At 35.8% G+C, this 288,358-nt stretch overlaps 2 protein-coding genes across 9 annotated transcripts in view; one reads left to right on the forward strand and one right to left on the reverse strand.

The window, feature by feature from the left end:
* The first annotated feature begins 14,119 nt into the window (after positions 1–14,119).
* Positions 14,120–224,245, forward strand: LOC149953473 (cyclic nucleotide-gated channel alpha-3-like). 2 transcript variants are annotated; one of them, XM_090168840.1, is made up of 6 exons: positions 14,120–14,513; positions 15,835–16,831; positions 205,531–205,824; positions 206,820–207,125; positions 220,609–220,856; positions 222,996–224,245. In XM_090168840.1, exons 1-6 carry the CDS (start codon positions 14,187–14,189, stop codon positions 223,620–223,622), a joined length of 2,799 nt encoding a protein of 932 aa, XP_090024966.1. In that variant the 5' UTR covers positions 14,120–14,186; the 3' UTR covers positions 223,623–224,245. The 2 variants fall into 2 exon arrangements, with proteins under 2 accessions (XP_090024966.1, XP_090024965.1); XM_090168839.1 differs by lacking the exon at positions 14,120–14,513 and adding an exon at positions 15,429–15,565.
* Positions 224,246–275,557: 51,312 nt separating this feature from the next.
* The window catches only part of LOC149953474 (uncharacterized), a 16,012-nt gene continuing 3,211 nt past the window's right edge, over positions 275,558–288,358 (reverse strand). For 4 of the 7 annotated variants that reach the window (XM_090168844.1, XM_090168842.1, XM_090168843.1 and 1 more), the window contains 2 exons: positions 285,198–285,667; positions 275,558–279,191 (listed from right to left, as the gene is read on the reverse strand). In XM_090168844.1, the coding sequence (XP_090024970.1) occupies positions 277,588–279,191; positions 285,198–285,612 (2,019 nt within the window). In that variant the 5' untranslated portion in view covers positions 285,613–285,667 and the 3' untranslated portion in view covers positions 275,558–277,587. Of the gene's footprint in view, positions 279,192–285,197; positions 285,668–286,141; positions 286,258–286,370; positions 286,390–286,475; positions 286,496–288,358 lie in introns of those variants that run through there. The other 3 variants (XM_090168846.1, XM_090168847.1, XM_090168845.1) reach the window with 3 other exon arrangements.

The raw sequence follows: 288,358 nt of genomic DNA on the forward strand, positions 1-288,358 counted from the left end.
ACATACTGCTTAGCCGATAAAAAGTGTGTGAAATAAATATTAGCGCCTCCTACTCGAAAAAAATCTCAACTAGTTAATTTTGAAGATGTTGACGGGACAATTTTTAACTCCTAACCCATTAGGCCCAAAAATGACTTTGCTTTTAGGTGCATTTCAAGTAATATGAAAGCGCTAGTCGGGGATAAAAAAGAATTAAAACAGAAAAGCGATAATGCAATTTTCGCCTTCGGCCAGAGTTGGTACCAAATGCGCTTAGTAGATGGCGCTAGGTTCCCACTATCCGTCAATCTTCATTAGGAAATAATCCACTTTTAAAGCGGAATTCAGAGAATAATTGGATTATATGAATTGAACAAAACGCACCAATTTTTAAAATTTTAACTATAAACCAAAATCTTATTTTAACACATTATGTACTAGCTTATCAGTTTCTAACATTTGAAAATTCTTTTAGACTTTACACTCCACAACCTTAACTTCAACTTTAAATCTTTTACAAATAAACTACAGGATCAGCATATAGATGGCGTACTTGTTTCTTTTAAAGCAGCCGCTTGTAGCGCCACGGTGTCCAATATTGGAAAGATTTACACTCAAATATGAAACACGCACGCGATATAATAAGCGAACTACATTAGGCCACGAACCAAGAATATAAGGGGACTCACTGTTCCCGATATTTTGACACGGTAGGCGTGGCCTACATTGGAAGGCTTACTGAGGTACGTTGAATTCTGTTCAACTATCACTACGAGAGGATTAGTCGGGCCTTAGTTAGTGTGATAAAGTTAGGTTAGGCTTAGTTCATTAAATTTTTTAAGTTTAGAAATTAAATAGATTCCACTTAATTTGATTAAAAAACATCAGCCATACGCTACTTACTGGTCATTTTTACTGAACACAATGGTAAATTACCATTACTTACACTTTTAAAGAACCAATTTAAAAAATAAAAGGATAAAAACTTACTAAGCCTCATCATTGGACCCGCGAAATTGAACATGAACGCTCCAGTTTCTCTACGAAATTACGACGGAAATCGATTTCTGCGACCCCAAGTTTGTCCACATTGAACTAAAATTATATGTGATTTTCCTATTCCCAGTATTAACGCGTGCTTCTTAAAACCTGAACAGTGAGTCCTCTTAGATTCTTGATCTTTAGCTCGTTATTAACGTTTTAAAGCAGGTGCTTTGTTTCGCGATACTCTCGGTAGGAGCGCTGGCGGGCGATTCAATTTAAAGAATGTAATTTAAAGTTCGGGTCCAGTATATTATTGGTTCATGGGGAGATCCGCGTTCCAGTCCCGTACTGCATTACCATATCTACAACCCGATTAAGACGTATTACCAGAAGGATATAACACTGTTTTGAGATTTAAGTATTGCTAATGGTATAAGCAAAAAATTTGGTTGTAGAAGACAAAAATGGTGTGGAACGAAATATATTACATAACCATTTTTTAAGATAATTTTCAGTCATAATGCGGTATATGCTTCCTTGCTTGGGCGGTTTTGTAACAGTTGAAGCAGAAGAAGGTGCAGGTTTTGCTTTTATGTCTTAAATTGATACTTCTCCCGTAAGAAATGTATTATTTACTTCTGGTATTACGATCAATCTAAAATCAATCCACGCAACCTTAGAAAGGGGAAGGGGTCTAGTACAATTTTACTAGGAGCAAAATTAAGGATTCGCTGTTTTCAGGTTAATATTTCGATTTCGCCAAGTCGAATACCAATTGGGCCAAGACATCAGTATTTATTTTCGGAATAAACGATTCTGTTTATCAGTGCACCTGCTCATGTTCGTCTCGATTCGGGTAAACAAAGTCAACTGCGTATAATTTAAAGGCCCACAGAATCATTTGAATTTTTGAGAGTGGGCCACTCAGCCACAGAATCATAGGAGTTTTTGAGAGTGGGCCACAGAATCATTGGAGTTTTTGAGAGTGGGACTATAGAATCATTTGAATTTTTGATAGTGGGCTACAGAATCATTGGGGTTTTTGAGAGTGGGCCACAGAATCATTGGAGTTTTTGAGAGTTGGACTATAAAATCATTTGAATTTTTTAGAGTGGGACTATAGAAACATTTGAATTTTTGAGAGTGATACTATAGAATAACAGGTTTTTTCAAACGATCCTGTGGACCTTTAACTGCGACTTTTATTTATAAATTTTAGCTCTAGTTCTAAGGTTTCAACTGACAATGTGATTGTAGGGCACTTCAAAAGTATTTAAGTCTGTGTTATTACAAAGGAGGCAGTGGTGGGCGGGGGAGTATATCGTGGAAAGGCGGGATTTAATGATTTACTTTGAAATTAAATGTCGTTAGAGGCTCCTGCGAAGAGTGCTTTCCCGCGAAAGAGGCAAGCCCCGAATTGAGAGTTGGGAAAATACTTCTTATTTGGGGGCGCCACAGTCGCGCTTCCGAATGGCCGTTGTCTCTTTCTCTTTCACTATCACCGACGCGTTCTTTCTGTCTCTCTTCTCTTTGTTCGCTTTTTCTTTTCCAACTTTTACGCAGGGGCTAAACACTTAGGTTCCATTACGTAATACAGGGTGTTTCAAAAGGTTACGCAATAATTTGAAGGAGTTGTAAGGGGTGAGTTGAGAAGTATGCCTGTTTTTTCCCCATTTTCCTACGATGCGTTAAAAGAGCGCCAGAGAGCTTCAAAGTGTGGGCTTCTAGCCCCTGGAAGTAGGCTGCAACAAGCACGGGGATTGCATTGCCATCCGCTAGTCCATACACGAAATGTATATCCGCCAGTTCTTTCGAAGTGAACTCCTTTGTTGCAGTTTGCAAGTAATGCGACTTTAAATACTGTTTAAGTTTACTTTTTTACGCTGGTTACCTCGATTTGTTTACGAAGTCCTTTTTTACCTATCACACGAAACCAAACCTTAATGTTCACGTTTCCCTGCTCCTTGGTTTCACGCTTAGTGCAGCCTACCTCCAGGGGCTAGTAGGCTACACTTTGAAGCTCTCTGGCGCTCTTTAAACTCGTCGTAGGAAAATGGGAAAACAACAGGCATACATCTCTACTCACCCCCTACAACTCCTTCAAATTATTGCATAACCTTTTGAAACACCCTGTATAACCATCTTTTATCGTAAGTCTATAATGCTAAGAGTGCATTTATTAAAACTTAGGAGGAAATGACCATCGTGAAACGATTTTGACGTTGCTTCAAATGATAAAATCTAGTTAAGACTATGACAGTAAGCTGCTTCCCCCTAAAAAACTAATCAGCTCGGAATCCCATATTGGTGGTCCAAATCTGACTTCTTCTTACGCGTTTGAAGTGCACGCCGGTGACGTTTTTCTCCCCCCTCTATTGTCAGAGAAAAGTTCTACCATGATTCTCACCGATCATTTCCTTTTAATAATTATCCCTAAGTTTATTTAAATTAATTCTTGATAATACAGTTAATGTATTTATTTATACTTAGATGGAATGACTATGTTGTGACGATTTTTAGCGTTGCTGTTCGAGGCAAAGTGTTGGCACGGGATTCGCAGTTGGCCACCCGGGGCAAAATGTTAGCACGGGATTCGCAGTTGTCCACCCGGAGCAAAGTGTTAGCACGGGATTCACAGTTGACCACCCAGGGCAAAGTGTTACCACGGGATTCGCAGTTGGTCACCCGGGGCAGAGTGTTAGCACGGGATTCGCAGTTGGCCACTCGGAGCAAAGTGTTAGCACGGGGTTCGCAGTTGGCCTCCAGGGGAAAAGTATCAGCCTGAGGTTCGCCACCTGGGCAAAGTGTTAGCACGGGGTTCGTAGTTTGACACCAGGGGCAAAGTGTTAGCACGGGGTTCTCAGTTGGCCACCCAGGGCAAAGTGGTAGCACGGGGTTCGCAGTTGGTCACTCGGGGCAGAGTGTTAGCATGGGATTCGCAGTTGGCCACCCGGGGCAAAGTGTTAGCACGGGGTTCGCAGTTGTCCACCCGGGGCAAAGTGTTAGCAAGGGGTTCACAGTTGGTCACCTGGGGCAGAGTGTTAGCAAGGGATTCGCAGTTGGCCACCTGGGGCTAAGTGTTAGCACGGGATTCACAGTTGGCCACTCGGGGATAATGGTTAGCGCCGGGTTCACAGTTGGCCACTCGGAGTATAGCGTTAGCGCGGGGTTCGCAGTTGGCCACTCGGAGCATAGTGTTAGCACGGGGTTTGCAGTTGGCCTCCAGGGGAAAAGTATCAGCCTGGGGTTCGCCACCTGGGCCAAGTGTTAGCACGTTGTTCACAGTTGGTCACTCGGGGCAAAGTGTTAGCACGGGGTTCGTAGTATGACACCAGGGGCAAAGTGTTAGCACCGGGTTCACAGTTGGTCACTCGGGGCAAAGTGTTAGCACGGGATTCGCCGTTGGACACCCGGGGCAGAGTGTTAGCACGGGATTCGCAGTTGGCCACTCGGAGCATAGTGTAAGCACGGGGTTTGCAGTTGGCCACTCGGGGCAAAGTGTTTGCACGGGGTTCGCAGTTGGCCTCCATGGGAAAAGTATCAGCCTGGGGTTCACCACCTGGGCAAAGTGTTAGCACGTTGTTCGCAGTTGGCCACTTGGGGCAAAGTGTTATCACGGGGTTCGCAATTTGACACCAGGGGCAAAGTGTTAGCATGGGGTTCACAGTTGGCCACTCGGGGCTAAGTGTTAGCGCGGGGTTCGCAGGTGGCCACTCGGAGCAGAGTGTTAGCATGGGGTTCGCAGTTGGCCTCCAGGGGAAAAGTATCAGCCTGGGGTTCGCCACCTGGGCAAAGTGTTAGCACGGGATTCGCAGTTGGCCACCCGGGGCAAAGTATTAGCACGGGGTTCGCAGTTGGTCACCCGGGGCAAAGTATCAGCCCGGGGTTCACCACCTGGGCAAAGTGTTAGCACGGGGTTCGCAGTTCGACACCAGGGGCAAAGTGTTAGCGCGGGGTTCACAGTTGGCCACTCAGAGCCAAGTGTAAGCACGGGGTTTGCAGTTGGCCACTCGGGGATAATGGTTAGCGCGGGGTTCGCAGTTGGCCACTCGGAGCATAGTGTAAGCACGGAATTTGCAGTTGGCCACTCGGGGCAAAGTGTTTGCACTGGGTTCGCAGTTGGCCTCCAGGGGAAAAGTATCAGCCTGGGGTTCGCCACCTGGGCAAAGTGTTAGCAAGTTGTTCACAGTTGGCCACTCAGAGCCAAGTGAAAGCACGGGGTTTGCAGTTGGCCACTCGGGGATAATGGTTAGCGCGGGGTTCGCAGTTGGCCACTCGGAGCATAGTGTTAGCGCGGGGTTCGCAGTTGGCCACTCGGAGCATAGTGTTTGCACTGGGTTCGCAGTTGGCCTCCAGGGGAAAAGTATCATCCTGGGGTTCGCCACCTGGGCAAAGTGTTAGCAAGTTGTTCACAGTTGGCCACCCAGGGCAAAGTGTTAGCACGGGATTCACAGTTGGCCACCCGGGGCCAAGTGTTAGCACGGGATTCGAAGTTGGCCACCCGGGGCATAGTATTAGCACGGGGTTCGCAGTTGGTCACCCGGGGCAAAGTATCAGCCCGGGGTTCACCACCTGGGCAAAGTGTTAGCACGGGTTTCACAGTTGGCCACTCAGAGCCAAGTGTTAGCTCGGGGTTCGCAGTTGGCCACTCGGGGATAAAGGTAAGCGTGGGGTTCGCAGTTGGCCACTCGGGGATAAGGGTAAGCGTGGGGTTCACAGTTGGCCACTCGGAGCATAGTGTTAGCACGGGGTTTGCAGTTGGACACTCGGGGCAAAGTGTTTGCACGGGGTTCCCAGTTGGCCTCCAGGGGAAAAGTATCAGCCTGGGGTTCGCCACCTGGGCAAAGTGTTAGCACGTTATTCACAGTTGGTCACTTGGGGCAAAGTATTAGCACGGGTTTCGTAGTATGACACCAGGGGCAAAGTGTTAGCACCGGGTTCACAGTTTGCCTCCAGGGGAAACGTTTCAGCCTGGGGTTCGCCACTCGGAGCAAAGTGTTAATACGGGGTTCGCAGTTGGCCTCCAGGGGAAAAGTATCAGCCTGGGGTTCGCCACTTGGGCAAAGTGTTAGCACGGGATTCGCAGTTATCCACCCGGGGCAAAGTGTTAGCATGGGGTTCGCAGTTGTCCACCCGGGGCAAAGTGTTAGCACGGGGTTCGCAGTTGGTCACCTGGGGCAGAGTGTTAGCACGGGATTCGCAGTTGGCCACCCGGGGCAAAGTGTTAGCACGGGATTCGAAGTTGGCCACCCGATGCAAAGTGTTAGCACGGGATTCCCAGTTGGCCACCCGTGGAAAAGTAACAGCCCAGGGTTCACCTCCTGGGCAAAGTGTTAACACGGGGTTCGCAGTTCGACACCTGGGGCAAAGTGTTAGCACGGGATTCGCAGTTGGTCACCCAGGGCAAAGTATTAGCACGGAGTTCGCAGTTGGTCACCTGGGGCAGAGTGTTAGCACGGGATTCGCAGTTGGCCACCTGGGGCAAAGTGTTAGCACGGGGTTCACAGTTCGACACCAGGGGCAAAGTGTTAGCGCGGGGTTCGCAGTTGTCCACCCGGGGCAAAGTATTAGCACGGGGTTCGCCACTTGGGCAAAGTGTTAGCACGGGGTTCGCAGTTCGACACCAGGGGCAAAGTGTTAGCGCGGGGTTCACAGTTGGCCACTCAGAGCCAAGTGTTAGCACGGGGTTTGCAGTTGGCCACTTGGGGATAAGGGTTAGTGCGGGGTTCGCAGTTGGCCACCCGGGGAAAAGTATCAGCCTGGGGTTCGCAGTTGGCCACCCGGGGAAAAGTATCAGCCTGGGGTTCGCCACTCAGAGCCAAGTGTTAGCACGGGGTTTGCAGTTGTCCACCTGGGGCAAAGTGTTAGCACGGGGTTCGCAGTTGGCCACCCGGGGCAAAGTATTAACACGGGGTTCACAGTTGGTCACCCGGGCAAAGTGTTAGCACGGGATTCGCAGTTGGTCACCTGGGGCAGAATGTTAGCACGGGATTCGCAGTTGGCCACCTGTTGCAAAGTGTTAGCACGGGGTTTGCAGTTGGCCACTCGGAGCATAGTGTTAGCGCGGGGTTTGCAGTTGGCCACCTGGGGCAAAGTGTTAGCACGGGAATTGCAGTTGGCCACCTGGGGCAAAGTGTTAGCACGGGAATTGCAGTTGTCCACCCGGGGCAAAGTGTTAGCACGGGGTTTGCAGTTGGCCACCCGGGGCAAAGTGTTAGCACGGGGTTCGCAGTTGACCAGCCGGGGCAAAGTGTTAGCACGGGATTCGCAGTTGGACACCCGGGGCAAAGTGTTAGCACGGGATTCCCAGTTGGCCACCCGTGGAAAAGTATTAGCCCAGGGTTCACCACCTGGGCAAAGTGTTAGCACGGGGTTCACCACATGGGCAAAGTGTTAGCACGGGGTTCACCACCTGGTCAAAGTGTTAGCACGGGGTTCACAGTTCGACACCAGGGGCAAAGTGTTAGCACGGGGTTCACAGTTGGCCACTCAGAGCCAAGTGTTAGCACGGGGTTTGCAGTTGTCCACCCGGGGCAAAGTGTTAGCACGGGGTTTGCAGTTGTCCACCCGGGGCAAAGTGTTAGCACGGGGTTTGCAGTTGGCCACCCGGGGCAAAGTATTAACACGGGGTTCACAGTTGGTCACCCGGGCATAGTGTTAGCACGGGATTCGCAGTTGGTCACCTGGGGCAGAGTGTTAGCACGGGATTCGCAGTTGGCCACCTGTTGCAAAGTGTTAGCACGGGGTTAGCAGTTGGTCACCTGGGGCAGAGTGTTAGCACGGGGTTCGCAGTTTGACACCAGGGGCAAATTGTTAGCACGGGGTTCGCAGTTGGTCACCCGGACATAGTGTTAGCACGGGATTCGCAGTTGGTCACCTGGGGCAGAGTGTTAGCACGGGATTCGCAGTATGTCACCCGGGGCAGAGTGTTAGCATGGGATTCGCAGTTGGCCTCCAGGGACAAAGTGTTAGCATGGGGTTCGCAGTTGGCCACCTGGGGCAAAGTGTTAGCACGGGGTTTGCAGTTGTCCACCCGGGGCAAAGTGTTAGCACGGGGTTTGCAGTTGGCCACTCGGAGCATAGTGTTAGCGCGGGGTTTGCAGTTGGCCACTCGGAGCATAGTGTTAGCGCGGGGTTTGCAGTTGGCCACTCGGGGCAAATTGTTTGCACGGGGTTCGCATTTTGCCTCCAGGGGAAAAGTATCAGCCTGGAGTTTGCCACATGGGCAAAGTGTTAGCACGGGATTCGCAGTTGGCCACCCGGGGCAAAGTGTTAGCACGGGGTTCGCAGTTGGTCACCCGGGGCAGAGTGTTAGCACGGGGTTCGCAGTTTGACACCAGGGGCAAAGTGTTAGCACGGGATTCACAGTTGTCCACCCAGGGCAGAGTGTTAGCACGGGATTCGCAGTTGGTCACCCGGGGCAGAGTGTTAGCACGGGGTTCGTTGTTTGACACCAGGGGCAAAGTGTTAGCACCGGGTTCACAGTTGGCCACTCGGGGCTAAGTGTTAGCGCGGGGTTTGCAGTTGGCCACTCGGAGCAAAGTGTTAGCACGGGTTTGCAGTTGGTCACCCGGGGCAGAGTGTTAGCACGGGGTTCGCAGTTGTCCACCCGGGGTAAAGTGTTAGCACGGGGTTCGCAGTTTGACACCAGGGGCAAAGTGTTAGCACGGGGTTCGCAGTTGGCCAATTACGTGACCTGATATACGAGAAGTGGTATTGCAGTGGCCTTGAATGTATTCGAATTGTGTTGGGGCTGTTTGTGTTGTGTTTTTTACGTTAAAGACGGACTAAAAACGTTTCAACATCCAAATGGCAGCGATTCCACCAATTGTTTACGGTATACGTCTTATTAATCTTGAATGGAAAATAATAAATTTATAATAATTTCAGGAATAGGAGCGCGTGTAATATAATCGAAAAAGGAATTTACATTTTCTAGATAAAATGGCAATGGATCGGCCGAGAATCGCAACCGGGTCTGTAGATTGATAGGGCAGTGTTTTACAACCAAGCCAGTGCCGATACTTAGACATTTATAGGCTTAAGAACGAATTTAATAAAAGAGGGGGAAAAACTTAATCTTGTGTGGAATATATTCGTGCCGCACGGGATCGAGCCCAGTTCTATAGCAGATGTTTTCGAAAAAGCTCACAATAAACCGAATCTAGTAGACGATGCGTGTACTTAAATTTGCCGCTTTATGAACTCGCATCCGTACGAGAAGAGGTACCATTTTGGTTTTCCAACTTGTTACTAATAAAGGATAATAAAAATTAAAAATTAATAATTGAAATTTTGGTTCTTCTAAATTTTTTAAAATTTCCAGTTTATTGTCTTTCCAGACGAAAATACAGCCTAGGGCATCGAAAATTGCATAGCACCAAAAATTAAATAATGTAAAGAGCATTTTTAAATAACGGGCCTTGTAACATAATTGTGCCTTGGCCCAAAAAGATCTCCATCCGCTACCACTGGTCCCCGAGGGGCAGGGGGAAATTAGCTCGCTCAAGTATTTAACTGTATATTATAAAATATTCGTTTCATAATTTTTAAACTTATAGAACAAATTAAAAGCGCTAAAAGTGGTAACTTAAGTAAATAATATAAAACTTATTAGAGAAGTATTCAGCTTATACTTTTAATTTAAAAAGTGTGTAAATTGAAATTTTAAGTCTAAATGTCTGTAACCTGATGCAAAATACCATGACGAAAACCTTTCAAATTGGAACCATTTCTTTAAATCCATTGGTTATCAAAATCAATTTTGAATGACCTTGAACCATGAGTTAAAGGTCTTCCAAGTTAGAAATTTCTTAAGACGCCCTACCGGATGAGTATGTCTAGCAAATTTCGATACTCCAGCATGAGTATTATTCGAGTTATTAGCCCTTCAACCTCGGCTCTAGTACATTATTTTAATCACGACGTTCCTGTAAAGGAAGGATCAAAGTTATTTACACCTAAAATATGAAGGGGAACACTTTTCCAACTGAAACCAACTTTGTATCTCCAATGGTTCTCTAGATAAATTTTAAATGACCTTGAAGACATGGTTCAAGGTCATGGAAATTTCTGTTTTCAAGTGACCCCTTGCACGTTCTGTGTCCTGAAAATTTCAAATTCCTAGCGAAAGTACATCCTTGTATCGTTTTTTAGTTAACACCCTGTATTGTTAGCACGATCACGATGCTGTTGAAGACGTCAGTTTTAGGGAACCAATGAGATACCATTGAATAAATTCCCTTTAGTATTTTTCATGATACATGAAGGTCTACCAATCCCCCGAGTTTGAACAAAATCGGTGGGTTACACTTCGGGATGTCTCCTTGTAAGTATTAAACTTGTTAAAACTATCACATCAGAAAATATGGATTAAAAATAAGTAAATATCTCTAGGCAAAGTTTTACAATTGATATCCGTAGGTGAAGTAATAAACGCAGTGACCTTTGAGTGCTTTGAGTGATAAATTCGTGATATTGGAATGACCTATTTAAAAACAAATTGGTAAAAAGTGTTGAAGATAGTATGGAAATGATAGAGTGGTTTATTTTCTCTATATATAGCCCCTAATTTCGGTGGAAGTGGGAAGGGCTAGAGGAAACGAACATTTTGAAACAAATTTGTAACATTTTATTTGCCCCTGTAGTCCGCCCAATCAGGACGTGATTCTATTATACAGTTTTCATTTTGGGTTATTAATAAATCTTCCCTCGTAGGCCTGCCTAAATTACCTTCTAAATCTGGACAAATTTACGGCAGCAGAAGTCCTTCGAAACGTTCCCCGAAAATTCTTTTATTTTTAAATCGTTAATTCCGAAATATTAATTTCTACGTTTCCTCTTTTGCTTAAAAATTTGGAATTTATTTTCGGGTGTAGTGCCTATTTTTGATCGTCGTAATATCTCCTACCTCTTTTTAACTCAATATTTTACTATTTTAGAAATGCGTGCTTTAAAATATTCCCGAAAAATTCTATTCCAACGACCCTTTTAATTCGAAATACCATTTTTAAAAAATAATATTTCCCAAGGACTAAGAATATAAAAAAGAAGCCTCAATTTTAGGAAATCGAGAAATCACGGCTTATTTTAAATCATTTCCTACACTCTTGGTGTCGCTGCAGTCTATTTACAAATCGCATAGCCAAGTTTGTCCGTGTGCGTGTGAAAGGATAAAATATTGACCAAGGCTTAGTTAAAAATAATTAAATCAATTACTTAAAATATATATGCTTTTGATTACGTAACTAAATGAAAGTATTAATATTATATGCCTTTATTAATATCAATGAACGTATTTTGTAGTAGAAGAGGTATTTTCTAAGAAAACTATGCAAAAATTAATGAAATTTCTAAAGCTTTTCTTATAGAAGAGTATTTTCTCTATAAAATAATATATAATTTGTAACCATTAGATAACTAATCGACCCACAACTACTTAAAATAACACCCACCAAAATATTTTCTCTTGACGTCCCTACCCCTAGTGCCAGAGATGGATAACGGACGGCTTTAGAAATACATTACGCAGAGACAAGTGGAGAGGAAGAATAACGCCATCTGGCCCGTGCTTGGAGAAGTGATGTATTTTCGTTTCTAAGAACTATGAATATTTTATTATGTTTATCAATTTAAGTCATTTTTAGGAGATTGAATACTAATGACGCTAGTACTTTAAAGTGGCTAATATACCTCAAGCAGCTCTGCAGAATTAGGCCACGCCTACCCTGTAAAAAAACCGAAAGTAAAGCGGGGTAGGTCCGATGGGCCGAAGACCAACCGATCGAAGGGGTCCAACGGATCGAAAACTCACGGCCCGAAAAAAAAGGACCAACCGACCGAAATTTAACATACGTTTTTTATAGCAACAAAAGGGAAAAGGTTTCAACGGACCGAAAAGTTGTATATCGTTAAATAAAAATTAAAATAACTTTTTTACTGTTCAAGTTTACTGTTTTGTTTTTACTTCTGCCCCGAGATATAGCAGGGTACGCGAAAAACGTTTTAGATTAGATTAGTTCGGATTAGGTTAGGTTAGGTTAGGTTAGGTTAGGTTATATACGCGCGCCGAAGGCTCGTAGGCACCGTTGGATACGTCCGTGACTTATATATATCTATAAAAATCTTAATTCGATGTACTAAAAAAAATATATAAAGGTGCAAAATTGGGCTGTAAACCGCACAATTGGGGTATTTTCGATCGTTAAATCGTTTTCCAACGAATTGGATTTCGGTCGAATGGGCCCAAAGCAAAATTATTGCATTAAATAACTATTCTTAATTACTATTCGAAAGGAAAGTCTTTCGAGTGAAAAACAAAAACGCGCGCGCATTCAATTTCTTGTGGGGTGTATATTTTTTGCCCTTTCAAGGTGGTCTGCTTTGCATGTTCTTGTTTTGATATTTATTTTTAATAGATAATGCCAACATAATCCACCTGGTTTCAATTATAGTAACTTTTTTTTCAGCTTTTTAAAAATATATATTTCGGTCCGTTGAAACCTTCTACAATTAACTCATAAAAAAGGAATTTTTTAATTTTCGGTCGGTTAGTGCTTTCCTTCGATTGGATGGACTTCGTTCCGTTGGACCCCCATTCGATCGGTTGGTCTTCGGGCCATCGGACCCAGACCAGTAAAGCGTCCCTCTAGTTTTCAAAAGATGAACAAGTGGCTCTTTATATTAGCCAATGGGATTTCGAGTAGCTACGTGTAGTTTAATCGTTAACATAACTCAGAAAGTACACTTAGTTTCTAGTTCGTGACTAGACCTTAATTAAATTTAGTTTTCTAATAACAAAATCGAAATTGACTTATTGACTTTCGAATGCCATTAAAATATCTGGGTATATTTTATTTAAATTAAATTTGAATATTCGTTTTTTTTATTCCTAAGCTAAATATATTTTCGTATTTAAATAAAGTTATTTGGGGGTTATTTAATTTTCATTTAAATTTGAAAGCTGTTTCAAGTTCTCCCGCCTCGTGTCTCCACTGTCGGCTAAAAAAACTAGGCGCGTGATCTACATAGTTCTTCCGTAATTAGTAAAAAAAACTTGTTGATAATATATTTCCTTATTAATGTAAAAATCAGCATCCAATATTTTTAATTTATCGCGCGAGCCGTAGGCGTCTATCGCTCCGAAGCATCCTCATCCTACATCAAAGAGTGTATTCCCCCCTCGTAATACCCCCCCTTCCCGTTCCGTCGATTCTCCTCCGCCTGGGCGAGTGACCCCGCCGCGTTGCTCTTCCCAGCCGAGAGAGCGAGAGCGGCAGCGCAGCATCCATGGATCAGCGGAGTCGTCGGGGCCGCTGCCTCCATCCGAGTGTTGTAGTCGCGCACGAGAAACCGCTTCTTTCTGTTTGCCTCCTTCCGAACAGCGTCTCCGTTATCGGGCTCAATCTCCCGACGGTTAGGCTTAGCGTTATGTCGCGACGGATACCCCGCGTTTAATAAATATATCGATATATTCCAAATCGAACGCTTTCCGCCGTTTTGAGAGGAAGAAAAAAAACCAGCTCTCTATAGCTTTATCTCTTCAAAGTTCGGCGTCGTTGTTTGGTAAATTCGCGGTGAATTTCGTCTCCCAAAAACCTGAACCGCGCCTGTGGAAGTTTTTCAAATAAGCGGTCGCTCTGGTTGTCGTAAAATCAACGAAATAATTCGACAATATGTGTCCGCGGATTGGACCGGCGTTCCCGTTCGAGGATCGCGGTGTTCTAGCCTTCGAGGATTCCGAGTCGGACTCGCTATTGCGATTCTACCGGCCGCTTCTGATCGAACAACGACGGTTTGATTCGGCTCGTCTTCAGCGAGTGGACGGCCAAACCGGCTTGGACGCGATACCACCGACAACGTTCTTCCAGTACTCTTAGAAAAAAGATCCACGAAAAAGCCAAAACAACCGAAACCAGACGAAGATATTTATTTTCCTTTCCAAATTATAATCTTTTAAATCGATTTGAACTTAAATGAAAAAGAAAATGTAGTGATTCGGAAAATAAGGTCTCACGTGTTGACGATTTTTAATTTATTTTATTATATTAAATTAATTTTAATTTATTCTTAGCTTTTTATAAATAGTTTTATTTAAACAATATTTTGTTTTTGGTCGTTATTTTAATTTAACGGTTTAATTAATTATGGAGAAAAGGGTAGTGTTCGGAGTTTAGTTCGGTAGGTTTTAATTTCAATTAGGCGTGGTGATATTCGATAGCGGAATGAAGAAGATATCGCTCTCGGCGAGCCTACGACCCGGCCGCGACTCGGGAAAGATAGTGAAATACACGCCCTGCTCCAAACAAGAATCGCAACTCGACGATGACTTGGACGAAATCGCGGTGGTCAGCAACGCGGCCCCCGAAGCGGTCAAGTACGGCAGCGGGTCGTTGACCGCCAACGGGCCGCGAGTGGTGCCCGGGATCATCACGACCACCGGGGGTGAAAGGTCGCGACTCGGGATGGTCAGCGACCGTCGCAGCGTCAGTAGCGCCCGCATCCACACGTCGTCGCCTCTCTACGCGGCCAAATCCAACGAAAACCTTAAAGTAGATACGGTAAATGTAACCCTCTTATCTTCCCCGACCGCTTTGGATAACCTCCCATTAAGTTTAATTACCGCACCATTATTGCCGTCGACGCTGATAAAGATTTAAGACCGCCGCTAACACCCCCCCCTTCCCAGTACTGTTTGTTTTTACGCCCTTAAAGCCCGCGTGGAGGATCGTGACGTCATTTACTCTTTCGCGGGTTGCCCTGGTAACCTTGTGCAAATAAATGTAGGATTGATGCGTGGGTAGTGTCTTTAAGGGAAGTATTTACGGACTTCCATTTGACATCAGAGCCATCTTTCCATCGAAGCTTTACTTCCTGGTCGTCTGCTACTTCCTGGTGTCTTGTCATCTGCTACCGCCCAAAATGCACACGCGCTATAGCGAACGAAAACCCACCACGAAGTAGTTTTACATTACGGAAAATGGTTCTGATTTCAACACTTTTTTTGCACACAGCGTAAAAAAATCCTTTTCTTAACTTTTAATACTCGAGAAATTTATTTACCATTGAATCAAAAACCTTTTATTCACTCTTTTTAAACTAACAATAATTTTATTTTCTACTTAACGAAACGAATTCTTATATACTCTAAGTAAACTAAAAATGAATTTATTTCCATTGAAATTCGACTAATTATTTGCATTAAAATTATAAATAAGTTCCAACTAAACAAATTATTATATTATACCCTAATTAAATTTAAAAAAAATTTGCTATCCACCGAAACTAGACTAATTATTTGTATAAAAACTCTAATTTAAAAATATTTTTTTTTTATATTTTCGTTTGATGTTTTAGCCAGAGTGCTGCTTGGTTCTTATTTTTCGGGGGGGGGGGGCTATTAGTCGGAATAAAATTCCGGGCCCAGTGTCGATTGTGTCGGCCCTAAATTACCATTACGACTACGGAATTCTTAAGCAATCCCTGGACCCGCTTCTCAGGGACACGCAATTTCTTGGTTCGGTAAGCCTTGCCCGCTATTATTTTCGTCGAACGCGCGGCGAATACACGCGGGAAACATTTTCCAAATGAAGAGCTAAAAAAGGTATTGAGTCGGGATCGGTCCGAGGGTTAGCTAATCTGAAGGTTAGGGACGGAGAAAGGGGAAAAGGAGTTAGAAGGATGGTCAGGCAAAGGGGGGGGCGAGTAGGGGGGTGGAGAATAAGGGGGACCCGCCCTGTTTCAGCCCTCTCCTTTTCATACTGAAGCTTATAAGGTTTATTTTTCTAACTAGTCCTTAACTTTGTGGCCGGGGCTTCTTGGCTATACTGATCTCCGTCCTCTCTTTCTATTTTTCTCTCGCACGTGTCCCAGATAAAGTCAGCGTCTCGTCAGTCGTTGCTGGAGTCGGTGAGCAGTCGGATCCATGGCGGCGGCGACCACAAGCGGCGGTCCCGCGAGTCGATGGCCTTCATCAATCGCGCCCACGTCGGCTCGGACATGGAGATCTCGCGCAAGACCCGCGAACTTCGACGCAAAGAGATCAAGAAGGAGTTCGAGAAATGGGAGACTTCCACGTCGGCCAGCGACAAGACCGGTTGCAAATGGACCTTCGTCTTCGACCCTTCCGGCCGCTTGTGCTACTACTGGTCGATGGTGGTCAGCGTGGCCTTTCTGTACAATTTCTGGGTCACCGTGTACCGCTTTTCGTTCCAAGAAATCAGCCCCGAGACCATCCTGGGCTGGTTCGCCTTCGACTACTTGGCGGACTTGGTGTACGTGTTGGACGTGGGCTTCCATTTCCGGACGGGCTACTTGGAAGAGGGCGTCCTCCAGACGGACTCCATCAAATTGAGGCAGCACTACATGAACTCCACCATGTTCTATATCGATTGCCTGTGTCTTCTGCCGCTGGACGTCCTGTACTTGTCCATCGGCTTCAACTCCATCCTGCGCTGTTTCCGCCTGGTCAAGATCTACCGCTTCTGGGCCTTCCTGGACCGGACGGAGCGCCACACGAACTACCCGAACGTCTTTCGCACGGTGACCTTGATTCACTATTTGCTGGTGATCTTCCACTGGAACGCCTGCCTCTACCACATCATCTCGAAGAACGGCGGCTTCGGCTCCAAGGATTGGTTCAACCCCAGGGACGAGAAGTGCTCGGATGTGGTGTGTGAATACTTGCACGCGTTCTATTGGAGTACCTTAGCCTTGACGACCATCGGCGACTTGCCTCGCCCCCGCATCAAGGGCGAGTACTTGTTCCTGACTGTGGAGCTTATTTTCGGATTATTCCTCTTCGCCAGCGTCCTGGGATACGTCGCTAACATCGTTACCAATGTCAGCGCCGCTCGGAAAGAGTTTCAAGGTAACCCGCTTTTTATTGACTTTTGATACTAATTGCACCTCTCCCCGGGTCATACTTGGCCTAGATAGTTTTATTTCGTGTTAATGCGCTTTGTGGGGTTTTTCTAACTACTTTCAATTAACAAGTGTCATCCACCTCTTTATATTGGGGCTATTTCATTGTTTACCCGATTTTTAACAGGATCTTCGTTTTTCACTAATTGAAATTTGCGCCAAATGGAAAGGGCATAAAAAATAATTTTTTACTTTACTCTTTTCTAATTTTATTTAAATGATTTAATTTTGGTTTTTAAAAGAATGGAAATCGTTTTCCGCGCCCACTCAACGACACTCTTTTCGCTTTCATTCGAGATATTAAAATGGCACTCCTAACTTTTCACTTGCATTGGATAAATGAATATGGCGCTCCAATCTTTTCGCTTTCATTGGATAAATGAAGATGGCGCTCCAATCTTTTCGCTTTCATTGGTGAAATCAACATGGCGCTCTTCTCTTGTCGCTTTCATTCGAGAAATCAACATGGCGCTCTTCTCTCGCTACTTTCATTGGAGACACAAAAAGGTGGTCCTCATATCTCTTTTCGCTTTCAATGGAGACACAGAAAAGGTGCTCCTCTCTTTACGCTTTCATTATAGACAAAAAAAGAGCTCCTCTCTTTACGCTTTCATTCGAGACACAGAAAAGGTGCTCCTCTCTTTACGCTTTCATTGTAGACAAAAAAAGAGCTCCTCTCTTTACGCTTTCATTGGAGACACAGAAAAGGTGCTCCTCTTTTTACGCTTTCATTGTAGACACAAAAAAGTGCTCCTCTCTTTACGCTTTCATTGGAGACACAAAAAAGTGCTCCTTTCTTTTCACTTTCATTGAAGACACAAAAAAAGGTGCTCTTCTCTTTACACTTTCATTGGAGACACAAAAAAGGTGCTCTTCTCTTTACGCTTTCATTGGAGACACAAAAAAGTGCTCCTCTCTTTACGCTTTCATTGGAGACACAAAAAAGGTGCTCTTCTCTTTACACTTTCATTGGAGACACAAAAAAGGTGCTCTTCTCTTTACGCTTTCATTGTAGACACAAAAAAGTGCTCCTCTCTTTACGCTTTCATTGGAGACACAAAAAAGGTGCTCTTCTCTTTACACTTTCATTGGAGACACAAAAAAGGTGCTCTTCTCTTTACACTTTCATTGGAGACACAAAAAAGGTGCTCTTCTCTTTACGCTTTCATTGTAGACACAAAAAAGTGCTCCTCTCTTTACGCTTTCATTGGAGACACAAAAAAGTGCTCCTTTCTTTTCACTTTCATTGAAGACACAAAAAAAGGTGCTCTTCTCTTTACACTTTCATTGGAGACACAAAAAAGGTGCTCTTCTCTTTACGCTTTCATTGGAGACACAAAAAAGTGCTCCTCTCTTTACGCTTTCATTGGAGACACAAAAAAGGTGCTCTTCTCTTTACACTTTCATTGGAGACACAAAAAAGGTGCTCTTCTCTTTACGCTTTCATTGTAGACACAAAAAAGTGCTCCTCTCTTTACGCTTTCATTGGAGACACAAAAAAGGTGCTCTTCTCTTTACACTTTCATTGGAGACACAAAAAAGGTGCTCTTCTCTTTACGCTTTCATTGTAGACACAAAAAAGTGCTCCTCTCTTTACGCTTTCATTGGAGACACAAAAAAGGTGCTCTTCTCTTTACACTTTCATTGGAGACACAAAAAAGGTGCTCCTCTCTTTACGCTTTCATTGGAGACACAAAAAAGGTGCTCTTCTCTTTACGCTTTCATTGGAGACACAAAAAAGGTGCTCTTCTCTTTACGCTTTCATTGGAGACACAAAAAAGTGCTCCTCTCTTTACGCTTTCATTGGAGACACAAAAAAGGTGCTCTTCTCTTTACACTTTCATTGGAGACACAAAAAAGGTGCTCTTCTCTTTACGCTTTCATTGTAGACACAAAAAAGTGCTCCTCTCTTTACGCTTTCATTGGAGACACAAAAAAGGTGCTCTTCTCTTTACACTTTCATTGGAGACACAAAAAAGGTGCTCTTCTCTTTACGCTTTCATTGTAGACACAAAAAAGTGCTCCTCTCTTTACGCTTTCATTGGAGACACAAAAAAGGTGCTCTTCTCTTTACACTTTCATTGGAGACACAAAAAAGGTGCTCTTCTCTTTACGCTTTCATTGGAGACACAAAAAAGGTGCTCCTCTCTTTACGCTTTCATTGGAGACACAAAAAAGGTGCTCTTCTCTTTACACATTCATTGGAGACACAAAAAAGGTGCTCTTCTCTTTACGCTTTCATTGTAGACACAAAAAAGTGCTCCTCTCTTTACGCTTTCATTGGAGACACAAAAAAGGTGCTCTTCTCTTTACACTTTCATTGGAGACACAAAAAAGGTGCTCTTCTCTTTACACTTTCATTGGAGACACAAAAAAGGTGCTCTTCTCTTTACACTTTCATTGGAGACACAAAAAAGGTGCTCTTCTCTTTACGCTTTCATTGGAGACACAAAAAAGGTGCTCTTCTCTTTACGCTTTCATTGGAGACACAAAAAAGGTGCTCCTCTCTTGTCGCTTTCATTGGAGACACAAAAAAGGTGCTCTTCTCTTTACACATTCATTGGAGACACAAAAAAAGGTGCTCTTCTCTTTACACTTTCATTGGAGACACAAAAAAGGTGCTCTTCTCTTTACGCTTTCATTGTAGACACAAAAAAGTGCTCCTCTCTTTACGCTTTCATTGGAGACACAAAAAAGGTGCTCTTCTCTTTACACTTTCATTGGAGACACAAAAAAGGTGCTCTTCTCTTTACGCTTTCATTGGAGACACAAAAAAGGTGCTCCTCTCTTTACGCTTTCATTGGAGACACAAAAAAGTGCTCCTCTCTTTACGCTTTCATTGGAGACACAAAAAAGTGCTCCTCTCTTTACGCTTTCATTGTAGACACAAAAAAGTGCTCCTCTCTTTACGCTTTCATTGGAGACACAAAAAAGGTGCTCTTCTCTTTACACTTTCATTGGAGACACAAAAAAGGTGCTCTTCTCTTTACGCTTTCATTGGAGACACAAAAAAGTGCTCCTCTCTTTACGCTTTCATTGGAGACACAAAAAAGTGCTCCTCTCTTTACGCTTTCATTGTAGACACAAAAAAGTGCTCCTCTCTTTACGCTTTCATTGGAGACACAAAAAAGGTGCTCTTCTCTTTACGCTTTCATTGGAGACACAAAAAAGTGCTCCTCTCTTTACGCTTTCATTGGAGACACAAAAAAGGTGCTCTTCTCTTTACACTTTCATTGGAGACACAAAAAAGGTGCTCTTCTCTTTACGCTTTCATTGTAGACACAAAAAAGTGCTCCTCTCTTTACGCTTTCATTGGAGACACAAAAAAGGTGCTCTTCTCTTTACACTTTCATTGGAGACACAAAAAAGGTGCTCTTCTCTTTACACTTTCATTGGAGACACAAAAAAGGTGCTCTTCTCTTTACACTTTCATTGGAGACACAAAAAAGGTGCTCTTCTCTTTACGCTTTCATTGGAGACACAAAAAAGGTGCTCTTCTCTTTACGCTTTCATTGGAGACACAAAAAAGGTGCTCCTCTCTTGTCGCTTTCATTGGAGACACAAAAAAGGTGCTCTTCTCTTTACACATTCATTGGAGACACAAAAAAAGGTGCTCTTCTCTTTACACTTTCATTGGAGACACAAAAAAGGTGCTCTTCTCTTTACGCTTTCATTGTAGACACAAAAAAGTGCTCCTCTCTTTACGCTTTCATTGGAGACACAAAAAAGGTGCTCTTCTCTTTACACTTTCATTGGAGACACAAAAAAGGTGCTCTTCTCTTTACGCTTTCATTGGAGACACAAAAAAGGTGCTCCTCTCTTTACGCTTTCATTGGAGACACAAAAAAGTGCTCCTCTCTTTACGCTTTCATTGGAGACACAAAAAAGTGCTCCTCTCTTTACGCTTTCATTGGAGACACAAAAAAGGTGCTCTTCTCTTTACGCTTTCATTGGAGACACAAAAAAGGTGCTCTTCTCTTTACGCTTTCATTGGAGACACAAAAAAGGTGCTCCTCTCTTGTCGCTTTCATTGGAGACACAAAAAAGGTGCTCTTCTCTTTACACATTCATTGGAGACACAAAAAAGGTGCTCTTCTCTTTACACTTTCATTGGAGACACAAAAAAGGTGCTCTTCTCTTTACGCTTTCATTGGAGACACAAAAAAGGTGCTCCTCTCTTGTCGCTTTCATTGGAGACACAAAAAAGGTGCTCTTCTCTTTACACATTCATTGGAGACACAAAAAAGGTGCTCTTCTCTTTACACTTTCATTGGAGACACAAAAAAGGTGCTCTTCTCTTTACGCTTTCATTGGAGACACAAAAAAGGTGCTCTTCTCTTTACGCTTTCATTGGAGACACAAAAAAGGTGCTCTTCTCTTTACGCTTTCATTGGAGACACAAAAAAGGTGCTCCTCTCTTGTCGCTTTCATTGGAGACACAAAAAAGGTGCTCTTCTCTTTACACTTTCATTGGAGACACAAAAAAGGTGCTCTTCTCTTTACACTTTCATTGGAGACACAAAAAAGGTGCTCTTCTCTTTACGCTTTCATTGTAGACACAAAAAAGTGCTCCTCTCTTTACGCTTTCATTGGAGACACAAAAAAGGTGCTCTTCTCTTTACGCTTTCATTGGAGACACAAAAAAGGTGCTCTTCTCTTTACGCTTTCATTGGAGACACAAAAAAGGTGCTCCTCTCTTGTCGCTTTCATTGGAGACACAAAAAAGGTGCTCTTCTCTTTACACATTCATTGGAGACACAAAAAAAGGTGCTCTTCTCTTTACACTTTCATTGGAGACACAAAAAAGGTGCTCTTCTCTTTACGCTTTCATTGTAGACACAAAAAAGTGCTCCTCTCTTTACGCTTTCATTGGAGACACAAAAAAGGTGCTCTTCTCTTTACACTTTCATTGGAGACACAAAAAAGGTGCTCTTCTCTTTACGCTTTCATTGGAGACACAAAAAAGGTGCTCCTCTCTTTACGCTTTCATTGGAGACACAAAAAAGTGCTCCTCTCTTTACGCTTTCATTGGAGACACAAAAAAGTGCTCCTCTCTTTACGCTTTCATTGTAGACACAAAAAAGTGCTCCTCTCTTTACGCTTTCATTGGAGACACAAAAAAGGTGCTCTTCTCTTTACACTTTCATTGGAGACACAAAAAAGGTGCTCTTCTCTTTACGCTTTCATTGGAGACACAAAAAAGTGCTCCTCTCTTTACGCTTTCATTGGAGACACAAAAAAGTGCTCCTCTCTTTACGCTTTCATTGTAGACACAAAAAAGTGCTCCTCTCTTTACGCTTTCATTGGAGACACAAAAAAGGTGCTCTTCTCTTTACGCTTTCATTGGAGACACAAAAAAGTGCTCCTCTCTTTACGCTTTCATTGGAGACACAAAAAAGGTGCTCTTCTCTTTACACTTTCATTGGAGACACAAAAAAGGTGCTCTTCTCTTTACGCTTTCATTGTAGACACAAAAAAGTGCTCCTCTCTTTACGCTTTCATTGGAGACACAAAAAAGGTGCTCTTCTCTTTACACTTTCATTGGAGACACAAAAAAGGTGCTCTTCTCTTTACACTTTCATTGGAGACACAAAAAAGGTGCTCTTCTCTTTACACTTTCATTGGAGACACAAAAAAGGTGCTCTTCTCTTTACGCTTTCATTGGAGACACAAAAAAGGTGCTCTTCTCTTTACGCTTTCATTGGAGACACAAAAAAGGTGCTCCTCTCTTGTCGCTTTCATTGGAGACACAAAAAAGGTGCTCTTCTCTTTACACATTCATTGGAGACACAAAAAAAGGTGCTCTTCTCTTTACACTTTCATTGGAGACACAAAAAAGGTGCTCTTCTCTTTACGCTTTCATTGTAGACACAAAAAAGTGCTCCTCTCTTTACGCTTTCATTGGAGACACAAAAAAGGTGCTCTTCTCTTTACACTTTCATTGGAGACACAAAAAAGGTGCTCTTCTCTTTACGCTTTCATTGGAGACACAAAAAAGGTGCTCCTCTCTTTACGCTTTCATTGGAGACACAAAAAAGTGCTCCTCTCTTTACGCTTTCATTGGAGACACAAAAAAGTGCTCCTCTCTTTACGCTTTCATTGTAGACACAAAAAAGTGCTCCTCTCTTTACGCTTTCATTGGAGACACAAAAAAGGTGCTCTTCTCTTTACACTTTCATTGGAGACACAAAAAAGGTGCTCTTCTCTTTACACTTTCATTGGAGACACAAAAAAGGTGCTCTTCTCTTTACGCTTTCATTGGAGACACAAAAAAGTGCTCCTCTCTTTACGCTTTCATTGGAGACACAAAAAAGGTGCTCTTCTCTTTACACTTTCATTGGAGACACAAAAAAGGTGCTCTTCTCTTTACGCTTTCATTGTAGACACAAAAAAGTGCTCCTCTCTTTACGCTTTCATTGGAGACACAAAAAAGGTGCTCTTCTCTTTACACTTTCATTGGAGACACAAAAAAGGTGCTCTTCTCTTTACGCTTTCATTGGAGACACAAAAAAGTGCTCCTCTCTTTACGCTTTCATTGGAGACACAAAAAAGGTGCTCTTCTCTTTACACTTTCATTGGAGACACAAAAAAGGTGCTCTTCTCTTTACGCTTTCATTGGAGACACAAAAAAGGTGCTCTTCTCTTTACGCTTTCATTGGAGACACAAAAAAGTGCTCCTCTCTTTACGCTTTCATTGTAGACACAAAAAAGTGCTCCTCTCTTTACGCTTTCATTGGAGACACAAAAAAGGTGCTCTTCTCTTTACACTTTCATTGGAGACACAAAAAAGGTGCTCTTCTCTTTACACTTTCATTGGAGACACAAAAAAGGTGCTCTTCTCTTTACGCTTTCATTGGAGACACAAAAAAGTGCTCCTCTCTTTACGCTTTCATTGGAGACACAAAAAAGGTGCTCTTCTCTTTACACTTTCATTGGAGACACAAAAAAGGTGCTCTTCTCTTTACGCTTTCATTGTAGACACAAAAAAGTGCTCCTCTCTTTACGCTTTCATTGGAGACACAAAAAAGGTGCTCTTCTCTTTACACTTTCATTGGAGACACAAAAAAGGTGCTCTTCTCTTTACACTTTCATTGGAGACACAAAAAAGGTGCTCTTCTCTTTACGCTTTCATTGGAGACACAAAAAAGGTGCTCCTCTCTTGTCGCTTTCATTGTAGAAATGAATATGGCACTCATCTTTTTTCGCTTCATAAGAACCCCAGATGGTTCTTATGACCGGGGTCATGGACATGACGAAAAAATATATTTTACTGCGACGTCCCTGATTGTATATTTTATCGATGTTTTATTTGCGGTATTTTAAAATCGTTTTTAAGTGTACCTAAAATTATCAGTGGTCATTTTGATCATTAATGTTCCGTTGATGACTTTCTTTTATAAATCATTACTTTTCGTAACGATGCTCTTTTCCGTTATCAGTGTTTTTTAGAGAATTGATTTTGGGGATTAGCAGCTGCAGATTAGGGTCGTGACCTAACCATCTGACTTTTTTAGCACCTTTACAGATACTTTTAATGTACAGTTTACTCTACCTTATTAATTTCGCTACTTTTAATATTACGAAAAGGGTAGTTCTTTAAAACTGCTTACACGACAAAATCACTGGTTTGGATAAAAGGATTGGTTGCGTTAGTTTAAATTATTTAAGTTAAGTTATTTCTTTAGATTAGCTGGGGTTAGGTTAGCTAAGAATATTTATGTTAGGTAAAATTATTACTAGCTTAGGTTTAGTTATTTTAGACTATTTATTGTAAGCTAAGGTTATTTGGGATTAGGTTCATCTAGTACCACAAGCTGGGACCGAACACGGTTCTTCTTACTGCGAAGCCAAAGTGCTAACCACTCTGCCACCCCAATATTTACCATTAATTTGGGAATATTGATATTTGGCACATTTCTCCATTAGAATATAAATATCTGGTTTCAAAATAGCAATATGGATTAATTTGTCTTTTGCCCAAACAATTTTACCACAAAAATATTTTAATTTATTTGTATTTCCCGCGGTGAAAAAAATTATGAAGGACGTTAGTTAACTAATATCTTTAATTTTCTCTTTTAGAGTTTATGAACGAATTAAACCAATTAAATAATTTAATGATCCTTTTACTCGTATACCCTGTTAACACTTTTCACTCGAAACATAAATCTTCTAAAGTTTCCGCTCCTTTTTCAAAATAGACTTTTATGATTGGCTGCAAAAATCGATGACGTTATCAAAAAAAAGGTGGGTATGATAGATCATCACAGTGGCCCTTTTAAAACTTTGACATCGATAAAAAATATGATAAATCAGTAAATATTTTTACGTTGGGTAATTTTCACATCGTTAAGCGCTCAGAAACACGATCGTTTCTACTAGCGAAGACAAGTTTTTCATATAATTAAAATTTTTACGTAAAAAGTTTCAAATATTTATTTTAAATTGTGGAACTTTTGGTAATAGAGGAAAGTTAAACTTCTAATAGCATCTTATGTTAATACTTTAGGTTTAGGTTCTAGGTCATATACCAAAAATGTAAAGTCTGTTGAAATAATTACTAATAGTAGAAGTTAATAATATATCTATTACGAAGGAAGTATCTATCGAGGCCAGATTCCGTAGGCGCTAATTTCCCGCCAAATTGAGGATGTAAATACAAATTTCTCAAGTCTATTATTTCGCTTAAAGATGTAAAATATTTAGTATTTAACTATGTTCTGCTATTGATAAATCATATTTTACCGGTGAAATAGTCTTTGAAAATCAAAATATGACGATTTAAGTTCGGTCGGCGGCGGACTTGCCAATTTTTCAAATATTCTTGGTGCCGTTGATAAGGGAAAAAATGTCCCCCTCCCCTTTTGAAAATTAAAAAAAATTCCAAAAAGTGATTAAAGGGGAACGATCAAGCTTTAACCAGTTAGATGGCCCTATAGCCCATTAAAAACTAAAATTTATGGCGAAAACCGCATCAAAAAATATTGAGTGGTTAATTTTTAATAAAATAAAGAAATTTCGAGAAATCCGCCACGACACCTGGTGAAAAGTCGGTGAGACGGAAAAAAAACGCAAAACCACGCGCTGCTGAAGACGCGAAAAATATGTTTTGCACGCGCCGCGCGTTCCAGTTATAAGAGACCTAAGCCTAAATTGCGCGATTTTAAAAGTTAGGATATTTCGCAAATCGCCAACTTTGATGTCTCGCGCATCTCTCGCGCTACAGCGGCCATCTCATTCGTTGACGTTTCTGTGTTAACCTATGAGCAAAAGATGTGTATGACGTCAGCGCCCCTAGCGGATTATTATTTTTAGTATAGTTTTTACATTGAAGCCAATATAACAACCGAGCGTGGCGCTGACCTCCTACACATTATAGTACAGTTTATAGAGGGAAAAACCTTGCTCGCGGAATTTCGACGAATGTGTTGGCCGCTGTAGCGCGAACAACGTGTGATCAAAGTTGGCCGTGTACGGGGTTAGGGCACTGGCGGCAGCCCTTAAGATGGCGGCGAAAATTCAAACCAAAACACTTGGCGTTATTTTTCGTTTCAACGTTTTGGGCCAAAAGCTATTTTTTCAAGACAAAAAAAGGTACGTGTTAGTATATTGCACGTCTTGTTAATCTTTTGATACGGAAATAAGGCCATATTTGGAAAATCTTGGCCGTTCCCCTTTAAAGAAGAAAAATAAAGTAACATAGGAAAACTCGAAAATTTATCGGCGGCGGCTCGGCGACAGAGTAAATATCGGCGACGGCGGAGTTGGATCGGCGGCGCTAGGTTCTAATTACGGGTACTCTTTCATACTGATCCTCAAAAACGGGTGTATTATATTTCAGTGGTTTTCAAACTGTGTTGAAAAATTTTAAAAAATATAAACACTTCAAAAACCCTAAAAACAAATTTTTAATCTAGTCTATTATACTTCATATTTGTGATGTTTTGATTAATAAATTTATTGTTCTGCAACTTTAATTAAAAAATTATTATAAACATTATTTTTATAAATAATTTATTTCTTTGTAACTTAAAAAATAATATATTTGAAATCAGCGGCGTTTTGGCTTTCAAAAATTGGTTTTCCAAACGGAGTAAAATGACGTCATAGGGTATTCTTCTTACCCTACTCCGAATTCCCAGATCTGGCGTATAGAAAAATCGTTATGATTAATAATAATAATCAGCTAAGCTAATACCCAATGCACCACCTTAGGCCTAAGTCATCAAGGGACTTTTGAAGCCATTAATTTAGGTGGCCGGGTTACAATGCGTAGGAGGGTGGTGGCAAGCCCTTCATGCCACGCGAGCCAACAGCTCCCTACACTTTTACCTTTAACCTCAACAAGTTTTTATGGAAGGGGAAACAGAAGAGCTCGGGAGGAAACGCCTTAAACCAGTGGGGAGAGAACTTGGAAACTCAACGCGGAAGGACTGGTTCCGAGTTTTCACTTAGTGCCACAAACTGGGATCGAACCCGGTTCCTCTTGCTGCGAGGCGAAAGTGCTAGCCACTCCACCAAAAACCGTGTGAACCTTCTATAAATTCAGAAAAAATGAACACGCGGAAAATAGGGAAATACAATTATAAATTTATGTTTGAACTGAATGTATCATCAAAAATTAATATAAATTAGAAGTCCGTCTTTATAAGCGTATTTCGGGACGTTCGGATTTTGGTGAATCAATAGGCCAACTCTCCCGTTTGTATCAATTTGCGTACTCGCTATATACTCGAATCGCGCGAAACTATATATTTTCTAATGAGACCTTGCGGGATATTTCCAAGAATCAATAGCAATTATTAGAGAACCAGAGAAATATTATCCGCACCGCTGTGTTAAGTTATATATAACTTGACCCTCCAATGTAATTTCCGTCCCGAACGTAGCCAATCTATTTCTGGTAATCTATATTTCACCCTTTTGATTATCAAATGTTGAAACCCCATCGTATCCTGCCAACTTTATATGTTAGCGCGTTATATTCCTACAGAAATTGAATATTTTAAAATTGATAGATACCAATGACTAAAGTGGTCATTTGCGCGGTTCGTTATAAAGACTTCACCGCCTCAATTCTAAAACCATGTATATTGATTTATGCCAATTTGATTTTGTCGACGTTTTTAGATAGAACATTTCAACCTTCATTTAGATAAAAACTATAAGAAAAAGTTAATAGCGAGTCATTTACTGCGGTCAAGAAGTGACACGAATTTTAAAAGATTCTGGATTTGATGATTTTTATTCCCTAGCTCTGTGGACCAAGAACTCATTTAGGTTACTGATAACGTATGAGTCCATCTTCCAGGTCATGGACTGAGCTATTTTTTCAACTGTATCACGCTATCTAGTGTCGATCGTAAAAACTTTTTATTTTATCCTTCCTTAAAACGTGTGGAATAAGTTACGGAAAATTGAAATTTAACTTTTAATTTAGCTTGTGTAACTCTAATTAAATTTAAATTTAACGTTTTTTTTTAATTCATCTCAAAATGGTCAAGAAAAATATTTGAAAACAACCCCTAAAAACCTTTCTATAAAAATACCTTGTAAAGGTGAAATTGTTTCATAGAAATGTTATAGAAAATTAATGATTTCTGTGTAAATTTGGGTATATTTCTTACAGAGTTTCTATCCTTAAAATGCAGGCGTTTTTCTGTATAGTTTATAAAACGTTTTCTGTGTGGTTTCTGTAGAAAGTGTAATATTTTTCTACAAAGTTTCTATAGAGGTAATCTGAGGGGTTCTGTAGAAATTCTAATGGAAAAAAATGGATAAATCAGTTATAATTATAATAAAATTTAAATTTAAATATGAAATTTATATTTTTATGACTATTTAGGCTAAGCCTATCATAAACTTGAAGCCTGTAGAATTCTAAACAATTTCATAGAATTTCTACAGAAATGTTTTTTTAAAGGAAAGTCCCAGACAAATAGCGCAAATAATTTTTCAATTTAAATGACAATATTCAGTCAAGGCTAGTTAGTACTTCTTGCTTTTGTAAACCAATAAACTTGTTCGTTCTCAGTAACCTAAATAATGTCTTGGCTATACAATTTATACGGAGCCAATATTGCGTATACACCAACTAGTTTATGCTACAAGTTCCGAGCGTTTTAAGCAGTATAAAACTGTTAACTGAAAAACAGGTCAACTTGTACGTTCTCAGTAACCAAAATAGATTCTTCGTCGTAATGATCAAAGTCTAAGAGGTTACAAAGTTCACTAACGACGTTTATCCAGCCCCAAACAAAAATAATATCTTTTTTTATTTACATTTGCTGTACATTTCCAGTCGATTAGATTAAATGGAAATTCGAAATAAATGCAAAATATATATTTGGGAAAAACTATTTCAATTACTGAAATAAAACAAATCTATCGTCTGCCGTTTATTTGTGTTTAAAAGTCGAATTATCAATCTTGAAAATGGCATCTTAAATAAATTAAAATTACAGATAGTTTTGATTGCGGTATAGACTAGAGGGATTGGAGACTTAATTTAATCTTCTAGTGGATAATAGAGACACTCCTGATTTATGAAATTATAAAGAATCAGAGCGTATTTAAGGGCTCTGAAAGGGGGTTCCATAGTTAACCCCCCGAAATGAAATATTGGATTTGCCCTTGAAAGGCACGATCATTTTATCTTTTTTTTTACTTTAAAAATATAACCGGAATTTGATATAAATTGTGTTTTTTCTTGACAAATTGATTAATAATTTAATTTAATTTAAATTAATCTTCGTTTAATGTAATTATTAATTAAAAATTATATTTAATTGAGGTTTCTCTGAATTAATTTAATTTAATTTAAATTAATCTTCATTTAATGTAATTATTAATTAAAAATTATATTTAATTGAGGTTTCTCTGAATTGACATTGCTAGAGAACCTACGCTTTTAAATTAATATTATAAACATTACTTGATTTAGATCAATCAATTTAAAAAAACTACTTGATTTAAATCAATCAATTAAAAAATTACTTGATTTAAATCAATCATTTTAAAAATTACTTGATTTAAATCAATCAATTTAAAAAATTACTTGATTTAAATCAATCAATTAAAAAATTACTTGATTTAAATCAATCATTTTAAAAAATTACTTGATATAAATCAATCAATTTAAAAAATTACTTGATTTAAATCAATCAATTTAAAAAATACTTGATTTAAATCAATCATTTTAAAAAATACTTGATTTAAATCAATCATTTTAAAAAATAATTGATTTAAATCAAACATTTTAAAAAATTACTTGATTTAAATCAATCATTTTAAAAATTACTTGATTTAAATCAATCAATTTAAAAAATTACTTGATTTAAATCAATCAATTAAAAAATTACTTGATTTAAATCAATCATTTTAAAAAATTACTTGATATAAATCAATCAATTTAAAAAATTACTTGATTTAAATCAATCAATTTAAAAAATTACTTGATATAAATCAATCAATTTAAAAATTACTTGATTTAAATCAATCAATTTAAAAAATACTTGATTTAAATCAATCATTTTAAAAAATACTTGATTTAAATCAATCATTTTAAAAAATACTTGATTTAAATCAAACATTTTAAAAAATTACTTGATTTAAATCAATCATTTTAAAAATTACTTGATTTAAATCAATCAATTTAAAAAATTACTTGATTTAAATCAATCAATTAAAAAATTACTTGATTTAAATCAATCATTTTAAAAAATTACTTGATATAAATCAATCAATTTAAAAAATTACTTGATTTAAATCAATCAATTTAAAAAATTACTTGATTTAAATCAATCAATATAAAAAATACTTGATTTAAATCAATCATTTTAAAAAATACTTGATTTAAATCAAACAAGCCTTTTCTTTTTCAATAATAAAGATTTATTTTGTAAATCAAATTTAGTACTGCCCAAAGACAGGAACGTCTTGACTTCTTAACTACGGAACGATATATTATTATCTTTGCAAGTGACAGTTAAAACTCCTTGGAAGGTGTATTACCTGCGTGTAAATAATGAAAACGTTTGATCTTTCTGGAGCACATCAGAGCATATAGATTTCCAAAAGTCTATTAGATACAAATTTTCTATTCTATAACATTTGAATATAACGAATTGAAAAAAAGTAGATTTTAAAGAATGTACATTATTATTGCATACGCTACAGGCTATTGCAATTTTTTGTTTGTAATATAAATTGGGCTTTGAAATATTTCGCTGAAGGTTTCGTGTGTAGATGGCGTCAGTTGTAGCTTCACCTTGGAAGTTGGCTTAACTCTTCACATTGCAGTTGTGAGAGTAGAACACTTCTACAGGCGCAGTAGGCCAATTTTAGGTCTTTTTCGTTTTATTTATTGAATTTATTTAAGAATGTATTTATTTATAAAAAAAATAATTAAGTGTAAGTAAATAAATACACTCTTGATTTAACTTAATAAAATATATCGAATTTAAAGATTACTTGTTTGACTTAATATTGCATTCACTGCCTGCGTCATGGGAAAAAACAGATATTACTAAATTCCAAATTTGTTTGCAAGATGAATAGGGGCAATATTTTATTTGCATCGTAGCTCCAACGGAATAGCAAATGAAACAACTCCGACGTTATTTTCCCCTTTTTTTCAATTCGGTTAAAATGAGAAAAACAAACGAAACACGACAGGAAAAAATAACATCGTTAGTTTCCTCATTATCGGGGGCTTACTGATTTAATTAAATTAACAGTCTTAGGATCGTCACCACTCTAAACAAATATAAAAATAAACAAACAAGCTCTTTGGGAAAAAATATCAACAGTTTTTTAGTAGCTGATTATATTTTTTATATTTATGATATTATTATGTAATATTTTAAGAGGGAAGACTACAGTGGCCATTGTCTACTTTCGCGCTATTTCAAGCTGAACTCTTTTAATTTTGTATTTTAACTTATAAAATTAATATTTCAGTGTAAAACAGCCTCTTGTTTAGTGCCTAAAATATTTTTTACAATTTTAAATTTAAAAGTAATTAAGTTATTACGTTTTAATTCGGACCCCCGGAGCTAAACAAGTTGGGCAAAAACTACCCTTTCGTTAGGACCTTATATCTCGTTAAATATTAATATTAGAATAATCAAAATTATTTTAAGCACTAGAGGAAGGTTCAGCCTAATAAGAAAAATATAATTCAATTATGTAATTGTTAAAACAGAAACGTTCAGCTTGAGCGAAAAAGAGGCTTTTACTGTATTATTCCCCCTTAAGTAACATAAAAATCACAAGTTTGCTAACCCGTATTATCCTGACGCTAAATTTGTTAATAATAGGTGATTCTGAAATATAATTAAGACAAATACATGTATAAGAGCGCGGGCTAAATACCCATAATTCATCTCTAATATTGTTTGAGTTTTCAGTTTAGATTTTTAACGAAGGAGTAAATAAAATACCAAAACAAAATTACAAGGATACAAAATAATAAGTTAATAATATGTCAGTCAACCTGAACCCCCGACGCACGAGATTACAACGCGGATCAATATAACGGTAATATTTTAACAAAAAGACTATACTACGTTTTGTTAAACTTTGACCACTTATACTGGACAAACTATAGGAGCTAGGGGAAATTGGCAATGGACAATTTTAGTCCTTTGACCAGTCTTAACAACAAATTTAAATTTGAAATAAATTCGTAGAAAGCCATTTCCCTCAGAAGAAGTGCGATGGCCAAATTGGGATAAATTGAGCAAAATTTAGAGGTAGCTCAATGAGCTCGAAAATTCCCTGTATCTTAGCAAGGTAATGGAAACCAGATAATTTAACGACATTAAACAACACAGAGGGACTAATATTTAGATAGAGTAACTAACTCGAAAATATGGATAAATATTAAAAATCACCGTTTGTTCTAATGCTAAGATATAAGGAATTTTCATTGAGCTAAATTTGGCTCAATTTATCCCAAAATTCTTATGAATTAGGTTTTCATACATTGGATCAAATTTAGAGTATTAATTAACAAAATAAGGACCACCCTAATAAATATAAGTATTATTTAAGCCTGATTGAGTTACAAAAATGATTGATCACGTTATTAATTATACATTCAATTTTGGATATAGATCTTTGAAAAATGAAAATTATAAATATAATTTGAAAGTTAGTCCGGGAATTGGACTATGAAATTGTTAATAATATTAATAATAATCAGCTAGATTAATACCCGATGCACCAAGTCGAATACTGTTAAAACTACAAAAGAAAAATTGTGAAAGAATAATTTATTTAAACCTAATTGATTTAAGAAAATAATTGACAAATAAAAATTAAAAAAACATTTTGGAAATTGGATATAAAACTATCCTGTAGCAAATTAATCAGAGAATTCGACCATAGATGGCGTTGAGTTCGATTTCCATTTAAAAGCTTAAAGAGTAAGTTGCATATAGATTTTCGGAATAGAATCTTAACTACTTTATATTTTTATCGTTCATTTTATCATGGGTTTTCCGAAAATGTAACTCACTTGCCGAAATACCGTCGTTATGCTTATTTAATTTGAAAAATAAATTTTCGTGTAGCGCCCCGCTGCGGCTTTTATTTTGAACGATAATTTTACCGCGCTAAGTTTGTGACGTCATTGACTACAGTTTTTTCAGAATTTGGTAGATTACATAGTTCCTACTATCCTACCAAGATCATTCTTGTAATTTTATCCTTGCTAGATAATATGGCGATAACAATTTAGCTCGCGCTCTAAAGGGTAAGCGTGAGCTCATGTTTTTAAAACCCTGTAAAAAATTCTGTTGTAGAATCCCATAATTCTATAGGAGATTTTTCAGATTTGTCCACGGATTCAGTAGAATCTACATTTTGTATCCAAGCCTAAACCTAGGAAGATTCATATTCCTAGCCTAAACTCTAGGTTGGGGATAGCGGCCAATAAGAAATAACGTGTATAGTCAACGACATCAATCACCATGCACGCTAAAATTCTAATTGTTTTGGCGTTCTACTAATTATTTCTAATTAACTACGAAACGGAAAGCAACGAAACTTTATATTTGGGTATATTAAACGTAAGCGCTTCGTTTAATCACAAAATTAAGGCGGTAACGAATAATTTGCAACTTACTCTTTAAGCCTGATTAAGTTACAAAAATGATTGATACATACAATTTTGGATATAGAACTTCGCGAAATGAAAATTATAAATATAAATTGAAAATTAGTCCGGGAATTTGGACTATGAAATTATTAATAATATTAATAATAATCAGCTAGGCTAATACCCCAGGCACTAAGTCGAATACTGTTAAAACTTCAAAAGAAAAGTTGTGAATAAAATAATTTATTTAAACCTAATTGATTTACGAAACTAATTGAACATGCAATAACAAATAAAAATGAAAAACCATTTTGGAAATTGGATATAAAACTTTCCGGTATAAAATTAATCCGGGAATTCGACCATAGATGGCGTTGAATTCGATATCCATTTAAAAGCTTAATACTTTTAAATTACAAGTGTATAAATTAAATTTTTCGATTTGTCGGTGACTTAGCAACGTCAATGTGATTAAAGCTTTAGTTGTAGATCCCCCTTTGAAAATGAGACTGTCTCCCAAAAGTCATAGATCCGTGATAGTTAACAAAACGTTCGTTTTGAAACGCGCGTTTTGGGGCGAGGTCGCCTCGACTCTGTATAAATATTTCTTTTATCCCAGGGGACGGACGAGAATGAGCGGGTAGAGCCGCTTCCGTATAATTCCGCTGACTTTCCACTTTCCCCCGCCAGAGGGGGCGGAGCGGGTTCCCCCTTACAATTTCCCGCGCCCGGGCAGCGGCTCTCGGAGGCCCGGGGGTCATCGGAGCGGACGAGGGGGAAGACAGCGAACGAGGCCTTCGGACTTCAACGCCCTCTAGGAACGAGAGTGGGAAACGATGGAAAGACGGAGCGGGGGAGAAACGCCAACAAATGACTGTAGGTGGCGTTGAGTTCGATCTCCGTTAAGGCTTATTATTATCGATCAGCGAATCAAAACGTGTTTGCAAATATACAGGTTGTCTTCTTCAAACAGCACCCTGCCCGGGTAAAGGTAGCTTTCGCGTGACGTCGTCGTATCTATAACGGAAAGCTAGTGTCTTCCCCCGTTCGTCTCATCAACCCCCGCTTTGGAGCGACGGCCGCCATCTTAACCAAATTTTTACGGAAATCGTCTTATATGGCCTGTTCAATATCTTTCAATCTGCACCTTTTCTTTAGTCTGCTCGATATCGGGCCTTTGTCGGAGTGCGCCTGATCTTAATCCGCTTGAATTACCCCACTTCGTTCGAATCAAAAGCTTTGTTGTCACTGCTATTTCTTTCGCGATACCGCAGGAGGCATTATCACTATTTTAATTAAATTCAGAAAACGCCTTCCCCTCGCCGTATTATAAGGTTTATTGGGTTTAGGCACGTCATGATTGTGCTTTTCAAAAGTCTAGTTCCGTAAACATACTATTAACCTAGACGGATGTTTCGTTGTCAAGAAGGTCTCGCGAACACTTACCCGTAGATAACGCTAGTAGTATATTATTGGTGCCGAACCAGGGTGCGCTTTGAGCGGGTCGTTCGTACAAGATGTGTTTCACCTTGTGATGGATTTCCCCGCTTTCCAGTAGAATTGGATGGTTCGAGCTACGTTGAATTCCAGGAGCGCCTTGGTTTTCATTCGGACTGGGCTCGGATAAATTCAACCAAAAACATTTTGTACAAGTTTTATTCATTGTGTTGCTCTTGCTTTTTTTTCATTAAATATTATCATTGTATATATTATTGTAAATTGTATTTAGCATTGTTTATACCATTGTATATTTTCTGTTGTTTTATCGTTTCTTAGTGTTATATTGTAGTGTATTGTATTATTTTAATAATCAGCTAGGCTAATACGAGAGGCACCACCTTAGGCCTAAGTCATCAAGCGACATTTAAAGTCATTAATTCAGGTGGCCGGGTTACAATGCGTAGGAGGGTGGTTTCCAACAGCTCCCTACACTAACTATTACCTTTAACCTCCACAAGTTTTTTATGGAAGGGGAAACCGAAGAGCTCAGGGGAAAACCCCTTAAACCAGTGCAGAGAGAACCTGCAAACTCAACGCAGAAGGAGTGGTTCCGAGTTTTCACCCAGTGCCACAAGCTGGGATCGAACCCGGCTCCTCTTACTGCGAGGCGAAAATGCTAACCACTCCGCCACCCCAAGTTTGCGGTAGTGTTCTAAGACTACTCACTGTTAGAAAAGGGGCCATTGTAATTATGTACGGTAATAAAGTCATTCATTCATTTAGAAGCCTAACCCTGATAGGTGACTTCACCCTGTACACTGAAGTTGGACGTGTTGAACACTTCTACAGGCGCAGTAGGCCAATTTTAGGTTTTATTTTTTTAAGGAATTTTAAAGCGCTGCGTAATAATAATGTATTGTATAATATTGATAAAGATATTGTCAATAAGTAGCAGGGAAAACTTTGTATTATGGGATGTAATTCATTTGAAGGTGTTTTACTTGCGTGTAAATAACGGAAATAGATATTTAAGCCAAAGACCTTCCAAAAATGTATTAGATAAAAATTTACTATTCAATAAAATTTCAATAATACGAACTTAAAATAAGTAGATTATAAAGGTTATTCGTTATAATAATAATAATAATAATAATAATCATCATCATCATCATCATCATCAGATAATCTAATACCTAAGGAACCACACAGGCCTAAGTCAACTAGTGACTTGTGAAGCTAATTTCCGGTGTTACAATGCGTAGCAGGGTGGTGGCAAGCCCTTCATGCCACGCGAGCCAACAGCTTCCTACACTAACTATCACCGTTAACCTCGACAAGTTTGTATGGAAAGAGGAAACCGAAGAGCTCGGAGGAAAACCCCTCGAACCAGCAGAAAGATAACTTACAAACTCATTGCGGGAGTGGTTCCGAGTTATTATTGCATAGGCTATTGGCGCCAGAGAAAAAAAAACAGAGATTTCTAAATTCTTAATTTATTTGTAACATGAATAGGGCGTGTAAAACATTCACACACGCTCCCGTGTGTAGATGGCGCTAGTAGTAGCCGTTTCCTGGTAGTCAACTTCATAGCATACGACTATGTTGGCTGGTTGAAGCACTTCTACAGGCGCAGTAGGCCAATTTTAGGTCTTTTTCCTTATATTTTTTAAAGGCATTTTAATACCTTTGTTATATAAAATTGATGAAGATATCGTCAATTACAATTAAATTCACTTACATCTTAAGATTTGACATTGATTTTAAAGGGAGGGTTTTGATTTTTTAAACACCGTTAGGAAAATTAAATATTTTAAACCCGCACACCTAAAATTTATTTAATCTTGATTACCATATGCTACCAAATTTACTGCTGACTTTTGCAATTAAGCCTTATGGTTTTTGCCTTGCCAAGAACTCATTTCATTTCATTGAAACTCAATGAACCTTCTTATCACGAACGAAAATTAATATTCATGAGATCAGGTTGAGTCAACTGTAAGAAACAGCAACTTCACAAGTCCATCTGATGTTTTCAATTGGACTTCTTCTAAGCCTTTCAAATTAAACTTTCAAATAAGAGAAAATGTCGTCATTTATAGTTCTATACATTTACGAAAATGTGCATCAATTTTTTTCCAAAAATATGTACAAAATTGGGCACATCCCAATTCGACACAGTTACAATTCAATTATAGTTGATCCAATAACAATTCAATTGCATTTGATCCAATTACAATTAAATTATATTTAATCCAATTGCAATTCAATTATATTTGATGCAATTTTAATTCAATTATATTTGATCCAATAACAATTCAATTATATTTAATCCAATGGCAATTCAATTATATTTGATCCAAATACAATCCAATTATGTTTGTTCCAATTACAATTCAATTATATTTAACTAAATTGCAATTTAAGGGGTTTTCCCTCGAGCTCTTCGGTTTCCCCTTCCATAAAAACTTGTTGAGGTTAACGGTAATAGTTAGTGTAGGGAGCTGTTGGCTCGCGTGGCATGAAGGGCTTGCCACCACCCTCCTACGCATTGTAACCCGGCCACCTGAATTAAAGGCTTCAAAAGTCGCTTGATGACTTAGGCCTAAGGTGGTGCTTTGGGTATTAGCCTAGCTGATTATTATTAAAATTCCATTACGTTTGGCGCAATTACAGTTCAATTATATTTGAGCCAATTACCATGTTAAAATTGAACTTTATTCCGATTTGATCCATATAATTTGATCTAATTACAATGTATTAAATTCAACTTTAATCCAATTTGATAAAATTACAATGTATGAAATTCAACTTATTCCGACTTGATCCATATAATTTGATCCAATTACAATGTATGAAATTCAACCATATTGAATTCAAAGTAGATGTATTTTGATTTCAATTGTAAGCAAAGTTGGTCATTGGATCAAGCCATTTTCGTTCGGTTACATACAACACCAGGTGAAAATATTCGTAATCAATAAGTTTGAGATAAATAAATTACGAATTATTCCGGAACCGTAGTTCGAATCCTTGTTGTAGCTAGTAGGGCTCGGTGTTTTTCGGTTTTCCTGTTTTTATTTAGGTAACAAAAACGAAAGCAAGTGGGCTAAGGGTGCCCGATAAACCGAATGTTTCTCGTACAATCGATTTTAGGAAGCAGCGCTACTTCGAAACTGGCCTAGATATCAAACATTTCTTATTCTTAGCTAGCTTCTTTCATTTTTTGGGTTCTTCTCCCCGCCCCCTTATAAAACGTTGGATCGAAATAGAAAATTTCCTTCTGCGAAGCTCCTGTAGTTAGAGTTGGGCATTTTCTTTTTACAAAATGTATTCTCAGCCCACTCAAGACTAACTCAAATAATTGTCTCACGTTTTCCGCCGCGTTTTCGGTGGAACGTGAATCACTGCTATTTTCTGTATTCTATTATTCAGTTTCAGTATTCGCTCGTCGAATTAGTCATTTCAGTTTACGTAGAGCCACGTAGCGGTCAACGGGAGAAACTGCTGGATTTTCTAGACTATTTTCTAAAATAATACGCAAAGCGGCTATACTTAGCGGATGAATATCCAGTAAGGCTGCGCGACTAGTGGTTTTAGGCAATCGAGTCGGTTATCGAGTATCAAATTTTTTTTATCGAGTATTTGAGTCGAGTAATATTGAAGTTGAATCGAGTAATCGAGTACTTGATTAAGGGAAACTTTATCTCATTCGAGTCGAGTAACTAAAAAAACCTCGAGTAATATTTTTAATGAATCGGGTTATCGAGTACTTGATTAAGAGCTGGTTGAAAACTTTAACTAATTTTATAATTTATGAAAATATCTTTATGAAAATAAGTGAGTTTTAAGAGAATGAGCTATAAGAAATTTATCTATAGATGAACATTTTGGGTATTAGCCTAATTGATTATTATTATTTAAGTTTAATGGTTGATTACTTACGTATAAAATAACAAAATTTTTAGAAATTGACAACTTTATTAACGTAATATAAGCAATTAAAAACATATTTTCATGTGTTGTTATTGACGACGACGACAAAGCAACGTATGAAAATATGTTTATAATTGCTTTTATTACGTCAATAAAGTTGTCAATTTCAAAATTTTTGATTATTATTATTTATTTATTTTAGCCAACAAAGTTCGATTTTTAGCCTAATTATTGTATAATTATTTTATTTTTGTATTTATTTATTTATTAATATGCAGGATATTACATTTAAAATTACGCTACTTGCTCATTCGCTAATTTTATCATATATTGGGAATGTCTATTCAGCTCCAGAAATTCATTCTAAAGTAAGCTAACATTCAAACCGGAAATGACTATTTTTAATTCGCTGAAACGGTACCGCTCGCTTCAGCTCCAAAACGAGTGAAGCGTGCCCACCACAGTTCCTAGTCTTTAAATTTTTTCTTCTTTTTAAATACGAGCCACCACTTTTGTAAGTTCTTCTTGTTAACTAGTTATATCTTTGAGGGAAAACAAAGTACATCTTTTTTCCATTCTGCTAAACTTGTTCCGTTGGCTCCGGCGACTTTTGCAGTTCAAAGAAACTTATAACGGAAGCTAGAGGAGTTCAGCTTATTTGCATTAATGAGTGGAGTTGGCTTCGAAAGTGCGCTCACCGTTGGGAGCTCTCGTATACCTCCAGGGGCAGAAATTGGTGAAAACGACGTTTTTAAAAGCGCCTTGATCCCCTTTCGTTTTGGCGCTCGGTCGCTTTCGAAGCTGGTCTAGGAATAATTTTAAATAATTATTCAGGCTAGACGACTTAATTTTGTCGCTATACGAAGCTTACGAAAGAAATTTTTCTTTTAAAAGGCAAAGGCAGACCGCGCGCTATATTTCCGTTTTAAGTCGTTTCGCGCCGATCTGCCCAGTTTTCCCACTTTCATAGACGCCGATATCTCTCGTCCTTAATTCTTTTGAAAAGTTTTCTTAAACAGTTTCAATTTTTTTTATTAAGCGGAAATTGAGACATTTAAATTATTGAAGGTGGTTTTAGCTTTTAGTATTGGTTTTATTGAACGACTATTTGGAATTCAAATTGTGGTTTAAAAATACTACAGCGTAATTGATATTCGTTTTGGTCCATTTGCTAATTTATCTATTAATATATTAGTTAATACCGAAAGTCATCCGGTTGTGTACTAATTCAGAATATTATAATTAATACTGCTGAAGTACAGTGGGCAATTACCCACTCCCTCCTTTGGCTGTACTAGGGGCCCATCCTTGGAAGGGGCCCTCCAGTGACCGTAATTACTGTATTCGAAGGCATCAATCTATAATATCAAACGTAATTTATATTGGAGAAATTCCTAGGTAGAAGATTTTGTTTTAAAATTACCAAAATTTCTGCCTGGCAGTTTACGGACGCAGCCTTAAATCGCAATGTTGCATAATTATCGCATATTTACTCGACGATTGTTAAGAGCTTTTATTTAGTAATATAACCGTAGAGCTCAGACTTCTACGCTGAATCAGGGAAATTCAGGCACAGTCTAGTTTCAGGGATAAGAATAAATGCAGCGCGTGAAAATGGGGCCCAGACTCGTTATCTGCCTATGGGTCCAGGATCTCTAATTCCGGCCCTGGTTCTATAGTAACGGTAATAGCGTTAAGGTTCAGTTGTTCTATCGTAAAATGATATTTAAGTAACTATTTCTCTAAAAGTCTTGAAATTGTAAATTATACAACACCATTAATAGATATATGAGCATTTCATTGATAGTGATATATCACGTAAATTAAATAATTATATGATAATGGCATAATGATAGATTAAACAGCTATATGATAATGGCATAATGATAGATTAAATAATTTTATGATAATGGCATAGTGATAGATTAAATAATTATATGATAATGGCTTAATGAGAGATTAAATAATTATAATATAATAGCTTAATGAGGTATTAAAAAATTATATTATAATGGCTTAATGATAGATTAGTTAATTACAGATTAAATAATTATATGATAATGGATTAATGATATATTAATTAATTATATGATAATGACTTAAATGATATATTAAATAATTATATGATAATGACTTAATGATACATTATATAATTATATGATAATGGCTGAATGATAGATTAAATAAATATATATAATAGTGGCTTAATGATAGGTTAAATAATTATATGATAGTGGCTTAATGATAGGTTAAATAATTATATGATAGTGGCTTAAGGATAGGTTAAATAATTATATGATAGTGGCTTAATGATAGGTTAAATAATTATATGATAGTGGCTTAATGATAGGTTAAATAATTATATGATAGTGGCTTAATGATAGGTTAAATAATTATATGATAGTGGCTTAATGATAGGTTAAATAATTATATGATAGTGGCTTAATGATAGGTTAAATAATTATATGATAGTGGCTTAATGATAGGTTAAATAATTATATGATAGTCGCTTAATGATAGGTTAAATAATTATATGATAGTGGCTTAATGATAGGTTAAATAATTATATGATAGTGGCTTAATGATAGGTTAAATAATTATATGATAGTGGCTTAATGATAGGTTAAATAATTATATGATAGTGGCTTAATGATAGGTTAAATAATTATATGATAGTGGCTTAGTGATGGATTACATAATTATATGATAGTGACTTAATGATAAATTAAAAATAGATTTAATATTTTTGTAAGTTATTTTTATTTTTATTTTCCGCTATTGTTGCTTGAAAACTAACTTTCTGCAGAAATTGGAGTGCAAACATTTCTGCAGTAGAAATGATGTTGTTGAAAAGCTTAAACACTTTCGGGTCGGAACTAACCTTACACTTAAGAGGGCAAACATTTCCACTGCCGCGTTTCTTCGATGCAAAATGTCGATCAATTCATCGCTTCAAAAGTGTTTGGCATTTTCATCCCATTTAAACTGTAAGTCTTTCCCATACACCGATTAGTTCGAGTGCAGCTCCTAGATTATACTATGAATTGCATACTTAAATAAGAGTTGCTCAAGGATAGCTAAAAAAATCTATTAGAAAGGTTCTAGAATAGTAAAAACTAATTCTATAAGAGTGGATCAAGGATTGATTGAATAATTATGTGATCTAAGTTCAAGGATAGTTTGAATAATTATGTGATCTAAGTTCAAGGATAGTTTGAATAATTATGTAATCTTGGTTCAAGGATAGATTGAATTATTCTATTATCTTGTCTCAAGGATAAATTCAATTAATATAATAGAGTGGTTCGAGAATAGATTAAATAATTCTATAAGAATGGTTCAATTATAGATTAAATAATTCTATAAGAATGGTTCAATTATAGATTAAATAATTCTATAAGAATGGTTCAATTATAGATAAAATAATTCTATAAGAATGGTTCAATTATACATTAAATAATTCTATAAGAATGGTTCAATTATAGATTAAATAATGCTATAAGAATGGTTCAATTATAGATAAAATAATTCTATAAGAATGGTTCAATTATAGATTAAATAATTCTATAAGAATGGTTCAATTATAGATTAAATAATTCTATAAGAAAGGTTCAATTATAGATTAAATAATTCTATAAGAATGGTTCAATTATAGATTAAATAATTCTATAAGAATGGTTCAATTATAGATTAAATAATTCTATAAGAATGGTTCAATTATAGATTAAATAATTCTATAAGAACAGTTCAATTATAGATTAAAATTCTAGAAGTCTAAGAATGGTTCAAGGACATCAAAAAATTCTAAAAGAATGGTTTGAGGGTAGATTAAATAATTTTATAAGAGTGGTTCGAAGATAAATTAGGTAATTGCAATCCAACATTATATATAAATAACAATTTCGACAAGGATGCTTCGAAAATCTGTGCACGAAAGTAGTTAAAGAATTTAGAAAATGCAGTAACGTCTACTATTTGAAACAATTTAAATGCGGTTTATTTTAAGTTCCCCGTGATGCCGCGCAAAGTGCCATTGGATTTGCTTTTCGATGTACGTTCGCCGAGCAATTAAGGATTTAATTTGGCTTGTTACCTGTTCATTTAAGCCCCTCTTTTCGATTTCTTTTTATATACTCTGCGGAGGAAACTTTTGTCGAGCTAGTTTCCGGAAGCACGTCAAAAATCTTTAGATTTCCTTTCAATTTCTAGGCTCTTTACATACTGGGATTTTCCTTCTACTTTTTAGTCCTTGTGTCCTCGGGGCAAGTCTCTTTATTAGCCCTCCTTGCAAAAAAACTATTTTCTTAGAAGGCAGGCTTTAGGAATCTTGGTCCTTTATCTTTCAAAGTAAAATTCGAGAAGAACGGTTTTTTTGTATGATTTATAATTGGTTCAATCTAGCTGAGCACAGAAATTTGTTTGATTTATTATTGGTTCAATCTAGCTGAGCACAGAAATTTGTTTGATTTATTATTGGTTCAATCTAGCTGAGCACAGAAATTTGTTTGATTTATTATTGGTTCAATCTAGCTGAGCACAGAAATTTGTTTGATTTATTAATTATTATTGGTTCAATCTAGCTGAGCACAGAAATTTGTTTGATTTATTATTGGTTAAATCTAGCTGAGCACAGAAATTTGTTTGATTTATTAATTATTATTGGTTCAATCTAGCTGAGCACAGAAATTTGTTCGATTTATTATTGGTTCAATCTAGCTGAGCACAGAAATTTGTTTGGTTTATTATTGGTTCAATCTAGCTGAGCACAGATTTTTTGATTTATTATTGGTTCAATCTAACTGAGCACAGATTTTTTTTTGATTTATTATTGGTTCAATCTAGCTGAGCACAGATTTTTTGATTTATTATTGGTTCAATCTAGCTGAGCACAGATTTTTTTTGATTTATTATTGGTTCAATCTAGCTGAGCACAGAATTTTTTTGATTTATTATTGGTTCAATCTAGCTGAGCACAGAAATTTGTTTGATTTATTATTGGTTCAATCTAGCTGAGCACAGAAATTTGTTTGATTTATTATTGGTTCAATCTAGCTGAGCACAGAAATTTGTTTGATTTATTATTGGTTCAATCTAGCTGAGCACAGAAATTTGTTTGATTTATTAATTATTATTGGTTCAATCTAGCTGAGCACAGAAATTTGTTTGATTTATTATTGGTTAAATCTAGCTGAGCACAGAAATTTGTTTGATTTATTAATTATTATTGGTTCAATCTAGCTGAGCACAGAAATTTGTTCGATTTATTATTGGTTCAATCTAGCTGAGCACAGAAATTTGTTTGGTTTATTATTGGTTCAATCTAGCTGAGCACAGATTTTTTGATTTATTATTGGTTCAATCTAACTGAGCACAGTTTTTTTTTGATTTATTATTGGTTCAATCTAGCTGAGCACAGATTTTTTGATTTATTATTGGTTCAATCTAGCTGAGCACAGATTTTTTTTGATTTATTATTGGTTCAATCTAGCTGAGCACAGAATTTTTTTGATTTATTATTGGTTCAATCTAGCTGAGCACAGAAATTTGTTTGATTTATTATTGGTTCAATCTAGCTGAGCACAGAAATTTGTTTGATTTATTATTGGTTCAATCTAGCTGAGCACAGAAATTTGTTTGATTTATTAATTATTATTGGTTCAATCTAGCTGAGCACAGAAATTTGTTTGATTTATTATTGGTTTAATCTAGCTGAGCACAGAAATTTGTTTGATTTATTAATTATTATTGGTTCAATCTAGCTGAGCACAGAAATTTGTTCGATTTATTATTGGTTCAATCTAGCTGAGCACAGATTTTTTGATTTATTATTGGTTCAATCTAACTGAGCACAGATTTTTTTTTGATTTATTATTGGTTCAATCTAGCTGAGCACAGAATTTTTTTGATTTATTATTGGTTCAATCTAGCTGAGCACAGAAATTTGTTGGATTTATTATTGGTTCAATCTAGCTGAGCACAGAAATTTGTTTGATTTATTATTGGTTCAATCTAGCTGAGCACAGAAATTTGTTTGATTTATTAATTATTATTGGTTCAATCTAGCTGAGCACAGAAATTTGTTTGATTTATTATTGGTTTAATCTAGCTGAGCACAGAAATTTGTTTGATTTATTAATTATTATTGGTTCAATCTAGCTGAGCACAGAAATTTGTTTGATTTATTATTGGTTCAATCTAGCTGAGCACAGAAATTTGTTTGATTTATTATTGGTTCAATCTAGCTGAGCACAGAAATTTGTTTGATTTATTATTGGTTCAATCTAGCTGAGCACAGAAATTTGTTTGATTTATTAATTATTATTGGTTCAATCTAGCTGAGCACAGAAATTTGTTTGATTTATTATTGGTTTAATCTAGCTGAGCACAGAAATTTGTTTGATTTATTAATTATTATTGGTTCAATCTAGCTGAGCACAGAAATTTGTTCGATTTATTATTGGTTCAATCTAGCTGAGCACAGAAATTTGTTTGGTTTATTATTGGTTCAATCTAGCTGAGCACAGATTTTTTGATTTATTATTGGTTCAATCTAGCTCAGCACAGATTTTTTTTGATTTATTATTGGTTCAATCTAGCTGAGCACAGAAATTTTTTTGATTTATTATTGGTTCAATCTAGCTGAGCACAGAAATTTTTTTGATTTATTATTGGTTCAATCTAGCTGAGCACAGAAATTTGTTTGATTTATTTTTGGTTCAATCTAGCTGAGCACAAAAATTTGTATGAATTATTATTGGTTCAATCTAGCTGAGCACAGAAATTTGTGATTTATAAGTGGTTCAATTTAACTGAGTACAGAATTTGTGATTTATAAGTTGTTCAATCTTACTGAGCACATAATATTGTATGATTTAATATTGGTTCAATCTAATTCAGCACAAAATTTGTATGATTTATTATTGGTTAAATCTAGCTGAGCGTAAGAATTTGTAAAATTTATAATTGGTTCAATCTAGCTGAGCGTAAACATTTGTTTAATTTATAATTGGTTCAATCTAGCTGAGCTTAAACACTTGTTTAATTTATAATTGGTTCAATCTAGCTGAGCACAAAAATGGTACTCGTTTTAATTAAGATCCAAATTTAAGTAAGGTGGTCAATATAAATTTGAACTAATCTAAAATAGGGTAGTTGAAGAACAAAATTAACTAGTCACTCTAAGATAGTTTTGTATAAGGCTAAAGGACCTTGTAAGCATGTGGTGAATATCATTTTGAACTATTCAAAATTGGGCTAAAGTTCAACAGAAGAACGAAATTAACTAGTCAATCTAAGATAGTTTTGTATAAGGCTAAAGGACCTTGTAAGCATGTGGTTAATATCATTTTGAACTAGTCAAAATTGAGCTTAAGTTAAACAGAAGAACGAAATTAAGCAATCAATCTAAGAGAGTTTTGATTAAAGCTTAGTTTTGAATATCATTTTGATCTAGTCAAAATGAGGCTTAATCTAAATAGTAGAACGAAATTAACCAACCAATCTTAGAAAGTGTTGATTAAAGGTGGCGAATATCATTTTGAACTAGTAGTCAAAATGGAGCTTAATCTAAACGGAATAACGAAACTAACCAATCAATCTAAGAGAGTGTCGCCTAAATATATAGCACATATGGCAGTTCTGTAATTTTGAAAATCAACTTCAAATGTTTATTTAGCTTCCCTCCGCTATAAAACAGATTCCAAAACCGTTTGGAATTTTGGCGATATAAAGCTCACGGAATACAATGTAGTATGTGTATATTTTGAAGTACGAAGTGGCTCAGTGGACAGTCAATATAAAGGAGGATACGCGTATATTTTTCCGCGGCTGAATCTTCCGAAAACTTGGACGGTGAATCTCCAAACTCCTGAGAGAGATTTTGGAAGAAAATCCGGGGCCATTTTTAGAGAAAAAAACAGTAAAGGGAAAGTATACAACAAAGGAGTGCTCGATTCTTCCTCGTATAAAGTGAAAATGGTTTTAGATTTTGGGAGGCCGATAGAGGCGTGTTTTTTCTCTTCCTACTAGGAATTCGCTATTCTTAAAGCGATTTGGAAGCTTCCATCCTGAATCTCTCTCTATCGGAACCAGCATTCCAAAAGACTGCAACTGGCAATTTTATTTCTTTTGACGCAGTTTCGGCGGCTTTTGGGATGTGTCTTTTTTGTATTTGGAGGGCACTATAACAGATATAAGACTTTAAGTTATTTTACTTATTTTACTGACAAGTTTATTTACCTGACATCAGTAGCGGCGCTTACAAGTAAATTTTCCAGGATGCGAGAGGAGCCCGGTCGTTTTATTGTTGCTGCTCTCAACCTCCTACTGACCTTGTATCTGAGCTGGAGGGGACACGTGCATGCCCGGTGTATTTCCCTAAATTCCATTAAGCCCCATTCTTTTGTTTCTATTGTCCATTCAACTTTCTCTCAATTTCGGCTCCCTTTCTGCCGAATCTATCTGTTTATGATCTACTATCTTCTTGAGTAAAAGAATTGATTTTGAAAGATTTTTTTTCCAGAAAAACGTTTCTTGGCAATAAAACAATTTTCTAGAGATAAAGAAAATTCATAAATTCAAATATGTGGCCCCTCTGAGAAATGTAGGGGGGCTAAAGCCCACTTCAGCCCACCCTTAGCGCCACTACTTCCTGACATAGGTGATGAAATTATCTGGAAATTTCTATTGCTGATTGAAAATTTTCCAATTTTCAAAAAGGTTTATTTCGTTTGGTGGTAGCGGAATGAATATCTAACTGAGCTAGACCCCACCCATTGACCCCACCGTAGGCTTCACTATCAATTACTACGGAACGAACCGACTTCTGGAATAGTTACGGTGTTATCTCTCGGTTTGTGGTTTGAGCCTGGGGCCATTTCCTACTCTGTAGCAGTGGCGTAGCCAGGGGGGGGGACATGGTGCCCATGCCCCCCCCAAAACGTATGGTCGTACGTACAGATATTTCTATTTATTTACTTTTTTTTCAATGGCGTGCCCCCCCCCCCCCCGAAACAAAATCCTGGCTACGCCACTGCTCTGTATCAGCTGCTTGCTAAGTTAGCTGCCCCAATACGTCTAGAAGTTTGTATATTCTTGATAAAAGCGGAATTATTTATAAACCATATTTTATAAAGTATAATAGTTTCAAAAGTTAGTATTGCTGTATTTCGCGCCGCACTATTTTGTTTTCCAAAACAAATTTTGAAAAAATCAGTATGAACCTGTAAAGTTATTAATATAGAAAAATTGATATTTTCACGTAAGAGATATGTATTACAAACTTTTGATATAAATTATAAATTTAACACTACTTTCGTATTTAATTGTTTTGGTTGAGGGAAAATATTTTTCTAACTTTATGGTAACCAAAATACCTAGACAAATTTCTAATTGGACATGTTCAAAAAATTTACATCTTTTGCAAACTTAGACCTAGCTATCGTTGAAGTTCTTACCAATTTCAAAGAAGGAAAATTATTAGATATTCTTACAATATTAATGGTTATTTTTTTGCTCTAGAAAATTTCACTTAAAAGATTGATGATAACTTAATGGTTAAAGCGGGATTTTTACGGGCTCTGCCACCAGGTGGTCTGAACACGCCGATAACGTAGTTTACCAAAATATTATCCTTTTATTTTTGTCGAAATATTCAAAAAGTTTTTTTTTTTTTTTTAAAAAAACGACTATATATTAGTCAAACAAATTTTACTTAATAAAAGTGACCTTTCGTAAGTTGTTTCTATTTGGTGAGCGACGGGTGACAAAAAATGTTTCGGTCAACAAAATAGGCGGTCAAGCTGATAACCGAAAAAGAGGTCAGGAGCGCCGAGTCCTTTACCCTTTTTGCGGAGGTGTTCGCTGGTTCCTATTAGCCGAAACTGGTGGCACGGAAAAGGTAAATGGCGCATTCATTCCTAAATCGCTCTAGTCTATTCCTCTCTTCGCCGCTTGGTGGCGTCTATTTTGGTCTGCCTGTGGAGCGTGATTAAACGGGGCCCGGACACCTTCTGGACAATGGCTAACAGCGTTTCCTGATAAGAAAACGGTCATCTGTTATGGCTTACCACCGTCCGCTTCGACCTTTTATTAGGAAATTGTTGGCCTATAGTTCTGTTTTTTCCCGTTGGGGTCACTCTTGTCGCGTCCGTTATATCGGATTATTTTTTTTTATATAATGCGTTGATGAGGTGGCAAATTAAGCTAAGGTGAAAATTAAAACTTTAATTTTACGGTATACTATAAAAAGGGAAATATATTTTTAGTCCCGTAACTACCCTCTAATCTCGGCTGACTGCGCTAAAACAAGATTTAACCTTTAAAAAATACCAGATTAGGCCTTCATAAATTCATTAATAAAAAAAGACTTTATTACCTATTATGCTTACGATGCCTGTCTTAATTTCAGTGAATCTAAGCAGCTATCGGTGGTTCTGTGGTAGAGCGCTCGACTGCCAAGCCGAATGGTCTGGGTTCGAAACCTGGGTGGCGCATTTGTTTTTAATCAATAGAGAAACGCTAAATTAGAATTTCTTCGATGCAATAATTTCAATTTTAATTCTATTTCAATTAAACCAAAATTTCCTACTCTATTAAATACGCTTCCGATAAAGCTGAAGGTCTAATTTTCAATAAGGCGTTACAAGTGTCGGTGGTTCTGTGGTAGAACGTCCGCCGGTAAATCAGGAGGTCTCGGGTTCAAATCCCGCCCGATGCGATCGCAAATTGATACTAAGACGAATACCGTGTACAACTGGTGGAAACCCTGCCATTGGACGTTGAGAGGTAACTTTACACTCAGCACTCGGTCCGTCCCAAAGTCATTAAGAAGAAGTTGGAGAGAAAACGCCCATATAAACACAACAGACTCAACATGCACAACCATCAGAACACAAACACAACAAATTCAACACTCACAACCTACGCATAAACATTACAAAAACGTAATACACCAAACCGTCACGACGGTGAGCGAAAAAACACCATCCAAACCAAACCGCAAATGCATCCGTTAACGCTCACCGTCACACGGTGGTTTTGCCAACCCTTTGAGAAACTGCGTACGCAGTGATTACACTTTGCACCGAAAATGCGAACGCGTTCGCAGTCCTGACAGACAGACAGACCCACCCACAGACCCACAGACAGACACGGTCGTTGTATAACCCCTCCTAGGGGACTTTGTCCCCTCGGAGAGGTAACAAGACGTTCAATATACTAACACGTACCTTTTTTGTCTTGAAAAAATACTTTTGGCCCAAAAAGTTGAAACAAAAAATAACGCCATTTGTTTGGGTTTGAATTTTCGCCGCCATCTTAGGGGCTGCCGCCAGCGCCCCTAACCCCGTATGAGCGATTTGCGAACTATCCTAACTTTTAAAATCGCGCAATTTAGGCTTAAGTCTCGTATAACTGGAACGCGCCGCGCGTGCGAAACAAATTTTTTGCGTCTTCAGCAGCGCGCGCTTTTACGTTGTTTTTCTGTCTCGCCGACTTCTCAACAGGTGTCGCGGCGGACGCGCGCTTTTCGATTTATTTTATTAAAAATTAACCACTCAATATTTTTTGACGCGCCTTTCGCCATAAATTTTAGTTTTTGATGGGCTATAGGGCTATCTAACTGGTTAAAGCTTGACCGTTCCCCTTTAATTAACAATTTCCCCTCCGTTGAGCGTCACTGAACGCGGCCCCAGCGTCTCAGATCGCTTCGGCTGAACCGCTTCGTCGACCATTTTGGCAGCGATTCTTGACGTCATCGAGTCGGTTTTTGTGGACCATGAGCCTTTTTTTTTTACAAAAATCATCAATCATCAATTTTTTTGCGCCTGATAAAACTTTTATGCCTTTCTTAGAAGAAATTGTCTCGCAACTTTTTGTCTATTTGTTTAAAAATCCAACAAATATCTTCTGGGTGCATTAGTTTTTAACTAGAATGTTTTGAAACGTCACTCAAATGCGTGAGCGGACGAACTTCTAATTATACTTCCGTACTACGCATGCAAAATTTTCTTCAAAACTCACGGGAAATCAAACGTGTGAACAAACAGATTTCCAAACGCTGAGAACCGCAGTGAGATCGAAACGAGGCAAAACGTTTCCGAGGGTACGTGTGAACTAGGAGCAACAAACACAACACCCCACACAAGGAGAACGCAACCCGTCAAAAGTCGTGGATTTTCTTGCGTACGTTCTTCATTGGCTAGACGCTTTAGCGCCTGCTGCCGTCGGAAGGGAAAAATTCGGGAATTGTCCCCCCCCCCCCCGTAGAACGTTCAGCGTAAAGGTCCGTGACGCTCGTCGAATGAAATTCGTACACAACCCTTCGTTAGCGTGTTTAAGGCTAGCTGCGTTCTCCTTGTGTTTGTTGCTCCTAGGTGTGAGCGTGGCTCTAAACTACATTCACACGTAAGTGGTAGAACACAACTCCTTTAAAACGTTTGGAATCGATTTGAATCGATATCAAAGCTAAGTGTAATTGTGGCTTAAGAGTAAATAAATACAACACTTATAGCGTTTTCCATTTGACTGGTCTCGAGCACTCTAGATCGCTCAGATCAACATTTTATGTTCCATTTGCGTGCTCGGATCTGCTCCGATCCAGTTTTACGTGTTCCATTTCCCGCTCTCGGGTGCTCCGAGAGCGCCCAAAACCGATCTGCCAATTTCGACAGATCAACGGATCGAGATCGAGATCGGAGCAAATTTTCGCGTGTTCCTTTTAGATTTTTTGGCCAAACGGCAGACCAAGACGCGAAAATTGAAATTACTAGCAGACGAAAAACAACAAAGGGCGGAAATATGTTCATGGAATGTTCCATTTTCGGTTTTACTATAGTTGATTGGGGCGAGATCTATGACGTCAGAGACAGATTCAGAGCGAATCTTGAGCAATCAAATGGAAAACGCTATTAAAGAACAAAAGAACAGTAGGTAAAAATATTTTTGTCGCTTCTCTTTAAAAAAGGAATTAATTTTCTAAAAAAACTAAATATTACTATACAAATATATGTTTATTATGATTGTTATTATAATTATTCTGTGTTTTTTAATACTCATTTTCAAAAAAAATATGTCGTTCATCGATTCTAAAAATAATCAATTTCAATTAAAGAAGTTTCATATTTATTTCTCTAAATTCCTAAAGTCGAAGTAAAACCGCGTACTTTGCATTATTAGGCAATCTATATCTGGCATCGAAAGTTTTCTAGTTCAAAGGGGGGGGGGGGTAAGGGGGATGGTAGATAAGAGAGAGGGGTAACAAAGGAATAATTTTATATTTTTGTCTTTAAAATAAAAGGAAACCGAGCAACGGTACTGCTATTTTTAGCCCCTCGTAAACCAAATGTATTCCGTTTCTTTCAAAAGAGAAAAAAACGCGCATTATATATTTTGGTTAGGAGGGCTTCCTTTTCTTGCTGCTCCCATTACTTTTTGGACAGTTGCTATAACCCTCAAGATACTGCTCTTTATTTTATTCCATCCCCCTCCCGTGTTTGAAAATGGCCCTTTCGCAACTAGGCATATTCCCAGCCGTTCGAAGATATAATGGGAACTCTCGGTAAATATATTCACTTCTGTTTAGTCTTTGGTTTCCTTTCTCCTAAATATAACTAGTAACCCATTTATTATCTCATTGTTTTCTACGCGCTCGTGTAATTTTCCACGAGAGCCGTTATCCCTTTAATGGTTACCTGGGATAAAAAATGTTGCCTTACAAACATTTTAAAGAAAGGCTATCTTATCCTTGTACGGTTTCAGAAAGTACCCATACATTTGTTTTAAAACTGTAGTCTAATGTATTTTATTAAAAATGCAGCCTGATAAATGTGTTCTTAAAATGTAGCCAGATTAGTTTTTGAAAATTCAGCCTGAAATATTTTTAAAAGGTAGCCTGATTTATATTTAAAATGTAGCCTGATATATATTTAAAAATGTAGCCTGATATATATTTAAAAATGTAACCTGATATATATTTAAAATGTAGCCTGATATATATTTAAAAATGTAGCCCGATATATATTTAAAATGTAGCCTGATATATATTTAAAATGTAGCCTTTTATTTTTAAAAAATGTAGCCTGATATATATTTAAAATGTAGCCTTTTATATTTAAAAAATGTAGCCTGATTTATTTTTAAAAACGTAGCCTGATATATTTTTAAAAATGTAGCCTGATTTATTTTTAAAAACGTAGCCTGATATATTTTTTAAAATGTAGCCTGATTTATTTTTAAAAACGTAGCCTGATATATTTTTAAAAATGTAGCCTGATTTATTTTTAAAAACGTAGCCTGATATATTTTTAAAAATGTAGCCTGATTTATTTTTAAAAAAGTAGCCTGATATATTTTTAAAAATGTAGCCTGATTTATTTTTAAAAACGTAGTCTGATATATTTTTAAAAATGTAGCCTTATTTATTTTTAAAAACGTAGCCTGATATATTTTTAAAAATGTAGCCTGATTTATTTTTAAAAACGTAGCCTGATATATTTTTAAAAATGAAGCCTGATTTATTTTTAGCCTGATATATTTTTAAAAAATGTAGCCTGATTTATTTTTAAAAACGTAACCTGATATATTTTTAAAAATGTAGCCTGATTTATTTTTAAAAACGTAGCCTGATATATTTTTAAAAATGTAGCCTGATTTATTTTTAAAAACGTAGCCTGATATATTTTTAAAAATGTAGCCTGATATATTTTTAAAAATGTAGCCTGATTTATTTAAAAAAACGTAGCCTGATATATTTTTAAAAATGTAGCCTGATTTATTTTTAAAAACGTAGCCTGATATATTTTAAAAAATGTAGCCTGATTTATTTTTAAAAACGTAGCCTGATATATTTTTAAAAATGTAGCCTGATTTATTTTTAAAAACGTAGCCTGATATATTTTTAAAAATGTAGCCTGATTTATTTTTAAAAACGTAGCCTGATATATTTTTAAAAATGTAGCCTGATATATTTTTAAAAATGTAGCCTGATTTATTTAAAAAAACGTAGCCTGATATATTTTTAAAAATGTAGCCTGATTTATTTTTAAAAACGTAGCCTGATATATTTTTAAAAATTTCGCGTGATTTATTTTCAAAAAGTTGATGATTTTGTTTGGAATGGAGTGGCTTACTTTCTGTTAGTATGAAACATGAGAAGTAATACATGTAGGGCGTAATATATATTTCAGATAAGACTAAATCCGTTACCTACACGACGCCGGGTCGGTTGTCAGTGGGGCGTAAAGGGGAACTCTGGCCCTAAACACGAGAGGTCTCGGTGCGTTGGAAACAATGACAAACGACCTGGAAGCGATATTTTATCAAAAGCTCGCTAAGAAATGAAATATTGAGCCGTAGTCCGTTATGCCGCTGTCTCGGACACCGTTACCTGGACCGCAGCCTTCTCGCATTAGAGAGCAAACTGCACTCCCTTCCGCTCCTTTCTCTAAAGTTTCAGGCACTTCGCGTTAATCCGGTACAGTCTGCGCGGGTTGAACTGACTCCCGCCATTTCGCTACTTTTCCGCTATATGCAGCGCCCTCTGGTCGTGCTATATGAAATTATATCTCGGAGGGAGTTCATTTCACGGATTGTCGCCGCGTAAACAACGCGATAAGGAAACGGCACTGCGCGTTATTTTCTTTTTCCAATGTCTTTATCATTTTTCGGGGCACCTAGGTCGCCATTTTGAAATTACAGAATGATGCTATTCGAAATTTTGAATTTTGGTTTATTTATAGAAAAATTAAAATTACGAGGTTATCTACCCACCTTTAACTGCCGTTTCTCTTCAAATAATAACATTTAAAACCTTCGAAACGATTTTACACATTTTTAAATTTCCGACTCTGCCCACATTGAAAGCGCCACCTAGCCCCTTTAATTGGAACTGAAGCTTTGAATTTTACGTAGAATAATATTAAAATCTTATTAAAACATTTAATTGAATATTAAAAATTATAAACACCGTACAACGCATTAAATACAATTTATCTTAGTTCCCACTCCACCCACATTGCAAGCGCCATCTTGGCGCTTAAATAGGAACCAAAGCTTTAATTTTTATGTATAATTATATAAAAAACAAAATGTATTATTAAGTTTGAAATTAAATATTACAAACTCACAAGGAGACTACCCGAGGTGTAACTCATCGATTTTGTTTAAATTCAGGGATTAAGTAGACCTTCATGTAACTTGAAAAATCCTAAAGGGATTTTATTCAATAGGCAACGGGTTTGCCATAGCAACGAAAAATGTTTTTGATAACATAAAATGGAAATTCTCCCATTGAAAATAACATGGGATTTTGACCAAAACATTATACAAAATTGAAAAAAATAAATAAAATACCAAACTTATAAAAAAATTGATAAAAATTGACGAAAAAAATCAAAATTGATCACATTTTGATCAATTTTTTTAATTTTTTTCACAGGGAAATTGGTCAAAATCCGATGTTATTTTCAATGGGAAAATTGGTCAAAATCCGATGTTATTTTCAATGGGAAAATTGGTCAAAATCCCATGTTATTTTCAATGGGAAAATTTCAATTTTATGTTGTCAAAAACATTTTTCGTTGCCATGGCAAACCCGTTGCCCATTACATGAAGGTCTACCAATCCCCCGAGTTTGAACAAAATCGGTGTGTAACACCTCGGGTAGTCTCCTTGTCAGTGTAACGTATTAAAAATTGTCTTGCGTTCTGACTCCGCCCCCATTAAAGCGCCATCTAGGCGCGAAAATCGGAACCCAACTTTAATTTGTACGAAAATTTATATTGAAACCTAAATATATTATGTAGTAGAAAAAAACTGTACAACGTATTAAAAATTAGCTTAAATTCTTTGGACGGACCTTGTTTACATTTAATCTTGTAAGTTCTTAACGTCAGCCACAAGCTAACGTTGAGACGTTTTAATTAAAGAAATAAGGCCATTTTTCTTCCCATTTTTTTGTTTAGTAATGTTCGACTTTTCTCGGGAAGAAATAATTGGAAACGCCATCTAGTGTAGCTCTTGGCATTATTAACAAGCCTCTTATCATTTACTTTTTGGGGCGCAAAATAAGGGGTGAGAGATTACTGAAGAATACGGGGGGAGGGAAAGAGCTCTTTTGGGTCATTTCACCCCCCTCGGTTACGAAATAGCTGCCGATAGGGGTCCATCCTATTAAACAGCGAGGTCTCCAACCGGCGAAAAACACTTAAGTATGTCAAAATAGCGTTAATTATTTTTTCTCGGACATGGCAGGAACTTTGCTCTTTGCAGAATTAAAAAGATGCGGAAAATGTAGTTCTCGCTTAGCTCCTTTGGGGGCGCCCTTGTTGACCACCCGACTCACTGGAGGGGTGTTGACGGGGGTGACGAAAGGGACAAATCTTATTTACGTCTTCGTTCTCTAAGGGGTCAAAAGGTCAGGCGCCTTAATTAATTTGAAAAAAAATCAAGTACGAATTTTTAAAATAATTTTAAAATACCACTTTTACGCAATACAATTATGTATTTTTTTTATAGTTTATTTAGGATGGTGTGGTGTTTTGAATCTCACTGTCTTAATTTTGATCCGAAATGAGTCTTTTTACAGAAATTATTTTGATGTTGAAGAGTAACATTAAGATGAAATAAGCTTAAAATTGATTTTGATAGATTCGTCCAAACATATAATCGCCCCGTCGTGTACCCTGTTTTAGACAATTATCTCAAGTTACGCTAGATAGCCTAAAATACCTTTGTAATGCATATGGCCAAGAAAGGCTTAATGATGTGCCTGAGTGTGGGAAATGGGTATTTGAAATAGTTCATACTTTTTTGTAGTTGCGTACGAAGAACGACAGCTGTGACATATTCTTAACGAACTTTTTACGGATGGTTCTTTTAAAATATCTTTTACAGATCCGTTTAAATTTTAGGATATCAGAATAATTCAATTAAACTTTAAACGGAGGAAACACGTGGATATCAAAATACAATTTTTATTAAAAATGCGTGAGTTTGACAAAGACCCGTGGGTCGAAAGTTCATGGTTTTTTAATAAAAATTGGATTTTGATATTCATGTGTTTCCTCCGTTTAAATTTTAATATCAATGTAAAAATTAATAAGAAGAATTTAAGAAAATATTTATTAAAAAGAAACCAGAGATTAACAAATAAATTTGAAATAATTTATTAAAATATTGTGAAATGGTAAACGCGGGTGGCGGCTTTACTGTAGTACCTAGATAGTACAACAGATGGCGTTTTTGATAGTAAATCCAACATATTAGGTACGATTAGTTGAGATTTCCAACCATTCTACTATCTATCTCTCGTATTAAACTAGTTTGGTAAATTATGATAAACATCATTCCAATTGATCAGAAATAATTTAAGATATGAAAATATACACACAACAGAGGCTGTAATAAAATATAAATAAAAACATAAATATATAAATTAAGTATTTTTTAAAGAGTTACGAATCATTTTCTTCACCGATTACCCTGAGAAATCACAGAAATCTTCTCTTCTCGTAATAAAATAAAAAATATTTCGCGCTTCGTCCACGATAGGGGCGATACTTGACGGAGTCTTTTGGCCGTAATTGGGGTAAGCATTCAAGGGGTTTTCTTTTGAAGCCGGCACTCGCTTTAAGAGAATTTTGAAAAAGCAAAGAAATCCAAAAACCAATAAAAATAAATGAAAAATTTGAAAAGATGAAATTCAAATTTAAATATAAACGTTTAAAAATGTTACGAGTCAACGTTTGGGAGTGGTTTGAAATCGCATTAAGAAAGCTCTCAAAACGGATTCAAATGCTGGAGGGAATATTGGAGTTATATATATTTTTCGCGGCTCCCTTTTCTCTTACGTCATTATACGTTTACTCCATCGAGCCGAAAACATGGGACTTCTTTTATGGATTTTTTCCTCTTTCGCGTCAAAACCTAACACTGAAGAGATCGTAACCTCGCCTTGATCCCCCTATCTGGCGCCGGAGTTACTAAACGCCTCCTACCAGCGACTATTTTAAAACTACGACTTGATTCTCGTTTAGAGATAATGGATAAAGAATGGTTTCTCCGTGGTTAAATTATTAAGGAATACCCTCCCAAAATCACAATAGTAAGTTCTCTTTGCGTTAAGAATTTCCTTAACCAAGTTAATTATTAACGGTCCAAAATCTTTAATGGGTTGAATTTATTACATTAGCTAGTCTGCTACAAATATAATTTTAATTCAGTCTTAGGTGGTGACGTTGATAATCGGATGACTTTTGTCGCTATGGCAACTCGGATCTATATTATCATCATCCGGAACCTTATCCTTTGAACCGGTCACGATCTTTTCACAAATGTTTATTTATTAGAGTGCTCAAAAATTCGGATTTGCGATGATACATGTTCATGTGTGTATAGATGTAAATATTGGCTTAGAAAATGCAAAAATCTTCCTAAAAATAAACAAGCATCCAGCACCGCTCTTAGTTGAAATTTACCCTAAAAAATCACGACTTCTATTTCCCAAATGCAACACCATGAGTCACCTCTAAAGGGCTCATGTTTAATTCAAATACATTTTAAGATAAAAATACTATCTTCATATATTAAAGCAGGAGCCAAACTACCCAAGGTGTATACGCGTGGGGAGTACAGACTCCGATTTTTCGCCGAAATGCCCCCCCCCCCTTCCGAGGGGCTAGGACCTGGAAATAAGGTCCTAACGCTCCACCTACTCCTCGTGTTCCTGAATAATCCAATTTTTCTTCAACTTATTTAAATTTAAAAGCGTTGGATACGTAAACGCTCGGGTAATTCCGAACCGTCGCCAACCCATTTCGAAGTAGTTACTTCGGGCTCAATCTCATCTTTAATTTAGCAGAGAATATAAACGCTTTTAAATATTTCAATTTGGGATATATATCTTATATGAAACACAAATTCTTCTACGTCGATATAAATATTTTATGAAATTATGGAATTTTTGAGCTCCGTGATCTTGCGCATCCCCTATCAGTGGAAAATCTACGAGGGAAAAAAGCTTCGAATTTTGCCCCGGAGATGGCTTTGATGTTAAATGCTTGTAATTATAGAAATACCACTCACTAGTGCATTAGTATAGGTAAAATTGAATAAAAACAACGTATTTAAGTGCACTATAAAAACTTTAATTTTTAAAAACAAAAATTAAAAATCAACCAGTTTCGGCGTTGCGTCTTACGCTGCCATCATCAGGAGTGATTTTTAATTTTTGTTTTTAAAAATTAAAGTTTTATAGTGCACTTAAATACGTTGTTTTTATTCAATTTTAACTATATTTAAATGCTTGTCTTGAATATATAAAAATAGAAAATTAATTTTTTACAAAAACATATATTTTCGAAACCTCGCGCCTATTTGATCTAAAATTTTTCAATGTAGAAAATTCAACTTCATTTCGATTTGATTCCAAATATTTTAATGTGTTAAATTCTACTTTATTTCTTTTTCAACCAAACAGAATTGGATTCCAGTAATCCAAAATTGGGACACGGATTAAGTAATTTTCGCGAGGAATTTTGTATATTTTTTTAAAAACGAAAAAGCTAATATCACGATCGGTTTTATAAATTACGCGAACACCCTCGCTACCCCCTGTTGAAATCCTTCTGAACCCTGACCTATTTGTTGTACGTTGCGTCTCATCCTTAAAGCGGGTCACGTAGAAAAATATAATGCAAATGTGAACTAGGCTTTAAAGAACCTCTGACAGCGAAACACCGTAAATTAAACTTACAAAGAAATAAAAATTCGAGAGTATTTTCCAAATTAACCCCTCCGATTGATAGCGCAGCTGTGAAATACGCGCTTCCAGCCAGTAAACCGCGCGCAAGGATGGTACAAAGATGCCCTTCCGTTTTATGTTTTTCCCAGGCCTCATTTCAAATCGCTTTTCGTCTGGTTTTTCCCATTACTTCGGTGTCCGCTAAGCCCAAATCTAATTCATTATCCAGCCAACGCGCGTTTCTTCGAAAGCAACTAGTAAAAAAATGAATAGGCTACGCTTTAGAAAGGAAACAGGGTCGACCTTTGATCCCCTGAAACCACCGAATTCAGCGGCTGATCCATCATTTGGTGCCCCAGGACCAGGGCCCATTCATTATTTCAGCGTAACACATTCACGCCCCGTTTTTTAGGCCCGTCTCGATAAATGATGCTAAAATTCCGTGTCACCAAACTTTGTATTTTTACGTCGCTAACTTCTCTAGAGTCATTGTCCTTTTAGAGTTCACCTAAATCCACTCCATCCCGAATAAAAAATCATAGTTTTCTTTAACTGATTTTTGGAAAAATGCTCAAACTCTTTGCCGAGCGTCTCAATTTGCCCGATCAAGTTTCCTCCAAATTTAATAACTTTTTTCGTCTCAATGTACGAGAGCGGAAAGTCTTAAGGCGCAGTACGTCAATTCAATATTTATTGCGGAGTCCTCTATATACAATCTTTTTAGAAACGTTTACTGGGCTATTATCGTACAGTCAATCACGAGCAAGCCCTTCACCGCAGAAATTTCATGCCCCTAAACCGGTTTTTTCATCACCCTCCCCGTAGACTGTAAGGTAATGGCGGTCGATTGGAAAGGCGCGTTTAAGAGTCTATAGGGTAGATTTTGAAAAGCAGATTTTATTCAAGTTTTGTGGAAACTGAAAGGAAATTAGGTACTAACAGAAGTGTATAACACAGTGGCGTAGCCAGGAGTTTTGTTTCGGGGGGGGGGGGGGCACGCCATTGAAAAAAAAGTAAAAAAATAAAAATATTTGTATGTGCCCCCTGTGCCCCCCCCCTTGGCTACGCCACTGGTATAACATATCTCTTACGAGAGACGGGGCGAAATTCATCATATAGCCAGTTATTAACCGAGGGAAAATTATTTATTAATTAGTACATATTCCTATGCTGTGGCCTTTTAACTTATGCATGGTTAGGAAAAGTAATAAGCCCGGTAAATTTTGAGAATTCGCTTAAGCCAAACTAAGAAATAAGTTTGTTGCTTTGTAAGGAAGACCCAATCTTTACCTAAATACCTGACTGCCAACATCAGAAGTATATATTTTTTTCTTAGATATAAGTATTGATTTCACTAAAATGCTAATGTTATTTACTTGAAACGTGTAGCTTCACTGATTTTTCAAATTATATTTCGGAGGTAAATTTGTTTCGGAGGTAAATTTTCAGCCGTTATTTGGTTTGAGAAGAAATTCGAGTCCAATGAAATCTGGCTCGTGTCTCCTTTTTACTTTATAAATGGTTACTTCTTTTGAAAGAGACAAATAATAAACTTCTGATAGCATTCCGAAACTTGAATGCTTTAGTTTCTTGAATACGTAAACATTTTTCTTATTCGCTATTTGTTACGAATTAACATATCTGAAATAAGGGCGCAGATTAAATTTTTGGCAAGACTAGGGACATATAGTGGCGAAAAACGTCACAAACGGCACTTACTGCTCACTCTATTCGGTTTCAAATTCTGCATAAACGAATCATTCTAACGGTTAAATTAAACAATAATGTGAAACAGACTAAAGCCACTAGAGCCCAAAACCAAGTTTAGGTCGGTTTGTATGCCAGTTTTGACCACAGTCGATAATTCTTGGTTCACACGTGCGAAATCGCTTCACCCCGGTTCGCTTATAGCCAAGGCTTAACGTCATTTCAAATTATGACTAGAATTTTGAAAATACTAAAATGTATCGCAAAACAATTAGTTAATCATGTTTACTATACATATAGTAATATTATTTGACATTATTTAGAATTTTATCCCCATTATTTTGGAAAATAAGAGCAATTTTTCTTCCCCGCCTTGTCGTTTTGAAAGCGATTCTAAGCGAACTGACTCGGACGAGTTGCTTCCCGAACCAACACGAAGCGATTTCTCACGTTGGTTTTAAAAACCAGTTATCTAAACGAAGCGAATTTAGGGGTAAGTGTGAACGTAGCTTAACTGAAGAGAAACTAGTTTGTAAATGTAGATGGAGCTATATTGTTATACGTATATAGTTAATTGCACCTTGGGGTTTGAAAATTTCGAAAATTTATATATTTAACGAAATTTGCTTTCATTTCGGATGTACTGGAAATATTTTAATTGCAGCTGCTTTTTATAAAATCAGGTTTACATTTTTGAAGAACCAATTACCTACAAGATAATCGAAATGAAATTTGTTTATGATTTAATACAGATTTATTTACTTTTAATCTATTTATTTATGCTCAGGAAAATCACTATTCTGAGAAGATTTTTAGCGTTTCACTGGCAATCCACCGGACGGTCTACCTGTGTACTCCTCCTCTTAAAAGTCAATCAAATCAACCCAGTATATCATTGGTTCCCTACCACTGACGTCTTCGGACGTGTTTCCTTGCCCCTTCTCGTGCCCACGGATCGTCTCAAATAAATACCTTCTTGGTTGTAAATCATGTGAACGGACCCTGAAAGGAGATCCGTACGTTCTCCGTAACCTAAACACGTTCTTGCTCACCCTGTTTATTTATACTGAATTATCAACGAAATCATCCTGAAATCTCATCTTGATGGTTCCCTGCCACTAAACCAAACCGTGTGACGATTTGTCTCTCGACGCGAGACCATTGTGCCCGTTTCAAGATAACCATTCTCCCTAAGTATAAATACATTCGTTCTTGGTAGCACCTAAAAGCAACAAGGTCACCGCAGCCCGTCAAAAGTCGTGCATTTTCTCGCGTACATTTTTCATTGGTTAGACGCTTTAGCATCTGCTGCCGTCGGAAGGGGAAATTTCGGAAATTGTCTTCCCTCTTTCCGTAAAACGTTCAGCGTAAAGGTTCGTCCAATGAAATTTGTACGCAACACTGTGTTAGCGTATTTAAAGGCTGGCTGCGTTCTCCTTGCGTTTGTCGCTCCTAGGTAGCACTTTTCCCTGATCGAACGCTATTCGGGCACCCTGTATAGATAATTTGGGCCCTTCACCACCTCGTAAAGATCTATTGGAAGAGCGCCATGAGTTTCCATTTGTTTCGGAGAATACGTAATTCTCTGTCCCCGTGATTTGGTTCGCTCTGTTCGGTCGCGGTCTTCAAGGTGTTGCGTGTCCCATTTTAAAGGGGACAGGTAGAATACAAGCGGCGTCTTATCGGAGTTTGACACGCGACGCGAAAGGCAGCGGCCTTCTCGCCCGAAATCCTAATTCACTTGATGGACCACCATTCGTCTCTCTTGTCCGATCCGAGTTTCTCTCAACCTCGTTTAGGAGAGAATTGGGCCTCCTTTAACGGATTCTGTCCACGAGACTGACGAATCGGTTCCCTTTCGGTGTCTATGTCTCCCCTACGCGCTTCGCCTCTTTGTATTTCAGCGTCTCTATCTCTTCTGCGTTGTAAGAGATTGTTGAAAGGTCATTTCATTTCTCTCGTGGGTTCGTGATTGGACGCTAACTGGGTTACTTCTCCCTAATGAAACGCGCGCTTTGTCTACAGTCACGAACACTAAAGGACTATTCATACTAGACAATATTTTTGTAAGACATTGTTGGCTAACTGAGTTTCTTCGTGTGATGGAGAATAAACTACCACAAGGTGTTGGCCACGCAAAAGCTTTTGTCGAACAAGTTTTGAAGAACGATCGGTTTTGTAGGACCGAGAACAAGAACGTATTTATTTCTACTGACGGGAGAATTACTATGCTCTAACAGTTAGCTCATCCCCCTAAACTAATTCAAATTAGCGTGGTATTTGATTGGTTGACTAAAATTGACGTCTTTCGACGCCACTGAAGTACTTACCAGTGACGTTTACCTCCCCCCAAGATTAGTAGGAGTTTAAAGCTCCATGTATACATGAATTTACATTGGCTGATTTGAAGGAACAATTATTAAAATGAACAAAACTAGGTGGCGCTTTTCAATATACAGACTTTATTTCCCGCCATTCCTCGTCACTTATCAGTTAATTTTGATGAAGACATGTAGTAAAATTCTTATCATTTCTCTATAGTCGCAATTCAGCCTCCATCTAAAGCTATTTTCTCTTTTTATTTATGAAAGAGGGAAGGTTAGAACAGATTTTAAATATTTAAATGTGGAAGCGAAATAGTACTCATTTATCGGTTAAATTTTTAAACAAGTTCATTTATACAGTACAATAAAGATATATTATCAATTGCGTAAAAATTTAATTTAAAATATTGCCACATTTTGAAATATACTATTAAAGCATACTTTATCTTAGCTATGTACCAAAAAATTACCTTCAAGAGGCTAGTTCATATTGTTGATAGTACGGGAGATCAGGTTATTAATTTGATGGTCAACGTCATTTAGTTGTAGCTCTAGACGGTAGAAAGCGAAACTCTTAAGAATCTGAAAGAAGTGTGCAAAACTCACGTTCAATTAAAACAATTAAATAACTTGCGCTCGTAACGCAAATAAAAATATTTTATTCTTCTAATTTTTATCGTTTTATTTTACGTTGCAAACGAGTTGCTTTTATGTAAACACAAAACGTCTGCTTGGCAGACGCAAATCCTGAAATTTCTGAACTTCTCGCTATGACCGCTACGTGGTTCTACGTAAATTTTAATTAATGATGCTAATCAAAATAACATCACGTTAGCTCGAGTCCTTTCAATAAGGCATATAAATATCATATGTTCATTTAAAGTAGCAATATTATCTTTTGTATAAAATAATATATCTTTTTGCGTCACAAAACTATCAGCGGCCGCACTCGGGGGTCGTTTGTTTAAACGTGCCATTTTGACGGCCAAACCGTATATGATATTTCAAATGGCCATCGTAGCGTGTAGTGAGAGTAGCACAGGGTCTCAAGGTTTCAACGTAGCTTCCTTCCTAAAGTACGTCCAGCCATAACGAGGTTTCCTCTCCGATCTCCAGATCGTAAAAAAACGAAAAGACGCGAGGTCTCGTAATCCTCACCTATTTCGCTTGTCAATAGAGCCATATCTCGTCTAGACCTATTCACTTAAATAACCCCCTCCGTCTTAGAACGATGTCAGTTCGTTCAACGCCCCCTCGCGCCTCTAGCTCCTTTCTCAATGCCAAGTCACCCCGACAACCGCTACTTCCGAAGACGATTTGTGACTCGGAAGACTTGGCAGTGGAAATGGTCGTAAAGCACCCTTAAATCGATTTTTTATCTTACACCCAGCTATTTTACCGAATCGGCGGTAACTAACAGAGTCGCGTTTTGTCGTAGTCGTTGATGTAGTCGCGTTTTTGGTTGTTTTCCCGCGTCTGACGATTGAGATTTTTTTCGGTGCTTGTTCTTCTTGTTTTCTTGAACTGTGTATATATTAGGTCTATTTCTCTATCAGCAGGGTGTTAGCGAAGTTTTTTTTTCATCCCCCGAATCGGATCCGTTCACTTCACGCCATTCGAGCCCTGATCACTTGACAGCTCCAGTTGGCAATTTTCGCGCCTCGGCCCCCTCTCCCCCCTGGACCCGTACCTGCACCGTGTACTCTCTCTCTCTCTCTCTTTCTCACTCTCTAAACTTTAATTTGTACCGACTTGTCGTCGTATCTTTCTCTCTACTTCTAAAATGGACGTCTTCTTCAAAAGTGTCTAACTCGTTTTTCTTTTGGAACTAGAGCATCAATAGGACAAATAATAAGAAAGTTTTTTTTTTCAATTTTCCAGCTTAATTCCGATTTTATAAGCTAGGTGTCGCTTCAAAAGTGGGAGGATCTCAATTTTAAACCGAAGGCAACCTATATTTCCAATTAGTATTAGTTCTTAATAGAGACTGATGAACCGATACCAGTTGGTTACCTTAGCTGTTGGTAATACCCATCCAAGGTAAAAGAAATTAGTTTCTACATGTGAATTATTGGTATTTTTGTAGTCACAATTAATTACACGATGAATGAAATCATATTAACTGAGAATATGCAGTCGCAATGATAGTCTTTGTTATCCTGATTTCCAGGCTTGAATCGGTGCCTCACCCCCTTAGCTAGGTGAACAGGGTGCTGCCCAAACTAATAGAGCTTTTAATGTTGTACAATCTGAAAGACCGTTGGCACTACACTTTTCATTTCAAATTGTTTGGACGAACTTGTTAGCCAAACTAATAGAGCTTTTAATGTTGGACAATCTGAACGACCGTTTACCCTACACTTTTGTTTCCCAATTGATTGGATGAACTTGTGGGCCAAACTAATAGAGCTTTTAATGTTGGACAATCTGAACGACCGTTTACCCTACACTTTTGTTTCCCAATTGATTGGATGAACTTGTGGGCCAAACTAATAGAGCTTATAATGTTGTACAATCTGAATGACCATTTAGACTACACTTTTCATTCCCAATTGATTGGATGAACTTGTGGGCCAAACTAATAGAGCTTTTAATGTTGGACAATCTGAACGACCGTTTACCCTACACTTTTGTTTCCCAATTGATTGGATGAACTTGTGGGCCAAACTAATAGAGCTTATAATGTTGTACAATCTGAATGACCGTTTATACTACACTTTTCATTCCCAATTGATTGGATGAACTTGTGGGCCAAAGTAATAGAGCTTTTAATGTTGTACAATCTGAATGACCGTTTACACTACACTTTTCATTCCCAATTGATTGGATGAACTTGTGGGTCATGCTAATTGGGTCTTAATTGTTGTAAAATCTGAACGACCGTTTGCACTACAATTTTCATTCTAAATTGGTTGGATGAACTTGTGGACCATCTTAATAGGGTGGTAAATCTGGTACAATATAATGACCTTTTGCACTAGACTTTTCATTCTCAATTGGTTGGATGAACTTGTGGGCCATCTTAATAGGGTTGTAAATGTGGTACAATATAATGACCTTTTGCACTAGACTTTTCATTCTCAATTGGTTGGATGAACTTGTGGGCCATCCTAATAGGGTGTTAATTGTTGTACAATATGAACGACCGTTTGCCCTACACTTTTCATTCCCAATTGGTTGGAGGAACTTGTGGACCATGCTAAAAGGTTTTAAATGTTGTACAATCTGAATGACCGTTTGTACTACACTTTTTATTCCCAATTGGTTGGATGAACTTGTTGGTAAAACTAATTGGTCTCTAATCTTAATATCTTAATTTGTTTCGTCTAAGTTTGAAAAGGGGGCCTTGCCTTTCGTCCCAGCCAATGAAATTTCTCCCTTTCTGTCCACGTCACTTTGTCTAATGAAAATGTAAGAGTGAACCTGTAGCGTGTCCTTCTTGCATAAGTGGTTCTTGGGCAACCATCTCGACCACTCTCCCGTCCGCATTGTTAACTAATTGGATGGCTGGCCATAGTCCAATTTGGACTTGCTTTCTATTAGGCGAGCCCTGGAAATTGATCCACCGTTCGGCGAAATAAAACGTACTTAGCTAATGACGATGAAACATTCATAGCTCACACACGCGATGAAGATATACGCAAATAGAATGCGGAAAAGAATGCATCGACAAGATGCTCAAGATGCGTTAATTCGTAAATCTTTATTTTCCCAACCCAACTGGTTTGATTTTGCTCACACTTTGGAGTCTGATATTTTTAAATAATTTGGAGTCTGATCATTTTATGGTTAAATTAGAATCTGAAATTTTTTAACTTAATTTTAAGTTTGACCATATTTTGGAAAATTTGCAGTTGGACTTTCTTGCATTTGCAGGTTAATTATATGTTTGCATAGATTTAAGTATGGTAGATGTTTATATGATTTAGAGTCTGATAATTTTTTCATAATTTAGAGTCTGATAATTGTATTGCATAATTGAAAGTCTGATAAATTTATTGCATTATTTACAGTTTTATCATATTTTTTTCATAATTTTAAATATGGTATTTGTTTGAATAATTTGGAGTCTCATCATTTTATGGTTAAATTAGAATCTGAAATTTTTTAACTTAATTTTAAGTTTGACTATATTTTGTATAATTTGCAGTCGGATTTTCTTGCCTTTGCAGTTTAATCATATTTTTGCATAGTTTTAAGTATAGTAGATGTTTGTATGATTTGGAGTCGGATAATTTTTTTGCATAGTTTAGAGTCTGATAATTTTATTGCATAATTGGAAGTCTGATAATTTTATTGCATAATTGGAAGTCTGGTAATTTTATTGCATAATTGAAATTCTGATAATTTTATTGCATAATTGGAAGTCTGATAATTTTATTGCATAATTGGAAGTCTGATAACTTTATTGCATAATTGAAATTCTGATAATTTTATTGCATAATTGGAAGTCTGATAATTTTATTGCATAATTGGAAGTCTGATAACTTTATTGCATAGTGTAGGGAGCTGTTGGCTCGCGTGGCTTGCAGGGCTTGCCACCACTCTCTTACGCATTGTAACCCAGCCACCTGAATTAAAGGCTTTAAAAGTCGCTCGATGACTTAGGCCTAGGGTGGTGCCTTGGGTATTACCCTAGATGATTAAAGTAAAGATTAAAGTAAAGTATAATTTACAGTTTGATCATATTTTTTCATAATTTTAAATATGGTATTTGTTTGAATAATTTAGAGTCTGATAATTTTATTGCGTAATTTGTATGTATGTTAAAGTTTTTGACACGCTTTCAAATCTGATCACTTTTGAGACTTTTTCGAATTTAAAAAATTTTTACCACATTTTCTAGTCTAATAATTTTTGAGGCATTTTCGAGTCTGATAATTATTGAGACGTTTTCGAGTCTGAAAATTTATTGAGACGTTTTCCAAACTGATAAGTCTTACCACATTTTCAAGCCTGATACGTTAGGAAAATATTTAGAGTCTAATAGTTTTATTTATTGCAAGTTTGTATTTCTGGGACGACAAACGACGACTACAGCTACGTTCAATATTTCATAGCATTTCAACACCAACAATCGCGATTATAGGTTAAAAATAAGGCGGGGAAAATATCGAAGAATTAATGGCTAGTCTCTATTATATCTCATATAGTTTCTGTTGTTTACCCACCCTTTCCATCATACATGCATTTCCCAAAATAGATAACACATTACAAGCAAATAATGACGTCACTTTTTACTCTTAAAATAATTATGAACGAAATGCTATCAGTGATTCGCGAATTACATATACGCTGAAAAAATATGAAATTTATTTTATTTTGCTAATTTCAAATGATTTACAAAAATCCAGTTACAGTTAGTTCCGATTGCAGGCAGTCTTGTAAATAAGGTTTATTTTCTTACTGGTCATTAGGACCTGTGACCCCGTCACCCCTAGCTCTTAGGATTTTTAAACTGGTCCTATGGATCTGTGACCCCCGGCGATATTTATTTATTTAAACCACCTGCACGTCGTTGCGACGCTAACTCGCTGCAAAAGACTATACAGGGTATTTCAAACGTCTATGCAAAAATTTTAAGCAGTTGTCGGGGGTGAGTTGAGAAGAATGCCTGTTTTTTTCCCTTTTTCTTACGATGAGTTAAAAGAGCGCCAGAGAGCTTCAAAGTGTGGTCTACTAGCCCTTGGAAGCAGACTGCAACAAGCGCAAAACCAAGCAGCAGAGAAATGCGAACATTAAGGTTTGGGTTCGTGTGATAGGTAAAAAAGGACTTTGTAAACAAATCGAGGTAACCAGCGTAAAAAATAAACCTAAACATTATTTACAGTCCCTGCTGCTTGGTTTTGGGCTTGTTGCAGCCTCCTTCCAGAGGCTAGTAGGCCACACTTTGAAACTCTCTGACGCTCTTTTAACTCATCGTAGGAAATTGAAAAAAAAAACAGGCATACTTCTCAACTCACCCCTACAACTCCTTATAAACTTTTGTTAAACCTTTTGAAACACCCTGTATAGTGTTTGTTAAAGTTATTTGAAACTCTTTAATATTAAACACGTAATCTACTTAATTTTTAGGAAGTTTCACAATTAATTAACAGGTCCCAAGGACCTGTGACTCCTAGTTTTTGAATAAATAAACTAGTCCGAGCAATAAATAAACAGGAGTTTGCCCTGCGGACCTGTGCTATTTACAAGACTGATTGCAGGGAGTATTTTCTAAATCGAAAAACCATCTGCTGGCACGCACTACGATTTGTTTTGAACGTAGCTAACGCAAACTAAGCCCAGCTTATATTAAACCTGGTGGCAAAAAATTTAAATTAGGTGATCCGTCATAAAAATTCAAATTAAAATTTAATTTTTTTTTGAGGTTCTCTCTGCATTGAGGTCAATCTTGAATCAGTAGGGTTTTTGATAAAATAGTTATTTTTTAGAGATATGTATTCTCGAATTTGTTCGAAGCAAATTATTTATTAATCGTTAAGTGGTTTTTTTAATCTTAAATTTGATTAGTGAACGTAAAACCGTACATTTTAACAATTATTTAATCAATATTCTTGTAACACTGGCGTAAGATAAATGAATGGGGTTGGTTTTATTTTGTTAAATTGGTAATAAATAATCAGAACACAAATTAGACCCTTAATTATTTTATAACAATTAATTCAATTTTACATTAGCCATCGATACTAATGTTATTGTCTGGCTCTCGCTGATTTTTCTAAAATTCGATTCATACCAACTTTCTAAAAAAAATTACAAACTAAAATTTTATTTATTATAATAATCGGCTAAGCCAATGCCCAAGGCACCACCTTAGGTCCAAGTCATCTAGCGACTTTTAATTCCTTAAACAGGTGGCCGGGTTACAATTCGTAGGAGGGTGGTGGCAAGCCCTTCATGCCACGCGAGCCAAACAGCTTCCTACACTTACTATTACCGTTAACCCCTACAAGTTTTTATAGAAAGGGGAAATCGAATAACTCGAAGGAAAAACCCTTTTATCAGTGGGGAGATAACTTGCAAACTCAATGCGGAAAGAGTAATTCTGAGTTTTATCCCAGTGCCACAAACTGGAAGGAGTCATGTAAATAAGTAAAAGAGTAAAAATCCATGTGAAATAAATAAACATTTTACATTTCACATAACGTTATTTCTTTTCTCCTGTTCTCGAACTAGAAGTGTACTCTTTTTACCCTAAAACGTTTTATTCGCCTGTTCCGGGGATGAGAATTACTCCGGCCCATAAACTATTCGCTTGTTCCGGAGTATTGAGGGCTACTCTTTTTACTCGTTCTGAAAAGGAGTTGTAAAGGAGTAAATCGGATTTTGTCGTCTGCTAGCCCCAATTTATCCGCTAAAAAGGCCACAGACAGCCATTTCGGAAAAACTTTTTTACTCCGACACAGAATCGGAGTAAAATGACGTCATAGCCTTACTCTTCTTACCCTACTCCGAAATTACGAAACAAGCGAAAATAAACCACGTACAATAAGGTGGTAAACTTTGAATCGTTGGGAAATTATCCACCCTTTGAAAAGTGCATCGTTTCATTTCAATGCCTCGATGGACTCTTCTCTCGTACATATCCTATTTACATCTGGCATTATTATTTATTTTCTTGGTATTTCTGCTTTCGTGGATTATGAAACGATAGGCTATTTTGGTTGCGGGTAAGACGCGGAAGATGCTAAATCAATAGAGAAGTATGTGTTGGTCCTGGGAGGCGGGGACGATATACAAAGGGACGAGAAACGGGATAAAAATAAATGCCAATAAAAGGATTGGTATCGACGAGGCCAAAAGAGAGGGAAACCTCGTAATAAAAAGTCGATACATTTTCTTTCGCTCATCGAGCTCCTTGCGCACGCTCAGCCAATCAGAAAAGGAACTAGAATTACACTGCCTCTGCCAACCCACTCCAAATTGATTGATCCCACCCCTCTCTGCATTATTGCCGATTTACACTACATTTTTTATTAGGACGTGTTACTTATGAAATCCAGCGAATGTTGTGAGGTGTAACAGTTGTAAGGCTAATGTCAAGTTGAGGGAAATTAAGTTGTTCAAATGATTTATTAATTAATTTTAATTATTTTAGTAACGCTTCGATTTGTTTAGCCAATAAAATAGCTTGTAGCTAGCGAATATTAGGAATTAAATTTGAATAACATTAAATTCAAATAAATTATATAAAAATATTAAATTATATATATAAAAATATTAAATTATATATATAAAAATATTAAATTATATATATAAAAATACTAAATTATATATATAAAAATACTAAATTATATATATAAAAATATTAAATTATATATATAAAAATATTAAATTACATAAACTATACTACGGCAATAAATTCAATAAATAAACCTAATTAAAATCAAAGAAATTGGTGTAAATAAATAATAACCGATTAAAATCAAATAAATCGGTTTATTAATAATAATAATCAGCTAGGCTTATATCCAAGGCACCACCTTAGGCGCAAGTTACTTTGATGAATTTAATTTCAGGTGGTCGGGTTGCAATGCGTAGAAAGGTGGTGGCAAGCCTTTCGTGCCACGCAAGCCAACAGCTCCCTACACTTACTATTACCGTTAACATCAACAAGTTTTTATGGAAAAGGGAAAGCGAAGAACTGGTGGGAAAACCCCCTTTAACCAGTGCAAAATCTACGTGGAAGGAGTTGTTCCGAGTTTTCACCCAGTGCCACAATTTGGTATCGAACCCGACTCCACCACCTTACCCATTGAGTTGGGAATAAATAGAGGTACAACTAAATCTGGCTGGCGCGGGACCAATTTCGTGGAATAAGGAGACTTTATCAACTTTATCGTTCTACCGTGGCGGCATCTGTCTCTAGTGTGGCAACTATATTGCAATTGAATTTTTTCGCGAATCTGATGCGAAATTGAAATGTATGATTTCTCGTAACAAACAAACCTTTGAAGTTGTTTAAAAATAATTTTATTCGGTCAACACGATCCTTTTTAACTTAAGTTACGGCGAGTTAGCTAATAATTATTTATTTTTAGCCATGCAACTTTACAAAATATAGATAGCGCTACCGCCTAATTATAAAGATGAATTTCGTACAGTCTTATCAGAACAGGTCCCACGTAACCATGACAACCAAAATTGTAATTGTAATTCTAGCAGTATTATTCCCAATTCAATGACCCCACCTAAAAAACCGGTTAAAATAAAGAAATGGGTGAAATTAATGGCTTTATACACACCAGAAAACTATTGTAAATTAAATTAAATACTTTTCATTTCATTTTGATAAAACAATTTACAATAAAAAATAAGTTTAACGAATTGTCAAATCCAAAAAAAAACTTTATTTTACAATAAACCTGTTTTTACAGTTATTACGGTCAACTTCATATAACGAAAGTCAACTTGAATTCGATTAAAAAGTTTGAAAAAGTTGTTCAAATATCATAATAAATACGGTACACCGAAAATTATTACGTTTATCACGTAAGCGAAGAAACGGTCCATTTTTGGAACAATTGTACCTCGGCAATTCCCCCGAGGATAATTAGCAAACAGCAAAACATTCGGCATTCGTCGGGGCCGAAAAAGAAAAATAGGTAGTCTCCCTTCTGATGGGCACGAATTGCAATTCCTCGGAGCAGCGACCGTCGGTCTTATCGGCCATTCCGGGGCCATAAGCCGAGTTTCGGATTGGAACAATTTGTAGGAAAAGCTATATAGAGCGACAAAAATAGGAAAGCTTCCAGTCAGGGGGAAAAGCGTTTATAATAGGGAAGTTTAGAAGCCCGGAAAACGGCAACGGCTAGGAAATATTTATTTTTAGATCGGGTAGCCACGCGCTTATCGATAAAAGCTTACATTATTTTTATAATTTTAAGTCAGAATATATTTACATTTATTTAAAATTTTGTATTCATTTATTTTATATTTTTTCTTTTTTTAATCAGCTAGGCATATACCCAAAGCACCACCTTAGGCCTAAGTCATCAAGCGATTTTTGAAGCCTTTAATTCAGGTGGCCGGGTTACAATGCGTAGGAGGGTGGTGGCAAGCCCCGCAAGCCACGCGAGTCAACAGCTCCCTACACTTAATATTACCGTTAACCTCAACAAGTTATTATGGAAGGGGTGTTAGAGATAAGCGACGCCGCCTCTAACAATAGCCTTTAAACCTTATCGGGATTTAAGTTTTTTATGCTATGTACGAATATCTAATTTTATTTTGTCATTCCTCGCCTAATCATTAATAAATATGTTTCATTAAACTATTGCCTCGTTCCTCACTCTGCTGTAACAAGGGGAAGCAGAAGATTTCGGGGGAAAACCCCTCGAACCAGTAGGGTGAGAACTTGCAAACTCAACGCGGAAAGAGTTGTTCCGAGTTTTCACCCAGTGCCACGAGCTGGGATTGAACCCGGATCTTCTTGTTGCGAGGCCCCACCATTTAGGGAGAGTGACTATAATTATTCCAAGAAGAATAGGAAATTTCATAATTAAATGATATGTTATTTATGCTCTTATGTCACTTACACTATTATGTTATATATTCACATTCTTATTAGCATTATGATAAGCCACGTAATGATTATATGGTCTTTAACGAAACATACTATAATCTAGGAGTAACAAACACAGCACCTCACACAAGGAGAACGCAGCTAGTGTTGTGTACAAATTTCATTGGACAACCTTTACGCTGAACGTTTTACGGAAAGGGGGGGAAGACAATTTCCGAATTTTCCCTTTACGTTACTTATGCTCTTATCTTACTTATGGTCTTATGTTACTCATGCTCTTATCTTACTTATGGTCTTACGTCACTTATGCTCTTATGTTACTTATGTTCTTATGTGCCTTATTCTCTTATCTTACTTATGGTCTTACGTTATGATTATGCTCTTATCTTACTTATTGTCTTATGTTACTTATGGTCTTATGTTACCTATCTCTTATCCTACTTATGGTCTTACGTTACTTAAGCTCTTACGTTACTTATGCTCTTATCTTACTTATTGTCTTATGTTACTTATGGTCTTATGTTACTTATGGTCTTATGTTACCTATCTCTTATCCTACTTATGGTCTTACGTTACTTATGCTCTTACCTTACTTATGCTGTTATGGTATGGCATATTCGTAATATGATAAATATAATTTAACCGTACGTTTTTCTAAGGCTTAGATGGTTATTATTAATTTCATAATCATACGTTTGTCGTGATTCATAGTTGAAACAAATGATAAAACATTATTAAAAAATAATTAGATTGTGTATAAATAGATGACGACGGCGCTTAGCAAACCCCAACCGTCTTATGGGTCCGCGTGCAAGGTATCCGCTTAAACTCGAAAATGGCGTGTGAGAACACGTTCTCTGAGAAAAGTCGGAACAAAATCGTCGGGTTTACGGGCCGAATACGAAATGAGAGAAGAATATGTGATCTTATCCCGTTCGACACCAGTACTCGGATGGAGCAACTGTTTCCCGATGCGAGCAACGTCGCCCGAGGACCCGTGTTCAGCCCATTTTCCCCATTTCCCGCTCACAATCGCTTCTCAATATTTATACAGCCTCCAGAAATCATTCCCGACGACGTGCTTTTGAATTATTTGACTATTTTATTTCTTCAAAGAGTTTTTTCCGCTTAAGGGGGAAGACTCCAGTGGCCATTGTCTACTTTCGCGCTATTTCAAGCGGAACTCTTTTAATTTTGTATTTTAACTTATCAAATTAATATTTAAGTTAGTGCTCGGCATTCGATTAATTTTATCCATGAATAAAATAAGCTCGGCAATATTTAAATAATATTTATTTAAATAAACAATATTTGAATAAAAATTGTAAAATGTTTAAATAATCGAAAGTGAATAAGCCTATTAATTAAATAAAACCAACAAGTATTTAAATAAATACCACTTTTATTAAAATAAATGCTTGGTTGCGTAAAAAATATAATTAAATAAGTTAAAATGATATTCTTTTTACCAACGTTTTTTATATAAATCGGAAAATTTGTGGATAATGAATAAACAATTCCGAGCACTAATTTAAGTGTAGAACAGCCTCTTGTTTAGTGCTTAAAATAATTTTTACAATTTTAAATTTAAAAGTAATTAAGTTATTACGTTTTAATTCGGACCCCCGGAGCTAAACAAGTTGGGCAAGCACCCAAACTACCCTTTAGTTAGGACCTTATATCTCGTTAACTAATAATATTATAATTATCAAAATTATTTTAAGCACTAGAGGGAGGTTCAGCCTAATAAGAAAAATATAATTCAAATATGTAATTGTTAAAACAGAAACGTTCAGCTTGAACGAAAAAGAGGCTTTTACTGTATTCTTCCCCCTTAAGGTTGCAGGCGTTTTTGCCAGTGGTGTAGGAACGGGGGCTACCCTTACCCTTCTTCGAATTGGTAAGGGATGCCAAATGCTTGCGGGTGAGGCGCCTAAATAATATATGCAAAGGTAAACTTAAATGAAATTTACCTGTAGATTTAGTTGATTTAAATTTAATTTTACTCTAACAGCGTTTAGTTTCGTTTAAAGTAAATTTTGTCTCTGTTTTAGCCAAATTTCAAAGAAATTTTATATGACGCGAATTTTGAATGGCGCCCTTTTAGTATTGATAATAAGTTTCCTTATTGTTTCTGCAATATAATGCAACTCATGCTATCCAAAATGTTAACTTACTTGCGGTCTAGGTCAGGGTTCGATAAGCCGCCGATCTTGCGGCTTCGTAGGAAATCCTAATCTAACCTAAACTTTGCTCTGACATTCTGAATTTACTAATAAAAACCACTATGGTACTACAGTATTTTGAAAAACATTATTTTACCAAATAAAATATTTTCAGTATAATTTGAAAGTCACCGGATAAAAAATAAAATATATATTTGAATATATTTTTACGATTAAGGGGGCTAAAAATATCAATAATTAAACTGTACCCCCCATAATCCAAAACGTTCCTACGCACCTGGTTTCCGCATCTGGGTTTCGGTCACTTAAATAATCAAGTGTACAGATGGTAGGAATTCACTGGCGATCATTAGAACATTATGAGAAATCAATTAAAATGGCCAGTGGCCGATTAACTACTTCACCAGGCTTGTGCATTATTGGGGACATACCTGACATTGCATTAACCTCGTTGCGGATCCCCTTACCTTTTGCCAAGTACCGGGTCCTTAGGATTAAGCCTCTCAGCCTATTGGTTAATCAGCCACTGGAAATCGCAAACACAGAAAATCAAAGAAACGTTCAGGTAAATTAATGGAAATCAAGAGAAATATACTAAGAAATCACTGCAAATCAAATAAATATCCTGGGAAATAACTGCAACTCACCGACACATTTCAAGAAATCCATGTAATTTACCGAAATATTCTTAGAAATCACTGAAAGTAGCAGAAACATTCAGACAAATCTCTGTAAATCACCGAAACATTTAGGAAAATAACTTCAACTCCCCGAACTATTTCGGGAAATAATTTGAAATCAATGGAAATTTCAGAAACATTCTGAAAAATGAATGAATATTGCAGATGCATTCCAAGAAATCAATGTAAATTGCAGAAACATTCTGAAAAATGAATGAATATTGCAGATGCATTCCGAGAAATCAATGGAAATTGCAGAAACATTCTGAAAAATGAATGAATATTGCCGAAACATTCTGAGAAATCAAGGGAAATTTCAGAAATATTCTGAGAAATGAATGAATATTGCTAATGCATTCCGAGAAATCAAGGGAAATTGCAGAAAACTTTACAGTGAGCCCGGACTAGCGACGTGGGAATGTAGAACGCTAACCGATGGGCCGTGACTCCTTTTAACAAATAGACTATACTAAGTTTTGTCCACTTTTGACCGCTGATACTGGACAAACTATAGGAGCTAGGGAAAAATGGCAATGGACAATTTTGCTCCTTTGATCAAGCTTAACAACATGTTTCATTTCGAAAAAAATCTGTCGAAAGCCAAATCCCATAGAAGAAGTGCGATGTCCTTTCAGAAACATTCTGAAAAATGAATGAATATTGCAGATGCATTCTGAGAAATCAAAGGAAATTTCAGAAACATTCTGAGTAATAAAGGGAAATTGCAGAAACATTCTGAGAAATCAAGGGAAATTGCAGAAACATCTGAGAAATCAAGGAAAATTCCATAAACATTCTGAGAAATCAAAGGGAATTTCAGAAACATTCTGAGTAATAGAGGGAAATTGCAGAAACATTCTGAGAAATCAAGGGAAATTGCAGAAACATCTGAGAAATCAAGGAAAATTCCATAAACATTCTGAGAAATCAAAGGAAATTTCAGAAACATTCTGAGTAATAAAGGGAAATTGCAGAAACATTCTGAGAAATCAAGGGAAATTGCAGAAACATCTGAGAAATCAAGGAAAATTCCATAAACATTCTGAGAAATCGCCCATTTGAGCATTCCTGATGTAAACGAAATCTTATCGAGAACGTCGTTGTCACCTGTATTCCAAAATTGCAGTTCCATATTGTGAGTTTCCGGTAGCTCCTCGGAATGCATTGGTCAGGTTTTCATTTCTAAATGTCTTGGATGACAGCTTGGATGCCGAATATGTAGAGTGACACCTATCACAACGTCAAACCTTTCACAAGAATAACGACTTTAGAGGTCTATTTTTAAATCACCGAAAACTTACCAGATGACGATAGCAGTCTGAAACATAGAAATTTCAAATTATTGAAAATACTTTTTATTACGAATATTTCTGAGTTTAATTTTGGTTTATTGTTTATACAGAACCCGAATTTATAAACATCGTACGCCACCTAGACTCGTTTCGGTCGCGAATAGTTAATATTGACAGATTTGGTTAGCTGTACTATTAGTAAATATATAATCTTCTGGAAAGCAAATGAAAATAAACATAAATAAAAATCGATAACAGTGACGCGTGTGAAATCCGCTCACAATATATCTGTCGGCTTAGGAAAAACTCCGATTAGTTTAAACTATCTAGTTTGCATTTCAACCCATATCAACTGATCTATCGTAATTATTAGCTGGGTTCAGGTAACGCGACTGTTATCTGATGATCGTAAAATGTATGGTCCCTATAATAAAATCATGTGTATTGTAGGAAAGATCATCCATTTTACTTTTAAAGGAAATGTTTATAAGGTCATTCATCTTGAATATCACTTAAATTCCAGCCAATTGTAATAGTCTTTGTAAAAGTTTTGAAACCGTTACGATAAAGTTTTCATACGATAATTTCTATATCAATAGTTTAAAATTTTGGAGGTAAAAAGTCCAAATACGCAACTTCATTTCTAATTAAAAACGTGATACTTTGTTTTAAATAAGCCTTTTTAAGGTAAACCAATAACTTTTTAAGTAATTAAGAACGTACGTATTTACAGAAGTATGAAGTACTACCTTAATCAGCCTGAAAATCTGATTCCAATTAAAAAAACTATCTACTATTTTTATTTATAACAAATTAAAAAATATATAGATAAATTCAGCTTTAATTGCATGGACTAAATTAATTGTTAAAATTAGCTTTACTTTATTACGATGGTTTCGTTTAAAAGACGCTTTCAAATAGTAAATCATATTATACTCGAAATCACTGTTACCTTGTTCGACTTCCAGAGGAAATATAGATTAGATTAAATTTAATTCTGTAACTTTGGCTCTACAAAGATTAAAAATGATTAAGTGATCTGCCCCTCTGTATTTTCTTACAAATATTTTCCTACTTAAAAATTCAATTTCAAGTAACACCGTGACGTAAGTAAATCAACCCCCGCCATTCGTCATAACATCCGCTTCTACATTAAAAAGATCATGGCAACCCTGTAGCAACTAAGGACTAACGATTGGACAGCAAACTGATAATTTTTCTAGGTTAATTAACATGATGATTTTTTCGCGCGATCTTGAGTGCAAAGTCCGTAATTTGTGATATATTTTTTAATCTGTGGGTGCTCTTATTTGAAAATTGGGCCTTTCAAAACCGGAAGAGGACTAAGGCCATCTATTGAACAGGTAAACAAGTTACTCGGACGTTTATTAATGTTAAATACCGACCGCTTTAGTTGTCTCAGATAACATTGATTTCGAGTTCTCCGTTCTCAGTTGCCTAACTACGTTCTCGGTCTTTTAAACCGTTGAAAACAGACCCTGGGAACTAAACGCAATCCCTAAAAACAAAACGTCGTTTAAACACAGCCGGGAAACAAAAAGTAGAATAAAATAACAAAAATAAAAAAGGTTTGATATTTTTGAGGAGGAAGCGTTGGAAAAAAAAATAAAGTTGGCAGGGTCCATGGGCCAATGCACCCTATTTCGAGGCATAATATCAAACCCCGAAAACCGCCGCAACAAGCGGGCCAGCCTGGTGGTCCCCTTCCCCCCTGTTCTCATCGTAGGGTTTCTTCCGCTCGGATAAGATGGTCGAGAGGCTTAAAGACGACCCTAGCTCTCGAAACCCGCGGGTATATTCGCCGTAATAAGGGAAGTCGGCAAACGCGATCGAAGTCGAGAAGAAGGCGTCGAGTGGAAAAATCGCTCGAAGGGGGCCCGGCCTCCAAAAAAAGTAAAACTGTTTTCTCCCCGAGGTCCGAATTGGTGCCGCTAGAACGCTCTGATATTAAAGAAAAACCTTGTCCGCTTCTCTGGCTTGTCGAAATTGGCGAAGCCAACCTCCGCCGCGAATCTTTCCTCGAGGGACAACCGTATTTCGACACATTTTCCAGACGGTTTCCAAATGTCGTTTCATTGAGAAATATAAGGTACGAGGTTAAGGTAATGGAAAGGTTACGAAAGGGCTATGGTTTCTATGGGCGATATTTTTTGTTAAAGTTTTATCTTGGTTTAACCTCACTAACGTGTATCGGGATTTCGTGGCAAGAAATTTAATTTTTAATGCGCTCGGAAAATATTTGTGGATTTTCCAGTCAGGAATTGGATTTTCAAATAAAGGATGAAAAATATAAAATAGAGAATGGGAAATAATTTTCGTTGCATTTAATACGAGTTAATTTCAAAATAAATGAATTATAGGTAAAGATTAATCAAGAGAGATTTAAAATTATATTATTTCGCAATTGAAAATTCAAGTTTTTTTAACGAACTTTTTGTAACATTCAGGAATATTTAAATAAATGTATGAAACAGAAGATAAAATGATAAATCTATTTTAATACAAGTATAATAACTGATCAAATCAATTAAAAATAATGATATTTTTAAGTGATAAAGTTTTAAATTTTGAAAAAGATTTTTCTATTTTATGATATTGTACTATTTTATTTTCGAACTTTTAACTCAATTGAAATCAAACTTTTATCTCCATTTATTTCAAACTTTTAACTCCATTTATAACGAATTATTTAATTAAACGTTTTATTCAATTTATATCAAACTTTTATCTCCATTTATTTCAAACTTTTAACTCCATTTATAACGAATTATTTAATTAAACGTTTTATTCAATTTATATCAAACGTTTTATTCAATTTATATCAAACGTTTTACTAAATTTATATCAAACTTTAACTCAATTTATATCATTTTATAACTAACAGCTATATTTAATTACGGTTATGCTCGGAAAATATAATTATAGTTTTATTACTACCAGATCTTATCAATTAAAACTAATGCTAACCATTAAAGTCTGATCCTGATTGCGAATACTATCTTCTCTAAAAATGCTTTCGAAGAGTTATCGTTATTACTATGTGGAAAATTCCGAGAATATTTCCTTGATATTGTAATGTAAATGTGTTCGAGACGATTAAAATCATTCGGCAAACTACATCGTGAACCAATTTCCCCACGGATGAAATGCAACAATTAAAAATGAAAACAGAAAACTCGATTACCGTCATGTAAGGCAGAAATTCTCCAGAAAGCCCAACTCAACATCGTCACCTATACGCGGATAGTTCAGCTGACAATCCTAAAGAGGTCGTAATTACCCATTTATCCGCCCCTATCCTTGTACCCCTTAGGGTCTCACCATCTCCCTTTTGGACGGTGAAGATGAGAACGTCAATGATCTACATCTTCTTACTGACGCGTACGCGAATCACCTGCCGTTAGTTTCGAACGTATTACGAGATAACCACGATGAACCATCTACTAAAACAACCTGACACTCTAGACGTGATTTAAATAGTTCAAACTATACCCTCGTTCGTTAGCGTCGGATACGGTGCTAGATGAACCGAGACTCTTCCCCCTATCCCTGATCCTTGATGTCTCTTAGATGGGAAATTCATTAAAATGACTCCGGGAAAATGCGCCGTTTATCGATCGGGAAACGACGGAGATTCTAAATTATAATTATACCTTATACCTTAATAAACGAATTTTCGCAGCCAGCCCCATGCCCCCAACCCCGCCGCTGTGGGCTCATTATCTCCTAAATGTCATCGACGTTATCCAGTCTTTAGCGCTGTTGTTGGGGTCGGGTAGCGCCGTAACAAATAACTAGACGTCCTTCGCGTTAAGCGTTGTGTCCTCTGGATTTTAAATACGCTTCATTCTGAGATTGCCTCGCGTCATTTTCCAAATCTCAGCATCCACTCGAAATTAACTTTTAGAGGCCAATTACCAACAGCCAGTTCTGATGTCCGCTCTACCGCGTTACCCGGACGGAAATGATTTTAATTGGGACGCCAAGGACTGACTTTCCAGGTCGCCTGGTTACGCGGGTTATTTTATTTAAAGGGACATACAATCGTTTGGAATTTTGAAGTGGGAGCCATATAGTCGAAAAACAATTTTTATGGAATTAATAATATAATTATATAATAACACTATTATTTGTGGTTAAGATCAAAGTGTAGTATCTATGGGATTAGATCAAGGTGTAGTATCTTTGGGCTTAGATCAATGTGTAGTATCTATGGGATTAGATCAAGGTGTAGTATCTTTGGGCTTAGATCAATGTGTAGTATATTTTGGCTTTGATCAAATTTTAGGATCTTTTGGCTAAGATAAAAATGTAGTATAGTTTAGCTTAGACCAAAGTGCAGTATAGCTTAGCTTAGACCAAAGTGCAGTATAGTTTAGCTTAGATCAAAGTACAGTATCTTTCCACTTAAATAAAAGTTAGTATCTTTTGGCTGAGATCGGAGTGTAGTATCCATTGACTTGTCTTCCCCCCTCTTAAAGGGTCACAGAATCGTTTAAATTTTTGATGGGGGGCCTAAATAGTATAACAAAACAATTTTTATGAAATTAAATAATATAATTAAATACTGCTACTATGTTTCGGTTTAGATCAAAGTGTAGTATCTTTAAGCTTAGATCAAAGTGTAGTATATTTAAGCTTAGATCAAAGTGTAGTATATTTAAGCTTAGATCAAAGTGTAGTATATTTAAGCTTAGATCAAAGTGTAGTATATTTAAGCTTAGATCAAAGTGTAGTATCTTTTGTGTACGCCCTACTAAAGGGACACATAATCTTTTGAATTTTGGGGGTGGTAAAGCAATTTGTATGAAATTTAATAATATTATTCAATAATACCACTTTGGTTTGGCTAGAGCCAAATTGTAGTATCTTTTGGCTAAGATCAAAGTGTAGTATATTTTAGCTTAGATAATAGGGTAGTATCTTTTGGTTTAGATCAAAGTAGAGTATCTTTTGGCTTAGATCAAAGTAAATAATCTTTCGGATGAGATCAAAGTGTCGTATCTTTTAGCTAAGATCGAAGTGTAGTATCTTTTAGCATCCCCTCCTAAAGGGCCACATAATCGTTTGTGTTTTGAGAAGTGAAAATTCATGTCTGTGCCACGTGACGGAAGGGGTAAGACCCGCCTGAAATTTGTTTCAAATTTTTAAAACTATTCTGTCACCCTTTTTAACTAAATGTTGTAGTTTTAATGAGCTCCTCCCCTTAAGCACCTCGTAATAGCAAATCCGGCCAATCACATTGTTGGATTTTTTCAGAGCGCCTGCGGGAAACCGATATAATTCAAACGCTAGTGTTGCCCTGTAATATACCTTTTTAAATCATCGAAATCGATGATTCCGATACGGTACATGAATATTCAACTAAGTCATTATTCTAAGTTTCCGGTATGGATTTGGTTGGCGACCGGAAGCTACGAGAACCGATCAATTTTCCCGCCCATAATTGCCTATTTATCTGCAATGTGTTGTTCCAAAAGTCTATAAGATACTTCCTTAAGTATGACACTTTGTTTACTTCTTATGCAAAATGTTTACTGAGAGACAGTTACAGCCAAAGGTTTACTGAGAGACAGTTACAGCAAAATGTTTACTGAGAGACAGTTACAGCAAAATGTTTACTAAGAGACAGTTATAGCAAAATATTTACCAAGAGACAGTTATAGGTAAAGATTTAATAAAAAAAATTGACCAAGACCTGTGGGTCAAAAGCTAATTTTTATATTATAAAAATAATTGAATTTTATTTTTACACGTACATTTGTTTCCTCCGTGAAAATTTTTATTATAATAGCTACAGAAGACTCTCTAGCGCAGTGGGTCCGGAATGCCTGATCTTTAATGAATGGCGATTTCAACCTTGGAAATGGTGATCTCGACCTTCAAATTGAGGATCTTTTAAATTAGAAATTTTGGGCAGTCCTGTTCCAATGGGCGGTTTGGCTTTGAAGTCTCAAGGGAAAGGAGTGCGCAGTTTAAACCCCACCCAAAATGAAATCTTGGATACGCCTTTGGCGCTGTCGTTGAGAACGCCTCCGCGATGACGTCACAACCCGAATAACCTACTTACGGCTCGACATTAGACTAATGCTAGTTCGAAAGGATTTAACTAAGGAATGGATTAAGTTGGCCTTTAAGGATTTTTCCTTCCTGTCGGATTATGGATTTCCCATTAACTTGTAAAGGTTATTTCCAAGACCCTTGACCTTTTAACACGCCGGACGGGGAGTGGTTTTGAATTACTTATAATGCTAATTGAGTTCATTAAGGGAGCGTCTGCGAACGCTCAAGTCCAAGCCGACTTAAGAATAGCGTTTGGTCATCTCCAGTCTAGCCTATACTTCGGGCTCCGACACTTATTTTTCCAAGTCTTAAAAGACTCCGCCCGAAACTTCTTATTTAATCCCAAAGGCCTCTTAAGCCTTTGAACTCTCGGAAACTCCTGAAAGGGGATCAAATATAAATAATACTTGGGTATAAAAGTTTCTTTCCAAAATATTTTAACTTTGAAAGCGAGTTTTAATGAAGCCCCCTGGGTGGCGTTAGCAACCGGTCTCTCAGAAATACGTTTACCGATATAGTTTTATATAATTTTAAAGAAGGTATACTACAAACATAAGTTTATAATTGTAAGTGCCTTTTTACTTTATCTTTGGCTCGGTGGATTTGCTCTGAAACCGCCATCTAAATCCTGACATTTCAAACATTCAGTTTTTAAAATTTCAACTTATCTCCAGTTAATTTTAATTACCGTAAAACATCTCTGGCTCCCTGGAAAGGCGCTTGGTAGCAACGGCAACAGAAGACAGATCAGATAATCTCTACGTCATGCCAATAAAAAAGAAATCTGAAATTATACGTTGATCAATATATTTTTTAAAGTATATACTGAAATAAGCGAATAATTGTGTTAATACTCTAATTTCCACGTGTGAAATTTTACTGACTTTTTCTAGAATAACCAGACATTTTTGATGGATTTCAGACTTAGTCCACTGACAAAGGAGAGTACCCGAGGTGTTTATTACCGATTTTATTCAAAGTCCGGCGTAATGTAGACCTATATGAGATCTGAAATTTCCCAAAATGAAACGTTGCACTACCCATTCGATTTGTTATGTTTTTGACCACTCTAAACAAAAATAAGATTTTGTTCCTTATTTTACCCAAAAATTGTTACAATTTTACCCCAAAAATGTTCCAATTTACCCAAACTTGAGGAAATTTGGTCTAAATTATCCATTTCGTGATTTTAAAATTAAAAAAAAAATTCGTAGTAAGGATCGTGTAAAACCGAGAAAATGCCATGCTTTTTTAAATGGAGATTTTTTTGTGTTAAGTGGTCCAAATCATTTTCGGTTACCATGGCAAATCGAATGGGTAGTGCAAAGTTTCCTTTTGGGAAATTTCATATCTCATATAAGTCTACATTACGCCCGACTTTGAACAAAATCGGCCATAAACACCTCGGGTACTCTCCTTGTTAGCGCTCTTTGCCTCGTCGTCACAGTGAGTTGACTAAGGCGTAGGACCTGCGCGTGATCAATTATTTTCAAATGGCGTATTTTGCTGATTAGAGGCGAAGATCTTTCGCTGTATGACATCAATTCTACGTCCCTCCATTCTAAGCTATCAGCGATAATGTATTCTTGACAATATAAATCGAATACAAAAAGGTATATTATAATAAGAGACCATAGACTTTCCAGTATTATGCAATACGCCATTATTAAAATTGTAAATCAAATTTTATTCAAAAGTTATATACAGGGTGTTTCAAATGGTTATGACATTTTTTTAAGGAGTTGTAGGGGATGAGTTGAGAAGTATGCCTGTTTTTTCCCATTTTCCTACGATGAGTTAAAAGAACGCCAGAGAGCTTCAAAGTGTGGCCTACTAGCCCCTGGAAGTAGGCTGCAACAAGCGCAAAACCCAGCAGCAGGGACTTTAAATACTGTTTGTATTTCTCTGCTGATTGGTTTTGCGCTTGTTGGAGCCTACTTCCAGAGGCTAGTTGGCCGCACTTTGAAGCTCTCTGGCGTTCTTTTAACTCATTTTCATTTTTATTTGGGTATTAAACGTTCATTTTTATTTGGGTATTAAACGTTCATTTTTATTTGGGTATTAAACGTTCATTTTTATTTGGGTATTAAACGTTCATTTTTATTTGGGTATTAAACGTTCATTTTTATTTGGGTATTAAACGTTCATTTTTATTTGGGTATTAAACGTTCGTTTACCCAATTGACTAGAATTTGTTTAGTTTCACGTATGTTCAGGGGCTAGTAGGCCGCACTTTGAAGCTCTCTCGCACTCTTTTAACTCATCGTAGGAAAATGGGAAAAAACGGGCATATTTCTCAGCTCACCCCCTACAACTCCTCAAAATTTTTGCATAACCTTTTGAAACTCCCTGTATATATTATAATTAATAATATTATAATTATAAATCGTCTGATCCAAATTTCGATCACAGTCAGGTTTTTTTTTACTAACTGACACACTTACGGAACGTAATACAAGACGAGTGTGAGCATAAGTATTTAATATTGATACATAAGTGTGACACTTCCTATTCTTCACATGCAAAAGTTTTACTGAGAGCTATTCGCAAAACAAACTTAATTACGGGCTTTTTCACGTTTCGCGTCCGCTTGCTAACGCGTCACACGTAACCTTTGACAGCGCCTCGCTAGGGGGAGATTTTCGTATGGTGATGACGTCACTCCATTACTAGCTCTCAGTAAAATATTCCCCAAAGTGACCAACTTATGGAACAATATTATAGACTTATGGTGTGAGTAATAATAAAATATAGTGACATTACCAATAAATCATAGCTTCTCCTTTGGCGTTTTATCAAAGAGGTTAAGTAAATCCATATAGACTGTAGAATGTATTTATAGTTTGACGAAAAGTCTTTATAAGCTACGCGAAATCCTAGACGTTCCCGTTTACAAAATTCATCGCTTAACCTCCGTATTAGGCCTGAACCTAATTATACTTTTGGTGTTTTGTTTGAGAGAAGAAAATTGGGAATATAATTGGAAATAGCGAGTCTCAGACGCGACTGGAATGCGCCACCTTTTGGCTACTTTCTATTTCGATTCTTACGCCCTCTATGATTGCTATTTTTTTCCTCTCTAACTCCTTAAAGTTGTTTTGAGAAAAAAATAAATTATAGGGGCCTTACGCGCCTATAAGACTATTTCTATCAGCTTCTAAATGGTGGCTGAAAACGGTTTTAAGTGGGCCAATCTAAATTCGCTGATGCTCTTTTACAGCTAACCCTTCCCACTTCGATTACCCCAATTTCTTCTTCCCAGAAATAATCAGCTTAACTTTTCTCGCTAGGTTCTTATGGCCTTTTTTTGGCGGAGTAAAACCCTAAAATGTGACCACAACTGCAATTGGATAGTTCAGATTCGTTTTTTTAAAGTTTTGAAGTTTTTTTTCTATCAACCTCGTTCAATTCGTGATCTTTTGTGGTTTCTCGATTCCACGAGTAGAAAAGTTTAATTTTAAACTTTCGTTTAGTTTTGGGATTTGTTAACTGTGACCGTTCTGGGTTCGATCCCAGCTTGGTTCACAGGGTGAAACTCTTTCCGCATTGAGATTGTAAGCTATCTCCCTGCTGGTTAGATGGTGTCTTCGTTCCATAAAAACTTTCTGAGGTTAATAGTAAGTGTAGGGTGTAGAAAATTATAACGTGTCACTTAATTGGATAATGTACAAGTAAATGTATTGTATCATATTCTTAGTATTTGTACGCGCAGTAAATAAAATTAATGTATATGTATTGTATATAAAAAAAAGACTGCCTTTTATTACGCGAGCAAGCGCGCTCCTCGTGATATGTAACGAGTCAGTCTCGATGTACGTTTTGAATAGATCTTAAAAGAAATTGATTTGAAAAAATTCAACGGTTATATTGTGTAAATTGGCGCGTGCTTGCTCGGAAGGGATAATCTTATTGGCTAAGACAAATGCGGATAAATATTGCTAAGCCCACGTGATTCTATTTTATTATCAGAATAAATAATTACACGTGCTACGAAAAAATGCGTGAATCTCGATGATATCGCCCGTTTTTAATTTAAAAACCCTTCCTTTTGACGGTTTTTATTTTGGAGCGAATAATTTCTTTTAGCGTCTATTGAAAAGTTGTTTCAAAAAGAGGAGTCTTATCGAAATTAAAAATAACAGTTTATAACGGAAATTTGGCAGATTTATTTTCACCATAACGGCTTGTCTGAGTAAATCGGGATCCATGGATGGTTTTATACTAAAATTTCGACGTATTATCGCGTAGCTAATATACTGTTTCAGTCCGGAATATTAGCTCGACATTCGCTCTCCCCAACGAACCCAACATAGGAAAAGAAAACAGTCCACCAAAGGAATCTGATTTCCATACTTCGGCACTCCCCCCTCCTCCAATTTTCTTTATAGGGAGCTGTTAGTTCGCGTGGTTTATGACGCGGGGTTGGCAAGAACTAGGGGTACGTTCAGTAACGCGAATCTGGGAAAAATCAGTTTTTACTTGATGTTTGCCTGATGACCGCTCATCGTCATAGTGACGTAGGAAGTTACTGAACGGTGTTATTTTAGTCAGCACTGTTTTTAAAGATCGCGGCTATAAATGTTAACACCGACGCGTTTGACGTCAAGTCATCAAAAAAACCTTCTCGCCGAGATGGTTTTTTTGATGAGCATCGGATGCCCATCGTGACGTCAAATCGGAAACGTGAAAAATCGTACAGTAACAAAATGTTGGCATCGATTACTCAGCGATGTTTTTGATGAGCGTTACTGAACGTACCCTAGGGTTGGCCGATATCGTAATTTAACCGATTCCGATACCGATACCGATTTCATGTTTCAACCGATACCAATACCGATTTTTTTACCGATATGGCAAATCGGTACCGATACCGATTTTTACCGATACCGATTTTCTACCGATTTCCACCGATACCGATTTTTTGCCGATTAATAATTAATACCGAAAAAACATGTTAAAATTAATTTAATTTTTTGAACTTCAAACGGTCAAGGTTAGTGGCGCCATCTACCAGGACTTTAAGAACATCTGTTTTAAATAATCGTAAAAAAAATCGGGTAAAATCGGTATTTTAGACGCGAACCGATTAATCGGGAAAATCGCGATATCGGTGACCGATACCGATTTTATATCGTTTTGGGCCCAACACTAAGCCAAGAACCCGCCAGACTGATTTAATCCACCCTGGTGTAAGCCGGATTTAACTACCGAAAAAATCCATGATTAAAACCACCTTTTTTTTATTAAAAAAATTGAGAAATGAATGAATTATCAATATTGAAAAAACTAAAACTTAACCTTCACTTTTTGTCGCAAGTAATGACAGCTAGATATAAGCAATTAGGGGATCTTAAAATTCGTTTTGCGCGTGAAAATACGCTGCCATGTTAGGGTATAAAAGCGGGTAAATAAGCCTGCTATACCTCACAATGTAAAGGTAGTGTCACGCGCAAAAACGTCATTTTGAAATAGGGCAATTTAAGCATTTTCGAAGTAAGCAAATTGAGCATTTTATTATTAATGGTTTTAACCAGTTTAAGCCACCGGTTACAACAGGTTTTAACTTAAAAAAGTCGGTTTTTTGCCAACCCTGTTATGAAGGGCTTGCCACTACCCTCATACGCAATTTAACCCGGTAATTGGGCTCACATTTTGACTTAAGCTTGTGCGGTTCCTTGGGTATTAGCTTAGCTGGTTAATATTATTATCATTTTACGCAAGATGGCTCCGAGTGATTTAGCTGAGACACTACAATTTAGAGAAATTGTATCGGATTCCTGAAATTTCAATCATTCGGTCATTTAAAATTTATTATTTCCGGTTAAATTTAATTTAAGATAATCACTAAATCATTAAAGATAATAGGTATTTGGCAGCATGACGTAAATAATACGTCACCCATGCTTTATCGTATTGGAATAAAAATCATACCAGCATGACGGCCATAGCCAAAGGTACGGCGTGACGTCATGCTACCCCTGGGACTCTTGGGAAAGGCAGTTGGGGCAAGACAACGAGGTGGTAGCCGCTAGGAGCAACAAACACAAGGAGAACGCAGCTAGCCTTTAAACACGCTAACGCAGTTAGAAGTTTCTTTTAAACCAAGGAATACCTCTGCGTATTGTTCCATGCCAGAGTGACTGAGAAAAATCATATCACCTCGGGCAGGAATCGTCCCAACGCCACTACCATTGGACTACCGAGGCCAAGAAGCGTCTAGCCAATGAAAACTGTACACAAGAAAATCCACGACTTTTAACGGGTTGCGTTCTCCTTGTGTGGGGTGCTGTGTTTGTTGCTCCTAGGTCTAACCAATGAAAAATGTACACAAGAGAATGGACGACTTTTGACGGGTTGCGTTCTCCTTGTGTTGGGTGCTGTGTTTGTTGCTCCTAGATGGCAGCGGCAGCCGGAGAGATCAGAAAATCCTTACGGCACGTGTAAAACATTCAGGATGCCATAAAAATTAATAATTTTCTCAAACCCACGCCTAGAAAATTTATTAAGGAAATTTGTATAGACGTAGCTTCATTGTGCACAATGTACACACAGCTACAAGTTTCCCGTTCACGTTTTCTAGTCCGGGCTTAACCCGTCTATTAACTATTAAAGTTAAAAAAACTAACATACCAACATAGCGTCCTCCTGTCCAAAACCGGAAATTGGTCGTACTTTCCTCTAAGTCCGCTAAGCGGATTAGCATTAATTAATAACTGAAACAGCTAGACAGCTTAAGAAATGAAGAATGTAGTTATTTAAACTTAGGGAGTGTAGGGAGCTGTTGGCTTGCCGCAACCCTCTTACGAAATTATTGGCTTTAAAAGTCGCTTGATGACTTAGGCCTAAGGTGGTGCCTTGGGTATTAGCCTAGCTGATTAATATTATTATTATTATTATTTAACCGGTTACCTGAATTAAAGCAGGGAGCACTGAACCATGGACAGTAAATTAAGAGGACAGGTTTTCGATACCCTTCCACAGTGCATTTTATTTCTCCCCGCGTATCAATCAGCTCGAGAGACTCCGAGGGAGTCTTGCAAGGTCGCTTGTACCACGTGATCTTAAAATTTCAAAATCTCAATCTAATGCGGTTGATATTGTTACGTAATTTTTTGCGCTTTATATTTTCTTTAATTTTGGTTTTTTAATTCAATAAAAACTATCAACTGATATTTAGTATATCATATTTAATCTATAAAAACGTGAAAAAATACCTTTTGGCGTAAAAATGTACTTCGTGTTTATCTTTTTTCTTTTTTCGAACAGTATCATCCACTCTTAGCGATACTTGTTTTTTTCAAATAACCTTGGCAGACTCCCTTAGTGTGATCGGTTTACGGGGGCTAAAAAACAGGCTTTTTACCGATCCTCTAAAATCTACTATCCATGACTGAACCCCTGGAGAGGTCCTGTTGGGTAGAATTGCTGTGAAACCGGCGATAGAAAGTTACCTCCTGCATCCCCCAAATTATCTTCCCCCGTTTTCCTGGTATAGGGACGGAAATCCTAAATGCGCATGCTTGTAACGTCATCATTGTAGCTCCGTTAAAAGGGTAAAGGGTTAATCCATTTTTGACACTTTTCTAGATATCTTTTCGGGTTAGGAAAAATACCACTCGTTCACCCTCGTATCTAGAATTACTTTCACATTCCTTAAAACAGCATTTTTTATGAAAAACCATTTTTAAACTTGCCACCGTCAGGGAGCACACCGTTTAAAAAGATTTCCGTAAGCCTCGCTCGTCTTGAATATTCTGTGGCACATGCGCAGTTTCCACCTATGTCCCTGAAAACAAGGAGGGGGAAAAGAATTTTGGGGAAATTATAGAACTATCCCACCCGTTAGCTTCTACCCAACAGGACCTCTCCAGGGGTTTAGTGCTCCCTGATTAAAGGCAATAAAAGTTGCTAGGTGACTTTTACACTACGGTGGTACCTTGGGTATTAGCCTAGCTGATGACGATTTTTTTAAAAGATAGATTTGGTTTTCGTTGTTTAAAATGTCTAATTATTCTTACAAGTAAACAAACATTTATTTTTACGAGATTGCGCCAATAAGATTAATAATAGGAGGTTATTATACTGGAAATAAAAGTGTACACATTTATTGGACCCTGTGTGTTGTATAATCTAGAGCAATTTCATTTGATTTTCAAAAACCACCGACTTCGCTAAACGCGTTTTTAAGCTACCAATTATCGACTCAAATTTAATATTCGAGGGTAAAAATTTCCAGTCATTAACAATCTTATTTGTGAAAACTGTTGTCGATTTGCAGTGCATTCACGTTTTGGTGCGAAGGTAATAAAAACATTATTTGCATAAAACAACATCTAACGAAAATTTATGTAAAAATTACAAACAACAGCTCAAAATTCGTTATAAAAAACAAAATTCGATATAAAATATATTGAAAAATAAAATATAATAAAATATTTTCAAATGTGTACGTTTCAAACTGCTGGCGCCATCTGGTAAGCATTCGGGTATTTACAAATCGACCTTTAATGGCATTAACCCTATCAAAGAATCTTCTCCCATGTGAAACATGTATCGGTTTATTATACACACATTCATTTTTAGTGAACTTCTTCAAACGGATAAAGATTTCGAACATTTTATAGTGATGGCAATAAAGGTGCGTCGTCAGCAATTTTATCGAAACATTTAAGTCTAAAATTCCAACGTTTGGATTATATCTCTCGAACGGGTGAGATCGGCACCCTATTTTAAATTACACGGTCATTTTCTCCCGTTAAAAGTTCGCAGTCTGTTGTGTAGAGGGCGTGTCGACGTCACCGACCTTTAAACGTAGCGGTATCCGCTAAATCGCGAAGAATAGAAGGGGGGGGGGTTGAAAGCGGGGTCGATGTGTTCAGCTCCTGGGCGGTGATTTTCTCCGTCTGACAGGGTCATTAGAGCTGGCTTAACAATCATTCGAACAGCTGCGCGGGCTCTAGATGGCGCTGTAAGGGAGAACGGAGCGGGGGCAATTTGGCCTAACTGCTTCGTTGCTATACACCGGGCCAAGATTTGGAATCCTTTCCAGCGCTGGTTGGGATCTCGTCCCTCGGGACCCTATTAGGCAGAGATCGAGAGGTTTTCTAAGAAAACTGATTCTTCGTCGGGGCCCCCACGGTTGGAGACACTCGATAGGGCCAAATAAAACAAGCCATCCACCCGCTGTCGCCTTGCTAGGACCAACGCGATGGTTGTCCTCCTTTGAAGAAAACGGAACGCTGATGGATCGAAGCGGGACATTTACGCGGCTATACTGTCCGAGCAAAACCCCAATACGATACTTGGCTAAATCGCCGTCCCTTCTTACTCGTACTCGTATATAGTCGGTGACGAGGCTTAGCGACCGCTTTCTGTCAGTGCAAAGGCTTCACCTTCTCCGCTACCAGCTTTATATCGAACCGAACGTCTTGTCTCGGGGTTAGAGCTCTCTATAGTTTAAAGATATTGCCATCTGATCCGTGAGGCAGCGATCCAATTTTTCCCACGCCCCCCAGACTGTTGTAAACTTTTACGAAACAAAACCCAAATGCGTCTCTGTTGGGAGATAACAGTTGTAAAATGCGAAATACTTCGTAATATCGCGATGCTCGATTCTTAGCGCCGGCTGGTGGTCATATTGCTCGGTTCGATAGCGGCTTGTAGATACGGGCCTAGTCATTTAAGATGTAATACATGGAGAAAGTTGAAGAGTACCGGAACAATTCTCAACCACAAGTGAAGGAAAGGCAGCCACGGCTTAGGCAAAGATAATATTGACCTCGTACCCTAGATTCGAAATCACTGCCTCGAATGTACTCAATAGCGTTTCCCCACTTCTTGCTGGAACTCCGAACAAATTAGCTTCATGGTTACCATGTTAACCAACTTTAGATAGCGTATTACCGCAACCGATGAAAAATCTACAGGAAATGATAACAGGGATAGTAAAAAAAAAATCCTCCTAAGGGCCCAATAAAATAGGGGGTCCACTAGGGCTGTGCGATTAGTGGTTTTAGGCAATTGAGTCTATTATCGAGTATAAAATTTTATTTCATCGAGTATTCGAGTCGAGTAATATTGAAATAATCGAGTACTTGATTAAGTGGAAACTTTCTTTTATTCGAGTCGAGTAACTAAAACAAAACTCGAGTCGGGTTATCGAGTACTTGATTTGTATTCAAGTAATTATGAAATTAAATTTAAAAGGAGTATAAAGTAACTTTCAATGCTGAAAAAATTTTCCTTTAATTGAAATGAACCGCAGTTTCGTCAACTTTGTAGGTACCATTTATTGCCCCCCCAAAAATTGTAAAACCCCCTCTTTGAACTTTGAAGCAACGAGGATAGAAAAAACAAATACTCGAAGAGTTTAGGGGGCAGCTTATTCGAGTAATCGGTACCCGAATATGCAATATTTTTGGTACTCGTTAATCGACGAGTATTCTCCAATGACTTATTCGAGGTCGAGCTCGAGTACCCGACCTCAAAAAGACCGAGTACTCGATGATGTTCGAGTACTCGCACAGCCGTAGGGACCACCTATACTTGTTATACTTAACACAAAATAAGCTCGCCAACGCTAAGAGAAGGAGATCGACTGCTTTCTTAAATTAATTCGTCAAATATACCTACAAAATATTTAATTTACTATAATGAAGGTGTGCAATAACAATATTTTAATTTAGTTTTGTTCAATGAAAAGGATTTAAACGAATTTTTTTGTATTTAAACATTTGGAGCTAAGCCTCGGTCACAATAATCGTTTGTTCTTCAAAACTTAGCCAACAAAAGCTTTTGTTTGGCCAACGTGTTTGCGATCACACGGAGCAATTCGACAATCGTGTAGCGAAAATGTTGTCTCGTGTGAAAACTAGTGCTCCAACGGCCAAGTGATCAAGTTCATCAGATCGTAATTTTGAGTAATCTGAAGATAATCAGTTAATCAGATCAGATTAATTCGTTATGTCCGCCTAATCAGTAATCTGATCTCAAATTGTATCTGATTCATTATCACATTCAGTTGAATGGCTATCTGACTTGTGAAAAGCAAATTAAAATAAACAGTAATAAAAATTTCGTAAATAATTTATTCGGTGATTTGTAAAATCGAAATCTGAAATCTGCCTAGATTTTATCTGTAGACCAAGAACGTGGGATCCTTATTTTTTGGGGGGACCCCTTAGAAGGATATTAGGGCTCTTTTAATATCCTAAAGCTGTTTCTTCCACAATAAATCAATTTCTAATGTATATCAGTGGAATTTTAACAATTTAAATTTAGCCACCAAATGATTTAAAAAAAAATTGGGCCACCTTTCGTAGGATTAAAAATTCCAGGTAATAATAATAATCAGCAAGGCTAATACCCAAGGCACCACCCTAGACTCAAGTCATCTAGCGACTTTTAATTCTTCATGCTGTTGGCTCGCATGGCACCTATTAGAACGCAGCCAGCCTTTAAACACGCTAACGCAGTGTTGTGTACAAATTTCATTGGACGAACCTTCCCCTTCCAACGGCGCTAAAGCGTCTAACCAATGAAAATTGTACACAAGAAAATAGACGGGTTGTGTTCTCCTTGTGTGGGGTGCTGTGTTTGTTGCTCCTAGCGTACACTAACTACTTGTATTACCGTTAACCTCTACAAGTTTTTAAGAACTCGGGGGAAACCCCCTTTAACTAGCGAGGAGATAACTTAAGATATTAAAATTGTTTATAAAGAAATGGATTCATGCATATAATAAAAGTGTCTTTCTAATAACTTGCAAACTGTCTCTAACATGATTTGGTTCCCGCGCATGGATTGAAATGGGGAATAATTAGGGGTGTTTCCATTATGATTTGGAGTGTGTCTCTTTGGTTCCTTCGAGAGGGGAGAATAATTGTTTCGCCGCTGAGGCGCTGCCTGCGTGTTATTCTGATGAGACATTGATGGACGAGCTCTTGTCTGACGGATGTAAATTTAACCCTGGCCTGATTGATAGACCCTTACTTGGCCCGATACTTTGTTATTTGCTCTTCCATTGCCTATAGTTATTCATATGTACAATGTACAGCACGCCGTTATCATTTTTATATTCTAGTAGTACGAGACATTTGGTAGCTCGCTAAGCTATTATTAAGCTACAAAATTTCACTAATTTCTTTTTGAAATTGCTCCATTTTCCAAGTGAAAAATGATTTTTGTCGCCGGAATAAACGATTTTCTTAAACGAACACTCATTAACACTTCAGTTCGATAGACCTATCGGTGAAATTATATATATTTTTTAAAATTACTATTTATTATCAAATTGTGATAAAATTTATTTTATTTTATAAAATGTATGCTTATTCCCAAGTTTCGTTAAATTTGAAAACATATATTATTAACAAAATTACTATTTATTCCCAAATTTCGTTAAATTTTAAATTATATTTTTTTAACAAAATTACTATTTATTCCCAAATTTCGTTAAATTTTAAATTATATTTTTTTTTACAAAATTACTATTTATTCCCTAGTTTCGTTAAATGAAAATATATATTTTTTACAAAATTACTATTTATTCCCAAATTTCGTTAAATTTTAAATTATATTTTTTTTTACAAAATTACAATTTATTCCCAAATTTCGTAAAATTTTAAATTATATTTTTATTACAAAATTACTATATATTCCCTAGTTTCGGTAAATAAAAATATATCTTTTTTACCAAAGTACTATTTATTTAAAAATTTCGTTAAATTTGAAATTATATTTTTTACAAAATTACTATTTATTCCCAAATTTCGTTAATTTTGAAATTATATTTTTTTAACAAAATTACTATTCATACCTAAATTTCGTTAAGTTGGAATTTGTTTCTTTATTTTAATTAACATACATTGTAAAATTTTTCGTAGACTTTATTTCCCACTAAAACATAGACATTGTATTTTATTTGTTAACTTCGCTTGGCAAATCTTTCGGCACTAATTTATATAGGCAGGAAATTAGCGATATGAAAAGTAGGATTATGGTAGATAAGACCCGTGTAACGACGCAAATGGACCTTGGCGTTTCATGATAACCACTTTTAAACATTTTTAAAACTAAAAATGTATTTATATATACTTAGGTATGTTTGGTATGTTGAGACGGGGCAGTGGCGCACTCAGGATTTTTCCGGGGGGGGGGGGAAGTGGCTGACGTATTTTTTGACGTCACTATGTTTACTTAACAAACAACAACTTGAGAGGGGAGGGCTATCGTAGGCGGGGCCAAAGCCGTCAGAGCGATCTTACCATACGCGATACGGCAGGATAAGCATTCCAAGTATAGGTATGGATTCCTGACTAAGCTTATAGAGTACTATTAGCTTGTCGTCACGCAAGGTCACCCTTGCTTTTTACCATAAAGAAACAAGTCGGTCAAGCCCGTAATATTACCTCTCCTCGGAGGATATATCCAGGTGTCGTCACACACCACTATAACTGTATTTATTAACTATTATGCTTACGATGAGTGTCTTATTTGCAGTTTAGCTAAGGAGGTATCGTTGGTTCTGTGGTAATTAAAGCGCTCAACTGCCTCACTGAACGACCAGGGTTCAAAACCTGGGTGGCGCATTTGTTTTTAATCAATAGAGAAATCGCTAAATTAGAATTTCTTCGATGTAATAATTTAAATCTTACACGGAACCTTGTTCTATATCAATTAAACCAAAATTTCGTACTCTATTAAATACGCTTCCGATAAAGCTGAAGGTCTAATTTTCGATGAAGCGTAATGAGTGTCGGTGGTTCTGTGGTAGAACGTCCGCCTGTCAAACAGGCGGTCTCAGGTTCAAATCCCGCCCGATGCGATCGCAAATTGATACTAAGACGAATACCGTGAACAATTGGTGGAAACCCTGCCATAACACTCAGCACTCGGTCCGTCCCAAAAGTCGATAAGAAGGAGTTGGAAAAACACACCCATGACAACCGGCGCGACGGTAGGCGTTAACGAAAAAAAAACTCAACGCAATCACAAATTTATCCGTTAACGCTTACCGTCACACGGTGGTTTTGCCAACATTTAAACTAATAAAACGGTTATTCGACTGCGTACGCAGTGAGCCAAGAAACTGCGTACGCAGTGATTACCCTTTGCCCCGAAAATGCGAACGCGTTCGCAGGCCTGACAGACAGACCCACAGACAGATACGGTGGTTGTATAACCCCTCCTAGGGTACAAAGTCCCCTCGGAGAGGTAAAAACGCACATAAAATGGCGGCCATGATCAAAGTTACGAACTGATATTATTCTGTTATTATTATAATTAATACCATTTAACGTGTGCGCGAGAAGGGAAGTAGTGCTATGCTATTAATTATACAACCTCATTAGAAATAAATTTTTTGACTGAATATGTTTGAAACGGATGGAAAAATCTGTTTCTAAAATAAGCGAACAGTGTATATTCGAACCGAATATCGATCGATATTGGGGGACCTATGACGATTTTTGAAGAATATTTTTTAAGAACCATATTTTTGTAGAATTAAAGTTCTTCACCGAGTTTTAGTTCAATTTACTGTCGTTCGTCTAAATGTTTATGGGATATGATAATTAAACCGTAAGCAGTTTTCCACTTAAAAGAAAGCTAGGTTTTCAATGGCCCTTGAATAGTGAAAAAAATGGGTTTATGGGAATTTCAATCTAGTCGCTTTAAAAGTTCAGTCTTCGTATCTTTTGCATATTTCCTTAGAAGTCCAATCGAAAGAAGTACAACGTTGTTTCCCAATTGAAGCAACACAAACTCCCTGTTGTAGGAAACTGATCGCTACACCCTGTACAGTTAGTTAGTTAGTTGAAATTCTCATCGCGCATTAAGGTCAAATGGAAACGGGCTAAAAGCATGCCATTCTCCCAGCACTAGACTCTCTTTAAAACTCAAGGAATGGGATAAGGGAGCCATTGTTACAAATACTCCGGCAATTAGGACTACTCTCAACCGAGGTTAACCTTCTCGATATGCTCGATTTGATCTGGGCGGCTTCTGAAGTGCGCTTTGAGTGCGGCTTTGAGCCTCCGAAAGCTGATTATACCTCGAGCTTAAACCTAGTTCTACGGAAAAATGATTTCGGTTTTTGTTCGAGGCGCTGTTAGCGGGCTTTCCTTGATGGCCCCGTTTTAGGTTAATTAAGGAACCTTTTCTCTAATGAAGTTTTCCCTCGGTTTTGGCGTTAAGGGAGATCCTTCAGCCCTCATTAGTCACCTTTCGAGCTCACCCCATCTAGTGGCGAACCCGCTAAATTGGAATCGCGGCCGAAATGATTCTACTTACACATTTTTCACCGCGCACTCCCGGTTGTTGGGTATCTCCACTAGTCAAAATATTTTTAAGTCTAGACGAGTTTATTTATTAGCAAAGGCTTTCATTTGTTACGTGGTGTATTCTAATAGTTTTGAGACTTTTAAAGGGGTTTTCCACGAGTTCTTCGGTTTCCTCTTTCCATAAAAAGCTGTTTGGCTCGCGTGGCATGAACTACTCTTTCCGCGTTGAGTTGGCAAGTTCTCTCCCCGCTGGTTTAAGGGGTTTCCCCCGAGTTCTTTGGTTTTCCCCTTCCGTAAACACTTGTGGCATGAAGGGCTTGCCACCACCGTCCTACGCATTGCAACCGGCCACCCGTTTAAAGGCATTAAAAGGTCGCTCGATGACTCGGGCCTAAGGTGTTGTCTTGGTCTAGCTGATTATTATTATTGGTACCATGAATTTTAAATCCTACGAAAGGTGGACAATTTTTTTAAATCATTTGGTGGATATATTTCAATTATTATTATTATGTTGATATTATGATAGGATGTTTTTTTAAATAAAATTACAGAGAATTAGGTACTTTAGAAATTTTAAAAATGTCGGAAGCAAAATCATGGTCTACAACCTTGAAATATATTTTATTTGAAACAATTTTTTTTCTCATAATAATGATCATTTAGTCTAATACTCAAGACAGCACCGTAGACCCGAGTCCAATAGCTACATTTAATGCCTTTAATTCAGGTGGCCGGGTTACACTGCGTAGGAGGATGGTAGCGAGTCTATACAAATTTCCTTAATAAATTTTCTAGGCGTGGATTTGAGAAAATTATCAATTTTTATGGCATCCTGAATGTTTTACACGTGCCGTAAGGATTTTCTGATCTCTCCGGCTGCCGCTGCCATCTAGGAGCAACAAACACAACACCCCACACAAGGAGAACGCAACCCGTCAAAAGTCGTGGATTTTCTTGCTTACGTTTTTCATTTTCTAGACGCTTTAGCGCCTGCTACCGTCGGAAGGGGAAAATTCGGAAATTGTCATCCCTCCCGCCCGTAAAACGTTCAGCGTAAAGGCTCGTGACGCTCGTCCAATGAAATTCGTACACAACCCTTCGTTAGCGTGTTTAAGGGCTAGCTGCGTTCTCCTTGTGTTTGTTGCTCCTAGATACCACGCTAGCCAACAGCACCCAACACAATTACCGTAAGCCTTTGCAAGTTCTTATGTACAGGAGAAACCGAATAATTTGGGGGAAACCCATTTAACTAGTGAGGAGAACACTTGCAAACTTAATGCGAAAGGACTTGTTCAGAATTTTTACCCAGTGTCACGAGCTGTGATTGAATCCGGATCTGGAAATTGGCCTCAAATGTTTAAAATCTCGTACGCGAAAATAGTGAAATTGACAGATGAGACAACTTAACCCGTCAGGGCCCATGGATTTCACTCTTTTTCCGATCTGTGTCGGACGTCAATAAAGTCTTGAAGGTTCTTACCGGAATGCTTCCAGACGTTTATAAAATACCGCTTAAGAGAGAAGTATCCATTTAGGTCATAAAAGTGAAATTTTGCCATTTCAGTTTAGCAGACGAAAATCCAGTAGTTCTCACGGTGGCCGCTACGCGGTTATACGTAAACGCAGAAGGCTCACTGTCAAAAATTCCCCCAAAATCGTTGAAGCAACTGCGTGGATCAAAATATACGCCTATAAAAATTACAATTCCTAGCGATATTTATAGATTTGAAAGCCATATTTTTTACCTGTCTAGCAGTTGAAAAAATAAATATATTACCAAATAAGGGTATGCTGTCAGCCTAGGGCTTTAGACACCGAAATTTAAAAGCAGTATTTCTTCCGAAACGTTTTTTGAAACTTAAAATTGCACTTATATAAAAATCACATTTTCTAAGATGAAAAAGCTTTAGAAAGGTACAATATCATGCAGTTCACCCGTAACATTTTTCTCCCGAAAAGTATTTTGAATAATCTGCGACAGCCTGTGAAAGGTTTCGAGCGAATAAAATTATCAGTTGTAAACAATGGAAAGTGAACTCATGGATAGTAGATTTTAGAGGATCGGTAAAAAGCCTGGTTTTTAGCCCCCGTAAAGCAATCACACTAAGGGAGTCGTCCAAGGTTATTTGAAAAAAACAAGTATCGCTAAGAGTGGACGATACTGTTCGAAAAAAGAAAAAAGATAAACACGAAGTACATTTTGACGCCAAAAGGTACTTTTTCACGTTTTTATAGATTAAATACGATATACTAAATATCAGTTGATAGTTTTTATTGAATTAAAAAACCAAAATTAAAAATTACTAAAATATAAAGCGCAAAAAATTACGTAACAATATCAACCGCATTAGATTGCCATTTTGAAATTTTAAGATCACGTGGTACAAACGACCTTGAAAGACTCCCTCGGAGTCTCTCGAGCTGATTGATACGCGGGGGGGAGAAATAAAATGCACTGTGGAAGGGTATCGAAAACCTGTCCTCTTAATTTACTGTCCATGGTGAACTCTAAGAAATATATTAAATCAAGATCAGTAACAGAAAAATAGAAGAGATTTTAGTTGAGTTGTACGTCGGGAAATTTTCCGGATAATTATCGAGGCCTTTTTTCCAGAAAAGGTTTCGTATTTTTCCGAAGAAAAGGTTTTTATTCCATGATTAGCCTAATATTGTTCGCAAATTTAAATTTCGCGTCTTTTTTGCCTCATTTTATCGAATCAAAAAGAAAACCTAAACCTATAGACTAAAGTTTTCCGGAATTTTTTCCGCATTTAATTTTTACGGAAAATTAACAACACTAGATTTTAGTAAATTTCAAGTTTATTTTGATGCAAAACGAATATTTCTTTAAAAAAAGGACCGTAGTTTAAAATTTGCTCTATTAAGCCGTTCCTACCTTTATTTCACAAATTTTAATTTAATTTTCAACTAAGCATAATGGGGGGCATTATATAAGCTGCCCCCCCCCCCAACACCAGGAAATTGATTGGGATGGTCTTCTACGCCCCTGAATTTTATATACTTCCGTTGATATCTATCGACTACGCCACTATCTCTAAACATTCATAATTAGGAAATTTCAACTTAATTACGGCCAAGCGTGATAAAGGTATTAAAAACTTTAACGATATTTTGGAAGGGAATACTTAATTCTCGTAGGACTATAAATTAGGGCAGTTTCCATTATTTTGTTCCAGCTAATTGTTTCGGGAGGCATAAAACACGGAGATATCACGATGGGGAATTGACTACGCGGCGTTTTGTTATTTTGAAATTCCTTTTCTAACCGCCACTGGCTTCCGGCTTCGTTGTATTTTTATCCCACCAGGAGGCGTAGATGGTATCTGATTAAAGAGCGGACGGTTTATATACGAATAATATAAGGCACGGCTGATCTGGTCCTATTAAAGTGAATTTTGGTTGCTACATCCGAGGCACGAGTTAAAGTCGGCCCCAAGGGTCACTCCGAGCCTTTGGTCCCCATTATAGACCCCGTTCTGGCTACCTTTTTTATCTACTAACTCGTAAAGCGAGTGAAGTTTTATCGGCTGGTTGGGCTGTGGATCGTATTAAATCGCTCTACGCTACCTGTATTTCATTACGAGCTTTTAGTAAAAGATATAAATTCTCGTTCAGCTATTTCGTTTTAAGATAATATGTCGACGACCGTCCAGAAATTATCTTTCACCCTTTTTTATAAAACAGTTTCGTTTATTTTACCTACAGACCCTAAGTTTTTCGGGGGGAAACAGTAGTTTCCCCTTTCATTAAAACTATTAAACAATTAAAAATATTGTTTTATAAGCCATTTTAACGCGGGAATGACGACGCATTCTTTTCGCGTCAAACCTCGAGCCAATGAATTAGAAATGTCGCGTTACGTCTTACACTTGACGTAGTTAAGCCCCGCCTTTTTCTCGACGCGCTTTCGTATCACCGTCCCAATGTAACCTTAGACATTCCAAGTGTATACATGTACCTCTATAGTTTCCTGGTAATAGTTATACTATTGGTTTTTTTTTCACCCTTTTTTATTAGGAGCAACAAACACAAGGAGAACGCAGCTAGCCTTTAAACGCTAACGAAGGGTTGTGTACGAATTTCATTGGACGAGCGTCACGAGCCTTTATGCTGAACGTTTTACGGGCGGGGGGGGGAAGACAACTTCTGAAATTTCCCCTTCCGACGGTAGCAGGCGCTAAAGCGTCTAACCATGGACAGTAAATTAAGAGGACAGGTTTTCGATAGCCTTCCACAGTGCATTTTATTTCTCCCCGCGTATCAATCAGCTCGAGAGACTCCGAGGGAGTCTTGCAAGGTCGTTTGTACCACGTGATCTTAAAATTTCAAAATGGCAATCTAATGCGGTTGATATTGTTACGTAATTTTTTTGCGCTTTATATTTTAGTAATTTTTAATTTTGGTTTTTTAATTCAATAAAAACTATCAACTGATATTTAGTATATCATATTTAATCTATAAAAACGTGAAAAAATACCTTTTGGCGTAAAAATGTACTTCGTGTTTATCTTTTTTCTTTTTTCGAACAGTATCGTCCACTCTTAGCGATACTTGTTTTTTTCAAATAACCTTGGCAGACTCCCTTAGTGTGATCGGTTTACGGGGGCTAAAAAACAGGCTTTTTACCGATCCTCTAAAATCTACTATCCATGGTCTAACCAATGAAAAATGTACACAAGAAAATCAACGACTTTTGACGGGTTGCGTTCTCCTTGTGTAGGGTGCTGTGTTTGTTGCTCCTAGCTTTTTTATATGTAATAGTTTCGTTTATTTTACCTACAGACCAGAAATTTATAGTAGAAAAACTACTGTAATATTTATACTTAATACACCAAGTTTTTGCTTTGGGGGCTAGCGCCTTATTAAATGGATTAAAAGGACTCATTATTATTTGAAAAATTTGACTTGAATTTCCAGTACTGGAAACTGGCGCCGAAAATTACTGAAATTTAAACAATATTATGTTCCTTAAAAGTCCTGTTAAAGTGGGTGGTTTTTACAATCAAGGTTTAGCCTCAAATATTAAAATATATGAAGCTCGAAGTTTATGGATAAAAAGAGAAGTTAAAATAAAAAAATTAGTTTTAAAGTATTCCAATTTATTGGGAATTATTCGAAATGGGTGGTTATTACGACAAAGGCTTTGAATCACATATTTAAATATATTTAAGTTCGAATATAAGGCACGCCAAGTTTTCAATAAATCATTTTATTAAATTTAAAAATAATGTTCGTACATATCGAAAAATTAAAATTGAGGGGTCGGACATTCAAAGAAATCCGAAATACAACCTGGATTTCTTCAAAATCCGTGGATATTCAAAATCTCGAAACCCGACGTGAAATCTTGATATCCAGCGTGAAATCGCGAAATCCAAGGATAAATTTCGAAATACAACGATAAATCCTGAAATCCAACGATAAATCTCGAAATCGAACGAAAAAGCTCGAAATCCAACGATAAATCTCGAAATCCAACGACAAATCCCGAAATCCAACGAACGATAAATCTCGAAATCCAACGAAAAATCTCGAAATCCAACGATAAATCCCGAAATCCAACGATAAATCCCGAAATCCAACGATAAATCTCGAAATCCAACGACAAATCCCGAAATACAACGAACGATAAATCTCGAAATCCAACGAAAAATCTCGAAATCCAACGATAAATCCCGAAATCCAACGATAAATCCCGAAATCCAACGATAAATCTCGAAATCCAACGATAAATCTCGAAATCCAACGATAAATCCCGAAATCCAACGATAAATCCCGAAATCCAACGATAAATCTCGAAATCCAACGATAAATCTCGAAATCCAACGATAAATCCCGAAATCCAACGATAAATCCCGAAATCCAACGATAAATCTCGAAATCCAACGAAAAATCTCGAAATCCAACGAAAAATCTCGAAATCCAACGATAAATCCCGAAATCCAACGATAAATCCCGAAATCCAACGATAAATCTCGAAATCCAACGATAAATCTCGAAATCCAACGATAAATCCCGAAATCCAACGATAAATCCCGAAATCCAACGATAAATCTCGAAATCCAACGATAAATCTCGAAATCCAACGATAAATCCCGAAATCCAACGATAAATCCCGAAATCCAACGATAAATCTCGAAATCCAACGAAAAATCTCGAAATCCAACGATAAATCTCGAAATCCAACGACAAATCCCGAAATCCAACGAACGATAAATCTCGAAATCCAACGAAAAATCTCGAAATCCAACGATAAATCCCGAAATCCAACGATAAATCCCGAAATCCAACGATAAATCTCGAAATCCAACGATAAATCTCGAAATCCAACGATAAATCCCGAAATCCAACGATAAATCCCGAAATCCAACGATAAATCCCGAAATCCAACGATAAATCTCGAAATCCAACGATAAATCTCGAAATCCAACGATAAATCCCGAAATCCAACGATAAATCCCGAAATCCAACGATAAATCTCGAAATCCAACGAAAAATCTCGAAATCCAACGATAAATCCCGAAATCCAACGATAAATCCCGAAATCCAACGATAAATCTCGAAATCCAACGATAAATCTCGAAATCCAACGAACGAAAAATCTCTAAATCCAACGATAAATCTCGAAATCCGACGAGAAATCCTGAAATCCGGGACAAAAGTTAAGAAATCCGAAATGCAACAATCTTAAAATCTAACAAGAAATCGAAAAATCGCGAAATCCAAGAAGAAATTTTGAAATCAAGCAAGAAAGTTTGAAATCAAGCAAGAAATCGAAAAATCACAAAATCCCGAAATTCGACCAAAAATTCTGAAATCTGGAACAAGAAATCTTGAAATCCAGCGTGAAATTCCGAATTTCACCGTACACATTTTTGCTGAATGTCCCACCCCTCGATTAAAAGTAAAACCTCAGCGGCCTCATCGAAAAACCTTAGTAGTAAATTTAAGCACTGTAAAAATTCTTCGATAATAGTAACTACACTTACATATAAATAAATATCAAAAAATTTAATTATCTCAAATTTGAAAAAATTATATTGGGTAGGTTTTGTGACAAATAAGTTAATTTGCAAACGAGTGAATCTGTACGTTGCCTGTACGCGACTGTCTTGTTTTCCGTTTTGGGGTCCTGATGGACTGAATTTTTACTACCGTTGGACCGTGTAGGGAATTTCGTTGACCGGTAAGAGTAAGACTCTCTAGTTGTCCCCGGGATTTAATAGCCCAAGGTCAGCTTAAGTAATGACCGGTCACTTCTTTTACTGCTCTGCCATTTCTCCCCCTTTTTGCCCTCTCTTCCGTGTAATATTTTCGGACTTAAGGGTCACTATCTGAGCACTGGTCACTCCCTTTTCCTGTTTTTTCGTAATGGGCTAAAAATAAAAATGTCGACTGACCGTATACAATAAGTCGCTATGAAGAACCTATTTAGGTTACTGAAAACGTACGACTTTACCCGTTCCACTAGGCCCGACTAAAAATCGCATTTTAAATTGAACCAGTAACGCCACCTGTCGCTAACTTGTTTCAAAATATATTTCTTTATACAATAATCTACCAACTAATTAAAAATTAAATAATGAAATTCAACTTTAGATTAAAGTTGCTTGGTTTTGCGCTTGTTGCAGCCTACTTCCAGGGGCTAGTAGGCCACACTTTGAAGCTCTCTGGCGCTCTTTTCACTCATCGTAGGAAAATGGGGAAAAACAGACATACTTCTCAACTCACCCCCTACAACTTCTTAAAATATTTGCACCACCTTTTCAAAAACCCTGTATTTGGATATTAATCAAAAAGGAGAGCTACTTCACAATTTAATTTCAGTAAATATTTAAAACGTTTTTACTGTAGTTTTGAAAAAATTGGCACCAAAAGTTTAAATATTTCAATTGAAGAAAGTGTCGAAAAGTGTTTCGACGGATGGTATTTTTGGACTACACCAGGATACACGAAATAGAGAAAAGTGATTGGACAATACTATACTACAACAATGGTTAAACGTTCGTAGGACTGCAGTAAATGGCGAAAAAAACAAAATATTTGAATTTGGATTCATTTTTAAAACAATTCAATGGAAAAAAAAACAAATCCTTAAATTATATGAAAAAGGTATACCAACTAATATCATAAAACATCGGTTACCTGTATTTTTAATGAAATATTCTGTTTTCAATTAATTGAATTATTTTAAAAATTAGGTATATCCACTATATACAAGATACTACACTTTGATCTTAGACAAAAGATCGAGTTTCTTAATTCTTTAGGCTTAAATTATTACATTTTTTTTCTTATATAGACACTAGGCCGTATAAAAAAAGGCAAATTATTATGTAGTCAACGTATAATTGGTTAATATTGTCATTAACCAGTTGGTTATATTGGGTACGGTGCCATGCGTGGAGACAGTTATGCGATCATTCTAAGTTCGTGTGAAATGTGTCGGAGTTTCGTCACTGGTGCGTTTTCCTTGGTTATACAAATAGCATTATTTCCCCGGGAAATACCAGGTACCCCAGCTAGAAACTAATAAATTAATCTAGAGGTAAACAAATGACCAGTAACGTTTACGGTAATGTAAAATTTTTTTAAAAAAGTTCTTTGTAGTTTAAAGAACTTAAACCTTAATCAATTTATTAAGGGACTGGAGGGGCTCAAAAGATACCAAATTGCGAAAACGTCTAGATATTACCAACAAATAAAGAATTTTTTACACTTAGTTTAACTAGTTAAAAATATACAGATTTTGCTTCTAGCATTTTTTATACTTATTTTTAATTGTAAAAATTATACATTCTATGCAATGATTATTGAGAATTGTAACTGCTTTCAGGATAAAAATTTAAAAACAAATTATTTACTAGATAATCGAAATGAAATATGTTTATGATTAAATCCAAAATTATTTTTAATCTATTTATTTATGCTTATGGAAAATCAGTATCATGAGAACATTTTTAGCGTTTATAGTGCAATCCACCGGACGGTCTGCCTGTGTGCTCCTCCTCTTAATAGTCAATCAAATAAAAGCTGTATCTCATTGGTTCCCTAAAACTGACGTCATGCCCACAGATAGTCTCAAATAAATACCTTGGTAGTAAATCATGTGAACGGATCCTGAAGGGAGATACGTACGTTCTCCGTAACCTAAAAACGTTCTTGTAGCTCACCCTGTTTATTGAATTATTACCACAGAAAGCTTTGATCATAGGAGGTTCATCCTCTTTTTGGTGACAAGTACCCATCCAACTCTAAATCCATTTTTTATCGTACCGTGAGCTTGTGACTTATTAGAAAATATATAATGATTTTAACATCGGTAAAAATTGTAACTTATAGATTTTAGCGTAATCTATTTTTGAAGCCCCATAGATCTACAATTATCATTTTTCTGAAAAATGTCAACTGAAGAAGATTAAAATTATCAGGGTATATTAAAAGTGAAGATTGTAACTAGTGTTGTAAGTCGGAAAATGACCGAGGCCTTTTTTCTTTGAAAATTTTCCGTATTTTTCTGAAAAAAATAAAAAACGTTTTCATTCCATGATTAGTCTAATATTGTTTGCGAATTAAAATAAAGCGGAATTTTCGCCTTATTTTTCAAATCTAAAACTAAAACTAAACCTCTAGACTAGTTTAAACCATGGATAGTAGATTTTAGAGGATCGGTAAAAAGCCTGGTTTTTAGCCCCCGTAAACCGATCACACTAAGGGAGTCGGCCAAGGTTATTTGAAAAAAACAAGTATCGCTAAGAGTGGACGATACTGTTCGAAAAAAGAAAAAAGATAAACACGAAGTACATTTTTACGCCAAAAGGTATTTTTTCACGTTTTTATAGATTAAATATGATATACTAAATATCAGTTGTTAGTTTTTATTGAATTAAAAAACCAAAATTAAAAATTACTAAAATATAAAGCGCAAAAAAATTACGTAACAATATCAACCGCATTAGATTGAAATTTTGAAATTTTAAGATCACGTGGTACAAACGACCTTGCAAGACTCCCTCGGAGTCTCTCGAGCTGATTGATACGCGGGGGGGAGAAATAAAATGCACTGTGGAAGGGTATCGAAAACCTGTCCTCTTAATTTACTGTCCATATTTAAACTGATTAACAATGAAACACTATTAATGTTTTGTAGTACGTTTACTGTTATTAGACATTTTATATCGATAAAAAGATAAAAACATTAAAAACCCTTAAAAAGTAATTTATGTTAATTTTTTATTTTCCGATTTGCGGAAAATTTTCTGGAAATTTTTCCGCATTTTATTTTTCCGGAAAATTAACAACTCTAATTTTAACTTTTCAACAAATTTAAAACACCGAAAGTGATAAAGCGTGATTTGTTTTGACTTCGTTTTATTGAAAGAAAACTATTTTTGAAATGCCCTTAAATCTAATTTTGTGAAAGTGAATGCAGTGAAATTTCATAGTAAAAAGATCTAATTACCAGGTTAAATTGGTCTCCTTCTGTAGGTCGGTTTACATTTTGTGCTGAATCCACTGATCTGATAATATCTAAAGGTAAATACGTAGGGTCTGATATCAGCTGAGTTATTACAAATATTCTCTCAGCTCGGATAACCCAACTTATCTAAGAATCTTGGAAGCACTAGGTTAATAATAATCAGCTAGGCTAATACCCAAGGCACCACCTTAGGCCTAAGTCGTCAAGCGACTTTTGAAGCCATTAATTCAGGTGGCCGGGTTACAATGCGTAGGAGGGTGGTGGCAAGCCCTGCATGCCACGCGTTCGAGCCAACAGCTCCCTACACTAACTATTACCGTTAACCTCAACAAGGTTCGTGCTAGTATGTTACGTAAAAATCGATAATAGTTTAATTTTTATTTACAGTTAATTTCAAAAGATATTACACATCACCTTGATCTTAGACAAATTATGAAGAACTGTATTGTTAAATTCCAAAATAATTATTTTATTCGAAGTCGTCTATTTTATACAAAACGAAATATTTTACGCGTAAATGTTTTTTTTCGTTTCCCAAAATATATGTTACCGAGTTTAACCAGGAAACTATAGAGGCTAGGAGGATTCAAGTAAACCGAGTTTTCATATTCCTAGGGTATACACTTGGAATGTCTAAGGTTCCATTGGGACGGTGATACGAAAGCGCGTCGAGAAAAAGGCGGGGCTTAACTACGTCAAGTGTAAGACGTAACACGACATTTCTAATTCATTGGCTCGAGGTTTGACGCGAAAAGAATGCGTCGTCATGGTAACGAATAGGCGATCTTCCCGCGCAAAATAGGCTTATAAAACAATGGATTTAAAAACCTCAATTTGTTATCGTACTTAATATTTTGAAGTAATTATAATGTTCTTCGCGAAAGAAGTGTAGTGATACCTAATTTCAGGTATTTTTAAGGTTATAAAAGAGATAATCAGGTAAGCGAATAATATAATAACCATGACTAGGCTTAATGACGAGTTTTCGTCGAATGAGGGTAGCGAGGCGCGAGAGTTTTTCTGGTGAGTTTTCCCGCTTTAAGACTCACCCATTTCTACGACCTTTATCACGGCCGTAAAAATCTTCCTTAGACATTCTCAGAGTTACACCAAACACCATTACTGGCTTAAGCCTGTGTGGTTCCTTAGCTGATTTATTATTAGCTGACTTTATGAAATTTTAAAATAATTTATACCTGCAAGCGGATCACCTGAAAATTGCATATTTATGTCTTTTCATAATTTAAAGACAACGCCATCGAGTGAATTGAAAATCCCCTGTACGTAATATCGGCTCGTAGTGGATAAAAGCGATGGTTTAAGGCAATCAAGAATTAATTATTGCCGACGGAAAATTTAAACCGGGGCTAACGTACGATCGGAGGTCGGGAATTTAAACTGGACTCTATGATTATCTGATACCGCGTTCGAGGATCAAATTTAACTACGATGCCTTCCTTCCCAGTTCGAGGTTATAAATTGGAATGCGCGATAATCGTGGCTAAGCGATGGACGTCGTTGAATGTTTGTTTGATCCCCCTCCCCCATTTGATCCTCCCTTTCTCTTACTGAGCCGTAATCCCTGCCGGGAATCGAAATTAATGGAAAATATTTCGAGTTTAAATTTTTGAAGTAAATGGGTTTCTAGAATCCCCGTCTTACTGTCCAAAGTATGTACGAAGTTTTGAAAACAAATAGTAGTACGCTTGCTGGTTTTTGATAATTTAATTCCAACGCCTTAATCCAAAAGTTGTCTTTTAAAATCAATATTTCCTTTAGGTGGGGTGGCGGAGTGGTTAGCACTTTCGCCTCGCAGCAAGAGGAGTAGGGTTCGGTCCCAGCTTGTGGCACTGGGTGATAAACTCGGAACCGCTCCTTCCGCATTGAGTTTGCAAGTTCTCACCCCTCTGGTTAAAGGGGTTTTCCCCGAGTTCTTGGGTTTCCCCTTTCCATAAAAAATTGTTGAGGTTAACGGTAATAGTGAAAGTAGGGAGCTGTTGGCTCGCGTGGCATGCAGGGCTTGCCACCATCCTCCTACGCATTGTAACCCGGCCACCTGTTTAAGGAATTAAAAGGCGCTAGGTTTTAGCCTAGTTGATTATATTTAATCTTCGCAGTTTCTTAGCGGAGAATTAAGGATTACGTTAATTATAATTAAGTAATAATGCGTTAATTTTTTAATAAGAGATAGTAAGTTTTGACCATCGCTACGAGAGGGGGAGGTAAGGATCCATTGGGATAAGGGGTGGATTTGATTCACTTCTAAGGGGAGGACCTTACTCGAGGGCCAAGAGTTGGATTAATAGAGAATCGATAACAATTTTCTTGAGCTAATTTTTATACGTAGAACTAAATATATTTAAAAACATTTAAGTGTCAAAAACATTTAAGTGAATATTTTATTTTGTAAATGCATATACATTATTTGCCTTAGAAACCAAATCGTACCAGTTCAGAGGTAAAGAATTGGCCAGTGTTGGTTATGAGCATTCCTTCAGATCTTCTGGCGATGAAAATCGGTTTAAAACCTGAATTCACATCCTTCTTTAATTTGACCATCGCTACGAGAAACCCTGATAATTCCCGATTTTTATCGATTAATCAGGATACACTACCAACACTGATACTACCCGTTTTAATAGATTAATCGGGATAAACTACCAATATCGATTATACCCTTTTTATCGATTAATTGGGATAAACTACCAATACTAATACTACCCGTTTTTACCGATTAATCGCGATAAACTACCAATACTAATACTACCCGTTTTTACCGATTAATCGGGATAAACTACCAATACTAATACTACCCGTTTTTACCGATGAATCGGGATAAACTACCAATACTAATACTACCCGTTTTTACCGATTAATCGGGATAAACTACCAATATTAATACTACCCGTTTTTACCGATTAATCGCGATAAACTACCAATACTAATACTACCCGTTTTTTTCGATTAATCGGGATAAACTACCAATACTATTACTACCCGTTTTTACCGATTAATCGGGATAAACTACCAATACTAATAATACCCGTTTTTACCGATTAATCGCGATAAACTACCAATACTAATACTACCCGTTTTTACCGATTAATCGGGATAAGCTACCAATATTAATACTACCCGTTTTTACCGATTAATCGCGATAAACTACCAATACTAATACTACCCGTTTTTACCGATTAATCGGGATAAACTACCAATACTAATACTACCCGTTTTTACCGATTAATCGCGATAAACTACCAATACTAATACTACCCGTTTTTACCGATTAATCGGGATAAACTACCAATACTAATACTACCCGTTTTTACCGATTAATCGCGATAAACTACCAATACTAATACTACCCGTTTTTACCGATTAATCGGGATAAGCTACCAATATTAATACTACCCGTTTTTACCGATTAATCGCGATAAACTACCAATACTAATACTACCCGTTTTTACCGATTAATCGGGATAAACTACCAATACTAATACTACCCGTTTTTACCGATTAATCGGGATAAACTACCAATACTAATACTACCCGTTTTTACCGATTAATCAGGATAAACTATCAATACCGATACCACCCATTTTACCGATTAATCGAGAGAAACAACCAATACCGAATTTATCCGTTTATTAAACAAATCGTTATAAGTTTCAATTTGCCATATCGATAAACAAAATCGTTATAAGTTTCGATTTGCCATATCGATAAACAAAATCCTTATAAGTTTCGATTTGCCATATCGATAAACAAAATCGTTATAAGTTTCGATTTGCTATATCGATAAACAAAATCGTTATAAGTTTCGATTTGCCATATCGATAAACAAAATCGTTATAAGTTTCGATTTGTCATATCGATAAACAAAATCGTTATAAGTTTCGATTTGCCATATCGATAAACAAAATCGGTATAAGTTTCGATTTGCCATATCGATAAACAAAATCGTTATAAGTTTCGATTTGCCATATCGATAAACAAAATCGTTATAAGTTTCGATTTGCCATATCGATAAACAAAATCGTTATAAGTTTCGATTTGCTATATCGATAAACAAAATCGTTATAAGTTTCGATTTGCCATATCGATAAACAAAATCGTTATAAGTTTCGATTTGCTATATCGATAAACAAAATCGTTATAAGTTTCGATTTGCCATATCGATAACCAAAAACGTTATAAGTTTCGATTTGCCATATCGATAAACAAAATCGGTATAAGTTTCGATTTGCCATATCGATAAACAAAATCGTTATAAGTTTCGATTTGCCATATCGATAAATAAAATCGTTATAAGTTTCGATTTGCTATATCGATAAACAAAATCGTTATAAGTTTCGATTTGCCATATCGATAAACAAAATCGTTATAAGTTTCGATTTGCCATATCGATAAACAAAATCGTTATAAGTTTCGATTTGCTATATCGATAAACAAAATCGTTATAAGTTTCGATTTGCCATATCGATAAACAAAATCGGTATAAGTTTCGATTTGCCATATCGATAAACAAAATCGTTATAAGTTTCGATTTGCCATATCGATAAACAAAATCGTTATAAGTTTCGATTTGCCATATCGATAAACAAAATCGTTATAAGTTTCGATTTGCTATATCGATAAACAAAATCGTTATAAGTTTCGATTTGCCATATCGATAAACAAAATCGTTATAAGTTTCGATTTGCCATATCGATAAACAAAATCGGTATCGGAATCTATTATTCTATTATAACACACTAACAAGAAGAAATTATTTCCAACTACAATTTTATATTAACTTTAAATCTATATTTAGAATGCGAGTGTTTTCGAGAGAACGGAAACACTTCTGGCAAGAATTCTAATCAACTTGACGTACCCCGCAGTGTTAAATTTCCTCTCGGCGCCGAAATCTATTTCTATATGTTTCCTAACCACTTTGTAAAATTGCAAACCGGGAATTTAATATTTAAAACCAATTCAAAGCGGTTATTGGGTCCGAAATCGAAGAAGATACTTCGGCATCTCCACCATTTCTGCAGGCTGAAAATAGAACCTGAGTTTCCTGGTAAATTGGTCACCAGAGGAAAGGAGAATTCACCAGTCACCCGACATTACGTAAGAAGATGTAGAAAAGGGTACGTTCTGTAAGGCGCGAAATACGTTTCCTTGGGGTGTTCGCGGCTGATCCGAGCTGGAATTCTCTTCCGATGGATCGATGGTATTTTAAAATTGATGGATGGTTATTCTCATCTTTGCAAAGATGAGCAAAGTAGGGTGCGCTCTTGGTACTCCCTCCGCTCGATACAACTTGCAGCATCATTTTCATATGCAGGTCGTGTGTTGGGCGTTTCAATTTCAACCAATCTAACTGGAATTTTTGAAATTTTAAGGGGTCATTTATCTCAACTCAAACATTACAAATGTTAGAATGTTTCATATTTTAAGAGACAATTTATTACTACTCAAAGATTGCAAATGGTAGAATGTTTGAAATTTTAAGGTGTAATTTATTAATACTCAAAAATTGCAAATGGTAGAATGTTTGAAATTTTAAGGTGTAATTTATTAATACTCAAAAATTGCAAATGGTAGAATGTTTGAAATTTTAAGGTGTAATTTATTAATACTCAAAAATTGCAAATGGTAGAATGTTTGAAATTTTAAGGTGTAATTTATTAATACTCAAAAATTGCATATGGTAGAATGTTTGAAATTTTAAGGTGTAATTTATTAATACTCAAAAATTGCAAATGGTAGAATGTTTGAAATTTTAAGGTGTAATTTATTAATACTCAAAAATTGCAAATGGTAGAATGTTTGAAATTTTAAGGTGTAATTTATTAATACTCAAAAATTGCAAATGGTAGAATGTTTGAAATTTTAAGGTGTAATTTATTAATACTCAAAAATTGCAAATGGTAGAATGTTTGAAATTTTAAGGTGTAATTTATTAATACTCAAAAATTGCAAATGGTAGAATGTTTGAAATTTTAAGGTGTAATTTATTAATACTCAAAAATTGCAAATGGTAGAATGTTTGAAATTTTAAGGTGTAATTTATTAATACTCAAAAATTGCAAATGGTAGAATGTTTGAAATTTTAAGGTGTAATTTATTAATACTCAAAAATTGCATATGGTAGAATGTTTGAAATTTTAAGGTGTAATTTATTAATACTCAAAAATTGCAAATGGTAGAATGTTTGAAATTTTAAGGTGTAATTTATTAATACTCAAAAATTGCAGATGGTAGAATGTTTGAAATTTTAAGGTGTAATTTATTAATACTCAAAAATTGCAAATGGTAGAATGTTTGAAATTTTAAGGTGTAATTTATTAATACTCAAAAATTGCAAATGGTAGAATGTTTGAAATTTTAAGGTGTAATTTATTAATACTCAAAAATTGCAAATGGTAGAATGTTTGAAATTTTAAGGTGTAATTTATTAATACTCAAAAATTGCAAATGGTAGAATGTTTGAAATTTTAAGGTGTAATTTATTAATACTCAAAAATTGCAAATGGTAGAATGTTTGAAATTTTAAGGTGTAATTTATTAATACTCAAAAATTGCAAATGGTAGAATGTTTGAAATTTTAAGGTGTAATTTATTAATACTCAAAAATTGCAAATGGTAGAATGTTTGAAATTTTAAGGTGTAATTTATTAATACTCAAAAATTGCAAATGGTAGAATGTTTGAAATTTTAAGGTGTAATTTATTAATACTCAAAAATTGCATATGGTAGAATGTTTGAAATTTTAAGGTGTAATTTATTAATACTCAAAAATTGCAAATGGTAGAATGTTTGAAATTTTAAGGTGTAATTTATTAATACTCAAAAATTGCAGATGGTAGAATGTTTGAAATTTTAAGGTGTAATTTATTAATACTCAAAAATTGCAAATGGTAGAATGTTTGAAATTTTAAGGTGTAATTTATTAATACTCAAAAATTGCAAATGGTAGAATGTTTGAAATTTTAAGGTGTAATTTATTAATACTCAAAAATTGCAAATGGTAGAATGTTTGAAATTTTAAGGTGTAATTTATTAATACTCAAAAATTGCAAATGGTAGAATGTTTGAAATTTTAAGGTGTAATTTATTAATACTCAAAAATTGCAAATGGTAGAATGTTTGGAATTTTAAGGTGTAATTTATTAATACTCAAAAATTGCAAATGGTAGAATGTTTGAAATTTTAAGGTGTAATTTATTAATACTCAAAAATTGCAAATGGTAGAATGTTTGAAATTTTAAGGTGTAATTTATTAATACTCAAAAATTGCAAATGGTAGAATGTTTGAAATTTTAAGGTGTAATTTATTAATACTCAAAAATTGCAAATGGTAGAATGTTTGAAATTTTAAGTTGTAATTTATTAATACTCAAAAATTGCAAATGGTAGAATGTTTGAAATTTTAAGGGACAACTATTTTCTACTCAAAAATTGCAAATGGTAGAATGTTTGAAATTTTAATGTATAATAATTATCATGGCCGTTATTTCTACCTAAAAACTATAAATTCTGAAATTTTTGAAATTTTTAGGTATAACAATAATTATGACCTGTATTTTCTCTCAAAACTAAAAATGCTATAAATTAGTAAATTTTAGGTGTAATAATAATAATAACGATCGATATTTTGGTCTCAAATACTACAAATTCTTAAATTATGCAATTATGACCGTTATCTTTTTTGAAATACGAAAAATTCAAGAATTTTTTAATTTTAAGGTATATTTATAACCTTTTGGTTTTTATCAAAAAACTATAAATTTTCGAATTTAAATATGTCTATTAATAATCATAACCGGTTAAATTTTTGGAAATTGAGATCAGCTTACAACCTTTGCTTCAATTTAATGAAAAATCATAAATTGAATTACATTTGAGCCTGTGTAAAATTCTGACACCAATATTTGAGCGTACGTGTAGGCTAGAACAGTTGTAGGCCGCCATCTTTGCCGAACCTTCTTCCGTAGGTATTTCTGGGGAAGGCGTGCCGTAACTTGAGTGGCATTCGTTGGCGTTGAAAGAAAATTCAATTTCCTGCCTCGCGAAACGATTTCGGTTTACTTTCCAGGCGACCCTCGCTATATATAAGCTTGATATGTATCCTGTCACTACCGAAAGAAACTATGCGCGGGGTAAAGTGTGCGCTCGTAAACTAAGGGGCTATAGGGTTACCAGGAATTAGTTAAATACGCTACCCAACTACACCCGTACAAACGTTTTCTATGTACTTTCTATCAAATCTTGTACAAGACTACGGAAAGACTAAGGTTTTCTATATCGCATAGAGTATATATTTAGAGAAAATTAAGGGTATTTTAATCTATATAGAAAAATTATACCCATTTCTGAGTTTTACTAAAGGCTATAGAATAACGGCCCAAATTTCTAGTTTTTATTTGTTTATAGAAAAATGACCCAAAATTCTAGTTTTTATTTGTTTATAGAAAAATGACCCAAAATTCTAGTTTCTTATGTATTGTCTATAGAAAAAGATGTTAAATTCTGGGTTTTATCTAATGTCTATAGAAAAATAATCCAATAATTCAAGGGTTTTTTCTAATTTCTGTAAACCAATTACCCAAATTTCTAGGGTGTTTCTATTGTCTCTAGAAAAATTACCGAAATTTATGTTTCTATGAAATGTCTATAGAAATACGACCCAAATTTCTAGGTTTTTCTAATGTCGATAGAAAAATGACTCAAATTTCAGGGGTTTTTTTCAATTATCTGGAGAAAAAGATCAACAATTCTGTTTATTTTCTACTGTATATAGTAAAGTGACGCAAAATTCTGGGTTATTCTACTGTCTACAGAAAGATGTGCCAAAATTCAAGGAGTTTTTCCAAGGTTTGTAGAAAAATGATGAAATTTTTATATATTTCTTTAAATGGGTGTTTATTCTATAAAATTCTAATAACATTTATACATAATTTCTATAGAATATATTTGTAAGGGTTAACTGAGCGCATTGAAGATTTTTAGAAAATAATTTGGAAAGAACTAATGTTGAACTTGAATTAAGAACCGAGAATTAAAAACATTTGGTTTTTAAATGTTTCCTTAAAATTAAAACGCCTATTTCTTTTTTTTAAATAGTCATTTAGAATAAACTTTTACCTAGAAAGAGAAAATACGCCGCTGATTAAGTCTTCATTAACAAATCAGATATCGGATCAACTGTATCTACGTTCCAAATTCAAACCAGAAAGTTTAAGCCAGAAACTAATCCGAATTCTTTGTAAACCGAGGATTTCCGGAAATCTAGAAGTACAGAAGAAATATTAGAAATCTAGAAATACAGGAGAAATATTAGAAAACTAGAAATACAGGAGAAATATTAGAAAACTATAAATACAGGAGAATTATTAGAAATCTAGAAATACAGGAGAAATATTATAAATCTAGAAATACAGGAGAAATATTAGAAATCTAGAAATACAGGAGAAATATTAGAAAACTAGAAATACATGAAATATTAGAAATCTAGAAATACAGGAGAAATATTAGAAAACTATAAATACAGGAGAAATATTAGAAATCTAGAAATACAGGAGAAATATTAGAAATCTAGAAATACAGGAGAAATATTATAAATCTAGAAATACAGGATAAACATTAGAAAACTAGAAATACAGGAGAAATATTAGAAATCTAGAAATACAGGTGAAATATTAGAAATCTAGAAATACAAGAGAAATATTAGAAATCTAGAAATACAGGAGAAATATTAGAAATCTAGAAATACAGGAGAAATATTAGAAAACTAGAAATACAGGAGAAATATTAGAAATCTAGAAATACAGGAGAAATATTAGAAATCTAGAAATACAGGAGAAACATTAGAAAACTAGAAATACAGGAGAAATATTAGAAAACTAGAAATACAGGAGAAATATTAGAAAACTAGAAATACAGGAGAAATATTAGAAAAATAGAAATACAGGAGAAATATTAGAAAACTAGAAATACAGGAGAAATATTAGAAAACTAGAAATACAGGAGAAATATTAGAAAACTAGAAATACAGGAGAAATATTAGAAAACTAGAAATACAGGAGAAATATTAGAAATCTAGAAATACAGGAGAAATATTAGAAAACTAGAAATACAGGAGAAATATTAGAAATCTAGAAATACAGGAGAAATATTAGAAATCTAGATATACAGGAGAAATATTAGAAAACTAGAAATACAGGAGAAATATTAGAAATCTAGAAATACAGGAGAAATATTAGAAATCTAGAAATACAGGAGAAATATTAGAAAACTAGAAATACAGGAGAAATATTAGAAAACTAGAAATACAGGAGAAATATTAGAAAACTAGAAATACAGGAGAAATATTAGAAAACTAGAAATACAGGAGAAATATTAGAAAACTAGAAATACAGGAGAAATATTAGAAAACTAGAAATACAGGAGAAATATTAGAAAACTAGAAATACAGGAGAAATATTAGAAAACTAGAAATACAGGAGAAATATTAGAAATCTAGAAATACAGGAGAAATATTAGAAAACTAGAAATACAGGAGAAATATTAGAAATCTAGAAATACAGGAGAAATATTAGAAATCTAGATATACAGGAGAAATATTAGAAATCTAGAAATACAGGGGAAATATTAGAAATCTAGAAATACAGGAGAAATATTAGAAAACTAGAAATACAGGAGAAATATTAGAAATCTAGAAATACAGGAGAAATATTAGAAATCTAGAAATACAGGTGAAATATTAGAAAACTAGAAATACAGGAGAAATATTAGAAATCTAGAAATACAGGTGAAATATTAGAAAACTAGAAATACAGGAGAAATATTAGAAATCTAGAAATACAGGAGAAATATTAGAAATCTAGAAATACAGGAGAAATATTAGAAATCTAGAAATACAGGAGAAATATTAGAAATTTAGAAATACAGGTGAAATATTAGAAAACTAGAAATACAGGTGAAATATTAGAAAACTAGAAATACAGGAGAAATATTAGAAATCTAGAAATACAGGAGAAATATTAGAAAACTAGAAATACAGGAGAAATATTAGAAAACTAGAAATACAGGAGAAATATTAGAAATCTAGAAATACAGGAGAAATATTAGAAAACTAGAAATACAGGAGAAATATTAGAAATCTAGAAATACGGGAGAAATATTAGAAATCTAGAAATACAGGAGAAATATTAGAAAACTAGAAATACAGGAGAAATATTAGAAATCTAGAAATACAGGTGAAATATTAAAAATCTAGAAATACAGGAGAAATATTAGAAATATAGAAATACAGGAGAAATATTAGAAATCTAGAAATACAGGAGAAATATTAGAAATCTAGAAATACAGGAGAAATATTAGAAATCTAGAAATACAGGTGAAATATTAGAAAACTATAAATACAGGAGAAATATTAGAAATCTAGAAATACAGGAGAAATATTAGAAATCTAGAAATACAGGAGAAATATTAGAAATCTAGAAATACAGGTGAAATATTAGAAAACTAGAAATACAGGATAAATATTAGAAATCTAGAAATACAGGAGAAATATTAGAAAACTAGAAATACAGGAGAAATATTAGAAATCTAGAAATACAGGAGAAATATTAGAAAACTAGAAATACAGGAGAAATATTAGAAAACTATAAATACAGGAGAAATATTAGAAATCTAGAAATACAGGAGAAATATTATAAATCTAGAAATACAGGAGAAATATTAGAAATCTAGAAATACAGGAGACATATTAGAAATCTAGAAATACAGGTGAAATATTAGAAAACTAGAAATACAGGAGAAATATTAGAAAACTAGAAATACAGGAGAAATATTAGAAATCTAGAAATACAGGAGACATATTAGAAATCTAGAAATACAGGTGAAATATTAGAAAACTAGAAATACAGGTGAAATATTAGAAATCTAGAAATACAGGAGACATATTAGAAATCTAGAAATACAGGTGAAATATTAGAAAACTAGAAATACAGGAGAAATATTAGAAATCTAGAAATACAGGAGAAATATTAGAAAACTAGAAATACAGGAGAAATATTAGAAATCTAGAAATACAGGAGAAATATTAGAAATCTAGAAATACAGGTGAAATATTAGAAAACTAGAAATACAGGAGAAATATTAGAAAACTAGAAATACAGGAGAAATATTAGAAAACTAGAAATACAGGAGAAATATTAGAAAACTAGAAATACAGGAGAAATATTAGAAAACTAGAAATACAGGAGAAATAATAGAAATCTAGAATTACAGGAGAAATATTAGAAATCTAGAAATACAGGAGAAATATTAGAAAACTAGAAATACAGGAGAAATATTAGAAATCTAGAAATACAGGAGAAATATTAGAAATCTAGAAATACAGGAGAAATATTAGAAATCTAGAAATATTAGAAATCTAGAAATACAGGAGAAATATTAAAAATCTAGAAATACAGGAGAAATATTAGAAATCTAGAAATACAGGAGAAATATTAGAACTCGAGAAATACAGGAGAAATATTAGAAATCTAGAAATACAGGAGAAAAATTAATTTTGACGCATCAGTATTACTAAGGCATGTACAAACAGGGCCGGATTAAGACTTTATGGGGCCCTAGGCCCAAGTTTATTTTGGTTCCCCCTTTCAATAGCGAGCGAAGCGAGCTAGGCGCTTCCTCAATTTATAATTGAGAAATGGAAGGAAAATTCATTTTGCTGCCAGATTTATTACGTCGTCAGAGGCTAGGCAGCAGTCCGTCAGAGAATGTGACAATCAAACGTTTTTGGTTCATAGGGGTGGACGCATTTACTAAAATTACTCCGGAAAATATTTTGTGAAAAGCAAATGATTAAAGTTTTGTACTTTTATTTTTTTTTATCCCTCTTGGTGCCCCTTGTAGGCTTGGTGCCCTAGGCCCAGGCCTATTCGGCCTATTGGTTAATCCGGCCCTGTGTACAAAAGTACTGTAAAGGTTTCAGGTAAAAGTCATAAATATTTAACTATTTATGACTTAAAAAATGGTTTTGGATTTTATAATTTTCGCATTAAAAACCTCGTTAAAATCTTATAACTTAGGTTTTGAAAAAGTCAAATATCTCAAAATTAAGATCGTGTTGGTTAAAAGGTTTGCCATATTACAGCCGAATTGCCCCATCTTTTCAGTGAAATCGATACTTTTAATAATCACAACTGTCAAAAATACAAAATTTTACTTCTAACAAATAAATTGAATACAAGTAATTAATAAATTTATTATATATTTATTTTCAAATTTATTATATTTATAAAACAATATATTGTTAATTAACTAATTTAATAATAATAGTTAATAATGTTTCGTATACCGTTCAAGAGATGGCGTTCTAGACCTACAATCAAGATGGAGAGTAACATCGGGGCTCTAGGCTGCAGTCCCAGGTTCTTTCTCGCGTAAAGTAGTTCTTGATGCTAGCATTAAAACGCATTGTGAATGAAAAGAAAAAATATTTTAAAAGCCATTTTTATCTCTCAGCGGCATTGTTCGAAGCTAAATTTTTTGGAATAAATGTAACGCGCATCCACGTACGAAGACGTTGCTCTGGGCGGTTGACTATAAGTATATCTTGACTTTATATTCGGACAGATTTTTTCCGATGGTGTAAAAAGGCGCTTTCATTTATTACGTAGAGCTCTGCATATTTTCAAAGTCCAAGCGGGGTTTGTGGAAGAGATATGGCTCAGCCATTACGAGTAGGCGCGCTATCTCGAAATGGCGGCGATAAAAGTTTATTGTCGTAGTGACGCTTTCCGCGTCGCGAAATTCCGGACATTTTGCGGAATGGGACGAAATATGTAAGCCTACTTTTTTACGTCTGTAATTCCCGTATTCTTCTCTCCCGATAATAAACAATTCGTATCAAAATCGGCCGGAAAACGTGCGATTCCTTTTCAGATTTATAGTCGGATTTCGCAGTGGCATTTTTACACTTCTTTCCTCCCAGTTTTTAAGCCACATTTATATACGCGACATGCACGTCACCATTGCTGTTGCACGGATCAACTACAGACTTTGTTTCGCGGCCAATGTGGTCGCCGGTTCGCCGCCATTTTGTACAAACCGGGATTATTAGGGGCTGTTCATAACAAGATGTCACGGCAGGCTGTGAAATAAGGATTTTTTTTAAACTGGGCCTGTGGCCAGTAAGCCCAGTAGAACCTGGGTAGTTTAATTAAAAAACTGGCCACTGGCCACTTACCATTTTTAACCTTCAAAATCAGGCTTTCATAATTTATTTTCAAATTATCTATTCTTGACAATATGTGCTAGGGTATTTCAAAATTTTGGAGTGTTAAATAAACAATTTTAGGGATTAATATAGTATTTTTTTAATGAACTAAAATCTTGAAGGGAAAAACTTTGAATTAATTAAGTGGTCACCAGGGCCACTAACACCCCAAGCATTTAATTTTTAAACTGGCCCAGCTAATTTTTAAACTGGAAATTGGCCTGTGATAGTGTCACGGACATTTAAGTACACATAATTCTTCCGATGTATTAACTATATTTTAAATATTAAATTAAATCTGAACAAATTTCCAAGCATCATGTACATTAACTTAATAAACCCAAGAGGAATTTTATTGAAAAAATAATTTTTTGAGTTACCTGGTTTTGGAAATAAGGTAACGAAACGCGAAGGAGATAGATGGCGCCTGGTTCAATTGGCACTAAATTCAAATAGGACATTAGTGCGTACACGGGTTCAGGGGTCCCGCGAATTGGCCAGAAATCTCACTTAAAATGAAATTTTCTTAATGCAACCGAAAGTAGTTCAGAAATGATCAGTACTAATTAAAAATATAATATTCAACCAAGTCGCTCCAAAGTTAAAAAAAAGTGTAGATTTTAAGGCGAAAATCGCCCAAAACGACTACAATGGAAAAACGATTAACTTCTTGGGCTCAGATTTCAAAATATTATATTGGGATACCGAGGCCGGTAAATGTAGCATCGAACTAGATATCGTTGAAATTTATAACCCTAACTGGTAAAGAGTTATGCACGACAAGGCGGCACCGGCGGCATCGGCTACACTGTACGTGAAACCAATACATACAATCAATCCTTTGGATTGCGTCTAAAAAGTAATACGCAAAACAATTTACTTTTCGACACGCTACGTTTCCGAGGGGTCCGACATTTGCCAATTTTGTGTACGGGATTTTAAATCTTTAAGCTATTTTGAAAATCAGGAACTGATTTTGGGATTTCAGAGCACGATTTTCGTGTTGATTTCTGGTTTTTTTAGGCTGATTTTGAGATTTTTAAACTGATTTTCTCACAGATTTCCGGATTTTCAATTTTATTTCAAGATTTCTAAAATAATTTTTCTATAGAGTGAACGGGATTTGAGATAACGTTGAGCCCTAGCAATTTCATTATTAGTTTCTCTCTGGTACTCAAACAGATTTAACTGTGTTTTAAGCTCAAGTGGATGGTTCCACTTTAGAAAAAAATCGTTTAGTTCTTAAAAACCAAAAATAAAGAAATTTAAAAATGGTTTTTAAATCTTAAAAAAATCAATTGGAATCCAAGAAAATCTGTAGAAAATTGGGAAATCTTCAATGCATATATTTAAAAATCCTATTACTTTAGAAATCAGAAAACTATTTGGGATCGAAATAAGTCTTTAGAAATGTCGGAAATCTTTTGTAGTTGAAAAAATCTGGGAATTTTTCATGGAAATCTTAAAAATCCAAGAAAATGGTGACGTAATATTTGAGCAACCCCTCAGTTCTCCCTGTAAGGTTTGGTAAGGCTTACACAAACCCACCTTTTCCCCTTACTACGTCACTTAATTTGTGAATGGCCGTTTATCTCAGACCAACAAATAAGGAAAGGTACATTCCATAGGGAGCAATGTTAGCATAGTGCAACGCCTGACGTCAGCACTACGGTGGCGGCATTCGGAAACATGACAACTCAAACAAACCTACGTGATAAACCTTCAAATTTTCTGATCACGTGACGCAAGAGTAAATATATTAGAAATCTCTGACACCAGAGGACGCGTTCCCATTTGGAAACCCGCGTTGGACTGTGTTGTCCAAGAATGTATTAATGTGAACAGAGGAAGAAAAACCACGCCATTCTTGGTGTAAATTGAACTCCGGTTCCTAGGTCATGAGCGATGACACTTCGGTGGGATAGCAGTCTTCCAGGAATCATGAAACTAGAGACTACAATTGCGTCCATTGAGTTGGGAATAAATAGAGGTACAACTAAATCTGGCTGGCGCGGGACCAATTACGTTCAATAAGGAGACTTTATCAACTTTATCGTTCTACCGTGGCGGCATCTGTCTCTAATGGTGGAAACTATATTGCAATTGAATTTTTTCGCGAATCTGATGCGAAATTGAAATGTATGATTTCTCGTAACAAACAAACCTTTGAAGTTGTTTAAAAATAATTTTATTCTGTCAACACGATCCTTTTTAACTCAAGTTACGGTGAGTTAGCTAATATTTATTTATTTTTAGCCATACAACTTTACAAAATATAGATGGCGCTACCGCCTAATTATAAAGATGGATTTTGTACAGTCTTATCAGAACAGGTTCCGCGTAACCCTGGCAACCAAAATCGTAATTGTAGTTCTAGGAGTATTATTCCCAATTCAATGATTGCGTCTTCATATTCTCATGTTAACCTTAATATATCTCGCTATTATTAATTTTTCTACCAATTAATTTACACGCTGTTCAAAGTTGAATCTTGATCAACAAGAAGGTAAATAATAAAATAATCAGCTAATACCCAACGCACCACTTTAGGCCCAAGTCATCTAGCGACTTTTGAAGCCTTTAATTCAGGTGGCCGGGTTACAATGCGTAGGAGGGTAGTGGCAAGCCCTTCATGCCAACAGCTCCCTACATTAACTATTACCGTTAACCTCAACAAGTTTTTATGGAAGGGGAAAACGAAGAGCTCGAGGGAAACCCCTTTAACCCGGTCCTGGTGTTATTGATTATTATAGATAATATTGGGAGGTTGTAACTGCTTGGCGTTTAATTAGGTTTTAGTTAATTTAGATACGAATTCGAAAATTTAAAATGCCGCTAAAGACAACTGCAGCCCAGTTAGCAGTTGTATTAAAACCACAATTGACACAGTGTAAAAAGCGCAACTGAAAAGTCAGTTCAGTCAAGCCCCAGGGGCGTAGGAACCAGGGGGGCAGAGGGGCAATGCCCCTCCCTAGAATTTTTCTGGGAGGGGCAAGTAATGTTATTGCCCCTTCCAACTTTTTGGTCTGTTGAAATCTTCAAAAGGCTCAAATGATCATTTTAAACGCATATAAAGCTAATAGAACCACAACTGTGTTTAATTTTGTCTTTTCCCACCAATTCACATAGAAGTAAAAATTACACATGCACTCGGAGAAGCTACACTCCATTAAAAATTCAAAACCATTTTTTAAACCCCTTATCGTTTCTCTTTGCCCCCTCCAACTTCTAGAACGTTCCTACGCCCCTGTCAAGCCCTGGCCCAATATTGCATTACGACATCAAATTGTTATTATTAAATATAAATTTAACTAATAATTATTTACATAATAAATAAAACTGAATTATTGAAATAACAATTCATTTTAGAAAGCAAAATTTAAAGATATCGCGAATTTTGCGACGGAACTTCATTGAACTCTTTTTAATCGCGGCAGAACCCCTATGAGGTCGTATGTACCGGCGAAAGTTGGCCTCAACTCTGGCGGGAAAAAGGTATTCATCCGCTAACGAGAGGGGATCCATAGAAATAACCATTGAGTTGGGAATATTAATCTAGAGATCCAATCAAATCTGCTCCCCGCGAAACAAGTTTTTGAAAATTACGAATGTGCCGTCTCCTCTAAAATGACGAGAAAACGTTAACATATGACCCGTAGAGTCATCCATTATTTTTGAAAAAATAAATCTTTTTGCCGGAAAACGCGTCTTATTTGAACGAACCATTGAGAGATAGACGGCGCCACGGGTAGAATGATAATTTTTTCTCGTCATTTGGGAGCAGACGGCAGTATTCTTTTTTTTTAAACTGGTTTCGCGAAATACTGAAATCCGACGTTTTGATTCGACCTCTAGATTAATATTCCCAACTCAATGGAAGTAACACGTTTCTCGGCCGACTGTGATAGTTTCTGAGTATCTGTGTCGCATGATATGACCTACCACCAGCTCCTGCAAAAGTCCTATATTCAATACCACATTTTCGTCTTTTGTACTCTTGACACTGCCTCGAACCAATATTCCATCTTTATGAAAGAGGTTATAATAGTAGTGAAAATACTCCGAAAATATCGCGCCTATAGTCTTAAGCTAGTGGTCCACCTGAGCTTACCTAACCGTATGTAGATCGTAAAATAGCCGAAAGATGGCGTCCATTACTTTGTTTAAAATCAGCGTCAACGTATTAGCATAAGATATAATGGACGTGCGCTTTTTGAAACGTAAATAAAACGCGGATACAACGTCATGCGACGTGGAAGTGACGTAATGCTGCGATACGGTTACGTAACCTCTGGTGGACCACTAGCTTTAGTCGATATGTACGCCGCACGAGTCTCGCAAATTTGCGGCGTTTTTCGCCGAAAATCCGTTTCGGCGTTCTGGTCATATCGACTACGACTATTCCTAAACCTAGCTCGCCATTTAGGTTTACGGAAAGCCTATAAAAAGTTTGATAAACTCGACGCGTATTTCGCCTTCTTGAAGTCTCAATAAGCCTTTTCATAAAGTCATTACGCTTGGCGAACTTGTTTTAATGTATCGCTTTCGTCACGAGATACGTAGGAGTTCAGTTCAGTTTATGCTCAAAAGCCGCGGCAACCCGTCGAATTTTAATTCGTGTCTTGCTCAACTTGTAAAAATGTTCCACGCGCTCTTTAATATTTTAGCGTAAAAGGCTCGCGCATTTTTTTATTTCGGGGAGCACGCGCGAAATCGCTCGAGCCCGTTTACGCTAAAATATCAAGACGCGCGTGGAACTTTTTAACAAGTTGAATAAGACACAAATAGAGTTTATGCTAGCGTCTATTGGCCATCATAGTGAAATGTCACTTCTACGTCACGAGTGACGCACCCGATACATCTAAACAAGAAGGCCAATGTTACTTTATAGAAAGGCCTATTACGTTTGAACGACTCACTCTTTTCTACGACTCTCGGAATATATAAATGTCCGGAGGCGGGGTCAAGGAGGTGGGAGGCAGGGGAACCGACTTTGACCTCTTCACCGTCGCGATTTCCATCGTAGGCGTGACCATTATCTGAGACGAGCCGGATAAGAAAAGGCGGATTAAGAAAAGAAGCAGATTCCTTATTCGGCGCTCTGGCTGACTGCGGAGTCTTAATAAACTCTCCTTTAGGCGCGGTTCACTATAGCCCCTGAATGGGGCAGCCATCCGATCATCTGCAAATACAAACGGCGGCTGCACTCACCTTCACCTGCAACATCCCTTCTCTATCTTCCTCTCGGTCTCTCTTGAGCTTCCTCATCCACGATTTAGATCTTCCAAGGAAGGACTTTCCCTCCCCCGTTTCTCCTTCTTTCACTCTCCGATCGCTCTTCCTTTTATTACGTCCACGAATTCGTTTTGGGTTGAGGATGTAGCTATGCTATGATATTTTTCAAAGTTCTTATACCAGCGGTATTTTATATATCTCTTACGGGAGAAGTATTCATGTGTCTTACGAAAGAAGTATCGCTGTCGTTTGCAAAAGGTGTATCTAAATGTCTTACGAGCGAAGTATCCGTGTCTCTTACCAGATAAGTATCCGTATCTCTTACGAGAGAAATAGCCGTATCTCTTACGAGAGGAGTATCCTTATCTCTTACGAGAGAAATAGCCGTATCTCTTACGAGAGGAGTATCCTTATCTCTTACGAGAGAAATAGCCGTATCTCTTACGAGAGGAGTATCCTTATCTCTTACGAGATAAATAGCCGTATCTCTTACGAGAGGAGTATCCTTATCTCTTACGAGAGAAATAGCCGTATCTCTTACGAGAGAAATAGCCGTATCTCTTACGAGAGAAATAGACGTATCTCTTACGAGAGAAATAGACGTATCTCTTACGAAAGGAGTATCAATGTTTTTTGTGAGATAAGTATCTAAATGTCTTACGAGAGAAATAACCATATATCTTACGAGATAAGTATCGAAGTCTCTTACCAGGGTATTATATGTCTCTCTTACGCGCGAACTATCCATATCTCTTATGAGAAGAATAGCCGTATCTCTTACGAAAGGAGTATCAATATTTTTTTGCGATATAAATTGCTTTGAATACTGTCCGATTATTTTTACATAATTTATAATAACATTCTTAATGGCGGCGGATAAATATTTTATAAATATATTACAAAACAATCGATAAAAAAATTTTAATGCCGAGGGGTGTTTAATGTTTAATGTTTAATTTTTATTATTCAATGAGTTATTAAAGTGGAGTGAAGGGCAAAGTCGACTAGCGATTTATAGCCCTCCGGTATACATTTAAATCTATAACATGAATATAAAAAATCAATTTACAAAATAAAAATAAACATAAAGATTTAAAAAAAAATCCAGTCGAATGTATATTTTAAGTGATTTGTGGATTTAATTACTGGATTTTGTGGATTTGTGGATTTTTTCCTAAATTTGTGGATCTGTAAAAAATCAAGCTGCATTTAAAAAAATATATACTGATTTGTATTTTTAAGGGATTTGTGTAGTTTTTCTGAATTTGTCAAAAAAACGGATTTGTATCTATTAAGGATTTTTCTCGTGAATTTTTCGGATGTGGTGATTTTTTTGGCGGATTTCGTGGATTTGTAATAAATCCCGGATTTATTTTTTTTTTAAATAATAGAAATCAGTGCCGTATTTGTTTGGTGGGTTTGGGATTTTCCCGTGAATTTTTCGACGAGTGTACGGGATAGTTGTTTTTTGTCGATGTGCGACCTTTTCGTTGTCTATAGGCTCGTGCCCCAGGTTTTAACAATTTTATCTTTGTTTAGCAGCGGAATGGGTTTTTGTGATGAATGCTATCCTATAATTTCTATAAAATCCTACAACTGTGAAATGATCCCATAAAATCCTATAATTTTGAAATTATCAAAAAATCCTATGATTCTGAAATGATCCTATAAAATCCTATAAATTTGAAATTATCTTATTTTTATTTGGGTATTAAACGTTCATTTTTATTTGGGTATTAAACGTTCATTTTTATTTGGGTATTAAACGTTCATTTTTATTTGGGTATTAAACGTTCATTTTTATTTGGGTATTAAACGTTCATTTTTATTTGGGTATTAAACGTTCGCTTACCCAATTGACTTGAATTTGTTTAGTTTCACGTATGTCCAGGGGCTAGTAGGCCACACTTTGAAGCTCTCTGGTGCTCTTTTAACTCATCGTAGGGAAATGGGAAAAAACGGGCATACTTCTCAACTCACCCCCTACAACTACTTCAAATTTTTGCATAACACTTTGAAACACCCTGTATATTTGCAAATTTTTGTCCTATAATATTTATCTATTTTTTGGCACTATTGGCTGGGAGATTTGGCAATGAAAATACTCGCAAAGATATCGCTAACCCGGACTTGTTTCGTCTAGACTATAGAGCCTTTAAGCTGTTCGAATCGGGGATACATCGGACAATCGGCGGGAAAAGTTAGTCCTACAGTTCCCCTTCTCTCGCCCCTTCTTCCCACCACCGATGTCGTCTGCAGGACCCGTCTGCGAGCTGTGTTTCAGAGAATGTCTCTCTTTTCGTGTTTGAAGAACGAAAACCAGATCAGTGGTCTCCTTCTTTTCTACTTCTTCGCTTTTAGTCTTTTCACTGTCCTGTTTTCTTTTTTCATTCTTTTTGTTCCTTTTGATGCCTTTGTGTTTTTCTAACTTCGCTTTGTTGGCGGCCAAAGAGAAAGTCTCTGCCGTTTCCTCTATATAGAACAAAAAGTCTTAAAAGTTTATTGCTGATTACTTTACTAAGAAGAGTATGTGTGAAATACAATTTGCGTTGTTTGTACGAATAACGGTTATTAGATCTTGGTGTGAGGAATGTTTTCAAGACAGCGGCTATGACTCAATGGTAGTGTTGTTTTTCAATATAACACTAGTCTTACGTTATGGAAATGTCACTAGAAATCTGCCTACTTACCAAAATAGAAGTGTTGTTTTGGTTTAGGTTTTATCGTAATTTGACTTTTCCCTTTATGAAATTTAACTATGAATGTGTCGAATAAATCAAATTTTATTGGTGTATGTAATAAGTTTATCAGTTGCTGCCAAAGCTATACCACACTTTGATCTTAAGGGGGAAGACTCCAGTGGCCATTATCTACTTTCGCGCTATTTCAAGCTGAACTCTTTTGATTTTGTATTTTAACTTATAAAATTAATATTTAAGTGTAGAACAGCCTCTTGTTTAGTGACTAAAATATTTTTTACAATTTTAAATTTAAAAGTAATTAAGTTATTACGTTTTAATTCGGACCCCCGGAGCTAAACAAGTTGGGCAAGTGCCCAAACTACCCTTTAGTTAGGACCTTATATCTCGTTAACTATTAATATTAGAATTATCAAAATTATTTTAAGCACTAGAGGAAGGTTCAGCCTAATAAGAAAAATATAATTCAAGGATGTAATTGTTAAAACAGAAACGTTCAGCTTGAACGAAAAAGAGGCTTTTACTGTATTCTTCCCCCTTAACCAAACCTTAAAGAATCTTTACATTAAATTTCAAAACATCTGTTTCGAACAAAACATAGTATTTCACAGATAGAAAGGTTTTATTTAAGGTTTTCAAAAAGTATGCTACAGAATGACACCAAGAATACATTTATTTATATACTTAGAGAGAATGAGAGGATTTTGAACGATGCTCCCAATCCACCTCACGCTCTAACAGAAAGCTCCGCCCCCCTTAAATCAAATCAAATCAAATCAATCTGATCTCTTGAAAACAAGGATTTTTTAAAGGTGTAAAATATATTAAAAAACACTCTTTAAGGGTTTTTTCTTGTCTCAAATTCAAAACTTGGCAAGGTGTATAAACGGTGTTATATTACACCATTAATAGAGTGATATAACACCCCATAGGTTGTAGCTCCCCTAATGCAGTAGTTTAGTACCCTAAAGGGAGTAGTTTAACACCTTTAAGGGGGTATTATAATACCCTGTAGCTCCCTTAAGGCAGTAGTTTAGTACTGCATACTTCTGGTATTGGCTTCGTCGTAAGGGTGATATCACCGCGATTTTAACTATGTACTGCATACTTCTGGTATTGGCTTCATCGTTATGGGAATGTATGTAGCTCATTGTGGACTCTCTGCGGTAGACATGGCCGGACTATTCGCGGAGCCTTGACATCAGCTCCGTAATGTCGCGCGCTAGCTGTGACTGCCGGGATATCCGCTCGGAATGGTGGCGAGAGTGGATTGGGGTCATCCGGGCGGGGCCAATTTCTGATTAGTGGACAATTATACGATTCGTCCCGCGATTTGGAGGTGGTTCACGCTTCGCCGCCTTTAGAGTGTCTGCTTCCAGTCGAGCTTCATTTGACCTTCTCAGATTTTGAAGGAAACGCGTAGTTGATACTTATTTCGTCGTATTTTACATAGCGGCGTAAGAACCGGGGGGGGGCAGGGGGGCATTGCCCCCCCCCTGGAATTTTGCCTGGGGTGCAACCCATGCAAATGCCCCCCCCCTGGAAATTGCTTTTATTCATACCATAGTCCATCGTACCTTGGTCAAAATCCAAAAATATACATAATATAATTTAGTATTTTAGTAGCGTACTAAGTCTACTTACTTATCGTAAAATTATTTCAAAACATAACTTAGACAATGTGGGAGTTTTAACTTTTAAGTCTTTTTTCTAAAGTAGTATTAGACTAGTTTCGTGATATACTTTTTCATATGTGTCGGGTACCCGGTTTTACTACTAATATCAACACTATCATGTAAAAAAACGGTTTTATGTAAGTTTTGCTATTTGTGCGATAATGTTTCTCGCTTCAATGAGGTGGCAAAATTATCGCACAAATAACCTCACCTTCGCGTAGCAATACAGGTTGCCAACCCCTTTAAATCGGCCAGTTTTAATTAATTGGAGTCGTGAATAGGGTTTAGCGTCGGTACACCAGCGCCACCGCAACATCGCAATGTTCTCGTAATATTGTTAAATAAAACAGGCGCTCTCGAGTCCTGTCTCTCCTCTGCACCTTGGGAAATACCAAAATTGCGTGTTTTGCACCAGCGTTGCCAGACGTTCTATAATTAAAGGAAAAATCTATAATTTTGCCACAAAATTTTCGGTTGTCCTATAATTATAACAGTGTACTATATAGGGCGTTTTTTTCGATTTTTCGATATTGATGACCTATAAATCCTATAATCTGAAAATCTCTTACTGTAAGCGTTAACAGTCGAATAATTTCTCGGATCGCAGCCGACAAATGCGATGAATAAATGCGTTTTTATTATTTTAAATATTTTATTTGTTTTTATTTAATATCAAACATCAGTGGTACATCCGATGCAAAATTGAAATTACCGCCAAATACAAAGTGTCCTATAATTTGAACTGGAAATCTATAATTTTTAGTCCTTGAGCCTATAATTTAATTTTGGCTATCTGGCAACGCTGTTTTGCACGACCTTTATCTTGCAACCTACGATTTCTTCAGTTGGTTTCGCGCCACGGCTTTGCCCAGATAGTTAAATAGTAAATATGTTTTGAATTATTTGACAGTGTTTGTAGGCCTATTAATTTTATTTGGAATAAAAGTTTACGCAATCAGGTAAGATGTTAAAGAATAATCTAAGATCGTTTAAAAATTTAGAACTGAGGCTTCTAACTTTCTATGATTCCTTTATTTAATAGACTTAATTTTTAAAATGTTATTATCTAAATGATCACTCAATTAGGTCTGATGTTGAAAATTTATATCTTACAAAGTTATCACTACTGAGCCTTCTAATTTTTTATGAATACACGTTATTTTTGTTACACTAGGCTTAACAAAAAAATATATCTGATTATCTTTAGATCAGATGTTTAAAATTTATTAAACATAAAACAGTTATGACTGAGGTTTCTAGCTTTCTACGACTACGATACGAAACTTAATAAAATATATTTTACACAAAAGTTAACTTGAAATTTACAAAATCTTTCACTTATTGTTTAAATATTTAAGTTAAAATCTTACGTACTGTTAATAGGTTAGAGACTAGAGTACGGGAAAATTCATCATTCATAATTGTTGAGATAACGTAGGACTCGAGTTCGCGTTGAGAGAGAAGTTTAGACTAAGGCAAACAAGGGAGTATGTATTGTTTTTGAATTTTAAATATTTTACGTTTTTAGTTAGTGTCTGTAAGCGAGTCTGTAAGGGATTTGATTTTTCTTTACAGGATGGAAAGGGGTTTGGGCTACCGGGAGAGGGATCGAATATAAATGAGGGGTAATCGGGCAGAAGAAAAAATTACTTACCAAGTGTCAGAAAAATTGAACTCTACAACCGGGAAATTTTAATTTAGCGAAAATATTATCGAATTTTCCCCGGTTTTAACGCATTTGACCATAATTATCCACATCTGATTTGAGTTAAGTTCGTACCGCTTTTTTCTAATCGTTGCTTTATATTCTGTGTTACTCGATTTTGAATTTTATTTGTTATGTATTCGGCGAGATGGAAGCGAGTGCTGAACTATTCAGACCACAAAAATACATTTTATTTTTTGTTACATAAACTCAACTATTTTTCTTCAGTAGTAGCGAGGTCAATAGAGCGATTAGTCTATGCTTTGAATGTCACTACATATTTCACTACAACAATTTTAGCGTACTTGCGTCGACTCAGGCTCGATTAAATAACTTGTGTCTTCTTACAGTGTACAAAGAACATGTTGATAACACGAATACTGATAAAGTGCTATCCGATTTCATTTCAAAAAATGAAAACCGAATCGCAATTTTTAGATCCTGAATAAAACAAATTTGTTTTATCTAGAATCCAAATATTGCGATTTGGTCTAGCATTTATGTTATAATTTTGAATAACAACGTGTTATTTAATTATAATGCATTTGGATTCAATGGATTCTTTTTTTTCAGTGATAAACTGTGAATAGTTGAGTAAAATTTTATTTCTTTTAATTACCTAAAATTTACAAAACTTTGATCCCCCGTGGAAATTCTCACCCAAAAAGAGAAACAATAACAAAAAAATTATATCTGGGGGGTTCTTGTCTTTGAAAAGAAATAGGCTTTTTTCAACACTGGGGAAAGACTTGGAGTTTTATCGGTTTGCCCCCCCCCCCCTGAAATAAAGACCTTCCTACGCCCCTGATTTTACAACAGGTCTATCCGTAACCACTGTTCAGATGGACGGATACGTCGTGTCTGTTGACGGCTGAGGAGATGAAGATATCTATGCGACGTTTGCCAAGTATTCTTGGCTTTCGCGTAAAGTATAGACCATTGCCGACAGCGGCTATGCATTGTATAATAATTAAAATAATAACTATCCAAAAGTCAAATAATAGCTATACAAAAGTCAAATAATAGCTATACAACAGTAAAATAATAGCTATACAAAAGTAAAATAATAACTAAACAAAAGTAAAATAATAGCTATACAAAAGTAAAATAATAGCTATACAAAAGTAAAATAATAACTATGCAAAAGTAAAATAATACCTATACAAAAGTAAAATAATAGCTATACAAAAGTAAAATAATAACTAGGGAAAAGTAAAATAATAACTATACAAAAGTAAAATAATAACTATACCAAAGTAAAATAATAGCTATACAAAAGTAAAATAATAACTATACCAAAGTTAAATAATAGCTATACAAAAGTAAAATAATAACTATACCAAAGTAAAATAATAGCTATACAAAAGTAAAATAATAACTATACAAAAGTAAAATAATAACTATACAAAAGAAATACTACCAATGACGAGAATATGCTACTCAATTCGGTGGCGAGTCCAAGTCAGAGATTGGGGAAAGTGTTAGTGTCGAAAAAAGGTTAGAGAAGCAAATTAGCATTAAAGCCAGAGGAATTGCCATACTGATTCTTATAATTAGGATTGTATGCCAACGTCATGTTTTCAGCCCATAATTTGCTGTGTTGGTGCCCTTTAACTATTTCCTTTAGTTAATGGTTAGTAAAAATTTCTTCGTGGTTGTGTAAAATTATTCAGCCTTACTATTTCAAAGAAAATAATGAATACTGTATACCTCCAAGCGTGTACTTATTTATAGTTAGAGAAAATGACTTTGTTCAGAAAATATTTCTTAACAATTGAAACGGTTTTGTTAAGAGTTAGTGGAAAATATCTGAAAATTAGCGACCATGAAAACTGAGTTTTAGAGAAAGTTAAAACTGTAAGATCCTTCCCCCTGAAATATCAAATCAGTATAATTGCACTCTAAGAAATTACCGTAACTGAACAATAATATCACGATAAAATTGACAGTTATATGAACGTTTCAAATATCGCCGTATAATCAACGGTCAAACTATATTTAACGAAAACGTGATAATTAAATTAACGGTTAAACCACATTTCGTGTTTTTGACCGCTAAATTAACGGTTAAAATACAATTTCAATAAACAAAAATGTAAGACGTAAAATACATTCAATTTTAAATTATTTTTTAATACATGCAGTGGCGGATTCACGAATTGGCTGAGTAGGCTTAAGCCTAAGGCCCGGTACTGGGCAAAAGGTCAGAATGGCCTCTATTAACGTTCAATTCTAGGGATCCGAGTGATAGTTAATCCGCCACTGAATTATTCAAGTGGACATATCATCCCACAGTGCGAACGAATAGAGTCAAGTCTTTGTGATTGATTTCCAACCAATGCCTTACATATCACAAGTACTAATTCGTGAGTTCAACAGGATATGTTGTAAAATTATTAACGGTTTAAAAGCTGTAATTTGGACGGCAAGGTCACTGTTTTTAAAGCATTATTAGGCTTACCATTTTCCTTAACCGAATTTTTATATAAAAGTGCGCAATTAAATATATAACTTAATGAAAATATTTTTTCAGTAGTCTATTGTGTAAATCGTAGTAGAGGTATAATTTTAATTACACAGTAAACAATAATTGTTTTATGTTTAAGAATTAGAATGCAACATCGTGTTAGGGATGTTTTTAGTTTAGTTCAATTAAAATATGTCTGTCGGTTGCAAACGCTGTTACTTCACGCGAGAGTTTGTCTTTGCTGGAAGTTGGTTGCGTGTATAGGCTTCGTGCGTAGTTAAAATTCTGGTCATAAGTATCGCCGCCTACCGACCGAATTTTAAATTGAATATATGAAAGCTGTCGGCTCGTTCTAAATTATCTCCGCATAACAGATGAAAGTTCAACCGGAAAACCTAGAAATTCAAAAGGTAGATGGTGCAATATTTCCTAAGCTTGAAGCCTATTGCTCAAATACTGTAATTCATCTGGTGTTGTGAAACAGCCATATGGTCTTATGGAATTAGGATAATTTGGATATTTACGAAAACCTATTGTACAGGTTACTCGTTAAACTTATCATTAGAGAGTGCATAATTGAAATCGTAATTTTGTACGAGAGTTAAGTACTTTTCTAATTTGATATTCAAGGATCGAAATAAATATAACTATTTAAGAAAATTTTTGTTTTACGAGTTGGTTACATTTAATTTTTTGGGAGAGCGTTAAACTAAAAACATTACTGTAAAATGTAATGAAATTTTACCATGAAATTGACATTTAAAAGACCGTTAAATTATTAGCAGTACTTTAATCATTTTAAATGTATCCTTTTCGTAAATTTGCTTTTAATATAGCTATAAATTTTAATGACCAATTTTATATTTTATTTTATGGTCATATTACTTCTCGTCTCGCAGCGTATCGTCTGAACTAACGGCTTTAAAAGTCGCTTGATGACTTAGGCCTAAGGTGGTGCCTAGCTGATTATTATTAATTTTATTAATATAGAAATAATTGCTTGATACCACTAAATTTAGTGTTTTTCCGTGAAATATTTTTAGGCCTGGGGCTGTGTCAATCAAATCTTTTTAATAATTTGGTCACGTGTTTCTTTTCGGGGCTGAAATCCCCTTCGCTCGTTTTCTTGGCTGTCTCTCTTCGGGGGTCCTTTGGCCCCCTATAGAAGAGCGATTCGTATTTGGCCTCGAGTTCTTATCTCTGATCTTCGCTTGTTTGTTTTGGGCCATTTCTAGTAGCTTTATTTCCTCGAATCCTGTCGCTTTCGCGCAAGATTGGGTGGGTAGAGAATCCGCCGGGGAAATCAACCTGTTGAAAGGCGCCCTCTATTGCAGTTCGTCGAAGAAAGTTTCTCGATGCTTAAAAATGCAGTGTTAAAGTTGGAAAATACATTCGGTATTTTTTCGCACCTTCTAAATTTGAAATATCTCTTCTTGACGTTTTTCTGTTTACGCTAAAAAAAAATTTGTTGAAAAAAAAAATTTGCGGATAGTTTAAAATAAGTTGAAAATATTTGTAAAGATGTCTCAATTTATTCGATTTTTGACCATTTTTTTCATCCATAATTGCAAAACCTCAAATTTAGAAATTTAAATAAATTTCCAATTAAATTACTAGACAAAATTAAATTAAATTTAAATATAAACAGATATTTTTAAAAATTAGATTTTTTGACACTATTTGCGATAAATAATTTGTTTTTGGTGGCAGGATCCTGACGAAAATGGTAAACCAAATTTGATTCCAGAAATATATCAAAATAATTTGAGATCGCAATTCATCTTTGATCGAAATTGAAATCCAAAACGCGTTATATTTGATCCAATTGCCATGTATAAAACTCAACTTCATTCCGATTTGATCGAAATTATTAGATTCAAACAAAATTGGAATGAAACTGAAATCCAGTTTGATTTTACATTGAGTTCAGTCATTTTCCTAATGGTGAAGATACCAAAATTAATCACTTTACCACTGAAATCGTTAAAATGTTGCAACGATTTTTGTAAAATTAAAATTAATTAATAATAATTAGAATAATAGTGAGTGTATAGAGCTGATGGCTCGCGTGGCAAGAAGGGCTTGCCACCACCCAGCCACCTGTCTAAAGGCATTAAAGGTCGCTCGATGACTGGGTGGTGCCATGGGTATTAGCCTAGCTGATTATTAAACTTTTTTTACTAGATCAAATATGAGGCATTTTGAATTCTAATTTGCGATCAAAGTCGAGTTTCGATCTGTCCAATTATTCCACAATATTTGAAATAGTATAGCCTCTTAGAAGTATTGCCCTTCTACAGCAAATTATAGATTTTTTTTAAAGATGAAGCTAGAGATCAGTGTTTTCTATAAATAACTCAACTTTTTTCCGTTTTTAGTCAGGATGACGCGAAGTTTTGAGATATATGAGTTTATGATTCGTATGTACTTCATACTCTTGGTTATTATGGGATTGCACAATTTAGCTAGGAATGTATAGAAAGTATTGCTGTTCTATACAGTACAGGGTGGAAGCTTCAGCCGTGGTCCAGCCTCGGTACTTCTCCTAGTACACCAGAGTGCTGCGGGTCGAACACTTCTACAGGCGCTGTTATTCCACAAATAGACCAATGGGATAATTATAAGCGCATCTTTATCTAATCGCCCGATAAGGCATTTGGAAGATGCGCTTCTAATTCTACCATTGGTCTATTTTTAGACTACGAAAAGTACCGAGGCTGGACCACGGCTGAGGCTTCCAATTATCCCATAGTCTATTTTTGGTCTACCAGCGCCTGTAGAATTGTTCCACCCGCAGCACTCGGGTGTACTAGGAGAAGTACCGAGGCTGGAAAACGGCTGAGGCTTCCAATTATCCCATTAGTCTATTTTTGGCCTACCAGCGCCTGTAGAAGTGTTCCACCCGCAGTACTCTGGTGTACTAGGAGAACTACCGGAGCTGGACCACGGCTGAGGCTTCCAATTACCCCATTAGTCTATTTTTGGCCTACCAGCGCCTGTAGAAGTGTTCCACCCGCAGTACTCTGGTGTACTAGGAGAACTACCGGAGCTGGACCACGGCTGAGGCTTCCAATTACCCCATTAGTCTATTTTTGGCCTACCAGCGCCTGTAGAAGTGTTCCACCCGCAGTACTCTGGTGTACTAGGAGAACTACCGGAGCTGGACCACGGCTGAGGCTTCCAATTACCCCATTAGTCTATTTTTGGCCTACCAGCGCCTGTAGAAGTGTTCCACCCGCAGTACTCTGGTGTACTAGGAGAACTACCGGAGCTGGACCACGGCTGAGGCTTCCAATTACCCCATTAGTCTATTTTTGGCCTACCAGCGCCTGTAGAAGTGTTCCACCCGCAGCACTCGGGTGTACTAGGAGAAGTACCGAGGCTGGACCACGGCTGAGGCTTCCAATTACCCCATTAGTCTATTTTTGGCCTACCAGCGCCTGTAGAAGTGTTCCACCCGCAGTACTCTGGTGTACTAGGAGAACTACCGGAGCTGGACCACGGCTGAGGCTTCCACCCTGTATAAGTGGCATTATATTTACCGCTGGTTGTCTAACACGGTGAGGGAACCCTGATAAAAATGATTTGAACCAATGTCCAAATTTCGATACAATAAATTCCGCTCTCTTTTTTACCTTCCCCCCTCCCCCCGCCCCCTCTACACGCGCACGTCACTGAATAAAATAATCACGGGTTTATGCTAGTTTTGTTTGGAAGTCTAAAGTTGATTTTTCTGTCACGAGGCGCGTGCGAAATTGAACGAGCCCTTCTATATATTGAAATATTGAGCAACGCGCGCTTTAAAATATAACGCTTTTACAAGTATGTCCTGGATCTCTGCATTACTACTTCTAGGCCAATCGCTGAACAGATTTTATTTAAGCGTCTATTCTGTTTAGGTTATTTAAATTAGATGAAATCGGTGTAAAGCTGTATACTCGTTTGCATCTTACGCGTTGCAATTTGATCAAATATAACACATTTTTAATCCAAATTTAGATCCATGCCAAATTTTGATCTGATGATTTATAATTATAATATTATTAATTATAATATAATCATGTAAATAGATGTGAAATCTGCGGCTTAATATTATCTGTAGACCTGAAAAACAATATTGATATTTTAATCTGTCAGTTTCCAATTATTTTTCCACAAAGTAAGAAAATTACTATACGTTATTATATACATTTTTGGGGAAGCTACGATCAGTTTGGGACGGTAATTTTGAATTTGGGTGACTAGGATACTTGCTCGTACAGATAAAAGATAAAACTAGTAGTCTCCATACCCTGGTAGTTGACTTCTCCCTGAGCGCCAATGTTGCGCGTACGAAACACTTTTACAGGCGCCAGTAGATCAAAAATAGACAACATATTTTTCCCAAAACAAATTGTTAACAATTTTTGCATATTTTTGTATACAATCTACATAAGTTACGCAAATAAAATTAGTGGCTAAAAAAGTCGTACCGAGTTTGCGGTAGATAATTGCTTCGACGAAATTCCGGGGGTAATCGAAACTTTTCCAGTCATAAACTCTCATTTAAGTTGGCCGCTGGAAGCTATCGACATTTGCCATATAAAGATAAAGAGGTTGCATCATCTCTCAGTGGGGGCTGGAGCGGCCCCGAGATTGCCGTCGAATTTGGGAGGCGGACGATTCGAGAGGCCGCAATTTACCGCTAGGAGGCGCTTCGTAAAAGTTTGATTGCAAATTTTTGACGTCCCCTTTCGATAGGAGCCACTCTCGTCACACCCGCAGGCTCTAAATACACCTCTCTTCATCGCGCGCCCCCTCTCGGCCAGGTCCCAATCGAGTCGATTATGTCGCCCCCTACCGTCCATCCAAGTAGGTACTCCCTCTCTCTTCACTGCCGCCTTTTTAATATTATATCTGAACGCGCTTGGGAGTGTCAGGATCCCCAAATCAGAGAGTGGTCAATTTCTCCAAGAAGAAGAGCTCCTCTTCAGTTCTTTCTAACGGAAGTAATTAGATTTTTTTTCTTTTTAGCGGTACTTCCTCAGCTCGCTAGATGGCGAGCTGCCATTTTTTCAACCTCCTTTCTTCCGTCTTATTCTTTTCACTCACTGAGCGCTATATACTAAATCGATCGTTGTCGGCGAAAGTTAGGATAAGTAATTAGAGGGTACTTTATACGTATGTTTGTTTAAGGGCGCTTTATTGGAATTTTGAGCGCAACGTTTTTACGTGTTTGCGGTGTCGTTGTTTCAGAATTAAGAGCCTACGCGCCAATTTATTTTATTTTCATTTATTTTTAATTTTCGGTATAAAAAAATTTTTTATACAGGGTGTCGCTTAACCTTTTCGATCAGACCATTAGTGACGTTGTGATAATTTTCAAACCTGATTATTTTTTTATTTTATCAGGCTCAAAAACTCGAAGCTGTATTTGATCGGAAATTCAAATTTAAAAGGCTCGAAAATTTAAAATTATCAAATTCGGAAATTTAAAATGATCAAATTCGAAAATTTAAAATTATCAAATTCTAGAAATTAAAATTATCAAATTCTAAAAATTAAAATTATCATATACAAAAATTTTAAATTATCAAATTCTAAAAATTAAAAATATCAAATTCGAAGATTAAAAATTATCATACTCGAAAATTTAAAATGATCAAACTCTTAAATTAAAAATTATAAAACTCTAAAATTTAAAATATTAAATTCAAAAATTTAAAATATTAAATTCAAAAATTTAAAATATTAAATTCAAAAATTTAAAATATTAAATTCAAAAATTTAAAATATTAAATTCAAAAATTTAAAATATTAAATTCAAAAATTTAAAATATTAAATTCAAAAATTTAAAATATTAAATTCAAAAATTTAAAATATTAAATTCAAAAATTTAAAATATTAAATTCAAAAATTTAAAATATTAAATTCAAAAATTTAAAATATTAAATTCAAAAATTTAAAATATTAAATTCAAAAATTTAAAATATTAAATTCAAAAATTTAAAATATTAAATTCAAAAATTTAAAATATTAAATTCGAATAATAATATTTCATGTTATCAAACTCGAAAAGTTCAAATTTACTGATTCGTAAGTTGAACATATTTAGACTCAGGCTCAAAAAAATTAAATAGAGGGTAATATCGATATAAAAATAGGAAACCAAAAGTAAATTTACGTGAAAGGAATTAATGGACAATTCATCCTGGAACACTGCCTTCTACCTTAGGGAGCGGCGGTAATCAAGGTGGTAACTCTCATACCGAAAAGTTGCCAATGCCCACCCAACCTTTACGTGACTGAACAAACCCGCTCGAGGGTACCCAGATAATTTTACAGATAATATTTATTTTTTGTTTGTTGCTTTTAGGTTTGTTCGAGGACAATGTAACTTTTAGATATGTTCATGGAGAGTGTATTTTTTGGGTATGTTCAACGAGGAGAGTGTAGCTTTTGGGTATGTTCAACGAGGAGAGTGTAGCTTTTGGGTATGTTCAACGAGGAGAGTGTAGCTTTTGGGTATGTTCAACGAGTAGAGTGTAGCTTTTGGGTATGTTCAACGAGGATAGTGTAGCTTTTGGGTATGTTCCACGAGGAGAGTGTAGCTTTTGGGTATGTTCGACGAGGAGAGTGTAGCTTTTGGGTATGTTTGATGAGGAGAGTGTAGCTTTTGGGTATGTTCAACGAGGAGAGTGTAGCTTTTGGGTATGTTCAACGAGTAGAGTGTAGCTTTTGGGTATGTTCAACGAGGATAGTGTAGCTTTTGGGTATGTTCCACGAGGAGAGTGTAGCTTTTGGGTATGTTCGACGAGGAGAGTGTAGCTTTTGGGTATGTTTGATGAGGAAAGTGTAGCTTTTGGGTATGTTCGATGAGGAGAGTGTAGCTTTTGCGTATAATTGAGGATAGTGTATCATTTGCGCATATTCGAAGAGAGTGTAGCTTTTGGGTTTGTTCGACGAAGAGTGTATATTTTTCGTATATTCGAAGTGAGTGTAGCTTTTGGGTATGTTCGACGAAGAGAGTGTAGCTTTTCTGTATGCTCGACGATAGTGTATCTTTTGCATATATTCGAAGAGAGTGTAGCTTTTGGGTTTGTTCGACGAAGAGTGTATATTTTTCGTATATTCGAAGTGAGTGTAGCTTTTGGGTATGTTCGACGAAGAGAGTGTAGCTTTTCTGTATGCTCGAAGAGAGTGTAGCTTTTGGTAATTTTCGAGGATAGTGTAGCTTTAGGGTATGTTTGAGGATAGTGTAGCATTTGCGTATATTCGAAGAGAGTGTAGCGTTTGGGCATGTTCGAGAAGGGTGTATATTTTTCGTATATTCGAAGTGAGTGTAGCTTTTAGGTATGTTCGACGAGGAGAGTGTAGCTTTTCTGTATGTTCGAAGAGAGTGTAGCTTTTGGGTATGTTCGATTATATACAATGTGTATATAGATGAAGCTAACATTAACTGTAAATTAAATATTGGATTTTGACCCTCCAGCTCTTACAAGGAGACGACCCTAGGTGTTACACACCGATTTCGTTCAAACTCGAGGGATTGGTAACTTGAAAAATCCTAAAGGGAATTTATTCAATGGGCAACGGTTTTGCCATGGCAACGAAAAATGTTTTTGACAACATAAAATGGAAATTTTTCCTATTTAAGCCATATCGGTTCATTTTCACCCATTTGGTTCAAATTGATCAAAATGTGATCAATTTTATTTTTTTTCGTCAATTTTTAACAATTTTTTTATAATTTTGGTATTTTAAATTTTTTTTCAATTTTTTCAATTTTTTTCCAAATAACATGTTATTTTCAATGGGAAAATTTCCATTTTATTGACCTAAAAACCCGAAATATCCTTAAGAGGGGTGAATTTCGAGTTGCTCGTGACCATTAGTGAAACTGTTCTTCTAAAAAGGGTTTATTTTCGTTTCAGAATGACGTTTTAGAGCGGGGTTTTCATTGAAATTCGTACCTGTGGTGGTCTTGTAAAGTGCGCGAGCTTTACGCGCGATTGCATTTCGCTATTAACCAAATAGCTATAAACCGTTAGCGCCGAGCTATAAATTCGAGAAGCCAGGATATTTTTGTTCAAAGTACATTATTCTAAAACATAAATTCTTCGGTGTCTTTTTGAAAACGCCAACTGGCTAGCTTATTCGCTTAAAAGTGTATTTAAAAGACTCGCTCGCTTCGGCGAATCTTTTGAATGTAGACGTCGAATGAGGCAGTCTTTAGAAGCGTCGTTGTCTCTCCGTTTCCGGGCGGGAAGGACCGTTCCCCAAACTTATTAATCCCGTATGGCGCGTCTGTTTTAGTTAGCCCTAAGTTAAGACGTCCTGTACGGCTCGCAGGCGGCGCCACCGTAGGCCACGTCGTAGCGGTAGCCGAGTTTCCATCCTTATAACGTTAAAAGGGACGTCGTAACTTAGCTTCTCCCTTGACGCGTTTATGGGCTTCGGCTAGACGAGCCGAGGCCCATTGTGCGCCGCTAGAGTACGCGAAACCCAGCCAACTAGAGCATTGGCTAAAACTACGCTTAAATGTCGTCAAAAGACTCTAAAACAGTTTCCACGCTCGTTTACAACCCTCCTACACCGCGGCCATCTCTGACGTCAACTGCCGACTTTTTATATCGTTTTCGCCGGAGTACTATCATGGCCGCTTTAGCTTGTTTTAGACCGAGGCTTGCATGGTCGGCTTCGTTTAACCAGGCCATTAGTTCGAGGTCCTCACTATTTCGCCATTTTAACTTACAAACCAGGCGCGGATAGATGGCGCGATGAAAATCGAGGTCTCCTTCGTCCATTTTTACGCGTCTTTAGCCTAGGCCCTTAAAGGGGAATTGTCACCACCCTAAAATTGGTTAAAAACCATTTAAATGGATAGAGGACGTCCGAAAATGGTTATACGAAATATTTCATGTTCATATTTCCAGTATTTGATTTATTATTAGCAACCAAATTTCGAGTTTTATCCCTCCCGACTCGAGAATCTCAGTACCGCTTGGTTGAACCTACTTGCAGCGCCATCTCGTGGATGAAATATTATTTTCCCCGGTTTTATCGTTTTTCGGTCTGAACTGTCGTCTGCTACGACATTCTCCTTGGCTTTTCAACCGAGTTATACTCGTAGATTGTAGTTTATCGTGTTTTTAAAATGCCTTACACGCCGCCCTTTCTAAAATTTTTGCCACTTAATTTTTTTGGCGCTGCACGTAGGTTCAACCGCGATTTCTGAAATTTTTGGAGCCGTTTGATGTAGGTTGCTGAAAAAGTAGCGTAACATTTTAAATACTTTTCCAATAACTATAAAATTTCAGGGACATAATCATTAATATATTTCCTATCATTCTGTTAAAAAACCTCGTAAATTTTGGTTTTGGTGACAATTCCCCTTTAATATTTCTATTACAAGATTACATCGTGGATGTTTTCTTATTTTTCTCTCGCGACATTTTCCACTTAAAAATTGAAATTACAGAACCAAATAATTTCAATAAATTTTCCCGTTATGAAACGAAATTATGGAAATTTGCAAAGTCTCGAAAAGCTAGGTAGTTTTAAAACTTAGCTACTACCGAAAGTACATAAATATCTCTTACGAGAAAAGTAACCCTCTATACCATAAAACTGAAATTTAAAAATTACGCTGCCAATGGATATTTTCTTAGGTATAAGCAATAGTTTTTCGATTTAATATAATTAAATATTTCCTATCATACTTATTTTTCTTAGTACCAGCTTCAAGCAAAGAGCATTAGCATTATAGATAATTGATTAATTATCTCTAGAGATAAATCTTTTATATATACTTCTAATATTAGGAGAAATTAAAAATCAGCTACACTGGGGTCAAAGATAATCCTTTTATTAATTTCAAAACTCATGTCTTAAAGAACAATCGTTTTCCTTGGCTCAAATCTCCGTTTATAAAAAATGTACAAATTCCAAAGGTCATTTCGTTTGTTTTTCGTTATTTTCCCCGAGTTTCACTAGTTTGGTTTTTTCGCTACGTCGTAGAAGTCAACGTTTTTTTGCAACCATTATAAATCAGGTAAAGGGTTGGAGTTATTTTTTCCTCTTCTTCGATAGACTATCCGATACCCAATGCATTTAATAATTGGACTGGGGACTTCCTGTTTACTTATCGTTATTTTTCCAGTACGCATCCCTATTACCGTATAACTAATTTTTTTCCTTTCGTTTCAATTTGCTTTCGAAATCTCAAACTAAAAACTAAAAAAAAACACTTTATTGAAATATTTCGGAAGATATTATAAATTAAGACTGAATATTTGTATAAATTTCTTATTCTATTTCTTAAACAAAATATAAATATTTTGTAGTCTAAAAGCATAATTTGATACAAAAGTGGAGATTATAAAATTATCGGAAGTTTTATTTTTTGGACGGAATTTTACTGTTTTTAGTTTTTAATTTTTGAAGCATTTCACGCCTTTAACTCGTCAATTTGAGGGGCCTATTAGTGTCATAAAATATTTGGAAGGGGTCTCTCTAGAAAACTTTATTGATACAGACCCCGTGTGTAGTTTACTTACATTGGTATACTGCAATGAAAATGAGATTTTAAGGAATATTTGTTTATTTCACAAAGTTAGTATATTTAGATATTTACTTTCGTGTTGCTTATTTTAAAATATTGGGTTTAATCTATGGTAAATAATTATATTTTTATATTTTTATTTATTTTGTTAATAAACACGGAACTGGAGAGAAGCCTTTTATGTAGAAAAACCTTTTGGCATATTACTTGACCTCAGTAATATGAGGTCAAAGTTACCCATGAAACTGTGACAAAATATGTCAATGGAAAGTTTGGCACCCAGCGAAAATTTAATTTTGTAATGTTTATAATGTATTAAACGTTATATAGGAAGAAGGTTTTCTACATCTTCTATATTTCAACTTTATTAACGAAGAACATATCTAGTATAACTGGCGAGCTGCGCTCCATTTTAGGGTAAGGGTTCCCGCGTATGTCAATAACCTTAATGAGGAACGCATCTAGAGTACCTTGCGAGCTGTGCTCCATTTTAGGCAAATAATTCCCTCGTATTTCAACAACATTAATGAAGAACATATCTACAATACATTGCGAGCTTCGCTTCATTTCGACAAAGAATTCCTTCGTATTTCAACAACATTATTGAAGAACATATCTAGAGTAACTTGCGAGCTGCACTCCATTTTAGGCAAATAATTCCCTGGTATTTCAACAATATTAACGAATAGCTTATCTAGTATACCATGTGACCTGCGGTCTTTTTAAGGGTAAAGTGTTCCTCCTATTTCCAATAATATCAACGAAGAACGTATGTAGTGTAACATGCGAGCTGCGCTCCAGATCAAGGTCTTTGGTCACAGTAATGGACCTATAATGATCCTTGTCGTTAAAGGTAGATTTTCACATTAGGATCTTTTGATCTATTCTTCCGTCTCAGATTTGACCGCGATGATAAACTATGTCATTAATGACGTGGAACGTCTTGGCCATTTTATATTGGTAGTTAAAATCGTCGCTTTTTGAAGCATCTCTTAAACTTGTCACTTACGGCGGCGTTTAACCCGCGTTTTTTAGTAATTTAAGCGCTTTGGGAAACCTATAACTTTAACGCTGGGGTTTGCTCCGAAAATCTCCGATAATAAGTGAAATAGAATATCGAATTTTAAAGCAACGGTATATCTACAAACCTTTTTCTTTATAGACTGGGTGTTTCAAAAGGTTATGTAAAAATTTTAAGGAGTTGTATATACCTAATTATTAAATTAATTCCATTAATTAAAGTTGTTTTGATGACCGTAACCGTCGAAAACCACAGTCACGGTACCATGAGATAGTATACCAAATAAGGTTGACCTAAGTTGAAAACTGTAGATTCTTATAGCGGACTAACATATTTACAAACACTCATCTTTATATATTAAATGTTAAGGCTTAGATGGTTGCAAGTTCAATGTGCGTTGTTGATTTTGAAATTAAAAATGACTTCGTTACATTTGCATATTTAATAAGAGATTTGTAAATATTTTCATCTCTTATTAAATATGCAAATGTAACGAAGTCGTTTTTAATTTCATAATATTAAATGTTATGTAATGTATGCAGAGTGTTTCAAAAGGTTATGCGAAAATTTGAAGGAGTTGTAGGGGGCGAGTTGAGAAGTATGCCTTTTTTTTCATTTTCCTACGATGAGTTAAAAGAGCGCCAAAGAGCTTCAAAGTGTGGCCTACTAGGCCGTGGAAGCAGGATGCAACAAGCGCAAAACCAAGCAGCAGGGAAATGCGAACATTAATTTTTGGGTTCCTGTGATAGGTAAAAAAGGACTTTGTAGACAAATCGAGATAACCAGCGTATTAAAGTAAACTTAAACAGTATTTAAAGATCCTGCTGCTTGGTTTTGCGCTTGTTGCAGCCTACTTCCGGGGGCTAGTAGGCCACACTTTGAAGCTCCCTGGCGCTCTTTTAACTCATCGTAGGAAAGTGGGGGAAAAAACAGGCATACTTCTCAACTCGCCCCCTACAACTCCTTCAAATTTTCGCAACACCTTTTGAAACACCCTGTACATATAAAACTATATCGCTTAGTGACTGTAGTTTTCGGTCGGTGGTCTAGACGCTAGTTAATCAACCGTATCGACTGCGGCAGTCTTCGGCCCTTAGTGTCAGATTACCGAGCAAAGAAGGACCGAGTGTTTTTCCTCGTGCCATTTAACCCGCCTGAAACAGACGTCTATCCGAAAGCTCTTCCGAAGCGGCTCCGACTGTAAAATATATCGGCTTGGATCACGTATTTGGCTCGTTTATACATTCCATCCTAGAGAAATTCAGCCCAAAGAGAGTAATAAAAAGTCCTTTCGGTGAAGGACACTCGATTTTGGAATAGATCCGGCTCCTTAAACGGAACCAAAAGACCGAGAATTTTAAAGGCGAAGTGGTTATCACTTTCGCCTTGCTGTAAGATGAAACAGATTCGATCCCACCTTGTGGTACTGGGTGAAAACTCGTAACAGATCCTTCCTCATTGATTATTAGTGATTACTGGTTCATTCCATTGATTATTAGTGATTACTGGTTCATTCCATTGATTATTAGTGATTACTGGTTCATTCCATTGATTATTAGTGATTACTGGTTCCTTCCATTGATTATTAGTGATTACTGGTGCATTCCATTGATTATTAGTGATTACTGGTTCATTCCATTGATTATTAGTGATTACTGGTTCCTTCCATTGATTATTAGTGATTACTGGTGCATTCCATTGATTATTAGTGATTACTGGTGCATTCCATTGATTATTATTGATTACTGGTTCATTCCATTGATTATTAGTGATTACTGGTGCATTCCATTGATTATTAGTGATTACTGGTGCATTCCATTGATTATTAGTGATTACTGGTGCATTCCATTGATTATTAGTGATTACTGGTGCATTCCATTGATTATTAGTGATTACTGGTGCATTCCATTGATTATTAGTGATTACTGGTGCATTCCATTGATTATTAGTGATTACTGGTTCATGCCATTGATTATTAGTGATTACTGGTTCCTTCCATTGATTATTAGTGATTACTGGTTCCTTCCATTGATTATTAGTGATTACTGGTTCATTCCATTGATTATTCGTGATTACTGGTTCATTCCATTGATTATTAGTGATTACTGTTTCCTTCCATTGATTATTAGTGATTACTGGTTCATTCCATTGATTATTAGTGATTACTGGTGCATTCCATTGATTATTATTGATTACTGGTTCATTCCATTGATGATTAGTGATTACTGGTGCATTACATTGATTATTAGTTATTAATGGTTCATTCCATTGATTATTAGTGATTACTGGTTCCTTCCATTGATTATTAGTGATTACTGGTGCATTCCATTGATTATTATTGATTACTGGTTCATTCCATTGATTATTAGTGATTACTGGTGCATTCCATTGATTATTAGTGATTACTGGTTCATTCCATTGATTATTAGTGATTACTGGTGCATTCCATTGATTATTATTGATTACTGGTTCATTCCATTGATGATTAGTGATTACTGGTGCATTACATTGATTATTAGTTATTAATGGTTCATTCCATTGATTATTAGTGATTACTGGTTCATTCCATTGATTATTAGTGATTACTGGTTCATTCCATTGATTATTAGTGATTACTGGTTCATTCCATTGATTATTAGTGATTACTGGTTCATTCCATTGATTATTAGTGATTACTGGTTCATTCCATTGATTATTAGTGATTACTGGCTCATTCCATTGATTATTAGTGATTACTTGCTCATTCCATCGATTATTAGTGATTACTGGTGCATTCCATTTATTATTAGTTATTACTGGTGCATTTTATTGATTATTAGTGATTACTGATTAAAGGGTTTTCCCTTTACCATAAAAACTAGTTGAGGTGAACGGTAATAGTAAGTGTAGGGAGCTGTTGGCTCACGTGGCATGAAGACCTTTTCACCGCCCTCCTACGCAATTTAACCCGGCTACCGGAATTAATGGCTTTAAAAGTAGCTAGATGACTTGGCCATAGAGTGGTGGCTTGGGTATTAGCCAGCTTATTATTATTAATTCTTTATTATTTATTTAAAGAGATAATTATTATGTTGAGGCGATTTTCAGCTTTGCTCTCGTTGCACCTCACGGTCTCCTCCTTTTAAATAAGCAATTAAATAGCTCTCTTAAATGTCAATGGCTAAAGCTAGACCATGGTGACCCCTAGGTCAATTAAGAATATATTTATTTATAATTAACCACGTTCATCAAGGCCTATATTTCGCCCGGTACAAGTGGCGGGTAGGGAAGACGTCAGGTTTATGTAACCTAGCTAATTCAATTTGTTGAAGGTGAAGAAGGTTAGGTACCACGCAAAAAGTCCTCTCAACATAGTCATTATCCCTAAGTTGATATAAATACATACTTGATATCAATTATCACCTTTTTGACGACTAAAATATTAGAAAACATATTTCTGCCAAATTGGTTAATCGGAAAGTTCACTTGTCCAAATTTTGAAAACTAAATACTTTTAAGGTTTAAAATGAGATTTAGCCTTAGTATCTTTGAACCAGTAGCCTTTACGAAAATCACTTGCTCAAATTTTGGAGTTTGGATCAAGCCATATCCAGAAAGGATAAACTATTTTTGGATAAAATAATCTTGATGTAGATTAGATCTAATCATATCCAGAAAGGATAAAATAATTTTGTATTAAATAATCTTGATCAAGCGCTTTAAATCTCCTGTTGTCGGATATTATTGCATATTAGAATTGTCAAACTTAGTTACGTTACTTTTGATTCTATATAAATTGAAATATAAATATTAAAGAAATGTAATTTTTTAACCTTAGGATTGAAATAAGATCGATTAATTTTAAAGTAAAACTTATAGAAAATCGGGAATAAGTTTATTGTTAATCTACCCTTATTTTAAAATTTTTAATTATGCCATAAAGATATTTTCTTTAAGGAAACCTTGATCGCGGATTATAACGTAAATTACGTCACTTCCAACTCCTTTGGTGATTTTATTTCCATGATGGTAATCTAATAGCGTAAGAAATATTGGAATTTTTCATTTACGGTCCACTAATTATTTTTCAAAGTCTGATTTAAATGTTTTCGCTCTAACTGTTACACATATATAATATAAGACGTGAAAGAATGCAAAATAAAATATGCCAATTCCTTAAAAATATAAATATTTATTCGAAAGAAGGAGGCTCCAATTAATCAAAGAAAGCGCCTGAAAATAGGTCTTTGATAAATCCGATGCAAATGAAACATTCGGAAATAGGCCTATCCCTTCGTTTTCGTGGCCCGGGGTATTATTTTGTCGGTTGTGGAAGAACTCCCCCTCCAATTTCCTCCCCCTCCCGGGCAATTCTCAAAGCGCTTCCGTTGTCATGACGACCATCTATGACGTCAATGTTCCCTCGCGGGTCGCCCGCTTGGAGCTAGCATCTCTGCTGCCCGGAAAATATGGAAAATCCCGGTTGGTAGGGCGAGGCAGGAGCGAAACGATGCCTGGAATGTTCAGGTCCTTTTCTTTCAAGGAACACCTCTGTTCGGGAGTTGGAATATGAGATGATCATGATTGGGAAGCGATATTATTTACTTCTTAGTATTTGACGTTAGGGGGCGAGTCAAGATTTAAATTTCCCGTATAAGATCTCCAAAACTGGGTGGAATATTTTTCCTTTTTATCGACAACAAAGGGCTCTTTTTAAAGGATCTTTTCTCCTTCAGGCATGAAGATTTTTTACGCGCCATTTTCTTCAATATGCGCGAATTAAATTGCATATCTCTATTTCAATTTTTTTCCCTTTAAATGTCAAAGTTATAGTCACCCTGGAAAATGTGGTTTTTACGCGGGTGTTTTGAACCTTATTTAGTATTTGTTGGGTTACTGTTTGCCACGGTTAATTTATGAAGATGACTTTCGTTTTCATGTTTGAGGTGGCGCGAAGGATTTTTAAAATCATAGTGCGTATTATTATCTTAATTTTCATTTGGTTTGAATATAGCTCGATTAATAGCTTCGTGGAAACGGTTGGCGCTTGCAGTTTACAATTTACACAATTATCGTGTATTCTTTCTACAAGGAAACGAATTTTGAAGGCTTCGACTCTAGTCAGCTCCTGAAAATACTTTACCTTTGAACACTCAAAGCGATCCTAGAATCCGAAATAGGGATTTCCTCATTCACTTGTTCAAAATATCATTTTTCTCGCCCACACAAAGCAATCCTAGAGTTCAAAATACCTTTTTCCTTGTCCACACAAAGCAATCCTAGAGTTCAAAATACCTTTTTCCTTGTCCACACAAAGCAATCCTAGAATTTGAATTAGTTTTTTCTTCGCCCACACAAAGCAATCCTAGAATTTGAATTAGTTTTTTCTTCGCCCACACAAAGCAATCCTAGAATTTGAATTAGTTTTTTCTTCGCCCACACAAAGCAATCCTAGAATTTGAATTAGTTTTTTCTTCGCTCACACAAAGCAATCCTAGAATGTGAATTACTTTTTTCCTCGCCCAAACAAAGCAATCCTAGAATTGGAATTCGTTTTTTCTTCGCCCACACAAAGCAATCCTAGAATTTGAATTAGTTTTTTCTTCACCCACACAAAGCAATCCTAGAATGCAAATTAGTTTTTTCCTCGCCCACACAAAGCAATCCTAAGTTTGTAAACACTTTTCACCTCACCCACCCAAAAGGAATCCTAAAATGCAAAAAACTTCCCGCCTCGACCACACAAAGCTATCCTAAATTCTTAAACAGTTTTGGCCTCGCCCACTCAAGGCGATTTCAAAATCCAAAATAGGCTTAACCTAACCCACCCAAAAGCGATTCTAGAATTCCGAATACGTTTTGCTTCGCCCACACAAAATAGTTTCTTATTCACTTAACCAACCCAATCAGAGAATCCATTAAAAATTATTAAAATTATTTATATTTTTATTTATCGTGTATAAATTTCCAGCAAGTTATTTGTTTTTCTTTGCGAAATATATATTTAAATTTAATTATTTTTATTAAATTTAATTAAATTGCTAAAAGGGGGAACCGGTTTCCCCTTCCATAAAAACTTTTAGAGTCTAAAGGTAATAGTTAGTGTAGGGAGCTGTTGCCTCGCGTGGCATGAAGGGCTTGCCACCACCCTCCTACGCGTTGTAACCCAACTACCTGAATTAATGGCTTTAAAAGTCGCTTTATAACTCAAGCCTAAGGTGGTGCCTTAGGTAATATCCTAGCTAATTATTATTATTATTATTACAAATCAACGTTCAATTTCTATCAATATGGTGCTCAAAATGTGTTTCAACAACAGTTAAGTTTTGCTTTTTTGGGGATAGTTACGACTGTGCAGGAATTACCCCAAATGAGAAGCTGTGCCATTTAAGATATCGTTCCACAACTATAGATTAATAGCTTAGCTATCATTTAAATCGAACATCTCATTCAATGGCTGTAACGCAATGTTCTCGCGGATAATTCCAAACAATATAATTGTTGAAATGGTCGATTTCTCCATTGTTACCAAAGTCCAAATTACAGCCAGAGATTCCAACGGTAGAATATCAAACTGCAACGCAATAGTGGTTAAGAATTTAATTAAAGTTTCCATTGAACTGTTCGCATATAGTTGATGTTAAAATTAGTTGCTGTTAAAATTGTTCAAGGATTTTTTTACTTGAAAAATGCGTATTGTATATTTTAAAGATAGTTGCGGCTGTAGCGAAATTTTTTATTTTAAAGATAGTTGTGGCTGTAGCGAAATGTTTTATTTTAAAGATAGTTGTGGCTGTAGCGAAATGTTTTATTTTAAAGATAGTTGTGGCTGTAGCGAAATGTTTTATTTTGTACGTCAAAATTCATTCAGTTTGGTTTGGAACCCACTTCAATTCGAAGTTTTAACTACACTGTTAAAAATAAAGATTTTATTTTAGACCTCTAAAGTGGTTAAAAAAAATCCAATATTTAAGACCATTCAGGGTTTTGTGAAGTGTTTAAGTACTTATTTTACACAATTTTGTCCATTTTACTTCATAAACAGTAAGAAGATAATCCTTTTTAACTTTATTTCCAGTCCTTTATAGGCCCTTATTTAATTATTTTTTTTAATATTCATTTCGACTCAATATATTAACATGGCCAGATTAGGCTGGTTTCCGCTCGGGGGAAATAGCTGAATGAGCGTCCCTGAAGTCGTTGAACGAAGGGAGTTGATCACGTAGAGTATCATTTAATAGTTTTAGTTTTAGATATACACATAGCAAGAATTATCAAGTGCCGATATTTGGGTTATCATAGTTTGACGCCTTAATCAAAATCCCCTATATTTAAAATCTGATATGAAATTTTTAAAGACTTAACCTTAGTTAAATATTCCTGGTGATTGGAATTTCTTCGCATTATGTTATTTTAAAGAATATATTAAAAACGAAATAACGTAGTATTCAAATACTAGTCTCGAAATCGGTCCATATCATTTTTTTCTTCGTTTAAGGGAATTAAATGGGTATTCAAAAGGACTAAATGTTAGAACATAACGTTTTTATACCTTTACCACCAGGACTGGAAAAGGTTTATTCTTAGGGCTCGTTCCCTTTCAATACCCCAAAAGGTATTGTATTCAACATAATAGGTGTTTCTATAAAATAAATCAATAAAATAATTGAATGTTCAAAATGTTTTTCCCCGCGTCACGAGCTTAAGCTTTTTAGTGCTTTATTGGCACGCGCGTTTCGCACGTCGACTTCAAATACCAAAATCTTTATCGACTCGAGCGCGCACTCTCTATCTTCAATAACTTTAGCTAGTGACGTAGAAAAAACATTTACACGTGACCTAACGTATTTTATAGAAACACCTATTGATTAGACCGTTTTAAGTAACAAAATGGTTTGAAATAAATTAAAAGTCCAATTTTGGTCGTTTTATAAACCTTTATTTTGAACAGTGTATTACCGTTAACCTCTACAAGGTTAGTAAGTGTAGGGGACTGCGCGTTCGTGTGGCATAAAGGGCTTACAATCACCTTCCTACGCATTGCAACCCAGCCGATGATTTATGGCCGTGAGTATCAGCCTAGCCGATTATTATTATTAATTTTGGTCGAAAATTGGGCCCTAAATTATTGTTTTACAGGGGCCGTGCTAACCAAACTCTTCGAAAAACATCCGAATTGGTAGTAGATTTGAGGAGCGTCTATTGGTTAAGGGATTTCGGTGCCATTTATTAGTGAGCATAGTTGTTTCGGTAAAGCGTCCTGAATGGCTATGATTCGCGCTGGCAACGACCCGGGAACGCTCGAGCCATTATTACTTGATAGCCTGGATATATTCTAATGTTTAATCTGCCTCTGTATGTGTGTATATTGAATGCGAGCTCTTCCTATAATGAGGGTCAATATATATTCGTAAAGCGCCCCGATGTTGGGCCCCTTCGGGTACATATAGGGTTAGGTTCATATAGGGCCTACCTACGTCATCGATTATTCCTAGGATTGTTCGGATTGGAATGGATTTGCGACGTTGCGATTTAATTGCGTATTTTGATTTTGGAATGCTGCGTGGGATTATCACACTAACTCTAATTAATATAAGTAACAACAGAAGTAGATAATATTTTGAAGTATCTTGTCACTTTTATTTCAAACATTTTAAAATATATAGTATAAAGCCATGACTCGTAATATTTTTAAAATTCAAGAAGTAGATAATATAACAATGTATCATAACTTACAACAGAATTAGATAACATTTTGAAGTATCTTGTCACTTTTATTTAAAACATTTTAAAATAGTATAAAGCCATGATTCGTAATATTTTTTAAATTCAAGAAGTAGATAATATAACAATGTACCATAACTTACAACAGAATTAGATAATATTTTGAAGTATCTTGTCACTTTTATTTAAAACATTTTAAAATAGTATAAAGCCATGACTCGTAATATTTTTAAAATTCAAGAAGTATATAATATAACTATGTATCATAAGTTACAACAGGAGTATATAATATAACTATGTATCATAAGTTACAACAGGAGTATATAATATAACTATGTATCATAAGTTACAACAGGAGTATATAATATAACTATGTATCATAAGTTACAACAGTATTTAATAATATACGACACATCAGTATTTAATAATATACGTTACAACAGTAGTATATAATATAAGTTACAACAGAAGTATATAATTAAAATTACAGCAGAAGTATATAATATAAGTTACATCAGAAGTATATAATATAAATTATATCAGAAGTATATAATATAATTTAGTATCATAAGTTACAACAGAAGTATATAATATAATTTAGTATCATAAGTTACAACAGAAGTATATAATATAATTTAGTATCATAAGTTACAACAGAAGTATATAATATAATTTAGTATCATAAGTTACAACAGAAGTATATAATATAATTTAGTATCATAAGTTACAACAGAAGTATATAATATAACAAACGCGCATCACAGATGAAAATTTACCGCGTGTATTTATCCAGATAATGTTTTAAAACGTGGAGATTAAATGTTAACATTCGCTTATTTATAAATGTCAATATTTTCCGAAATCGATGTATTTCGCCGCGCACTATTTTATCAAAACATTTTTTGAAAAATTTAGTGTATAAAGCTGGGTATAACAGTAAGAGCCTGGTTAGAACCCAGCTTAAGGCATTGGTTGAAAACTCGGAACCACTCCTTCCGCGCCTGGTTAGTCACTAGATGGCTTGGGCCTAAGGTGGTGCTTTGGGTATCAGCTTAGCTGATTATTATTATTGATTTTTGCGATTTTTGGCTGAAAACCTAAACCCAAGCCAATTCAACCATGGATAGTAGATTTTAGAGGATCGGTAAAAAGCCTGGTTTTTAGCCCCCGTAAACCAATCACACTAAGGGAGTCGTCCAAGGTTATTTGAAAAAAACAAGTATCGCTAAGAGTGGACGATACTGTTCGAAAAAAGAAAAAAGATAAACACGAAGTACATTTTTACGCCAAAAGGTATTTTTTCACGTTTTTATAGATTAATATGATATATTAAATATCAATTGATAGTTTTTATTGAATTAAAAAACCCAAATTAAAAATTACTAAAATATAAAGCGTACAAAATTACGTAACAATGTCAACCGCATTAGATTGCCGTTTTGAAATTTGAAGATCACGTGGTACAAACGACCTTGCAAGACTCCCTCGGAGTCTCTCGAGCTGATTGATACGCGGGGAGAAATAAAATGCACTGTGGAAGGGTATGGAAAGCCTATCCTCTTAATTTACTGTACATGATTCAACTACTATATATAGTATGGATTTTCTTATCCTATACTTATTTTCAAATTTTAAAATCGGTATTATTCAGATAAAATGTGTACTTATATAGTATATTTCATTATTATTGTTATTAATTATTAGAAAATTATTTCTACAGTAAGAATGTCTGTGATGGCCCCGATGATTACAGCCAAGATTTGCGATGTTAAGCCTTGTCTCGAATAAAAGTGCATTATACCTCATTTCCTGCTTTTTCACTATCTAATTGGGGAATTTGTCGCGGAACTAGACTAGTTTCGCGAAGAGCATTATAAATGATCCAACATTAATTTTCTGTCAAGTCTATTTTCCGAGTGAACGTTACAAATTTTTTCCCACTGTGACGCCTTCTTAGCGAAAATGACCCGCCCATAAATTTGAAAACACGCCTAACGTTTTACATTCCAAGTGATGACATGTATAATTTCCCGATATTGTTATATTTACGCAACCAGCATTGGTACAGTGGCGTCGCTAGGCTTTCAAGTTTTGAGGTGCTAAAGCCATAAGCCCTTTCACCAGGGCTTATAAATTATAATTTGCTTAGGCTTAGAAGGTTAGTTTCCAGAGAAACGTTTATTAAACGTATTTAACGAAACAAAGCGTAAAAACAAAAATCATTTCATTTTATTCCAAATTAATTTAAAAACAGTCCGTGAATTTTCCTGATAATTATATTATTTTGTTTTCCACACTCCTCACTGTCTTTATGTTTGGAATATCCAATTTCCTGTTAATTCTTCAAGATGGGCTTCAGAAAGGTTTTAGGTGGATCAAGCGTTACCTTAAACACCCTGACGACGCCACTGCATTCGTAAAACTTCGAAAAAACCTACCGCTAATTAAAAGTGGAAATAATTTATTCTAAAGGCGAATTAGATCTGTCTGTTAATAACTTTCTCTAACCACGTTAAACCCATTATAATAAAAGGGAAGTACGCGTACGATGGAATGTTGTCTTTTAATTTATGCGTAAAATACGCTTTCACGGTAATTAAATTAACAGCGTGGTTCTCGGAAAAGCGCGCGTCTAGGGTTCAGTCCTTCTTAAGCTTCAAAATTTCGACGCCAATGTGGGCCTTAACCCTAAAATAAATTTGTTTATAGAGGGATAAGGGAGGAAACTCGGAATGTGTGTTCACGCGCCTACCTCCGATATTCGGGTCAAGATAAGCCCGAGCCGCGTGACTCTATTAGTCGGAGGCCGCGATCCCTTTAAAGCGAAACCTACATACGCCGCCATCTATCGGCATTTCTCGCCCACTCCGTTTAATTCCTCAGAAATGAACCGAAGTCGTTTTAAATCGAACCGGCGAAAGGGGGCGCGCGGAGATTTACCAAAGGTCATCGTCGCGGATAGTTCGATAACCTAGATGGCGCTACGGACGAATGTCCCCGGCAGAGGGCAGTCTATTCGTTAAGGAGATCTCGAGAGTATAGCTTCGGCGCCACTTAACGGCCGTTCCAAGGAGGCGACTAACGCCCTCCGCCGACGACCCACGCGGACCGGATTTCGTGACAAACTAGGGCGGCTAAACCGTAATAGTTAAAGCGACGACTTTTGACGTTCGTAGCGCTCGCAATGTGTCAACACGGACAAGTTCATTAAGTTTCGTATCTCAGATTAAGGGTCTTATGGCGAAACTGCGATATAGCGAGGCTAACGCAGTCGGTTATACGTATCAACAACCGCGCTGGTCATCGATTGTCGGATCTGTCTCCTTCCGCGATGAAATAGAGGACCTAATATTATCAATACCCTCGTCCGGCACCCTCCAATGTCCGATGATCAAGTGGCCTTTGCGGAATTAATTAAAATCATCCGTTGGGATAAAGGGGGCGGGGAGGGGCGTTTCTCGAGCGCCTAAGATAAATATTTCTTTTTAAAATTATTTAAGTATTAATTTTATAACCAATTAATAATTTTTACGATTTGAAATTTATTTAGAACCTGCCAATATTTGACCCCTAACTCCTTGAATATTACAGGGTTGGCAAAGAACCGACTTATTTAAAAATTTAAAAATCCAGTATGGCTGTAACCAGTGGTTTAAAACCATTAAATAAAAAATGCTCAAATTGCTTATATCTAGCCCTCATTACTTCGAAAATGCTCAAATTGCCCTATTTCAAAATTACGTTTTTGCGCGTGACAGTACCTTTACATTGTGAGGTATAGCAGACATATTTACCCGCTTTCTATACCCTGACATGGCGGCGTATTTTCACGCGCAAAATGAATTTTAAGATCCCCTAATTGCTTATATCTAGCTCTCATTACTTAAGACAAAAAGTTTCTCTTAAAGGGGAATTGTCACCACCCTAAAATTGGTTAAAAACCATTTAAATGGATAGAGGATGTCCGAAAATGATTATACAAAAATTTCATGTTAATATTTCCAGTATTTGATTTATTATTAGCAACCAAATTTCGTGTTTTATCCCCCGACTCGAGAATCTCAGTACCACTTGGTTGAACCTACTTGCAACGCCATCTCGTGGATGAAATATTATTTTCCCCGATTTTATCGTTTTTCGGTCGGAACTGTCGTCTGCTACGACTTTCCTCTTGGCTTTTAAACCGAGTTATATTCGTAGATTGTAGTTTATCGTGTTTTCAAAATGCCTTACACGCCGCCCTTTCTCAAATTTTTGCCGCTTCGTTCTTTTAGCGCTGCACGTAGGTTCAACCGCAATTTTTGAAATTTTTGGAGCCGTTTGATGTAGTTTGCGGAAAAGGTAGCGTAACTTTTTAAATACTTTTCCAATAACTATAAAATTTCAGGGACATAATCATTAATATATTTTCTATCATTCTGTAAAAAAACCTCGTAAACTTTAGTTTTAACCATGGATTTTTTTCGGTGGATTAAACCAGTCTGGCAAGTTCTTGCCAACCCAGTAATATTATAGTTTAATTTTATGGAGACTTCACTTTATGAAAAATTATAAAATAATAGGTAACGGGAATCGTTTCCTTTTCCAATTGTATTCTCCGGGTTTTTTTAAATAAAAAGAGTTATTACCCTAAAAACGCATGTATAAATGTTCCACACGCGCCACACTTGTGTTCTGGGAGAAGTCAACTAGAAGGCACTACCAAAACCTTAGATGGTCAGCTCTGAAATGTTTTTTCTTTCGATAAGTGTGTTAAATATCGTGGTAATTGTTTAAATAATAAGCCATGAATCAAGTAGTTTTAACTTCTAAACGACCCTTATGGCTATACCAATTAGATTCGTAATATAAAAAAATGAAAGTAATAATCAAAAAAACTATAATAATAATAATAACTAAAATCATCATAATAATCACTATAATTATTATAATATTGATTATAATTCCAATGCATATTTTATTTTTAATTTTATTTTAATTTTTAATTATATCGCCTCAACTGTAAATAAAAGACGTCCTAATAAAAATATGATAATGATAATGATTAAATAAATAATAGAACAAAGATTATAAATATAATAGAACAATGATTATAAATATAATAGAACAATGATTATAAATATAATAGAACAATGATTATAAATATAATAGAACAATGATTATAAATATAATAGAACAATGATTATAAATATAATAGAACAATTATTATAAATATAATAGAAAAATTATTATAATTATAAAAAATATAATATAAAAAATTATTATAATTATAATTTTAATTTTAATAAATATAATATAAAAATTATTGTAATTATAATTTTAATTTTAATAAATATAATAAAAAATATTTTAATTTTAATAAATATAATAAAAATTATTTTAATTTTAATAAATATAATACAAAATATAAAAATATTATAAAATTACTATAATTATAATAAATAATTTATAAAATTACTATAATTATAATAAATAATTTATAAAATTACTATAATTATAATAAATAATTTATAAAATTACTATAATTATAATAAATATATTACGAAATTACTATAATTATAATAAATATATTACAAAATTACTATAATTAGAATAAATATATTACAAAATTACTATAAGTATAATAAATATAATCTAATATTTCGACATTTTCTTTTTAATTTGGTATTTATTATTAATCAAATCAGTGTTATACATCGAAATAATTATGATACTGGGGAAGTTAAATTTACCAGCTGCACTCGTCCTCCGTACACGTTTTTAAAAACCGTTCCTAATCCCCGAAGAAAACTATCACCTCAAAACATTAACGACGAAATCCTTTCCTTCGATAAAATTCTCCTTCGATAATAATTTATACTAAAATATGCAAATCAGGCCAATCCGGAAGTTATCTCTCAGAGTGCATGCATATTTAAGAGCCGTCTGTTAATATAATACCCACTTAACCATTAACAATCGCGACGGACTTAATTCCGAGAGACATCCCCGAAAACAACGAATAATTTGTAAAAATAATAAAGCACGTTTGCGGGGCTCCCGCTGACTGAATAATATACTCGGGCAAAACTTCGTTGGTATAAGAGTTTTAATGGCTTTCTAGTCTGGTCGAAGAGTGGATATTTGAAAGCCGAAATCTGCCGTATTGTTGGTTTTGGGTGAACTTGTCCTTTTCTCGCTGGTTGCTGGAGACATCAAATTTTCATAGGACATAAACAAAACGGGCGCTTTGGGGTTAAAGCCGTGGTACGCGGTGGTCGTTATTATTGAGATCAGACTAGACAACTATATTCTCGTGTAAAGAGCCTACGAGGATCCTGTTGGCGATAGAGGCATTTCATTCCCATCTTTATTTCCCCTCTCCATCTCCGCAGCCTCTCCCTTCTCCATCGGAGCACGCTCTTAAATCGCACGCTCTTCTCGCGTTGCTATTAGTTTGTTCTGGATGTTTTGGCCAAAATAAGGCGTGCGTCATTTGAAGTAGCATCTATCTTTCTAATACTTAGCTTAAGTAATCTGGTGTAGAGATGTTCGAGTAATTTGAATTCGGTAATCATTCATTTTGAGGGAAATTGAAAAGCAGTATTATTTACAAGTAATTATTAGTAATCAAAGGAATTAACAAGTCATCACTAGTAATCAAAAGAATTCACAAGTCATCTTTATTAATCAAAGGAATTAACAAGTCATCACTAGTAATCAAAGGAATTAACAAGTCAACACTAGTAATCAAAGGAATTAACAAGTCATCACTAGTAATCAAAAGAATTCACAAGTCATCTTTATTAATCAAAGGAATTAACAAGTCATCACTAGTAATCAAAGGAATTAACAAGTCATCACTAGTAAACAAAGGAATTAACAAGTCAGCACTAGTAATCAAAGGAATTAACAAGTCATCACTAGTAATCAAAGGAATTAACAAGTCATCACTAGTAATCAAAGGAATTAACAAGTCATCACTAGTAATCAAAGGAATTAACAAGTCATCACTAGTAATCAAAAGAATTCACAAGTCATCACTAGTAATCAAAGGAATTAACAAGTCATCACTAGTAATCAAAAGAATTCACAAGTCATCACTAGTAATCAAAGGAATTAACAAGTCATCACTAGTAATCAAAGGAATTAACAAGTCATCACTAGTAATCAAAAGAATTCACAAGTCATCACTAGTAATCAAAGGAATTAACAAGTCATCACTAGTAATCAAAAGAATTCACAAGTCATCACTAGTAATCAAAGGAATTAACAAGTCATCACTAGTAATCAAAGGAATTAACAAGTCATCACTAGTAATCAAAGGAATTAACAAGTCAACACTAGTAATCAAAGGAATTAACAAGTCATCACTAGTAATCAAAGGAATTAACAAGTCATCACTAGTAATCAAAAGAATTCACAAGTCATCACTAGTAATCAAAGGAATTAACAAGTCATCACTAGTAATCAAAAGAATTCACAAGTCATCACTAGTAATCAAAGGAATTAACAAGTCATCACTAGTAATCAAAGGAATTAACAAGTCATCACTAGTAATCAAAGGAATTAACAAGTCATAACTAGTAATCAAAGGAATTAACAAGTCATCACTAGTAATCAAAGGAATTAACAAGTCATCACTAGTAATCAAAGGAATTAACAAGTCATCACTAGTAATCAAAGGAATTAACAAGTCATCACTAGTAATCAAAGGAATTAACAAGTCATCACTAGTAATCAAAGGAATTAACAAGTCATCACTAGTAATCAAAGGAATTAACAAGTCATCACTAGTAATCAAAGGAATTAACAAGTCATCACTAGTAATCAAAGGAATTAACAAGTCATCACTAGTAATCAAAGGAATTAACAAGTCATCACTAGTAATCAAAGGAATTAACAAGTCATCACTAGTAATCAAACGAATTAACAAGTCATCACTAGTAATCAAAAGAATTAACAAGTCATCACTAGTAATCAAAGGAATTAACAAGTCATCACTAGTAATCAAAGGAATTAACAAGTCATCACTTGTAATCAAAGAAATTCACAAGTATTTACTAATAACTAATGGAATGCACCAGTAATCAATATTAATCAATGAAATGCACCAGTAATTAATAATAATCAATGGAATGCACCAGTAATTAATAATAATCAATGGAATGCACCAGTAATTAATAATAATCAATGGAATGCACCAGTAATCACGGGTAATCGGTAATAACATAAGTGTATAATATACTAGCTCCCTATGAGTTAGAATCCGCCATAGATCTAAGGTTAAGAGCGATTTCTCCCATAAAAATTAGAACCGGTATACGTGACTCCCAGCGGCGACTTTTTGCCCTATTTTTTAACTTCTTCAACTTCCGTCGATAGCTAAATCCTTGGTTTGTGGGAAAATTGAAATGAAAAAACTAATGTATCAACATTTTAGAAGAATATTTTATTCATTTCAATGTGAACAGGTATTGTCGTAAAATATTCGTATTTTAAAGCTTATCTCTTCTTTGCGTTAGGCTTAACGAGCTTCGATCCCGTCGTTGAAACGAAAATGTATTTCACTGGCCAGCTCATATTTCAGTTTTTCACACGCCACGACTTCGACACAGCCCATGTACGATTCTAATTTATAGTGAGCTAATATATTATAAACTTATGGTAATAAATATGTGTTATTCAAACGTAATCAAATTATATTCGAACGTAATCAAACTATATTCAACTGTATTCACTTGTTAAAAATAGGAATCGATTATTTGAATTAAGTTATCATAAATTTGCTTTATTGAGGTTAATCAGAAATCAGTAGTATTCTCCAGTAATAATAAGTAATTGGTAATAATCATGTGGTATTCAAACGTAAACAAATTGTTATCAGTGGTATTGACTTGTTAAAATGAATATAGTAATCAATATTCAACAGTATTAACGGCTATTCGGCGGTATTCAAGAGTAATCAGATAATCAATTTTTATCAGTAGCGGCGCCAGCAATAGGCCGGGGTAGGCCTGGGCCTACTTGAAATTTTTGTAGGGGCCTCCAAAAGTCGTCTTAAGGGGCCTCCAAAATTTAATATATGGGCCTCCAAATTATTTAATATAAAAAATTCTGTAATTTGTTTGCGAAATAATTTATTTATTTATTTATTTTCCAATATTCATTGCGAATGATTCGCTTAACGACTCTGCTGTTTTTATTCCTTTCAATGGTACGAGTAGCTTTTCTTTGACAGTAGTTTATTTTTTAGTTTTAAATTTTCGCGAGCGCTACTATATCGAAATTGTATCTTTAATTTTATCTTTACAAATAAATGGTTCTTAAACTTACTTTACTTAGTGTGCCTACGTAAAGTTGTAAGCTCTGATGTAAGGGATGTACATGCGAAGTAACGAATGTAAATTGATAGACTGGAATTCAGTCGTAGAAATAAGTAAATAACCACTCATTTGTTAAGTGTTATCGGTACACAAAAGAGGATCAACACACACTCAGTTTTTAGTAATGTTTAAATTCATAATGAACTCTAATTTTTTCGTCGCGTACCCATTTTACCCAAATATTTCACCACTTGCTTCAAAAAAATTAAATAATCCACGTGGACGGATTTGAAAAAATTGTGGGGGGGGCTCCATAATTTTGGTGGGGCCTCCAAATGGTTGGCCTACCTCCGCCAAAATCCTGGAGCCGCTACTGATTTTAATCAGCGATATTCAAATAAACTTCATTTTCCATAACATTCATCGATTTTCAAATTAACAACTTTAAAATACTTTGCCTGTGAACTGCCGAAATGTGGATGATTTTTTTATAAAAAAAAAACATAACCTAATCGATTCCATTTCCTTTCAAAAAAATAATTTTGTTGATCAAATCTTGTTCCCAATTCACTGACCTCGGAACCCTTGATTTGTTCTCGCTAGCCCAATGGAACACGCAACGTCGATACGTCACTGTAGATTACTATAAAATTATTGTTTCCGATGATAATGAAAAACCTACACCTAGGGTTTTCGAGAATAATGAAAAACCTACACCTTTGATTTACGAGAAGAATGAAAAACCTACAACTTTGATTAACGAGAATAATGAAAAACCTACAACTTTGATTAACGAGAAGAATTAAAAACCTACAACTTTGATTAACGAGAAGAATGAAAAACCTACACCTTTGATTTACGAGAAGAATGAAAAACCTACAACTTTGATTAACGAGAATAATGAAAAACCTACAACTTTGATTAACGAGAAGAATTAAAAACCTACACCTTTGATTAACGAGAAGAATGAAAAACCTACACCTTTGATTTACGAGAAGAATGAAAAACCTACCACTTTGATTTCCGAGGAAATGAAAAATCTACCACTTTGGTTTTCGAGGAAAATGAAAAAACTTACCACTTTGGTTTCCGAAGAAAATGAAAAACCTACCACTGTGGTTTCCGAGGAAAACGAAAAACTTACCACTTTGGTTTTCGAGGAAAATGAAAAACCTAACACTTTGGTTTCCGAGGAAAATGAAAAACCTACCACTTTGGTTTCCGAGGAAAATGAAAAACCTACCACTTTGGTTTCCGAAGAAAATGAAAAACCTACCACTTTGGTTTCCGAAGAAAATGAAAAACCTACCACTTTGGTTTCCGAGGAAAATGAAAAACCTACCACTTTGGTTTCCGAAGAAAATGAAAAACCTACCACTTTGGTTTCCGAAGAAAATGAAAAACCTACCACTTTGGTTTCCGAAGAAAATGAAAAACCTACCACTTTGGTTTCCGAAGAAAATGAAAAACCTACCACTTTGGTTTCCGAGGAAAATGAAAAACCTACCACTTTGGTTTCCGAAGAAAATGAAAAACCTACCACTTTGGTTTCCGAAGAAAATGAAAAACCTACCACTTTGGTTTCCGAAGAAAATGAAAAACCTACCACTTTGGTTTCCGAGGAAAATGAAAAACCTACCACTTTGGTTTCTGAGGAAAATGAAAAACCTACCACTTTGGTTTCCGAGGAAAATGAAAAACCTACCACTTTGGTTTCTGAGGAAAATGAAAAACCTACCACTTTGGTTTCCGAGGAAAATGAAAAACCTACCACTTTGGTTTCTGAGGAAAATGAAAAACCTACCACTTTGGTTTCCGAGGAAAATGAAAAACCTACCACTTTGGTTTCTGAGGAAAATGAAAAACCTACCACTTTGGTTTCCGAGGAAAATGAAAAACCTACCACTTTGGTTTCCGAGGAAAATGAAAAACCTACCACTTTGGTTTCCGAAGAAAATGAAAAACCTACCACTTTGGTTTCCGAAGAAAATGAAAAACCTACCACTTTGGTTTCCGAGGAAAATGAAAAACCTACCACTTTGGTTTCCGAAGAAAATGAAAAACCTACCACTTTGGTTTCCGAAGAAAATGAAAAACCTACCACTTTGGTTTCCGAAGAAAATGAAAAACCTACCACTTTGGTTTCCGAAGAAAATGAAAAACCTACCACTTTGGTTTCCGAAGAAAATGAAAAACCTACCACTTTGGTTTCCGAAGAAAATGAAAAACCTACCACTTTGGTTTCCGAAGAAAATGAAAAACCTACCACTTTGGTTTCCGAAGAAAATGAAAAACCTACCACTTTGGTTTCCGAAGAAAATGAAAAACCTACCACTTTGGTTTCCGAAGAAAATGAAAAACCTACCACTTTGGTTTCCGAGGAAAATGAAAAACCTACCACTTTGGTTTCTGAGGAAAATGAAAAACCTACCACTTTGGTTTCCGAGGAAAATGAAAAACCTACCACTTTGGTTTCTGAGGAAAATGAAAACCCTACCACTTTGGTTTCCGAGGAAAATGAAAAACCTACCACTTTGGTTTCTGAGGAAAATGAAAAACCTACCACTTTGGTTTCCGAAGAAAATGAAAAACCTACCACTTTGGTTTCCGAGGAAAATGAAAAACCTACCACTTGGGTTTCCGAGGAAAATGAAAAACCTACAACTTTGGTTTCCGAAGAAAATGAAAAACCTACCACTTTGGTTTCCGAAGAAAATGAAAAACCTACCACTTTGGTTTCCGAGGAAAATGAAAAACCTACCACTTTGGTTTCCGATGAAAATGAAAAACCTACCACTTTGGTTTCCGAAGAAAATGAAAAACCTACCACTTTGGTTTCCGAAGAAAATGAAAAACCTACCACTTTGGTTTCCGAAGAAAATGAAAAACCTACCACTTTGGTTTCCGAAGAAAATGAAAAACCTACCACTTTGGTTTCCGAAGAAAATGAAAAACCTACCACTTTGGTTTCCGAAGAAAATGAAAAACCTACCACTTTGGTTTCCGAGGAAAATGAAAAACCTACCACTTTGGTTTCCGAAGAAAATGAAAAACCTACCACTTTGGTTTCCGAAGAAAATGAAAAACCTACCACTTTGGTTTCCGAAGAAAATGAAAAACCTACCACTTTGGTTTCCGAGGAAAATGAAAAACCTACCACTTTGGTTTCTGAGGAAAATGAAAAACCTACCACTTTGGTTTCCGAGGAAAATGAAAAACCTACCACTTTGGTTTCTGAAGAAAATGAAAAACCTACCACTTTGGTTTCCGAGGAAAATGAAAAACCTACCACTTTGGTTTCCGAGGAAAATGAAAAACCTACCACTTTGGTTTCCGAGGAAACTGAAAAACAGTCACCTTGTATTTGTGACTGATAATATAATTTAATTCGAAAAGGGGTGGGCACTTCGATGTCTCAGGAAGATGATATTATGAACTGGGCTCGAGGGTAGACGCGCCACCGAAGAAATAGGCATCGCTCCGCCGACGACGGGCCAGTTCAGAGGCGAGTGAAAGGCCGTCCATATAATGACAGGGCCAGTCGAGGGTGGCCGGAAGGAAGACTGTAATGCGCTTGTCATGTCCGATGAAAGACGGGTAAACATTGGGGCTAGAGCCGTAACGAAGTCAACTCGATTGCGGACTTGGCACTCTCTCAGCGGAGCCATCTAGTTTAACCTAGTGGGAGAAAAACTTTTTTACCCACCAATTCTAAGCATAGATGCTTAGAGTACCCAGAACGTCAACGTGTAGGCTACTATTAACGCGTAGAAATTAAGTTCGTTGACGTTCACAGTGGTTAGGTGCTAAAACTGTTTATATTTTGGCAAATATTATTTATTCTGCGTTAAATAATAATAATAAACATATTATATAATGTTACATTACATTATATACATTACATTATATACAAATTGCATTCCATAGGTGGTTAACTTAACATTGCGTATATACTAATCTCCACCACTCTCCCCTTTTCGACTTTCCGTTGCTACGCAACTCGTTTTGAAAATTTTCATATTTAGGCTTAGTTTCTCTATTCGGTGTTAAAGTCGCGAGCCAGATTTCCCGCACGGTATTGACGAGTCCCAAATAGGATGAAACCGGTCTACCGTTGGAATTTCTGTCTATTTTATTTTATTTAATTTAGTTTTTCACTCGAAGACCTTTTGGTCCGAGTTTCGCGTCTTTTTGTTTGCTCGAAGACCTATCGGTACGAGCTATTAGTAAGTTTTTAAATTTCTTCAAATTTGTTTAGGGTTTAGCTTTATTATCCCTTTTCATAATGGACTAATCTACTTATTCACTAATTTTAACATTATATACATTACAAAAAATATTATATAATATTTGATATGTGTTATAATTTTCTAAGAACAGTATCCAACCTCGTTTTGTTTTTTTATTTAAATTTTAGTTTTTCCCTAATAGCATGTCTATACACTATACGCGTAAGGAGAGCCGGAAGATAAAAAATGGCCCAATGAAATAGACAAAAACCTCGTATATTAAAGATCGCGATAAACTGAAGTTACACATTTTTATACATCATCATTTCAAGAATGTTTTTTATTACTGCGGGAGGATGACCATGCTGAGAAGATATTTTAGAGGTGGACGAATTGTGAATTTCAGAAAGGAATCGAATAGTAAACCCCAATTTGAAATTCGATTTGGTTAATCGAAAAATTGAATATTATTTGTTGGAATTCGATTAATCGATTTTTAAAAGGCGGTTATTCGAATTACCGATTATTCGGGTTTTATTCGTTTTCAAACAATTATTCGGTTTTATTTATTTTCAAACGATTATTCGGTTTTTATTTATTTTCAAACGATTATTCGGTTTTTATTTATTTTCAAACGATTATTTCGTTTTTATTTATTTTCAAACGATTATTCGGGTGTTTTTTCGTTTTCAATGTCCTTTTTTATTCGTTTTCAAATGATTATTCGTTTTCATACGATTATTTGGATTTTATTCGTTTTCAATGTCATTTTTTATTCGTTTTCATGCGATTATTCGGTTTTTATTCGTTTTCAAACGATTAATCGGTTTTTATTCGTTTACAAACGATTATTCGGTTTTCATTCGTTTTCAAACGATTATTCGGTTTTTATTTATTTTCAAACGATTATTCGGTTTTTATTTATTTTCAAACGATTATTTGGTTTTTATTTATTTTCAAACGATTATTCGGGTTTTTTTTCGTTTTCAATGTCCTTTTTTATTCGTTTTCAAATGATTATTCGTTTTCATACGATTATTTGGATTTTATTCGTTTTCAAACGATTAATCGGTTTTTATTCGTTTACAAACGATTATTCGGTTTTCATTCGTTTTCAAACGATTATTCGGTTTTTATTTATTTTCAAACGATTATTCGGTTTTTATTTATTTTCAAACGATTATTTGGTTTTTATTTATTTTCAAACGATTATTCGGGTTTTTTTTCGTTTTCAATGTCCTTTTTTATTCGTTTTCAAATGATTATTCGTTTTCATACGATTATTTGGATTTTATTCGTTTTCAATGTCATTTTTTATTCGTTTTCATGCGATTATTCGGTTTTTATTCGTTTTCAAACGATTAATCGGTTTTTATTCGTTTACAAACGATTATTCGGTTTTCATTCGTTTTCAAACGATTATTCGGTTTTTATTTATTTTCAAACGATTATTCGGTTTTTATTTATTTTCAAACGATTATTTGGTTTTTATTTATTTTCAAACGATTATTCGGGTTTTTTTTCGTTTTCAATGTCCTTTTTTATTCGTTTTCAAATGATTATTCGTTTTCATACGATTATTTGGATTTTATTCGTTTTCAATGTCATTTTTTATTCGTTTTCATGCGATTATTCGGTTTTTATTCGTTTTCAAACGATTAATCGGTTTTTATTCGTTTACAAACGATTATTCGGTTTTCATTCGTTTTCAAACGATTATTCGGGTTTTTTTTCGTTTTCAATGTCCTTTTTTATTCGTTTTCAAATGATTATTCGTTTTCATACGATTATTTGGATTTTATTCGTTTTCAATGTCATTTTTTATTCGTTTTCATGCGATTATTCGGTTTTTATTCGTTTTCAAACGATTAATCGGTTTTTATTCGTTTACAAACGATTATTCGGTTTTCATTCGTTTTCAAACGATTATTCCGTTTTTATTCGTTTTCAAACGATTATTCGGTTTTTATTCGTTTCAAACGATTATTCGGTTTTTATTTGTTTTCAAACGATTATTCGGTTTTTATTCGTTGTCAAACGATTATTCGGTTTTTATTCGTTTTCAAACGATTATTCGGTTTTTATTCGTTTTCAAACGATTATTCTTATAGATAAGAGGTATTCGTAACTGAAACGATTATTCGATTTTTTTTCGATTCGGTTAAAAATTTCAGATAATCACTTTTCACGAAATTTCAAATTCGATAATCGATTCGAAACAAACGAATACTATTCAATAATCCGGTTCGAAGATTAAGCTCCTTCCCCCTAAAACACACCCAATCACGCTGTTATCATAATGGTTCCCTAAAAGTGACGCCTTCCGATGCGATTGAAGCTCAAGTCAGTGACGTGCCCCCCCCCCCCCCCCTCTAGTGCCATTCAACCATAATGTCACTCTCTCTAAGTAGAAATAAATATGTTCTTGGTCTTTTTTATTATTGGGTTTTACATAAACAGTAGAAAATATAAAAGAGGAATAGCAACTTTAGCTTTTTGAACGTGGCATAAAAATGTATCTCAAGGTTCTCAAGCTATAGGATTTCCTCTAGGTAATACTTCCGGGTAATATTTTTTTGGTCAAATGAGGCTTAAGTCATCACATTGCCGAAGTAAATAGGCCTAGAGTACCCCGGGACGATAAATCACTCGAATTGCAATTCCTCTCAATGTATTTTCTATTCGGTGCTTGCTCGTAGTGTCGTAGGCATACGTCGTAGCTATGCCGCGCCTTAAGACAGCCGCCATTCTACGTCACAGATAACGAAAGCAAATCATCACCCTGTGATGGCGAAGAATCAGTTAAGATAAACTCGTTACTATGGCAACCAAAAACTCGGAAAATCTCTCCTTATTCGTTGAGTTTGCAAGTTCTCTCCTTATTCGTTAAAGGGGTGATCCCGCGAGCTCTTCGCCCGGTAATAGTCAGTGTAGGGAGCTGATGGCTCGCGTGGCATACAGGGCTTGCCACCACCCTCCTACGCATTGTAACCCGGCCACCTGAATTAATGGCTTTAAAAGTCACTTGATAACTCGGGCCTAAGGTGGTACCTTGGATTAACAATTTTGGTACCTGGATATACCACTTCGTAATTCGTAACGGAAAATTCATGAAACTTCAATAACAAACAGCTAAATACCTCGTTCTTTTAATATTTGGCTACTTTGACTAAGCCTAAAAGCGTGTTTTGATACAAGCGCGATTTCCAACTTCGATCTCGAATTGGTTTCCTTTACATACAGGTAATTAATCTTATAATATTAAACTTCTTTTTAATCAAGTAAATTGACTTGTAGTGATAATGTGGGAAGATCCCAGTCGTTAAGCCTAACAGCCTTACGCGTTACTGTAGTATGATATATCCAGGTAACACTTTTATTAATCCAATGTGGTGCAGCCTAGCTGATTATTATTATTAGCCTAAGTCTATAATATTGTTCCATAAGTTTGTCACTTTGGTGAATATTTTACTGAGAGTTAGTAACGGAATGACGTCAAGATGAAAATCTCCCCCTAGCGAGGCTCTGTCAAAGGCTACGGGTGAAGCGTTAGCAAGCGGACGCAAAACGGCGACAAAGCCCGTAATGCAGTCTGTCTTGTGAATAGGTCCCCCCCCCCCCCCCCCACGAAATGAACGTTCAGGCTTTGCTTCATTAAAAGTCTTAAAATTTTATCAACTTAGTTCAGTAGATCAATCCGGGCCCCCTCCATAAAAAAAAATCAAATTTGCGCCACTGAATAGCTCTCAGTAAAACGTTTGCATGTGAAGAATAGGAAGTGTCACACTTATGCAAGAATATTAAACACTTATGTTATTATTATACCAGCAAACAACGAGTATTAAATTTTTGTTAATTTGATTTTATTGGAACTTTTGATTATTTGAAATAAATACCATCATAAAACAAAATATTGATAAATTAGGCCTTGACGTTTATTCTCGGATGCAGACTGGAATTCTCTATCTACCAATAGCCCATACCACTACAAAGAGCGTCTCTCTGTCAATCGAATACGGGTATGCCAGACGCCGCATCCGGTCTAGTTTTCGAATCCCATTACGCCCCCCCCCCCCCCCCATCACGTCAGTTCTAGGATTTTCCAGCAGACGACATTAAGGTGGAATGGGTAGCGGGGGGGATGGAAGCCGGACGGGGGGGTAGGCGTGTAGCCCGTCAAAATCGTATCGCTCACTCGGTCTGGAAGCGCGTTGAGAAGAAAACCTCGCGCGGAAACCGGGGTCCGAGATGGATAGCATATCAGCTTGAAATGACGTCCGCTTTCTCCTCCTTTCTATTGTTTCACTCCCCTTTTTAACCCCTGCGCGCTCATAGATGGCGCCCGAACTATACTCTGATAAAGCGACGCGTTTTCATACTTCGTTTCGGTTCATTGGCAGAGGTATAGTGGCAAGCTTTGATATCGGCGAACTGGCTACCAGGGTTTAGAGCGAGCAATATGGAGTCCTCTGCGACTGAAGGCTTAACTTAAAAAACGTAATTTGAGAAGTAAATGAAAACTAAATTTAAATTAATATTAATATTAAGATTTAAATTAATATTAATATTAAGAATTAAATTAATAATAAGTTAATTAATTATTATTATATAATTTAATGTTAAATTAATATAAGTTTAAATTAATATTATACAATATTAAATTAATATAGTTTTAAATTAATATTATACAATATTAAATTAATATAGTTTTAAATTAATATTATACAATATTAAATTAATATAATTTCAAATTAATATTATACAATATTAAATTCATATACTTTTAAATTAATATTATACAATATTAAATTCATATACTTTTAAATTAATATTATACAATATTAAATTCATATACTTTTAAATTAATATTATACAATATTAAAATAAATTAATAATTAAATAAATAAATGATAATAAATTTATATTAAATTAGTAACAAATTGATAATAAATTAGTATGAAATTGATAATAAATTAGTATGAAATTGATAATAAATTAGTATGAAATTGATAATAAATTAGTATGAAATTGATAATAAATTAGTATGAAATTGATAATAAATTAGTATGAAATTGATAATAAATTAGTATGAAATTGATAATAAATTTATACTAAGTTACTATTAAATTGATAATAAATTAGTATGAAATTGATAATAAATTTATACTAAGTTACTATTAAATTGATAGTAAATTTATAATAAATTAGTATAAAATTGATAATAAATTAGTATAAAATTGATAATAAATTTATATTAAATTGATAATAAATTTATATTAAATTGATAATAAATTTATATTAAATTGATAATAAATTTATATTAAATTGATAATAAATTTATATTAAATTGATAATAAATTTATATTAAATTGATAATAAATTTATATTAAATTGATAATAAATTTATATTAAATTGATAATAAATTTATATTAAATTGATAATAAATTTATATTAAATTAGTATTAAATTAGTATTAAATTTATATTAAATTAGTATTAAATTTATATTAAATTAGTATTAAATTTATATTAAATTAGTATTAAATTTATATTAAATTAGCATTAAATTTATATTAAATTAGTATTAAATTAGTATTAAATTGATAATAAATTTATATTAAAATAGTATTAAATTTATATTAAGTTAATTAAAATAGTACTAAATTGATAGTATGTTGATTAAAATAATATTAAATTGATATTAAGTTGATTAAAATAATATTAAATTGATATTAAGTTGATTAAAATAATATTAAATTGATAGTAAGTTGATCAAAATAATATGAAATTGATATTAAGTTGATTAAAATAATATTAAATTGATATTAAGTTGATTAAAATAATATTAAATTTATTAAATTAAAGAAATTAGTACGTAGATAGTGACTTACCAAGCACCGGCCTATATTTGATTTTTTGTCAACTTGTGATATGTCTGGCCGCATCCGGGAAGGGGAAGCTGAGCAGGGAATGGTGGTGCTTAGATTCAAAAATTGGAGAAGATGAGGACGGGATGATATTTCCCGAGAAAAGGTACCTCGTCGTAGTTGTCTCGGAACGGAGATGGAATTTAAGTAGACGGCTGCCTACGGAGGAACGGTGTCTTTACTGGGACGGAATTTCAGCGACCTTTTATGCTCTTAAGGAAGAATGATTTGGACGCGGAGGACAGTCAAGTACCACCCAAAATAGAAAATATTTAATATGAGTTATCGTATAATAAGGCCTTTCGTATGGGGCGTCATTGTCCCGCACGAGGGCTGGAAACCAGGGATAAATTATCGATTTGAATAAATTGAAATGATGTGATTTTATTTGCTTGAGACCAAGAATTTATTTATTTATGGGAGAATGATTTTGGGTGTTGTTCCCAATCCACCTTACGCGCTAGCACTAAGTTGCTCACCCTGAAAAAAATCAAATCACTACCCCTTCTCAAAAGCCACTATCACATCCGTTCGGTAATTTTAACCTAAGTAAACTAATAATCGTTAGCTTCCAAATTTTCGTTACTTACAATATCTCATTTTTCGGTACATACACCTGAATTAAAGTCGCTTGATGACTTAGGCCTAAGGTTGGGCCTTGGGTATTAGCCTAGATGATTATTGCTATTATTATTATTATTATCTTATTTCTCATTACTTACAATATCTAACTTTTCGTTACTTACAATATCTCATTTTTCGTTACTTACAATATCTCATTTTTCGTTACTTATAACATCTCATTTTTCGTAACTTATAAAATCTCATTTTTCGTAACTTACAATATCTCTTTTTTCGTTACTTACAATATCTCATAACAGAAACTACACCAAAATAAAAGTCTTGGCTACAATAAGGCGATCATAACCTGTCATGGTGACTAGCGCGTGACAGCTGAACTATTAATTAGTGAAGTTATCTGGAATCTAGAAACTGTCGCCTGTAAAATAGTACTTTAGCAACGGATTTAGAGACGACGGTAGTGCACTGTTAGAAATAAAGGTCTTATTTTAGACCTCTAAAGTGCTTAAAACATTTTCCAATATTTAAGATCATTCAGGGTTTTATCATAGAACATATTTAAACCTTCTGCTCCCCAAATTCAGTCCTTTCGTGGAGTGTTTAAGTACTTATTTTACACTCTTTTATCCATTTTACTTCATAAACAGTAAGAAGTTAATCCTTTTTAACTTTACTTTCAGTCCTTTATAGGCCCTTATTTAATATTTTTTTTTATTATTATTCAATACGACTCAATAGATTAACCAATAACATGGCCAGATTAAGCTGGTTTCCGCTAGGGGGAAATAGTCGTTGAACGAAGGGAGTTGATCACGTAAAGTGTCAGTTAATACTTTCAGTTTTTGATATACACGTAGCAAGAATTCTGTGGTGCCGATATTTGGGTTATAATAGTTTGACGCCATAATCAATATCCCCTATATTTAAATCTGTTATCAAATTTTTAAAGACTTAACCTTAGTTAAATATCCCTGGTGATTGGAATTTCTTCGCATTATGTTATTTTAAAGAAAATATTAAAAAAGAAATAACGTAGTATTCAAATACTAGTCTCGAAATCGGTCCATATCATTTTTTTTCTTCGATTAAGGGAATTAAATGGGTATTCAAAAGGACTAAATGTGAGAACATAACATTTTTATACCTTTACCACCAGGACTGGAAAAGGTTTATTCTTAAGGCTCGTTCCCTTTCAATACCCCAAAAGGTATTGTATTCAACATGAAAGAGTAAAATGGGTCTAAAATAATAGATAAGACCGTTTTTAGTAACCAAATGGTTTGAAATAAATTAAAAGTCCAATTTTTGTCGTTTTATAAACCTTTATTTTTAACAGTGTGTAATTATGAAATGTTGTTTTCTATGACAAGAATTTGCAGGATGTTGAATCTCTGGAATTTTTTTCCCAAACTAGATTTTCCCGAAAACTTTCACTGAAATGTATAGTACATTAGGCAATTTAAACTATACAGAAACACAGCAATAGCCCGACTTTAGTAAGTAGGTTGTACCAAGAATGAATTCAGGTGACCAGAGAATATCATTCTGGGGAGCAGACTATTCGGCTAGTTATTCCTAAGAGAAAAATCACACCCAGCTCCTCTTTTCATGGGGTAATCATTATTTATTCCTCCCGGTAAGAGTTGGTAATATCTTTTGGGAGCTATGAAAACAGTCTATAGTAGCATCCACATATTCTCTGTTCGATTGAAAACAGTCTATAGTAGCATCCACATATTCTCTGTTCACTTGAAAACAGTCTATAGTAGCATCCACATATTCTCTGTTCACTTGAAAACAGTCTATAGTAGCATCAACATATATTATCTGTTCACTTGAAAACAGTCTATAGTAGCATCCACATATTCTCTGTTCACTTGAAAACAGTCTATAGTAGCATCCACATATTCTCTGTTCACTTGAAAACAGTCTATAGTAGCATCCACATATTCTCTGTTCACTTGAAAACAGTCTATAGTAGCATCAACATATTCTCTGTTCACTCGAAAACTGTCTATAGTAGCATCAACATATATTATCTGTTCACTTGAAAACAGTCTATAGTAGCATCCACATATTCTCTGTTCACTTGAAAACAGTCTATAGTAGCATCAACATATTCTCTGTTCACTTGAAAACAGTCTATAATAGCATCCACATATTCTACGTTCACTTGAAAACAGTCTATAATAGCATCCACATATTCTACGTTCACTTGAAAACAGTCTATAGTAGCATCCACATATTCTCTGTTCACTTGAAACCAGCCCGGTATATCATTGTGTTGAAGTTCGTGAAGTAGTTAGCAAAGCTTCTATGACGGAGACGAAAGTTAAAAGGAAGGAAAACTGGTTTATTATTAAATTAACATAATTACAATAATTACAAATTAGAGTTAAATGCTAGTGAACAACACCAGATACCACAGTTAATAAAAGCACCCTTGATCAATAAGAATAATCGGAAACATTGTAAAAAAACATTGGTTCCCTAAAACTAGCTTCTTCCCCTCTTGTGCTAGCAGAAAAGTTGTAGTAGTCTCAACATTCATTCTGACTATTTCGGGGTCTCTAGAGATGCGAAAATGGTTTTTAAAATCACAATTTTATTTTCACTCAACGTTTTAACTTCTTCTTTGGTTGGTACATGGCCTCAGTTTTAATGTTTGAAGAAAAGGAACTGATCTGTTCAGAAATTTATAATCTGGGAACCCGATATGGAACAACAATTTAGTACGTGCTTCTATCGAATTTTCTTCTCTCGCTCCTGACAAAAAGCGGAAGAAATAAGGAAGAAAATATGTTCTCGAAAGGAGGCTTAAAATCCGAATCTAACGGCGCAATTTCTTTCGAAACCCGATAGGAGGCGCCACGCTGATAGATACACACTCTCGCCAACAGATCCCACCCGCTTCCCTCATTCATCAAAAATTAACCCCTCTAGCTTAAGGCTTGTCTGTTTCGAGGGATGCTTGTCCCGGGCCTTAGCTTTTATTTCCCGCGAATGTGGTTTGAAGCGTGTTGAAGGATACCTCGACACTTTTTCAACCTCGCACCCTCACATTTTTCAATTTCGGAGGTCACGTATGATATCGACGTAGATGGTGTAGTGGCCGTTACATTCATCCGTAATTTAAAGCGAATGGCGTCTCCAAATATGCTTTTTCGTATTACACCAAAAAGAACCCGGGGAGTATCGGCCCTTAATATAATTTAATTTTGGCACCATAATACAGGGTAGAATCCAGGCGCTGGTAGGTCAAAAATAGAATAATGGGATAATTAGAAGCGCATTTTTATCCAATCGCCCGATAAAGCATTTGGAAGATGCGCTTCTAATTCCCCCATTGGTCTATTTTAGGCCTACCAGCGCCTGTAGAAGTGTTCTACCCGCAGCACTCTGGTGTACTAGGAGAAGTACTGAGTTAGACCCCCTTAGCTTTTTCCTGTATAACCGGCGGCGCGAGACCCCCCGACTTCGTTAATGGTGGGAACGGCCGCGCGCCCAGCGGATTTTTAAGAAAGTGGTGATCACGTGCATATTATTTTCAAACCCATATAGTACTTCACGTGTATCACATCTGATTTCTAAAACACGCGCTAATAAGAATAATATTTGAGTCCTTCGAATTTGGTTCGCACCAGCATTTTGATATACGTGGCGCCCTCCCGTGCTGAGACTTTACATGGTCCTAAATTCGCGCGCGAAATGTCCTTGTGAAACCTTTCTTAGTCTATGCTTCAACCCTGTATCATCTATGGCGATTTTCACAATTTTAACGACGAAAAAAATGTTTAAATGTGGCTCTGACGTCACAGTCTCTTACTTTTACAAGTCTACGAGCGCGCTCTACCGTCGCCAGAGGAATATAGGTTTTTACTAGCCCACGTGCAAATCGCGAAAATATACCAATAAAGCTGTATCTTGTGACGTAAGAGCAACATATCATATTTGTTTTACTTATTATTAATTTTATTTCATAGAAACAACTATTAGCAAAACTCTATGTAGTAGTTCAGCAGATAATCTAAAGATGGCGCCAATTTAATTACAAAATGTTGACTGCTTTGTCATTTATTTGAATTGTTGAAGCTCTAGTATATTTTTACCAGCCTAAGTTTAGGTAATTCTGTTACAGATAAAGATTTAATTGAAATTTTAATAATTTAATTTGATACAATAGCAAAATATTATAATGAAATTAAAGAATCATAGTATTTGAACTTTGGCGCGAGACGTACGACGGTCAGAATACACACAATGTTTGTTTGCAGTGGCGTAGCTAGAAAAAGTTGTGCCCGGGGCGAGTGAAAATTTGGCGCCCCTAATATAAGCTTATTTTTTTTGCAAATAATATTTTGGCGCCCCTATACCCTAACATGATGGTGGCGCCCGGGGCGGCCGCCCCGTCCGCCCCGCCCTTGCTACGACAATGTTTGTTTGAGCTATTCACAGCAACCTGCAACGCCGGTATCACAACCAATATATATCCACGGTCACACATAATTGTATTTACACTTATTTGTTACGTCTAGTCATACTTTGAAAGCATCGGAGATTCCTTCGATCAGTGTCACTCTTATTTTTTACTTCTGATCACACTTATTTGTTACTACTAGTCAGCCGTTGAGTGTCACACTTATTTTTTCTGGTTATACGACAAAGACTAGTTCGATCAGTTTCATACTTATTTGTTACTTCTGATCACACTTATTTGTTACATTGAGTGGCAGGCTTATTACTTCTGGTCATACGTTGAAAGCGCGGCGCACTCTGAACGGCCTTGAAAAACGCTAGAGGGAAACGGGCGCGTAGACCTCTATAAACACGCGGATTTACAATGTTGGAAATTGCGGGGGTCCGTATACGCTGCCCAAAAAACCTTACTTAGAATTAAAATTAAGGAACGTATTTGCAACTCTAGGCTATATGTAAACCACAGCTATTCAAAAATATAATTTTCATGAAAATCGGACTTAAATTAAGGAAGTGTATGTAGTTTTTTAGGCGAAAATATAAAACCACGAAAATTGGGGTGCAGTAAGTTACCCTGAAAACTATACTTAAATTTAATATTTACTGATATAACCGAAGTTCTAGGTCCGCTGAATCCTAACATATCCAATAATATTTTTTAACGTTATCGGACTTAATTTTAAATAAAATATCTACCACATAAAGCGAAACCACCAAAAATAGTAAATTGGGCAAATGCCCAACTCCAAGGGCTCCGATTTGAAAACTTTATGAAAGGCTATCAATGGCAATGTATGTACATTCGAACGAGATATCATTGACTCTTTTAGCCCTAACCGTTGAAGAGATATGCGCGACACGGCGGCATCGGCATCGGCATCGGCTACACTGTACGTGAGACACACAAATCCTTAGGATTGTGTGTAAAAAGTGAACACTTTTCAACAGGGTTATTTAACTTTTGGGGAGGTTGGATAACTACACTATAAAAGTAATAGAAACGCGTGTCCTTGGGTAAAGAATGGTATTCTAGGTTAATTTTTTAACAGTGCCGTCTATTGCAGATAATTGGAAGATAAAAAAATAGATAAATAAATAGATGAATAAATAAATAAAACAAGTAAGCAATGGTGGGGTCCATTACTTATGTAAATAATTTAATAAAATTTATTTACTTGGAAAATAAATATTTTCAATAAATATTTATTTAAAATTGTGGCTATCTTTACCAATGTAATTTACAAAGTTAATAAATAGGTTTCCTAGATGACACTCAAAGAGAGTAAATTTGGGAAACCATGTCTGACGTATGGGCACCACCAGAAAGCTTCAGTAATCCAACCTCTTAAAGTTAAATTGACCTGGTTTTAGCTGAAGAAAATTTGTATCTAGATATCGTAGTGGCTAGGCGCTCTATTTTCGCTGATTATTTATATCGCCTGTCTTTTCCCAATAGATGGCGCTTTTTAAAAAATAAAAACCTCGCGTGTAGAAAATTTCTTAAACAGATTATATAAATATTTGTTATCATCAAATATTTACTCATTCTTTCCCAACTCTCTTTTTACTTTATTTTTTTTTTACTCTTCGCCAATTGCCGCCTCGATAAACAAGGAGGGTCAAGGCCACAATAGCCGCTCCTCCATTATCTTCATCACAAAAACGGCATAAAACTACGATTTAGATACATTTCAGATCTATTGGCTTGTATGTATCGTATAGATAGGTACAATTTTAATGGTGGGTGTGTCTAGATATTTTTAACGGCTGACGTGATAAGTTGCTACACTTTGATCTTAGCTGAAAAATGAATTATGATTATGAAGTCATCTATTTTGTTGATGCAAAAATGCTACACTTTGATCTTAGCTTATTATTCAATTTCTAAAAATGTATTATGATGAAGTCAACTATTTTGTTGACGCAAAAAATGCTACACTTTGATCTTAGAAAAGGAATAAAAACTGAATTATTAAACTTTAAAAAATCCTTTTTTACGAAGCCATCTACTTTGCTGTTGCTAAAAGATTCTACACTTCGATCTTAACCAAACGTTGAAAAGGTTTATTGAATTTCCAAAAATATACATACCAAGTTATCTATACTATTTGGAAACACAACCCATCCACCGTCCAATCACTCTGCACCAGAGTACATTCAGTACTTGCCGCAAAAATCCAATAAGCAAACACGGACAAAAAATTCTTCGTAAAACTTGGGTCTAGTCAATTTTTAACATATTCTATTTCGGGTGGAGCTTTCAAACGCACCTGTAGCGTCGAAAGAAAGATTTTTTTCGATACCAGATGATACGAATAGGTTTTTTTCCAGCGGATGGCAACTATTGATGGAGATCCTGAGATGGCAGATTCAAAAAAGGGTATAAAAGTAGATGGATGGCGGATGGGGTTCTTTCTAGAGATGGGAAACAATTACTTTATTCGAAAGCTTTCGCGTTCCTCGGATCGATAAAATTTCCTTTTAACCCAGAAAGACGGACCAAATGAAGAGGAAGCGAACATTCTTGTTAAGATGGCCGAAGCAAAAAACGTGCCAATAATTTCAGATAGTATTTTTTTCCACGCCAGTCTAGAAAGCAACGTTACCTGAGACTAAGAGCGTCGAACTAACAACCTCTTAAAGGGTTTGGTAATGGGAACCGGTAAGGTCGACGGCTCCCTTTAATGCGATTGGTAAGGATAGGTGGCGCCACAATCGAGCTCTTAAATATCTCCGCCGATGCCACGCCATTTGCGAAATGGAGAACAGTGGACTATTTTATGCTAGACACGCCACTGAATGGGGGTGGGGTGAAGTCGCATAATTATAGCTCCCCCCTTTTATATAACTTTGCGCTTTGTTCTTCCAAAGTCAGTCATTTTCAGTAATTAAAGGGGAACGGCCAAGCTTTTCCAAATTTGGCCTTATTTCCGTATCAAAAGATTAACAAGACGTTCAATATACTAACACGTACCTTTTTTTGTCTTGAAAAAAATAGCTTTTGGCCTAAAAAGTTGAAACGAAAAATAACGCCAAGTGTTTGGGTTTGAATTTTCGCCGCCATCTTAGGGGCTGCCGCCAGCGCCCGTAACCCCGTATGAGCGATTTGCGAACTAGCGTAACTTTTGAAATCGCTCAATTTAGGCTTAAGTCTCTTATAACTGGAAAGCGCCGCACGTGCAAATTAACAAAAAAATTCGCATCTACAGCAGCGCGAGCTTTTTTTAATCAATTTTAATCGAGCTGGGAGTGTCTCACGGACTTCTCACCAGGTGTCGCGGCGGACGCGCGCTTTTCGATTTCTCGAAATTTCTTTATTTTATTAAAAATTAACCACTCAATATTTTTTGATGCGGTTTTCGCCATAAATTTTAGTTTTTAATGGGCTATAGGGCTATCTAAATGGTTAAAGCTTGACCGTTCCCCTTTAATAATAATCAACCCAAGGAACCACAGAGGTCTAAGTCAACTAGTGCCGATTACCGCTGGCTGGGTTAAATTGCGTAGGATGGTGATGGCAAGCCCTTCCTACCACGCTAGGCCAACAGGGTCCACTCGTGACGTCAGGGAATCAATGAGATAACAGGACTAATTTTAATTTCTTAGCTAACCTGCCAGAGATAACCACTGACATTCCTGCACTAACTATTGCTTTAAAATATCTAAATAAATCTCAGATTGTTTCCGAAATTGATCACTGAATGAGTTTCTAGCTAAACCGACCAAGTCTTAAGAAATGTACACACTCTTGTTAGAAACGTTAAGTGGACGCCGCCATTATCGTACAGACAACCGACGAGCAAGCCCTCTACCGCAGAAATTTCATCCAACCAACACCGGTTTTTTCATCACCCTCCCCGTACACTGTAAGGTAATGGCGGTCGATTGGGGAAGCGTGGTTAAGATTCTTATAGAAGGAAGTAATAATTTCCAATTTCATGCATTAAGCTACGCTTCAACATGGTTATAAAGTGAAATCTTAGATTTCCGTTTATAGCTATGGTAACCGTTATGAAGACCGTGTATTTCCAAATTTAGATATATTATTAATGGAATATTTACACAATCAATGGAACAGGGTTATTGCAATGTTTACATTGGCTTGTTTAAATATTTAACCGATAAATGAGGAGATCTTTGCAACGATATCTATATATTTAACCTAGAAAGTAGAGTGGCAGGTTTGCCAGATAAGTCGTTTTCTGAGGCTCCCTGGTTCGAAGAAAAATATTCTAAAACCATAGTTTCTTAATTCTTCGTACTCAAAAGGAAAAAATTACTAGCCAAGGAATTTATGAATTTTTAATATACCCAGAAATTTACAAAGATCTATGTGGGTTGAGTAAAAAATTCCCCTTATTTGTATCATATCAACCCCTTCAAAAGTTCGGTCAAACTATTAACGTTGTAATAATGGCTATCGCGTTATAGATCGGGTTTCGGCGAGAAATAGATACACCAAACTCGGTCATATAGAGACGTGATGTTTATAGCCGTTATGATAAAAGCGAACGAGAGATGGCGCTATACGTGTTTATTCCGTCCCACCTTCCGTTCATTTTCCTTCGAATACCCCCCAATTTCTCCCCCCACCCCGCACTAGCTCTTTCTTTGGAGCGTCTAGTAAGGCTCGCTTTTATAAGGGCGGGGACTTGGCTAGCATCTGCGCCGGACCTGATAAGGACGCGCTAGGCGGCGCTGGCTACCGAAGGCTCGCTCCTAAGCCTTGGCTTTCATTTTACGCCTCGGCCTTTTCAACGTCGCTTGGCATCGAGCTCTAAAGCGCTAATGTTTATAGCAAATATCCCTATTGTTGCGTGACCGAAACTTAAGGCCTCGCAACTTCCCCTTCGCCTGTGGACTCGCGAGACGCGTCGCTCGCTAGATGGCGGGCGTGCGCTCGTCGGCTTAAACTGCAAAGTAACCAGTTCTTCGGTCTATTCGCGTAGGCACTTCGGTCATTATAGGGTATATATTAAATAGGAAGCGGCGTTGTAACCCGGTCGAGCTTCAATCTTTGGTTTTCGTAGGGAACAGATGCGCCACCAGGTGGCGTGTTTTTGAGGTTAGCCGCTATACCTTTAGGTCAGGCCGAGCTACTGCATTATTTCTGGAGCCTAGCCGGCCAAAAATATAATTCTTTTCCTCAGCAGCTATACGGACGATGCGCTGTTTATATATATATATATATATATATATGGGTTTATTACGTTTTACTAGGCAGCGCCCTCTCGTTACCAAGCTGGAAACAAATTTGATAAGAGAATATATACCGTTATGAACAAACATTTTTTCCTTTTATGTTCCTTTTTTTTGGGATAAATAATCTACCGAGTGAGAAATGAGATCGAATCAAAAGATTTAGGATTACGCTCTCTGATTCGGGCTGCCCTTTCAAATTGCATTTATGTGTTCTGACGTGTAGGTCTTACCTTTGATAACCCTTAATTTCTACTTCTCATTATAGCTTATTATAATTATCAATAACCCATAATTTTGTCTTAAGTCTATAATTATATCACATAAGTGTAGCAGTTAATGTTAGTCGAAATAATTACTGACATACCAAAAAAATAAGGCGATAAAATATTAAAATTAAAATAAATTAAACAATTTCATGTTAATTTATCTCTTGATTTTGATACATTGTTGAAGTTACAAATGTATAGTATTTTACGTTAAATCATAATTTCGATAACCTATAAATCAAATTTCATCACAGTAACATATGACATAAGTAACATAATAACCATAAGTATGAAACACCCTATTCTCCCAATGCTATTTTTGTAATTATTTTACTTCATGTCAATAGCAACATAAATAACAACGTGTCTATGGACTAACAACTTTCTCGGTGTAAGGAAGGCCGCGTTTCCTCTTCCTATTATCAGAAGTAAATGAACCGAAGTTATAGAAATGGCACTCAGAATCGGAGGTCGTTTTGCCTATGAAAATGATGAGAGAATCGAGTCAAATAAAAGCTTATTTCCATCCCCGTCTTTTGATGAGTTAAATTGCACTTGGGAATTGTGGGTCTAGTTATTGCTATGTATAAAACAATGGTTTCATAAAAACCGAAACTTTTTTTCGGCCTATGAGCGCGCAGAATTTCAAATTCGAGGTCCAAATGTAACTTCATAAGGAAAACGCCTCCAACATGGGGAGTATAGCAGTCTGATAACTTCGGTTAATTTACTTTTGCTATTATTCAATCGCTCTACGATTCATTAATCGATATCGTTCAGTGTCATACTTATGGTTATTATGCTACTCCAGGTAATACTAAATATTAATATCGCATCTTTTAAACAACTTTATATTTATAATGAAGAATTTTTATGGGTTATCATATTTATTATTAAAACAAAGTGACCGTTATTTTTGAGTGAGGAGCAATTAAGCGTGGTGTTGGGGGGTTTCCTACCATTTAGGCCTGCAATTCATTATCCGTTCAAGACTAATTATATTGGGTTATGTTATATGAGAAGCCATAAAGCTTTTACCTTGGCTGATCTGGAGTGTGGCTTGGTATTTTTAGCGCCGACTATTTGCAAAGGAAACCCGCCAACCGTTTCCCGTCTAGCCCTAGAAAAATAAAAATCATAATGACGATAAAAAATAATGCTTTATTTATGTCTAAGCATACCCACTCAAAGTAGTCAGAATTGCGTAGGTGATCCGTTATAATAAAGCAAATAGCCTACTTCGTGCGAGGGGCTAACCACTCTCTGAAAATCTGTACACCGATTACCAATGAGTACAGCCTTTGGTAGTGCTAAATATGTACTCATTTACGTAATCATTTTAGTGCAGTCAAAGGTACAGGCTTGTATACCGATTACGGGGAGTGGTTAGCCCCTCGACTTCGCGTTCAAGATGAAAATACTAATCATTTCTTTCTCGAACAGTGTCAGTCATAGACTTTGTGCAAATCATTACCGGTAGAGCTGTGCAAATACCATTTTTTGGGGATCGAATCGAATATCAAATATTTTTTTCAAGGCACGGCAAATACCAAATCGAATATTTATAACGTCAAATAATTTGGTCGAATATTTTTAGGGCAAAAATTTAGGCCAGTTAACTGATCAAATACCAAATAGTATTTCGAATATCAAATTATTCGATGTATTTGGTTTTCAAATAGCCAAATAGTTTGCATATTTGTCAAAAAAAGTAATTGAAATCACTGTTCGTTTTACTTGAAAATAGTAAAATATTAAACCAAGTACAGTATAGCCCAGGGAACTTTGTTCTAAGCGATCAAAAATTCTAAACAGAAAAATCCATAAAGTTACTTACATCAACTTTCCTCTCGGTTTTTAGTTTTGTTTTGGACTTGGTTTACGTTTTAGACTCAATTTTAGTTTTACTTTGTTATTTTAGAAAATTCCATGACAAAAGAGAACACGCGAGTAATAATAGGCGCTTACTTTCGTTAAGAAGTTTTAATATAAACGGTATGGGTAATAGACGGTAAAATAAATTCCAACGGCCTCCCAGCCTCTGAAGGGTTTTTGAATTTGGGGGTACGAAAAAAGGGGAAACGTTTCGTGACAGCATGGCTGCCAGCCTCTCCGCTTCGCGACTTTAATTGTCACTGAAATCATTTCAACCGTTTTTCACGTCATTACGATTGATCTCAGTTAATAATTTGTATTTTAATTTAAAGAATTCAAGTTATAGGTAAATTTACAGTTAAACAACCATTTTGTCTAGCTTTTATTCCCGAAATATAACGGTCAGTTTACTTAGATGGCGCCACGTGCTCTACGAAGAATCACGATTTAGATATTTGTTACTCGGCGAAAGTTAAAAATTGGCCTCTGCGCATGCTCCAATACCAACCAATCCGGTGTTCCCTCCCCGGCTAGTGTCCAGTTTTTAAGTGGCAATGACGGTTTAAAATTCCACCCCCATTTATTTTACCGTCTATGGACGTGGAAGCTACTCTTCATATGGTCCTTGGCGCTGCGGCCTAAAGAGAGGTGCCAGAAATTAGGACTAGTTCGGAAATTTCACTACGCTCTCCTGGGATGGCCTTGAAACTCAACAAATTAGAAAAAGACCCGCGGTTATTCGATCAGTTTGCAAACTATTTGAAAATACCAAATACTTTTACCCTATCTTTTAGAATATTCGACTATTTGATCAAAAATTCGATTATTCGCGAACTTTTCCAAGCGCTATTCGATTCGGTTGTTTATTTTAAGGTTTGAATGATACAGTAAAAAAGTAGCATTGCAGTTGAAGAAAATTAGCGTTGAAATTAGACTGATATAGTATTAACATTTCAAATTAATTATAAGTGTATTTTACCATAATAATTATTATTAGCTGACTCACCAGTCAGAACATATTATTTTTCAATATAGCTAAGGTGACCTACGTGAATACAATATTTTTCGAAATATAGCAACTTTATAAACGTAATAACCAGTCAACATTGAGGTATCGTAAGTTCACCACATACTACGGGTTATGTTAAAAACATTAACCGATAAATGAGCAGGGTTTCGCAATCATAACTACATTATTAAAATCTTAAAATTAATTTTGCGCGTGAAAATACGCTGCCATGTTAGGGTATAAAAGCGGATAAATAAGTCTGCTATACCTCACAATGTAAAGGTACTGTCACGCGCAAAAACGTAATTTTTAAATCGGGAAATTTGAGCAATGAGGGCTTGATATAAGCAATTTGATCATTTTTTATTAATGGTTTTAACCGGTTTAAACCACCGGTTACAACCGTATTTAACCATACTGGATTTTTTAATTTTTAAAAAGCCGGTTTTTGCCAACCCTGAGTTTTGCTAAGATCAAAGTGTAGTCTCTTTCCAAATCCCCAAAATAGGCGACTTCGTATAAAATAATTATCTTGATTTCTAATAATAAGATTTTTCATCGTGAATAACAAGAGATTGCCTAAGATCAAAGTGTTTTTCTGGCGAGTATGTGAATTTCACTAAAAAACCTAATTTATAAATAAGGAATTTCTGATACTTCTCACACCACTAACGAAGCTTCTATGCGAGGGGTCGGACATTTGTACAAAATCCCGTACACTTCAGAAGAAATCTCTGACGAAATCGTGAAATCCCTGACGAAATCGTAAAATCTCTGACCAAATTTCAAAATCTCTGACGAAATCGCAAAATCTTATGAAATCGCGAAATCTCTGATGAAATCGCGAAATCTCCGACGAAATCGCGAAATCTGATGAAATCGCGAAATCTTTGACGAAATCGCGAAATCTTTGACGAAATCGCGAAATCTGATGAAATCGCGAAATCTTTGACGAAATCGCGAAATCACAGAGATTTCGAAATGTCCGACCCCTCGCTTCTATGGCATTTCATTTTTTTACAGAAATGTATCCCAATTTCACATAATTGGTTTTTGAACTCGCTTTAACCCCAAATTATTAATTATAAATTAAAGCTTTTTTATTTCACTCACCCTCTAGCGTAACCCCCACCATGTTTTTCCTAACGGTTGGTATCGGTGTTGGTTAGATCGGTTTTTAGGCTTTTAAATCGATTCCCTCGATAATCATTATTTGTTTATTTAGTCAGCCTGTGCGTAAGAAGCGCCCCTGCACGTCGGGGTGGCGAAGCGAGGAAATATTTTCGAAGCCTCGAGGCGAATTTTGACTTTTCCATATTTCTATTTTTCCTGAGATCGGGGACTTAGGTTGAGGATAAGCAGAAATGGAAGATTTTCTCTACCTCGTTTCAAGATAAAGATATGTTCTCTTAAACTTCCTCCTTTTTCAGCTCGCAAACGGATTTTCAGTCGCCGCTTGGGGCTGTACCAAATCCGAAATAAAACTATTTTCCTTTTAAGCAAATAATAAAAATCGTAAAGTAGCAGTTGCATTTAATAACAAGTTGGCAAGCCAAAATATACCTCTCCTCGGAAAAGTTTTTAATTTTCAGTGATGCGTAACTGTATCCGTGGTTCTGCGGTAGAACGCTCACCTGTCGTGCAAGAGGGCTCGGGTTCGAATCCCGGCCGACTAAAAAAATTTACTACACCCAATGACAAAAAGAGGGCGCTTTTGGAAAAACCTTTTCCCTGATTCTAAGAAACTGGATACGCAGTGATTACCCTTTGCCCCGCAGGCCTGACAGACAGACAGACTGACAGACAGACACGGTGGTTGTATAACCCCTCCTAGGGTACAAAGTCCTCTCGGAGAGGTAAAAAGACTCATAAATGACTCTGTGATTTTAGTCTATCATAACCAATTTCCTAACAAATATCAAAATGAAATTTTTTTTATTTTTTGAATTTAATACCAAGTATGTATTTAAATAGTATCACTTTCGCGTATCTTGTGTTCAAAGTAGGTTTTTTATAGTTTGTATTAAGAAAACTTTGATTTAAAGTGGTTATTTTAGGGGTCCGAATCTAAGTAAAATAAAATATGATTTAAAACGTTCGCGAAAAGATTTAAAAATTCCGCGAACGAGTTAGACGTTTGTGGAAATAAATTAAAAAAGATGAAGTTTTGTAAACTGTATTATCGTCTTGGAAATAATAAAATAAAAGTGAATGTCACCAAAAGTAAATAATCCGAAGTCACGAAAGGCATTTTCCGTATGCATATCGAGATTGGTAATTTTCATTAATCGATTGCAATTAAATTGAAATAAAAATAACCATTAGCTGGGCTAATACCAAAGGCACCACCCCACCCCCAAGTAATCTAGCGATTTTTAATGCTTTTAAATCAGGTGGCCGGGTTATTATACTGCATAGGAGGGTGCTGTCAAGCCCCACAGCTCCCTACAATCACTATTACTGTTAGCCTCTACAAGTTTTTATGGAAAAGGAAACCGACGAACTCGAAGAAAATCCCTTTAACCAGTGGGGGGAGAACTGGCAAACTCTACGCAGAAAGTGTTGGTCCGAGTTTTCACCCAGCGCCACAAGCTGGGATCGAACCCGGCTCCTCTTGCTGCTTTGTGAAGACTTTGTCTAACAATTAAGGAGAGTACCCGAGGTGTTTATTGCCGATTTCGTTCAAAATCGGCCGTAATGTAGACCTATATGAGATATGAAATTTCCCAAAAGGAGACGTTGCACTACCCATTCGATTTGACATGGCAACCGAAAATGTATTTGACTACTTAAAACAAAAATAAGATTGTTTCCTTATTTTACCCAAAGGTTGTTACAATTTTACCTAAAAAATGTTCCAATTTACCCAAACTTGATGAAATTTATCTAAATATGGTCCAAATTACCCATTTCGTGATTTTCAAATTTAAAAAAAATCGTAAACCGAGAAAATCCCATGTTTTTTTAAAGGAATTTTTTTTGTCTTAAGTGGTGAAAAATATTTTCGGTTGCCATGGCAAATCGAATGGGTAGTGCAACGTCTCCTTTTGGGAAATTTCATATCTCATATAGGTCTACATTACGCCCGATTTTGAACGAAATCGGCAAAAAACACTTCGGGTACTCTCCTTGTCAGTGCACTTAGAAGTCAAGATGTAATATGAAATCGGTAATCAACCGTTCGTGTGAATGTATATGTAGGTAGGAATAGATATAAATTAAATTTTAAACAATGCAGGAATTTAAATATTTAATTGAACTGATAAATATTTGAGGTCAAAGTTGGGAATTTTCTATCTGCAAATAAAAGTTGTTTATACTAAACAAAATATTTAAAATAGACTTGGTTTTGGCGGTTACCGTTACTTATAGGTATATTTTCTTTGAACCTGTAGCATTAAAGGCCGACTACATAAATCTTCGGTTTACTCTGTCTTTCACTGGAAGTAGGCTGACTGCATGGCATACGTGTATTGCAGTAAGCCTACTTCCAGTGAAAGACAGAGTAAACCGAAGATTTATGTAGTCGGCCTTTAATGGAAAATTACCACCACATTGATATAACGGTATTTAGCTCTATGCAATGGTTGGATTTAAAATTAACCTATTAATGAGTAGGATTTCACACTCATATTTCAAATCAGGCCCAAAATTTGCTCCAACCATGAAGGAATAGTAGGGAGGGCGGCGTTAAATCCAACACCGTAGTGACAACTCGTTGCGTGGGAGTCATTTATGCAATATAATCACCAACAATCACTGCTAAGTGAACCAAACTGGCGTCCGTGTTTACAAACAATGTCTACACATATATGTTTTATTTACCTTTTTCCAAAAAGCGTGTTACAAAATTACACCATAAACTATACAGCAAAGAAATGTATTTATGTGTTACTAAAATGTAACGTGCCACCTAGGAGCAACAAACACAACACCCCGCACAAGGAGAACGCAACCCGTCAAAAGTCGTGGATTTTCATGCGTACGTTTTTCATTGGCTAGACGCTTTAGCGCCTGCTACCGTCGGAAGGGGAAAATTCGGAAATTGTCTTCCCCCCGCCCGTAAAACGTTCAGCGTAAAGGCTCGTGACGCTCGTCCAATGAAATTCGTACACAACCCTTCGTTAGCGTGTTTAAAGGCTAGCTGCGCTCTCCTTGTGTTTGTTGCTCTTAGGTGCCACCAATTGCGCTCCGCGCGCCGTTATTAAATTGAAGAAGATAAAATGTCTAGCGCCATCTTCCGCGTAGTCGGAGTAAACAATCTTCTTCATTCTTTCGATTTTAATCTGAAATTTATGCGCAAAACAAAGTACGAAACATCGTGTAATATATAGCTGAATTAATTCTACTTTTTCCAAAAAAAGGTTTGAAGGGAAGGAGTTTATTTGGAATCCTTTCGGGAATCTTGGCACTTTTTGATTGACGGTAATCTCCCGGCAATGTTTATTGCAATTTCATTTTTTACGGGGGCTCATATAGAAATCCCCACTTAACGTCACGTCCAGTTGTTCCCGTTATTTGCCGAATGTGCCTCGCTTCGCTGCGTTTTTGCATTTTGGAAATTCGTATATTTTGCGCCTCCACTTTCATTTAGATTATTTTAGCATTTTTTTCCCATTTTCTTAGATTTAGGTTTTTGCCAAGTCGCATTGTTTGAATTATCTTTTCGGAAGAAATAATTCTTACAATGCCTTCGTTAAATTTCTTCGTAGGCGGAAATTTTTCATTACACTTCCGCCAAGCTGATAACGACGTCTTGGGGAACTATTCCTCGAATTCGAGACTATTTAACATAATCTTACGCAACCCGGAATATTTGCAATTATGTTTCACTTTTAAGATTAATGGTGCCCATTTTATTGGGCTTTCTCTCTCATTGCGGCGTGGTTGCATCCTAGCTTGGGGCAAATTTTATCCTCACTAGTTAAAAGGGTTTTTCCTCTGGGTGCTTTGATTTCCTTTTTCGTTGCACGGTCTAACGGTAGTAATTAGAGTAAGGAGCTGTCGAAAAAATGTGTACACTTTTTATTGATTTCGAAACAAATTTTCGATGGATCCCATTGGTGTTTCACTATTTCTCGTTGATTTTATTGATTTCTAACTATTTCTAGGTCTTTTCCAATGATTGCCCATTATTTTAAGTGAATTATATTGATTTATCTTGATATTTCGGTGATTTCTATTGGGGTTTTTTGGTAATTTCCATTGATTTATCTTGATATTTCGGTAATTTCTATTGGGGTTCTTTTGTTTTTTGGTAATTTCCATTGATTTATCTTGATATTTCGGTGATTTCTATTGGGGTTTTTTGGTAATTTCCATTGATTTATCTTGATATTTCGGTGATTTCTATTGGGGTTTTTTGGTAATTTCCATTGATTTATCTTGATATTTCGGTGATTTCTATTGGGGTTCTTTTGTTTTTTTGGTAATTTCCATTGATTTATCTTGATATTTCGGTAATTTCTATTGGGGTTCTTTTGTTTTTTGGTAATTTCCATTGATTTATCTTGATATTTCGGTGATTTCTATTGGGGTTTTTTGGTAATTTCCATTGATTTATCTTGATATTTCGGTAATTTCTATTGGGGTTCTTTTGTTTTTTGGTAATTTCCATTGATTTATCTTGATATTTCGGTGATTTCTATTGGGGTTTTTTGGTAATTTCCATTGATTTATCTTGATATTTCGGTAATTTCTATTGGGGTTCTTTTGTTTTTTGGTAATTTCCATTGATTTATCTTGATATTTCGGTAATTTCTATTGGGGTTCTTTTGTTTTTTGGTAATTTCCATTGATTTATCTTGATATTTCGGTGATTTCTATTGGGGTTTTTTGGTAATTTCCATTGATTTATCTTGATATTTCGGTAATTTCTATTGGGGTTCTTTTGTTTTTTGGTAATTTCCATTGATTTATCTTGATATTTCGGTAATTTCTATTGGGGTTCTTTTGTTTTTTGGTAATTTCCATTGATTTATCTTGATATTTCGGTGATTTCTATTGGGGTTTTTTGGTAATTTCCATTGATTTATCTTGATATTTCGGTAATTTCTATTGGGGTTCTTTTGTTTTTTGGTAATTTCCATTGATTTATCTTGATATTTCGGTAATTTCTATTGGGGTTCTTTTGTTTTTTGGTAATTTCCATTGATTTATCTTGATATTTCGGTAATTTCTATTGGGGTTCTTTTGTTTTTTGGTAATTTCCATTGATTTATCTTGATATTTCGGTGATTTCTATTGGGGTTTTTTGGTAATTTCCATTGATTTATCTTGATATTTCGGTAATTTCTATTGGGGTTCTTTTGTTTTTTGGTAATTTCCATTGATTTATCTTGATATTTCGGTAATTTCTATTGGGGTTCTTTTGTTTTTTGGTAATTTCCATTGATTTATCTTGATATTTCGGTGATTTCTATTGGGGTTTTTTGGTAATTTCCATTGATTTATCTTGATATTTCGGTAATTTCTATTGGGGTTCTTTTGTTTTTTGGTAATTTCCATTGATTTATCTTGATATTTCGGTGATTTCTATTGGGGTTTTTTGGTAATTTCCATTGATTTATCTTGATATTTCGGTGATTTCTATTGGGGTTCTTTTGTTTTTTTGGTAATTTCCATTGATTTATCTTGATATTTCGGTAATTTCTATTGGGGTTCTTTTGTTTTTTGGTAATTTCCATTGATTTATCTTGATATTTCGGTAATTTCTATTGGGGTTCTTTTGTTTTTTGGTAATTTCCATTGATTTATCTTGATATTTCGGTAATTTCTATTGGGGTTCTTTTGTTTTTTGGTAATTTCCATTGATTTATCTTGATATTTCGGTAATTTCTATTGGGGTTCTTTTGTTTTTTGGTAATTTCCATTGATTTATCTTGATATTTCGGTAATTTCTATTGGGGTTCTTTTGTTTTTTGGTAATTTCCATTGATTTATCTTGATATTTCGGTGATTTCTATTGGGGTTTTTTGGTAATTTCCATTGATTTATCTTGATATTTCGGTGATTTCTATTGGGGTTCTTTTGTTTTTTTGGTAATTTCCATTGATTTATCTTGATATTTCGGTAATTTCTATTGGGGTTCTTTTGTTTTTTGGTAATTTCCATTGATTTATCTTGATATTTCGGTAATTTCTATTGGGGTTCTTTTGTTTTTTGGTAATTTCCATTGATTTATCTTGATATTTCGGTGATTTCTATTGGGGTTTTTTGGTAATTTCCATTGATTTATCTTGATATTTCGGTAATTTCTATTGGGGTTCTTTTGTTTTTTGGTAATTTCCATTGATTTATCTTGATATTTCGGTAATTTCTATTGGGGTTCTTTTGTTTTTTGGTAATTTCCATTGATTTATCTTGATATTTCGGTGATTTCTATTGGGGTTTTTTGGTAATTTCCATTGATTTATCTTGATATTTCGGTAATTTCTATTGGGGTTCTTTTGTTTTTTGGTAATTTCCATTGATTTATCTTGATATTTCGGTGATTTCTATTGGGGTTTTTTGGTAATTTCCATTGATTTATCTTGATATTTCGGTGATTTCTATTGGGGTTCTTTTGTTTTTTTGGTAATTTCCATTGATTTATCTTGATATTTCGGTAATTTCTATTGGGGTTCTTTTGTTTTTTGGTAATTTCCATTGATTTATCTTGATATTTCGGTAATTTCTATTGGGGTTCTTTTGTTTTTTGGTAATTTCCATTGATTTATCTTGATATTTCGGTGATTTCTATTGGGGTTTTTTGGTAATTTCCATTGATTTATCTTGATATTTCGGTAATTTCTATTGGGGTTCTTTTGTTTTTTGGTAATTTCCATTGATTTATCTTGATATTTCGGTAATTTCTATTGGGGTTCTTTTGTTTTTTGGTAATTTCCATTGATTTATCTTGATATTTCGGTGATTTCTATTGGGGTTTTTTGGTAATTTCCATTGATTTATCTTGATATTTCGGTAATTTCTATTGGGGTTCTTTTGTTTTTTGGTAATTTCCATTGATTTATCTTGATATTTCGGTGATTTCTATTGGGGTTTTTTGGTAATTTCCATTGATTTATCTTGATATTTCGGTGATTTCTATTGGGGTTCTTTTGTTTTTTTGGTAATTTCCATTGATTTATCTTGATATTTCGGTAATTTCTATTGGGGTTCTTTTGTTTTTTGGTAATTTCCATTGATTTATCTTGATATTTCGGTAATTTCTATTGGGGTTCTTTTGTTTTTTGGTAATTTCCATTGATTTATCTTGATATTTCGGTGATTTCTATTGGGGTTTTTTGGTAATTTCCATTGATTTATCTTGATATTTCGGTAATTTCTATTGGGGTTCTTTTGTTTTTTGGTAATTTCCATTGATTTATCTTGATATTTCGGTAATTTCTATTGGGGTTCTTTTGTTTTTTGGTAATTTCCATTGATTTATCTTGATATTTCGGTGATTTCTATTGGGGTTTTTTGGTAATTTCCATTGATTTATCTTGATATTTCGGTAATTTCTATTGGGGTTCTTTTGTTTTTTGGTAATTTCCATTGATTTATCTTGATATTTCGGTGATTTCTATTGGGGTTTTTTGGTAATTTCCATTGATTTATCTTGATATTTCGGTGATTTCTATTGGGGTTCTTTTGTTTTTTTGGTAATTTCCATTGATTTATCTTGATATTTCGGTAATTTCTATTGGGGTTCTTTTGTTTTTTGGTAATTTCCATTGATTTATCTTGATATTTCGGTAATTTCTATTGGGGTTCTTTTGTTTTTTGGTAATTTCCATTGATTTATCTTGATATTTCGGTGATTTCTATTGGGGTTTTTTGGTAATTTCCATTGATTTATCTTGATATTTCGGTAATTTCTATTGGGGTTCTTTTGTTTTTTGGTAATTTCCATTGATTTATCTTGATATTTCGGTAATTTCTATTGGGGTTCTTTTGTTTTTTGGTAATTTCCATTGATTTATCTTGATATTTCGGTGATTTCTATTGGGGTTTTTTGGTAATTTCCATTGATTTATCTTGATATTTCGGTAATTTCTATTGGGGTTCTTTTGTTTTTTGGTAATTTCCATTGATTTATCTTGATATTTCGGTGATTTCTATTGGGGTTTTTTGGTAATTTCCATTGATTTATCTTGATATTTCGGTGATTTCTATTGGGGTTCTTTTGTTTTTTTGGTAATTTCCATTGATTTATCTTGATATTTCGGTAATTTCTATTGGGGTTCTTTTGTTTTTTGGTAATTTCCATTGATTTATCTTGATATTTCGGTAATTTCTATTGGGGTTCTTTTGTTTTTTGGTAATTTCCATTGATTTATCTTGATATTTCGGTGATTTCTATTGGGGTTTTTTGGTAATTTCCATTGATTTATCTTGATATTTCGGTAATTTCTATTGGGGTTCTTTTGTTTTTTGGTAATTTCCATTGATTTATCTTGATATTTCGGTAATTTCTATTGGGGTTCTTTTGTTTTTTGGTAATTTCCATTGATTTATCTTGATATTTCGGTGATTTCTATTGGGGTTTTTTGGTAATTTCCATTGATTTATCTTGATATTTCGGTAATTTCTATTGGGGTTCTTTTGTTTTTTGGTAATTTCCATTGATTTATCTTGATATTTCGGTGATTTCTATTGGGGTTTTTTGGTAATTTCCATTGATTTATCTTGATATTTCGGTGATTTCTATTGGGGTTCTTTTGTTTTTTTGGTAATTTCCATTGATTTATCTTGATATTTCGGTAATTTCTATTGGGGTTCTTTTGTTTTTTGGTAATTTCCATTGATTTATCTTGATATTTCGGTAATTTCTATTGGGGTTCTTTTGTTTTTTGGTAATTTCCATTGATTTATCTTGATATTTCGGTAATTTCTATTGGGGTTCTTTTGTTTTTTGGTAATTTCCATTGATTTATCTTGATATTTCGGTAATTTCTATTGGGGTTCTTTTGTTTTTTGGTAATTTCCATTGATTTATCTTGATATTTCGGTAATTTCTATTGGGGTTCTTTTGTTTTTTGGTAATTTCCATTGATTTATCTTGATATTTCGGTGATTTCTATTGGGGTTTTTTGGTAATTTCCATTGATTTATCTTGATATTTCGGTGATTTCTATTGGGGTTCTTTTGTTTTTTTGGTAATTTCCATTGATTTATCTTGATATTTCGGTAATTTCTATTGGGGTTCTTTTGTTTTTTGGTAATTTCCATTGATTTATCTTGATATTTCGGTAATTTCTATTGGGGTTCTTTTGTTTTTTGGTAATTTCCATTGATTTATCTTGATATTTCGGTGATTTCTATTGGGGTTTTTTGGTAATTTCCATTGATTTATCTTGATATTTCGGTAATTTCTATTGGGGTTCTTTTGTTTTTTGGTAATTTCCATTGATTTATCTTGATATTTCGGTAATTTCTATTGGGGTTCTTTTGTTTTTTGGTAATTTCCATTGATTTATCTTGATATTTCGGTGATTTCTATTGGGGTTTTTTGGTAATTTCCATTGATTTATCTTGATATTTCGGTAATTTCTATTGGGGTTCTTTTGTTTTTTGGTAATTTCCATTGATTTATCTTGATATTTCGGTAATTTCTATTGGGGTTCTTTTGTTTTTTGGTAATTTCCATTGATTTATCTTGATATTTCGGTGATTTCTATTGGGGTTTTTTGGTAATTTCCATTGATTTATCTTGATATTTCGGTAATTTCTATTGGGGTTCTTTTGTTTTTTGGTAATTTCCATTGATTTATCTTGATATTTCGGTAATTTCTATTGGGGTTCTTTTGTTTTTTGGTAATTTCCATTGATTTATCTTGATATTTCGGTAATTTCTATTGGGGTTCTTTTGTTTTTTGGTAATTTCCATTGATTTATCTTGATATTTCGGTGATTTCTATTGGGGTTTTTTGGTAATTTCCATTGATTTATCTTGATATTTCGGTAATTTCTATTGGGGTTCTTTTGTTTTTTGGTAATTTCCATTGATTTATCTTGATATTTCGGTGATTTCTATTGGGGTTTTTTGGTAATTTCCATTGATTTATCTTGATATTTCGGTAATTTCTATTGGGGTTCTTTTGTTTTTTGGTAATTTCCATTGATTTATCTTGATATTTCGGTAATTTCTATTGGGGTTCTTTTGTTTTTTGGTAATTTCCATTGATTTATCTTGATATTTCGGTAATTTCTATTGGGGTTCTTTTGTTTTTTGGTAATTTCCATTGATTTATCTTGATATTTCGGTGATTTCTATTGGGGTTTTTTGGTAATTTCCATTGATTTATCTTGATATTTCGGTAATTTCTATTGGGGTTCTTTTGTTTTTTGGTAATTTCCATTGATTTATCTTGATATTTCGGTGATTTCTATTGGGGTTTTTTGGTAATTTCCATTGATTTATCTTGATATTTCGGTAATTTCTATTGGGGTTCTTTTGTTTTTTGGTAATTTCCATTGATTTATCTTGATATTTCGGTGATTTCTATTGGGGTTTTTTGGTAATTTCCATTGATTTATCTTGATATTTCGGTAATTTCTATTGGGGTTCTTTTGTTTTTTGGTAATTTCCATTGATTTATCTTGATATTTCGGTAATTTCTATTGGGGTTCTTTTGTTTTTTGGTAATTTCCATTGATTTATCTTGATATTTCGGTAATTTCTATTGGGGTTCTTTTGTTTTTTGGTAATTTCCATTGATTTATCTTGATATTTCGGTGATTTCTATTGGGGTTTTTTGGTAATTTCCATTGATTTATCTTGATATTTCGGTAATTTCTATTGGGGTTCTTTTGTTTTTTGGTAATTTCCATTGATTTATCTTGATATTTCGGTGATTTCTATTGGGGTTTTTTGGTAATTTCCATTGATTTATCTTGATATTTCGGTAATTTCTATTGGGGTTCTTTTGTTTTTTGGTAATTTCCATTGATTTATCTTGATATTTCGGTGATTTCTATTGGGGTTTTTTGGTAATTTCCATTGATTTATCTTGATATTTCGGTAATTTCTATTGGGGTTCTTTTGTTTTTTGGTAATTTCCATTGATTTATCTTGATATTTCGGTAATTTCTATTGGGGTTCTTTTGTTTTTTGGTAATTTCCATTGATTTATCTTGATATTTCGGTAATTTCTATTGGGGTTCTTTTGTTTTTTGGTAATTTCCATTGATTTATCTTGATATTTCGGTGATTTCTATTGGGGTTTTTTGGTAATTTCCATTGATTTATCTTGATATTTCGGTAATTTCTATTGGGGTTCTTTTGTTTTTTGGTAATTTCCATTGATTTATCTTGATATTTCGGTAATTTCTATTGGGGTTCTTTTGTTTTTTGGTAATTTCCATTGATTTATCTTGATATTTCGGTGATTTCTATTGGGGTTTTTTGGTAATTTCCATTGATTTATCTTGATATTTCGGTAATTTCTATTGGGGTTCTTTTGTTTTTTGGTAATTTCCATTGATTTATCTTGATATTTCGGTGATTTCTATTGGGGTTTTTTGGTAATTTCCATTGATTTATCTTGATATTTCGGTGATTTCTATTGGGGTTCTTTTGTTTTTTTGGTAATTTCCATTGATTTATCTTGATATTTCGGTAATTTCTATTGGGGTTCTTTTGTTTTTTGGTAATTTCCATTGATTTATCTTGATATTTCGGTGATTTCTATTGGGGTTCTTTTGTTTTTTGGTAATTTCCATTGATTTATCTTGATATTTCGGTAATTTCTATTGGGGTTCTTTTGTTTTTTGGTAATTTCCATTGATTTATCTTGATTTTCGGTGATTTCGATTGATTTATCTTGGTTTTCGGTGATTTCGATTGATTTATCTTGGTTTTTCGGTGACTTCTATTGATTTATCTTGTTTTATTTGGTGATTTTTATTGATTTCTCTATGTTTTTAAATGATTTTCATTGATTTCTCTAGGTTTTTCAGTGATTTCTAATAGGTTTTATTTTTGGTTTTTCCGTGATTTTCATTGATTATCTAAAGTGATATTACACCTCCGGTTTCTATAACGAATCGGTAGCGTAAATAAGGGGTTCGAAGGTGCATACCACAGCGGTCGTCACTCACAGATACATTTATTATGATGAGAGTGTCATCATCAAAAGGGGGGATTCATTCGTCATGATAACTCTACTTCCTTCTCTTTCATAAATTTTGAATGTTGCTTTCAGGTCTAGTAAAGAACTTTTCACACGAGCCAACTTTTTAAATCAAAATGCTGAGTCAGCAAAAATGGATCAGTGATCCATTTTTTTCTCACGTACATTTTTGGTGGATCAACTCTTCGAACTTTTATTCACACGAACCAACTAGTTGACTCAACTCAAGTTGACTCATCTAGTTGGATCAAAAAGTTGGCTCGTGTGAAAAGGCCTTTAGTCTGGCCCATGAGCTAACACCGACCTCAATGACGGCGCTACTGTACCTTATTATTTAAATGGCTAGTTGTCTCGCGTATCATGAAGGGACACAAATAATTTATGCATTTGCAAATCCTTATTCGTGTTTGTCATCGATTAAGCAGTCATGGCTTTTGTCCCTATTTAATTTATTCTTAACCAAGTGTGGTTAAGAGCACTCTAGGGATTATTATTGAAACGATGTCTTTGCAATTTCTCTTTGTAGCCAAATTGGACGCCGTCAAGACGTACATGCGAATGCGGCGAGTGCCTGAACAGATTCAGAACAAGGTGATTCGGTGGTTCGACTATTTATGGATGACGCAGAAGTCTTCGGACGAGGAGCGGTCAGTGGGCTGCTTGCCGGACAAGTTGAAGGCGGAGATAGCCATTCACGTGCACTTGGACACGCTGAAGAGGGTCGAGATCTTCCAGAACACGGAGGCGGGCTTTCTGTGCGAACTCGTCCTCCGCCTTCGACCCGTTCTCTTCAGCCCCGGAGACTACATCTGCCGGAAAGGTCAGTCACCATACACCACCACACACCACACCACACCACCATCCACGCCCTAAAAACATTCCGCGTCCAATATACTACCAGAAGGAAATAGATATCAAACGGAAAGTCTCTAATGTTAAACTGTTTCCAACTTCAATCTGATCTGAACATTATCAATATATATCTGACAATTACGATCTGATTCTATCGCGCTACAAAAACTAGGAGCTAAGAACCGCCCTGACTAGCTAATGTAGTTTCTCAGATTAAATGGGTACTTAGAGACTTTCTGTTTATATCTATTTACTTTTGATACCAGTACTATAATTCTACACGTTTTCAATCGTGAGCTTAACCTGTCTCATATCACGCCCTCACCACAAAAGAAAGAAACAGCTGCTTGTTTTTCGAACAATTAATCGACATTCTGGTCTGAATTAAAGCTGGTTTTAACTTGGGAAAAAAATGGCATGACGACGAGTGTCGAAGTCAAGAAACCTACGTTAGGCCTAAAAGCTGGTTTTCAATTTTAAAATTCATTTTGCGAGTGAAAATACCTCTACATGTTATGGTCCAAAAAGCACCAAAGAAGGCTGTGTGCCCAAGACATGTACCTGTAGTGTCGCGTGCTAAAACGTCATTTCAAAATCCGTTAATTGGAAAAATTGCCGGTCGCCTCCAGCGTGGCGCAAAAACTTACGTTAGGCCTAAAAGCTGGTTTCACTAGAGCAGAAACGCCCAACATCAAAACAAATAAAACTACTTTGGGTCTAAGCCGAGCTTTTCATTTAGGCCAACTGGCGGAGACGACTAGCGTCTACGCAAAAACCATTAGGCCTAAAAGCTGGTTTTCACAAAGGCAAAAACTCTGCAACGACTCAAAAATAATGTAGGCCTAACGGAAATGTTTCGCGTCGCAGCGTTTTAACCCTAGTGAAAACTAGCCCTGCAATATCAATCTTCACTGGGGTTTTTAACCGTGTCGCGTGTGTGTGTTTGCGTGGCTTCCTTCCCAGGAGAAGTGGGCAAGGAGATGTACATCGTGAACCGGGGTCGATTGCAAGTGGTGGCCGACAACGGCAAGACGGTGCTGGCCACGCTGAGGGCTGGCAGCTATTTCGGCGAGATTTCAATCCTCAACATGGGCACGGCCGGCAATCGACGGACGGCTTCTGTACGCTCCGTCGGCTACTCGGACCTCTTCTGTCTCTACAAGCAGGACATGTGGGAGGTCCTCAAGGACTATCCGGCAGCCAGGGTCCGACTCGAGGCCATCGCCGTAAAAAGACTCGAAAAGTACAAAAAAGAACCCCTGCGAAAAAGTAAGGCAATCGAATGTTTTCGCCTCGTCTTAAAGCTTTTTTTTCGCAAGAAAGATACACCATAGTATTCCACAATTAGATAAGTTTTTCACATTGGATTTAAAATGTTACTATGAGAAAAACGACAGGGCTAGGTTATTAGCTAGTTTGACTAAGGGATTTTAATTCTTAAGGCAATTTCGCAAAATCCGAAAGTATGTTTTTTCGATTATTTATGTTTAATTTGAGATTAAAAAGTATCATTTTACAGTTATTTATGTTGTAGTTGAGATTTGAAAGTATGATTTTCCGGTTATTTATTTTTGTTGTAGTTGAGATTTGAAAGTATGATTTTCCGGTTATTTATTTAGTTGTAGTTGAGATTTCAAAGTATGATTTTCCGGTTATTTATTTTTGTTGTAGTTGAGATTTGAAAGTATGATTTTCCGGTTATTTATTTTTGTTGTAGTTGAGATTTGAAAGTATGATTTTCAGGTTATTTAGGTTCAAATTGATATTTGAAAGTCTGATTTTCCAGTTATTTATGTTGTAGTTATGATTTCAATATATAATTTTATGGTTATTTATGTTTCATTTGAGATTTGAAAATATAATTTCCCGGTTATTTATTTAGTTGAAGCTGAGATTTGAAAGTATGATTTTCTGTTTGATTATGTTGTAGTTGACATTTGAAAGTATGATTTTGCTGTTATTTATGTTCAATTTGAGAGTATGATTTTCATGTTATTTATTTTGCAGTTGAACTTTGATAGTATGTTTTTTACTGTTATTTATTTCGAATTTGAGTTTTCAAAGTGATCTCAAGATTTCTAAAATTTTAATGTATACGGGATTTTTACGAATATCCGACCCTTCGAAAAGGATTATATTTAATGAGGCTTCAGAAATGTGCGGTTTAAAGCTAAAAAGTTGCGTGTTACGCGGATACTAATATAATATTCTAGATTATTTTATTTAGATTACTATTTATTACTATATTAATCGAGAAAATTCAATACTCGTACAACCCGAAATATTTACAATAATGTTTCAATTTGCAGACTAGCCTTGTGACAATATATTACTGGTGTATCTATCTTATTTTTCATAATTATATCATATTATATAATATAATATAATTTGTATCGTGATACACAGCTTAATTTGACTCCGAGAGTAAATCGTTTTTTTACCTTAACCAAATATTAATTCGAGGAGCTTTATTAAACTACCACAGCGCCGTAACCTCCGATATTGGATCGAGGCTAATAATAAATCGTTTTATTATCTTACTCAAATTACCGCGATATGGCCAAAGAGGGATGAAGAAATTGAGAGGATTTTTTGTCCATTTTGGGATTGGTTAGGCTTCCTTGCCTAAGTGGTCAAATTAAGAAAGAAAATGGTTCGAGAAGCGGTTAAGAGAGGGGAAAGGTACCTAGACATGATAATAGCTTGGCACTATCATTTTCCAAGGCTCTTTGGGAATAAGAAAAGATAATTTGCATTTTAGAAAAAACTACTCTAACTTTCTTTCGCAATTTAACAAAGTAACGTTTTTCTCTTGATAGAATAGTTCGGGGAATATTGCAATTTAGGTTCTTTTTTTCAACGGTAGAATAATTTTGTTGAAATGTTTTTGGATATCAACAGCGTGTTTCGGACGTATTTTGGGGGGAAATAATCTATTTTTTTTTACATTTTTCGATTATTTTTGGTTTTACTTTTTGTAGCCAATATTAAACTAAAAGCTATGTCTCGAGTCTTTCTGGCTGGTCGGATGGCGTACTGTCGAGTTTTTTTTAGTCCAGCTGGCGATATTAGCGAATCTTTATAAGTGCCATCTAGTATCAGAAACGATAAATAATTTCTGTGTAATTTCTAGTGTTGTAAGTCGGAAAATTTTCCGGAAAATGACCGAGGCTTTTTTTTACGGAAAATTTTCCGTATTTTTCCGAAAAAAAAAAAAAAATTCATTCCATGATTAGTCTAATATATTGTTTGCAAATTTAAATAAAGCGGCATTTTCGCCTAATTTTTTCGAATCTGAAAGTAAAACTTAACCTCTAAAATAGTTTAAACTGATTAACAATGTAACACCATTAATGTTTGGTAGTATGTTTACTGATATTAGACATTTTATATCGATAAAAAGTTAAAAAGATTAAAAACCCTTAAAAAGTAAATTTGTGTTTCAATTGGAAATTTTTCCGCATTTTATTTTTCCGGAAAATTAACAACACTAGTAATTTCATTTTCTCAAGTTTTTTCAAAACGTAAACAATATAAACTTAAATAGAAAGAAGTGATAGAAATTAGTGAAATGGTGTATTAGCCAAATTTTGACGAGCGTATGACGTATATGACGTCATCAATCGGTTGTTTTATATATTCAATAACTGTGGGGCTTTTAACGAGGCCTGGCAAGAACGAGGTTAGTCGTTAATTTTGTCCTTTGGGCCAACAAAACCAATTAATTGATAATTCCGTAATAACCGTACGAGCTCGTTCCGAAAAACGTATTGTACTCCCATACCATTGTTCTGAAAATAATCGCCCTCTAAAATCCCAATGCTTCCCCCCCCCCAAATCTGAAAGGAATACACCTCTAGGCTGCCTTTTATTCTTCGTGCCATTATCTCCTTCGCTCTCTCTTTCTAGAACTGTCCCCTCGCTGCTAAACGAATTGGCCGCCCCATCTAGCGGAAATATTTGTATAAATTCTTAAAGCGATTACTCTCGGAATCATCGAGCGAGTGTGTTACGATAAAGCCACATAGAGAAAGCGATATAGCCATCTATCGTTTGTTTCTCGTTCGCACCCACTTCGGCCGAACAGCCTTTACCCTATCACTACAATGTCGCGACCAGCTGCAATTATACACTGGCCTTTTTGGTAATGGCTTCGAATCTCACTGCAAACACTTATATTAGATTTTGGCAAAATAATAAAAGCTTTATTCAATTCGCGAACCTCTCTTTCGTTTCGATAGGTGGAGCTAGATTAGTTTTACCCCTCGTTTAACCCCCTCGTGGGGTGGTAGCCCCTTATATGGCGGGAGAGGGGATATTTTGTAGCCGCCTAAAACAAAGGTTTTCCAGATTCTAATTTTCTACTTCGCTTCACGAGAGAAACAAAAGTTCTTAAATTTTCAAACTAAAGGTCGTTTCAGTCTCTTTTTGCAATTCGCGTTCAGTTAGGCGAAGGGATACACTGTGTTACGGAAAAAAGTAGTTCTAGGGCAAAGTGTGACTGAAATAGAATGAAGCGTTACGTTACTACCCTATATTTTTTATTTAATAACGTGAATATTTTTTTCTAAGGAATTTTTTTGGTTTTATATTTTATGATTTCATTTTTAAAAATAAAGGCGTCATTGTAGGTTGCATTTTCTTAGCCATTAAAGCGTTAATATTTTTAAAAAAATATAGTTTGATTGAAAAACTCTTAATCTTTAACGGTAAATTTAATTATCTGGTTGCATGTTTATTTCGCGCAAACACTCGCGACGTAACAAACCAATTTGCTAATGAGATATTTTTTGTTTCAAATCCAATTTCATTTGATGCGAAAATTCTTTGGTAAACTCCTTTACAAAAAAATAAAAGAAAATGTGTTGCAAATTAGATTTCTCAAAAAGGCTTAAAAATGTAAATTAACTAATCGAAATGTATCGATTCGCGCAAACGGAATACAAGCTTTGAATCAACGGGAGAGTCATCTCGTGGGGAAATTCGTAAGCCTTTTTCCGTGGTATATTATTAAAAGTAACGAAAACCCACTAGATAAGTCACATTATCGCCATCTAGCGGCTAAAATTTCAACTGACAGTGTCACCCGCAGGTTGCTTCATAAAGTAACTTTTTCTTGCCAGGTTGTCTGCCATTATCATTTTGCGTCATATTTAGCAGACCGTTTAGCAACTTGCCGGTGGCGTTCTCAATCGGTGCATCCATGTGCAGCACAGTACGTCACCGCTACGTAGAAAACGCCACTAACACGATGCACTCGTGGCACACGATAGCACCAGACGTGTATTATATCTCTTACTAGTTCATTATTCTTTAAAATGAAACATGTTCCCGTCGCATGTTCCTTCGCAGGTTGGAACGTTAGCCAATTTCGCGACTTTTAAATTGTTAAATTTAAATTGTTAAAATTAAACTACTTATATCATTACATTTTTTAAATGAAAAAGATTTTGAAAATAATTTATTTATCCAGGCATTGTAACCCGGCCACCTGAATAAAGTCGCTTGATGACTTAGGCCTAAGGTGGTGCCTTGGGTATTAGCCTAGCTGATTATTATTATTATTATAATTATTATTATTATTATTATTCAGTTATTATGCGTAGGAACATGTGTAAATCGCGTAACATTATCAAGCTAGTCAAATGGATACCGTTCCCGTAAGAGAGATATAGTTAACTTCTGAAAGCGATGTTTATTAGTTGGGTCTTCAGTAAAACTGACATTGTGTTGTCCTTATAACCAATAAAGCTAAAGCAGGAAAGTGGCGGAAAAGTGTTCAATTTGATGTCGATATTCGGTCGCAAATAATATTTTCTGATCCTGAACATTACACCTCCAGGATTCCTGATAATCGGCCACCAAAGAGTGGACCAACCGCCATTCGCAGTGCTAGATTCAGCGCAGGACCATACAACCGCCGGCGGTAAGACCAATTACCACAAATCTCAATTAATCATACCAAATAATCTATCGAACCCTTCGTTAAATTTAAATTAATTTTCACCAATTCGAAAAAACGTTTTTAAAAATTTAAACTTTTGTACCGAAGTTCGTTTTGTCATGCTTTTAATCTTATAGATACGTACGAAATAGAATGTTGCTTTTTGTGCATTTAAACTATGGTGTTTACAGAGAATGCGATGTTTTTTCTCTCTATCTATCTCTATTCTATCGTATAATTTAGAAAAATAGACATATAATTTTTCTCTCTCTCGTAATAAATATTGTATTTGTATAGTTGTTACTGTAGTTTTTTTCGCGTCGTCTGCTACTACATAAATTAGATTAAATTAATGAGAGACATCGGATTTGGTCAGAATGTCAATAGAGAATTTTATTACAAAATTAGATTTAAGTTGCATCCGTGAATATCGTTTACCAAATTAGATTTGGTTATCTTAAAATGATCCGCGTAGTGAGAATATAAATTTTTGCAATCTCAAAATTAGGTTTTTGCGCGTGACCTTTACATTTTTGGGTTTAGTAGGAGGTCACTCAAATGTTACGTAACATACCATAGTTGTATACTGGAACCCAAATTTTTAATTATTTTAACTTTCAATCACAATTTAGTAATTGTTTTATTCATTTAAAATAATATGATTAGTTTTCTAAAGATAGAATAATAAATAAATATTCTTAATAAGTGAGTTTCAATAATATCTGACGCATGCGCCGTTAGGTGAAAAAGCAGACAAGGATGGTACTTTGACGTAACACCTAAGCGTGACCTTGGTGAACTAAAACGTCAGTTTAGGCTCACACTTGTTGGCAAAAGTATCATCCTAATATTTAATTAAACTGAATTTGGTCTTGGCCCAAATTAAATTATCGCGGTTTGATAACCTCACTGACATCTATCGGATTTAAAATTAACTAATAGGATTATACTTTGCACCAAAAAATTGTATTGAAACTCGCTAATTATATTAACACGGTAATATTATTTTAATTATTAATATCCAGCTAATTTTATGATATGAATCAACCATGTGAAATAAATAATCTTAGAAATAAAACTTGGAATAGTTTTTCGACTAAAGTTGCAAAACTAACAAGTTGTCAAGCCAAAATATACCACTCTTCGGGAGAGCTTGCCCTTGGTCGTATTAACTACACAACAATAAGCCGCCATATTCAGAGCATTCGCCTAAGAACGTAATCCCGGTGCTATCCATTGAATTGGGAATAATACTGCTAGAATCACAATTACGATTTCGGTTGCCATGGTTACGCGGGACCTGTTCTGATAAGACTGTACGAAATTCATCTTTATAATTAGGCCGTAGCGCCATCTATATTTTGTAAAGTTATATGGTTAAAAATAAATAATTATTAGCTAACTCACCGTAACTTGAGTTAAAAAGGATCGTGTTGACAGAATAAAATTATTTTTAAACAACTTGAAAGGTTTGTTTGTTACGAGAAATCATACAATTCAATTTCGCATCAGATTCGCGAATAAATTCAATTGCAATATAGTTTCCACCACTGGAGACAGATGCCCCCACGGTAGAACGATAAAGTTGATAAAGTCTCCTTATTGAACGAAATTGGTCCCGCGCCAGCTAGATTTAGTTGTACCTCTATTTATTCCCAACTCAATGGTGCTATCCCTACAAGTAGTATGTTCTTTATTATAATTAAAATAAATATTACAAATGATATTGCCTTAAACAAATTTCAAATATCAATAGAACAAAAAACCAACTTTAGACCAAAAACGTTATTAAATTAACAAAGCAACAAAAAAGAAGCAATTATTAGTGCGAGGAACTATTTTAAGGACAACAAGTTGGCAAGTCAAAATATACGGAAGAGTTTCTAATTTTCAGTGAAGGGTGACATGTATCCGTGGTTCTGTGGTAGAACGTTCACCTGTCGTGCAGGAGGGCTCGGGTTCGAAGCGCGCCCGATACTAACGCAAATTGAAAAAAATTGTACTACACCCAATGACAAAAATAGGGCTTTTTCGGAAAAAGCTTTTCCTAATTCCAAGAAACTGCGAACGCAGTGATTACACTTTGCCCCGAAAATACGTACGCGTTCGTAGACCAGACAGACACGGTGATGGTAAAAATGTACAATGGTATCATTGAAAAATTTGAACAAATTTCGAAAATGCCAAAAATTGAAAACATAGATCAAAATTGACAAAAAAAAACATCAAAATTTATCAACTTTTGATCAATTTGAGGTCAAAATCCCATGTTATTTTCAATGGGAAAATTTAATATTTTGTGTTGTCAAAAACATTTCTCATTGCCATGTCAACACGGTTGACAATTGAATAAATTCCCTTTAGGATTTTTTATGATACATGAAGGTCTACCAATCCCCCCAGTTTGTACAAAATCGGTGGGTTACACTTCGGGATGTCTCCTTGTTAGAAATGGTACTAGATATTTTGCCTTTCTTAACTTGCAACAAAAAATGCACAATGTGAACGTACCTTTTAAAACGTTCAAACTTAATTTAACTCTTCTAAATGGCGTTTTAATTTAAGAAAGAGGTTATACAAAGTATAAATTGTAAGAAAAAAGTAATGGAAAGTTTGATAATTTGATTTCGTAGGAGAGTTGGGGAGTTTTTACTCAATTACTGTTGGGTCCACTTTATCCTCCGGGGTGCCTCTTTCAATTAGCAGTGCCAATGTAGAAGACCATTGACGCAAAAGTCTCTTTTTCTTAGAGGTATAATGGCACTTGATCCAAGTGTATCGAGAGGAAAGAGGTGCTATTTTCTTTTGATCAATTAATATGGAAAGACAACATTTTTGTTCGAACTAGCCCCAGCCTAAAAAGCTCCACTCAACCGCGTATCGATCCCAAATCGATTTTATTTTCTTCACTTAGTGCTTCCACCGTCAATTTTTCCCCTTTTAGTTTTTGGGATAATGCAATATTCTTGCTCTCTCTCAGATTATTGATCGTCAGATATGCTCCCAGTTACCCTTATCGAACTGCTAAAACCGATTATCCAACATATCATAATCCGCGAGCCATAGGCCATTTCACCTTTCGAGATGCGCCTTGCGGTACGGTTTTAGGTTCTGGATTTTATTATAGCTCATTCTAGTTTAAAATAGCTGGAGCTTTCAGACAACGTATATCTTAAGAGTCGAATAGGTCAGTTAAAGGTCGAAGGTAGCTTTCAAGGGGTCATCGTAAGTCATTATAGCCATTCAATAAAAATCCCTCATTTAGATTTCTCTTCTTAGTTAAGTCACGATTATTTAATTGTTGACAAATTATTTTCGTTTAGATGGTTACCAGCTTAAACTAGCAAGCCAAAACAAACAAGGCGAATATGTTAATTGGTATTATCAGAAATATACAGGGTGTCCACTAAAAACCAAAAAATTATAAATAACCAAAAAAAGTTTTTTTTTAAATATTTCAAATTTCTATGGAACATTCCTCGCGCAAGGGGACATTTACCAGTGTAAAATTGAATGACCTTGAACAATGTCTTCAAGGTCATTCAAAAACTTTCTCGCGAATCGTTGGGTTTACGGATTTGGTTCCAATTAGAAAGTTGTTGCTCGCCATGCATATTATTGGTTCAAATAACTAACCAAATTTGACCAATCATAAGCCGATAAATTTAAAATTAATGAATGACCTTGTCATTCAATTTTACACCAATAAATGTCCCCTTGCACGAGGAATGTTCCATAGAAATTTTAAATAAAAAAACGTTTTTCAGTTATTTATCATTTTTTGTTTTTTTAGTGGACACCCTGTATAATACCACTAGTACGAGTGTAGTGTGTATCTAGACTGTAAAAAATAAACAGGTACCTTCGAAGCCTCAAAGCATTTTTCAATGGGTGCAATTTTCTTACCAAACGATTCACCAAACTCGAAGATCTATTTGGTCCGAGTTTCGCGTCTTTTTGTTTGCTCGAAGACATATCGGTACGAGCTATTTGTAAGTTTTTAATTTTATTCAAATTTGCTTATGGTTTAGCTATCTTATCCCTTTTCATAACGGACTAATCTACTTATTCGTTAATTTTTTCACCAATCTGAAAGATTACCCTATAGTATACACTATCAGACTTTAAAATTAAAAATAAAATTAAAATTTCCAATTGCATTAGTGAATTTATATTTTATTAAAATAAATAATTATGATGAATATTTTTACCCAGACTAAAGTTGCGTGTGCTAATAGGCGAAACTATAAAGTCCAGGGGGGCTGAAAGGATGGTAGTCACGTGACTTTGTGGAGAACTTCAGCACCATCTATCCTAAGAAATACGAACTATTATTCATTTTATTTTGCTAATGGTAGTTTAAATTTTGATCGATTCGTCTAAATTATCTATTTATTATTATTATTATTTAAAACATTTTGTAATAGAAAAGTGAAATAGCTGTCTGCAGTATCTGGAAGGAATATTTTTTTTCTTTAACGTAGCACGGCCAACTATTTACAGGAGTTACCGAATCGAAGTTGGCTGTGAAAAGGTAGTCACGTGATTTTGTTTTCCCATTTTAACAAGTAGCAGATCTTTTGTTTTAAATAATTATTAAATTTAGTCAACCATGGTAATAAAAGAAAATATTTATAATTAACAAGTTGGTTAAGACCAAATTTAGTTTATAGCATCGCCTATTGGAGCGTGCCACCGATCGTGCATCGCGTGCCGTTGTTAAACAGAAGCGAGAAAGTGCCCTAACGTTAATCTTTATCATTAAATAACGAACCATTTCTTATTTAAAATCGTGTCGCAATAAAACATTTCCATATTAGTTCCTAAAGATTTGGAATGATGCGACCAAAATAATCAAAAATTGGGAAAAATATTTATTCGACGTATTTTTCCCGCTAACTTTCAGTTGTTGTAGATAACGTTATTTGGTTTTTCCCGTTTTAAGTGGATTACTTTCTGAAGTCCCACTCGTTGGCGTGTTTATTTTATTTGCAGACAAAATATTTTTACGTCTGTATTCATTTTATTCTCTGTCTCGCGATTCGAGAAAATATTTAGGCCTCAACGTCTCAGAGGATCAAAATCTTTTTTTTTTTCTTATTTATCCGCTCTAGACAGAAACTGCCACAGACCAAATATCTTCCGATCGCGTTTACTATCGTTATTTATTACGAAATATTTTTATAAATAAACCCAAGGACTTATATTTATACATTTGTGACAGATATTAATCTGCACGCAAAGATCGCACCTTTTACCGTGCGATTTTAATTAAGAATATATTCAGGTTTTCTTCGTAAATTACTATTACCAAAAGTGACATAATTACCAAAAGTGTGACAATCCCTGTACTTTCGTATGCTAAAGGTTTAATGAATGCTCGACTCGAGATCGGCCACATAAAAGACTATTTATGGACGCCTTTCTGGATCTTTTTTTAGTCTATGCTATTATATCGTAGGTAGATGGCGATAGCATCTCCACAGAACGAAGAAAAATCAAAAAGTACACTAACTTTGACCAGTGCTACTTACAAGGAGACGACCCGAGGTGTTACACACCGATTTCGTTCAAACTCGAGGGATTGGTAGACCTTCATTTAACTTGAAAAATCATAAACGGAATTTATTCAATGGGCAACGGTTTTGCCATGGCAACGAAAAATGTTTTTGACAACATAAAATTAAAATATTTCCTATTTAAGACATATCGGTTCATTTTCACCCATTTGGTTCAAATTGATCAAAATGTGATCAATTTTGATTTTCTTCGTCAATTTTTAAAAAAATTTTTATAATTTTGGTATTTTCAAATTTTTCACAGGGGGGAGGGACCCTTGGAATCGGTCTAAATCCCATGTTATTTTCAATGGGAAAATTTCCATTTCATGTTGTCAAAACATTTTTTGTTGCCATGGCAAAACCGTTGCCCATTGAATAAATTCCCTTTGGGATTTTACAAGTTACATGAAGGTCTACCAATCCCCTGAGTTTGAACAAAATCGGTGTGTAACACCTCGGGTCGTCTCCTTGTTAGTTCCTCCGTTCCTCACTACGAGGCGTTATTTGTTGGTTTTAACTTCCTTCCCTCCCCAAGGCATACTTTCCCTTCGCCCCTCCCAACTTGTATTTCGCTCGTAACATTCATTATGAAATAGGTCCGATTGAGAAACTTTTGGTAATTATGTCACTTTTGGTATTACGAAGAATTAACTATGGCTTCTATATTTAATATTTATGGTTTATATTCTACGCCTACAAGGGAAGAGAGGTGAGTGGTGTGTCTTCCGCCTTAGCTGTCTTGCCGGTACAAATTAACAGGGCCCGTGCAGCCTCGGGGGCCCAATTTGGAGCAAACGAGTCACACTTCTCCCCTAAAATGTATAGTTATCTCCAATAGTTACGGCTCTTTGGAGGCCCAAAATTAATATTTTTCCAGGGCCCGGGCCCACTCTCGGTGGCCCTGTTCTTGCCTCTTTAGCTGTAGGAAGAAGAAAGGCGTGGTTTTTCGACAGTAAAACCCGACTAGAGCATAGTGCAGGCGCCATATTCTCAGTTAACTTTACTTAATTCTTGCTATTAATAAACGATAACGAACAAACGTTGTGTCAGTCAAATAACACGCATTCAGAAGTTAGGTTTAAGTTAGACTTAGGCTAGATTAGCCAGGTTTCCGTTTAGCTTCGGTTTGGTAAATGTGGTATTGTCCAAACACTCATACCGTCTTCGTGTACCCGGCTTTACCAGTAAAAGCTTAATCTCTATTCCGTAATTTCGGTCACGTTCTATATTTACCCTGTCAGAACATGTATTTAGAGTACGTACGCAAAATGTACTCTAGATAACTAAACCCCCGTTGTATCTAGCTCGCGTTTGTAGGTCAGTTTTGCATACGGTACATTATACCTCAAAATATGAACCTCACGACTTGGATAGGTATTATATTTTTTTACGGGGTAGAAAAAAAAAAACCTGAAGAAAAATACTTTTGTTTCTCTTTAAATTAAATTGGTCAGAATGGAGAGAGATGTTTAGGGGTTTTTTGCAAGTTCTATATCATTTGAATTGCAAAATATGTGCCGAGAAAAACCAAATAGAAATTTGGAACTCTTAGCAGTTCCCGTTTCGCGCAAATTCCAAACGTCTACTTGTATCGAGAAATATTTAAGCCAACGCAAAAACCTAGTAAACGCCAATTTTTAAAATATCGAGTTAGTAGTAATTTCCAGTACACTTACTGGAAACATTTTCTTACGTTATCGAAAGAAATAATGTTAATCGAAATAAAGAAATTAAATATTTAAAATTAAATAAAACGGCGTTTACTACGTTTTTGACGGTGAATTTGGAATAGTCGGAAATCTTTAGACTAAAAATAATATTTTAACAAAAACGTGTTTTAAATATTTCAAACCCGTGTATTGTCTACGTTAGTTTAAAAGAAATAACTTTTTTTTACTAGGTGGACTTTCAAAATCTTTTATCCTAATAGAATTTTTTTTGCATCTACTAAAGAAAAATATATAACGCGTAAAGTTGTTTACGCAAATGTAAAGTTGAAATGCGCCCCAAAAAACCGCCTTTTGAAACGAGCTTGTGCATTCGATCGATCGTTTTTCTTTTAACCTTTTATGTTTAATTTGTACGTTAATTTACTTTACGCCTGGTAGAAGTCTTTTTTTTAAGGAAAACCAAATTTCTTATTATCGATGTGTATCTATATATATATTTTTTGTGTTTTACAGCGAGTGGGTCGATTCCCAAAGACACTTGAAATACGAAAAACGCGCATTAATACTTTTTGGCACTCGAGGGCGCAAGAGGTAATTGGCACCCGGTGGCAGTGCCTAGCGGGTAGGCAATGGTTTACCTTGATATATGAGAGGCGACCCAAAATCCTACTAAGTCGAAGCCTAATAATTTTAAATTGGGACCTAAAAAATAGGGTACAACATGCGCTTTAGCTATCTTCCCAATATCTCCTGGCGCCGCCACTGTTGGCAACCTTTTGGACCTGACCAGGAACCATAGTTTGCAAATTCTCTCCCCCACTGGTTAAAGGGGTTTTCCCCCGAGTTCTTCGGTTTCCCCTTTCCATAATAACTTGTAGAGGTTAACGGTAATAGGTAAGCTACGTTCACACTTACCCCTAAATTCGCTTCGTTTAGATAACTGGTTTTTAAAACCAACTTGAGAAATCGCTTCGTGTTGGTTCGGGAAGCAACTCGTCCAAGTCGGTTCGCTGGGAATCGCTTTCAAAACGACAGATCGGGGAAGTAAAATTGCTCGTATTTTCCAAAATAATGGGGATAAAATTCTAAATAATGTCAAATAATATTACTATATGTATAGTAAACGTGATTAACTAATTGTTTTGGGATACATTTTGGTATTTTCAAAATTCTAGTCATAATTTGAAATGGCGTTAAGCCTTGTCTATAAGCGAACCGGGGTGAAGCGATTTCCCACGTGTGAACTAAGAAGTATCGTAGCCGGTCAAAAAGTATTAGCCTAGCTGATTATTATTATTATTATTATTAAGGATTAAAGGCTTTTATTTATCTATAAATGCTCAACGGTTCAACCAAAATGTTTGCGTCCCTTCCCATGGACGCTGTAGAAAACTCCCAATTACAATTTGTAATTTTTCAAGCGCCTTTGGAAACCTAGATCAAAGGTTAAATGCTTAATTCGTACGCTTCGCAACCCTGTCCCCTCAAGTCGCTAATATTGATTTAATCTCTAATCAATCAATGAATAGGGGAAGTTTTCGCCTTTATAATTGTAATTTGAATGTTTTGTCTCTTAGTCGCGATGGGTCGGAGTCGGAGTACACCGGGTCTGGTCGAGTCTCGAGGTCGGATTCCCCTGGAGGAGATGACTGTTCCTTTGGTGGACCCCGTGACGTCATCGGTGGCCACGCTGCCTTCGGACGAAGAGCATCAGACGGAGACGCCTCTCACTTCGGCGCAGGCCGGAAGTAGCGCCAGCAGTTCCGGAAGTAGTCGCGCTAGCAGCTCTCATCAACAACCTCCACCTTCCATTCATCTGCCTGAAGTAGGAACTCATCTTCACCTTTTCCAATTTGTTCCACTATTATATTGAAATTGAATCAGTGGCGTAGCTAGCATGGGCGTAGGAACCAGGGGGGGCAGGGGGGCAATGCCCCTCCCTAGAATTTTGCTGGGAGGGGCAACTAATGTTATTGCCCCCTCCAACCTTTGGTCAGTTGAAATCTTCAAAAGGCTCAAATTATCATTTTAAAAGCATATACAGTTTATAGAACCTCAACTGTGTTTAGATTTCAGTCTTTTCCCGCCAATTCACATAGTAGTAAAAAGTACACACGCACTCGGAGAAACTACACTCCATTAAAAATTCAAAACCATTCTCCAGACCCCTTTTCGTTTCTCTTTGCCCCCTCCAACTTCTAGAACGTTCCTACGCCCCTGCTAGTTGGTGTAAGTTTTTATACTTTTCACGCCCAAACGGGTAGCAGCCGTGGTACACCCCCCCCCCCAAGCTACGCCACTGAATTGAATTGCTGCCTGATTAGCGCGTTTCGGTGTGAAACTGAAAATCTGGTTCGATCCATATTTTTATTAAAGGAAGTATGAACTAAATCTTTAAGCAAGTTGTTTTAAACGTAATTAGCGCCAATTACCCCTAGCTTCTGCTAAACCTAATGGGTGAAATGTAAATTTCTTTGGTCTATCATAAATATAGACGTTTCGTACTCCCTTTAAGCTAAAGTATAATTAGTACATTGGTACCAATTACAGTTATGAACTTTTATGTCATATATTTTTGAAAATATCACCCGCAGGGTACGTTTGATTATTTTCGTTTTGGTATTTGGTAGTTGCACCATGTCTGTTGCCACCAAAATGGACTTTCCACGCACAACCTTTATAGCATAATTCGAGGACCACTCTAACGGACTACAGCGCCACCTTGTAGATGTTTCTGCTATTATACTTTCTCTTTAGCCTTAAGAAATATCAAACAAAATGTTTGTGAAGACCATACTTTTAATATAATAATAATATTATTAAAATTAATTATTAATATAATAAAATAACCATAATAATACAATATTATAATATAATAATACAATATTATAATATATTAATACAATATTATAATATAATAATACAATATAATAACTATAATAATACAATATAATATAATATAATAATATAATAACAATAATAATACAATATATTAATGTAATATTATAATAAAACATAATGAAATGAAATTAAAAAGTGGTTTAATGTGCATTAAAACAATACAGGGTTGTATCAGCAAGTTAACACACAGTTTGTACTTAGTACATGATATTAGAAAAAGTTTAAAGATTTCCAAAAATATATAGTTTTAAAAATTATACGTGTTACTTGTGGAAGAAAAAAAAAGGAAAATTTCAAAACAATTTAAACAGTTTTGAGTGTATTTTGAGTATGTAAATGAGAGGTTTAATATTCTATTTGTTTTAAATGGGCAATTCTGCAATTATAAATATTAATTTTGCCACTAAATTTATTCACAGTGTTTAGTACTCTATTAATTGGATGTAATTGACTTTTTTCGGTTTTATACAAATTAAAATTTCTTGTTTTATAATTAGGCACACATAGATTGATATAGGGTAAAAGATTTGAGCATAGTGTAATGTTATTTGTTAGTTTATACATAAATATTAGCTCAGTTTGCTCACGTATGGTGGAAAGGGTATTTAATCCGATGTCTTTAAGTATATTTTTGTAATTATATCTGCAGTGTTTTCGAAAAAAGAAATAATATAGTTTATCTAAAAATTTACGTGGAATTTTTAATGATAATAATAATAATATTATAATAATATACAATAATATTATAATAAAACTTAATAATATAATAAATCGATAATATTATAATAAAACAGAATAATATAATAAATCAATAATATTATGAAAAAAAACCGAGATTTTAGTCATATTTAAAAGAACGCTCTTCAAAAACATCTTTTATATTTTTATCTTTAGCTTCATGTGTAAATTCGTAGGTGGCGCTTTTTACGATTGACCGTATTCTTTTCTATCGCGATTGTTGTCTCTGTTTGCCTGCCTTTTTTGTTTTGGTTCATTCGACGCGTTGTTTATTGATGTTCTACATGATACGACCGCCCATTTCTCTTTGTCCCGCCCCTTTTAGCACCACCCTCCCCGAGTCAGTCAACAGCAGCTGCCAGGAGCGGCGGGGGCGGCGTCGGCGGGTGGGGCGGCCACGAGCAGCCTGGCCCCGCCCACTCCAACCATCCACCACTTCGAGAGCCTCTCCCCTCAAGCCTTAGCCAACTACTCGCTGACGTCATCGACGACCACCAGCGCCAGCATCGTGTCGGCGGCGGACAGCCTTTTCCCCCCCGGCTTCCTGCGGCGCTCGGGGACCAGCTCGGGGTATTTGTCGCCTTCGCCTTATTACGGGCAGCCGGATTTCGGGGCGTCCGCCTCCCAAGACCTTCACCACTCTCACTACCATCAGCCTCTTCATCACCACCATCCGCGGAGCTCGCCCGCGCCGCCATCGCTGACCAGAGACTCGACCCAGGACGCGCTGCTGGCCGAAATCAAACGCCTTCGGGAAAGGCTGGTCACTCTCGAATCCGAGAACGCCACCATGAGCATCAAACTCAGCCAGCAACAGTGGGAAGTCGAGAACAGACTGGCCGAAATCGAGCTGCAGATCTGCGGGGGGGCCGTGTCCGCCATCACCGAGAGCAGCGCCGCCAGTAGCGGAAGCGGCGACGAGAACGAACGCAATCGGGAATCCATTATTTGACGAATCGAAACTAGCGATCAAAATACGGTCTACCCGTTTGTTTTAAGTCTACTCGGTCGACTAAGAAGCGATACCGGTGGCGCCATCTGTGTCCGTAACCTCGCGACGCGATACTTCTTCCGGTGATGTTGACGGAAGTGACGACAACGATGTTATAGGCGTGCTGACCGAAATTAAAGATATAAAAGAAATTACACCGAGGCTACTTGTACCTTATACCTATATAATATTGCGGAAATATATTATATAATATTATATAATATATTAAGAAATATAAAACCCAAAAGTTAAAAAAAAGACGAGGGAAAAAAACAACGCTGTACGAAAACTAAGTAACGCTGGGAAACAAAATAAGGTTTAAAACGAGAAATTAAATATCAAACATAGGACTTATTATATTTAAACAAATTGACTAAATAAATGAACTTAAATAAAAGTGAGAAAAGTTATTAAAAAAAATAAATATTTGTAAATATTAAATAAAAAAACTTAAAAATGCGCGAAAAGCAAAACAAAACGTACTTAGTACCGTATATAATATACTTTTGAAGGAAAAAAATTCTAAAAACTTTAAAATTACTACTTTAAAATCGCTTTTATTTTATAAATTAAGTTTCGGTTAAAACGAGTACATGAACGAGTTAAAAATTGAAGTTTCTAGGATATTATGACGATGATTTAGGATCAGAAATTTAAATTAAAATAAATCGAATGAAAAGTTCTACGAATTCTTTTTCGAAAAAATTATTTCCATTTATTTCATAAATATAACAATTATAGGGATTACTTAACAAGGGGTAAGTAATGTGGTAAATAACGTTATGGTATAAAATGGGAAAAGTGGTAAATAATGGTAAATCATATATATCCATAAAATATTTACAGCATTTTAAACTAAAACATATATTTATGGAGATAAAACCTTCAGATTTAGAACAGACTTTCAAAGTAACGAAAAATAAAGTTTAAGATCTTTTAAAGTTGATATATTCCTTTTTTTGAATGTTTTTCTTTGTTTCACATATTATCATACAATATAAACCATTACTTACCATAATTTATTATATTCACCATTATTTACCATAGTTTTCCATAGTTACCATTATATACCATAGTTTTCCATTGTTACCATTTTTTAGCATAATCACCATTATTTACCATAGGTTTCCATAGTTACCATTATATACCTTAGTTTTCCATAGTTATTATTATATACCATAGTTTTCCATAGTTACCATTATATACTATAATTTTCCAAAGTTACCATTATATACCATAGTTTTCCATAGTTACCATTATATACCATTGTTTTCCATGGTTACCATTATTTAGCATAATCCCCATTATTTACCTTACGATAGTTTTCCATAGTTGCCATTATATTTACCATATTCACCATTATTTACCATTATTTACCATTATTTACCTTACCATAGTTACCATTATTTACCGTTTTAGACGGTTAAATCAGGAACAAATATTCTACTGTACCCGGAATCTAGAATGCGTGCTTGGGTTCTTTTAGATCAAAAGCGCTAGTAGCGCCACAGTGTTCGATATTGGAAAGATTTCCACCAAATTTTAAACACGTGCGCCATAAAAAGCAGAGGACGTTAGATCTAATATCTTTAGCTCATCATCTAACTTAATTACGTATTTTCTGTTTGGGTTTGGGTGGAAATGTTTCTAGATTATCTCAGTAGGAGCGCTGGCGGGCGATTTAAAGTTGAAGAATTGGGTTTTAGCTTGTGATTCGGGTTCATTAGTTTATTTGTTTATTAGTTAATAATGGTAATTATTCCAAATTTCTACAATTATTAGTAAGCCTACATTTACCATACATCGAGGAGTTTATATACTTCTCTTAAATATCATTGTTTTTTTATATTCGGGTTTATTAGCTTTTTGGTTTATTAGTTAAAGGGGAACGGTCAAGCTTTAACCAGTTAGATATCCCTATAGACCATTAAAAACTAAAATTTATGGCGAAAACCGCATCAAAAAATACTGAGTGGTTAATTTTTAATAAAATAAAGAAATTTCGGGAAATCGAAAGGCGCGCGTCGGCCGCGACACCTGGTGAGAAGTCGGTGAGACAGAAAAAAAGCGTAAAACAAAAAATGTTTTGCACGCGCGGCGCGTTCCAGTTATAAGAGACCTAAGCCTCAATTGCGCGATTTTAAAAGTTAGGATAGTTCGCAAATCGCTCATACGGGGTTAGGGCCGCTGGCGGCAGCCTCTAAGATGGCGGCGAAAATTCAAACCCAAACACCTGGCGTTATTTTGCGTTTCAACTTTTTGGGCCAAAAGCTATTTTTTCAAGACAAAAAGGTACGTGTTAGTATATTGAACGTCTTGTTAATCTTTTGATACGGAAATAAGGCCATATTTGGAAAAGCTTTGCCGTTCCCCTTTAATAATGGTAATTATCCCAAAGGACATCGCACTTGTTCTGTGGGAAATGTCTTTCTACGGATTTATTTCAAATTTAAATTTGTTGTTAAGCCTGGTCAAAGGATCAAAATTGATCTTTGCCAATTTTCCCTAGCTCCTATAGTTTGACCAGTATCAGTGGTCAAAGTTTCATTTTAACTTATTATTCGATGAATTTTCAATACGTGGAATTATTTGTCAATATTTTGAAATGGTTCCATAAAGAAAATATAATAAAAAAGAAATAAAATCTGGTGTTTGTATATTGGTTTGTTACCTTCTATGCACGCCCAAGATAATTGTCCGATTCGCACGAAATTTGGCCTGTGGCATTGTGGCCCCTGCCGTCAGGTATTACGGGCGTCTTGAGATTGCTAACCTTTGTAGTTTTTGACCACGGGACCCAAAAAACCGGTGACCGCAAGAGCGAAACCCCTGACCTCGCGCTGTCAAGAGACGCGGGTATTAAGTGACACGGGAGTTTATCTCTCTGGCTCTAATTGCCTCACTTAGCTGCTGCATGGCACGACCTTCGACCATGGACACTATACAGTGTGCTAGTCTCAGCTAGTAATAAATAAATACATAAATAAATCAGAATATGTGTTATAAATATAAATCAGTTTGTTTCCGAAACGGTGGCCATTTGTCACATATATTATTATTTTTTACTTCTTATATTTTCTTTATGAAACCCTGCAATGGATTTTTTCAAAGGCATTTCCCCAAATTCGTCGACCACTAACCTCGGGTTTTCTTTTAAACATTTACGCTGTGGGAAGACAATTTACGAACTTTCCCCTTCCGACGGCAGCATGTGCTAAAGCGTCTAACCAATGAAAAATGTACGCGAGAAAATGCACGAATTTTGACGGGTTGCGTTCTCCTTGTGTCTGGTGCTGTGTGTTGTAGCTTCTCACTGACACCAAGGAAAACCAACAGGTGTCAGGTGCTCTTTGCTGCCTAGCATGTCGTATTTCACCCTCCCGGCGTCACCGTCTCTTATCAGTCGATTCAAAAGATCACGTTTTTTCAGGGGGAAATATGGATTCACGGCCATTCATTCTACCACTCTTGAAATTGGAGAAGAAAGCTGCTTCCAAAATAAGCATTTTTAGAAGGCCCAAATGTAACATTTTACGAAATGAAAGTTTATTTCGATTTTGGAGGATTAATCATAGGCACCTTTTTAAAAATTGGAGGCCCCCAAAAGTAGGCCTACACTTTTTCAATGTAGGCACGTGCCTACTTGCGCCTATTCCTGGCGGGGAGCCTATGGTTAATTGGCAATGGTCAATTTTGGTCCTTTGACCAAGCTTTGAAATAAATAAGTAAAAAACCATTTCCCACAGAAGTACGATGCCCTTTCTACAATCATTAGAAAGCCTACAATTACCACACATTGAAGAGTCTATAAAAATGTCTTAAATATTACCATTCTTACTCTGACTTGAGTATAACCAGATGTGTATTATACATCTTTCCACGTAAGTAACCGTCTCTGATACTGCTAATGTTATTTACATGAAACACGTGCCCTCGATTATTTGACAAAATATCTGAATTTCTTCCCAAGAACAAAGTAAGTAGCAAATAGTTTAAAATATATTAATTAAAAGCATGACATTGTTTCGTAAATAATGCTTTTTACACACAATCCTAAGGAGTTGTGTGTATTAGTCTCACGTACAGTGTAGCCGTTGCCGATGCCGCCGTGTCGCGCATATCTCTTCAACGGTTAGGGCTAGAAGAGTCAATGATATCTAGTTCGAATGTACATACAACGCCATTGATAGCCTTTCATAAAGGTTTCAAATCGGAGCCTTAGAAGTTGGGCATTTGCCCAATTTACTATTTTCGGTGGTTTCGCTTTATGTGGTAGATATTTTATTTAAAATTAAGTCCGATAACGTTAAAAAAATATTATTGGATAGGTTAGGATTCAGCGGACCTAAAACGTCGGTTATATCAGTAAATATTAAATTTAAGTATATTTTTCAGGGTAATTAACAAATAAGTGTGATCAGAAGTAACAAATAAATATGAAACTGATCGAACTAGTCTTTGTCGTATAACCAGAAGAAATAAGTGTGACACTCAACGGCTGACTAGTAGTAACAAATAAGTGTGATCAGAAGTAAAAAATTAGAGTGACACTGATCGAAGGAATCTTCGATGCTTTCAAAGAATGACTAGAAGAAACAAATAAGTGTAAATACAATTATGTGTGACCGTGGATATATATTGGTTGTGATACCGGCGTTGCAGGCTGCTGTGAATAGCTCAAACAAACTTAACACATTAGAAGGATTGTGTGTATTCTGACCGTCGTACGTCTTGTTTTATTTTAGGTTTTTATTAAATAAAAACGGATTATTTACGCAATAATATCTTAATCAATAAGCGTAAAGAGTTTCAAACAATTTAAACAAGTAAGTAAAATTAGAAGATTATAATATATAAATATATAAATTTCAGAATAAAATTTAAACTGCTAACTAATATTTTTCTTATAAACCATATTTTTCTGGTGTAATTGATTGATATATTTCGTGTATTTCGCCCCGAACAACCTTTTCGAATGAAACTTATTTTGAAAATTCAGTAACAGCCTGTTGAAAATGATCTTGAATGGTTGTCACTCCAAGCAAGAACTACTTTGCGTGAGGTCCTGAGGAAGTACTTGGAACTGCATCTTATAGTTCCGGTGTTATGATTTTTATACCGACGCCCCGCCCCTTTTCAGGCTATATCTGGATTCTAGGTCTAGAGCGCCATCGCTTGAAAGGAAAACGAAACATAATTCATGAATATCATTATATTAATTAATTATTAAAAATTATATAATTTTTATAAATAGGTTAAATTTAGTAATATTAATATACAGCATATTAATTACATTTCATTCATATTTTTTGTTTTATTTATCTATATAATGTAATTTTAATAATTAATAACTAATAGGATAAAATAGTACTCTTCTTAGGTTTAATATTCTCGTTGCAGTATTTTCCAAGAGTACAGTTAGAAATAAAATTTTGAGAGTTGTGATAATAATTTCCTGCGGTTTCGCTCAAAGGTTCATTTATAAATTGGTAAAATTTTGTATAAATTTTGAGAGTTGTGATAATAATTTCCTGCGGTTTCGCTCAAAGGTTCACTTATAAATTGGTAAAATTTTGTATAAATTTTGTGAAAGTTGTGATTATAATTAAGTTCGATTTAACTCAAAAATACATTTAGAAATTGGGAAAATTTGGTATTGGTGAAAGTTGTGATTATAATTACTTTTGATTTCACTCAAAAGTTCATTTAGAAATTTGGAAAATTTGGTATTGGTGAAAGTTATGATTATAATTATTTTTGATTTCACTCAAAAGTTCATTTAGAAATTGGTAAAATTTGGTATATATGAAAGTTGTGATTATAATTACTTTTGATTTCACTGAAAAGTTCATTTAGAAATTGGTAAAATTTGGTATATGTGAAAGTTGTGATTATAATTACTTTTGATTTCACTCCAAAGTACATTTAGAAATTGGTAAAATTTGGTATTTGTGAAAGTTGTGATTATAATTACTTTTGATTTCACAAAAAGTATATTTAGAAATTGGGAAATTTTAATATTGGTGAAAGTTGTGATTATGATTACTTTTGATTTCACTCAAAAGTATATTTAGAAAATGGGAAATTTGGTATTTGTAGAACTACATGGAAAAGAAAATGATATCGGTTCTTGCTCTAAGCTACTTCCATTAAGTCGTTCTTTTTATTTACTTACGATACTACGAAGACAAAAGAATTATTGGATTAGGAAAGCCGAAAAATAGTCGTAATAAAAATAGCCCAAAATGGAGCTGGTGAGCAATATCGGGAAACGACTTCTGTCACCTAGAGAAAGTCATGTACCATTTCGTCGAAACAATATCCATATGAGCTACAGTCAGCTACTACGTCAGGACCTGCGACGCTAGCGCCGTGAACGGCCCAAAGGAAAAGGTTATTTCGATACCATATTCCGAAAGCTGCCGCAGTCCGAATCGGGGGAAATATGAACTACTTCTTTTTCGGCTTTCAGTTAGCTTTATTATTTATCCTGCGCGCGCCTTGGCGTATTCGTTTCTTGTTGCTGCCCCTGGAAAGGTAGGCTCCTCCCTGGGGCACGTTCGATCCGAAAAGGTTAATCAGATTTACAAGCAGCGCTTTTGCCCCGTGTAATATTGAAGACGGTCTAAGAAATTTGATTATGTATTTTATCAGCGATCGACCCAATAGCGTAATATGACACTTTTTTCTACCATTTTATACGGGTAGTCCCAATCGGGTATTTGTGTAATATTATTTATTTTTGGTAACTCAATAGTTATAAGTATGACCATAAGTAACATAATAACAATAAGTATGACACTTCCTATTGCTTTAATGCTAATTTTCTAACCAAACCTTTTTTCAGCACTGATACTCTCTTCAAGCTGTGACTTGGACTCGCGACTTACCATTTTGGATGACTACTTTTTGATAAAAATTTAAGCCTAATATCGGAGAGCACGTTAATCTGGAGTCGCGAGGGGCTTTGGCTTTGTTTTGAAGCCCGCGTGCGAATCACCCGTGATAAAAAAACATGAGCTCGTGGTGCCGAGAAAAACTTTTTTAGTTTTTATCATTTTAGCATAATATTCCGCCTATCTATCGGAAACCAGATATTTCGGCTAAGCGGAAGTCTCGCGTATTTTAGACACTAGAGGGCTCTGTGCTGAGAAAACATCTTGATTAAATATGAAAATCAGTTTGGGTGTAAATCTCGTTAATTGTCATACTTATTGTTATTATGTTACTTATGGTAAGTAATTTATAATATCATAAGTAACGGTAATATATTGAGTGTGACACGTTTTTCTACCGTTTTCTTATGGGCAATTCTAATCAGGTATTTGTCTAATATTATTTATTTTTGGTAACAAAATAGTTATAAGTATGACCAAGGTAATATATATATTAAAGCTTTTTTCTATAATATTTTACAGGCAATTCCAATCTGGTGTTTCTGTAAACTATTTTCAGCATAAGTAACACAATAGTTTTAAGTATGACCAATTAAGTATCATTATCCAGATGGCCAATAGCATGGAAAATAGTGGATAATTTGACCGAAAGTGGCCAATAATGTTTTTACTACAGAAAATCAGAAAATTTATTTAAAAAAAATATTTTAAGAATTTTAACACAGAAATATCAGTTTGGGGTATTTAAGGTAAATCTATATTGCATAGTTGCCAGATATTAATTTTGGTCAGGGATCCAGTGTCCGAATAATTAGTCAGGGATGGTCAGTTTCTGAATAAGTTAATTTCATTCTTGGAACCACGGCTATGGACTGCATTACCACGGCCAACTTCGATCACGCGTACCGCGCTTTAGCGGCCCCGTCAATCGCCTGAATTTACCGTGTATATATTTTCCCACCAGGGTTTCGCTACGACCAAAATTTAACGTTAGTCATATAGGAAAAATCCACAAAAAACCATTATTTTCAAATAAATTTTAAAATCATTGAATTAAACCAAATGTAAGTTAATATTTAACTAATAGTACAATATTTTTTTAATGATTCTAATTTTTTAACGGTGTTTATAAATTATAAAAGAGTTAAACAGAAACCAAGAACATCCTCTAGATGCCGCCAGCAATTGTTTAATACTTGAAACAAATGTAAATAAATAAATAAAACAAAAGTGAAAAGAAGATTCACTGTAACTTCAGGGTAAATATATAATTTTAACATTTTTTATTAAATAATATTAAGTTAAAATATATTAAAAGAGCAATAAATTATAATTTTAGGTTTCAACAAGTTTTAAGCTTTCGTCTTTTTAAACCTAGAGTAATATTGTATATTAGTAAGGGCCGGTTTGTAATTTTATCTGACTGAAATTTGTTTCCATAATAAAGGTACAAACCTGAACAGAAATCATCCTCCTTGAAATGCAGGCTGAAGACCAACCATCTTTTACCTATTTAGTTCCAAAGATGTACCTAAGCATCTTTTATCTTCAATTATATTAGTTTTATGATTCTTACTCTTAAAACTAATTAGATTTACAGAAAATACTACCTAAGAACGGTTATAAACTCGTGAATTTGCTATATATATATATATATATATATATACTATTAATTCATCAATTTTAAGAGAGACATTATTTACGCGTCAAAACGCTCTAAACACCTCTACAGCCTTCAAAAATATCTATTCTAATATGGCGCCTTCGCGTAAAAAACGCGTCTCTTTTTCTTCATTTAATATTTATAAGGTAATATTTTTTAAATTATTAATTATACATAAATATATTGCGAAAAGATAGTTTAACTTACTATACCTTGTTTTTTCTAAATAGGAAAGTGGAAAACCGAAGAAAAAACATTTTCCCGCGATTTCGCTTGTATTCCCCGCCTTTGGTGATAGTAGGTTTTTGGTCGTATGTAGCGCCCCTATCGGGATTATTCATACACGCAAATTAACATTAGATGCGAGGCGATTGACGGGGCCGCTAAAGCGCGGTACGCGTGATTGAAGTTGGCCGTGGCATTACAAAGAGTGATAAAATACGAGAATAGTCCATAATGAAAAAGGATAAAAAAGCTAAACTCTAAACAAATTTTAAGAAATTAAAAATCTTACAAATAGCTCGTATCATAAGTAAAATACGAGATTTACACCCAAACTGATTTTCATAGCTATTGCGTAATCAAGATGTTTTCTCAGCACAGAGCCCTCTAGTGTCTAAAATACGCGAGACTTCCGCTTAGCCGAAATATCTGGTTTCCGATAGATAGGCGGAATATTAGGCTAAAATGATAAAAATTAAAAATGTTTTTCTCGGCGCCACGAGCTCATGTTTTTTTTATCACGGGTGATTCGCACGTGGGCTTCAAAACAAAGTCAAAGCCCCTCGCGACTCCAGAACGTGCTCTCCGATATTAGGCTTAATTTTTTGTCAAAAAGTAGTCATCCAAAACGGTAAGTCGCGAGTCCAAGTCACAGCTTGAAGAGAGTATCAGTGCCGAAAAAAGGTTCGGTTAGAAAATTAGCAAAAAGCAATAGGAAGTGTCATACTTATTGTTAGTTTGTTACTTATGCTCGTACCAATAGGTGTTCGAGCAAACATGAAGTCGCGAATCTCGGACCAAATAGGTCTTCGAAAAAAAACTAAATAAAATGGCCAAAAAATTCCAACGTGCGGGAAATCGAGCTTTACACCAGAAAGATAAACTTAGCCTAAACATTAAAATTTTTTAAATTCCCCCTATTCGGCTTTCCGTTGCTATGCAACGCATTTTGATATTTTTAATGTTTAGTTTTCCCTGCTTTTATTTAGTTTTTTTCCGAAGATCTATTTGGTCCGAGATTCACGTCTTTGTGTTTGCTCTGGGAGAAAATCAGTTCCGAAATTTCGAAATCGATCTAAAAAACATAGAAATCAACACGAAAATCGTGCTCTGCAATCACAAAATCAGTTTCTGATTTCCGAAATCACTTTGAGATTCAAAATCCCGTACGCAAAATTTGTAAATCATAAATGTCAGACCCCTCTCAATATTATAATAATAGTTATAAAAACAGTTAATTTTAAGTTCTGATTCAACAATTCATCATTATATTTCGAAATTAAGTAGTTTTTTAACGTTTTAAATCGTTTGAAAACTTTGAATACTCAATACGCCTAGGCTGACAGTTCCAATGACTGGTAAAAATAAATACCACTTATCGTACAATAAATACACTATCTTTTAAAAAAATCGCTTTGGAAGTGTCCTATATAGATACACGGCCAACTTTAATCACGCGCTGTTCGCGCTACAGCAGCCAACACATTCGTCGAAATCGAAATTCCGCGAGCAAGGATTTTCCCCCTATAAAATGTACTATAACGGGTAGGAGTTCAGCGCCACGCTCGGTTTTTATATTGGCTTCAATGTAAAAGCTATTCTAAAAATAATAATCCGCTAGGGGCGCTCACGTCATACACATCTTTTGCTCATCTGTTAACACAGAAACGTCAACGAATGAGATGGCCGCTGTAGCGCGAGATATCAAAGTTGGCCGTGATAGATATTACCATATGTAACATAATTACTCATAAGTATGAATCTGTATAATATTTCCATTGAAAAAATTCAATGAGACCTTGTTTCACGCGGAACATACATTGAGCGGACCCAAAAATGCAAAAATGCTTATAATCCTTGCGCTATTGAAAAGGTTACCATGGAAATGAAATCACGTGATCGCGAGGCACGAGCTAAACTTGACATGGGAAAGCCAGAAACGCGCGAGGAATTCTCACTAACTTTCGTTTCCCATCAGTAAAGTTGATGATGCATATTTCGTCACGGAGTTGTAAGTGACGTAATTTACGTCATATCCGGTGAACAAGGATTCATTAACGAAAATGCTTTTATGGCATACTTATGAGTGATTATGTTACATATGATATTACGTTACTAATTGTTTGAAGCATTGAGTTGGGAATATTAATCTAGAGATCCAATCAAATCTGCTCCCCGCGAAACAAGTTTTTGAAAATTACGAATGTGTCGTCTCCTCTAAAATGACGAGAAAACGTTATCATATGACCCGTGGCGCCATCCATTATTTTTGAAAAAAAAACTTTTTGCCGGAAAACGCGTCTTATTTGAACGAACCATTGAGAGATGGACGGCGCCACGGGTAGAATGATAAAGTTTTCTCTTCATTTGGGAGCAGACGGCAGTATTCTTTTTTTTTAAATACTGAAATCCGACGTTTTGTTTGGCCCTCTAGATTAATATTCCCAACTCAATGGTTTCAAGTGCAGTTTGGACCTCTGCCGTATTCGGTATTAGCTTAGCTGATTATTTAGTTACATAACTCTTCAATGGCTAAAGCTAAAATGGTAATTGATACATCAATCGTTACGAAATTACATGACCTCGATATCTTAATATCAATAATATCATTTTATCATTTTGCTATTTAGGTACTTAATCTTAAATTAATCTCAAATAAACAACTTTTTGCAGATTTTATCACTATGTTATTTACCAATATTTACCACCTCTCCAATACCATTTCGGAACACTCAACTCGACGGTTGAGAAGTTGTTCATTTGACCATTTTACTGATTTTTCTGGATTGCAGAATTAAATGTTATTGTTGGTTAGTTCATTTTTAGTGCTTTTTATGTGTGATTGAAAAAAAAATGTTCTTGATGGACAGGGTGATTAAAAAGAGTCCTCTGAATGTTGCTATACAGTACAGGGTGATTGAAAAATTATTGAAAATTTGAACTTTAATATGTTAATTTAGATATATGCATCAGAGCGTTTGTGTGTATCGTGTTCTAATTACCACAATATCCTTCTATAATTCGAAAATTTAATTGTTTGTGGGTTTTATTAGTCAATGAAATTCAAATCCAGCGAATGCTGTAATGCTCAGAAAATCCTCAAATTCATGTTCCTGTTCAATAATTGATCACAATTTTGACAAAGTAAGTGTTAGTTTTCATTTTAAAACCATTGAAAATTTCCCTAAGCCTTGTCCTCACACAGCAAACAGACGAAAGTATAGTTCGTGAAGTCACTACCGGATGGCGCTATTTTGATTAAAAGGATTCCCCCCACTGTGCCCCTAACGCCAGGGTTGTAGGGAGATGGTTCGATCACTTATCAATTCTACCATAGGAGAGTTTGGTTAAAGAAAAAGTGATAAATAGATGGCGCGCGCGACACTGTGTAGCCCCTTCAGATACTTATGGGCGTTCCCCCAATTCATAGAAGTACTGAGGTGTAGCCTAATTTATAGGAGATAGCGGGAAATTTAAATTTTACAAGCTAACTGCTATCGCTTTAATTTCTGTTTCGTTTCTACACGTGCGAATTTTAAAGAAACTTACTTTTTTAATATTTATAATTAATTAGCGAACATTAAATTTTAGTTTCTCAAAACTGAATTTGAACTGAAATACCAAATTTGTACTAGAATTGATAAAGGAATATAACTGACCGTAGTTTTGCCTTTTGGCTATTAATTAGTTTAGGTTTGCTTAGATTGTTTGCAATTTTCAAAAAATAAATTATTAATGAGCTTATAACAAAGTGAAAATTAATTTATCATAAAGAACCGAGATCGATTGACACGAAAACTTGGTAATGTGCCCTTTCCTTAGGTACTCCAGGGTAATGAGGTAAAGCCCACAAAATATCTGTAGGGGCTACTTGGCGTCACTTGCGCCATCCGTGGTAGAAAAATATTTCGTTGAATAAAAAATGTAAGTGATCGAACCATCTCTCTACAACCCTGTAACGCGAAGCGATCGTGAGCCTCCCTGAAACAAAAGGGACCTACCCGGGGTGGGAACAGAACTGAACTGAACTGATGCATTAAACAATTCGCCTAGAGTCCTATTTCTAGTTAATATTTAACTTCATAAGTGTCACGCTTATAAATATTATGTCACTCATGATAAAATATAATATTTGCTGTAGAATAATTTAAAGAATATTTTTTATAATTATTTTAATGTTACCAGCGATTTTAATTATTTGAAAATTCACAACACGCCGAAATAATTAAAACAGAATAATTACCTTTAACCATTGAAACTTCTGGAATCAAACCTGGGAACCAATTTTTAACACGGGAATTTGGTTAGCTCCATGACATGGTAGAAAATCCAATTAAAGATATTTAGGATATTTTTTCAGCCCTATTTCCGGTTTTTGCGCTGAAAACTAGATAGGTAGCGTCAAAAGTGACATAATTACCAAAAGTGTGTCAATGTAATCGTTTTTGAAATGAATGTTACACACGAAGTAAAAGTTGGGAGGAGGAAGGGTATTCAAAAGTACGAACAGTGACGCCTGGTGAGAGAACTAAGGAAGCACTGAAAAAGATTAGCAGGCTTTAAGATTATTTGCCACTCGACGGAAACGCTACCGCCATCTATCTACGTTTTAATAAAACAAACCAGAAAAAGGATGCTCTATTTCGATAGCAGCATTTAGTAAATCTTTAGCATTGGATGATTGGAAAGTATAGAAACTTGCACACTGTTGGTAATTATGTCAAGTTTGGTAGCGTATTAGCAGCCCGTAACAAATGATATTTTATGATACTCAATTGTAATATTGATATTTTAATTTTATTATAATTTTAGACAGTTTTTGGTTTCCTCCACAGAGCAATTACTTCTCCCAGATTTAGGCATTTTTCTCTAATTTGACAATAGCAGACGCTAGATCATAGTCATCATACGCATAATTTAAACTCGTTTCAGTCGCGAATAGTATTGGGTTCGTAAATACTCCACCATTTTGTACATTTTCGTTATGCGTAAATTCACGTTTTGCCGCAGTACTTTGGCAGAATATTGATTATGTTAATAGAAATCGTAATTATACACTTTTAAAGAACGCTTGACAGCTCCATGGGTTAAGGTTGATTAATTGGAGTGTAAACTAAAGTCTGTTCACACGCGTTACGTATTGTATTTAACTTAACCAAGAACACGTAACTTCAGTGAATTGACTGGTGGCCTCTAAAGTCGTGTAAAATGGAGTCATTAAATTATAATTTATTATTATTTATTGTTTTTATTATTTTTATATTTCTTCAATCGGAAAATTCAAATTATAAAAATTATTAATCTTTTAAAAAATATACCACTTTTCTATTTTCCAGATGGCGCCACAGACATATTTTTACGGCGTTTCCATTATGGGAAGTATCAGGGCATGAAATAAGCACAGGACACTGGACATTGTCCGATAACTTTTTCAATAAACTGGGAATGTTTTTTTCTACAAAATAAAAATATTAACAATTATTTTACAAAAAAATTTAAAAAATATGAGGAAGTACCGAGTTCATGAAGTTGATACTTGATAGTCTATAGGCTTCGAGCATAGAGAAATATTCCTCCATACTTCGAGCTTAGGAAACATAGCGCCATCTGTGTTATTATCCATCAACTTAATATGTGAAGAAATAGCAGACGACCTTTGATTTTCAATTTTTTTCGGTTGAAACTTTCATCTGCTGTCACTGCTATGCAAAGATAATTTTGAACGAGCAGATAACTTTCACATATTCAATTTAAAATTCGGTCGGTAGGCGGCGATACTTGTGACCCAAATTTTAAATACACACGAAGCCTATAGTCTTAGTCGATAGCTACGCCGCAAAATTTTCGTTTTGAAAACGAAAACATTTGAGAGAGTTGGCCGTTTTCGGTCTATTGAAATCTGGCAGCATTGCCTGCCTTCTGGCCTGTATCTCCATACCGAAAATGGCCGACGATTACGCCGCCGAAAATATTTTACTAAACTGAACGGCGGCGTTTTGACCGTTATTTTGAATTATCGACTATGAGTCTGTGCAGTGGCTGTGCTAAAGAGAGAGAGGGGACCGAGGAAGCTGTATTGGAGCCTCAAGTGCAGAAGCAGAAAGAGGCTTCAGTATTATGAATAATATAAAAACGCGCTAGTATAACCAAAGATAATTTAAACTCGTACCCTAGATTCGAATACTGAGAGCTTTCCCATTGACGGTTTTGTTACGAAGCGTTTACCCTTTTCCGGCACGTGACCTCAGAAAAATTGGGCTCCATCGGTTGCGGCACGGCCAACTTCGATCACGCGCTGCCGCGCTATATAGCGCGTGACCGAAGTTGGCCGTGGTTGCGGTAAGGCGCAAACCATGGAGCGAATTTTTTCTGAGTTCCGGCGGGAAGTGGGTAAACGCTATCGGCAACGCACGAAAGAGTGATTTTGAATCTAGGGTACGAGTTTAAATTATCTTTGGTATAACTAATGAACATTTAAGTCAATGTATGACTATTATTTTGCATGGTCCTTCCATAACAGATTTTCAGTCAGAATTATTATTACACAGTGGTACAAAGAAAAAGGAAGAAGACTTGCCTGTAAAAATTAGTTCCTATATTTATCAAAACTAACTTTTCATATATCTCATTTTAAATAAATATTGAACTTGTTTTTCGATTTTGTTTACTCTTTTTTAAGGGGGGGGGGTCATTGGACAATGTCCGATAAAAATTTTGAAATGAGGGGGGGTCACTGGACAAATATCCGATAACTTTAATTTCTTATTTCCTGCCCTGGGAAGTATAAGTTCATAGGAACATAAGATATTTTTATTTTATAAAGTTATTAATTACTTCGATGCGTTAATTTCGTTGATTTACCATAAACAAGAAGCTATCCCCCTTTAATCGATCTAATACTATCTTAAATTCCAAATGTAGGTAAGTAAACAAATATTTATATTTAAAATTATTATTGTGCAATAAGCTGATCCTAGTCCGTGTGACAAGCGTCTAACAGTGGAAAACGTGGCGCCATCGCTAGGTTCATTACTGAACTATTAATTAGCAAAGCTCTGGGGATTCTGAAACCTGTTCGTCTCCTTTATTGGAGGTTCAGTACCGAATCTAGAGATGGCGATAGCGTAATTACCGAATGTTATCTGCTTTTACATGGACAGCAGTTTACGGTCGGTTGGCTATAGGGATCGGCATATTTTTTCCAAAATCGATATCATGGAAACTGTCTTGGAACTATTCGCCAAATCATCGAAAGTTTTACAGGTGATGCCAGGAAACTATAGAGGTATACACTTGGAATGTCTAAGGTTCAATTGGGACGGTGATACGAAAGCGCGTCGAGAAAAAGGCGGGGCTTAACTACGTCAAGTAACACGACATTTCAAATTCATTGGCTCGAGGTTTGACGCGAAAAGAATGAGTCGTCATGGTAACAAATAGACGATCTTCCCTTGAAAAAAGGCTTATAAAGCAATGGATTTAAAAACCTAAATTTGTTATCGTACTTAATTTTTTGAAGTAATTATAACGTTCTTCGCGAAAGAAGTGTAGGGATTTCAGGTATTTATATGCAAAGATCGAACCGAGCCTCGGCCATTTGGAAAACCCTCGGCCTCGGTCCGAGGGTCGTCTAAATATAGCCGAGGAACCGAGGATTTTTTTCGCTCTTATTAAAAACAAGAATAACTGAAATTTTGGCCCATTTTCTACCGTAAAATTTATATCTAAGGAGAATGAATATGTGGAGACGATCGTCCGGCTACCGGCCCCTTGAACGCTTTTTCCCCTGTCTTACGCGGAGGAGGAGTCAATACTCGAAAGTTTTAGTTTTAGTTTTGTAACTTTTGTCTTAGGTTCTTTTCGTGGGAACCGTCGAAAAGCGAAACGTGAGGGGGCGGGGCTGCTTGGAGGGACGAAACATCTACAATATTTGATATAAAAACTTTTATTTGGAAGCTTTATTTATCCATTTGACCATTTAACCGTTGCCTCGGCCTCGGCCGAGCATTTTTGAACACTCGGCCTCGGCCTCGGCCCGAGGCAGTTTTTCGATCCTTGTTTGTATGGTTATAAAAGAGATAATCAGGTAAGCTAATATTATAATAACCATGACTAGGCTTAATGACGAGTTTTCGTCGAATGAGGGCAGCGAGGCGCGAGAGTTTTTCTAGTGAGTTTTCCCGCTTTAAGACACGCCCTTTTCTACGAACTTCATCACAGCCGTAAAAATCTTCCTTAGACCTAGGAGCCACAAACACAGCACCCCACCTTGGACCTCAAAAGTCGTGGATTTTCTTGTGTACATTTTTCATTGGCTAGACGCTTTAGAGCCTGCTGCCGTCGAAAGGGGAAAATTCGGAAATTGTCTTCCCCCTTTCCGTAAAACGTTCAGCGTAAAGGCTTGTGACGCTCGTCCAATGAAATTCGTACACAACCCTTCGTTAGCGTGTTTAAAGGCTAGCTGCGTTCTCCTTGTGTTTGTTGCTCCTAGCTTAGACATTCCAAGTGCATATATAGTTTCCTGGTGATGCATATTCAAAGTCGTGGGAATCGCTACGTTTATAGAGATGCGCAACTCCATCCAAAACACAACCCGACAAATCTGGTAAAAATCGGTGGGAAGTACGTGGAATTACTCCAACGACTATTTCACCAATTCAAAAGTTTCGCACTTAATCTAATAAAAGCAATTTTAGAACGATTCTGTGAGCCGTAAAATGTAAAAAAAGTTTTTATCTTTCATTTAAGACAATTTTTCGTTACTTAGTAAGTTTCTAACAGAAATTAAACAAGATAGACGTAAAAATTTCTGAAGCCTTGCTTATATATTTATGAAATACATACGCTTCGAGCCAGGAGAAGCTACTTCTATCTGTGGTTAGATGGTGCTAGCGTTTACAAAGTGCATGCACGATTTACGAACCTTGTTAGCAGAAGACGAAAGCATTTGGGCGCAGCTGCGCTACGTAGACATGTTTCGGAATATTTTGAGAATATACTCTTTCAAAAAACGAAAAAAAGGAAATACTTGTAAGTCGATTTACCTGATTTTGGAACTAAAGGAGTGTTTTTGGACTTTAGGACCGATCCCTTTTAGTTCTAAAAAATTGATGCCACATTTTTATTTAACTCTTTTAATGACTCTTTGAATGAAAAAAAAAATAAATTTTAAATTACTTAAAAACTTTAACTTTTTTCGTTCGAATTATTTGTAATTTAATTGTAAAGAAAGTATCTGTTCATTTAATCAAATTGAACAATTTATCAAAACGGTTCACGCGTGAACCATGGACTAAATCGAACGACTTTCTGCTGTTATTTAGCTAAAGTCCAAGTCAAGAAGCGCTTAATTTAGGAAGTTCTAAAGCCCCATTTTCATGCTCGCTGGTAGCGGGTAAAAATCGACCAAATCCGCTTCAGCTATACACTTTTTCCACTTTCCGCGTCGATCTGTTTCAAACAGATATTTTAGCTTTATTTTCACGCTTGCGAGTGGCGGATGCGAATTTTGACGATTTTTATCCGCTACCAGCGAGCATGAAAATGGGGCTTTAAACGCACTCTCGCAAGCTCAAAATTGGTGTTAGCGTCGAGTTCGGGACTACATATTTTCTTTCAATTTTTTCCATTAGATAGTAGCGGCAATGAGAGTAGCTCCTAACTACGCTGTACAGCCAAAGGTAGCGGAGAGAGGATTTTTAGCCCCCTGGAGTGACTGATTTCTAACTCTTTGGGGCATATAGTTCGTTCCTTCCCACATATACTTTTACTCTAAGGTTCGACTTTCACAATAACGATTGAAGTGAGATTGGAATAGCTCGTAGCATGCGTCGCGATAGACTCCAACGCCATCTCTTTTTCAAAAAAAAACAACTAAAAGCTACCTATGTGAGAAAATTCAGCTGGCGAGAGTGCGTTTAAGTGTCTGGTAGGCCGAAAATGTGGCGCGCCTTGTGAGGACGACCACCAATCCGCCAACGGGTGGCTGTCATACTTAAGCCACGGGTGTTCTGATCCCCAAATATCCGCCGATTAATCAGTTGGACGAGCGGACTGAATTGTTCCACTCATTTAAATTTCTGAATAAAAAATAAATCAATTGGTGCTTCAATAAAACATCTTCAAAGAAATTACCCAGAAGTAATATATCCGAGAGCCAGGACCTGAAAGTGACTCTTTATTTGGAGCTTGTTGAAATAATGGAAACGTCGTGTTTTTCCTGAGCTTTAATCTGTCAAAAAAGCTACCTGGTTAACAGTAAACACTTGTTGCATACCGTAAAGTTTCCACTATTTCAACGTCTTGGCGATTTCCTTGAAGAGGTTTTATTGAAGGATCTTTTAAGAAGAGGTTTGTTCAACGATCACCAATAGGCGATATTATAAAGTTAATAATCAACTTGTTAATATGGGACTACGAAATAGTACAGTCAAAGCCTATGGATGAATGCATAGGCTCTTTGGTGGGAGAGCTAATCGAAGCATAGTGGAAGGTGGCCTTTCTCATCAAAACAAGAAGGCCACTTTACTTTATAATATCGCCTATTTGCGGCCAATTTTATAATTCCAAATAAAAAATTATGGTACTTTGATCAATTATAATTAAAATCATCATATGTAACATAATTACTCATAAGTTTGCCTCGGTTTAACATCTCTGTATTAAAAATTTAAATGAGACCTTGTTTCACAGCCACCAAAGAAAATACGCGTAAAACTGGTTTTAACTTCCTTCCCTCCCCGCCAGAACTAGTTTTTCTGACGATAAAACCGTCATCGACTGGGAAGCAGGACCGTAGCCACGGGGGGGGGGCATTCGGGAGCAATGCCCCCTCAAATGAAATTTTTATTTGCCCCCACCTGCCCCCTCAATTTAATCCATTCCCCCTCAAAGAATATTCTCTGCCCCTTCATCTTTATTAGTTTTTTAAACTTCTATTCGTAGAAATTTTCCTTTTGGACCACTTGTCTTTGTCTAAGGTTTAGATCGTTATTTATAGGTAACTATTTCTTAATAAAATACAAGTTGTGGAACGGTCTGCTTCAGAAAGCAAGGGTTTTTTTGTTGAACACCAAAAACATTTCACGGCGGCACTTATGTTAATTTTCGAAATTAGGTAACGGAAAAAATGTGCCCCCGCACAAAAAGCTACTGCCCCCTTAACGTAATTTTTCTGGCTACGGGCCTGCTGGGAAGTTACGTCAATTACGTCATAACCTTGCAACAAGGTCTCATTGAGAAAAAGTTCTTTCTGGCACACTTTTGAGTAATTATGTTACATATGAAATCATTCATTTTTTGTAATAGAAAGAATTATTTGCATAAAAATATTGAAGATTATCTCCACATTTTAGTTTTGCTAAAAAGGGAGCTTCAACACTGCGATCGACCGGTATTGTGGAAACTTATGCGCCATCTACTGGTAAACCAGTTATTGCTCCATTTTTTTTCGCCTGGACCATTTCGATATACTACTCTGATTGCACAATATTTCAACAAATTAAATTGAACGACACTTTAATTTCCTACAGTTTGTGAGTAGATGATGACTTTTTGCTTATATTTTGGTCGTTTAAGGGTTCGTTAAACGTTGTAATAATTGAATTTTATCTCGTTTTAACGTTATGTATTAAGCCTTTGCCAAAAATGTTCCTGATGACCATATTTATTATGATTAAATACTATTGGTCAATAGGCGTTATTCCTTTTGACACCAAGCGGTGGTTTTTAGAGGTTGATTAAGGGAGAATCATAAAACAATGCTTTTTATTATAGATTTTTCGTTCTAATTTATTTCGCGTAGTCAAATATATGGCAGCCCAATTTTCCAGTCTTTAAAAATCAGGGCTGCCATACATTTATGAAAAACATAAATAAATTAGAACGAAAAAGGTATGACAACGTAATAATAATAATCAGCTAGGCTAATACCCACGGCACCACCTTAGGCCTAAGTCATCGAGCGACTTTTAAAGCCATTAATTCAGGTGGCCGGGTTACAATGTGTAGGAGGGTAGTGGCAAACCCTTCATGCCAACAGCTCCCTACATTAACTATTACCGTTAACCTCAACAAGTTTTTATGGAAGGGGAAACCGAAGAGCTCGGGGGGGAAATACCTTAAACCTGTGGGGAGAGAACTTGCAAACTCAACGCGGAAGGAGTTGTTCCGAGTTTTCACCCAGTGCCACAAGCTGGGATCGAACATGGCTCCTCTTGCTGCGAGGCAAATGTGCTAACCACTCCGACACACCACACGTGAAATTAGCGTCTGCTTCTACATCGACATGAGCTTCTTAAATCCCCCGCTTGGTGTCAATACACATAGGCCCTAAATGGGTCGGAGTGTGCAATAACTAGTGGCTTTACCGGGGAGTCGGGGTCCGCACTTGTACCCCATAAGGGCGGTGGCGCACTGGGAGATGTTAGCTTCGATCAAATGGTCCTATCTCCACCTCCGACTTCGGTCAGGTTTGGGCTGCACACTCAAAACTTACTGTTGAAAAAACAGCAAATACGGTTTATAATTTACAGCAAGGTGCAGTTGAAGTGGGTTAACAGCAGTTTGTCGTAAAATTGACAGCTTTCTGCTGTATTTTGAAGAAAACCGTAGCGACTGTAAAAATTTATATTAAATTTAACAATAAGAAACCGTGGTTGACGTTTTACTTCAAAAATGCGTAAAATTTACCACACGTTGCTGTTTTTTTCTGTTATAAACGGCAAGCGCTAGTATATAAAACAACTAATTATTATTTAGTTGTCAAAACATTTTTTAAAATTGCGCAAGTTTCATTTTAGTTTTAAGTATAATAATATCCGATAAAAATATTTTTATATACTCTTTTGTATAAGTAGCATCCCACGCAAAATGCTATATTAATTACAACCCTTATTAATCGTGTGCTTAATAATTTGAAACCAAGTTAATAGTTTACTTTCCTTTGGTTTTCCCTATAACTCTAAACTACAAAGGCTCGAGCTTAATATGATCAACAAGAGTATTAGTCATCATTGATATAATCGATTAATTATTAAATATTTTGTCTATGTTTTGTTATAATAATTTTAATAATTGATAATTATTTTATATATTTCTATCATGAATTAATTAATAAAATATTTGAAAAGTTTTAATTAAACCAATGTGATAATGGTTTGATCCGTAAAAATTTTTATGAAATTTTAAGGTTGGGAATAGGTTCTGTACTACATGTAAATACGTTTGATAACTAAAACTACGGCAAACACTGGAATTTAACAAACATTGGATTTACTATGATGATAGGCCTCCGGTGGTATGGTCTTTGTTACTAGGTACACAGGGCTATATATTCTGACACACTGTCAATACACATATATATTAATTTTCAAAAACTTTGAAATTTCGAAAATTGCCTATAACTTGGGGTTAAGTAACACTACCAAATAAGTTGATTGAGCCCAAAAAGAAATTTTTCAAAAATGGGGTATTTGAAAATTTTAAAAAATTCGAATTTTCAAACTTTTTGAAAATTAATATAAATGTGTATTTTGTGGTTCATTGCCTTCAAAATGAGCCATAGATCACATCTCTGCATCAAATAGAACGCAAGATATAATCATTTTCGTGATTGGGTACAACGTACTTCGGGAAAATGTGAAAAAGTTTATAACCCCATAACACCCATAAAAAAAATTTCTAGGCAAAATTACTTTACGTGGGATCGTTTTATGCTTAACTACACCAGTTCACCAAATTTCATCGAAATCTGTGACTTGTGGGGTTTGGACCTTGTTGATTTGACCTGGAATGACTCAATTATTATTATTTCTCTTATTAACTCTTTTCAGACAGCCACAGTGGTTACCAGGACATAATTTAATACATTTAATCATAATTTAATACATTTAATCATAATTTAATACATTTAATCATAATTTAATACATTTAATCATAATTTAATACTTTTAATCATAATTTAATACATTTAGTCATAATTTAATACATTTGATCATAATTTAATAGATTTAATTATAATTTAACAGATTAAATCCATAATTTAATAGACTTAATCATAATTTAATACATTTAACCATAATTTAATATATTTAATCATAATTTAACAGATTTAGTCATAATTTAATACATTTAACCATAATTTAATAGATTTAGTCATAATTTAATACATTTAACCGTAATTTAATACATTTAACCGTAATTTAATACATTTAATCATAATTTAATACATTTAATTATTATTTAATACATTTGATCATTATTTATTACAGTTAATCATTATTTAGTACATTTAATCATAATTTAATACATTTGATCCTTATTTATTACATTTAATTATTATTTATTACATTTTATCATAATTTAATACATTTATTTATTATTTATTACATTTTATCATAATTCAATACATTTAATTATTATTTAATACATTTAATCATTATTTATTACATTTTACCATAATTTAATGCATTTAATCACAATTTAATATATTTAATCATTATTTATTGCATTTAATCATTATTTAGCACATTTTATCATAATTTAATACATTTAATCATAAAATAATTCATTTATTCATGATTTACACATTTTACTGATGATTTAATCTGATTTGACCTTATTTTATCGTAATTAATTTGATATGACCTGTTATAATCGTGATTTAATCTGATTTGATCTTTTTTAGTCGTGATTTAATCTAATTTGACCTTTTTTTAATCATGATTTACTCTGATTTGACCTTTTTTAATATGCTTTAATCATTTGTGGATGTCTTCATAATTATGCTAGTGGATTACCCGTCGGAAATACATCATTTAGCGCCTTTTCTAAAACTATTACACCAGGGAAAATACAAGCTGTGATATAGTGTACACATCCGTAGTCTGGAAATAAATTAATTTTGAGAATTTTCTAAATTTCGTTTTGAGTGCGACATAAACTCTTCGGGTTTCCGTCTTATTTACCTGCATTTAAGACCCTGACATGTAGTGGTTTCACCTGCAAAATTAATTTTGAAATCGGCAACAGCAATCGTGGCGCCATCTTCAGATTCAATGTTGAAGTTTGGACGAATTACACTAAAAGTATTTTTCACCTCACGACACCTGATAAATTTGTGATTCTTCAACTAAATTACAGATGGCGGTAGTGTACTAGAAACTTAAATATATTTTTACTAATCTTGACAGTGGCAGATTTTTGAAATATAGCGCCTTTGACTTTGTCGGTAGAAAGCGACATCTGCAATCGCCGCCAGACATTCCTCATGCTAATTAAAATGATTAATATACCTCATTTAATAAATAAAACAACCATTATTGAATACCAAATTGTTTTTAATTTATTTCGTTTTAATTAATTTGAATATTAGAAAGTTTAGATCTTTTCCACTAGAGGGCGGCTAAAGCGTAAGCAGATTTGTTAAATATTTAAATTCATATGATCGATTTCCTGTTAAGCTTCCTTGTAACGGCAATTTGATTGATATTTTTCTACTTTGAGCTCAGTGATTAAATATTAAATCCAGTTTTAGAAGGAGTAGCAGTACATAAAAGTATAGGTGTTATTTAGTCTATTTAAAAATATAGCTACGTGAAAAAGCATCATAAAAAAGCAATTATTGTTAATTTTAACCCCACCCTCTTAACTTGGGTAAAGTCGATCTGGTAACCATGCTTTAAAAGATAGCATAAAAGTCAAGAAGGCTATATTTCAAGGCGAAAGTTTTGAAAGCTATCGGCATTCCATTTCGTTACTTCATAGCCAAGTGGATATTCTTAAAACTTCGTGTTGGTCGGAGGCCGAAATAACGGCAGGATTTGTCTTGGGGGAATCACGGACTGTTTAACAGTCCGTGGGGGAATAAAGCAGACTTACATTAATATAGGATATGAAGTTTAGCTTTTGCCTGGCGACATCTACATACAGGATAGAGAACTAAGATCATGTAGTGGCATAGTCCTCTCTAATGTATACAGATGGCGCCAAACGAAAATGATGCCGTCTTTCCTACTCCTATATGAATTCGCTATTCCGCCAAGGTTTTGTAGCTGCGGCTGTATTGCGGAATCAATGCGGAAGTGTTGCGTTTTTTTTCCTGTCAGCGCGCATTAAGTCATTTCTATTTTTCCGCAAATATGTACGCGGAAAAACGATTGCGCAAAATGTGACCAAGTGTAAGCCCCGCTATTACCAAAAATAGTACCTACAGAATTATACAAAGAAAAAATTATTTAGCTAGAAATCTTAGTTTTCTCAGGGGTTTCGGAGCTAATACATTCTTCTTAATGATTTTTGCCAGAATGCGTGGATAATGGTATCATAAGTAACATACTAATAAAAAGTATGACACTACAAAGTTTTGGTTTGGATTGCATAATGGAACCTTTTTGGAAGATGAAACGCGTCATTTCTTATTTAAAGGGACTTTCAAGGGAGGTGTGATGGGTCGGAAGTCAATTCAACTTTGTAAATGCGACTAACGGCGACCGAATGACGTATTTTCAATGGACTTCAACCTCAACACAGCTCTCTATTGAAAGTCCCTTTAATATCAAAAAGAACTACCTTCAAATTCGAAGCGAGTAACGTTTCACTGTTGAAAGTGATTCAATTTGCAATAAGCCTTGGTTGATCCTTCAAGGGGCGTATCCAGGATTTCATTTCGGGTGGAGTTTAAACTTACATCCCATTTCAACCTAAAATCCCCTTACTTTTTGCACCCCCTTGATTCATTTCGAAGTTAGAACCCCCATGCCCCCATAAATACACCCTTGCCTAACACTTCCAAAGACTAGTAACAGTTCGCGGAGTGTTCTCAGCGAGGGGTCAGACATTCAAAGAAATCCGGTTCTCAGTCCTTAACCACGTTATGATTTATACGGTCATTGGCGAAATAGACTATCAGACGGTGTAATAGAAAATGTCATACTTATATTGATTATGTTACTTATGCTGATATAGATATAGACATCGTCGATATAGACGTTCATGTACTCTTTTAGCTATACCTTTCTTACATAAGCATCCGCTTTAGGTAGCCTTCAGCTTCTGTCTCTATATATTGACGCAAAAATCTGTTTAGCATAAACGGGTGGGGGGAATTGGTAAGAGGGGTGAAATTTCGAATGGGTGGAAAAGCGGGTTTTTTCTTTCTACGTCTGGGGAAGGCAGAAAATAAAACTAGCGGTTGGGGGTATATATATATTTTTTTTTATCGCGCGCCTTATTTGGGTCAAAGTACATACTCGGTTTGAAATAGCGCCATCTGATGGATATGTAATTTTATTAAGTGTACTGGGCTTCTAGTCTGTTCCCTATTTTTTTTACACTCGTAAAGGCACGCTTTGATGGTTAGTTCTTTAGATACTTCAAATGCGCTATTTGTAGAGTGTGAACCAATCTGGCAAATTAAAAAGCGTTGTTAGTCAAAAAGCAGACGATTTTCTAGTATAAAACAGTCTGATAATTAAAAAAAAGCGTCTGCTTAGCAGACGAAAATCTAGTAGTTTATGAGTTATGAGTTTATGTAAACTGAGAAGGATCAATACCAAAGCTATCTGTATTATACAAAGTGTTATGTGCTAAATCACTAGTGTTTCAGCAACAAATCCATAGATGGCGCTAGTGTCATTACAACCTACAAACAGGTATATCCCTTTCTATAAAGTAACTTTGTCGTTCTTGTTTTGATAGTGCCGCTTGTAAGAACCTTGGTTTTGATGTTACTGCTGCGTCACGGGTGACGTATCGATGACGTTTTATTACGAAAAATCCTGGACATATGAGTAAATTTAAGCATAAACTGAACTGAACTTCTACATATTTCGTGACGAATGAGCTACGTAAAAATAATTTCAGCAAGCGTAGATTATTTTATTGAAAGGCTTTTTTAGGGTTCTTGGTCCATGTATTCAGTCACTTCCCCTACGTCATAGCAAAGATAATTTAAACTCGTACCCTAGATTCGAATACTGAGAGCTTTCCCATTGACAGTTTTGTAACGAAGCGTTTACCCTTTTCCGGCACGTGACCTCAGAAAAATCGGGCTCCATCGGTTGCGATAAGGCGCAAACCATGGAGCGAATTTTTCTGCGTTCCGGCGGAAAGTGGGTAAACGCTATCGGCAACGCGCGAGAGAGTGATTTCGAATCTAGGGTACGAGTTTAAATTATCTTTGGTTATAGCATCGTTTGTTCCGTCGTATTGTTTTCAGGATGGTTTTTACTAGTGCTTATACGAACCTTCACTAGGACTAGGCTAGCGTCGACGCCAAAAAATCTCCTTTAGGACTAAAACATTTTTTAACATAGTCTTAGTCGATAGCTACGCCGCAAAATTTTCGTTTTGAAAACGAAAACATTTAAGAGAGTTGGCCGTTTTCGGTCTATCGAAATCTGGCAGCCTTGCCTGACTTCCGGCCTGTACCTCCATACCGAAAATGGCCGACGATTACGCCGCTGAAAATATTTTACTAAACTGATCGGCGGCGTTTTTGACCGTTATTTTGAATTATCGACTAAGACTATTGACGCAAAAAATCTCCGTTAGGTCTAATACCTTTTTTGGCATTGACGCAAAAAAATCTCCGTTAGGCCTAATATTTTTTTTTACGTTTTTGCTCGAATGGAAACCATTCTTAAACCTTGAATCAAGGAGGATAGGAAGGGAGGCGAAGTAGGAGGGATGAACGCGCCAGCATCCTTGTAAGAAGCTTAGCGCGCGCTCGCCGGAAAAATTTCGGAAAAATGGCGGCAAGATTGCGGCCGCTACACTACGTGTTGCCGCCATTTTTCCGAAAATTTCCCGCCGAGTTCGCGCTAAACTTCTTACAAGGATGCTGGCGCATTCATCCCTCTTACTTCGCCTCCCTTCCTATCCTCCTTGCTTGAATGAGTGGCAAAGAAGACACCGAAACTGACGACGTTATGACGTAGCGAATAGTCTTAGTCGATAATTCAAAATAGCGGTCAAAAACGCCGCCGATCAGTTTAGTAAAATATTTACGGCGGCGTAATCGTCGGCCATTTTCGGTATGGAGATACAGGCCGGAAGCCGGGCATGGCTGCCAGATTTCGATATACCGAAAACGGCCAACTCTCTCAAATGTTTTCGTTTTCAAAACGAAAATTTTGCGGCGTAGCTATCGACTAAGACCAGGAGACATGACTGCTAAGACTATAAGTGAAGATAATTTCCCCCGACTTTTAAATTTAACACGTATAAAGTGTGAAAATGTGATCAAAGTCAAATCGCATCTACCAAACACTTTTTAAATTTCTCTTACATTCCAATCGCAGTTGGTTTTTAAAAAAATAAGTCCCAGTTGTAAAGCCAATCTGGATATATTGGATTGTAATAATTGTACGCGCTTCCGGGGATTTTTGTCTGCCGTTCTTAAGTATCGCGGATAAAAAAAATCATAATGAAACTAGCAAAAGTGGATTGGTTGAACTGCCTTCTCGTCCTTCTAAGAAAAACTTTGCATACAGCCAAGGTCGTTTGGTTTTTATCTTATTCTCTCTGTGTTAAAGAGTGTGCTCATCTAATTAGCTCGCTTGGAGTCCGGAGCCAAAGAGTTTTTAGTTCAACACGCTTTTTAAGAGCGTATACTTTACCGTCTGGCCCGCATTTCACTTTATTGACCCCCCCCGAAGAGACGGTAGAAAGGCAAGAATATATATATTTAACCTCAGGGAGAATAACTACTTCTGATATCTTGGTGGCTATTTCCCGTGGCACGAGAGGGGGGAGGAGACACGTCACGAGTGTGCGTCAGGTTAGATTTTGATTTAGGGGGGGGGCGGAGCTAACTGGGTGAACGGGGGGGGGGATTGGCGAGGGTCGCTCACAATCGTCTCCAAAATAGTTATTCTCCCTAAGTAGAAATAAAACCATTCTTGTTCTCGACTGGAGACTCTAGCAGTCTGGTTATTTGTTGTGGAAGCATCGAGATAGGGGGCAGGGAAGGGGGTAGGCACTTTCGGCTGTAGGGCGGTGCAAGCATGGGCCAAATAATGATAACGATAGTGGGTATTATTTTGGAGGACGTTCAAAATAGCTCGTGAGTTCTAGCTTCCAGTACCCGCTTCACGCGCTACCATTTTTTTTTATATTTTTAATTTGAAAATAAAATGGGTTTAATAGTTGTTATTATAAATTCAGCTACGCTTGCCGAACTTGTTTTTATGTTGCTCTTACGTCACGATGTCATAGCTTTATTTGAATATTTTTGACACGCGCGGTTTGCACGCGCCCCAATGATAATCCGAGGTTTCTCGCGCTCGTAATATTACCAAAGTTTAGGGTGTGACGTAGTTGCTTCATTCAAACAATAAGGCCACGTTAATAGTCTTAGTCGATAGCTACGCCGCAAAATTTTCGTTTTGAAAACGAAAACATTTGAGAGAGTTGGCCGTTTTCGGTCTATTGAAATCTGGCAGCCTTGCCTGCCTTCCGGCCTGTATCTCCATACCGAAAATGGCCGACGATTACGCCGCCGAAAATATTTTACTAAACTGATCGGCGGCGTTTTTGACCGTTATTTTGAATTATCGACTAAGACTATTTATAAAAACACCTATTAAATTATGGGTTTATTGCTACATGCATAAGTAACATAATAACAATAAGTATGACAATTAACGAGATTTACAACCAAACTGATTTTCAAAGTTATTGCGTAATCAAGATGTTTTCTCACCACAGAGCCCTCTAGTGTCTAAAATATGCGAAACTTCCGTTAATCCGAAATATCTGGTTTCCGATAGATGGGCGGAATGTTAGGCTAAAATGAGCCACGAGCTCATGTTTTTTTATCACGCATGATTCGCACGCGGGCTTCAAAACAAAGTCAAAGCCCCTCGCGACTCCAGAACGTGCTCTCCGATATTAGGCTTAAATTTTTAACAAAACGTAGTCATCCAAAACGGTTATGTCGCGAGTCCAAGTCACAGCTTGAAGAGAGTATCAGTACCGAAAAAGGTTCGGTTAGAAAATTAGCATTAAAGCAATAGGAAGTGTCATACTTATTGGTATTATGTTACTTATGCTACATGTATTAAAATATGGGTCTATTGCTTTACTATGAATTATTTTTTGTAACTTTAATGAAAATATGGGTTTATTGGTATGAGAATGTGGTTTAAATGTAAAGATGGGGTTTTTTTGTGATGCAAATGAGGGTTTGTTTTTTAATGGAAATATGAGCTTATTTTTATAATGGAAATATGGGTTTATTTTTATAATGGAAATATAAGTTTGTTATTTTAATGGAAATATGGGTTGGTTTTTAATGGGAATTTGGGTTTGTTTTATAATTGAAATATAAGTTTGTTTTTTAATCGAAATGTGGGTTTGTTTTTAATGGAAGTATGGGTTGGGTTTTTTAATGGAAATGTGGGTTGGGTTTTTTAATGGAAATATGTTTTTGTTTTTTAATGGAAATGTGGGTTGGTTTTTTAAAGGGAATTTGGGTTTGTTTTACAATTGAAATATAAATTTGTTTTTTAATCGAAATGTAGGTTTGTTTTTAATGGAAGTATGGGTTGGGTTTTTTAATGGAAATGTGGGTTGGGTTTTTTAATGGAAATATGTTTTGTTTTTTAATGGAAATGTGGGTTGGGTTTTTTAATGGACATATGTTTTTGTTTTTTAATGGAAATGTGGGTTGGATTTTTTAATAGAAATATGGGTTTGTTTTTAATGGAAATATGTTTTTGTTTTTTAATGGAAATGTGGGTTGGGGTTTTTAATGGAAATATGAGTTGGGTTTTTTAATGGAAATATGAGTTTATTTCTATCATGTAAATATAGGTTTATTTTTATAATGGAAATATTTTGTTTTTTAAAGGAAATGTGAATTTTTTAATGGAAATATGGGTTGGTTTTTAATGGAAATATGGATTTATCGCTCTACAATGGAAATTTGGTATTATAATCTCGGTTTATACTACTACGAAAAAAGTTAAACGTGGTTTAACACTTCGATACACTATGGCGACATTACAACTTCAACTAGACCAATTATTCGACCGTCTGGTAACACTGCGTGCTCGATCATCTAGTACAGGTCAAATTACGATGTGGTATTTCTTAAAGGGCATTTTGATTATTTTAAAGTGCATCAAATACAAAACTCCTTTCGAAATCAATTGACTCTAAAACCTTTCAAAACAGAAGGAGTTAAAAGAATTCTACACTCCCAAAGTCAAGTGTTAAAACTTTCCGAAATCCAAACAGTTAAGAGAGTTAAAACTTTCCGAATTCAAAACAGTTATGGAGCTAAAACCTTCCGAAATCAAATCAGGTAAAAGAGTTAAAATCTTCCGAAATCAAATCAGGTAAAAGAGTTAAAATCTTCCGAAATCAAATCAGGTAAAAGAGTTAAAATCTTCCGAAATCAAATCAGGTAAAAGAGTTAAAATCTTCCGAAATCAAATCAGGTAAAAGAGTTAAAATCTTCCGAAATCAAATCAGGTAAAAGAGTTAAAATCTTCCGAAATCAAATCAGGTAAAAGAGTTAAAATCTTCCGAAATCAAATCAGGTAAAAGAGTTAAAATCTTCCGAAATCAAATCAGGTAAAAGAGTTAAAATCTTCCGAAATCAAATCCGGTAAAAGAGTTAAAATCTTCCGAAATCAAATCCGGTAAAAGAGTTAAAATCTTCCGAAATCAAATCAGGTAAAAGAGTTAAAATCTTCCGAAATCAAATCAGGTAAAAGAGTTAAAATCTTCCGAAATCAAATCAGGTAAAAGAGTTAAAATCTTCCGAAATCAAATCAGGTAAAAGTTAAAATCTTCCGAAATCAAATCAGGTAAAAGAGTTAAAATCTTCCGAAATCAAATCAGGTAAAAGAGTTAAAATCTTCCGAAATCAAATCAGGTAAAAGAGTTAAAATCTTCCGAAATCAAATCCGGTAAAAGAGTTAAAATCTTCCGAAATCAAATCAGGTAAAAGAGTTAAAATCTTCCGAAATGAAATCAGGTAAAAGAGTTAAAATCTTCCGAAATCAAAAGGCTAAAATCTTCCCAAATCAAATCAAGTAAAACAGTTAAAATCTTCCGAAATAAAATCAGTTAAAAGAATTAAAACCTTCCAAAATCGAAAAGCTAAAACCTTCCGGAATCAAAAAGCTAAAACCTTCCGGAATCAAAAGAGTGAAATGTCAAGCGTATGTCATTATAGAGTCACATACAGTCTCCGTGAAATTTGGGGCTGCGCTGTCAACATTGACAATGCACGAGATCCAACCATTCCCCTCCAACGAAATCTTAATTTTATCCTTATGGTTTACAATCTCGCCACTAGATGTCGCGAGGCGCTCGAATCGAAGAGAGACTTAGAGAAAATAATATCGGCGCGAGGAATGACTTTGGAGACTAATATATTTTCGAGAAATTTATATTTTCCGCGAGCGACGGCAGTAGCGTTCGGGTCATAGTCGGGGGCGGGAAGAGATGGGGGAGAAGGTATTCGATACAAACATAGAGGGCAGCACTGTTGTGTCGTAAGAGGGGGGACGAGGCACGGCAGAAGACCTTGCCTTACAGGAACGGGCGAGGGAGGGCATGCATGAACGTTAAAAGTCATTAGCCTACTTTTATAGTTTGAAAATTGCTCGGACATCGCGCTGGTTTCGCTTGAGCGATTGGAACGCTACCTGTCGTAGAAACCAGGTAGAGGACCTCTTTAATCACACCCCCTCCCGTTCTCACCCCTCCTTCATTCAATTTATTAAATTTTATTTTTGGTCTAATTATTGCGCCGTATATAGTTGCTATAAGATTAGGTTGAATAACTTTCTGCATGTAATCGATTCGGTGGTAACTTGAATTCGAGATGAGATTTTAACCTTTATTTTTGCGTTTAAAAAGGCTTCGTTATTGATTTTAATGCATATGTTGCATATTCGACCAAATCTGCTGATACATTTGGCATTCAATCCTTCCGATTTGGCAAGATTCTAACGTGTGGTGTGGGAAGGTTTTAATGTTTTGAGGTTTTGGAAGCTTTAAAATTTTTGGATTTAGAAGGTTTTAACTCCTTTGATTTTGGAAGGTTTTAATGTTTTAGATTTAGAAGGTTTTAACTCTGGATTTTGGAAGGTTTTTAACTCGGGATTTTGGAAGGTTTTAATGTTTGTGTTTTTGGAATGTTTAATTTTTTTGGATTTAGGTTTTAACTCTGGATTTTGGAAGGTTTTAATGTTTGTGGTTTTGGAAAGTTTAATTTTTTTGGATTTAGGTTTTAACTCTGGATTTTGGAAGGTTTTAATGTTTGTGGTTTTGGAAAGTTTCAATTTTTTTGGATTTATAAGGTTTTAACTCCTTTGACTTTGGAAGGTTTTCCTGTTTTGCGGTTTTGGAAGATTTTAACTTTGTGGATTTGGAAAGTTTTAACTCCTTTGATTTTGGAAGGTTTTAACGTTTTGTGGTTTTGGAAGGGTTCAAGTTTTTGGATTTTGAAGGTTTTATGTCATTTTATTTTGGAAGGTTTTAACGTTTTGTGGTTTTTGGAAGGGTTCAAGTTTTTGGATTTTGAAGGTTTTATGTCATTTTATTTTGGAAGGTGTTAATTCCTTTGTTTTTCAAAGGTTTTAATTCTTGGTGGTTTTGGAAAGTTTTACCTTTTTGGATTTGTAATGTTTCACCTTTTTAGTTTTATAGGGTTTTAACTCTTGATTTTTTAAGGTTTTGAACAACATTAATATTACCGAACTCCTGTGTTTTTTTTAGTAACTTGATTCAAAGTTCCACAGATTCGTTTGACTTTCACTAGTTTCGCTCACTATTGTCCGGAAATCGGGCTTGAAAATTCCACAATATGATTGGTTGGATCTGTCACGTCGAGGTACGGAAGGGGAGTAACTACCTAAAATTATGTTCGAAATTTTCAATGATTCTGTGAACAATTACGTATGGGTTTGATCAGTTGACAATTTGTTTTAGGGATTTAACAATTTATTTATGGGATTTTGATCACTTGGCAATTCGTCTTAGGGATTTTCGAGCGGGGATTTTGGCAACTTAACAATTTATTTTCGGGATTTTGACCACTTGGCAGTTTTTCTTAGGGATTTTGGCAACTTAACAATCAGGCCCCTCTTTCCCACTGGGCACTCTGGGCACGTGCCCAGGGCCCCCCGATTGATAGGAGCCCCCCAGTTCCTGCCAGATCATCAAACGATAACCGATATTTATTACCGAAATATTCTACTTTCTTTGTCTATTCTAAAAAAATAGTGCTTTGTCAAGGTCATAGGGGCCCTATTATCCTAATGTGCCCAGGGCCTCCAATAGTTTAAAGACGGCCCTGTTAACAATTTATTTATGGGATTTTGACCACTTCGAAATTTGTTTTAGAGACTGACCACTTAACAATTTGTCTTAAGGATTTTGACCGCTTAACTATTTATTTATGGGATTTTGACCACTTGGCAATTGGTCTTAGGGATTTTGGCAACTTAACAATTTACGGGATTTTGACCACTTATCAATTCGTTTTAGAGATTGACCACTTGACAATTTGTCTTAGGGATTTTGGCAACTTAACAATTTATTTATGGGATTTGGACCACTTGGAAATTTGTCTTAGGGATTTTGGGAACGTAGCAATTTATTTAAGGGATTTTGATCACTTGGCAATTTGTCTTAGGGATTTTGGCAACTTAACAATTTATTTACGGGGTTTTGACCACTTTTTAGTTTTAGAGATTGACCACTTGACAATTTGTCTTAAGGATTGTGTCCACCTGACAATTTGTTTCCAGCATTTTAATAATTTTCTTCTAGATTTGGACAAGTTATTTTTAGGGATTTTTAGCCATTTGAATCTTTGTCGCGCCGTGCTTTTTTGGATGGGAAATAACCGCGTCGATTTCGTTCAGTTGGGCTTTACCCCATGAGTTCACCCCTAAAATTAGTCTACACCGCGCCATTTCAAACATACGAAATTTCATGATTTACGCCTATACTTCTCAGTATTTTCTGGGTCCCTGGAAAATTTCTTAATGATATTTTCCGCTAACAATTCTCTCGGAGTCCTCATTTCCCCAAAACTTTTCCGCCTCCCTCGATTCACTGCCCCCCGCTCGCCCGCCCCCTCCCAGCCATCGTCCTATCTCCCGTTTTCCTTTCTACAATCTAATGATATAAAAAAATCTTCATTTTGGAATAGTTCCCCCCATTTATCCTACTAAGACGTCCTCTTCGGTTATTGGAGAGCGTTTGGCGCCCTTTCCCCCACGCGTTCTCCCCCCCCCCCCGCTCTTTTAGATTTTTCCTAGTAATGTTGCCATAGCGACGGCGCACGCGCGGTAGGGCCTCTCTTGTCAGCTGAGACAGCTGATTTATGCGCGCTCGGGAAAACTTCTTTGGCTTTGGGCTCTCCTTCGAGCGCGAGCTCCGACGGCGGCGCTCTTCTCTCTGGCGCGCCGCTCTTCTTTATTTTTGCGTCGCGCCAAATAGCTCGCGCTACAGCAGCGCCACTGAAAATCGAAGCGGCGGTGATGACGCAATATTCTTTCGCCCTTTCCCCCCCCCCCCCACGCCCACCCTCCTTTTCCATCCCACCCGGAGCTACAGCTCTCCCACGCAATGACAGCCTCAAAAGGGGAAAAAATTATTTTTGCTTCGGAAAATCTCCCATTTTATCCTTCACTTTCGTTTTACTGTTAAGTGGTAGGTATTACATTTGTGTAGATGATTTGAGCCGTCATTGTGTGAAACCTCATTCCCGATTATAATAGATAAATAACTTTTAAGTAATACACAATTAACTTAATTTACCAGAATTGGATGGGCACGAGCATGATAAACAAATTTCAACCAGTTGCCCTTTCTTAGGTTGCAACTGAGGAAATATAGCGCCATCTGCCTTAATTTCCGTCAACTATGTGTTAGGAAATAACGGATTACTTTTGAGTTTCAACGCTTCTAGGCTCAATTTTTCAGCTGTTGTACAAAGAGAAATTTGAATGATGAGACACAGACACATTTAATTTAAAACTCGGTCGGTAGGCGGCGATACTTGTGACCAAAATTTAAACTACGCGCGAAGCTTATACGTTAAGTGTTTCTAGCCTATTACATTTTGCTCGTCACTTTTGCGTCAATAGATCAATTCTAAAAATGCTTCCGTGGAAACCAATATTTAGCGGGAAGCCCTGAAATGTTAGATATTAATCCGATTATTTGAAAACAAATATTTACTTATTTTTAACAAAAAAAAGAGCTTCTAACACTATTTCCAGGAACATTTAATGTAAAAAATATATCAACAAAAATTGAAAAAAATTTACATAAAGAATATAGCCAAATTTAAATTTTCCACGTTTCCCACAGTTTGCGAGTTTCAAAAACCAATTCCAGGTTCGCCCCGAGAGCGGGCCCGCGTTCCAGGAAAATATTAATTTCAGGCCCCCATAAAGCCGTAACTATTGGAGATAGCTATACATTTTAGGGGAGAAGTATACCTCGTTTATGCCGAATCGGGGCCCCGAGGCTGCACGGGCCCGGGCTACAGGAAAATATTCATTTCAGGCCCCCATATAGCCGTAACTATTGGAGATAGCTATACATTTTAGGGGAGAAGTATACCTCGTTTATGCCGAATCGGGGCCCCGAGGCTGCACGGGCCCGGGCTACAGGAAAATATTCATTTCAGGCCCCCATATAGCCGTAACTATTGGAGATAGCTATACATTTTAGGGGAGAAGTATACCTCGTTTATTCCGAATTGGGGCCCCGATGCTGCACGGGCCCGGGCTACAGGAAAATATTCATTTCAGGCCCCCATATAGCCGTAACTATTGGAGATAGCTATACATTTTAGGGGAGAAGTATACCTCGTTTATTCCGAATTGGGGCCCCGATGCTGCACGGGCCCGGGCTACAGGAAAATATTCATTTCAGGCCCCCATATAGCCGTAACTATTGGAGATAGCTATACATTTTAGGGGAGAAGTATACCTCGTTTATTCCGAATTGGGGCCCCGATGCTGCACGGGCCCGGGCTACAGGAAAATATTCATTTCATTCCCCCATATAGCCGTAACTATTGGAGATAGCTATACATTTTAGGGAAGAAGTATACCTAGTTTATGCCGAATCGGGGCCCCGAGGCTGCACGGGCCCCGGTAATATGTACCGGCTTCCCTCTCTCTTGTCGAGCCTGCCAATTTCGGGGAAGCATCCTCATCATAGCTTAACCAACCGGTTATTTTGGTGTAAAACTCGCGCTTTCGAGTGACGTAACGCGCGTCATTAAACCTCGAAGTAAGCCTTTTTTCCCTTTCCATACACAGCTCACAACAAGATCTTCGGCAAAAGTTGCCTCTCAAATTTGTTTTCAACTTTTGTTTAAGTCGACCTCCAAGATGCTGATATTTGTTCCTAGGGGTTGTTTTTCAGAGAGCTCAAAAGTCTCAATTTGGCAATAAAAGCTCCGGTAAAGGTCAAAATGATTTTCTTGATTAGAGCCACTCTGGGAAGCTTGATAATTTTAATGCCGCTCTACAAACCGTAAGCTAAAGGCTTCCCTGCTTTAATATCTTATTCCCTTTTGAAACGCAAAAGGTTTATCCAATAATAGAGTGTTAATTTTCCCTGATGGAACACTGTCGCGAGATGTGTGACGTGCTAAGTTACTTTACGTCAGGAGTGGACGATGACGTCCAAAAATCTAATTATAAAATAGTCTTCTTGTTAACATGGGGATTTTTTTATGAAATAACGACAAAGGTGAATTAGATATTTTTGTTAACCGGAAATGACGTCATTTCGGAATTTCTAGACTTAAATGGAATATTACTACGGTTTTTTTGGCGTGGAAAACTAGCAGTTAATTTTGATGCTACTTGTGGCGCTGAGGCATATTTATGTGATAATTTTAGGCTCTACTTTGGCCAACAATTCAAACTATGGAATTATGGATAGAATGAAATTATGAAATAAATTGGGATACGCGACGAAACAAAGAAAAAGCTTTACACTTGACTCAACCATTCATTTTATATTCGATTTAAAGTGTGAGAAATATATTTTTTTAATCAACTAAACAACTTTTCAAAGTCGAAATCTATAAGTCTGTGTGCCCAGTCTAATTAAAATCGAAGTCAATAATTCTACTAAAGTGTTTTTTCTTTGAAAACATAAAAAGAAAGATTTGTATCCAGAGTCACATCCCCGTCTTTAGTTCGTCTGTAGGGAATTCCCACTATACTTTTTGTCTCTACCTATCGGGATAAGTTTGCAAATAATTAAGTTGCGAAAATATTTCGATTTTCGGTCGGGATAATTTTTTCAAATTGTCGAGTTGGGATATTTTTGTGAATTGTCGAGTTGGGATAATTTGGGGAATTGTCGAATTGGGATATTTTTGTGAATTGTCGAGTTGGGATAATTTGGGGAATTGTCGAGTTGGGATATTTTTGTGAATTGTCGAGTTGGGATAATTTGGGGAATTGTCGAGTTGGGATAAGTTTCCGAATTGTCGAATCAGGATAAGTTTGTGAATAATTGAACTAGGAAAATTTTTCGATTTTCGGTCGGGATAATTTTGCGAATTGTCGAGTCGGGATTAATTTTGCGAATTGTCGAGTCGGGATTAATTTTGCGAATTGTCCAGTCGGGAACTCGAGATAAGTTTGCGAATAATTGAGTTGGGAAAATTTATCGATTTTCGGTCGATATAATTTTGCGAATTGTCGAATTGGGATAATTTAGGGTTTTTGTCGAGTTGGGATAAGTTTACGAATTGTTGAATCGGGATAATTGTGCGAGTTGTCGAATCGGGGTAAGTTTGTGAATAATTGAGTTGGGAAAATATATCGATTTTTGGTCGGTATAATTTTGCAAATTGTCGAGTTGGGAAAAATTTTTTAATTGTCGAGTCGGGAACTCGGGATAAGTTTGTGAATTGTCGAATTGGGATAATTTTGTGCTTTTGTCGAGTTGGGATAAGTTTGCGAATTGTTGAATCGGGATAATTGTGCGAGTTGTCGAATCGGGGTAAGTTTGTGAATAATTGAGTTGGGAAAATTTGGTGAATTGTTAAATCGAGATAAGTTTGTGAATACTTGAGTTGCAAAAATATTTCGATTTTCGGTCGGGATAATTTTTTCAAATTGTTGAGTCGGGATACGTTTGCGAATAATTGAGTTGGGAATAATTATCGATTTCCGGTCGGGATAATTTTGAGAATTGTTGAATCAAGATGTATTTTGCGAATTGTCGAATTGGGATAATTTAGGGCTTTTGTCGAGTTGGGATAAGTTTGTGAATAATTGAGTTGGGAAAATTTATCGATTTTCGGTCGATATAATTTTGCGAATTGTCGAATTGGGATAATTTAGGGTTTTTGTCGAGTTGGGATAAGTTTACGAATTGTTGAATCGGGATAATTGTGCGAGTTGTCGAATCGGGGTAAGTTTGTGAATAATTGAGTTGGGAAAATATATCGATTTTTGGTCGGTATAATTTTGCAAATTGTCGAGTTGGGAAAAATTTTTTAATTGTCGAGTCGGGAACTCGGGATAAGTTTGTGAATTGTCGAATTGGGATAATTTTGTGCTTTTGTCGAGTTGGGATAAGTTTGCGAATTGTTGAATCGGGATAATTGTGCGAGTTGTCGAATCGGGGTAAGTTTGTGAATAATTGAGTTGGGAAAATTTGGTGAATTGTTAAATCGAGATAAGTTTGTGAATACTTGAGTTGCAAAAATATTTCGATTTTCGGTCGGGATAATTTTTTCAAATTGTTGAGTCGGGATACGTTTGCGAATAATTGAGTTGGGAATAATTATCGATTTCCGGTCGGGATAATTTTGAGAATTGTTGAATCAAGATGTATTTTGCGAATTGTCGAATTGGGATAATTTAGGGCTTTTGTCGAGTTGGGATAAGTTTGTGAATAATTGAGTTGGGAAAATTTATAGATATTCGGTAGGTATAATTTTGCGAATTGTTGAATCAGGTTAATTTGCAAATTGTCGAATTGGGATAATTTAGGGCTTTTTTTGAGTTGGGATAAGTTTGCGAATTGTCGAATCGGGATAATTTGGCGAATTGTCGAATCAGGATAAGTTTGTGAATGATTGAGTTGAGAAAATTTATCGATTTTCGGTCGGGATAATTTTGCGAATTTTCGAGTTGGGATACGTTGCGAATTGTCGAATCGGAATGAGTTTGCGAATAATTGAACTGGGAAAATTTTTCGATTTTCGGTCGGGATAATTTTTTCAAATTGTTGAGTCGGGATACGTTTGCGAATAATTGAGTTGGGAATAATTATCGATTTCCGGTCGGGATAATTTTGAGAATTGTTGAATCAAGATGTATTTTGCGAATTGTCGAATTGGGATAATTTAGGGCTTTTGTCGAGTTGGGATAAGTTTGTGAATAATTGAGTTGGGAAAATTTATAGATATTCGGTAGGTATAATTTTGCGAATTGTTGAATCAGGTTAATTTGCAAATTGTCGAATTGGGATAATTTAGGGCTTTTTTTGAGTTGGGATAAGTTTGCGAATTGTCGAATCGGGATAATTTGGCGAATTGTCGAATCAGGATAAGTTTGTGAATGATTGAGTTGAGAAAATTTATCGATTTTCGGTCGGGATAATTTTGCGAATTTTCGAGTTGGGATACGTTGCGAATTGTCGAATCGGAATGAGTTTGCGAATAATTGAACTGGGAAAATTTTTCGATTTTCGGTCGGGATAATTTTGCGAATTGTCGAGTTGGGATACGTTTGCGAATTGTCGAATCGGAATGAGTTTGCGAATTGTCGAATCGGAATGAGTTTGCGAATTGTCGAATCGGAATGAGTTAGCGAATAATTGAACTGGGAAAATTTATCGATTTTCGGTTGGGATCATTTTGCGAATTGTCCAGTCGGGAACTCGAGATAAGTTTGCAAATAATTGAGTTAAGAAAAAATTTTGATTTTTGGTCGGAATAATTCTGCGAATTGTCGAATCGGGATAATTTAGGGATTTTGTCGAGTTGGGATAAGTTTGCGAATTGTCAAATCGGGATGAGTTTGCGAATTTAGAATAAAGTCAATATTAGAGCAAGTGAGCAACCTTCTTATTACCAAATAAGAACACAATCCGTCATCATAAATGTTTACCCTACCACATTTTTAATCGCAATTAAACTAAACCGTCCTAATTATAACTATAAAGCTTAAATCCCGTTAACTATTACTGTCGCGCCAACATATTTAGCTGTTTATTATTATTCTGACTAGCGATTTTTACTTAGCTCTTGCGAAATATCCTTATTTCCCCTCTCTCGTCCCCCTCCAGGCGGTTTCGGAGGAAGGGGGCGAGAGTAGAGGGGGGTCGGGTGCGTAGGGGGCGCTGGAATCGAGCGCCGTCGACCAATCGCCGATAGAAACGGGGAGAGACAATTTTTCAAAGCCTTCTCTTTTTTTCATTTATTTTTTACTGCCTTCGTGGGCTTTTACGCGTTGTATCTCTCGACGACTGTTCGGCGCATTTTCTAAGCCTTGGACTCTTACAAGTTGTAAAGCTAAATATGCCAAGATCACAGGAATACTCCCCTCCGAGAATGGGGAAAAGAACTTTTATTTCTTGATGATGAATTTTTTAGTTTGTTGATTTAATTGCAGTTTTGATTTTTTTTTTATTTTCCGAATTTATTATTTTTTTTTTATTTAAAGGCTTTGTAAAAGTTACTCCCACTTTGTGGGATTACACGCTTAATTCGATGATTTTGCTAATATATGCGTCGTCAATCGTCAAGCTATTGCTATCAAATTATTAATTATATTTTTCACGTATGCAGTTTATACATCTACGGTATTTTGCTTAAACTCTCGTACCTTAACCTCTTGTATTATTTTAATTGGGAGTTAAGCTGTTCGAAATTACAGATTATAAGTGTAAAAGTCGATATAACCCCTTTATAAAAAAATAATTAAAAATTATTTTAACGCTAGGTGGCGTGTTTAAGGGAGAGCGTGTCTGCTATTAATACAATAGCAAAGAAAAAATATTTCGTCTGACCTCAGAGCATCCGAGTACTGAACGGGGAGGGGGCTACAACAGAAACAAAAAGGCAAAGCTAAATTATATTAACTTGTACTTGGTAGAACGAAGGGGGGTTGACGGTTAAAGGATTGTAAAAGGGGGTTACTTGTAACGAACGGGGTTGGATGCCAAAGCTCTCAGATTTGGAAGGGGGTGCGAGAACTTGAGCGTTTGTGTTGCAGGGGAGCTTTGCCCCCGCCGGGTTCGGTCAACCCAGCCTCGTCTAGATTTAAGAAAGAACAATTTTTTTAATTTTTTTAACAGCGTTCTCTCCTCCCAATGCTTCAAGTTATTTCGTAATCCCTACGTTAGGTGTCACCACAAGTGTTATGGTACGTGAAATATTTGAAGATATTTTGCATATGTATATTTCTTTAATGTTAGCAAACTTTAATCATTTTGATTTAAAATGTTAAAGAAATCACAAAAAATAGCTTTAAAGCCATAAGTAACCTTATATAATTTATTATATAAGTAGGACACTCCCTAATTTTTTATGCTAATTTTCTGATCGAACCTTTTTTCAATACTGACAATTATCGTCTTTGGTAGTAGTATATTTCGGCTTGGGCATATTTTGGACACTAGGGGGCTCTGTGCAATAACTCTGAAAATCAGTGCAGTGATAATTTTTCCTAATTGATATACTTAACTTTATTATTTACTTATGATACAGCTTTAAAGGTCACATTGGAAATAATAATTTATTTGTCTATTTCATATAATTAACAAAAATAGTGTTGTCCACCACTTTAACCCATAAAGGAAATAAAAACTAAATCGAAAAATCGTATTTGCTAATCACTTCTAGATCCTGCTAAACCTAGTGGTAGAAATGCGAAATTCATCGATCCGCTATAAATATAGACGTTCATAATGTTTTTAACCTGATCGGAATTATTTGTGGATTAATTAATAAAATACATCTTCACGTACAAAGAACCGTGAGTTTTTATGCGTAGTTGTAAGATAAGTAAGCTTATCTTATCTATTCGTTTTACAACGCTTAAATTCTCCATAGACACTGGTCTGCTCGTGTTAATAGAAGTACAGGATGAAAAAATTATTAATTTTACGAGTCTGAGACGAATTTCTTTGGAATTAAGATCGACTTTTCAAAAGTTACGTTCCAGTCAAAACCCGACGTAAAAAAAAACAAAAAATCGTCTTTCCTAATCGTCTCTTAATTTTCTCACGCTAATTACCACCGCGTCATTCATAGATCCCGAGATCCTACAGATTCTGATAGCTACTCTCCGTAACTTACAGGTGTTCTTTAATAGCGTTGCGGAGGGGGTTGGGGTTGGTACCCTCCCCCCGCTGTATATGATATTATGTCATTTCCCCCATTAAAAAATCTCCCTCGCATCCGTTGCGACATATCGCCAGTTGAAATAATTACGAAAATCTTCCCTCCCATTTTTTATATTAAATACAAAAAGTTGAACATTTCCCATGGAGTGCTTCAACCCCTTATTCCTCGTATCCGAGTCAGCTTAACTTGGCTCGAATATAGCGCCGCGCCGTAGCGGAGGATATTGCACTCGCTTCGATCGCAACTAGGCTTGTCGCTACTTCCCCTCTGTCTCTATTCTTCCTATATTTATATATATAAAACTATATATATATTCGGGTAGTCTATCCCGACTTCGTCCCCCCCGGCACGTATATCCCCATCCCTACTCCATCAGTCCAGCTCCCACCCCCCCTCCTACTTTTCATCCTTTTACCTTTCCCCATCTTCACTCGGGAAGACTCTTCCAGCCCCTCTTTCATTTCCTCCCCCCGTTGGCGTCCCTTGATTCAACCCCCCTCGTTTGGTCCCCCCCGCTCTATCCAGCGCTCAGCCATTGAACCCGACCGTCTCCCACTCTTCTCTTTCCTCCTCCCCCCCTTTTCCTAATCCACTCTTCCACCCCCCCCGCCTCTTTCGACCCTCCCCCAGACTGCAGCTGCAACTCCCAACCACCCACCCCCGTGTTCGACCTCCTACTCCGCCCCTCCCACCCACCCTCTCTGTAATGATTCTTCTCCATTGAACTCTGGCTGGCTACTCTCGGCGCCCGGCGTTCGCCGTTGACGTCGACGATTTAACACCGGCAGAGCTTCCTCTCTCTTCTCCCCATTTGTTCTAAATTGTTATTTATTCCCTTTTCTCGAGATAAGACCGTTGTTAATTGCCTAACGCGTACTTCTCGAGCTGCTTTCAGTTTTATAAAATCTTTTCAGAGTGTATTGTTAAGGCCTAAACGTCGCCTCTTGTTGCCAAAGATATTTCATTATATTTAAGTATGAATTTCATACTACCATAAATATATTTCAATTGGGAATTAATAAATATAATTTATGATATATTTATATAAAAATATGTATTGTCCACTATTTGCCACATAGTCCAGTAAAATCGTTATTGACCAGACCGGGAAAATTCACTATTTTTCGTACAATTTTGCCACCTGGATTTTTACACTAGTTCTAAAACGTGCCTGTGGATTAATTAACTAAATAAGTTGTTTTGTGCTTAAAGGGAATATAACCTCAGGTATTTGGTGTGGAACACCAAAGTTTGCAGCTCTGGCCGCTCTTGCCTTTGGCTTTAGAAATTTTTGGCGCCACTGTACAGGGTAATTTGAAAAATTGAAGGGGTCTTCGGTAAAGATTGCTTTGCAGGTTATATTCCCTTTAAGGGAAAACCACTGTAATAAATGAATATAATTCCTTTTTTTCTATCCTATATGATACATATATTTTCTATACTATAATACCTATATTTTTCTATCCTATAATATCTATATTTTTCATTATATAATACCTATATTATTCATACCATAATACCTATATTTTTCTATCCTATAATACCAATATTTGTCTATCCTATAATACCAATATTTTTCTATCCTATAATACCAATATTTTTCTATCCTATAATACCAATATTTTTCTATCCTATAATACCAATATTTTTCATACTAAAATACCTATATTTTTCTATTTTATAATACAATATTTTTTATCCTATAATACCTATATATTTCATACTATAGTATCTATATTTTTCTATCCTGTAATACCTATATTTTCTATCCTACAATACCTATATTTTCTATCCAACAATACCTATATTTTTCATACTATAGTACCTATATTTTTCTATCCTGTAATACCTATATTTTCTATCCTACAATCGAGGGGCTAACCACTCTTAGAAAGTCTGTACACCGGATTACACTTAGATTAGCACTGCCAAAGGCAGGGACTTCAAAGATTACGCGTAGTACAGTCAAAGGTACGGCTCTGTACACCGATTACGCGGAGTGATCAGCCCCTCGCCTACAATACCTATATTTTCTATCCTACAATACCTATATTTTCTATCCTACAATACCTATATTTTTCAGACTATAATACCTATATTTTTCAGACTATAATACCTATATTTTTCAGACTATAATACCTATATTTTTCAGACTATAATTCCTATATTTTTCAGACTATAATACCTATATTTTTCAGACTATAATACCTATATTTTTCAGACTATAATACCTATATTTTTCAGACTATAATACCTATATTTTTCAGACTATAATACCTATATTTTTCAGACTATAATACCTATATTTTTCAGACTATAATACCTATATTTTTCAGACTATAATTCCTATATTTTTCAGACTATAATTCCTATATTTTTCAGACTATAATACCTAATATTTTTCTATCCTCTAATAATTAATTTTTTCTAAAGTGATTCAGAAATCAGCCTCAGGAACTGATGTTGAGATTTCAAAGCACAATTTTCGTGTTTTCTGGTTTTTAGGCTTATTTCGAAATTTTGGAACTGATTTTCGCTGAGATTTGGGGATTTTCAAGTTGATTTCAAATTTCGAAAATAATTTTTCTCTATAGTGTACGTGATTTGTACGAATGTCGAACCCCTCGATACCAACGGTACATATATTTATTTTAATAATTTTCTCGATAAGCAGAGGTAATTGGAATTGCGGTGGTACAAATATTTTAAATTTAATAGGTACTAAATCAAAGAAATGGTCTGATAACACGCGGTACGAGTTGTTTTTAGCGTAACTAGCGCTAATTATGCCTAGCTTCGGTTACACCTGGTGGCAGAAACGTTTCAATTCGTTGATCTACAATTACTACGTAATTGATTGACGTACTAATTTGTACATTTCGATATATTAACCCCATGAAATGGATAATTTTAGTACCATAATTATTGTATAATTTCAAAAAAAAAATTATAATTCCAATAATTTCTATTTAAAACCTTGAAACACTAAAAGTCAGAATAAAAAATCATAACTTAATTTATCACCTAAAACAAAACTAGCCAACCAATAAAATCGTGAGAATGTTCGAATAAATTATCGTCAATCGTATCGAAAACGAAAGTGAAATCGTGCAATCTGAGATTGTTGTCCCTATAAAACTAAGCTAAAACTATTTGGAGCTCCGCGAGTGAAGGAAACCTGAAAGGTGTTTACGTCCTGCTTCCTCCTTTTGGAAGAAAATGCTTTTATTTTTCATTTCCCGCTATAGGTAGCTTTATGATTAGGCCTTTACGCTCTAGCTTCCTCGAAAATATATTTCTATCTAGTTCCCCGAAATGCCGCTACTAGGCGCCACAGAGCCGCTCGCTTCCTTCCCCCCCCCCCTCTCGCGCTCGCACAGATCATTTCCTTGACAGTCGAAAATACTCTTTGTTTATTACGCTTTTAACCCCGAAAACCCGAACGAAAATTATTCCGGATCAAAGTTTGCGATTTAATAACGTCTGGTACGGAGAGCGTATAAATTAATTTATTTATTAATTGCGTAATAATATTATCTTATGTAAATTTAATTTGCCTTTTAAAATTAATATTTGCTTTCAAATCTTAGAACTATACCAAAAATTGGCTCCTATGGGGGAAATGAAGTCTTGAATTCATTCTAGACCGCCGGCTTTCGTAAGCGAGATATAACTTCGTAGCTTCGCTAGTAGATGTGCCCTCTTTTCGTTGCCATGGTAACGAATTTTAGGTCGGCCATGACATTAAGACGCCCGTGGTGGTCCCGTAATTTTCACATCGCAGAATCGGGCTGTGTTTTTTGATGCAAAATCGTGTCCGGGTAGCCGTTTCAAGACCGTGCTTTGCTATGATGTATGCCAAAGACGCTACGAACAATCACCTAATATAATCTTATTATTACAGGTAGTAGAAACCGCATCTAAAAATCGTCTGCTACGACTATAATCACATCTAGCTTCTGTTGATCCTAATGGCAGAACTATTTAATTCGTTCATACTCCTTTCAAGAAAAGAAACCATCAATTTTTTACTTTTTGCCATTCATAATCCAACTTTTGCCCACATGGTCGATAAAATTTGGAAATATTTTACTAAGAACTAATTACAACATGGACCAATAATCTAAGGGGACTCTCTGTTTAGGTTTTTTTTAGATCTTTTATTTTTGAAATAGGTAATTAACCATTGTGTTCAGTAAAAATAACCAGTAAACCGCGTATAAAATTCACTTAAGTCCATTTCATTTCTAATCTTAATTTTTTTATGAACTAAGCCTAACCTAAGCCTCTTTTAAGCATGGGCCAAATAATGATAAATCATTATTTGGCCCATGTTTTAAGCATCTCGTAGTGATAGTTGAACCATGGATTAAATAACCTTACAGGGATAGTTCTCTGGGGTACAATATTTGCTCCAGACGTACCCTGGTGGCCAGAATTGTCAACGACCGGAAGTCTCGATTTTACCGATACACGGGGGAAAAATTTGAAAGGGGGTGCCATCGCGATTGATGAAATTATTTTTTTTGTAGGCCAAGGCCTATCTCTTGAAAACTTGTTTACAGTTTGAAAGCCTATAAACCATTTAACGAAAAATTAGGTGATCTACATAAATGGCTAAAAAACAATATGAAAAAGGTCGCTTACAGTACTTATTATTTCTCACATTTAACCAGGAAGCTCCAGAGCCACTGAGGTACTGACCACGATTGAATATTTCAATTTCAAATGTAATAAAACAAACCGTTGGAAAAATATTAAATTCGCCAAAAGCCACCGGGAGATGGCGACGTATCAAAAAATCTTGTTCCGGATTTGTATCGGTAAAGGGGGTAAAATTGAGGGGACGACAAAAATATCTGGCAGCCTCGTTTGAAACAAACATCTTCAACACGTAGTATAGTAAAATGTATTAGAGAGAACTATCCCTGGAAGGTTATTTAATCCATGGTTGAACAGATTCTTGAAACGCTTAAATAGAATGGAAGTCATGGCGCAAGGGGGCGTGCGCGAAAATTCGCAGGCGAAATCACTTGCGAACCGTATGTGTCTTTGTGCCTTTAGTACGTGGTTACAAGGATGCTGACGGCACACGCTGTTTTTGGCTCCATCTATATGAGCGACTAAAGGATTTTGAATCTTTGGTAGTTTATACTCGGTGCTCCAACTATTTTAGCATTTAAACAATTGTGAAACAGAATTATATCTAGAACGTAAAATGGGTAACAATAAAGCACTACCGGCGTGGTAAATATTTGAGGACTTGGAAAGCCCCAGAATGTAATATTCATTACGATAAACAAGACGGCGTTAGCCAAAAGAGATTGTCCCTGCTTTATACTATAGACAGTTTTCATCTTTTTCCAGGGAAAGGATTCATTATTGTCCAATAAAATGGGCTAGAGTAACTTTAACTACTAGTCTAACATAAGCAAAGGTCTACCATAGGGGGCCATGTTTAAGCTAGGAATATAATACTGCGTACCTGGAACATAAATTTGTATTCCCCCATCACGGACTCGCTGTTTTAGCTTCGGCAACGCGAGAGCTATACAATTTGGGACATACGAGCGTAGCGCCATCGTAAAAATAGGCGGAATGTTTTGTAACTATAAATTTGGCCTACTTTTCATGCTATTCACAAGGATTTTTTGTACAAGTTGAAACACGAATATTCTACCTGGATTCTACGAAACTAATTTCGGAGATGTTTATTTAATTTGAAGGCAAAATAAATAAATCTTTAACACGATTTTAAGACCTGCACGCATTTCTAACCAAGTCCCAACGAACACGCGGACGAAATTTTGACTACGGTGTCCGCTAGGTGTCTCTAGTATTTTATGTCCGAATTCCCCACATTGCCAGGCCCATGAATCCCATATTTCCCCTCCAGTATTTCAATCCTAGGTTTAAGGCATTGTCTATGCGAGAAGAAAATTTACGTACGACGATAGGGCAGTAACGCCATCTTCGTTTTCAAAATTTCTACATCTAAAATATTCTCTTACTTGGTAGAGCAGCCACGCTCGGGTTGATAAATGTCACACTAAACGCGTCTAAATCTCAAATTTAAAAAAGTTCGCGCAAGCCTTCTGCGCATTCATCATGCAACGCGCGAAATTCATTTGGGGAAATGTCTAGTTGAGAACATAAACACTATTACCAGATGTAACATAATTACTCATAAGTATGCCACTAGCTCTATTTCTTCACTAACGGTTTGTTTCACAGATATGGCGTCATCCGTACCCTACGTAATATTTGACGTCATCGAATCTCAAATGCCGATTATGCCGTCGCGCAATTAGCTATACTTCCGATAAAACGAAGGCCATTATTTTAGTAAACAAACCGGTTTGAACAACCAAGGCTTAGGAGCTAAAATGAACTACAATATAGTGTCAAGTGCTGTTAATGCTATTAATATGTAAATTAATAAAGTTTTCGGAGACTCATGTTCTAAAATAAATTTGCATTGTCAAAAAAAGTAGGTTTATTGAAAAAAATAGTTGAAATTCAGGTTGAGCTTTTCTGGGGCATCTCCTCCAAGGTTGGAGTCTTTGCGGATTCTTTTGAGCCTAGGCCTAACTCTTCTAGGCTTGGTATGGGTTTTAATAACGCTGGTGGAATATCCCACTTCGACTACTTGTTACATTTTCGGAAAGTGATCTCTGAACCGAATCGTATTGGTCATTTTCCCCAAACCTTTTATTTTTCTAAACTACTCATTATTTAACTTCATCCGCACAAACCGAGCGAGTTTATAAATTTCAATGAAGCTACATTGGGCTGACTAAAATTCCGACGCAAAAAATTCCTTCTCAATTTAGCGGTTTTCCATTGGCTTAAATAAATATGTTACTAGCCAATAGTGTGACTCCCAAAATTATTAGGATGAATAAAAAGGTTAAAATCTAACGTAGTCCACCTTTTTACTGGTTCGTGGTGAAACAAACCGTTAGTGAAGATTTTTGAATGGAATAAAGGTACAGTGACATACTTATGAGTAATTATGTTACATATGCTAGGAGGTATTTATTTGGAATACCTACCTCTTAATAACGGGTATGTGATCGTCAAAAATTTGGTCTAGATCTTTGCTTATGATAGGCTTACGGCATACATTATTACAATTGCTAAATTCTTATCTTTCATATTTCTTCCCTACATTTTGTAAATTCAATTTATTTTATAGTTATGTTACTTATGAAACAAGTATAAATTTGATTTATGCATTCTTCGGGATGTCTCCACGTAGTCATCCTCCCTAAAGTGGAAACAAATACATTTTGAAGAACACAGTAAACACCTTAAGCCTCGCCTTCAAGCCAACCCATTTTTTTTAGTAATTTTATACTTGGATTAAACCCACCTACGACTTGACCTTTTCAAAACTGACCTTTGTCAAATCGCTTTATCGAACGAGACTCCTCCTAACCATTACGTACTTTTGATCGTGGCCGCCATTTGGAGGGTAAAAATTGTCTCATAATAGCGGTACTACCATAAGTAAAATAAAAAATAAAAGTATGACACGTTTTATTATCGTTTACTGAAAATGAAAATTATCGAATCGCAAAATGCAACCATTGTAACTTCGTATTGACTCCTACTTATTTCCATCACTGGGCCCCGACTCAAATCTTCAATTTTTTATAGGAAAATTAGTATGAGGCGCCAAACCGGGAAAAACTAAATAACATTTCTAGAAATATTTTAACATTTCTAGAAATATTTTATCATTTCTAGAAATATATTTTTAAACTCTAGGAATATTTTACGGACATAGAATATTTTTCGGCAAAACGCGAGAGAGCAGCGCTGGTAGTTTAGAATTGAACGCGTCGTAGAGTTGAGCGTGAACACTGTAATGGCGAACTCTGATGGCACTTGTACCGTTGATATTCCTAGAGTTTAAAAATATGTTCCTAGAAATGATAAAATATTTCTAGAAATGATAAAATATTTCTAGAAATGATAAAATATTTCTAGAAATGATAAAATATTTCTAGAAATGATAAAATATTTCTAGAAATGAAAAAAATATTTCTAGAAATGAAAAAATATTCCTAGAAATGTTAAAATATTCCTAAAAAATTTAAAATATTCCTAGAAATGTTAATATATTCCTAGAAATGTTAAAATATTTCTAGAAATGTTATTTAGTTTTTTCTGGTTTGGCGCCCCATAATATAGGATTACATTTCTAAAAATATAGAAATATTTTTTCAAAACGATAGGAATTTACAGGACAATATACGCTATTTCATTTACTAACTTTATTTATGCGTGTAAAAAATCTATATTTAGTGAAATAAATCTTTGTTTTTCACTTAAAAAAAGAAACTATTTAACCATTTCATCACAAAAATGTACTAGTAGCTACCCATGTTCACAATAACAAAAGTATAGACTAGATTGACTTTGTACAGGAATTTATCCTATAGCTAAATCTAGCAATGAACTGAAAATGGTGAGTAGCGGGATTTGAAATGGGCAAAATATCAAAATTATAGGACTTTTTGGGGATTTTGCTAAAAATATAGAATGCTATAGAAAATTTGAGAAAATATAGGATTTTATAAAAATTATAGGACCTCTGGGGGGCCCTGCCATCAAAATATCACTCTGCGATATCGTCATACTTACCTATATTAGGTTACTTATTATACTACTCAATTTCAAATTTCTAAAAATAAGCCGAATTTTACGATAGGGTTAAATGAAAAAATATAGTAAATCACACTTGAAGTGAATTTTATTTTGTAGCATAGTTTTATAATCGCAGCGCGTCAACAATATTTTTCTTAAAATTTCACCATCATTATTTTACAATATTTTTAAACGCGATTTACGAGGTTACCGCCAACAATTGTTTTTTTTTAAATCGTGTAGTTTTTGGCTGGCGCATCTATTTCGACCCGTAAGCCGCGTATTGAAACGAATACTTTTTCAATGATCTATCATTTATATAATATATACATCATTCAATCTGAATAACATATGACTTTCATTTAAAAAATGGCGAATTTATAATTATGATAAAAAATGGCGAATTTATAATTATGATAAAAAATGGCGTTATTTTCTTTTTCTTTTTCAAAAAAGGTATAAATTGAAAAAAAAAACAGCATCGACGCTGAAATTATAATAACGGTACTTTTTCATTATTTAATTTATAACTAAACCTAAATTAACGTATAACATAACGAAAAACTACTACTTAAAAAACAAATAATATTGCGATATTTGCACGTGATTTTTGTTTTTGAAAAACATGTATACAATTTTTTAATTTCATTCCAAACAAAAATATTCTTTTTTATAATATATATTCAAATATAGTAATTTGGCTGAAGGAAACGAAACTATTAAAAAATAATGTACAGTTACGACGAAATTAGCGTTTGTCTAGAGCGAAAAAAAATTAAATATAATTTATTTTTAAATATTAAATTAAGGATTTCTATTTTTACCCTAAAGCTCCATAAATGGGAATAAATTATAAGTACTCTTTCTACGTATGCGTTTTTATTTAAGTATTTTTTAAATTGGAAAATCTTGAGGTTTTTTTGGTAAAAAATCTTACAATTTGAATATCAGAAAATCTAAAAAAATACAAAAATATTAAGTAAATATATTTGAAACTGAATGTTTTTAACATCCATTAGTTATATTTTTAGTGTGTGTTAAAGAGAGTAAGAAATCCACTGCCAGTCGACCTTGAAGCTTAAAACTGATACTTTTAAGGTATTAAATATCTCAAAAGTAAAAATTAAAAAAAATTGCAATAAACAAACGCTATTGTGATTATAACTGCGATAGGGGTGAAATATTTTAACGAAAAATAAAGTGATTTTTATTTAGTCAAAGCTGTAAAAGATAGGATACTGTGACATTTAAAACGACGCGGGGGTGTTCACAAATGTCGGGTGGGTTGAAAATAAATTCGACTCAAGGGGTATTTCATCAGAATCGAGACCGTAGAAATATTTCTTTAGTCGGAATAATAAGACTGCGAACGACGACCTAGATAAGACAACACTGGAAAACACATTGAAAAAAAACCACCCCCCTTTCGCAGGGGCCCCACCAGGATAGAATAAGGGGAAAAACTGTATCTAGGCCAACCTAGGTCTTTGCCCACTTTTGCAAAAAAAATTACTTCTTAATACATAATACACACTAGTTTTTAGGAGATAGAAAAAAAGTTTTACAAAACCAGGAAAAGTTGAGTTTTTTTTAACTTAATTTTTGAGATCAAAATTTGTTTCTTTTAAAAACGAAAGTTAAATTATTTTCTGGTTTAAAAAATTTATTTTGGTATTTTATTTTTATGAAAAAATTCAGTTGTAACTTAAAATATTCGCTTACATTATTATTTAATTTTCTCATGGGAAGTAATTAATTGAATAAAAATAATAATTATTATTATTATTTAAAAAAACATAGTGGTATTGTTTTTATTTGGCCATGTTTAAATTTTTGTATTAAACTTTATAAAATTTTGAATTTCTTAACTTAAAAAACGCCCAAAAATTAAAAATTATAATATTTTAAGTTTTTCACGTATATATATTTATTTAATTTCATTCGTAATATATGGTATCTTTTATCAAATAGTCCGAAATGTTAATTTTTTTAAGATGGTATTTTGTACAATGCAAGTTCGGTGTGTCGCCTTTTAAGTCGTGGAGGGGGGAAATTGGAACGAGTCCGTTTTAATCGTAAGCCGTAGGTTGGGAAATGGGGGAACGTGATGGAATCGTATCACGTGTCCAAGGACGCCAGTAAGCTGTGGTACACGACGGAGTCCAGGATCGGCATGCCAGGGGTCGAGTACGAAGAGTTCGCGTCGTGACCGCCGGCGCTGACCCCGTGACCGCAGTGTCCGAAGCCGTCTTGGAGGTGGTTCATTTGCGGCCCGTTGTGATGCGGCGTTCTGTATTGGGCGGAGCAGCGCGTCCCCGCCGAGGCCAGGGGCTGATGACCGCCGCTACCGTGATGGTGCGGGTGCTGCTGCGAGTCGTACAGGAACCGATTGGCGTCCGACATGTTCTCGAGGTTAGTTCTGGAGAGATCGTCCGAGTTCGAGCCGGTACAAGAGTCGCACCGCGAATGGTGTTCCTGATTGTCCAAACTGAGGACGCGACTGTCCTCGCCGATCCTCGAGTCCCGGGAAGCGTCCCGCTCGATGGACGACAGGTGGATGTGACCGACCATTTGGTTCACTTCGTGTTCCAGTTGCTTCAAGCCGTTGTCTCGTTGCTGTTCCAGTCGGTGATGGGCGTGGTGTAAGGGGGCGTGGTGTAATGGCGCGGGCGTTCCCGAGGACGTGGTCCGCGCGCATTCCGCGTCGTGATTCTCTAAGAAGCTGAGCGGCGTCGGTGGACTCTTGGGAATGTGGATGCGTAAGAAGTCTTCGTTGATGCCGAACATTTCGTCGCACGAACTGCCCTCGTCCGAACTACTGCCCGAAGAGTCTTGAGGACCTTCCTCGAGGGCGGCGCAACCAGCGTTCGTCACTTGTTGTTGAGCGCCGCGATTTAAGCCGCACGAACTTTGTCCGCCGTTCAGTTTCTTGGGAAACCCGTCCTCCGGAGGTTGGTTGTCGAAGCCCCAACAGGGCGACTGTTTCGAGTTGTTTCCGGCGTGGTTGTGGTTGTTGAAGTGGTGGTGGTGGTGGTGGCCCGTTAATAAGTTCTGATTCTCTTTGCACATCATGGAGTCGGCCAAACCGTTCGAGCGCATCATTTGGACTTCCATCCCGCCGTAAGCCACGGCGTTGTGCGCGGGATGACGCTGGTGATGATGACTACTCTCCTGGATGGTCGATTGATGGTACTTGGCGAAACGTTCGTCGCGGATTTCGCGTTGGAGTCTTTTCATGGTGTTATTCACCAAAACCGAACGCCGTAAGAACAGTTCCGGGTCTTCGATTTTGCGCAATTTGTTCAGCGACATTTTCAACACTCTGCGCCTTTCGTCTTTGAGGCGCATCCTCGGCGTCCAGAGCATGGGCACCCGCCTCCGAGGGGTGAAGAGGTCGTCCTCGTCGGGGGCGCAGGATCCGGGCTCGCTGTCCTTGGGCGGCGAGGGAAGCGGCAGGGGCGGCGAGGTGTTGGTCAGCAAGGGGAGGTCCTCGGCCAGGGAGGTCACTCCGACGTCTCTGGATCCCGTTTCCGGTAGATCCGGGACCCGAAGGCCATCCACGGATTCGGTTCGACAACGTTTGCGCGGCGTTTCTTCGACGTCGTCATCCGCTAATCTCGATTCGCGCACAGTCATTTCGACGCTTGTTGCCGAGAAGATTTTTTTCCTCTTGTTAACTTGATCCGTGGAGCATTCTTCCATCAAGTCATCGCCAACTCCATCTATGAAAGAAAAAAAAGCGTGGTTAAACGTCGCATTAACGCAAAATAGCTCGCGTCGATTTCATTTCGTTCAAACGTATTCGATAAACACAAACCTTATTTCCGTAATCGCGCTTAATTATTGTCAATGCGATACCGCTCTGTGCTTAACGCCATTAATTACGCAGTCTGCCTATTACGCGAGGTTTTTCTTAATTAGTCGGAGTCGTTTACGGCCAGGAGGACGCACGCCAATCTTGGAGCTGATTGACGTCCTTATGTCCCTACGCCACCACGGTACTATCTTCTCTCTGCCCCCTTTTAGCAGCCAAAACTTTTCAAGAGTTACTGGCGTATAGTGGCGCTGCGGGGGGTGGAGGAGAAGAGCGGGGGGAGGGCGAGAAACGGCGCGCGCGCGTATATCCTACCCCGCTCGACCTCCTATATTTCGGGTCCTGACGCCAACAGCGCCACCGCCGAATCTTTTTGGCGAAACTCGACGGGCCGAACGCGGCGCACTCTAACGCAGCCCTCGAGCAATGACCTTGCCCAGGGAACAGCCAGCCTATCATAGCACGTAGGCTCCATCGCCCCCCCCCCCCACGAACGCCGACCCCCGTCTTACCCCTTCTCGCTTGTCCCCGAGAAGAGCAGTTTCGAAGACGCTCTTTCCAACGCCTCTCTTCCCCCGTTCCGAAACGAGGCTACTGGTAAGTGTTCCCCGCGCTGACGCCCGAGACGGTCGCGCCGATATAGCGTCGTCCGAACCCTCCTATTTCCCCCATTTTCTCATTTTTAACCTCGCTCCCCTATAGGTTGCCATTCCGCCCGCGCGCGCCCTGGCGGCGGGCTGCGCAAAATTGTAGTTTCCCCCATGGCCGTTCGGCGGCGCCAGCGAGAATAAAAATCTTCCCCGGCGAGTCCGGGGGATCATTCAAGAATGGGGAAAAATTCCGCGCGTTTCTGAGTGCCGCGCGACTCCGAACATCCCCCTTTAGACCGATTGTTTCGTTTCAAAATGTTACAACATAATTTGATACCTTATCCCTTTCTCGCGCTAATTTATGATCCCGTAAATTAGATTCGCGTAAAGACACATAATTTCGAAGGAGAAGGCTACCTTTTCGACTTGAGGGGAGGGGGTAGAAATAGTGGTCCAAGTACCCCCTTATCTTTCGACGCTTTTAATTCCGTTAATATTAGAAACCTTTTAAAACCTCATTAAATGCTTATTTGACTTTTCGAGTGAGAACCGATTTTGAACGAGACAAAGGAATGCTGGAATTATTGTCCGACCGATAAATGGATTTTACAAATATTTTTAAATTTTAAACATCTGGCAAAAAAATTATTTTCGAAATCCGACAATACTCTTTTCGTAAATTAATTAATTTCTGACATTAACCATATTGTGGTTAAGAACTTAAGACTGTTTGGGCAATTCATGAAAATGTCGTAATTTGGTTTGCCACGGCTTTTTACGTCAATTTCATGAGTGCTGAAACTGTCTATTAACTCATTACGTCGTTCGTGGTCTCATCGAGTCATTTCATCAAACCACAAATAGCGGGGGTCCCGAGTAATTTTAACCCCAAAATGACGTATTATGGCTACTAAACGATGCCCCATTCTTTGTAAAAAAGAACCAATTTTACGATGAAGCGTTTAAAAACACTTACGCTGAGAGTGTATAAAGACTGTTTTTTAATTCCACCACTGAGATGGGTTACAAAAACGCCAATTTCAAGCAAATCACTGAGAGTACATTTTTAGCGGCGAAAGAGAATGAGGTGGGGTTTATATCATGACAGCCAAGAAACATCGGCTATTAAATACTGGCCCGCGATAAAGTCTAGGGGTGGATACCCTTCGCCCTCCCCCCGAAACCAAACCCCATAAGCATCCTCCTCAAACGGCAGTAGGGGGGATATAGAAAAATCCTAATTCTTCCATTCTCACCAGAATTGGCAACATTTCGTCCTTTAAAGAGGGTCCCTGGCGAAAAGGCCCAGCTTTTCTCTTCCAGCCCCTCTCCAATTTATTCTGCCCCCAATTCCATTTCGTTTTCCATCCCCTCTTTTCAGCCTTCCCCCCCGCTTCTCTTTCGAGGTAGCCGTCGCCCGTAAATCAGAGCGAGTTTCGCCGACCCCCCCCCCCCCGCCCTTCCACCGTCGAATCACCCCCTTCGTTTCCTTCCCCCCTCCTTCCACTTGGAACCGAGAGAAGAGATACTACTCAACCCTATTCTCTCTCACCCGCCTTTGCTAGAACGGAGGTCCATCTTTCTTAGTCCTAATTTAAGTTGAAAGTGAAGGGAAAGGCTAGCGTCCGCGGATCAATTCCGCGCATTGTTCGGGAATTCCTATCCGCTTTTGTTTCCTTAACTTGTACCTTTTAAGGCGAGCTTTCAAAAAAAAAGGAACAAAGTTATAAGCCTAACTTGCAAAACTTTTTCATTTAATTTTTATTCTCTTTTGGGTACTCGCCCTTCTGTAGAACTAAACAAAAATATTTACAACGGTTAAGCGTTGTACCAAATCATATTGGACCATTTCGGAAAAGCGTACCACGTTACGATATATTTCGCTCAAATTGTAAAATCGTGGGCTACGTTAACCGAGGTATTATTTTGACCTAAGGTCGTTTCGCAAAAGCTACGTGCTTTCTAAACTTGATCATTTTGGCAAAACTCTGGTAGCCAAGAGATCGTGCCAACTGTAGACCGACCTTTAAATGACTTAAGCGTGTGCTATATCTAAGCGGCCCGTTCAGAGAGGATTATCTCTAAGCCTCGTCTCTAAATTCATTACGACCAGATTCCTAAAAACGGGGAGGGGAAGCTTGGTCTCTCTAATAGACAGACGGACAGACAAGGAGAGCACCGTTTAACGTTACCAGTAGCCAGTCATTATTAACTCTAAAGGCGTGGTTAGTTGAGGTAGAGACTTTAATGAAATCTCTTTCCCCCAATTCTATGGCTAGAGTCTATACGGAGGATATCCGTCCGCATTGTTGTGGTCGTTGCCTTTTGTTTCTGCAAATTATACCATTTGAGGAGTTTCAACTTTGTTTACGCCTTAAGTGTAATCTTATTACTGTTGGTATTGAAATTAAATATTATGCCATTGGTTAGATTTCTATAGTTATGGTTGACGTTATTGAATCTCGTCACTGACAGGTGCTTTCGTCATAAGACGAAAATGCACTCTATAAGGACGACAACCTGATGAACGAGTCAAGATAATACGGTTTCAAAATACGCGAAGCCATGACGTCAAACTATAGTTTGTTCCGGTTACGTGACGTCATCATCGCTGTAGGGGAAGGCTAGTGTCATCCCCCTTTCCCCCATAACTATCTACCTTAGAGCAATGGCCGCCATCTTCTCGTGAATACCACCTATGGAACCACATGTTTATTTACTTTTCGAGGTATTTCAAAATCGCTAGAGCTTCGTGGTTAAGTTGATAGTTATTTTTAAGTCCCCCGAGTAAGAATGTACCCGTTTCTTCTGTAAACAAAAACATATGCCAAGTTTTAAAATCCCGCGAAAAGTCCAGTTACTAAAATCTTCCAGTATATTATATAAGGCTTAGTCGAGCCCACCAATTATCCTCCCAAATTATGGTAAGCTTTGTTTATGGCTCTATTTCTAAACAAGGAATCAAATTTTTTTCCTCCACCCCAAAATTGCGAACAACACGCAAAAAAGAGAAAGTTAAAGGGGGGCCTTATGAAATGACGGTAAAATAGGTCGAAAACGCGGAAAAGCTTTCGAGTCGGTGTAAGAGACTTTTTTGATATTTTTTTCGGGTTTTCGTCCTTGCTCTAAAAATAAAATTAGCTCATACCCGAAGTATTTTCTCTCCGCGAGTACTTCGGAGTCTCCGTTCACCCCCCCCCCCCCGCGCGCGCCTTGTTCTTCTGGTTGGCCCCGTTTGAGCGACGCGAGGGCTGCCACCCCCCTCCCTCTATTTCTAGAGCCCACCAAGCGGTCGGATTTTGAATTATTTAGCGAGGGTGGCTAATTTCAGACGTTTAATTTCCGCTATCGCAGCCCCCTCTATCGCCAACGCGACGAAGTGAAGCCTCTTTTTAAAGACCTTACAATTATGAAAAAGAGGTTTTTGCCTTTTTGCATTTACGAACCAAAAAAATTATTATATTGACATTTATGGTTAGTTATTTTTTTTATGTTCGAGACTTATTGTATTAAGGATAATCTTGGGTTTTTTTTGTGTCCATCGAGTTAATGTTTTTAGTGATAGATTGAGGGTAATTAACTCGTACTATAGCCACCTCCCCTCCCCCCTTTTGTGGTTTGAAAATTAACTGACAGTGGAGATACTATCAACTATTAAAATGGCTGTCCGTGATAATCATAATTAAACACGCATAGCAAGATCATAATAATTTAACAACCCCTAAACTAATAATAATGAGTAACTCTTAAATTCATATTAATTATTATTTTAGGAGTTCGTTATTTATGGACCCAAACTCATAATAATTAAAAAACACCCACACTCATAATGAATAACTCCTAAACTCATAATAATGAATAACTCCTAAAATCATAATAATGAATAACTCCTAAAATCATAATAATGAATAACTCCTAAACTCATAATCATGAATAACTCCTAAACTCATAATTATGAATAACTCCTAAACTCATAATCATGAATAACTCCTAAACTCATAATCATGAATAACTCCTAAACTCATAATCATGAATAACTCCTAAACTCATAATCATGAATAACTCCTAAACTCATTATAATGGATAAATCCTAAACTCATAATAATGAATAAATCCTAAACTCATAATGATGAATAACTCCTAAACTCATAATAATTAATAACTCCTAAAATCATCATAATAAACTAATAATGAATAAATCCTAACCCTGAAGTTTATCCCAACCGGTTTAAGCTTGTAGAATTTATCTCGAATATGAAAATTTGCATGTTTATGAATGCATTTCACGGCCGTTCGCTTTTGACAAATAGCCAGTCTTGAACATAATAGCCATAATTTCCTCCGTTTTATCAGAAATATCTAGGTCTACTCGACCTTTGTCTATTAGGTTAGATTAGATAAGTACTTGCCAACTGTATGTGTGCTTTTCTGTAGATAACGTGTTAAAAATAGGCTTATCCCTTTTAAAAAAGAGTAATTATTCCTTGATATTTCTTATAAAATGCAAATCTTTTTTCGTAAATAACCAAACGGACCGTTGCAAATTCAAATTGGAACGCAGTGAGGATGACCAATTACTGCGGAAGGTGACCCCCATTAGTAATTTAGTACTTGTCATCGACTTAAGTTGAAGGGGAATTTAATCTAATAATTATCACCCTCTTTAATGTCGAAAACGTAACGGGGAAGCATTTTGGGGCCCGAAAGTTCCGATTGTACTTGTAGGCAAATTGGGTTGTCTCAACCTTGGCACCGAAACCCCTTTCTCGCTTCGAGCGCTGTGTTATAGAAATTACGACATGATTCAGATAACGCTTTTGACTTCATCATTGCTGTTAGGTCATCGTTTTAGCGCGAAATTACCCATAAATAAGATTTTGTTTTTGAAATTTTGCCAATAGAGAACCTGTTTTCAGTACATCAGGGTTGCCACCGTTTTTTTACTTTCTAATTGCCAGACTTCTCCAGGGTTTCCCTCACCATCTCCGGAGAATTTCCCTGACTTATTTTGTGCCAGTATTTCGTATTTTCTAACCTTTAATTTAGTAAAGGTTTCCTTTTTGCAACCGAAATTAAATTCCCTGATTTTTGGACAATTTTTATAATTCGCTGATTTTTGGACAAATTTTTAAAATTGCCTGATTTTTGGACAAATTTTTAAAATTGCCTGATTTTTGGACAAATTTTCCGACTTTTCCAGGAATTCCATGTACTGTGGCAACCCTGTTGAGAATTCGGCCGCGCCGCGTAGTGGCGAAGTAACGAACTTAAAAAAAGAGAGCGAAAACTTGGAAAGCCAAAAAAAAGTAAAAAAAAAGGCTCACCAGAATCTGATGACGTTTTCCGAGAAGAGGTCGTCGATTCGGTGCTGCTCCGTATCGACGTCGCGCTGGTGTCGGCGGAGGAGAGCGAAGGCGGACACTTGGCGCCATCTAGAGTCACGGATGGAAAGGAAGTCTGCGGCGAGATCGCTTCCGTCGCGCCGGTAGTGGTATGTCCCGGTAAGGCGGCGCTGTTATTGGTCCACGGCGTTTTGAGCGCTGCCCATTCGGCTCCGAAGTCGGCTTGCAGCATCAGAGCCGACTCGAAGTCCAAAGGTTCGCCGTCGAAACCGCACGGCATGGCTAGTTTTTTGTGATGAACTGCCGCGCTCGAATTATTGACGAGGTCGTTACCAGAGGGCGATGCTAGAGCTCGTAGGCCACCTCCGCAAGATGGTACCGGCAGCACCAGAGTCATGGCGCGCCGAGGACGACACGCGCTGGAATCGGCCTATTGTCGGTCAGATCGGATTCTGAAAAATAATCAAGAACGACAAATATTAGAACAAATGTTGAACTATCGTTGTGGATAGTTCGACGAATGTCACTACCGTTAGAAGTATATAAAATGTATCTTACGTGAGAAGTATCAATATAGGACATTATAAAGGCGGTTTTCATTTAACCTGATTTTCCCGCCAAACCGTGTAAGCGAACACCCAATCACAGCTCAATATGTAAAGGGCATATTTGTCCGCCTAATGATGTGTAAAAATTACACCGCGAAGGGATAATTTACTTATTTATAAACCATATTTTGGCGATGAAATAGATTAAGTTAACTTTAGAAAACATCAGCGTGTACCTTCGAAGGCACATGTTTCAAGCGATTTAAAAATCATTAGTATATGAAGATAAATACTTCTCTCAAAAGGGAAATCTTATATACTTCTGCTGACACGTAATTACGCGTAAGCGGTATGACTGTTTACAGATAATAAACCTACATAATTAGGGAGCTTCAGTAACTTATTACACAGTTATCACTGCGAACGCAACTTGTGCCACTAATTACGCTGCAACACTGACACGACCGAAACTGGCTGACCGGTTTATTCGAACAAATATAAGCCTGTTCATATATAACATAAACTTAGCTAGTTAGCTAAGTTAAATTTATAAATTAGTTACGGTATTTTTACAGTATAGTAATTAACCAAGATGATGTATTCTTACCAACGCTACAGTCACACCGGGAATTTTTAAATTAACGGAGAAATAACGTGTGACGTAGTAATACTAACAGGATCTTACGGAAATGAGTAACATTTTTCTATTTACCCTCTGCAAGTCGGGAGTCTCTAATATCTAAACTGTTTCATCTCGGGTTCTAATAATTGTAATTTGATTTTCTGAAAAATTGATTCTCAAAATAAGTTTTATTTACTGATATGTCGTACGAGAGTTTGAACTGACTGATTAGTGACGTCATTCGAGTATCTGTGACGTTCGTCTTTTAACCAATCAAACGTCGTGATTCTGTTTTTTTCCTGGTGGGGGATTATCGTAATTTTTTCCGCCCCCCTGGCGACTAATAAACATTTTGTAATCGCTCATATCTGAAATGCTGCTAAACATCCATTTTACTCTGGAGGCCTTGCCGATTGTTTAAATATAGGTTTAGTCAATTGCCCATCAAAATCAATAATATAAGGTTGCTTTTCTTCCAATACAATGGAGCAAAACATTTTCTTCAAAGTGTCGCTGTTAATTGCCTCCAAGGTTGGGTTAAAAGTTATAATTTATTCGGGTTAAATCATTATTGAAAGCTAGTTTGTAAGGTTCAATTATTGTTTAAAAGATTTTTTTACGTGAATTAACCAACATATTTGAAAACTCAATTACGGGTTTGTTAAAACATCAACTATATGAACGGTAATAGTTAGTGTAGGGAGCTGTTGGCATGAAGGGCTTGCCACCACCCTCCTACGCATTGTAACCCAGCCACCTGAATTAAAGGCTTCAAAAATTGCTTGATGACTTAGGCCTAAGGTGGTGACTTGGGTATTAGCCTAGCTGATTATTATTATTATTATTAACCTCTAAATAAAAGATAATTTGTTAAATAGTTGATTGATGGGAATCTAATCAAAAATTATATATCGTAAAACCGTAGACGTAAGAAACAAACCCATTTCCGGGTGTACACTGTTTAACGTCCTTTTTATAATGGGGAATAACAATAGACGTTCTCGAGCCTCGACAGAGACCCCAAGCGGTCGTTTCACTTCAGCGCGATCGGCGTACGAAGTGTCGGATTCTTAGCCATAATTAAATTATTTAATTATTACAATATTCAAATAATTTCATAAAATAAAATGGTAATAAAATTACCATCGCGTTATTTTGTATAAATCGAACAATATTTTTAAATATTTGTCTATATTAAATAATAGTATTTTTGAAAAAATGCCGTTGCATGTCTGTATCGAATCCGGAAAAAAATCTATTGTGAAAATCGCGTTGTTACGTAGTCGCGTGTGGTGATTGTCAAGGATAACCGTTTTCAAGTTCAAAACTATTTCGAGGGAACCCGGCGCTCTTTTGTAAATATCGGCAACGGCGCGTTTTAAAACCGTTATCTGCAGCGGGAATCCGGATTAACCCAGATTTGTCTGCTCTTAAGCCCGCGAGGAGAGATCATGCCCTCTTTAGCAGCGCCATCTCGCTTCACCCTCTGCCACCACCGAGAGAATCCCAAAATGAGGGCCTACTTTGTTGTCTCCGCGCGGTTGCCGACTAACCATATAATATACAATTAAGTAGATTAAGCGTTTTTGGTTTAATGGACTCGTAAAAGGGAGATCTTTTTAGCGTTGTTTCGTCTAAATTGGTTTCGCTTACTTTATTGATATATATGCTAACACGGTGGACAGTTAAATTTCGTTATATGTATAGATAGTATTATTATTAAATTTTACCCAAAATATATTCAAATTTAGTTTCTTTTTTTGAATAGGGTATATTAAATATTTAAAAGAATGAATAATAACAAATTCAAGTGCTTTATCTTCGCAAATATTTTCTGTATCGAATTTAAACATTTAATGCGTCAAATTAATCTTAATTATATATAATTAATGCATTTTGGTTAGTCAAATTATTTTGCACATTTCCATTAAATCGATTGAAGTGTATTGTAGAGATAAATAAATTGATGGTGA

The sequence above is a fragment of the Leiobunum rupestre genome, chromosome 3, assembly GCF_980474605.1.
Source record: "Leiobunum rupestre chromosome 3, qqLeiRupe1.1.hap1, whole genome shotgun sequence".
Classification (NCBI taxonomy): domain Eukaryota; kingdom Metazoa; phylum Arthropoda; class Arachnida; order Opiliones; family Sclerosomatidae; genus Leiobunum; species Leiobunum rupestre.

Coding starts and splice junctions, on each gene's coding strand:
- LOC149953473 (XM_090168840.1), top strand. CDS start 14,187: ATGAAGAAGATATCGCTCTCGGCGAGCCTACGACCCGGCCGCGACTCG. Junction 14,514..15,834: donor AATCCAACGAAAACCTTAAA/GTAGATACGGTA, acceptor CACGTGTCCCAG/ATAAAGTCAGCGTCTCGTCA. Junction 220,857..222,995: donor CTTCCATTCATCTGCCTGAA/GTAGGAACTCAT, acceptor CGCCCCTTTTAG/CACCACCCTCCCCGAGTCAG.